Raw genomic sequence first — 288358 nt, 5'->3', positions numbered from 1 at the left:
TCAAATACTGTCAAAGAAATTTGATGGTGCAATAGGGAACTTTGTCAAATCTTGCCTATCGTCAAATAAATCTGATCAAATCTAGGGCCTCGCTGCAGATTTGATCATAAAAGTCGCTTGTTTTCTGTTAACTGCAATGTGAAACGTTGCCACTTGGAGCGCTAGCATCGGTACAGCGTTCTGTCACCAGTAGTGTTTGTGTGTGGCTGCGACGTTTACTACGTGCGTGCCGTAAATTAAAAAAATAATAGAAATGTATGAAGCTGATGAGACGCTTTACAACATGAGGCATCTGAGAACGAAAATAGATTAAGAAGACTGGACAGCTACAAAAAAATTGCGGTCATTAGCCATGAGATACGGCCCGAGTGCACGGCTGACGACATAAAAAAGAAATTAATGGCCTCCACTCAAGCTACCTTCACGAAAAAGCAAACGTACGCATCGACATAGTTGTTTCATCATACAGGGTGTTACAAAAAGGTACGGCCAAACTTTCAGGAAACATTCCTCACACACAAATACAGAAAAGATGTTATGTGGACATGTGTCCGGAAACGCTTAATTTCCATGTTAGAGCTCATTTTAGTTTCGTCAGTATGTACTGTACTTCCTCGATTCATCGCTATGATTTCATACGGGACACTCAACCTGTGCTGCTAGAACATGTGTCTTTACAAGTACGACACAACATGTGGTTCATGCACGATGGAGCTCCTGCACATTTCAGTCGAAGTGTTCGTACGCTTCTCAACAACAGATTCGGTGACCGATGGATTGGTAGAGGCGGACCAATTCCATGGCCTCCACGCTCTCCTGACCTCAACCCTCTTGACTTTCATTTATGGGGGCTTTTGAAAGCTCTTGTCTACGCAAACCCGGTACCAAATGTAGAGACTCTTCGTGCTCGTATTGTGGACGGCTGTGATACAATACGCCGTTCTCCAGGGCTGCATCAGCGCATCAGGGATTCCATGCGACGGAGGGTGGATGCATGTATCCTCGCTAACGGAGGACATTTTGAACATTTCCTGTAACAAAGTGTTGAAGTCACGCTGGTACGTTCTGTTGCTGCGTGTTTCCATTCCATGATTAATGTGATTTGAAGAGAAGTAATAAAATGAGCTCTAACATGGAAAGTAAGCGTTTCCTGACACATGTCCACATAACATACACTCCTGGAAATGGAAAAAAGAACACATTGACACCGGTGTGTCAGACCCACCATACTTGCTCCGGACACTGCGAGAGGGCTGTACAAGCAATGATCACACGCACGGCACAGCGGACACACCAGGAACCGCGGTGTTGGCCGTCGAATGGCGCTAGCTGCGCAGCATTTGTGCACCGCCGCCGTCAGTGTCAGCCAGTTTGCCGTGGCATACGGAGCTCCATCGCAGTCTTTAACACTGGTAGCATGCCGCGACAGCGTGGACGTGAACCGTATGTGCAGTTGACGGACTTTGAGCGAGGGCGTATAGTGGGCATGCGGGAGGCCGGGTGGACGTACCGCCGAATTGCTCAACACGTGGGGCGTGAGGTCTCCACAGTACATCGATGTTGTCGCCAGTGGTCGGCGGAACGTGCACGTGCCCGTCGACCTGGGACCGGACCGCAGCGACGCACGGATGCACGCCAAGACCGTAGGATCCTACGCAGTGCCGTAGGGGACCGCACCGCCACTTCCCAGCAAATTAGGGACACTGTTGCTCCTGGGGTATCGGCGAGGACCATTCGCAACCGTCTCCATGAAGCTGGGCTACGGTCCCGCACACCGTTAGGCCGTCTTCCGCTCACGCCCCAACATCGTGCAGCCCGCCTCCAGTGGTGTCGCGACAGGCGTGAATGGAGGGACGAATGGAGACGTGTCGTCTTCAGCGATGAGAGTCGCTTCTACCTTGGTGCCAATGATGGTCGTATGCGTGTTTGGCGCCGTGCAGGTGAGCGCCACAATCAGGACTGCTTACGACCGAGGCACACAGGGCCAAAACCCGGCATCATGGTGTAGGGAGCGATCTCCTACACTGGCCGTACACCACTGGTGATCGTCGAGGGGACACTGAATAGTTCACGGTACATCCAAACCGTCATCGAACCCATCATTCTACCATTCCTAGACCGGCAATGGAACTTGCTGTTCCAACAGGACAATGCACGTCCGCATGTATCCCGTGCCACCCAACGTGCTCTAGAAGGTGTAAGTCAACTACCCTGGCCAGCAAGATCTCCGGATCTGTCCCCCATTGAGCATGTTTGGGACTGGATGAAGCGTCGTTCGTCTCACGCGGTCTGCACGTCCAGCACGAACGCTGGTCCAACTGAGGCGCCAGGTGGAAATGGCATGGCAAGCCGTTCCACAGGACTACATCCAGCATCTCTACGATCGTCTCCATGGGAGAATAGCAGCCTGCATTGCTGCGAAAGGTGGATATACACTGTACTAGTGCCGACATTGTGCAGGCTCTGTTGCCTGTGTCTATGTGCCTGTGGTTCTGTCAGTGTGATCATGTGATGTATGTGACCCCAGGAATGTGTCAATAAAGTTTCCTGTTCCTGGGACAATGAATTCACGGTGTTCTTATTTCAATTTCCAGGAGTGTATTTTCTTTCACTGTGTGTGAGGAATGTTGCCTGAAAGTTTGGCCGTACCTTTTTGTAAGATTCTGTATATGTATATTCTGAGCTCTCCAGTCGTCTTAATCTATTTTTGTACTCAGGATGCCTCACATTGCAATGCGCCTCTTCAGCTTCATACATTTCTATTATTTTTGTAGTTGTGGGACACAAAAAATGTAATTATTACTTTGATCTACAATAAAAGTAGTTCTTTATGCACATAAAGTGTATTGAACATTTATTTACTTTCAGATATTGGTCCTTTAGTGCGTTATAAATTGCTTCACACGTATCAGGTATTATTGTATTTAATGCACACTGTGGTATTCGAATATTCTACTGTTAGCTAGAGTAACTCTCTCCTGTAGCAAGAAATCTTTGTGTTATTGTGAGCCTGTCTTCTGCAGATTAACAGTTCTTAAGTGATTATTGTGCTTTGTAAGATGACGAGACAGTTCACTGAGCAAATACTGAAATGTATGCTCATCCATTCTTAAGTAATTTATGTACGACTTGACGTCCTCCACTAGAAGCTCACGTAAAAAAAATTTTTTTAATGCTTTCATCGTCTCGTCGTAAACCCCACGGCTTCAACCAGGTATGTTTCTTTCTTTCTCCCCACTTCTCTTCCGAATGCGCAGAAAGTGCAACTGCAGTACATGCAACTGCTGCGCATAATAACAAGTTGTTGTCAGCCATCTTGAACTTTGACGAAAAATATGATGACAGTGTAACAGACCTTTTTAGCGCCACGTCAAATATCTTTGCCAAACAAATCTGACGAATATTTGATTATATCTTTGATCAAATCATTGTCAAAGAAATATGATAGTGTAATACCGGCCTTAGTGTTCAACAACCTGGTAAACAGGTTGATCGTTCGTGTGAGACTACCTATGTCTATGCGGAGAATGTCATGTGATCAGACTTGTTTCGCACACGGAAAATTGTTGGACGCTTGAGATGCGTGCTGTCGGCGGTCGGCGGATGAAACGGTAGACGGAGCCATCGGTGGCAGCGCCCGCCAATACCGCTCGCGCCATGTGCTGTCAGTCCGAAACTAATTTCAAGCGCCCGGATTCGCATCGGTCATAAACACACAGGCAGGTGATAAATCTTGTCCACCTAAATGGTACGCGGCCTGAAGCGAACAATAGGCTTCGCCTTAGCGTAAACGAATGCTGCCCATTGTTTGAAATACGCTGCCTCTGGAATTCGAAAATAGAAAGTTGGTCCGTGAAGTATAACGTTTCGCAACAAGTACTCCATGTACTACGATTCCTCAGTTTTGTTGTTTTCAATTGAAAACCTTAACATTAAAACCTCACTTTATGGGATTTTTTTTTTTTTTTTTTTTTTTTTTTTTTTTTTTTTTTTTTTTTGTCATCAGTCTACTGACTGGTTTGATGCGGCCCGCCACGAATTCCTTTCCTGTGCTAACCTCTTCATTTCAGAGTAGCACTTGCAACCTATGTCCTCAATTATTTGCCTGACATATTCCAATCTCTGTCTTCCTCTACAGTTTTTGCCCTCTACAGCTCCCTCTAGTACCATGGAAGTCATTCCCTCATGTCTTAGCAGATGTCCTATCATCCTGTCCCTTCTCCTTATCAGTGTTTTCCACATATTCCTTTCCTCTCCGATTCTGCGTAGAACCTCCTCATTCCTTACCTTATCAGTCCACCTAATTTTCAACATTCGTCTATAGCACCACATCTCAAATGCTTCGATTCTCTTCTGTTCCGGTTTTCCCACAGTCCATGTTTCACTACCATACAATGCTGTACTCCAGACGTACATCCTCAGAAATTTCTTCCTCAAATTAAGGCCGGTATTTGATATTAGTAGACTTCTCTTGGCCAGAAATGCCTTTTTTGCCATAGCGAGTCTGCTTTTGATGTCCTCCTTGCTCCGTCCGTCATTGGTTATTTTACTGCCTAGGTAGCAGAATTCCTTAACTTCATTGACTTCGTGACCATCAATCCTGATGTTAAGTTTCTCGCTGTTCTCATTTCTACTACTTCTCATTACCTTCGTCTTTCTCCGATTTACTCTCAAACCATACTGTGTACTCATTAGACTGTTCATTCCGTTCAGCGGATCATTTAATTCTTCTTCACTTTCACTCAGGATAGCAATGTCATCAGCGAATCGTATCATTGACATCCTTTCACCTTGTATTTTAAATCCACTCCTGAACCTTTCTTTTATTGCCATCATTGCTTCCTCGATGTACACATTGAAGAAGAGTAGGGGCGAAAGGCTACAGCCTTGTCTTACACCCTTCTTAATACGAGCACTTCGTCCCTGATCGTCCACTCTTATTATTCTCTCTTGGTTGTTGTACATATTGTATATGACTCGTCTCTCCCTATAGCTTACCCCTACTTTTTTCAGAATCTCGAACAGCTTGCACCATTTTATATTGTCGAACGCTTTTTCCAGGTCGACAAACCCTATGAAAGTGTCTTGATTTTTCTTTAGCCTTGCTTCCATTATTAGCCGTAACGTCAGAATTGCCTCTCTCGTCCCTTTACTTTTCCTAAAGCCAAACTGATCGTCACCTAGCGCATTCTCAATTTTCTTTTCCATTGTTCTGTATATTATTCTTGTAAGCAGCTTCGATGCATGAGCTGTTAAGCTGATTGTGCGATAATTCTCGCACTTGTCAGCTCTTGCCGTCTTCGGAATTGTGTGGATGATGCTTTTCCGAAAGTCAGATGGTATGTCGACAGACTCCTATATTCTACACACCAACGTGAATAGTCGTTTTGTTGCCACTTCCCCCAATGATTTTAGAAATTCTGATGGAATTTTATCTATGCCTTCTGCCTTATTTGACCGTAAGTCCTCCAAAGCTCTTTTAAATTCCGATTCTAATACTGGATCCCCTATCTCTTCTAAATCGACTCCTGTTTCTTCTTCTATCACATCAGACAAATCTTCACCCTCATAGAGGCTTTCAATGTATTCTTTCCACCTATCTGCTCTCTCCTCTGCATTTAACAGTGGAATTCCCGTTGCACTCTTAATGTTACCACCGTTGCTTTTAATGTCACCAAAGGTTGTTTTGACTTTCCTGTATGCTGAGTCTGTCCTTCCAACAATCATATCTTTTTCGATGTCTTCACATTTTTCCTGCAGCCATTTCGTCTTAGCTTCCCTGCACTTCCTATTTATTTCATTCCTCAGCGACTTGTATTTCTGTATTCCTGATTTTCCCGGAACGTGCTTGTACTTCCTCCTTTCATCAATCAACTGAAGTATTTCTTCTGTTACCCATGGTTTCTTCGCAGCTACCTTCTTTGTACATATGTTTTCCTTCCCAACTTCTGTGATGGCCCTTTTTAGAGATGTCCATTCCTCTTCAACTGTACTGCCTACTGCGCTATTCCTTATTGCTGTATCTATAGCGTTAGAGAACTTCAAACGTATCTCGTCATTCCTTAGTACTTCCGTATCCCACTTCTTTGCGTATTGATTCTTCCTGACTAATGTCTTGAACTTTAGCCTACTCTTCATCACTACTATATTGTGATCTGAGTCTATATCTGCTCCTGGGTACGCCTTACAATCCAGTATCTGATTTCGGAAATTCTGTCTGACCATGATGCAATCTAATTGAAATCTTCCCGTATCTCCCGGCCTTTTCCAAGTATACCTCCTCCTCTTGTGATTCTTGAACAGGGTATTCGCTATTACTAACTGAAACTTGTTACAGAACTCAATTAGTCTTTCTCCTCTTTCATTCCTCGTCCCAAGCCCATATTCTCCTGTAACCTTTTCTTCTACTGCTTCCCCTACAACTGCATTCCAGTCGCCCATGACTATTAGATTTTCGTCCCCCTTTACATACTGCGTTACCCTTTCAATATCCTCATACACTTTCTCTATCTGTTCATCTTCAGCTTGCGACGTCGGCATGTATACCTGAACTATCGTTGTCGGTGTTGGTCTGCTGTCGATTCTGATTAGAACAACCCGGTCACTGAACTGTTCACAGTAACACACCCTCTGCCCTACCTTCCTATTCATAACGAATCCTACACCTGTTATACCATTTTCTGCTGCTGTTGATATTACCCGATACTCATCTGACCAGAAATCCTTGTCTTTCTTCCACTTCACTTCACTGACCCCTACTATATCTAGATTGAGCCTTTGCATTTCCCTTTTCAGATTTTCTAGTTTCCCTACCACGTTCAAGCTTCTGACATTCCACGCCCCGACTCGTAGAACGTTATCCTTTCGTTGATTATTCAATCTTTTTCTCATGGAAACCTCCCCCTTGGCAGTCCCCTCCCGGAGATCCGAATGGGGGACTATTCCGGAATCTTTTGCCAATGGAGAGATCATCATGACACTTCTTCAATTACAGGCCACATGTCCTGTGGATACACGTTACGTGTCTTTAATGCAGTGGTTTCCATTGCCTTCTGCATCCTCATGTCGTTGATCATTGCTGATTCTTCAGCCTTTAGGGGCAATTTCCCACCCCTAGGACAAGAGAGTGCCCTGACCCTCTATCCGCTGCCGGCCGAAGTGGCCGTGCGGTTAAAGGCGCTGCAGTCTGGAACCGCAGGACCGCTACGGTCGCAGGTTCGAATCCTGCCTCGGGCATCGATGTTTGTGATGTCCTTAGGTTAGTTAGGTTTAACTAGTTCTAAGTTCTAGGGGACTAATGACCTCAGCAGTTGAGTCCCTTAGTGCTCAGAGCCAGCCTCTATCCGCTCCTCCGCCCTCTTTGACAAGGCCGTTGGCAGAATGAGGCTGACTTCTTATGCCGGAAGTCTTCGGCCGCCAATGCTGATTATTTATCAAAATTTAGGCAGTGGCGGGGATCGAACCCGGGACCGAAGACGTTTTGATTATGAATAAAAGACACTACCCCTTTTTTTACGCTACTTTTTTTTGACCACTTTTTTCCCTTAAAAAGCCCGTTAGGAAAATGGAATTAAAGAAAACCTAAGTGCCACCGCCACTTTTCATCCTATAACAAAAAATCTGATCCACTTCAGGCGTTGGCTCCTGAGTAAACCCACACCAGACAGCTGCCTATATACCAGGGGAAATATGGGAAATCAAGGTTAGGACTATCCTTTGCCACTTTTTTTTTTTTACATGAGTACATTTAGGGAACGTGTACAAATGAGAATTCTAGTAACTAAGTGTTACAAGTAAGTGTTACAACAACAAAGGTGGTATAAAAGAGTAATCAAAAAATAAAAATATAAATCACTGATGTAATTCCAACTAAAAGGTTCTTCAACAATGTAACTGGTTCCACTTGGAGCCTCGCCCTCGTTATCTGATATCTCCAATAGCGCCTTTGAAGGGCATCTGCAACGGAGGCATTCTGCTTCGCTAGTTCCTCAAGGAAAACAGCATCCTTGCAGCAGCTTGTCTCTTCCTTCGCTCATAGCTGACAAGGCAGAACGTTCAGCCGTTAGTGTGATGCGGCACAGAACATTAACCGCAGCTTGGCACTCCCCAGCTGAGTGGGGGGTTAACGAAAACGCTGCGTAAATAATTTTCGGTGTGCGTTCGAGGGCATTGTGAGCATTTTGGAGGAACCACCAGTAATCAAGCTGATCTTTCTCTCCGTCGCTAAAGATGTAGGCGACGGTAAGTCCTTTGAACCATGTAAGCGCATGATATTTTGCAACCGGAAAGTAAGTTTCATCGGGACAGAGTAGGGTCTGAGGGTCAATCACATCAGGTGTGACCCGGAGGTAACAAGCCAATATCTTCTGTGTTAGTCGCCAAACTCCGGACTGATGCGCAAGTAAAACGATGTTCATCGGTATCCAAAAGGTGACAATCTGGGCAATAAGGGGAGTCTGCCAGTCCAATAGTGTGAAGTCGCTGTCGTGTGGCATATTTTTTGTTGGCGATCTGATACCACTTCGAACGCACCGTGGATGACAGAAAGTTGTGGTGTATCGTTTTCCACACTCTTGGCCAGTGAACCGTAGGGTACTTGTTTTCCACCACGTTATGGGGAACAGCCCGCAGAAGGTTGGTATAAAAATCTTTCGCCTTTGGTGGACTTGTGGCGGAGAGGTTCGAGCTGACATATCTGTAATCAAGAATGAAGGTCGACACATGGGAGAGCTGTGGCGCGACGTGCGCCACCGACACCGGCGGGACGTGAGAGGCTGGCATCAGAACCTGTAGTAAACGACCCGTGAGAGAGACATATTGACTTTTCCATCGTTTGCTCATGTTGCTCATGTAAAGGGCAGCTGCTCACGCCCTGACGTTGACCAATCCCAGCCCTCCTTTGTGCACTGGGAGGGTAAGAGTGTCGTATCGTACTTTAAAGATATGACCTGCGGAAACGTAGTAACTGAAGGCCGCCTGAAGCCGGAGACCTATCTGCAGCGGTAGTGGGAGGACCTGTGCCACGTGGTTGAGTTTTGATGCTACGTAGAGGTTCAGGTATTCAACACGTTGTAGCTGATTCAAGTCCCGGAGCAGGTTCTGTCGCACCGTTGCGCGTATGATCTGTAATAACCGTCGGTAGTTTGCTGCAGCTGTTTTACGTACGTCTTTCTTGAACGTGATTCCCAAATATCGCAGATCACAAACTGGTGGGAGGGGAGCGAGGGCTTCCGATCCGAGACCACGCCCAATATCCAACGCCGCCGACTTGATGTTCAGAAGACTGCCTGCGGCCTGCCCGTATCGCTCAATCCAGGTTAGTACGCTTTGAACTTCGTCATTGGAACGAACCAGCAGTAGCGGGTCGTCAGCGTATGTCCTATAGCGAAAGGTGACGTCCCGCAGCGTGATGCCAGATAGGCGGTGGTTAAGGCCCCCTAGGAGTGGCTCGAGTGCGATTGCATAAAGGTAGGTAGAAAGGGGACAACCCTGTCGTAGAGACCTCTTAATGGGTACTGGTCCTACCGTCCTTCCATTGACCTGGACGTGTGAGCTGGCTGCGGTCCCAAGACGCCGTAGGGTGTCGATGAGGCCCGGGGGGAATCCCATACAGTGCGTCACTCGTAGGAGGAAGTTGTGGTGCACTCTATCAATGGCGCGGTTGAAATCGACGGAGACGATCGCCACTCTCAGACGGCACGCAGAAGCGATCGCTATTAAGTCCCTGCAGTCACCGGTGGCCATGTGTACGTTGGCTTCTCCCCCCTGCGACGTCTGTTCTGGAGCGAGGATCATCGGCAAAGTCGTCTTTATACGGCTTGCCATAATCCTGGTGAAAATCTTGTAATCGGCGTTCAGCATTGTAAGCGGCCGATAGTCGTTAAACGATAGTCCTCCACCTGGCTTGTGTACCGGTATGAGACCTTCTACAAACGCTGGCGGCACAACACAGTCTGGAGACATAAGTTCGCGGAACATTATAACCCAGCGGGGCATCATGATGTCACGGAAAGTCCGGTAGAATTCGATGGGCAATCCATCAGGTCCAGGAGACTTATTGGCCGCACCTTTGTCCACGGCGTCTTCGACTTCTTCGAGTGAGATTTCCTCTGTTAGTGCATTCACGGTAGCCTCGTCGATAGTACGTGTTACCTGCTGTAACACTTCAGTAGTGGCCTCGTCATCGACGGTTCTTTCCTTGTAAAGATGACGAAAATGATCCTCCACCGCCTTTACTATGGTTGCTTGGGTCGTACATAAGCGACCGCCGTGTGTCCTGAGTTGTGTGAATAAATGTTGGCGTTGTCGGCGCTTATCCGCCTCAACGTGGTGCATAGTGGGTTCCTCTGCAACCGTTCGGTCGTGCCGTCGCGAGCGGACTACTGCACCTTCTAGTCGGCGCTTCGTCAATGATAGTATGTGAGCCTTGATTCTGCTTTGGTCATGTTGTCTCTCCGGGGAAGGGGGCAAGACGTCGAGGTCCCGGAGTGCCGCGTAGTAAAAATCGAGGGTCTGTCGATGCCATGCAGTCACGTCCTTGCCATATTGCATAAGTGTCCTACGGATTGCTGGTTTGGCACAGAGGAGCCACCACTCCAGGGTCGAGGTGTATCGTGGGTGGCGGCGTTCACAGTCAGTCCACGTTGTTGCAACTTGCCGACGGCAATCCAGGTCCTGGAGATAAGTTATGTTGAGCTTCCAAAAGCCATTGCTGCGCCAGACTTGTTGGAGGCGTAGGTGTATAGTGCAGATATAGGCACTGTGATCGGAATAGGCTTGAGGCCATAGTTCGGCGTCCACCACACCTTGTGTGAGATCTTGTGACACATATATGCGGTCAAGTCGGCTGGCCGAATGACTGGTAAGATGAGTGTGGCCAGAGCGGTTACCGTGGAATTTTTCCCACGTGTCGCACAAGTGAAGTTCTTGGATCATCGCTCCCAGTTCTGGACAAGGCATGTAATGTGGGAATTGGTCCTTGGGGTGAAGTACGCAATTAAAATCGCCGGCGAAGACGCTGTGGTCGTATCGTCCAAGGAAAAGGGGAGCGACATCTGTGGAGTAGAATCTGTCGCGGTCGTGACGTCTTGTGGTACCCGACGGCGCGTAAACATTCGCGCGGAGGGAAGAAACGTGACATCGGTAACTTTGCAAGGTGCCGGGGCTATCAGTGTATTTATCACTAAATTCTACTAGAATCCACATATGTAAATCATGCTCTAAGCCCCCCCTATTCTAACTCCGACTTTTGCTGTTGCACAAGGATAAAAAAAATACGCGAACTGACTCTAATCAACCCTGCCAGTGGAGTAGAAGAGAGTTTGGCACCTGCAATAATTTAATTTTATAAATAAGTTAAATAAACAAAGGTTTCATTTGCATAGTGAGGAATGATAGGGTTGCTCTATCGATTAACAGAATGAAAGTTCTGTCCAAAATAACAATATGATTTATTAAGACTAAACACTGAATAGTAAAAGAAACACAGGAAATATAATACATCAAATTGGCTCAAATTTGGAGATTCATACAAACACTGTAAAGGTGAAGTTGTCCCTAAACTAGATCGTGAGGTTTAAGACGAGGTGGTATGTGGAGCCAATTCCTTTCCACTCAAATCTCAAGAGAGACACACAGCTAACCCAACAGTAATTGCTGCTACTCGAAACAGAACAAAGTTAGAAAAGGATGAACAGGCGCGCTCTGCTGAGCTCTGATTGTCACCTAGGAAAATCCCTATCTGCCGGTGCTGCGGACGTACATTACCAAACGGTCTTCTTATCTCCCAGAACACGATCTGGCGTACCGCAGGCGAGGGCTGGTTGCTTCGACGTCCTCGACCGAAAGGCGACTGCCTACTACCCCACAAGAGCACCCGTACGGGCCGAACACAGAACATTTCCGCCCCCACGACAGTGGCCGAGGATAAACGTTCCAATCAGCAACTCGAAAACCGGCGGAAATTCCACTCCATTGCCGGAGCACTACCATTCCACCAATGGAGATTCTTGGCGCCAATTTCTGTGCTGATTTTGCTACGTCACGGCGCTATGCCCTGAGCAAACCAATCACCGTTACTATTTTGCAGAAAGTGCGGGAATTTTCCCGCCACAACTGCCAGGGTACACAAGTCATTCCCATGCCTCGCTGGTAGCCCGCCAGAAAGTGTTTTCGCTAAGTTTCTCCGAAGTAACGGAACCTCTAGCCCAGCCGCTACTTCACACCCCAGCGGGCGTGTCTCTTGACAATGTCGGCGTCTGCAAAGCATTCACTCGACTGCCTCACACACGTCGGCTTAACCCGCCTGTCACCGGACCACCCGGGTGACGAGAGACGCTGTGTGGGAAGTCCGCGTGTGAAGGAATAGCAGCCCTCCACCGCATGCAAATAGAGAGGAGAGTCGTAAGATAGAAATATGAGAGGGGGCTCATGCCACCTCTCATAGCCCCTACGCCATTTTAGATTGTAATTGGTGAGCGGTTGGCTCACTTAGGAGCAAGGTAGTGAGTCAATCGCCCAAGAACAATCTCGCAACTGGCTCCACATGCCGCACTCTATAAAGAAAATCACTGCAACTGAAAAATGCAGCTCATAGAGGGAGGATTATTTATGATGTAGCCAACTTCACCTTCTTAATATGGAACACTAACACTCACATCACACATCCATACCCAGGGAGCCCCTTCCAAACACCGATTCACGCAGACATTCACGCTCTAAATATGGCCCGGGCATCTGAGCCAAATATGGAGCAGTTTATTCTTTACAATCAGAGTTGGAGTGCTCCGCAATTAAATGCCCAAGATGTTACAACAATTTTAATCATTAAACTAACCTGAACTCACTCACACATGATATTATTTAAGTTAACAATCTCTTTGTGAGCTTTCAGAATCTAATTACAACCTCCGATTCATTCTGTCTCCCTGCAGCAAGAATAACCTTTACAAAATGTTCCCTGAACTGATGGTCCATTCACAATGACAGTGGTGGTATCTGCTTCAGTTTATGGGGACTTCAGGCACACTGTTTGCATACACACAACAATAAACACAAAATACAAAAAAAACATGGTGTGGAGAACAATACAGTAATCTGTAATAAGAATTACAGTGTAAAACACAAACGCATACAAGGTATAACCTACATTACAAAAACAACATAAGAGAAAGAAATTTAAGAAAAAAAACAAGGTTCATGGGGCATCAAATTGTGCGTGCACATTGCACAAAGTTCACGACTGTGCTGAGAATGAGGCACAAAATCACATTGTTAGAAATATCCGTGGCACTTCACTAATTCCACAGTACTGACATCACATAAGGCTAAACGTCGGGTGTTGTTGCTACGTTGTGGCAACAGCAATAGGGAGTTCTGGAGTGTCTGCAGTACGCTGTTGAGATTGTAGTCAGACCCACGCATATGATCATGGCAGTACGGTAGGAAGACACAGTGATAGGCTCTCCTCACGTCGATTAATTGTCTCTGAGGTCTACTCGTTGGGATACATCACTAGTCTAGGCCTCTTCTCTCGCTGGACAGTACTTTATATTTCCCAATATTGCAGTTCGACGAGGGATGATGGCACGTGGAGTGACTATTGTTAAAACTGCTCTCTAATAGAGAGGAGAAGTAAGAAATGAGACCATACATTTGTTAGTGTGGCACGATACTGCTTTGTGTATGCAGATCGGCCAATGCTAGTGAGTTGTAAAAACCCAAACAGGTGAGTATAGAGCGTCCCTTTCTGTCCTGAGGCACATGAGGCGCAGGTTCTGACACGATATGTGATCTTCGTGTACTCACGACAACGTGGTCTGCCGCAGGGAATCCCTCCAAACGGCTGCCGCGTCTGGAGAGCTAGCAGGCTGTCGCGTGTGGGTCGCGTGTCAGTGTCAACGGCCAGCCTCACTTTCGCTTGTGGCCTGGCGAGGGTCCCGCGTAATCCCTCAGGTATGTGGCCGGGTGACTGTCAGCCTGTGGACCGGATGTTCTCGCCCTTCACGTCAGGTGGGGTGCTGACGCTCTTTTCTTGCAGGTAGCCGTAGACCTCTTGTTCCCGCTCCGGCCGGCCTCCGCATTGCCACGATCCTCGTCATCTGCACAATTCTTACAAAAATCTTATGCCTAACTTTTTCCCATGACCTTCTATGTTATAATAAATTTACATAATGAAACATTGATGGTCTGTCATTTCAGACACTCTTATTTTACTTTTATAGTTATTAATCTATGGCAATCATTATAACATCTAATCTAGGCATGGAAATAATTTATTTTGATATATGTGTAGAGACCGATCTCAGTATGTACATGGTGTGTGATAACTGATGCTTTGTAATGGATGAACAACTAAATGTGCGGGCCCGCACTAATATTACTATTAATTATATAGATCGACAGTAGACATGCTCAAGAATTAACTACCATATGCCAACGATCTACATTCTATGTCTTCTAAATAAATTATATTATTATGCAGGCTGAAGTTTTACTGAGCTATAAAGAACATGCAACTATTGTACGTTCGAACATGCAACTATTGTACGTTCGCTCACCGGTCGTCCCTCCATCTCGGGTCTGTGGTTTCATGACCTGAAAAATAACATCCCAACAGGCGCGCGCCAAACACAACACTTGTGGTAGAAAACCCCCACAATATTAATCTAGTTATTGTAAAAATCCTAAAGTTTAATTTATCCTAGAATATGGTACTCTATTATTATTATTATTACTTTTTTTTATACAATACTCTTACATAATTCCTGTTACGTTGAGATGTCTCGCTGCTCGCCGCTATTGACGACAGTGATGTGCGCGCCGTACGACATGGCCTCCGAGTTCTCACTACGCCTCACTGAAACTCCAGAGACTGGGTTAGCCATGGCTATACACGACAATAAATTTATAGTTGCAACTTCCTTCTCTATCTGATGCGGTTTTCGGGATCAAAGCACACCTTTCCAAAAGCAATGTAATATGACCAAGCCAGGACTGGTTCCTGTTGAGGATTCAGTCGCCCAACACACGCCAGCTACACAGTATGTCACGAATATCCAAGTATAAGTCCCTGGTCATTCATCTGTGACAGTCACGAGCAGCACGCTAAATCCCCAACCAGCACATTGGCATGGTAGGCTTTATGCTCGCATTTCTCTCGTCTAGGGCACCATTGGATTCAAACGCTCACAGGATCACCCCGACTTGCAAGACAACGATGCTGGCGCAGCTCTGCAAAAAACTATACTGCCCATATTCATCCTCGAAATCACGCAATATACCACAATCTTGCCGTGCACTGACGCGTCCCTGCAAGCATTGGTATGAACGTTTCACGAACTGGTTGTGGCCGCTATTGAGCGTAACACGACTTCTCAGAACGCTTCTAAGAGCACGTTCTTGTATGCGCCCGTTTGTGCGACGTCTCGTCACTCATCTTTATCCCTTAACATGGACACCAGATAGGAAAGGACAAAAACATTGCTCATGGAAAGGTAGTCTCCTACTCCATCGACATTGGAAGTCGCGAACATAAACAAAAAAAAGGATAGCAGCAGTACATTCTTATGTGAGACAATGCAGCGTGTTAATAATTTAACAATCTTAATCTATTAATGCAACAATTATTGTTCCCCGAAGAAAGGTTCATATATTTGCCTATTCTACTATGTACACCACTTAAACTACTATTATTCCACGAACTTCTTTGTGTGAGAGATGTGGTGGAATCCTATGGACTAGCGTCAATCCCTTCTTAGACTCCCCCTCCTCTGACGTGCATTAGGATTCGGAGGTCTAATTTCAATCTCCTGGTTCTCCTGTTGTCCTTGATTTCGCTCTCTCCAATTACGGTCGCTTTGCCGTTCGTCATTCCTCCTGTCCCAGATTCCTTGTCTAGATTGACCCTGTTCCCTAACGTTCTCGTTTCCGTGTCTCTGGTTTCCATAATCTTGAATTGCGTAACCTTGATTTCCGTAACCCTGGTTTCCTAACTGACGAGCGCGATTATGCGATCTGTTGTCGTCTGCCCTTGCTGGCCCGTGGTATTTGTTATTTTGCACCTTCTTCCTGTCCTTTGCGTCTTGTTTATCGAAGACTACTTGGAGTTCGCGCAATAGACTCTTGAATGCTTCTATGTCAGATCCACACTTCCCGACAAGTGTCTGTTGATACCTAATAGGCAATTTGGAAAAGCAAAATTTAATGATTTCTCCGTTGCTATATGGACTATCTAAAAACTGATTCTTCTTAAGTAAATCATCAAAAAATTTGGTTGCGCTCCTATGCCCGGACACTTCCAGTTCAGGACAAAATATTATTTCCTCTTTAATCCTGTCTTGCGTTTCCTTTGACCAATAGATCCCCAGGAACGCATCAACAAATTCCTGATAAGTCTGACACGTCGCTGCCACATCCCGCATCTTTTCCGCGGCTTGGCCTTCGATGTGTCCACACATGAATTCTAATTTTGCCAGGGTTGGCCATGATGACGGTAATGAGTTTGTAAACTGCATCACCCAGCTCTTGGGATGCATCGACCCTCCATTATCTCTGAACTTTTGGAATTTTAGTATCGACAGGAAGTGATTGTGATCAAAATCCTGTCCGATCCTCGCACGGGTGTTGTCACTCGTTTCCGATACTTGCACGTCTGCTGAGTGTCCTGATCTGCCTTGCTGATAACTGTGATGTGCTACCTCTGTATCACAGTGGCAGTGGCACTCAGAATTCACTCTCCTAAGTGGGCTACAATTATTGGAGCTATTACTAGGTGTTTCTGCGTGTGCATTGTTAGTTCCGCACTCTGTCACTGGGCTAGAGCACGGCGGGCTTTTCCTCGGAGACACAATTCTGTGTACTCCATCATGAGTATCCGAACGCGCAGTGCTCGTGTGCCCGTTTTGCTCTAGTTTTGCTATCCGACTCTCTACTTCTTTCATTCGTTTCGTGATGTTCGTAACCGCAATATTACCTTGGGTTTTTAAGAACGCTAGGGATTTTGAGTGGGCTTGTGTCGCACGTCGCAAGCGACCTACAAGTTGAGAAGTTACTTTTGCGATTTTCATTGCCCCTGTTGCTGCCGTTTGGGCTAGGCCTGCTACTTTTTGTGCTACCATTGACAATTGTATTGCTTCTCCACATTCTTTCTTTATTGTTAGTAATTCCCCACGAATTTCCCCTATATGCGAAATTATAGTCTGAGTGTCCTTCTTACGCTGTTTCTCATCTTCTTCTTTCATTGATCGTAGGAAGCTCAGTACTGGGTTAATGTCATCTTTTTGATCCTCGTCACACATGGGCGATGTAACTCTGGACACCTGGGCGCTAGAGCTCTGACGTGACCGAGCTGGCCCCTGTCTGCTCTCGTTCGTTTGCTTATAAACTTCTGCTGCCGTCTCGACCTGTGTGCCTGTCTCTGTTTCATCCTCTACCTCGCTATCATAATCACGGTCGCGACGTTGCTCTAAGATCGCGTCCAAATCGCCGTCCTCATCAATGACCCTGTCGTCCTGTCCTGCTAAAAATGTTCCCATCTCACCTCTGAACCTATCCCCGTCAGTAACGTGTCCCTTATCCATTATAGTATCCACTTTTGTTTTAGCTTCGCTCACTAATAGTCGTGAATTACTTCTCGTGATCATTCATGAGAAACAAAATTTATCTAAAATACACAGTAAAAATAATCTACTCCCTGTGTTTTTACACATAGACATAAAATTTCAACAACGCTGTTCCAACGCTGTAATCACAAACGTAATTTGATGTGGTACAGAAACCGCACACAAATCCGACAAAGTGCGATGTGGTACGGACCCACATCAACGAAACACAAAAAAAACAATGAACAAAAAAAATATATACACTGAAAACAAAAACTGTAATCATGCGCCGCTACTTAAAACTAAACGCGGAACTACCAGAAAAAAAACTTGGGTATTAATCAATAAAAAATTAGAGAAAAAAAATTTGAATGTTCGTACTAAAAATACTGTTTGTTAATCAGTGATTCTCAGGAAAGATCCTGGCAGGGTCGCCATATTATGCGAGGTGCCGGGGCTATCAGTGTATTTATCACTAAATTCTACTAGAATCCACATATGTAAATCATGCTCTAAGCCCCCCCTATTCTAACTCCGACTTTTGCTGTTGCACAAGGATAAAAAAAATACGCGAACTGACTCTAATCAACCCTGCCAGTGGAGTAGAAGAGAGTTTGGCACCTGCAATAATTTAATTTTATAAATAAGTTAAATAAACAATGGTTTCATTTGCATAGTGAGGAATGATAGGGTTGCTCTATCGATTAACAGAATGAAAGTTCTGTCCAAAATAACAATATGATTTATTAAGACTAAACACTGAATAGTAAAAGAAACACAGGAAATATAATACATCAAATTGGCTCAAATTTGGAGATTCATACAAACACTGTAAAGGTGAAGTTGTCCCTAAACTAGATCGTGAGGTTTAAGACGAGGTGGTATGTGGAGCCAATTCCTTTCCACTCAAATCTCAAGAGAGACACACAGCTAACCCAACAGTAATTGCTGCTACTCGAAACAGAACAAAGTTAGAAAAGGATGAACAGGCGCGCTCTGCTGATCTCTGATTGTCACCTAGGAAAATCCCTATCTGCCGGTGCTGCGGACGTACATTACCAAACGGTCTTCTTATCTCCCAGAACACGATCTGGCGTACCGCAGGCGAGGGCTGGTTGCTTCGACGTCCTCGACCGAAAGGCGACTGCCTACTACCCCACAAGAGCACCCGTACAGGCCGAACACAGAACATTTCCGCCCCCACGACAGTGGCCGAGGTTAAACGTTCCAATCAGCAACTCGAAAACCGACGGAAATTCCACTCCATTGCCGGAGCACTACCATTCCACCAATGGAGATTCTTGGCGCCAATTTCTGTGCTGATTTTGCTACGTCACGGCGCTATGCCCTGAGCAAACCAATCACCGTTACTATTTTGCAGAAAGTGCGGGAATTTTCCCGCCACAACTGCCAGGGTACACAAGTCATTCCCACGCCTCGCTGGTAGCCCGCCAGAAAGTGTTTTCGCTAAGTTTCTCCGAAGTAACGGAACCTCTAGCCCAGCCGCTACTTCACACCCCAGCGGGCGTGTCTCTTGACAATGTCGGCGTCTGCAAAGCATTCACTCGACTGCCTCACACACGTCGGCTTAACCCGCCTGTCACCGGACCACCCGGGTGACGAGAGACGCTGCGTGGGAAGTCCGCGTGTGAAGGAATAGCAGCCCTCGACCGCATGCAAATAGAGAGGAGAGTCGTAAGATAGAAATATGAGAGGGGGCTCATGCCACCTCTCAACTTCAATACCTTCACGCACTAATATTGCCACTCCGGTGTCTGCAGGGCTACCGGGCGTCACATGGGTGGCGTAACCGTAAAAGTGCGGGAGTGCAGTCGTTTTCACTTCTTGTAGGAAAGCAAAGTCAACTCCCATGGCTCGTATGGTTTCTTTCAAAAGTTGGATCTTGACAGGAGAACTGATCATGTTGATATTAATTGTCGCCAGGCGGTAAGCCTGGCAACGCGTTGTTTGGGCGAGGTTATCCATGTTGAAGTTGGAGAGAAGCGATCATCGGAAGTGATGTCACCCCCCGCCGAACGCGGTCCTCCTTGTGCTGCTTATGCGGCATGATCCGGCGGCGCCTCAGCTGGCCGCGGATCGGGATCTTGTGTCTCGACGTCCTCGGCCCACGAAGCGAGCGCGGATGTCTGTTCATGTTCCATAGCCTCGGAATGTTTGATAGTAAGGGACCGGGCGACTTCGCTGCGTGCACTGGTACCTTCCCATTGCTCACTGGTTCTGTCAATGGGCTGATGGTCGAAAGCTGCATGTTTTTCTGTCTGTTCTGCAAGGTTGGAGTCAGTGGAAACAGCCTCAGCTTCGCGGCTGGCTTCTTGAGTGGTCAGTTGTTCTTCCCCGGCCGAATGCGAACCGCTGTGTTCCGACACGGTCCGACGACGGCGCTTTCGGCGTTTCGGTGATCGCTGTTTCCGTACATGGCCTTCATTGTCAGAAGACGGCACTGACTCACGCTCCGCCGGAACAAACGCTTCGGTCGGTACAATAAGGGAATCAATTGCCATCTTGCTGGCGTCAATGTCTGTCGCGTTCGGTAGCTCCAGAGGCGTAGTACTATTTTCCACCACTGGCCAGGTCGGCGGATCATCCAGGTTTTTGTCCGTGGAAAGTGATTCTTGTACCGCTGAAGCGGTCGGCCGTGTCTGTTGTGTGGAGAACGTCGTGAGAGCCGCCGCGTAAGTCACGGGTAGAATAGTCTTCGTCGCTGGTGGTGCAACGTCCTTCGGTGGGAGTTGTGTGATCCGACGCTGGAGGCACTCGGAACGAAGGTGACCTTCCTTGCCGCATCCGGAACACGTTTTCGGCTGGCCGTCATAAATAACTATGGCCCGGCATCCTCGTAACTGTAGGTAGGATGGCACGTGTCGTTGGAGATCTATGCGCACTTGGCGTACTCCATTAAGTACTGGATACGTCTTAAACTAGGTCTATTTTTCAGCCACGTGTTCGTGTACCGTGCCGTAGGGGCGGAGCGCCGCTACAACTTCTGCCGCCGGGAGTTCAAATGGAAGTTCGAATATGCGTATAATCCGCAGTCCCATTGCGGCATGGCCGACCTCGACGTTGCCAACATTGCCATCTGCGTGGCAGAAGCGGAGTTCTTGTTTCATCTCACGAAGCACCTTGTCGCATGTAGTTTCGTTTATGAGCTTTACATAGACCGTGCTACTGACGATCGAAAAGTGAATGCCGACAATGTCGGCAGCCGGGATCCTGGCTTCCTCTTTTAAAAAGCGTTCGACTTCGAGCGCCTTTGGTCGGGTAAAGTCGTTACGAAATGTGAATTTCAAGGTTGATCTTCTGTATTGGTTTGCCATGGTCTTGTAGCGCTACGGCGTCACGTTAGTGTCGGCCGAAGAAAGTAAACAAGGCGCGCGGGCCCTCTCTGACAGAGGAGAGCACACACCGCACGTTTGCTTCGCTCGGCTGCGAGAGCCGCACTGCCCCTAGACCACGGGTCTAGTTATGGAAATAACTGGAAAAATTAGCGTACAAGAGGAATAACGATAATGACAGGTTGTTAATTCGCGATGCCTCGGAAATGGCGAAAGAACTATCTCCACTGGAAACGAATGGCCAATGTTATGAAGGTAGATTACCTATAAATGTGCGCCGATGTCGGCCTTGCTTAAATTCCAGCCGGCTCCATAATGACTTACAGACAAAGAGCATGACTGTTATTGGCAATGAGTCTGTCGGATCGTCAGTTAAACTTCACTTTTAAAGTCAGCTTATGACATTAATGAGCTGTTCTCTCCGGCATCTCGAACATCCCTAATTAATGGAACAAACATAACATTGGACTCCAAAATGTATTATTATAATTATTCACACCGAACATTAACTAGAGGTGAGGACCGTGACAAGTTAAGCAAGGCTCTGAGTGGCAAGTTAGGAGCGCTTGGAGGGCGTATCTGGTTCTGCACCGTCCGTGAAAGGCAAGGAACTGGAATCTAATCCTCGCCCGGCACAAGCTTTAGCTTGTTACATATAATACAAGCACTATTCATGCTTGGCCTCCCAGGTCCCCAGACCTCAGTCCGTGCGATTATTGGCTTTAGGGTTACCTGAAGTCGCAAGTGTATCGTGATCGACCGACATCTCTAGGGATGTTGAAAGACAACATCCGACGCCAATGCCTCACCATAACTCTGGACATGCTTTACAGTGCTGTTCACAACATTATTCCTCGACTACAGCTATTGTTGAGGAATGATGGTGGACATATTGAGCATTTCCTGTAAAGAACATCATCTTTGCTTTGTCTTACTTTGTTATGCTAATTATTGCTATTCTGATCAGATGAAGCGCCATCTGTCGGACATTTCTTGAACGTTTGTATTTTTTTGGTTCTAATAAAACCCCATGTCATTCGAAGCATGTGTGTCAATTTGTACCTCTCTATCTACATTATTCCGTGATTTATTCAGTTTTCAGATTTATACAGACTTTTTGATCACCCGGTACTTGTCGTCTGCTCCTACACTAGCGCATTACTCGCAACTCCCACTTATTCACAGTTAACAGGGCCTGTGGGCCAGATGGAGGCGACTCCGAGCAAGCAGGTGTACTCTTAGCTGTATCAGTCTGCTGTGCGGAGGAGTCCTGCTCTATGTAAAGTGGAAGTGCTCTCAAGTAACGATACTGATTATATATTACGGAATGAGAATGTGACTTCTACACTCTCAAAATACAGGTTCGTCCGGTAATAGAAAGAGGACTGCAACACATTATTAATATATGACTAACATGTAGTCGTTTTAGTTCGTAATGAAGTAAGAGTTTCCGATTTTTTAAATTCTGGAATTCACAATATTGACGCCAGTAAATCAGCTGGACCATAAATATCACTCGCCCTCTCGAATAACGCCAGGCAGTCGTTCTTCCATTGCTGTACACCTTGCTGGTGAAATAAGGAAGCTTAATGCTTTTGCAAGCTATTGTTTGAAATAGTCTGTTAAATAATTTTCCTCTGCGTATTCAAGCAAATCAGTCAACCGTCCTGGCAAGCTAAAATAAATGATTGTAAAGGTATCTTAGCTGGATTTAAGAATGTCTATCAGTGACGTTGATAGATGACAAATTAACTTTATTTACCTTAACGTGGCAGTTATGAGTAGGCTGTTCCTCGGCTCTCCTAAGACTAAAAAGAAAACTTATTATTTTAACACAAAATAAATTCTCTCGAGAGAAATGAATATTTTTAAATGGTCTCCATGAATTGTAACAGTTTTACGATAGAAGAGGGGAGCCGACGAGCTTGAATTATTGCGCTAGAGCAAGATAAATCATAAGTTCTGAAAGTTAGAGACATAATTCCCGAGTGAAAGCAGCGAGGGAGTCGGTGTCCCTTTGTTACCCCCTGCTGTTACCCGCGCAGTTCCTCCTGATTTTTTCTGTCATGCGTAAATCACCAATATCTGACGGCCATCTCTCTTAAGGACGGTCATCGCTAGGAAAAAAACTTTCCGCACCCTCTGTGTACAACATCAAGTATTCGAAGTTAGTAAATTTTCTGAAGGCGGACTTGAACAGTAATAACATTTTTCTATTTTAACAAGAAATAAATGCTTGGAAATGAAGCATTACATGCTTTCTTGAATGTCTAGATGTCAGTTACTTCCAAACGCTGTGATGTAGATGCTTCAGTCCTTACAGAGATGTAGTGTCAAAGTTCTAGGTCGGGTAAGACACTGTCGCAACAAATCAGTCAACAAAATATGATACACTTAATTCTGTCATATTAATGACGATTTAGAAATTCTTGAAGTGTGACGGTAACAGTCGTGCATGTTTTGCAGGTGAACCTTTAGACGTCGTCAGCCTAAGTGTGTCTGAATAGGACCCTGTGCCTCATAAAGTATGCTTTCAAGTTATGGTTTCCGGCCAGCTCTCACTCATATATCCTGATGTTTGTATATGTAATCAAATAGAGCTCTGTAATATGACAATAACCTGTTTTCAATTTTAACTAGGGCCAGAGTTAATTTTTTTTAAATAGGTGAAATTACATCTCTAAAACTGCTGAACTCACTGAAATACTTTTCATTCTGTTGATCACAAAAAAATCTCGCTCGGCAATGGATATTTCCTAAATTGCGTACAACATTGCGTTTTCCATAAATAAGCTCCTTCAGATTAGGCCATTTTTTAAAATTGTGTCAATATTTAATTCGTGATATACAGGGTGAAGAAAAATTAGCGTACTGAGAATTAGCAGAGCGAATACAAAACTGCCTCTCACAAAATTCCGTCCTGCGCATATTTCGGATAGTAAATGGACGTTTAAGATTGGTAGTCTGGCAACAATGTAATCACGTGTACGGTAACTACTCCTGTCAGGAGACAGCAGAAGTGCTGTGCAGTTGCTGCAGTAGACAGTTTTTTGGGTCAGCATGCGGGAGGTCAACGGTTTGATTCTACATCGACGCTTATTTGTTTTTATTTGCTAAAAGCATTCTGCGTGGTGCGGTATCTGGGGTCTGAATTGTCATACAGCGATTACAGTGGGTTCTACAAAACATTTTTAGTTACGTACTAGGAACACAAAAACGGAAGTACAATCATTTTCATTGATCTGATTTTAAAGAAGCCTTTTGCACGTCGTGGACGCGAACTGTTTCGCGCCACTGCATATACTATATTCTGTGTACCCGCAACCTGTGGTCCCATCGAAATTATTTGCAAAACATGCTGCTAGCCCTACTGATGACGTAAGGCCCTAACGAAGTGTGCATGGGGGCTTAATTAAAAATAAAATGAAAATAATTTTAATTTCTGCTTTAGTAGCTGTCTGTCCGATTACGAAGTCTCGTAACGGTTGGCCCTGACTATTATTATTACGCAATCTGACTGCTTAGAACAATAACAAAGAATGAAATGGAAATTTTCATTAACACAGTTAATTAATTAACCCCCCAGCAACTATAAAACCAACGCAACAACAAGCACAAGAGTAACTGTTCTGTGTGTGGGAGTGTGACTCAACGTACGCATCTGGCATAGTTCTTCTTCAATAACACAAGAAATTTTAAATATCATTTATACTGAATTAATTAAAGAAAATAAAAATACCATAATTACTCAAGAGAACCACAATTACACTCTAATCCAAGAACACAAGCCAGATGCTTTGTTGACTGAACCTGTAATGACACATTATTTAAAACATGGAAATAATGAAAAATAAATCAAGTTTCGTTACCTTCATATATTGACCAAAATCACTCTCATAATTACAATATATCTCCACACCGCCTCGCTATTACAACATCTCAACAAGAATTTTTCAGTATCACATCTCAGCAAGCACTCCCTACTAGCACATCTGAACACCAACTGACTACTACGAGTCCTGGACAAGCACTGACTACTACGACATCTCAATAATCACTCCCGTGGAGGCGGCGGAACAATGCTCTCTAGCGATCTCTGTCGCTGTGGCTCAGTGTAGCCACCTTTCATATGCCCTTCCTCCACGGCTAGAATTTGATGGTATTTTTGCCAGCATTGGTGGTGAAAATACCACCAAATTCGTCAAAAAATACAGACAAAAATAAAAGATAATATTAATACGTAAATATCATATAACTAGATAAAATTTTGGCTTTGCACTGACCTTTCAATAACCTAATATATAAAATACAGTAAGCAATACAAATTCTTTCATACATGTGACTTTACATAAGTTTACACAAGTATTATGTGGTTAAACAGTTCAATCAATAGCGTCAGCAATGACGAATATGTGCAGGTAAGAGTCTCATAGCTTTTCACAAACAGTAATACACAAAAAATCAGTTTATACAAATATTCACATAAACGCTTTCCATAGCCCAAGAATAAGCAGTTGACAGTTCCAGCAGTAGCACCCAGCAATGGTCAACAGGTGCAAATACCAATAAGTAACATTTTTTCAATAGAAGCAGTCCATTAGTGGCACCCGCAATGTTGATCAGGTGCACACAGCAACAGGTGACTTCATTTCAGTGGAAGCAATCCATCAGTGGCACCCAGCAATGTTGAGCAGGTGCAGACAGCAACAAGTAACACCATTTCAGTAGAAGCAGTCGATTTGTGGCACCAGCAATGTTGATCAGGTGCACACAGCAACAGGTGACTTCATTTCAGTAGAAGCAATCCATCAGTGGCACCAGCAATGTTGATCAGGTGCAGACAGCAAGAAGCAACATCATTTCAGTAGAAGCAGTCCATCAGTGGTACCCAGCAATGTTGAACAGGTGCAGATATCAACAGGTGACATCTTTTCAGTACAAGCAGTTCCATTAGTGGCACCAGCAATGTTGAGCGGGTGTAGACATCAACAAGTAACACCATTTCAGTAGAAGCAGTCCATCAGTGGCACCCAGTAATGTTGACCAGGTGCAGACAGCAAGAAGCAACATCATTTCAGTAAAAGCAGTCCATCAGTGGTACCCAGCAATGTTGAGCAGGTGCAGACATCAACAGGTGACATCTTTTCAGTAGAAGCAATCCATCAGTGGCACCCAGCAATGTTGAGTAGGTGCAGACACCAACAAGTAACACCATTTCAGTAGAAGCAGTCCATTTGTGGCACCAGCAATGTTGATCAGGTGCACACAGCAACAGGTGACTTCATTTCAGTGGAAGCAATCCATCAGTGGCACCCAGCAATGTTGAGCAGGTGCAGACAGCAACAAGTAACACCATTTCAGTAGAAGCAGTCCATTAGTGGCACCAGCAATGTTGATCAGGTGCACACAGCAACAAGTCACATTTCTCAGCAGAAGCAGTTCCATAAAATTCACTAGCACTGATCACACTGTTCATCCGAGTTTATAAGCAGAAATTAAACATGTCCTAGTGGCACCAATCATGTAGAAAAGGTACAAGTAACAGTCCATAATTTTTTACAATCACTGATCACACAGTTCATCAGCAGAAATTAAACATGTCCTTGTGGCACCAATCATGTAGAAAAAGTGCAAGTAACAGTCCATACTATTCACCATAACTACTGAGACAGTTCAGTCATGAGCAATAGTTTGAATGCACATACAATTTCTTTAACAAATTATTATCAATGCCCTTACACTAAACATACAAATCATAATAAACACACAAATGATATCAGGTAATTGTCACATTAACTATTACAGTACACAATAACAGTTAACCTATAATATTTATGGGTGTCAGTGCAAGCCACTACCAACAAATAAAATAATATTTAGGAGATAGGTTGGGATCACTTCTCTGGGATTATAAAAGGAAAACACACAAAACACACTCACTCATCTTTCATCCACATTAGTGCTACTGTGTAATTGAATAGTGTTAACTGTGTAAATGCAATTCTGTCGAAATTTTATGTTCATTATGTGTATCAAGTAGTAGTGGCAGCAATGTATAACAGTCAATAATAGTTAAGTCAACGTCATAGTCATCATGTCAAGACCAATGTTTGCCAAGCCAGATCACATTGTACTGTTGCTGAACAACTGTCAGTGAGCCAAGATATGCAAATACTTACTCTCTTCAAAAAAAAAAGTGTATACTGCTTATTGATTTAACAAAGTGTGTGTGTAGGCAATCTTCTTTCTACTTGGGTGTTCTAGTCTGCCATCTTCATCCTCCTTGTTCCATATGGACCAACAAAAAGAATATGCTCCTCACTTACTTTACCTCTTATCCACCAAAACTCCAATCATCATCACTTAATCTTCCTCACTTACTTTACCTCTTATCCACCAAAACTCCAATAATCATCAACTTCACCCAATCTCAATACCTCAATAATACGTCGATAACATATAAACCTCAGCACCAATATCATTTCGCTTCCACAGCAACTCCTTCCTCTAGTCAGTCTCCTCGAACAGTACAGATAAAATCCTAATGCAAACCTCATCATCCATACAATCCGAAGATACAGTGTCAACACACAACCTCTGTGTAATCCATCTGACCCAAATTTTCTACTCATTATAAATTATAAGATACATTTTGGTTCCTTGTCCATCATTAAATAAAAGAAATGCATACATGACCTCTAACAGACTTTAGTTCGAATAACTCTCAGTGATTAAGTACGATTACGGAGTGTGAATGATCATAGTATTTCACAGTGTGTACACCACTTCAAGAATCATAGCAGAAGCAAACATGTGGAGTATTTTTTGTGTCAAGTGTCACTTCCTATTTCAATTGCTCACCAAAATGCAGTGTAATACTGTCAATGGTCTAAACCTAGTTTTGGTCTGTCATGTCGTTAGCTTCCTTCCTATTAGCATAAATTTATACAGCTTCCATAAAACCTCAGCTTATGTGACTTCTATGACTTTCTTGTACTAATGTCGTTCGTCGAATTACTGCAGTTCATTTTCTTATCTTAAAAATATAAGGCACTGAGCGTATGCAAAACAAGCAATAGCGAGTAAATATACCAGTAGAGAACAGAATGTCAACAAGTGGATGCAGCACAATTCTTACAACGAGGCTCTGCCAAGCGAACAATCTATAATTAATACAATAGTGTGACCTAAACTCTATGTACGTACACAGTATATCAGCATTTCTATATACTAAATTGAAGAGTAGTTATGACAACAAAACAGAAATGTGTAAATATGCAATCCATAAGCAAGGCAGCAAATATGTTATCTATCATAATAAACAGGTCATTAGCATCATATCAGCATAAGCAAATAAATGTTTATATGTAATCTTAATAAGTAAACATGAAGGCGCAAGCAGATAAATCACAAAGTATAACTTACATATCTAACCACATCAGCACAATTAATCAGGTGACAATTATAATTTAAATAAATAAGCACAGCAGGCACATAATAGAAAAATATGACATCAGTGAAAAAGCATAGCAGCCAAGCGATGCATAATATACACAAGTAATAACACTGTTCATTAATCAATAATTGTCAAAATCAGCAAATGTACACAAGCACGTCGCTTCACAAGTAAATTCATAGAACATGAAATTAGCACAAAGTATGAATCACGTAATCGCAAGCAGCAAGTTACGTCTGAAGTACGTACCTAAGTGGAATTATGTTACCTGAAAAATAAACTCAATTAACCGTTACCTTTTTTTGTTTATTACTTTCTTCTTCGAAATGACATTCTTCCTGAAAATTTTCTCCAAAGCAAGTCGTCTTAACGTCGGACACGCACAGAATTTACCTGAAGGTCTTAAATATTTTACACAACCGTATCCTGAAAAATACTAAACGTTAATAACATAATTTATAAACTCACCATAGCTTTATACAGAATTTATTCGGAGAAATTAGACACTGTATTTGTTTACGTCTGTCAGTGCATTCGCACTGAGCGCTCGATCAGCTGTAGGCGCGTGACGTAGGAAGCGATTGTTTGCGGTTAACGACTGCCTTGTGCGGCGCGCCGACTTGACTGTTGCTTTGAGTATGTGCCGCTGCCAAAACACAGCGCGGTATCCTTGTATTCTCTGCGTGTTTACATGTAGCTGTTAGTTTCTCACAAGTATGTCATTCCACAAAATTTTTTTTAAAAGTATATCATTCCACAAAAATTTTGGAAACTACGAACCTCACGTTTTGTGGTAGGAACAGCGTAATTACGAATAGCGTCTAGTTTCTCTGGATCAGGAAGAATACCTTCTGTAGAAATAATGTGACCGAGAAATTTCGCCTGAGATCGACCAAATTCAGATTTTTCCAAGTTCACTGTAATGCCAACTCTTGCAAAAATACTTAATAATGACTCCAAAATTTTGTTATGCTCACTCCAAGAACGTTTAGCAATAAGAATATCGTCAACATATGAAGTAATATTGTCACGAAGATAAACAGGTAAAATTTCGTTTATACTACGAATAAATGCTGCAGAAAATATAGTAAGTCCAAACGGTAATTTCCAAAGTCACTTTTGGGTAATACAGTCAAATCCGGTTATTCTTTACCTACTGTCTAGATAGATGGATTAGTAGAAGAGTTGTTTTTATAGATGCAAAGAATAGTGAAAGAGTAGGCAGCGGTGCAGAAAACTAAAAGGGAAATAGCACCACTACAGCTCGGGGCCCTGTGATCGCTACAGCACATATTCGCTTAGTGTAGTGAATCCCCTGAGGACATTAATAGCTGCACATTAATTTCAGTTTGTGACTTATTGGCAACTTTGGCGGAAGTGCGTACGTAAATTGATCTAACCATGCACATGGACGTATGTCATTCCTAGAATTACAAAAGATCTTAAATTTCCGAACAGTCAAAAAGTGTTTATAGTCAAAGTTTTCGCCTCGTGGCGACAAAGACCTACCGCGTCTGTCCCAGTTTGAATGTCGATTATTGTCAAGTTCGCGCGCCTGGCGCTCTCTTGTTGCGTCCCGTAAATGAAATAAATTACTTTCTTCAAACCCCTCTGCTATCTGTGATTCTAAATTTCTTCTGCTGTCTTTTCCTACGATTTCGCCTTCAATTTGTTTGACTTGCTTTCGTAATGCCTCAACTTCCCTTTTAACGCGTTCATTACATTTTCCCTGATTTTCAACATGCTTATTTATGTTCTGGTACTCTTCAGTTTCCGCAAATGGCAATGGTACTGTATCATCTGAATCTCTGTCCCCATTTAAACTAAGACTTGTCAGTTTATCTGAAATCTCCTCAACTCTTTCCGATGAGTCACCTAATTGTTCTTTCTGATTATTTACGTCTTCCGTAAGTGTCGCGACTCGGTTTTCGGTATTGTCACATTTAGTAGTTAACTGTTCACACTGTTGCGTTAAGTCGTTTGGTACGGATTCCTTGATTCTTTCAATTATTTCTTCCTTATCGTTTGCACGTTGTAAATTCATCTCTGAAAATTTTTGTACTATCACGCGATCTTTTTCTTCCCGTTCTCTGTCCTGTTCCTCTTGTCTGATTTCTGTTGAAATTAAACTATTATTGTGAGCCTTCAAAATCGGTTGTACTTCTTCTCTAATTTCTTTGTTTGATTCATCATTCGTATTTTTGAAACATGTCCCTATTCGTGAGCATAACCGTGTTGTCATTGCTTTCATATCATTTTTTAATTCAGATCGAAACTGTGATACCATTGTTTCCCTATCTGTTTTCAATTCAGATCGTAACTGTGATCCCAAATTTAATATTGCACTCATCAACCGCTGCATATCTTCTGTCGTTAATATCGTATTCTGAAAATTTTTTGATTGTGAAAAGTTTTGAACTGGTTCCGGACTATTTTCCCTGCTTATTAAATTATTTTCAACTCCATTATTCATCATCCTGTTCTCCTGTGTTGGCGAGTTCGCCATGTCAACAATTACGTCATTCTCACTATTCATCATTTTTGCCTGTTTCATCGATCGCGTAATCATTTACAAAACATACAAAACTCGTCACTATATGAAAATTACACACAATGCCTCCTTATTTCCAACAATACCATTTACACGAAATGTTTCCCTCAAACACGCTTAACGAACAATTGAAATAATTGCACTAAGTCGTCAAACGCGTATACAAGACAACAAATCAAATTCAGAGAAAAAATACCATTATAAGAATGACACTTACCAAATCTACACATGCAAAACAGACTATAATTACTAAACTACAAATTACTACAACAATGCTACTGTTTACTATTTCTACAATCAGAAGAATTCCAAGGGACGATCCGAAGCAGTGGTCGCCACGTGCATGGGGGCTTAATTAAAAATAAAATGAAAATAATTTTAATTTCTGCTTTAGTAGCTGTCTGTCCGATTACGAAGTCTCGTAACGGTTGGCCCTGACTATTATTATTACGCAATCTGACTGCTTAGAACAATAACAAAGAATGAAATGGAAATTTTCATTAACACAGTTAATTAATTAACCCCCCAGCAACTATAAAACCAACGCAACAACAAGCACAAGAGTAACTGTTCTGTGTGTGGGAGTGTGACTCAACGTACGCATCTGGCACAGTTCTTCTTCAATAACACAAGAAATTTTAAATATCATTTATACTGAATTAATTAAAGAAAATAAAAATACCATAATTACTCAAGAGAACCACAATTACACTCTAATCCAAGAACACAAGCCAGATGCTTTGTTGACTGAACCTGTAATGACACATTATTTAAAACATGGAAATAATGAAAAATAAATCAAGTTTCGTTACCTTCATATATTGACCAAAATCACTCTCATAATTACAATATATCTCCACACCGCCTCGCTATTACAACATCTCAACAAGAATTTTTCAGTATCACATCTCAGCAAGCACTCCCTACTAGCACATCTGAACACCAACTGACTACTACGAGTCCTGGACAAGCACTGACTACTACGACATCTCAATAATCACTCCCGTGGAGGCGGCGGAACAATGCTCTCTAGCGATCTCTGTCGCTGTGGCTCAGTGTAGCCACCTTTCAAGTGTAATAAATCTGAACGTGGCAAGAATAATACTACACTCCTGGAAATGGAAAAAAGAACACATTGACACCGGTGTGTCAGACCCACCATACTTGCTCCGGACACTGCGAGAGGGCTGTACAAGCAATGATCACACGCACGGCACAGCGGACACACCAGGAACCGCGGTGTTGGCCGTCGAATGGCGCTAGCTGCGCAGCATTTGTGAACCGCCGCCGTCAGTGTCAGCCAGTTTGCCGTGGCATACGGAGCTCCATCGCAGTCTTTAACACTGGTAGCATGCCGCGACAGCGTGGACGTGAACCGTATGTGCAGTTGACGGACTTTGAGCGAGGGCGTATAGTGGGCATGCGAGAGGCCGGGTGGACGTACCGCCGAATTGCTCAACACGTGGGGCGTGAGGTCTCCACAGTACATCGATGTTGTCGCCAGTGGTCGGCGGAACGTGCACGTGCCCGTCGACCTGGGACCGGACCGCAGCGACGCACGGATGCACACGCCAAGACCGTAGGATCCTACGCAGTGCCGTAGGGGACCGCACCGCCACTTCCCAGCAAATTAGGGACACTGTTGCTCCTGGGGTATCGGCGAGGACCATTCGCAACCGTCTCCATGAAGCTGGGCTACGGTCCCGCACACCGTTAGGCCGTCTTCCGCTCACGCCCCAACATCGTGCAGCCCGCCTCCAGTGGTGTCGCGACAGGCGTGAATGGAGGGACGAATGGAGACGTGTCGTCTTCAGCGATGAGAGTCGCTTCTGCCTTGGTGCCAATGATGGTCGTATGCGCGTTTGGCGCCGTGCAGGTGAGCGCCACAATCAGGACTGCATACGGCCGAGGCACACAGGGCCAACACCCGGCATCATGGTGTGGGGAACGATCTCCTACACTGGCCGTACACCACTGGTGATCGTCGAGGGGACACTGAATAGTTCACGGTACATCCAAACCGTCATCGAACCCATCGTTCTACCATTCCTAGACCGGCAAGGGAACTTGCTGTTCCAACAGGACAATGCACGTCCGCATGTATCCCGTGCCACCCAACGTGCTCTAGATGGTGTAAGTCAACTACCCTGGCCAGCAAGATCTCCGGATCTGTCCCCCATTGAGCATGTTTGGGACTGGATGATCCAGCATCTCTACGATCGTCTCCATGGGAGAATAGCAGCCTGCATTGCGGCGAAAGGTGGATATACACTGTACTAGTGCCGACATTGTGCATACTCTGTTGCCTGTGTCTATGTGCCTGTGGTTCTGTCAGTGTGATCATGTGATGTATCTGACCCCAGGAATGTGTCAATAAAGTTTCCCCTTCCTGGGACAATGAATTCACGGTGTTCTTATTTCAATTTCCAGGAGTGTATTTATCGACGGGACCATTGGGGGAGGGTACACATAAAACAAGTTTGGTTCAAAATGGCTCTGAGCACTATGGGACTTAACATCTTAGGTCATCAGTCCCCTAGAACTTCGAACTACTTAAACCTAACTAACCTAAGGACGTCACACACATCCATGCCCGAGGCAGGATTCGAACCTGCGATCGCAGCGGCCGTGCGGTTCCGGACTGAGCGCCTAGAACCGCTAGACCACCGCGGCCGGCAACAAGTTTGGAATATAGTAGATGCAGTGGTGCGAAACAATTCGCGTCCACGACGTGCAAAAGGTTTCTTTAAAAGCTGATCAATGAAAACGACTGTATTTCCATTTCTGTGTTCGTAACTGCAAATGTTTTCTAGAACACCCATTGTAATCGCTGTACGGCGATTGAGACGCCAGATACCATACCACGCAGACTAATTTTAGCAAATAAACAGAAACAAACCTCACTCCAGAATCGAACCCTCAATCTCCTATTTACCAAGCTGGCAGTAACAGGGGCAGTGATACGTTACAAAAAATGACTTGTACTTCGCTATATGGGTATTTCAGATTTGCACAACAAGCCACACAGTTACAAATAAAACTGATACAGTACAATATTCGTTTCGTATCATTGTAACGAAACGAGCTCCTCATTTCTCGGTTCGTACCACAGTAGTCCACAAAAAACCAGTTAACTTGTTCATTTGTGCGATCCTGATATTCATACTTACAAAATAACTATTTTACTAATGATGCTAGTTATGTAAATTAATAAATGCTTCGTCGGCCGGAGTGGCCGTGCGGTTCTAGGCGCTACAGTCTGGAACCGCGTGACCGCTACGGTCGCAGGTTCGAATCCTGCCTCGGGCATGGATGAGTGTGATGTCCATAGGTTAGTTAGGTTTAAGTAGTTCTAAGCTCTAGGGGACTGATGACCTCAGAAGTTAAGTCCCATAGTGCTCAGAGCCATTTGAACCAATAATAAATGCTTTTTCAATAAATAAATGTATTTCATTTCATTGAATTAAAATATCCTCAGTGATCCGAAAATTATAAATATCTTGCAGGTCATAATATTTTAATCTCCAACAGATCCAAATTTTGAGACAATTATGAAACGTTTTAATTCAATAAAACGAAATGTTCAGGGTGACAAGTACGCATTACTTGCTTCGACATCTCCATCAATAATAATATAAAAATAATACACTCCATTGGTATATCCAACAATGTCGTTTTATCGCGAAGAAGCTTCAGCAAAGGTGGAACGCAATAGATAAAACCTACGTGAGACATCGACAACAAAACAGAGAAGTGACCTCATGCCTGTCTCAGAGCAATAACACAGGATCACTGCGTGGAAGATAACAAGTAACATCAGTCCCTATATTAGACTGGTTCACCAAAAGTCGCGTCAATATTTTTTCGATCTCAATGAGACTGTAGCAGTAGTAGTAACATTCGAGAGAATTACAAGAGCAAGAACTACACTTGTTTTTTATTATAAGAGAGATACCAACTCATTGCCAGCATTCTGAGGAACAGCTTGTAACCTCCTCACAATAATTTAAAATCATTAATATAAATAAATATCGTCATTCAGTGTAACCTGCCCACAATATTCTTTCTGATTTAATCTAAGCTCAAAATTCATTCACATTTAGCGTAACCTCAAAACAGAAAAATTCCTAAACTTCTCAACAGTAAAAATTATAATTATGTCATTCACATTCAGTGTAACGTCCCAATAAAAAATGAATTCAATAACCTGGTAATAAAAAAATGTAACTAACCTCTCAATTAAATTGTCGCTCACTTATGACTTTTCAATAATTCACTGTGAATTTAACCTGGTAAATTTTGGACGACAGCAGTGCTGCGTCATGGCCCTGAAAGATCATTCTGAATAAAAAAAGGAAAAATTCTTACCTCAATGAAGTCGCCGGATATATCTGCTCTTACAATAAATTTTTCCGGCAAAGCTCTGTGTAATGCTGGCCGACCTATCTGTCATTTATGAAAGGAAGCAACTGATTTTTCTATTGCAATAATCGGGATGATCATGGATGGAAGAAATTAGTAAATTCTTTAAATTGAAATGAATGGTTGTTTAAAGTTACCTTTTATGAGGAAGATTATTATTACGAGAGTTTTAAAACATTTACATGCGACTTGAGATAACATTACTACATATGCGCGAGGCTGCTTTTTACCTTATACAATAATACTCAGGCTTCGACATCGCTGCACCGCGACCGGGCCAGCCAACACGATACACCATACCAGACCAGAGCAGACTCCAGACTAGCAACAACTTACTGCTACAGCTACACAGTTCCTACTACAGTCAACACTGCTCTCTGGTCAGAGATTTTCTTATACCTTGCATATCGCAGGCAGCGCATGAGCAATACATCGAAATTACATCTGCTCGGACCTCTTACAAGCTCTTCACATCCTAAGCCAGAATGACATCCTGTGGGAAGTTATTGGAATGTCTAAATAATTAGTGATGTTAATTACGTGTTGTAAGGAGCGCAGTTACTTCCTCCAGCTGAAAATGCTACAGAATTATACGCATGTACTGATCGGCTCCTTCAGAATAACTGGGAATACAAAACGACAATTTTTTTCAGTAGCTGAATGCTTAAGCGAGAGGTTTCATCGAATCTGAGATGACTTCGGATGCTAATTTGTTGACCTACGCAATCGGTTACAGAACTGTACATGCTGCCTTGATGGGTCAGGGGTGCTCCACTGTCCGAAAGCAGTTACTCTCGTAGCAGAGCACGTGTGGCGTGTTCATGAGTGTTTTTTAGGTTTGACAGTTCCCTTTGTATATTGGATGCGCAGTTACGTGTAGTACAACAAGGAACTATGTGCAGGTCCTAGAATTGCTATCACTCATTGGCACTACATTGTGCTAAACTGGTGCAGGAAACACGATGTGGGGGTTAGTTCCAAGAAAACTGTTGTAGCACTGTTCATGAGGAAGAACATCCAGGACAGGTACTGGAATCTCAAACTCTTCGACAGAACTTTACCAGTAGAGAGGGCACTAAAGTATTTAAGTGTAACCTCGGATGTGAAACTATCTTGGACCCCACACATAAAGAACATATGTTCCTTGATGCTGTTATGTGCACTAGAAGGGCCTGTGGTAAAAACTGGGGTCTAAGTCCCAGCAGCATGTGCATGTTATACACAATTGTAATAACGCATACGATACGTCATGGCGCTATAGTGTGGTGGAATATGTTCATCGGAAGATGGCAGCCAAGGAACTTGGCTACGTGCAGAGATTGTCCTACTTAGCCATTAACAGGCAAAATTAGCAGCACACCAGTTGAAGCACATGCCCCCATTACACGTTTGGGCTGCGATGGAGGCAGCAGAGGGGCATACATGTTATAAACAGGAAATGACTGAAAACTTCACCAAAATCTAGAGTCTCACCTCAATATAGTTAATGTGGTAAATATAGGACTGGTTGTGGAAATGGGAGCTCACTATACAACGACTCCCAGCAGTTCAATATACTTTTCACAGTAATAATGGGAAATGAGGCGCAGTGAAAGAACGAGCCTCGATACTGCTCAGTAAACATAGTCTGGTTTACTGACGGGTCGAAAACAGAAGTACGTGCTGGGGACGTGGTATACGGTGTACAGCCTGACTGGGAGGTCAGTCTCTCAATGGAAGGTGGCCACGGCATTCCAGACGGAAATATCTGCTATCAGTGCGTGCGCGGAGAGCCTGCGAAGGTGCTACGGGGATCGAGACATCTACATTCATTGAGACAGTCAAGCAGCTCTGCAGTCTCTATCAACCCTGCAACGAGGTCAAAGGTCGTCGCAGGATTTCATGAAGTGCTTATGAGGCTGCGCGAAAGCGACAGGGTAAACCTGTTGTGGGCCCCTGATCACTCAGGAATCAGCTGTAATGAACAATCTGATAGTCTGGCCAAGACAGGTGCGACGATTCCATTTGTTGGAGCGAAACCATCACTAAGGCGACGATAAGAACAAAACTACTTAGCTGGGAAGGGAGGCAGCGCGCAGAATATTAGACTAAGATCCAAAAACAGAAACATGGCAGGCTAATGTTGCCGGAGTCATGTTTCAAGAGAATTTCTGTAATCCTCAGCTTGAGCGGGAGAGAGATTAAACTCGTGGTACGAATGTTAACTGGCCATTGGAACTTTTAAACACTTATACAAGACGGGTATAGAGGAAGAGATCCCTAAGCGCACACTGTGCGGTGAGAGGGATGAAACTGCTCCGCATTTGATCTTCCAGTGCGAAGCGTTGGAGGCCGAATGACACAAAATATTCGGGTGATTAATTCCTGAAGAAATTGTATCTAATAAAGAACTAACTAAAAGCCTCCTACTACTTTTTAAAGGTACCAACTGGCTTTACTAGGATTACAGGAAGAGAAAACGCACAACAAACTCAGTTTTTGCGCGAGAAAAAGGGGGCTAAGACCACTGTTGTTTAGTCCTCCAGCATAAATCAATCAATCAAGCAAGCAATCATTAACGGCAACAATACGCATGTACTACCTGAAACAGAAAGTAGGCTAAACTACAAATAAACCACAGTAACATTTGAAAATCAGAATGTAAAATACACCGAAAGGGTAGGCTGGGCACCAATGGTGGCGTAGTAAGTGGAAAACTACAAGTGGCGTAACGTTTCAGAGCCAGTTGAAAAATCGCGTGAATACCTCCACTATTATACCATGGTAGTGGGGGGGAGGGGGGGAGGGGAGGAGGAGGGAGATGTACACATTTAGAGCGGGATTCAGAGCCAACGAATCTTGTAGCGTCATATTGAAAATATTCTCCAAAAATTATTTGAAGCAGTCGATGAGGGAGGCCACAAGCGAGAGAAACGTACTAGATCTTCTGGCAACGAACATATCCAAACATTTCAAAGCAGCTAGTAACCATCAACCACGAGACTGTCATGTATCATCATTTACCACGGCGTCGAACAAAAAGTCAACAAGTGGAAAGATAATTATTTCTCTTAAACAAGTGCGAGTACAGAATGATTAGAAATTACCTGAGTGGTAGTTACTCAGCTCTGGGGAGGAGAAAGTAGGTGGCCTCTGGGAGAAATTCGGAGGTATTGTAGACTATGTTCTATGATATCGTAAGGACTCTACATGTATCAGTAATTATGAAAAGGAAACTATCGCGACAGCAGAGAGAGATGCATAGCACACTGAGACGAAACCGAATGCTAGCTGACAAACAAAATCTGAACGAGATTAAAACAGGCGTCTGGACAGCTGAAGAGAAGCGTTCTATGAATTCGAGAGGGATACATTATCTGCTGAATTCTTTAAAGAAAGTTTTAGTCCAATATAAAATCAGTTAATGGAATAAAGCCATCTGTCCAAATGGTCGTTGACGACGAAGACACTAAAGTGGAAATTGTGAAATGAAGCACTAACTTCTTTTTCATGAACTGTTTCACGGAAGATCGCAACGCACGTCCTATGATACTCTGTCACACGGATGCGAGAATGACAGACACAAACGAGTAAGCACGGAACTGAAAAATACCCCAAATCGCTCGATATATGAAAGACCACAGAACCTAATAGGATGCCCGTTAGATTTCATATTTAGTATGCGGAGAAACTAGCGCCTACCCTAACACAGGTTTACCGCAGCCCGGTGGGAAAACAAAGCGCGACACGTGGCTGGAAAAAGGTCCAGGGCCTTCCAGTCTATACGAAGGGCCGTTAGAGGGATGTGCCGAACTACAGAAATACCTCACTGTAACGATTTCTATGATGATTCAATAAAAGAAATTGTTCACACTGTTAAGGGCGAGGAAAACTTAATTTTTGTGGGGGACTGGAATTCGGTAGTAGGAAAAAGAAGGAAGAGAAGGAAAAATAATAGGTGAACACTAGTAGGGGAAAAGAAAGAGGAAGCCGCCAGGTAGAATTTTCCACAGAGCATAATTTAATCAGCGCTAATACTTTGTTTATGGATCATAAAGAAGGCTTTATACGTGGTAGAGACCTGGAGACACCGATAGGTTTCAGATTGATTATATGATCGTAAAATAGAGATTCTAAGCTGTAAAACATTTCTAAGAGCAGATGGAGACTCTGACCACAATTTATTGGTTATGACCTGTAGATTAAAACTGAAGAAATTACAAAAATATAGGAAATTTAGGAGATGGGACTTGGGTAAGTTCAAAGAACTAGAGGTTTTTAAGAGTTTCAGAGGGAGTATTAGGCAACGATTGACTAGAACAGGAGAATGAATATAGTAGAAGATGGACGGGCAGATATGTGAGACGTAATAATGAAGATAGTAGAGGATGAAATAGGTAAAAAGACGAAGCCTAGAAGAAATAAGATACTGAATTTAATTGATGAAAGGAGAAAATAAGACGTGGAGCAAATGAAATAGGCGAAATGGAATACATTGGTCTAAAAATCTAGGTTGACAGAAAGTGCAAAAAGCTAAGCAGGAATGGCTGGAGCACAAGCGTAAGGCTACAGAAGCATTTATAAAAGGCGAAGGAATATATAGAGGAGCTATTGAAGCGAAATGAACTTGAAGGCAATATTATAGAAACAACAAGTAGATGAAGATGGGTTGGCAAATGTGATACTGCGAGAACAATGCGACAAAGGATTGAGAGGTCTCAGAAATAGCTGAAATTTCTTCAGAACAACAGATATCCTTAGTAGAGCCATCTATGACAAAACCACTCCACCTGGTGCGCAAGATGTACAGGACAGGCGAAATACCCTCAGACTTCAAGAAGAACGTAATAATTCCATTTCCAAAAAAAACAGATGCTGACAGACGTGAATATTACCGAACTATAATTTTAATAAGTCGTGGTTGCAATATCTAACACGAATTACAGAAGAATGGAAAAATCGGTAGAAGCTGACCTTGGGGAATATCAGCTTAGATTTCCGAGAAATATAGGAACATGCGAGGTAATATAGACCCTACAAATTCTCTCAGAAGAAAAGTTAAGGAAAGGCAAACCTATGTTTATCGAATTTTTAGACTTAGAGAAAGCTTTCGACTATGTTGTCTGGAATACACTCTCCGAAATTCTGAAGCTAGCAGGGGTGAAACACAGTGAGCGAAAGGCTCTTTGTAATTTGTACAGAAACCATATGCTGGTTATAAAAGTCAAGAGGCATGAAAGGGAAGCAGTGGCATAAAAGGGAAGCAGTGGCTCGGAAGGGACTGAGACAGCATTGCAGCTTAACCCCGATATTACTCAATCTGTACACTCAGCAAGCAGTAAAAGAAACCAAAGAAAAGTTTGGAGAGGGTATTAAAGGTCAGAGAGAGGAAATAAAAACTTTGACATTCGCCGGCGTTGTAATTCTATCAGAGACAGCAAAGGATTTGGTAGAGCAGTTCAACATAATGGACAGTGTCTTTAAAGGAGGATATAAGATGAACATCAACTAAAGCACAACGAATGTAGTGGAATGTAGTCGAATTAAATCACGCAAGGCTGAGGGAATTATATTAGGAAATCAGACCTAAAAGTAGTTAATGAGTTATGCTCGTTGGGCCGTAAAATAACTGATGTAGAGAGTAGATACGACAAAAAATTTAGACTGGCAATGGCAAAAAAAAGCGTTTCCGAAGAGAAATTCGTTAACGTCTAAAATAAAAGAAATGTTATCTGAAAGTATTTTTCTTGATTGCAGCCTTGAATGGAAGTGAAACGTGGACGATAAGCAGTTCAGACAAGAGTAGAATAAAAGATTTTGAAATATGATACTACAGAAGAATGCTGAAGATAAATGGATAGATCGTGTAACTAATGAGGGTATTAAATTGGACTGGGGAGACTAGCAATTTGTGGCACAAATGTACTGAAAGACAGTTCGGTTGATAGGATAAATTCTGAGGAGAGTGTGTGGGGGGGGGGGGCTAAAATTTAAAGAGGGAGACAAGGAATAAATGCAGCAAGCAGCTTAAAATGGATGTAAGTTGCAGTAGTTATTCGGTAATGAAGACGCTTGCACAGGATAGAGTAGCATGGAGAGCTACATCAAACCAGTCTTCGGGTCAACAACAACAACGATTTCTTAAATAATTGTGGGACGTGTACTGTGGTGGCGATTGATTACCTGGAGACAGAGTACTTCTACGTAGGAATCAACATGGTTCCAACAAACGCCCATCATATGAAACCCAGTTTGTTATTTTCGTTCATGAAATCTGGATGACGGCGGAGCTCAGATTGATGTCGTGTTTCTTGACTTCCACAAAACAGTCTGTTCAGTTCTGCAACGTCACCTAGTAAACCTGTGCTCGGGGTATCCGAAGAGACGTGCGACTGAAGTGGACGCTTTGTAGGAAGCAGGATTTAGAGCGCCATTCTTAAGCGAAAATAGCGATCGGTGCTATCACCGTGCACTACGTACTCGTAAATGACTTTGTGGATGACGTCCGCAGCTCTACGACTCTGTTCGCAGACGAAGCACATTTTACGTATAATTAAATGTAATGTCATGACCGTAAATAGACAAAAGTGTGTGAGATCGACGACCAGCTAGTGGAATGAGCCGTAACCTTCAGATATATATGATTTTCTGTCCGAAGTAATTTATTGTCCGAAGTAATTTGAGGTGGAACGACAACATAAACTTACACGTAGCGAAAGAAATTACGAACGAAATAGGTCGCTCTGGAAATCCTCGTTCAATCAATACTTGTTATTCAGTCTGGATCCTTTACCAAAGTGGATTCCTAGGAAAGAGAATAGATACAGAGACGAAATGCATTATTCATCACGGGTTTGACTCGTCAACGCCAGCGAGTCACAGAAATTCCAACAAACTGCAGAGGTTGATGTTACACAGAAGACCAACGTCGCGGAGAGCATTATTCATAAAACACCCAGTGCCCATGTTCAAAACCGAATCGAGAAAAGTTTTGTTTTTGGCAATATACATCTCATGCAGTGACAGTGTCAATAAACCAGAGAAATTTGGTACCATACGCAGGGTATCGAATGTCTTTCTTCTCATGTAACATTCGTGAAGGAATCAGGACAGGGAGAAATTGTACCATACAACGAACTGTGGCTTGTAGAGAGCACATAAAAACGTATATTTCAGGAATCCCGCAGGCTCAGACGAAGGCTTTCGTCACACAATACGTATCGTTAACACGCGACCGCCAAAACAAAGTAAAAATAATTGTGTGCTGTAACTTTCTAGGAAACCATACATTATATGTACTTTCTGTACTATAAAACTTTTTCATAATTATAACGTGACGTTATCATTATTACATCGGAAATGAATGGCATTGCCTCGTGTAGAAAGGTGTTTTATACACTGAGAAATCACCGCACATCAGGCAGCCTTCCCACGACAGCATAAACAATATCCATCAAGTCCTAACGTGTGGCATTTCCGATTAATAATGATAAAGTCAAGGAGAGCGGTTTAGTGCAGATGACTTTGAGCACTATGGGACTTAACATCTGAGGTCATCAGTCCCCTAGAATTTAGAACTACTTAAACCTAACTAACCTAAGGACATCACACACATCCATGCCCGAGGCAGGATTCGAACCTGCGCTCGTAGCAGTCGCGCGGTTCCAGGCTGAAGCGCCTAGAACCGCTCGGTCACAACGGCCGGCAGCTGTTTAGTACGCTTCTTCTGCCAGTCGTACAGAAATATTGGTACATTAGCTATTTATGAATTCATTTTACCTGGCACGGTAAATGGTTTCAAGTCCTGATTTGTATCTAACCATACATCCTTAGAGCTTTTCCTTGTAGTTAACATTCCAGTGTAGATAGTACATAAGTCACACAAAATAGTAACGATAATAATAATATTTAGGCACTTAAATATGATTTGCAGAGTGTAGATGTAGATGTAATTATTGTGAGTGGAAAGGGGAAAATAGTGAGTCCTCTTGCACTACACACTCAAAATTAAATGTACTAACGGAGGACCAGAGGCCTGAAAGTGAATTGCGTGCAATGATGTGTATTCAGATTTTGCGCCAGTCACAAAGAGTGGCGCTAGTAGCGCCTTATTGAGAAAGCAAATCAGGTAAGCTTTAAATACACGCTGTAACTGTCATGAGCGTTAGTTACCTTTGAAATTTGACGTGGTGAGCTCATGTTAGTCAAGAGTTCCTGTGACGTGACAAAGACGCTATTATCAACATGTCACTGATTTTGAACAAGGCCATGTAATAGGGCTACGAGAAGACTGATGTTCCTCCTGGGATATTGCAGCAATGCAGCCATTGTACATGATTGTTGGCAGTAGTGGTCACGATGATGTACAGTTGCAAGAAGACCAAGTCCTTGATGCCCACATTGCACTACCGTGAGTGAAGACCATTGTGCTCGGCACATGGCTCTGGTGCATTGTACTGCATCTGCAGCAGCAATCCGAGCAGTAGTTGGCACCACAGTGACACAACAGACTGTTACAAATCAGTTACTTCAAGGGCAGGTCGGAATCAGACTTCCTGTAGCGTGCATTCCATTGACCCCAAACCACCGCCATTTGCGACTCCAGTGGTGTCAAGCGAATGCTCATTGGAGGGCAGGGTAAAAGTCTGTTGTGTTTTCTCGAGAAAGCTGGTTGTGCCTCGGTGTCGCTGATGGACGTTTGTTGGGTAGAAGGAGGCCAGTTGAGGGCCTGCAGGCAACCTGTCTGTGTGCTAGATTCATTGGACCTACAACTGGAGTTGTGGTCTGGGCTGCGAGCGAATGTATGATAGCAGGAGCACACAACTGGTTAAACCACGTACCCTAACTGCAAATCTGGATGTAACCTGGTGATTCGATCTGTTGTGCTGCCATTCATAAATACCATTCCAGGGGACGTTTCAAAATGGTTCAAATGGCTCTGAGCACTATGGGACTCAACTGCTGAGGTCATTAGTCCCCTAGTACATAGAACTAGTTAAACCTAACTACCTAAGGACATCACAAACATCCATGCCCGAGGCAGGATTCGAACCTGCGACCGTAGCGGTCTTGCGGTTCCAGACTACAGCGCCTTTAACCGCACGGCCACTTCGGCCGGAAAGGGGACGTTTCCCAATAGGATATCGCTCGCCCACATACTGCTATTGTAACCCAAGATACTCTGCAGAGTGTCGACATGTAACTTTGGCCTGCTCCATCATCAGATATGTCTCTAATTGAGCGCATGTAGGACATCAGCAGACGACAACTCCAGCGTCATCCACAACCAGCATTAAGCATTTCTCCTTTGACCAACCAAGTGCAGCAGGTTTGAAACTCCATCCCACAAAGTGACATCCGGCACCTGTAGAACACACGTGTGCATACTTGCGTTCAACATTCTGGTAGTTACACAGGCTATTAATGTACCAGCATTTCATATTTTCAAAGCCTCATTCCACACTTACATTAACCTGTGATTCTGCAATGTTAATCACTTAAATATGTTACCTAGGCAAATGTTTTTCCAAAATTTCATTACTCTCCATTAATTATGTTTGGGTGTTCCGATTTTTTCTGTCAGTGTATGTTGGAATGTTGTGCAGATTTTCCAACAATTGTCGACTTTGAGTTATTTGTGGCTTTTGGGAGTTTGATTTTATGAAAGCTAGTTTGAAATATTTTGGGTGAAATCTGGATTTTCAACATTTCATTTTAAATGGGAATGTGGCAAGAAGTTGAACTCTTCATACAACGATCGGTGGAGACGACATAACATCTGCATCTACAGTGAAATTATAACAAAATTCCCCCCCCCCCTTGCAAATTACAGTGAAATTGTAACAAAATGCCTCATGTTACAGTGAGATAGTAGCAAATTTCTCCATGAATTATAACAAGTTACCCCATCTTACAACGAAATTGCAACACAATGCCACCTCTTACAGAGAAATTGAAAAAAACTGCGCTATGAGACAGTAAAACATATAACAAAATACCCCTTGTTACAAGAAAAAATAGTAACAAAGTGTCCCCTGTTATGGCATTAACTTGTAGCCCTATGTTACTGCAAAATTGTTACAAACTGCCCCTTGATCTTGCAAGAAGTGTAACAATGTCTTATGACACAGCAAAAATTGTAGTAAATTACCCAGTAGACCACTATGTTACAATGAAATTCACTGAACACCTGCAAGTTCCAAAGAGCTTTAGGGCAAAATTGTACTGATATGGAGGCTATTAATAGAAACAACATCATAACTTCCACAAGAATTCACGTATCCTTTTGGGTTATACCCATAGCATCACAGTGGAAGTAGATCATTTGCGCTTAGTAAATAATCTAAGATGGCCACTAAGTTTAAAATCCAAGTTGACAATCCAAGATGGCGAGCTACAATGTCAGAATCCAAGACAGCGATCTAGGATATCACTGATCAAGGTGATCCAGGATGGCGGTACTAGGATACAGGTGTAGCCAAAAATAGTTTATCCAATTTCTGTGGCACTGGAGTCACTTATCCTCCACCACTCCTCCGTACAATCCACGTATCAGGTGAACTCAACAGGCATGTTCAGTACACCCTAGTGAAAGGTTGATTATCATGAAGTGTCATCAGAGATCTGACTCCTCCAGACAGAAATAACTGACTCACACCCTTTTATTGTAAGTATTAACCCCATCTCAAAGATTATTACTATTATTTATTATTACTGATATTATTCATTGTGTATATGTGTATGTGTTTTCACAGTTTTCATTTATTATTTCTACCTCAGCACAATGGCTCCCTCATGCATTGGAGCAGAAATGACCCCAGCCCACAAACTCTTTGATACAGCACCTGACATATCCGAGCAGGAGACGGAATTATTCCTAACATAGACTTTCCTAAATCATCAAACCTCCAATCTGGCATGTGCTTGCAGAGATTATCCTTCAGAACGCTTCAGAAGAAGTTTCTGCTACAAAATTAGTGCATTTTGTGCTTTGGTACACAGTACATATGATAGATACATCAGTATCACTATCTCATATTGGTGCACAATTACACATATATTTGTACTTCTTTGTACACCACGCTATGTTAATCCATATTTTAAAAAGTGAAAATAAATTATTTTCTACCTCTCTATACGGTTTTTCATTTCATCAAAAACTCAAACAACGACAACTAGTATGATTTACATGTACAGTAATCTAGATAAAGAGGCAGTCAAGACGTATCTCAAGGGTGAAATGGAAACATTTACTTATGGGCAGGAACATATAGAGCTGTAGCACAAGTTTAAAAGAATAGATGTCCATGCGTAGGTTACATACATATATAACAGAACAGCCCTTTATGTAAGGGACCATAACTTAACTGTCTATTTACTGCTATGTTGAAGAGATTTTGCACATTTTACATAAGACGAAATTTAACTGTTTAGCTGTTGTAGTGTCAGAGAGTGAAAGAAGCTTAACAATTCTTGCAAAAAAAAGACACTATGTTACAGAAAAATTACAGAAAAATACCTCAAGTTAAAGCAAAAATTACAACAAAATGGCTCTCAGTATACATAAATGCTCTGTAGCTTTATGTAGAGAACTCTCTACACCTACTACTTCAAATATCCTCTACATTTTTTTTTGTCATCAGTCTACTGACTGGTTTGATGCGGCCCGCCACGAATTCCTTTCCTGTGCTAACCTCTTCATCTCAGAGTAGCACTTGCAACCTACGTCCTCAATTATTTGCTTGACGTATTCCAATATCTGTCTTCCTCTACAGTTTTTGCCCTCTACAGCTCCCTCTAGTACCATGGAAGTCATTCCCTCATGTCTTAGCAGATGTCCTATCATCCTGTCCCTTCTCCTTATCAGTGTTTTCCACAGATTCCTTTCCTCTCCGATTCTGCGTAGAACCTCCTCGTTCCTTATCTTATCAGTCCACCCAATTTTCAACATTCGTCTATAGCACCACGTCTCAAATGCTTCGATTCTCTTCTGTTCCGGTTTTCCCACAGTCCATGTTTCACTACCATACAATGCTGTACTCCAGACGTACATCCTCAGAAATTTCTTCCTCAAATTAAGGCCGGTATTTGATATTAGTAGACTTCTCTTGGCCAGAAATGCCTCTACATAACAAGTGTAAAAACGTAACACTACACATACAGAGGATCTTTACAGTCCGAGATGTTGCTGTGTAGATCGGACTTCGCACATCTTACACGCAACGAAACTTCACAGTTCAACTGATGCAATATCAGAGTGACTTATCAGTTGTGGAATATAACAAACAGTCCATTATTAAAAGAGACAAAAGATGGGTTGAATGTGATCGTTCAAGAATTAAAGGAAGGAAAGGGCTGAGATCATAGGGCTGGGGAAATCTGTCAACCTCGCAGGCTGTGCCCGTATTCCCAGGCCCTCTATCTCAGAATGTGGCATCATAGGGCTGCACTCACATTCCATAGGTCTGCCGTCTTGGATCACCACCTAGAATGTTTTGAATTTGAGACCAAAAGGACAATTTCGTATCTTGGACTTCATGAATTTCCCACCATTCTACACTTGGGACAACTGCTCTACTTCCACAGTGAAGTTCTAGGAGTCGGGGGAAGCACTGTAGGGCATTACTGGTATTACAAATTGCAACTTGTTTTCAAGTTTCCCACCATTTTATCAGTCTATGTCACAGGGGTGAGGGGATAAATTTCGCAACAAAGATAATCCGTCACCAAATATTTCCTAGGGGAGGGACTGCACTTGTATTGGTACAGCGCTGTTACTAATGTCGAGTGAACACTTCCAAGTACTTTAGTCTTTTTCACCTTGCTTGGAAATACGGACTTGAATATATGCACAAATAATTAAGTACACATTATGTTTACGTATATTATAAGTGCAGTTTATTATAAGTGCAGTTTATACTTAATACAATATTTTTCGTCCTAAGCGCGTATCTCTGAAGACTGTACATTTCAGTTTGCTTCAGATATTAGCAAGTTAGGATGTCACAGTCATTTTCAATGGATGTAATGACAGTCACATAATGTTTGCATGAAATATTTGCTGCCATATGAGAAATTCTGAGCCCTGTACTGCCTCATCCTAATACACCCAGCTCCAAACAGTGGCACAACAAATGCATGCCAACTGGATTTTTCCGAAGTCTAAGCGGTTCACTGGCAGTAAGTATGTTTGGGTTTAGTATAACAATTATCCTACCCCCATAAACCATGGACAAGCCGTTGGTGGGGAGGCTTGCGTGCCTCAGCGATACAGATAGCCGTACCATAGGTGCAACCAGAACGGAGGGGTATCTGTTGAGAGGCCAGACAAATGTGTGGTTCCTGAAGAGGGGCAGCAGTCTTTTCAGTAGTTTCAGGGGCAACAGTCAGGATGATTGACTGATCTGGCCTTGCAACACTAACCAAAACGGCCTTGCTGTGCTGGTACTGCGAACGGCTGAAAGCAAGGGGAAACTACAGCCGTAATTTTTCCCGAGGGCATGCAGCTTTACTGTATGGTTAAATGATGATGACGTCCTCTTGGGTAAAATATTCCGGAGGTAAAATAGTCCCCCATTCGGATCTCCGGGCGGGGACTACTCAGGAGGATGTCGTTATCAGGAGAAAGAAAACTGGCGTTCTACGGATCGGAGCGTGGAATGTCAGATCCCTTAATCGGGCAGGTAGGTTAGAAAATTTAAAAAGGGAAATGGGTAGGTTAAAGTTAGATATAGTGGGAATCAGTGAAGTTCGGTGGCTGGAGGAACAAGACTTTTGGTCTGGTGAATAAATACAAAATCAAATAGGGGTAATGCAGGAGTAGGTTTAATAATGAATAAAAAAATAGGAGTGCGGGTAAGCTACTACCAACAGCATAGTGAACGCATTATTGTGGCCAAGATAGACACGAAGCCCATGCCTACTACAGTAGTACAAGTTCATATGCCAACTAGCTCTGCAGATGACGAAGAAATTGATGAAATGTATGATGAGATAAAAGAAATTAATCAGATAGTGAAGGGAGACGAAAATTTAATAGTCATGGGTGACTGGAATTCGAGAGTAGGAAAAGGGAGAGAAGTAAACATAGTAGGTGAATATGGATTGGGGATAAGAAATTAAAGAGGAAGCCGTCTGGTAGAATTTTTCACAGAGCATAACTTAATCATAGCTAACACTTGGTTCAAGAATCATAAAAGAAGGTTGTATACCTGGAAGAATCCTGGAGATACTAGAAGGTATCAGATAGATTATATAATGGTAAGACAGAGATTTAGGAACCAGGTATTAAATTGTAAGACATTCCCAGGGGCAGATGTGGACTCTGACCACAATCTATTGGTTATGAACTGTAGATTAAAACTGAAGAAACTGCAAAAAGGTTGGAATTTAAGGAGATGGGACCTGGATAAACTGACTAAACCAGAGGTTGTACAGAGTTTCAGGGAGAGCATAAGGGAACAATTGACAGGACTGGGGGAAAGAAATACAGTAGAAGAAGAATGGGTAGCTCTGAGGGATGAAGTAGTGAAGGCAGCAGAGGATCAAGTAGGTAAAAAGACGAGGGCTAGTAGAAATCCTTGGATACAGAAGAAATATTGAATTTAAATGATGAAAGGAGAAAATATAAAAATGCAGTAAATGAAGCAGGCAAAAAGGAATACAAACGTCTCAAAAATGAGATCGACAGGAAGTGCAAAGTAGCTAAGCAGGCATGGCTAGAGGACAAATGTAAGGATGTAGATGCTTATCTCACCAGGGGTAAGATAGATACTGGCTACAGGAAAATTAAAGAGACCTTTGGAGAAAAGAGAGCCACTTGTATGAATATCAAGAGCTCAGATGGCAACCCAGTTCTAAGCAAAGAAGGGAAAGCAGAAAGGTGGAAGGAGTATATAGAGGGTCTATACAAAGGCGATGTACTTGAGGACAATATTATGGAAATGGAAGGGGATGTAGATGTAGACGAAATGGGAGATACGATACTGCGTGAAGAATTTGACAGAGCACTGAAAGACCTGAGTCGAAACAAGGCCCCAGCAGTAGACAACATTCCATTGGAACTACTGACGACCTTGGGAGAGCCAGTGCTACAAAGCTCTACCATCTGGTGAGCAAGATGTATGAGACAGGTGAAATACCCTCAGACTTCAAGAAGAATATAATAATTCTAATCCCAAAGAAAGCAGGTGTTGACAGATGTGAAAATTACCGAACTATCAGTGTAATAAGTCACAGCTGCAAAATACTAACGCGAATTCTTTACAGACGAATGGAAAAACTGGTACGAGCCGACCTCGGCGAGGATCAGTTTGGATTCCGCAGAAATGTTGGAACACGTGAGGCAATACTGACCCTACGACTTATCTTAGAAAATAGATTAAGGAAAGGCAAACCAACATTTCTAGCATTTGTAGACTTAGAGAAAACTTTTGACAATATTGACTGGAATACTCTCTTTCAAATCCTAAAGGTGGCAGGGGTAAAATACAGGGAGCGAAAGTCTATTTACAATTTGTACAGAAACCAGATGGCAGTTATAAGAGTCGAGGGGCATGAAGGGAAGCAGTGGTTGGGAAGGGAGTGAGACAGGGTTGTAGCCTGTCCCCGGTGTTATTCAATCTGTATATTGAGCAAGCAGTAAAGGAAACAAAAGAAAAATTCGGAGTAGGTATTAAAGTCCATGGAGAAGAAATAAAAACGTTGAGGTTCGCCGATGACATTGTAATTCTGTCTGAGACAGCAAAGGACTTGGAAGAGCAGTTGAACGGAATGGACAGTGTCTTGAAAGGAGGATATAAGATGAACATCAACAAAAACAAAACAAGGATAATGGAATGTAGTCGAATTAAGTCGGGTGATGCTGAGGGAATTAGATTAGGAAATGAGACACTTAAAGTAGTAAAGGAGTTTTGCTATTTGGGGAGTAAAATAACTGATGATGGTCGAAGTAGAGAGGATATAAAATGTAGACTGGCAATGGCAAGGAAAGCGTTTCTGAAGAAGAGAAATTTGTTAACATCGAGTATAGATTTAAGTGTCAGGAAGTAGTTTCTGAAAGTATTTGTATGGAGTGTAGCCATGTATGGAAGTGAAACATGGACGATAAATAGTTTGGACAAGAAGAGAATAGAAGCTTTCGGAATGTGGTGCTACAGAAGAATGCTAAAGATTAGATGGGTAGATTACATAACTAATGAGGAGGTATAGAATAGAATTGGGGAGAAGAGGAGTTTGTGGCACAACTTGACTAGAAGAAGGGATCGGTTGGTAAGACATATTCTGAGGCATCAAGGGATCATAAATTTAGCGTTGGAGCGCAGGGTGGAGGGTAAATATCATAGAGGGAGACCAAGAGATGAATACACTAAACAGATTCAGAAGGATGTAGGTTGCAGTAAGTACTGGGAGATGAAGAAGCTTGCACAGGATAGAGTAGCATGGAGAGCTGCATTAAACCAGTCTCAGGACTGAAGACAACAACAACAACAACATACCAATTATATAAAAAAATTCGCTTCCTGTTCTAGCTGTAGCTGACACTAACTGCGAGTTAATAGTAACTAACATTGGAAGATATGGCAGTCAGTCATATGATGCGACATTTAAGGCAAGTGATTTGTACAATACTATTTTGAACATTCCGCAGAAATGGTCAGCACACTAACTATCCAGTACTTCAATAAAAGCAGCATTGGTGTTGACTGGAGATTAAAACTTCCTTATCTTGGAAAATTCAGTGCGGTCATGTCCTGGATTGTCACCGTGCGGAAGAAGAAAGATTATTTAACAAGAGGTTATCTAGAGCTAGAACGTTGGTGGAACGACCATTCAGAATTATGATCAACAAGTGGCGTCTTCTCCGAAAATAAGTAGGAACGTCTGTAGAACACAAACATTGCTATTCAGTGAATCTGGCTTGTACAATATGACAATCGGTGAACACAGGCCCGAAATCTCCCTTCAGTTGTGTGTTCACCAGGACAAAATCAAAAACAATGCTTTCACAGCATGTTCTCAAAATGACAGAGCAAACAGTAATGCATCAAGTAGAGCGTGAAGTGTCGGAGAGGCTTTCAAAAGCTACTTCAAAATTCGTTAATGCAAACTTATCTAATGATCAGTTTATTGAAAAGTGTAGCTATTATTGCCATAATTTCTTTACCAAAATAATAAATTTTGTACACAATGCAGATGTGATAATATACCAAATTGTAGTATTACTCACTTGCAGTTATTTGTAGTTATTTATTTTACTTTTTTGTACTTGTTGTATGTCCCACAGTCTATAACTGTTTCATTTCAAGCTTGACGTACCAGCACCCTGTTGTGGTAGTGTTTGTTTTGCTAATCCCACAATATACGACACTCACATATGTTATTAATACGCCTTTCGACGACCATCGCAAGAAAAAGCTCCAATCGCCAATCGATCACACGAAGCACAAAATAGTTAGCGAGCGCTTTCTCGTCATCGCACGGTGCTAGTTGGCATCACTTGGCTCGGCCTGCAGTATAAGAAAGTTTCTCCTGAACAACTCCTTTTATTCTCTAGAAGAACTTCAGTTACCGTAATGTGTTAAAGATAGTGTGTAGGACTTACTACCTCACAACATCTTTATGTCTTTTGTATTTTTGGAGAAAAAGAAAAAAGAGAAAAACCTTAGAAATGTTCAGAATGTAAGCATATGTACGAACTAATTTGCGGGGTGAATTACTCGTTCCACGCTATTACGATCTATCGTGCAAAATGATCCGTGGAACACGAAACGAAGTAACTAACTCACGCCCAGTTCACACAAAAATAGCGTGCCGTGGACGTGTGGAGGGGACGTGGCGCTGTTTTGCGGCACTTCCTTGTTAACTATAGCCTAAGCAAATGAGAATCGGTTCAGCCGCTTAGCCACAATCGATCATCAAAAATCCGGATTTTTTTACCAACTCTGTGGAAAAGTGAGTATGCTTATGTTCCAACTTCTGTAACTCAAAACCGATTATTCCAAATGAAAAATACCATGCATCAGAGTTATAGAGGATTAATTTTAAAATTTGCTCACTCTTGTGTATAGATACAAATAAATCGTGAAAGTATTTGCAGCGCTAAAATCCTGCTAAGACATTTTTGGGAAGTCCAATCACTCTTGAACCCCAAATCATCCACATTCACTCAAATATTCAAATTGAGAGGCAATTTAATTAGGTACGTAGACAGTTAGCTCTATGTATCAATATGGATTAATTATCACGTCAGTCCATGCCAAAACCAAATATATAGAATGAAAGGTTTTATTAATGGAAATGTACTTTAATTACAATATAAAACTGATGAGAGAGAAAATTTTTACAAACATTCTTAATATTACTGAATTATTGATCTATCTTCCTCTGGCATGGAATGTAAAGCGATTTCTTCCTCGACGATGTGAGTCTCATCGTCGATTTGTGTTGAATCAAGGAAGATGTCCTTATCTGTTAGGCAATTAAGGCATGATGCAATTGCTGCTTATAGCCGAGCATTTCATGAACGCTTTCCTGCATGAACAAACTGCTTGACATCCCTTCTCACAGGCGCAGGATATTGTGTTGAGCAGTTCCTGGGGCGCTGGTGGCTGGTGGTTGCAATGGCGATCAGACCGTTTTTTGTGGTCTTCCTCTACATTTCAGTGGATCCAGCTGATTGTTTCTCCAGATCTGAACCTGAACGTATAAACTGAGTGTGTGCTGGTGAGTGGCGGCTCAGGTGGGAGGGAAACATGTCAAACTGAAGATTTTATTTTACATTGTAGCTCTCTGGAACAGTTGGAGACGAATTTCATTCAGAGGCTTGAAGCTGCAATTTCCTTCAAAGGTTTGGAGCTGCCGCCCATGTACAAACACACAATGAACTTCACTCCTGCCTCAGCTTCCTTGTCAGGAGTGGCGTTGGGATACATGAAGTCTGAGGTGATGTGTTGGAGGCTCGTGCTCTATAGCAAAATGTTTATAAATTTTAGTTTGCACTGTCGAAAAAATGTAGATGTGGTATCACAGCCACTGAAGGTGTAAAGAAATAACACAAAGTATTTTTGACATAGCTGACGTACTATTCAATGATGGTGGAAAACACTTCATCAGTATTCCACACAACACGGAGTAAGAGGAACCCACCATTATGGACAAAGGCAGTGTTGCTTGTGATTTCAACACTGACTGGATTGAACACCTTAAAGAGCTCCGATTTTCTTGTCTTGCACATCATTCCGTCGTCATCAAAAGGCGATAATGGATATGGGGCTAAGTCAAAGGCGAACTATGACTCGGGCTGTTGTGATGACTTAATATGGAAAGGGATTCGACTGAAAATTGTGTCAGGACTGACAGGAACTGGTTCCCCACTCATCTAACTATACACTTCACGGCTCGTAAGGGCATTACTCGGTTCTTCCTTAGGAAATGCACTTCCTTAAAGTCTTTCGCTTGAATATTTTCCATGCTTTCTCCCCTTTTCGTAAGCCTCTTGGCAGTTTATGGCATCACCTCCCAACACTCCAGTACTAATGTAAATGATGGACGTTCTTTACGGGAATGGGTCATGAGAATCAAACCATTTACTGAATTTATCCACATCAGTGTTGTCCTTTTTCATCCGAGAATTTGAGGCATCAACGTGTGGATCTGATGAGGTAAACGGTACACCACAGTATTCTTCAGTTTAGTGTAACGTATACTGCTGTTGGCATTCCAGCAATCCATCTAGTCAAAGTTCCATCTGTAGCCCCCCGCCCTTGTGACAAGCCCCCAGAGGACTATATAGCCCTGATGAATGAATTCAATGGTCGTGTTTGACCATATGCCTGACCAATGTTTTGGGGTTCATCTGATGGTAAAATAATGTTTATTCACAAATTACTCATATTCGGTAGAGGTCAGTTTTTTATCAAGTTCTTGCATATCCTGCAAGTATAAATGGCTAGCTTTGGAGTAATTAAAGTGGCCACTTAAATGAAAGTACGGTATCATATTCTTTATGCTTGATAGGTGCAACTCCAAATCCCTATTTCTCTCAGCTTCGACGAATTGTTTGACTATTGAAAACAAACGAAAACCATAATTTAATTGTTGGGCTTTTTTCCTCCAAGTTTTGTAACTGTGCTTGGAATTTCCGCACCACTTCTTTCACCATGGGGTCGTTCATTTCAAATTCATCAGTCCTAAAGGTGTGCTCCATCCGTGATACCTCCATTGTTGATAGAATAATTTTACTCAGAGCAAGCTGAGCCAAAATATGAGCTCTTGAGGCGCGGGATTAGCCGAGCGGTCAAGGGCGCTGCAGTCATGGACTGTGCGACTGGTCCCGGAGGAGGTTTGAGTCCTCCCTCGAGCATGGGTATGTGTGTTTGTCCTTAGGATAATTTAGGTTAAGTAGTGTGTAAGCTTAGGGACTGATGACCTTAGCAGTTAAGTCCCATAAGATTTCACACACATTTGATTTTTATGAGCTCTTACAGCTCTTGAATAGAAGTGACAAGACTTCGCAAAAATGTCTTAGCAAGATTTTAGCGCTGCAAATACTTTCACGATTTTATTGGTGTCTATCCATAGGATTGCGCAAATTTCAAAATTTAGAAACTCTTTTTACGCTGAATTTATTACTCTATAGCTCTGGTGCATGGTATTTCTCATTTGGAATAGTCGTTTCTGAGTTACAGTCGTTGGCACAAGAGCATAACATTTCCACAAAGTTGGTATAAAATCTCGATTTTTTTACGATCGGTTGTGGCTAAACGGCTGAACCGATTTTAACTTGTAAGTGGGTCACTCCACGCGAAATTTTATACTTTTTTATTTCGGTAGTTCTGTAGGATGCATCGTTTTCGAATTATAGTCGAAAACGGAAAAACATCAAAAACATTTCGTTGTTTTTCGGCCGTCAAAAGTTTAGCACCATCCAGAAACCGTCGCAAACTCAAATAACTCTTATTTGGGATGCCTAACGTCGATTAAATTATTTCCAGCTTCTGCATATTTTTTAGCCAGCATGGCCATTTTTCGGGCTAATTTTCCTGGGCTACAAAGCAATTCACTCAGCGATGGCTCGGCCCCAGTCCGTTTGTCGCCAAGAATGGGGCACCGAAGGCACGCATGGCGGAGACGTCCAAGTTGCGCGCTGCTGTTTTCATGAATTTGAAGTCATCCGATGTGCTTCAAAAAATTTTTGATATAGATGAAACAAAGCTACATCGATCTCTGTAGATAGTTTCTCAGTAAAACATTTACTTTCGCATATAAAATTAAAGACTACTTTTTTGCGATTCGTGCGTGTTCTCCGCTATGCAGTCTTTCTCATTCGATTTTGAGGAAACTATTCGGCAGCAAAATTGATTTTTCGATATTTTATAGTGTGACATCACATCTTCAAAGTAAACAGGTTTTATTTTCGTTATTGTCCATAGTTTAATGACACTTGTAAGAACCAGAGATGGTCAAATGTAGTATCGATTGTGTAGTAGCGTCGCTGCTCAACAGAGATCGCTGGTTCAAGGTGTTATGGGTAATGTGTTAAAGTAGCTTTAGATAGAGAGACGTGTGGAGGACTCTCAAGTGTAAAGAAGTGTTGTATCTGATGTGTGCTGGACATATACTTACTCGCTATGGGCAGTAATGACTTCTCCGTTCCATAAAATTTCGGGCGTGCAGCCGTATAAATTCAACTTCTTCTTCTAGTATTTCGGCTGAATCCTGTCCAGCCATCTTCAGAGTGAGCCGAGGTGACTGAAGCTCCAGCACTTGCTCCGTTCTTTTAAGCCCGCGGACCGAACCACTGCGTATGCGGCCGCAGATACACAAGGTGCTAGAGACGTTGATCGGCGGCAAAGAGGTATTACATATGCATGGAATTAGATCTATGACTGAGCTGTCGATCCACGGAGTGATATCGATGTATCACTACGAGTTGCACCGTCACGACGTCTTTGTGATTTAATTACAGAAATTGCCAGATACCATGGTTTGTCCAAGCTGAAGCCGCTATCTCTATTAATTAAATTCGTCGCCAACCGAATTTCAATTGCTTCTTTCACTACTAAGTCCCAGAAAGATGAAGTCGAGGCTAAATTTCGACGTTTCGTACACCATAGAGTGCCCAGTGTCAATACAGTGCTCCGCCATCGCAGATATATTAGGTTGTAAGAGCCGGGTGTACCTGCGGTGCTCTGTGCATGTCTCCTTGACTGTACGTGTCGTCTTGCCGATGTATGAACGGCCGCACTCACAGGGAATCTTGTAAACCCCAGGCTTCCGAAGCACCAAAATCATCTTTAACGGAACCCAGGAGTGCTGCTGCCTTTGGTGGCGAGCCAAAAATCACTTTCACTTTGTGTTTACTGAGGATCCGTCCTGTTTTTGACGATAGGCTTCCCACGTATGCCAGGAAAGCCATGGATTTAAAACTTTCCGTATCTTCTTCTGCTTTTCTTATACCCACTGTTGATTTCATGGTGAAGACAAGCTAAAAGAATTTTTAAATCATCCGAATTCTACCCACACACAAATTCAGTTCACCGAACCATAAAGATTTATATTTACGTGCAAATAGCTGCCACCATCCTTCGCAGACGATGAATGTACTCGGAACTCTGGTACACAGAGCACACGTCATTGCTGACAAGATTAGTCTGGAGGAAGAGCTTCTACATCTAAGAACAGTTTTTGAAGTCAACGGCAATCCTCTCCAAAGCAGATACGTAAGGCGCGTCGTAAGCAAGAAAATGTTGAAATGTTTGTGAAATCTTATGGGACCTAACTGCTAAGGTCATCAGTCCCTAAGCTTACACACTACTTAACCTAAATTATCCGAAGGACAAACACACACACCCATGCCCGAGGGAGGACTAGAACCTCCGCCGGGACCAGCCGCACAGTCCATGACTGCAGCGCCCAAGACCGCTCGGCTAATCCCGCGCGGCGCTTCGTAAGCTACGCTGCTTTTTCACCTCCACTTCCATCCCGTTGTTGTTGGGCAGGTGGTTCTTACCAGCACCGCGACTGTTTCCAGAGAGTAAGTGATTTGTGTACCAAGTTTGGTTGAAATCTGTTGGTAAGTTCGTTAGTTGGTTGGTTTGGTTCAAAAATGGCTCTGAGCACTATGGGACTTAACGTCTATGGTCATCAGTACCCTAGAACTTAGAACAACTTAAACCTAACTAACCTAAGGACAACACACAACACCCAGTCGGTTGGTTTGGGGGAGGAGACCAAACAGAGAGGTCATCGGTCCCATTGGATTAGGGAAGTATGGGGAAGTAACTCGGCCGTGGCCTCTCAAAGGAACCATCCTGGCATTTGCCTGAAACGATTTAGGGAAATCACGGAAAAGCTAAATCAGGGTGGCCGGACGCGGGTTTGAACTGTCGTTCTCCCGAATGCGAGTCCAGTGTGCTAGTCATTGCTTCACCTCGCTCGGTTTGAAATATGTTGGGTTGGGTTGTTTGGGGGAGGAGACCAGACAGTGAGGTCATCGATTTCATCGGATTAGGGAATGACGGGGAAGGAAGTCGGCCGTGCCCTTTCAAAGGAACCATCCCGGAATTTTCCTGTAGCGATTTAGGGAAATCACGGAAAACCTAAATCACGATGGCCGGACGCGCTATTGAACCGTCGTCCTCCAGAATGTGAGTCCAGTGTGCTAGCCACTGCACCACCTCGTTCGGTTTGAAATCCGTCCAGTGGTTTAGGAGGAGATGTGGAACACACATATATACATATACACGCACATCCATTTTTGTAACATGTACGAAAATTTTCATGTCTGTATTTCCAGACGATTGAGTGAAGACTAAGTGGAAATACTCGACACATTCTGCTCACACACCTCTAGAAAGCACCGGAACGAAGGTGGTTAGCCAATGTTTAAGAACAAATTTACTGGGTCGAGGGAAAACGACATTGCTTCAAGCCTGCTCAGCACTACTATTCGCCATTGGCGCGATGGTGATGCGTCGCCTGCAGTGTGTACGCTCCATTGTATCGTGTGGCTTTGGGATATCTGCTTCACATCACATCACGTCGCCTCGCATTGCACCGCATCGTGGGCAGTGTAAATTCAGCCGTAGTCGCCGCTACACAAAGCAATCCAGTAACAAACATTTCATGTGGGGCCTCACGTTACTTTACAAATGCAGCTTCGAATATGAAGACTAAAATTAAATGTTCAAATGTGTGTGGATTCCTAAGGAGCCAAACTGCTGAGATCGTCGGTCTCTAGACCTACACACTACTTAAACTAACTTACGCTAAGAACAACACACACACCCACGGCCGAGGGAGGACTCGGGCCTCCGATGGGAGGGGCCGCCCAGTCCGTAACATGGGCAATTAAAATTAAAGGAGGCAGCACGAGCACAGAGAAATAATTCTATATAATATTGCTTTGTAGAGAACGAAAAGCAAGTGCACAGAGAAGTACCGAATTGGTGATTTTACACTCAGCAGAAAGAATCGTGATCCGAAAAAACTACGAAGAAAACCATAATGGGCTCCAAAGGTGAGGGGACAGTTCAACATATGGAGATAGGGAATAACAGGGAACACCTAGGCAGTATAAGCATATAAACATCAACTGCTAAGGAAATATTAAAACTGGATAACCACATGCAGGAGAGAGACCGGTAAGTACTTACTGAAAAGCGAGTGAGACGAGGTAAGCGACTCCTGTGGACATAGACCCTAACAACAATCGTCTAAACTCATTTATTAATACGTTACATGACTACAGGAATAATACCTAGTTTTAGTAATAAAACTGCGAAATTATCTATGAACAAAATTACAACCGGCTCCGGTTTTAGAAAGAGGTTCGTTCTAGGACTACTTACTTCGCCAGCTTTCGTGGTTCTGGAAGCATATTATGATGCTGAAATTTCGCGGTTGGATGTCACGGGATTCCATAACATTTTCATTTGACATAAATACAGAATAAGAAACGGGAACGAAGCTCATTTGTGTTGAATGGAAATGGCTAAATGACTTTCACAATACGCACGATTTCCTTCAAACGTTGCATCCCCGAGTCCCTAGGATCCAAACTGCGCTTCTGCACTCGAGGAAAATCACATTACGAGCGTTAACACGTTACAACAAGTGTTCCATATTACTACCGTTCATGTTCAGAATTCACTGACAGTCAGGTAAAATGCTTTCCGAAAGTTCAATGACGCTATCAACTGGGCTGGAATACACCAAAGCATTTAAATATTCAAAGCCTTTAAAAAATGCAATAGTTTCATGTCATAGGAATTGGTGGTCATGATATTGGCGACCCACGACCACTCGAAGATTCGTGCCACGTATTCGAGGACAGCCACTTGAAAATGTACCGGTTAACCATCATGCATGTACCAAATACGCATACTTTCGCCACAAGGACCAGCATCCAAACGTAGCATAACACAGTAGCAGTGTTGTTTCGTCGGCATGACTGCACTAATGCAAACAACGTGTCGCGAAAACCATTCGTTTCCGGGTCTACGATTATCTGGATTATTTGTTTGTTTCATTGTCCTCTATTCGCCTCGTTCGTTTGTACCTATTTCTTCTTCTTACTCCTGGCCCTAACCACGTATCTTTACGACGTCAGCACGATAATTATTGGATATGGCAATGTGAGTGGTAAAGGGTGGCCCCATGTCCTTCCTGTCGCCACCCTTCACCCCTCTCCCCCGAATCCCTTGTGTCGGAATTTGTGTACCCCATCACTCTACCGAGCGAGGTGGCGCAGTGGTTAGCACACTGGACTCGCATTCGGGAGGACGACGGTTCAATCCCGTCTCCGGCCATCCTGATTTAGGTTTTCCGTGATTTCCCTAAATCGCTTCAGGCAAATGCCGGGATGGTTCCTTTGAAAGGGCACGGCCGATTTCCTTCCCCATCCTTCCCTCACCCAAGCTTGCGCTCCGTCTCTAATGACCTCGTTGTCGACGGGACGTTAAACACTAATCTCCTCCTCCTCCCATCACTCTGCGTCTAGTGTTATCCCGCGTGAAAGTGTGTGACAGTTTTTTAAGAGTTTCCGAATTTTGTAACTCAGGTAGGACGTGGATACCACCCCTGTATTCACCTAGCCGGATGATGGAAACACCTAAAGACCACCTGCAGGTTGGTCGACACACCGGTCATCTAGTTTAATCCACCGGACGGTTTAGACCGGGGTCGGCGCGCCTTCCCCAGTTTCGAGAGCGGCGTGCCAACGCGCGCGGCTGTCCGGACAAAAATGACTCTCAGCACTATGGGATTTAACATCTGAGGTCATCAGTCCCCTAGAACTTAGAATTACTTAAACTTAACTAACCTAAGGACAACACACACATCCATGCCCAAAGCAGGATTCGAACCTGCGGCCGTAGCGGGCGCGCGGTTCCAGAATTACGCGCCTAGAACCGCTCGGCCACTCGGCCGGCTGTCTGGACAGGTCTTATTCGTTTGTATCTATTGCATAGCCAGACACCCTGTACATTAAGTAAAATTCACTGTCAGATGAGTACCTTTTACATTATTCCTTAGTGTGTGGTAGGATTGAATGATATCTGTTTCACGACTTGTTAACTTAAAAATTTCTGCCATTACGAGAAACTAAACAGTTACATTTACATTGCCGGAAAAGAGTGGAGTAAATATGACTTCATTTGTCAGAATACCTGGGAACATTATTAACAAACGATTCACTGAACTAATAGGTTACTATTATCGCACTATTCTCATGTTCCAGCTCTTAGCAGCGAAGAAGAAGCGATTTCCACAACAAACAAACCGTTTCTCTTCTCCTACTACATCCATCTAACTTACATACACATTTTTCTGGATCACCCACGAACACACATACACCACACATAGACAGACAGAACGTGTGTGTGTGTGTGTGTGTGTGTGTGTGTGTGTGTGTGTGGGTGGGTGGGTGGGTGGGTGGGTGGGCGAGAGAGAGAGAGAGAGAGAGAGAGAGAGAGAGAGAGAGAGAGGCTTTATTACGCCATTTAAATCAAGTTCCTTTCTGTGTGTTCCTGTTAATTTCTGTGTGCTAATACTGAGTTGTACTCAGTCTTAGCTTAATTCACAAATATATAACCGAACATGTTACATCGCATTCAGTGCGCTAGCTTTTAATGGTGGACTTGAAGCTGTGAGGCTTAGTACTGTGTTGTATCAGGAGAGCTCATTCGAAAAGTGAGGACTTGAGTTCGAGTTCCAGTTCGGCACACATTTCAGTCAGTTAAAAAGTTTCACATCAGCTAGCTTTTCGCCACTTAGTGAAAACTAATTTTGGAGGTATTATGATATTACACTTTGCATAAAAACTCACGTTCCAATCTTTTTGAATGCGTGACACAATACGCCAGTTGCTTTACGACCATAATTGGAAATTGAAAGAAATACCAAACTTGTGTGTGATTTTATTCATGTATGATTAAAGGTTGTGGCACAGAGATGTTCAAAATTTTGAGAGTTTCATGGAACAGTGTTTGAATATACTTTTTAAAGCAGTTTTTCGTTGTTAATTTTAAGCACATTAACAGTGGGATAAACTATGTTTGAAGACAATTTGTAAGTGTGGGTGGCCTACATAAGGGGAAGGCATACATTCAGGGAAAGATCTATTGTTCTGCTCCATGTCAGCCCTTAAGCTATTGTTCTTTTTTGACTGACAGGTCCTTAACCTATTGCTCTGCTAAGTGGTTTATGAGCCCTAGGGATAATCCATCCTTCCAAGAAACCCCCCCACCCCTCCCCTTCGCCTTCTCCTCCTTCTCCCCCACCCCTTTGGGAACTCCTCTCACCAATACGAGCACACTTTCAGGCCACAGTTATTTGAAGAGCCCCCTCCCACTCTATCAATTTGATTGATTAATTAATTAAATCGATAAATTAATTAACCCTCCCCACTGGTGAAGCCCTCAGCCTTCCCCTCTCATAACCCAACTGAAAGTTGGTGGGGAAAAAACACAGCTGATTGGCTATTTGGTGGGGATTCGGTTGCAGTTTATGGAATATTGTTTGAACGATTTCTGGTAGATAAGGTAATATGTGGAATATTGTTTATTTAAACAACTTATTGATTACAAGGCAGTGTATGGAATTTAAAGAATTCGGTCGGATTTTCACTGCAGTGTATGGAATACTGTTCATTTAAACATTTTGAGGATGACAAGGCAATATTGAATATTTAAACAATTGCGGCGATTATTTTCCGATCGCGCAAGGAATATCATCAACATAACTCGCCGCACACGCAGATAGAAAGTAGCGCTAATCCCCAAATAAAAGCTTCAGATGGCGGCAACCATTTTTTATTTAATACCTGAGAAACTGCCTGGCCCACATGCTTCGTCGATCACATTCGGACCAAACCACAAACAGAGCAGCGTTTACCTGGTGAACCCCAAGCTGTGGATGTCTTGGGAATATTCTCTCACTCTAATCAGACTGATTGAGTAATTAATTAATCTATACCCATTGTGTGGGACAGTTTTTTCCTTGCTTCCTATTGGTGGTATATTTGGCAGGATTCAATCCTGCAACCACCAAGTCTCCAAACCCTTAAGAGCTTTTTTCCCCTTGTCTCCTATTGCTGGGTACTGGCACAGTTAGGTCAAATGGCTCTGAGCACTATGGGACTGAGGTCATCAGTCCCCTAGAACTTAGAACTACTTAAACCGAACTAACCTAAGGACGTCACACACATCCATGCCCGAGGCAGGATTCGAACCTGTGACCGTAGCGGTCGCGCGGTTCCAGACTGTAGCGCCTAGAACCGCTCGGCCAATCCACAGTTAGGTCATTTGGCAGACAGTCCACTACGTTGGAGGTAGCCGAAAATTTCAAATTTTAGCTCAATTGCATGCTGTGTCCTTAAACAATTTGAGGGAGGGGCTGGACTGGTGTGTGTGCTCGCAATACCACTATAGGAAACAATAAATTGTTAAATCGGGAATTTAAAGTTGCAGATTACTTACCTACATCTAGCAATGACAATTACCACTACGGACTGCATCATTGTTTAAGTGTGACGTGTTTAGTGCATCTCAGTACATTGCAGTTGACTCTCTTGCTGTAGTGTCTGCTGTTGTATGTGACCTATCAATTGGTAGGCCCTTTCTCCTCCTACTCCTACTCCTGAATTCAGCGGAGAGAAAAAATTTAGGAATTATATAGTGTTTTAAAAACCATTATAGCGCTCAAATAGGTATAAAAGGGGGTGGGATGCTATGCTTTTGGCTACCTAGTTTCGGCTCCTTTTCCAGGCTACTCAACTATCTACTTTCTACTGCTTTGCACTTTAGCCATGCAAAAGACACATACCATTTATGGTAGATAGAAGACTGTTTATGGAGTTTTAGCAGGGCAAGGTGTTCTTGCAAAGCAGTGGATAGTTGGCTGACCTGGAAAAGTAGCTGAAACTAGGTAGCCAAAAGCATAGCGATCCCCTTTCTTACGTATATGAGTGCTATAATGGACAGTTTTCAGATGTGGAAGTTAGAGTGTCACCTAAATCTCGAAAAATGGGCCGTTGTAGCACTCAAATAGGTAAAAAAGGGGATCGGTGTTGTAACTTCCCCACAAAATTTTTTTAAAGTCAATAATAGTGAAATTGTAACCTCCCAGCAAGAATATGAAAGTCAATGTTAAGTGAAATGTTGTCTTCCCACAAAACTGAATAATAAAAATGAGCCAAGCGTAACCTCCTTGCAAAATTAAAGAATAATAATGGCCCAAATGTAAACTCCCCACACGCTACGGTCGCAGGTTCGAATCCTGCCTTGGGCATGGATGTGTGTGATGTCCTTAGGTTAGTTAGGTTTAAGTAGTTCTAAGTTCTAGGGGACTGATGAACTTAGAAGTTAAGTCCCATAGTGCTCAGAGCCATTTGAACCATTTTAAACTCCCCACAAACATTAACTAATGAAGATTACTCATTAAACCCACAATAATATTAATTAAATAATGAACCATGAACTGTATGTAACATCTTAACACAAATAATTAAACCTGATAAATTTTATAAGGGCAGCAACGCTGACCTTCGGCCCTGTGAAATAATTAAACCTGATAAATTCTTACCTCAGTAAAACTGCATCTATATCTGCTCTTATTTTTCCGCACAGCTCCGTGCAATGCTGGCGTATATTTAATTTTGATTCTTGGAGGGAATGCATAGGAAATATTATTTAACTTGAAATGAATCTTTTTCTTTAAAAAAGTTACTTTATAGGAAAATTATTATTGGGGTATTTTTTGAACAAATTAATTACAATTAACATACGTTATTAGCTGAGCGCAATGCTGCTTCATTACCTTCTATAATAATATACACATCGTCCACCACACCCCTGACCAGACTCGTGGGCAGAGCACACCGCGGACGCATGCCGACTCGCCACACACAACTGTACCAGACTGCTACTACTCTCCAACTGTCTACTCTCTCTGCCCACCCGCCACATACTAGCACTGACTGAGTACAACTATCCAACTGTCGACTCGCGCGGTCAAGCGCAGACTAGCAACGATAAATAACTCTCTGGTCAGAGATTCTGTCATGCATCGCCATCGCTGGTAATGAATACATATGAAACGTACGCCTTTCATAACCCTCCACTGGGGAGGGCAAAAATTTGGCAGCGATGGTGAGTCATTTGGACTTGCCATGGCTGCCAAATTTTTTCTTAACTAATTAACTTTACAATCACAGAATATACAGATATATAGGCGTAGAACATGAAGTAAATATAGTGCACATGCACCGAGTACAGAACATATCACACAATGACAAAATATATATACAATGAGTAGAAAACATATTCACAATTGGCAAAAGTGCACACGCACAGTAGTACAGAACATATCAGGTAATGACAAAATATGTGTACAATGAGTACAAAACATATTCACAATTGGCAAAAGTGCACACGCACAGTAGTTCAGAACATATCAGCAAATCACAAAATGAGTACAAATCATATTAACAAATGACATAGAGTGCACACGCACTGTAATACGCTCTAGTGTTTTTCTTCAACAAATGAACATATCAAGGAGTGAAATAAAGTGCACATGCACTTTAGAAGTCTTTAGTAATTTCAGGACAACTAATCTTATTAACAAATGAAAGGAAGTGCACACGCACTGTATATGAGTTTTTCATTTTACAAGAATTAGGAAAGGAATAGGAAGGATTGCGTCATGGTTGTAGCACTTTAGGTTGCACGCAGCTGCACTGAAAGTCCATATCTTTCTACAGAAGCACAACACCGAGTGAGGCAATCTACAGTTCTTTTCCCAGAAGTATTAATCAGCGTAGCCAAGACACTGAAATGTCGTAGTAATATTCCATGTTATCCTTTTGGTAGTACACTAGGTACACCAAACAGTGGGATCATGATAGCATCTCCATCCCTCATTGTGGTGGACAGCATGTCGTGTCAACACCACGTTCTTCTCTGTTACAGCAACGTAGAATTAGTGCAAAAACCAACGATAGTGCTCCATGATCATGCGGATATACAGGACAAACGGATATTGCAGTAATTCCTGGTAATTAGGTTAAAAGGTGAAGGACATTAAGTCACATACTAGTCTTCATTGAGAATTACACTAGTAATGGGTGGCACTCATCGCCCAGTTATTGAACATTTCTGTACCATGTACGTAGTATTACAGAATAATGTTCATGAGTAACTTTACAGAGAACATTGGCATTCATTGCCTAATTACAATCATCAGAAGTCATTTACACAGAACATTGGCATTCATTGCCCAATTACAATCATCAGAAGTCATTTACACAGAACATTGGCACTCATTGCCTAATTACCATCAGAAATCATTTACAGAGAACATTGCCATTCATAGACTAATTACAAATCATCAAAAGTCATTTACAGAGAACATTGGCACTCATTGCCTAATTACAAACCATTTACAAAGAACATTGGCATTCATTGCCCAATTACAATCATCAGAAGTCATTTACAGAGAACATGAGTTAATAAATGGCATAATTAATCTAATTATAGTAAACGTTGTCTTCATAGTTCATCTTATTGCATTAATCAGTGGCATTCATTTGCCATTTACAAACCTTCTTTTGTGCTAGCAATGCATTGCGTTGGGTTCGATAATTAATAACAATAGTTGCTTTTGCGTTATTACTGCAAATGAAGATGTGTAACGTCATTCGTCATGAGTCAGCTGTATCAAGATTATGAAACAAGTAGAGTATATGTAATCACATTCATAAATGACATGGGTGTAATGAACAACTGCTTATAGTACATTAATTTCATGAATAATTTCTCCTGCAAAATATACAAAAATGGATTATTAGACTGAAAGAAGAAACGCATTTTATGCTGAAAAGTAGTGAACTTCGAATTAACAGGTAGTGAAATGTGTATAAAATGTGTTCCCTAGCTGTCCTTTCCAAAACCTTCAGTCATCATACTATGCAATACAACACATACTGTCAAAACGAACTGCAACAAATACTTAAATAACTACAGACCATAAATACATAAACTTCAACATCATCCTCATCTGTAAAGAAAAAACTTCATTATCCATCACTTCATTATCATAACTCCATTATTATCATCACCTGTAAAGATAAACTTCATTATTCATAGCTGCATATTCTTCATCATTATTCATCACCATTCATTATCATCTGCAATAAAAGTCACTTCATTATTCATTACACAACTATTCCTTATTTCTAGCATATTTCCTCACTAAAACTAAGATGTGAAGTTCTGTCTGACAGCCTGCATCAATCGCTTCGTATTCTGAAAGAAAAAATTAGTTAAGACTGCTATTCTACGATGTGTATAGTATATTCTTGTTAATGCTTGTTAATCCTGATCCATTTACTCTTCTTCATAAGGTTTTTGCATCTTCTTTCGTTTATTCCTTAGGTGAAATTCCCATTTCTGTTTAATTTATTTCCTTTACACGTTATTTCTTTCTGAAAATGATGAACAAAGATTAATGTCTTGCATTTAATTCATATACCCATTAGATAAAAACTGGTTTATACTGATACAATTAAGCATACAGCATAACATGGCAGAAAACATATTATGTCAAAAAATATAGACAGTGTTCAGATGCAAAAATGTACACAGAATATCATAATGCAGCAGCAAAAAATGTAAAACAGTCACGATGTTGAGATATTATAGGGCAAAAATGTCAAAGTCAACTGGTGTTTGTTATATCTTAAATATTTCATAGTACATACAAACAAAACAGGAAAACAATCATTCAAAGATAAAAATGGAAAATATACACGGTCTAGGATGTATAACGACAAGAAATGTAATCTTGTTTGTGTACAGCTTGTATGTTGTGTAGTTAATAGAGGCGAGAATTAAAGACTTTAATGGGGAGAGAACTTAATAAAATTAATATGTCACTAGATAAAATTGTATAATTATTCATAAGATACGTAAGTTTATCTGGAAAAATATGCACAGTCTGATGTGTAACGACAAGAAGAGCGACCTGCTAACCTTACCTCGCCGGGCACTTGCCAAGAAAAATACGATAATCATCAGTAAGTAGTTATATAAATATAATTGCATAAGTGGTCATAAAATGTGTAAGTTCATCTCGAAAATATGCACGGTCTGATGTGTAACGACAAGAAAAGCGACCTGCTAACCTTACCTTGCCGGGCACTTGCCAAGAAAAATACGACAATCATCAGTAAGTATTCACATGAATATAATTGTATAAGTGGTCATAAAAAATTAGGAAATGGCATTACAGTGTGATAAATCATAAAGGATGTTCATTCAATAAAGGGTTTGATGTTTGATATGTGGTGGTTGCCTTTCGATTTTCTGGTTCTCAAAGTTTCGACGTGTACAACATTGGGGTGAGGAATGCTGCGAATCCGATATGGACCTGCGTATAGAAGTTCAAATTTACTGCACCTACCTTTTATTTTGTTGGATAAATAGTGTGTACGTACTAATATCTTCTGTCCAACGTGAAAGTCACGGCGTATACAAACCTGTTTTTGTTGTCTTCTCCGGCGCTCTGCGGCACGTTTGATGTTGTTCAGCGCAATGTCAATTATTTCATGGTGTCGTAGTCGACGAGATGTAGGAAATGTTACTAATTCTTTAATTTTGTTAGGTGGTTCAACATTTTTCAGTATAACTGTCGGAGATAGCATAGTAGATTCATTCGGTATGGAATTAATTACATCCTGGAATGAGTGTATGTGTGTGTCCCAATCAATATGTTTTTTATGGCAGTAAATTCTACACAGTTTACTAATTTCTTTCATTATTCGTTCACAAGGGTTCGAAGAAGCATGGTACCTGGATATATATATATATATATATATATATATATATATATATATATATATATATATATATATATATATATCGGAGAAATGTTTCTAGCTCGTAACATACGTATCCATATAGCAGATCGAAACTGTGATCCATTGTCGGAAATTACTTTCAACACATGCCCTACATGAAATAGAAAATGTTTTACAAATGCTTTCGAAACAGTTTTAGCAGTAGCTTTGCGTAACGGAATGAAGGTAACAAATTTTGAAGTGAGTTCAACAGCGACAAAGATGAAGCAAAAACCTCTATTAGTTCTGGGAATCGGACCAAAACCGAGCGAGGTGGCGCAGTGGTTAGCACACTGGACTCGCATTCGGGAGGACGACGGTTCAATCCCGTCTCCGGCCATCCTGATTTAGGTTTTCCGTGATTTCCCTAAATCGCTTCAGGCAAATGCCGGGATGGTTCCTTTGAAAGAGCACGGCCGATTTCCTTCCTCATCCTTTCCTCACCCGAGCATGCGCTCCGTCTCTAACGACCTCGTTGTCGACGGGACGTTAAACACTACTATCCTCCTCCTCCTCCTCGGACCAAAACTGTCTACAGCGGCCATATGTCTTAATTTAACAGGTACAATGGGATGTAATGGAGGAATATGCGAAGTCGTGTCTGATTTAGCTTTCTGGCAGATTTTACATGACGCTAAAACTCGTCGTACACGTTTCTCCATGTTCGTAAAATAACAGTTCTGTCTCAGTATAAGAAAACATTTTCTGGCTCCGTAATGTGCGTAACTTAAATGAGTATACCAGATTAATTTGTTAACAAGTTCGTCAGGAATGCATAATAACCAATCGTTGCTGTCAGGATGAGAGCGGCGAAACAGAATAATATTGCGGACAGTGTAATGGTTTCTAATCGTAACATTATTCCTATCTTGCCAAAGGTGTTTAATCTCTTTCCATACGTTGTCTTTACTTTGCTCTTGTGCTATGTCTTGTAATGACGACGAAATGAAATTTTCAAATGCAACTTGTTGAATGTACATGACGCCGAAATTTGCTTTGCAGAAGTTGGTTGCGATGTCTTGCTGATTGTTGCCGAGAGAACGAGATAGTGCGTCTGCTACAACATTTTGTGTGCCGGGAATGTGAACTATTGTAAAATTAAATTCCTGTAGATAAAGTTTCCATCTGCTTAATCTATCGTGAGTAAATTTAGCCGAAAGTAAAAACTGTATAGCTCTGTGGTCAGTGTAAACTGTAGTGTGTCTTCCATAAAGAAAATACCTAAATCTTGTAAAAGCCCAAACAACACATAATGTTTCCAATTCTGTAACAGAATAATTTCGTTCAGCAGGTGACAGAATGCGACTTGCAAATGCGATGTTTTTAATTACTGTTGAGCCATCTTCTTCAATTTCCTGAAAAATATGTACTCCTAAAGCGGTGTTAGAACTGTCGGTCGCAATGGAAAAGTTTCTGGTAAGATCTGGTGCGATAAAAGTGGTGCATGCAACAAGGCATGTTTCAGATAACGTTTTGATGAACAAGATTCTGCGTGTCAAAAGTATTGCTTACGTTACTGGAATATACAACCTGTACTGTATTTAATCAAATTCTATCTGGCGTGCTATTATTTCGGTAGGATGCTGTGGCAGTTCCACTATTTGTACTGTTCTGTTAATTCTTCCTAACGTCTTACGTTCTGGATGATACCTATTGTCTGGTTCATTTATGATTATATGTTGTTGCTGATGTTCTTGCTGCTGATGAGACCGACTGTTATTATACGTACGCTGAAAATTGTGCTCATTAATTTTACGTCTGTCATGATAGTCATTTCTATACGGTGCATTGCGATAGGAAGTGAAATATTGTGTTTTCTGTACGTAGTTATTTCCTTGCTGGCATGCGTTACTATTTGTTGTAGCTGGGACTATACGTGCACGCGGCGAAACATTAAAGCCTGGCTGACCCTGCAGACTGCATTGTTGGTTAGGTATGCTAACCGGCTGACTTTGATGCTATTGAGGAGAAAAACCTCTATTGTTACCAAAATGTGTTTGCTGTTGCTGATAACTTTGTACATACTGATGATTAAAATTTTCTCTGATATTAAAGTTCTCGTAGTTGTCATTTCTGGAGCGTCTAATGAAAAAGTGTCACTTTCGGTATAACTTGTCTTATCGGGTTTTCTTTACTCACTTTTCTTAATACTAGGTAGAGCAATAGTTAAAGAGCTGTTTTGATAGATATAAAGGATAGTAGAAGAGAAGGCAGCAGTGCAGAAAACTAAAGATGAAACAGCACTACTACAGCTCGGGGCCCTATGCACGCTACGGCACATATTCATTAAAGCGTAATGAATCCCCTGAGGTCTATTACGCGCTGCAAATAAATTTTAGCTTTTGCGTTACACGCAATGGCGGTAAAAATTCAGAAGCAAATTGTTGTATCCATGCTAATTCAAGTTTCTTCATTACAGGCAATGCTATTGAAAGTACAAAAATAAATTGTCGTATACAGTTCAAATCGTGTATCTGTGCTCTGTCATTATTAAATTCCTTAGATTTTCTTACGGATAAAAATTGCTCGTAATCTTTTCTCGTCTCTGAATTTGAGAACACGTTCAGGTTTGTGTGATAATCTGTTTGTCTGTGTCATTTCGGATTTTAAGTCCCGTAGTTTTTCAGATTTTAAGTCGCTTAGCTTTTCGGATTTTAAGTCGCATAGTCTCTGTAAATTATCCAAATTACACTGGCTGTGTGATTGTGAGAAATGTTCGCAACGTGGCGTATTCTGTAACGTGTTATTAACTGAAATAATTTTTATTTCTGCTACTTTAATACTTTCGTCAATTTGGCTGATCTGTTGTGCAAATTTATTATCGACTTCCGTATTCAGAGTGTGTGAAATTTGTGGTGACTTTAAATTAAACTCGTCGTGTACCTGTGCTTTGTCATTTTCAAATACTTTAGATTTTCTTACGGATAGGAATTGCTCGTGATCAACGTTATCGTCTCTGAACGTGTGAACAGGTTCACGATTACATAAGAATCTATTTGTCTCTGTCACTTCGTATTCTATGTCACGTAGTTTCTGTAAATTGCCTAAATGACACTGGCTATGTGAATGCGACAAACGTTCGGAATGTGGCGTATTCTGTGACGTATTAGTGACTGAAACATTTTTCATTTCTGTCACTTTAATACGTTCGTCAATTTGGTTGTTCTGTTGTTCACATTTATTATCGACTTCCGTATTCAGAGTGTGTGAAATTTCTGCTGACTTTAAATTAAACTCGTCGCGTATCTGTGTTGCGTTTTCTGAACATTGTTCAGTGACTGCATTAATTTCGTCTCTATGTGATTCTGTTGTGCCTACACGTGTACTACTTAATTCTTGTGCAACAGTTCCAACTTCTTCATTACTGTTATTAGCACAAGCCTTAGTATCCTCACGTAATTGTTCTTTGGTGTCATGACATTGCGCGGCAATGGCTGTAATCTGTTCACTAAGCTGTTTATTCCGTTCACTAAGTTGTTTGATTTTTTATTAATGTTGTCTTGTCCTTCATTCGATTGTTTATAACTTTCATTAGTTAGTTTCAGTTGTTTGAGATTGTTTTCCTCTCTTTCATTCATTAGTAGTAATACTGCCACAAGCCGATCCCAGCCAAAATTATCGGCTCTATTCTCTGTGCTGTTTGATGGCGTACCTGCAATTGTCACGTTTTGTGTAACCAGTTGGTTATTCTGTGATTCTTGAAAAGGTTTCCCAATCGGATGTGTACTGTTAGTCACTACACCGGAATTAAATAAATTTGTCGTACTCTGATTACACTGCTCATTTTCATTAGAAAAATTTGTTTGTTCATTACGTAAACTTTGCAAACCGATTGTGTTGCGCTGGGCAGCGCTCATTGCAACAGAACGCCCCGCGTCATCAATTGTCGTTAAATTAACAGACGACTCAATTGAATTCGTCTGTTCATCACTAGGATCAAGATCAACATTAGTGGTCGGTACACACTGATTGTCTGAAAATGGATGATTGTCATCATTACACTGCATGTCGCAAGTGCTATCGGTCAAGTTTTTTAAGTCGGTTATTTCACTCACTATACCTCGCGATGTACTATTAACAGTTTTTCGCGGCATTTTAACACTAATCACAATTATTCACAAATGAAACAAAGGCAATGCAAAATCCAACAAACACTATTACAACAAAGAGCAACAAATTGCCGATGATCTGTGGAAGAAAGTGACAAAGTTAGTAAAAGCGTTGCGCCAAATGCTAATTACACTCCTGGAAATTGAAATAAGAACACCGTGAATTCATTGTCCCAGGAAGGGGAAACTTTATTGACACATTCCTGGGGTCACATACATCACATGATCACACTGACAGAACCACAGGCACATAGACACAGGCAACAGAGCATGCACAATGTCGGCACTAGTACAGTGTATATCCACCTTTCGCAGCAATGCAGGCTGCTATTCTCCCATGGAGACGATCGTAGAGATGCTGGATGTAGTCCTGTGGAACGGCTTGCCATGCCATTTCCACCTGGCGCCTCAGTTGGACCAGCGTTCGTGCTGGACGTGCAGACCGCGTGAGACGACGCTTCATCCAGTCCCAAACATGCTCAATGGGGGACAGATCCGGAGATCTTGCTGGCCAGGGTAGTTGACTTACACCTTCTAGAGCACGTTGGGTGGCACGGGATACATGCGGACGTGCATTGTCCTGTTGGAACAGCAAGTTCCCTAGCCGGTCTAGGAATGGTAGAATGATGGGTTCGATGACGGTTTGGATGTACCGTGAACTATTCAGTGTCCCCTCGACGATCACCAGTGGTGTACGGCCAGTGTAGGAGATCGCTCCCCACACCATGATGCCGGGTGTTGGCCCTGTGTGCCTCGGTCGTATGCAGTCCTGATTGTGGCGCTCACCTGCACGGCGCCAAACACGCATACGACCATCATTGGCAGCAAGGCAGAAGCGACTCTCATCGCTGAAGACGACACGTCTCCATTCGTCCCTCCATTCACGCCTGTCGCGACACCACTGGAGGCGGGCTGCACGATGTTGGGGCGTGAGCGGAAGACGGCCTAACGGTGTGCGGGACCGTAGCCCAGCTTCATGGAGACGGTTGCGAATGGTCCTCGCCGATACCCCAGGAGCAACAGTGTCCCTAATTTGCTGGGAAGTGGCGGTGCGGTCCCCTACGGCACTGCGTAGGATCCTACGGTCTTGGCGGGCATCCGTGCGTCGCTGCGGTCCGGTCCCAGGTCGACGGGCACGTGCACCTTCCGCCGACCACTGGCGACAACATCGATGTACTGTGGAGACCTCACGCCCCACGTGTTGAGCAATTCGGCGGTACGTCCACCCGGCCTCCCGCATGCCCACTATACGCCCTCGCTCAAAGTCCGTCAACTGCACATACGGTTCACGTCCACGCTGTCGCGGCATGCTACCAGTGTTAAAGACTGCGATGGAGCTCCGTATGCCACGGCAAACTGGCTGACACTGACGGCGGCGGTGCACAAATGCTGCGCAGCTAGCGCCATTCGACGGCCAACACCGCGGTTCCTGGTGTGTCCGCTGTGCCGTGCGTGTGATCATTGCTTGTACAGCCCTCTCGCAGTGTCCGGAGCAAGTATGGTGGGTCCGACACACCGGTGTCAATGTGTTCTTTTTTCCATTTCCAGGAGTGTATATTAAGTAAATAAGAGCAGATATCTGACTACTTATCAGAAGATTCTCAAAGAAATACGATCCTGGTCCGGATGTCGCCAAGTGTAACCTCCCCACAAAAATTTTTTAAAGTCAATAATAGTGAAATTGTAACCTCCCAGCAAGAATATGAAAGTCAATGTTAAGTGAAATGTTGTCTTCCCACAAAACTGAATAATAAAAATGAGCCAAGCGTAACCTCCTTGCAAAATTAAAGAATAATAATGGCCCAAATGCAAACTCCCCACAAACATTAACTAATGAAGATTACTCATTAAACCCACAATAATATTAATTAAATAATGAACCATGAACTGTATGTAACATCTTAACACAAATAATTAAACCTGATAAATTTTATAAGGGCAGCAACGCTGACCTTCGGCCCTGTGAAATAATTAAACCTGATAAATTCTTACCTCAGTAAAACTGCATCTATATCTGCTCTTATTTTTCCGCACAGCTCCGTGCAATGCTGGCGTATATTTAATTTTGATTCTTGGAGGGAATGCATTGGAAATATTATTTAACTTGAAATGAATCTTTTTCTTTAAAAAAGTTACTTTATAGGAAAATTATTATTGGGGTATTTTTTGAACAAATTAATTACAATTAACATACGTTATTAGCTGAGCGCAATGCTGCTTCATTACCTTCTATAATAATATACACATCGTCCACCACACCCCTGACCAGACTCGTGGGCAGAGCACACCGCGGACGCATGCCGACTCGCCACACACAACTGTACCAGACTGCTACTACTCTCCAACTGTCTACTCTCTCTGCCCACCCGCCACATACTAGCACTGACTGAGTACAACTATCCAACTGTCGACTCGCGCGGTCAAGCGCAGACTAGCAACGATAAATAACTCTCTGGTCAGAGATTCTGTCATGCCTCGCCATCGCTGTTAATGAATACATATGAAATGTACGCGTTTCAGTGTGTTTTCGGCTACCTAGTTTTGGCTACTTTTCCAGGTCACACAGCTGCTCCTTTCCACTACAACGTGCGAAAGGCACATGTGGTTTATCGTAGACAGGAGACCATTTATGGATCTTTGAAAAGCGAACGTGTTCTTGCAAAGAAGTGGGTAGTTGAGTGACCTTTAAAAATAGCGGAAACTATGTAGACAAATGTATAGCAACCTCTCTTTCTTACTCACGTGAGTGCTGTAATGGCCTGTTTTCCGAGATGGAAAATACAGGGTCAGCTAAATCTCGGAAAACCGGCCATTATAGCACTCAAATATGTAAGAAAGGAAGATCACTATGCTTTTGGCTACCTAGTTCCAGCTAATTTTCCAGGCCACCCAACTACCCACTTTCTGCTGCTTTGCACTATCACAATGCGAAAGACACATGAGATTTATCGTAGGTGGGAGACTGGCAAGGCAAGCTGTTCTCGTGAAGCAGTGGATAGTTTGGCGATCTGGAAAAGTAGCCAAAACTAGGTAGCCAAAAGCATAGCGACTCCCCTTTCTTACCTTTATGAGATCCTTCTCTCTAGCATAGGCCTGCCAATTTCCAAGGGGGGTGGGGTGGGGGAGTGAGGTGAAAGCTATGGGATTTCCCAGAGGGGCAGGGGTTAATTAGTTTATAGATTTAATTAACCAATCAATCAAACTGATAGAGTGGGAGGGGGCTATTCCAATAATTCGGGCCTGGAAGCGTACTTGTATCAGCGAGGGGACAGGGGAAGGTTGGAGTTTTCCAGAGTGGTGGAGGGGAGAAGAAGGAGGGAAAGGGGTGTTAGGATTTCTCAGACGGACGGTTTAGCCCCAGGAGGTCATCACTCAACCTGCACGTAGTCATAATCCACTTAGCAGAACAGTAGGTTAAAGTCCTGTCATTCAAAAAAGAACAATAGGTTAAAGTTTGCCATTGAGCAGAACAATAGGTTTGCCCCTGAAAGTATGCTTTCTCCTGATGTAGGCGATCCACACTAACATACTGCACCAACACCACCGCTGCCCTACTACTAACATTGTTTTTCACAAACAATTTTACTGCAGTAAATTGTAGTCTGATGATTGCAACTAGATGAAACATATTATGAAAAATGGCTCTGAATCATATGATGTAGAAGATTCTTTTGAAAAATGAGTTCTTAGTAGCGAAAGCCGTGACTCTGTGATTACCTTCAAGTTGGTGATGCCAGAGAGAAGATGAGATATTCCCACAGCGATGCTACGGCAGCCGCTATGCCGCGCTATCAGTCAGTGTTTGCATTACCCGCTGCCGAGGTAGTTAACCTCACATGAAGATTACGTGAGTTACTCTACATGTCATTTCATCAAGGCGCGTTTAGCAAAATCTCATTCTGTATAGTGAGCAGAAGATAAGAAAGACAATGTTTTGTTCAGAAAATACGGTACACATTCTACAAATACAGTATACTGCGACAAGAGTTTCGCATAGATACTTTCCATAGGACGATTTAAATATCAAAAACATGACTGCCAATATGATGTAGGTGGAATATGAATCAGCTGTCGGTTGGCAGGTGAACTGATTGAGTATCTTATAGAACAGTATATGAAAGCTGAATCTAAGAACAGATATTATTTTCGTATTTACAAGAGAACTGCTTAATACCACACACGGATGAACGTATGCTGGTGGTTTAAATAACACATTCCTTTTTTGCACTCAGCAGATGGGAAAACTTTAATTTCAGCGACAGATGTTTGCTGCTGTTTATTAGTGATTACATTCTCAATCAGATTTACAATGACTCGACAGTTATCATTAATGTCAAACTGTGAAGAAACGGTGTGAGACAGAAGCCTTCTTTATAGATGACACCAGGAAGAATTAGTGAATTCCTCGACATGGTCAGGCTATGAACTGAAAAAAATTGCTTTTACAAGAAAAGCAGTGATTGTTGAATAGAGGTTGATAACCACATTAAAATGGTAAGCAACAGCGGAAGTGTGCAAATGGGCGTGCAACAGGAATGAGCAAGGAGTTGCCGCGGCTGCTGCGGGCGGGAGGGTACAAGAGGCAGGGGGCCTTCCCCGCTCCCACCTCCAGCAAACTGGCATTCTTCTGAGCTGCGGACACTGCACACGCGCCGACAGCAGAGCAAAGTGGCCGAGAGTCTGGGCGATCAGATTGGTCGGAAAGTCTGGCAGCCCGAGTAAGTCGGCCTCCGGGACACAGTGAACGCTGCGCAGAAGCAAACGCGTTTCTGCCATTGTGCGTATGATACCAGAATGGAACAGTTCGCTCTCATATTTGTATCTTCTAGGCTGTATAATTTCTGGAGTGTTTTCGTTTTCGCTTACTTACTTTTGTATAGCGAGTGTTTTGAGTGTGTGCAAGCAATAGCGAGTTGTGCTGTTGTTGGGTGTAACACAATCACAACGCTAACGGAACGGAAGTAGTGCTTCATGCTTTCTCGCGATGCAAATCTGCAAAAGATATGGCTGTCGAAATCCTGTAGAAAAGACTCTGTGGATGCTGCAAATGCTAGAAAATGCTCTCGTCATTTCAAAGAAACTGATAATGTTAGAGACTTTTGTTTGGAAATGCTAACTTTACCGCGCAAACCATTTCTCGAGAGTGATACATTTCTATCGTATAATTTGTCCCGTAGTAGTAGCGGCAGTGATAGCAGACCACTTGAAACACGAAAAGGGAAACAACTTTTCAGCAACTTGAGATCCATAGGAGAAGCGTAGAGACTTAAGAACACCTTTCACCACAGAAGAGGAGTGCTGATTTGGAAATTTGTGATAAGTTCCTATGAGACGTCATCGGTCCCTAGGCTTACACACTACTTAATCTAACTTGCGCTAAGGACAACACACGCACCCATGCCCGAGAGAGAACACGAACACGGGGGTAGCCGCGCAGACCGTAACTAGGAGCCTGAGAGGAGTGCTGATAAATGTACACTTATAGATGAAGTTGTTTGTAATGATTCAGGTAAAGCCAATTTACAGATTTCCGTGCTGGCATTAGAGAGGAGAAACGCTCATCTAAAAAAACATTTGCATGAAACTGCGAACACGTAATAAGTCAGTTTTCATCAACGAAATGACTTTCGCACGATGAAGAAAATAATAAAAATGCCCTTGTGTTTCGTGAAATTAATCGAATACTGGGCAAAATATTTTCATCCAATCAAGTCAGAAAATTGTTATGGGTGTCAAAATGGTTCGACAGGTCGAAGCGGAGATTTGCAAACTGATTACCTTGCGTGCGTTTCGCAAAAAAGTTAAAACTTTCTCGGGGAAAAACTCAAAGATCCCCTACCTGCAGCATCAAAATTGCTTTCTTGGATAAAATGCAATTTCATTTGACACCCAGATACTTTGAGGTATGTTTTAACAGATTAGCTAATTGAGTTGCTTCCTACAAATCGGGCACTTGTATAATTTCTAGAGCGGAGATTTCTAGAGCGGAGACGACGGCGTCCACTTTTTAGTTGAAGTTCTTTTAAACTTGTGATGAATGAAAATGAAAATGAGCGTTATATAGATCTTGTTTACCCGGGAAAATTTTCTAACAGTCAACCTAGAAAATTGCATTCTCATTTCGGCCGTTTACTTTGACTACAGACTATACTTAACGCATTTTTTGTATGTTTTGATTCGACAGATGCTTTTTTTAAATCATCAGTGTCTGTTCAAAAGCTGGACAAGTTACAGAATGTAGCAGAAACATTGCAGCAACAGCCGCGCGGTATTAGCCGAGCGGTCTTGGGCGCTGCAGTCATGGACTGCGCGGCTGGTCCCGGCGGAGATTCGAGTCCTCCCTCGGGCATGGGTGTGTGTGTTTGTCCTTAGGATAATTTAGATTAAGTAGTGTGTAAGTTTAGGGACTGATGACCTTAGCAGTTAGGTCCCATAAGATTTCACACACATTTGAACATTGTAGCAACAGCTGAATAGCAATGCACATTTCAATATTTCAGTAGAAACTGAAAAATATCAGAAATATACAGCGCTGTTCTAGAGGCAGACGCGGTTCCTTAGTGAAGTCACTGCGTCAGCCAATAGCAGTACAAAACGCTTATTGCCCAACTTACATTTTTCTACAGACCTTGAGTCGGCCGACTAGCCTACAGACGGCATGAAATTAAGAGCCAAAGCATTCAAATACAAAACTGGGTCTTACAAACCATGCCTTCTTTAGATGCCCGTATAATCGAGTGTTCTACACGGACTCATTCTCTTATACGTAGTTAAGTCTCATAGTGCTTAGAGCCATTTGAACCATTTGAATCTTATCCGTAGTATCTACTTTCGAAAAATCAAAATCCGAGACCCGATGTTCTTTTAAACCACGAAGACCACAGACACTTTGTACCAGAAACGAAAACCTAAGAATAGTAAACCAAGGAAAAGAATAAGCTATTGTTCGAAACTGGGAACAATAAAATGCTTGGCCAAAGACGGCTCCTAAAACAATTGATTCATTCAATAATATTAGGGAAAAAACGTACAATATGTTGATTCTTAGCTATAAACGTGCGATTTAGTTATAATGTGACTATCATCTTTTTATTTGTTAGCTGTTTATGTTAATGGAGTTAGTTGCTGCTCATTCTCTATAATTTACGGTCTTCGAGGTTCCTGAGGTGCGAAGGTACATTGACATCTGTCATCAACCTGTAGGCGGCGGCATTAATACCTTCCACCTCGACAAGACTACATAGGTTTTACGTGAATTTGGGAGTAGTAACCTGTCACTGCTTATGTACTAAGTGATTTGGTCAAAGAAGTTATCATTACCGTCCGCTTGGGCTTTTTCGCCCTCTCCCTCTGATATGGATTGTTGTGCTTTGGGTCTCTTGTCGCGCATAATGATATGTGCCACCACATAACAAATATAAATTTAAAAAGCAAAAACACAAATCTCTATAGTTAAAAATGCAAATGTAAGTTTGTTCGAAATCGTTTATCTCCGAAAGTTCTTGAACGACTGCTTTGAAATTTTGACAGAACGTCGCATTCTAATACAGGCGCGTTTCCAGGTGCCATACATCACCGTCAGTGTTAACTGTACCGTGCACGTGGTAGCTGCTGATTTTCAGAGAAGGTCCTGTCTCTGCGCCTTGTTTCTCTTCCTTACAAATTGGATTAAATGTGAGTACTGTTACGTTTTCTGGTATTTTCGTTTGTGGTACATGTGCATCTTCCAGATGTGGTAAGGCAAGGCCGGTTAATTACGTGACCTGCCTTTTTGTTTGTCGATTTCTCTTTTTGCTCCCACCTCGCCCACTTGTGAAGTTTCATGATCTCATTTGAGGTCTGCCCTATCCATTTTGAATAAAAAAAATATTTTCACTAAACATACTTAAAGTTTGTCTTTCATGTTTCACGTTTTTCTTTTGAAAGTGGAAGAGAAGATTGTAACTACTTTATTTTAAGGTTCATTATAACGAGTTTAATTAAACTTATTATTTTTACAGCTGCCAAATGGCTCTTTACGTTAGCGGTTTCTTGAAAATAATTTCTTCAAATAAGTAAACACAAATTAGGCAGGGATACCATCTTCCCTAAAATCTCAGTCACTCCATCGACATTCACGTGTTTCCTCTACTGTAATGTGTATAAAATGCTCTACTAACAAACATTAAAACATACACGTAAACTGAAAAGCTTTTTATTTGTTTCAAACATTGATTAAAACACTTTGATGAAAACAGATTTTTATAGAGAGACTGTGAAACACTTATTTAAGATGTGAAAACACTTTGCCTTAAACACTCCAACCCTAAGTAGGTCCTAGTATTCATGCTTATATCCATCGGACAGACCGACAGAAATGTTCCTGAAAAAAGCAGGCCTAACTGTATCAACATATCGCTAAAAATGGACCTTTCAGTGATATAGACTGATTTCACTGAACCTTGCTATTCATATGAAAGACAACATTGTTTGTACGGTCTTCCGAATCTTATCGTTACGTACCTTCTCAATTTCTAAATTTATATGATCACTAACAGAACTCTTGTCAGTGAACTTGAGCTTAGCTTCCTTTCACAAAAGATTAATCTCTTTCCGCGACGTTTGTTTCGACTTCTCAGCAGGCCAATTAACACACATTAAAAGTTTTGGTTGGTTGGTTGATTCGTGGGGACCAAACAGAGAGGTCATTGGGTTAGGGAAGGGTGGGGAAGGAAGTCACCCGTGCCCTTTCACAGGAACCATCCCAGCATGTACCTGCAGCGATTTAGGGAAATCATGGAAAATCTAAATCATTATGGCCGGACGCGGGTTAAAACGGTCGTCCTCCCGAAAAAGTGATACAAATTCATTTTAAACACAATAAAATACTTTAAATAAATAGTTTTAGCTTCGTTAAAAGTTGCGCTGAGAAGTATCTATTTTTATTCCCTGATGGTGACTAGTTTCGGAAACTGTATCCATTTTCAAACTAGTCACCACCTAGAAATAAAAAATAGACATTTCTCAAAGCAACTTATGACGAAGCTACAACCATTTATTTTCATTGTAAGACAAGTTGCAGACCTATTTTTCAACTGCAGGATACTAAAGTTCGTCGACAATAGCAGACATTTGTGAGCTGCAGATTATCATGACACTTCCTCGACTGACATGCGTGAATTCGGCCGCGCTGGGAGGGAACTTATATGAAATCTGGCACTTCTGCGGCACGCCTTTCAGATAGGGGAATCCCGGGCATACGCACATATAAGGCATTAGGTTTAAATCACAGTCTACTAAAGACTGATGCGTACTTTAATATTGTTTATGCTCGGGATTAATTTTGTAAAACAAAATGTTATCTTTTGTTAATAATGGGAGTTTTTTGAATTAAGAACTTAATGTCAGATTTTAATTGTCTTCCCTCTTTAAATGAGAACTGGTGAGGTTTTGGCGGACTCAGTTCCACCATTGTGAGCTCATGTTATTAATAGACGTGCCCTAAATCAGTAATCGAACATACCTTTGCTAACTTGGTAATAGGAGCTAGGCTGATCACATGTAATGGCATTAGACTTCAGTTGTTCGTATCATTCCTTCATAGGCTGACCAACGGCTACATCACATAGGAACAGCATTCACGATGAACGTCGGATACAGGCAAATGCGGAAAGGACATTTGATATTTTAATATGAAAAGCAGTTTCGTCAACACTTCGAAAACGCTGCTGCAAGAAAAAGCAAATAATGACGGAATATACACAAGAGATAGGCACTGTTCTTTTGTAAGGGACGTTAAACAAGCCAAAGCAAAGCAGAGTACAGAGTGTGCTGACTATCGTCGACTAAGAAAATATGACGTTATTGAAGTTGACGGTAAAGAAAACCTTATTGCACCAGTGACAGGAGACACAGCGCTATTTTGTACTATGTCTATATAGTAGAAATAATCGAAATACTGCACGCTACTCACTTGGAAACAGGACACGGAGGTCGCACACGGATGGAAAAAGAACTGTAGTTTAAGTACAAAAGTGTCACCAAAAAAGGTCATTGCTTTCTATCTTCTCTTATACAAAGCTTGTCAGACTAAACTGTCTAATTCAAAGAAATGTTTAGTGTCCAAACCTCTAATATTTAAAGAATTTAATTCAAGATGCCAGGTGGCTCTGATAGACATGCAAAGTACAAGTTCATACTCAATTACTAAGATCACTGAACCAAGTTTATATTATTGCGACCACTGCAAAGCAAAAGAGCAGAAGAAGCTGCTTACCATTTGCATGACATCTACCACTGCAAAAGTTCCAAGTGTGCTACAGTAAGATAAGGGTAGAGAGTTTTTGAACTAAGTTATGAATGAGCTAAATAACAAGTGGCCTGCACTGAAATTGGTACATGGAAGAACCAGACATAGCCAAAGCCAAGGTTCCATCGAATGGGCCGACCAGGATGTACAGAGTATGATAATGATACGGATGAAGACAAATAACTCAGCACATTAGGCTGACAAGTGAGAGTCTTCGATTCATCCAATTCATGAAAAACCGTTCTTTTCATCAAGGAATTCAGCTGTTGGTATAGGAGACAATGTTTGGCTGTAAAGCAAAAGTGGGGCTGAGTATTTCGGATCTGCCTAAAGAAATTATTGATAACATAGTGATAGAGGAAGACCTTGAGAAAGTCGAACAAGAAATGGAGGATGCTATTAATGTAGGGACTACAACAAACGATGACACTGCGTACGTGGGGGTCGAACCATCGGAAAGTCGAGACCATTCACTGACAACTGAAAATATTCTGTGTGATTTGTGAAGAAGAATGTAGTGCAGCCCACTATTGTATGTATATCCCACGGTAAAGATGTGCAGGCAATTTGTGGAAGATGTAATGAAGCAGAGGAAGGATATGGAGGGAAAATTATTTGCAAACTGCGCTATAATAAACAAGGAATCAGGAAGAAGAGGGCAGGAGCTCACGACGTTTTCGAGCACAAGATTGCCAAGATGCTCAAAATTTCAGATGCAAAATTCCCACCTGCCAAAGTTGAAGACAATGTTCACATCCGTGTACCAGATGTTGAAAGAGGTCGCGGAAGTCCCAGAAGCGTTCTTGCAGGTGTCGTGAACGTCGAAGGCACTTCATACAAGCTGGCAACAGGACAGATTTTTCTCAAGCAAATATATTCCATAAACGAGTTCTCTATTCTGCACGATAAACTGCTCACGCTGGAATCCGTGGTCAAACAAGAAAAATAATTCAAACCATATCGTCTTTACACTCACTGACCATTGGCCGAGGATACAATCTATGCAACTGCTCAACTAAATGCAATCGATGCAAATGCTGAAATAAGAAAATATTGTGAAGTTAGAAATGTCATAAAAGCTTAACCTGTTGCAATAAGTGAATACCGCTGTATTTAAAGAAGATTTATAATGTGAATAGATTGTAGAAAGTTTATATTTTTTATAAGTGAGATTGATAAAATAAATAGACTGCATACAGCTTGAAATTATATTCATCCACTCTTTATATTTAACTTCCGATTTTGACCGATCTGTCTACGCCACTTTGCAAGCTGGCCAGCCAGATCGCGAACTCAAGAACAGATCGGACACTGGCCGACAATTTACAGCGATGTTGGCCATTTCATGACTTATACAACTTGAAATTGTTCAGTCAAATCTGCTTTCCTTTTGTCTTCGCTGTTTGGCCGATCGGTCCCAGCCACTTCGGGAACTGGACGGTCGGATTCCGAAAACAGGAAAAGATCGGAGATTTGCCGGCCAATTTTAAAGCGACATTGGCCACTTCGCGGCTTGGCCAATCACTTCCCGCTGTGGCCGATTTCACGCTACGGCCGTAATATATTTGCAAAGCTATGTTAATATTTCAAAGCATTCGGTCAAAAACTTCCGGAGATTTGCGATTAGGAACATTTACAGATAGTATACAAACGCAGATGTTCGTTTCTTCAAAATGTCAAATCTCCAAAAGTTCTTCATGGATTGCTTTGAAATTTAGATACAACATTGCATGGAATACTCACGTGTTTTATGTGTCTCCTGGAATGCCATCAAATCTATATATATATATAATACAAAATATTACAAATAAGTGGGGAAACTTCATAAAAGTACATGTTGGTGTGTTCAAAATCGTTAATCTCCGAAAGTTCTTAACCGATTGCTTATAAATTTTGGCAGTACGTTGAACTCTAATACATACATGCTTCTAAGTACCTAACTCTATAGAATATGGAAATGAAGTCCCATGCTACTTGACAGAGCGTAGGGGAACGATGCGGCAGACCCTCACCGCCGTGCTAGGTAAGGTTCCAATGGAGGTGTTTTGCCTTTGCCTTCTTCCGACCGTAATGGGGATGAATAATGATAACACAACAACACCCAGTCATCTCGGGGAAGATGAAAATCCCTGACTCCGCCGGAAATCGAACCCGGGACCCCATACTCAGGAAGCGAGAATGCTACAGCGGGACCACTAGCGGCGGACGTATCGTATACAGTGGCTTATATGTATATATGTAACTTTTCGATGTTTTTTGTAACAACGTTTCCCTATTATGAAATTTATATAAATTTATCTACTACATCATTTAAAAAATAGGTAAATATAAACACGCGCGTAAACCAGTGGAACGTTGTATCAAAATTACAAAGCAATCGGTCAAAAACTTTAGAAGATTTGCGATTAAGAACATCTGCATTTTCTATATAAGTACAAACATAGATGTTCGTTTCTTCGAAATCTCAACAGATTGCTTTGAAATTTTGACTCAAGATTGCACTCTAATACTCAAGAGTTTTTACATAACTACTGGAACGCCATTAGGTATATATGTATTAAATGCGGAAACGCTACAAAAATTTGAATGTTGGTTTGCTCAAAATCGTTAATGTCCGAAGTTTATTGACCGTTTGCTTTAAAATTTTGACACAAAGTTGAATTGCAATACGGGCGTGTTTAAGGACCGGTACCTAATTCTTCGTGTGTGTGTGTGTGTGTGTGTGTGTGTGTGTGTGTGTGTGTGTGTGTGTGTGTGTGTATGCGTGTGTGTGTGTGCAATATATAATGGGGAGACATTGTTACCACAAATCTCAAAATGCGCCTTCCAGATTTACTTCAAATTTTTACATGTTGCTGTAATAATCATGTAGACACATATAGACTACATACTTTTTAACATATATACAGGGTGGAGAAACGTTGTGTCACTATAGACAGCTTATATCAGCAGGAACCAAAATTAATAAAGTTCTGTAGGTCGACAACGCACCATTTTTAAACTACGGAATCTTGGGGCCACGCGCTCCGATTGTCCATGGGTTTGCCCTGTTGCCGTTCGTCGGTTGACGGGCAGCGCTATGGTTGCCGGTTCACACATACAAACGTCACTCGCCCCGTCACTGGCCCAACGTGATACGCACGCGCACACGCACATTGCAGTCTTCGGCAGGCAAAGCATTCGCGGTCATGCGTTATCCAGAGCATCCGGCAACTGGGCAATTCCGCCGCCACTCGGAGCGCGTGGCGCCAAGTTTCCGTAGTTTAAAAATTGTGCGTTGTCGATCTACAGAACATTGGTATTTTTGGTTCCTACTGGCATCAGATAATTATGGCTTATTAGTTTATGATTAGAATACTACTACAGAATCTAAATTAGCAGTAACAATAAACAAGGCTGAGCTGAAGGTCAGAGAGAGGGGCAAGAGCAAGCAGATTGACAGACGGTTGGAAGTAATGGACATAGAAAACGGGAAGGAGGGGATGGATGAAGAGAGAGGGCTGGAGTAGATTGAGAGAGAGGAGGGAGGAGAAGATGAACAGAGAAAGGGGGGAGGAGGCAATGGAGTAAGAGAGGGGGGTGAATGATGGAGATGGAGAGAGTGAGGAGGACAAAATCAACAGAGAGACGAGGAGAAGGTGATAGACTGAGAGAGGGTAAGGAGGGGGTGGACCAAGAAGAGGAGAGGGAGATGGACAGAGACAGAGGAGAGAAGGAAATTACGACGCACAGTGTATCCAGTTCCCATACATATTAACATGTTAGAAACATGTCCTCTCTCATTTTTTTTCATTTGAACAAACTGACCCACGGCAAAGCGTAGCCAGGAGCGCCTAGTTAGAAATAGAAATCTTCAGGGATAGTGCTGGGGCTGCTCGTGTGCTGAAGTGTTGCTTGTAAGTTCGGCTACTGGTGATGCAAGCGATCCAATCTACTTGTAACTTAGTAGCTATTCAACTGACGTGACTGGAGTTCACGGACATGTTATTACAACAACATTAAATATAAATGGGATATTTTGTGACGTCATACATGCCGTTGCGCTGAATATAAGACTTGTTATTTATTTATAATTTTTTTGTTTGCGAACCGTGACTGTTAGAAACATATAATTATCCTCTACAGTCACGGTTCGCAAACATAGCACAATAATAAGAATTGTTTTCTAAGCGTTTTAGTCAGAATGCTCAAAAGCGTGAAAGGTTGCATATTCCTTCGCAGGTATTTCACCTCCATGGATGCAGCCGCACGCTCCACAATAAAAAATCTATGTCTTATCTACACACATCAAAAAAGTTTTGCAATACCTCGTTTCCGAGAGTTCCGGAATCTGTACAGAAGATTGGAATAGAGATCAACATAAACATCATTGCCGCCCTTTTTACTGCTCATGAAAACCACACATTGCATATTGTACTACCATACAGCGAGACCTTCAGAGGTGGTGGTCCAAACTGCTGCACACAACGGTACCTCTAATACCCAGTAGAACGTCCTCTTGCATTGATGCATGCCTGTATTCGTCATGGCATAATATCCAGAAGTCATCAAGACACTGTTTGTTGATCCAGATTGTCCCTGTCCTCAACGGCGATTCGGCGTAGATCCCTCAGAGTGGTTGGTGGGTCGCGTCGTCAATAAACAGCCCTTTTCAGTCTATCCCAGGCATGTTCGATAACGTTCATGTCTGGAGAACATGCCGGCCACTCTAATCGAGCGATGTCGTTATTCTGAAGGAAGCCATTAACAAGATGTGCACGATGGGGTAGCGAATTGTCCATGAAGGCGAATGCCTCGCCAATATGCTGCCGATATGGTTGCACTATCAGTCAAAGAATGGCATTCACGTATCGTACAGCCTTCAGTGACCACCAGCGGCGTACGTCGGATCCACGTTAATATCACCCCAAATCAGCAGGGTTCAAATGGTTCAAATGGCTCTGAGCACTATGGGACTTAACATCTATTGTCATCAGTCCCCTAGAACTTAGAACTACTTATACCTAACTAACCTAATGACATCACACAACACCCAGTCATCACGAGGCAGAGAAAATCCCTGACCCCGCCGGGAATCGAACCCGGGAACCCGGGCGCGGGAAGCGAGAACGCTACCGCACGACCACGAGCTGCGGACAATCAGCAGGGAACCTCCACCTTGCTGCACTCGCTTGACAGTGTGTCTAAGGCGTTCAGCCTAACCGGATTGCCTCCAAATAAGTCTCCGATGATTCTCTGGTTGAAAGCATATGCGACACTCATCGGTGAAGAGAACGTGGTGCCAATCCTGAGCGATCCATTCGGCATGTTGTTGGGCCCATCTGTAGTGCGCTGCATGGTGTTGTGGTTGCAAAGATGGACCTCGCCATGGACGCCGGGAGTAAAGTTGCGCATCATGCAGCCTATTGCGCGCAGTTTGAGTCGACGTCCTGTGGCTGCACGAAAAGCATTATTCAACATGGTGGCGTTGCTGTCAGGGTTCCTCCGAGCCATAATCCGTAGGTAGCGGTCATCCATTGCAGTAGTAGCCCTTGGGCGGCCAGAGCGAGGCATGTCATCGACAGTTCCTGTCTTTCTGTATCTCCTCTATGTCCGAACGATATCCCTTTGTTTCACTCCGAGACGCTTGGACACTTCCCTTGTTGAGAGCCCTTCCTTGCACAAAGTAACAATGCAGACGCGATCGAACCGCGGTATGACCGTCTAGGCATGGTTGAACCACAGACAACACGAGCCGTGTACCTCCTTCCTGGTGGAATGACTGGAGCTGATCGGCTGTCGGACCCCCTCCGTCTAATAGGTGCTGCTTATGCATGGTTTTTTACATCTTTGGGCGCGTTTAGTGACAGCTCTGAACAATCAGAGGGACTGTGTCTGTGATACAATATCCACAGTCAACCTCTATCTTCAAGAGTTCTGGGAACCGGGGTGACGCAAAAAAAATTTTTTTTATGTGCGTATAATTCGTGCCGCGCGGTGTAGAGCGCCTTGCCACGGTTCGCGCGGCTCCTCCCTGTCAGAGGTTCGTGTCCTCCCTCGGGCATGGGTGTGTGTGTGTGTGTTGTCCTTAGCCTAAGTTAGTTTAAGTTAGATGAAATACAGTTTAAGCCTATTGACCGATGACATTAGCAATTTGGTCAAATACGAACTTACCACAAATTTGCATAAACTACAATTCGCACTTCATCCTTTATAATTAAAATTATCTAAACTAACATCAATCTTCTTTCTGAAGCTTGTTAAGCTTGCAATGATTTATTGTTTTCGTGTCATGGTGTGCTAGTGGCTTTTCTTCTTGGACAATAAGGCGTTTGGACAATGAAAAGACTAATGTTTTACGCGCGATCTTATTAGGATCATTAGAATCAGCGTGCAAACTCGGACAGAACAAGTGTGGGGGAAGAATCCGCCGTGACCTTTTCAAAGTAACCATCGCGGCGTTTGCCTTAATCGAGTTACGGAGGCCTCGGAGTATGAGCGCCATCACCCTATCTGTGGACTAAAGCAATATTTTGAATGGAGAACAGCGTATAAATTCGTAAAATACTGTCAACATCTACGGCGTGCACGCATCTGAAAATGTAATTCATTACAGTCATAACTGTTCTGAAACAAGAAGTGAGCTACAGCAGAACAGCTGGACCACGAATAAACGCTGAACGCTAATTACAAACAATACTTTTAATGCTGTGAGCGCATAAGCTGTATTTTGAAAGCAGCTGTCCACTTTTTAAGAAGTAGAAATATTTCATCCAAAAAGTGCTTTACTAATATGTTTTCTTATTTTTAATTTTATTCTCTATGTTCATGCAGAACTTCTCATCGAGTTGCAAATCCACTGATTTCACGTAATGTAGCATGGAAAGTGCCGCAGAAAAGAAAATGATTGTGTGAGGTGGAGGTAGAGCGCGGGCAGTGACACACATGCGGACGAGGAAGCGCGTAGCGTGCGTACCTGACGTGTGGCGTGCGGCTGACGCTCGCGCGCGCGCTCTGTCGGCGGAGCGGGCAGGCGCGCGTTATCAGAGGCGGTCGCGCAGAGGTGCGCCTCAGTGGCTCACAGACTGGCGCGCCGAGTGGAAGGCGGTCAGTGACGGTGGTTCCGCGGCCCTCGCGCAGTCCGTCTCGCTAACAATCCACATGCGACTGGTGATGTGCGTGCGTCGCGCCGCGGCCTGACAACGTGTCGAGGATCATGGTGTTGGCTTCAGTGGTTGCTGCTAACTACAGTGGCACCACACGCGACTGACGTGCTGGATGCTACTCACTGTGCACACGTGAGTATCCGCACCTGTCCCGCCGGAGATCCGTATCGATTCTGAAGTTTGTGTTTCTTCCATATTGCTTTCCACCAAGGGCGGTCAATGTCGCATGTAACCTTCGAAGAACTTGCCTGCAACATTGAGTTTGAAAAGGTGATTTAGGTAAACTGGCGTCTCCAACTGAAAGTGTCTGTGTGACGTTGGTACCATTTACGTCGTTGTAGTTACAAGTTTATTTACTACTGAATCTGACGAGGTTTAAAAAATTGCTTCATTTTATTTATTTAATTTTTCCCGTAAGTGACTGGAGTACTGAGTTTCGACACAGTGCACGTAGATCAGATTGTTTGAACGTTTTGGAACCCGCAGTGTTTTCACAGAAGGTTATCATATGTCTCCAATGCTACTATATATGCTATTTGTTGTTGCCACTTGTATGTGAGTTACACGGTTGATGGATGAGGACAAAATATGACACGTGCCATACTTCGTGCGACGAAGTCTTCACATATTCAAGAAGGCTCTTGGGAACAGCAACTGCACCAGAAGGCTCAGTTTGTGGAGAAGGAACGCTATTGTGGATGTGAATGTAATTTTACTTTCTGTGAGCGTTCTTGTGTGTGTGTGTGTGAGAGAGAGAGAGGGCAAGAGACAGGGACAGAGAGAGAGAGAGGAGGGGGGACAGTGGGTGGGCCAATTTAGTAGTGCAATTATGGCGGATCTGAAACATGAGTGGAATGGAATAAGGGACCCGGAAGACAAAACTGCTTAGTTTGGCGATGCCTCTCACATAGCACCAGCATTGCATCGTCGCGCCTGTCAGCTGTATCGTTGAACAGCAGTCATGAGCCACGAAAGGCGCCAATATTCTTTGCCTGTGACAGGATGCACCAGTAGCATACTTCTTTAAGAGTGAAAGAAAAATATCTAACACTGAATTACGTTGGACTACAATAATTCAGGTCATTGTTGCCGGCATCGAGAGGTGAAGGAGGTACGGCGTACATGCCTGTTAAATCTGTGCAATACTTTGGTTATGATGTTAAATCAATTTGTTTCCCATATTGGCGGAGGATTTGGTTTGTACGTCTAAGAAATAGATGACATTCCTTACATCTATTTCACCGATTAAACTTCAACTCTTACTAATACGAGGTGCAAATTTTTTTATGGTATACCATTTCAGTGACCTGGACAATATACCTCTCTTTATTTCCATTGAAACTGAATCATGAAGTAATGCCTAACACAAAGTATGGGAGCAGTGCTTTAAAAATGCGCTATACGCGGTTTTGAAGCTGAACAATACAACGGCATTGCTCGCGCTTCAACAAAGCGAGGCGGCGCCACAGGCGGAATGTTTTGAAGCCAAGTTGCTAGCTAGCAGTGGGAGTGCGCTTTGCACAAGTAATTACAGTTGCTTAGAGGAGTTAACATTAATTAGCACGAACATGCCTCTCACCTGTTACCTTTGAGAAGCACACCGTCAAGCGGCCAGCCATTCAGATAAAGACAGAAGGAAATCGGTCATCTGCCAGGTACTGGTCAATGGCTCGGTACTGCCAGACATTTGGTCGTACGACCCACATTACCGAATGGTGTGTGAATTCCTAAGGGACCAAACTTCTGAGGTCATTGGTCCCTAGACATGCAGACTACTTAAACTATCTTATGCTAAGAACAATACACACCCATGGCCGAGGGAGGACTCGAACCTCCGGCGGGAGGGGACATTAACGAGTGGGCAAGTTTTGGAAATACGTGAAGTGCGAGATGAGCTGTCAACCGATTGATTATCGTTAAATATGGTGTATATTCATATATTTCCAGTTCTTTTTTACTGAGCTCGATTTGTTTGAACAATGTACCCAGTCTTCACCGTAAGAGTTCCTTGAACAGTTCACTCCTTGCTACCTGATATAGTCGCATCCCTATTATTATAATTTGGACTGGTAGTGGAGTGGGTGAGGGGGCTCATTTTATCAACTTTCTCGAAAGCGAGACATGGCGGATTGTAGGAGGTCGAACCCTATCAACGTCTTCTGCTACATAGACCAAGTTACGTATTTACTGTCCGTCGTCCTGCCGATGTAAATTATTTCCCAACAGTCTTAAATGATGCATAAATACTTTTCGTAGAAGAGCCATGGCAATGAATACACATGTGGGAAAAAAGGTTTTAAGATATACTTCTATAGCCCCATCGATATGAGGTAAATTTAATGTACGTAGCTTCATTCAAATTAGTAATGTAAACCAAGTGTCATTTCCAGACACTAACTGTACCGTATTCTAGTTCGCGTTCACGAACGAAAAGCCTTTCGTGTTCACGATTTTTACCACAACTCGCGAGTGACGGAATTTCAGAAAATCATATCCAGGTAAACATGATCAGTAGCACTTCTTACTCATTATGAAGATACTTTCTTCTGAATTTGTTGTATTTTTGTGGACATCTACTAAGAATCTTCGAAGAAAGTTAATTATTAATTCTTCATGAAAATTATTATGATTAATATACTTGTTCATTTTAATGGTTTGTTATTTGTAAATTATTCATGAAAATTACTATGATTAATATGCCTTTTCAGTTCGTTTTCGCTTAATGGAGGAAGAGAGGTTAAAGTTGTGGCGTCTCATACACATCTATAAAATTAGAGTCGGATCTATAGTTCAAATTCAGGAGAATGAGAAGAAAGCACTTTCGTGCCGTTTTAGAAGTATCGATTCCATTGGGATGATTTACAGAAACCATAGAAAACCTAATCTGGCTATTCGTAAGGGGACACGATTTTCCGCTCGTTCCTGGGATGAATCTAGTATCTTAGGCATTGCGCTAACTCGGGCGATTCTTTTCGTAAGGTTGAACATGTTTGAAAAAGACTTGCATTGTATTTTTCGTTTGATTTAAGGAGATTTTATACATGGTACTTTTCGTTTCTGCGCGGTCCTGGAGACAGGCGGTTAGTGCAGGCAGCGTCTTTGCCTGTTGTAGCAATGAGTTTGGAGCTTAGCACTCTCTGTGTGTAAGAGCTGCACGTGTGCATCTGGGCAGACGCGACACGCTCCGTGCTGCCTCGTAAAGATAGCGGCGGCAACGCACGGCGCCACGTTCTGCCCGCGACCTCTCGCCTGCGCCTGCGCTGCCACCTGCCATGAACACTCGCATTCTCCAACTCGCTGCATATAAGTCATTATTTGAGTCACATTTAAATGTGATTCGGTTTACGCATTGGTAATTTACAACAGTGAGCGACTCGTGATTCAACACGTGCCTCGCAACAGTGACTTTGTTGCAAGTGCTATCTGCAAAGAACGAAAGATATTTTTGCGTCAGCGTGGTTACTTACTACCGTTCATTTCCCTCTATACACTTCGTACATGTCATCTAAAACAGTCATTTTACTGTAATTCCAAGTGTCACTGACGCCGTCGTACTTTTACACTGTACCGAATGTAGTAGGGGCCCTTCAGTTTAATAATTCGTCGATGTCATTATAGGTGGAACGCAAACTCGGACTGTACAAGGATGCGCAGGAACCAAAAGTGGTTTTAATGAACCATTCCAGTACCCGCATCAAGTGGTTAACGAAGCGATTAATTTTAAATTTGAAACTAGTTACCGCTGCCACATCGCGGTCTGTACCTTTCGCTAGCAAAGGCGATAATTCTAGCAAAACAGTTTTCAAAATGGTGTCAGAATCCGGACGACCTTCCCGATTTAGTTTTCCGTCGTGTTGTTCATCACTTGGGATGAATGCTAGGATGGTTTCTCGAAGTAGCTGCCGGTCCCTGCCTCGTCCTTGCCCAGTCTGAGATTGTGCTCTCTTTCGTGTCACCTCGACAAAGCATTAAACTGAAAGCTTCCCTTTTTGTATTCGTATATGGACGATGCCTGCCAGTGAACATGGAATTTTGTGTTACTAGTAACTGCCATCGACTTAAAGTGTCAGCTAGGCATCGCCAGTGCCTCAACTGATAAACTATGTTTGAATTATTATGCTCTACTTTCGGTGGTCTGAATTTGTGCTGTGTTCGCTAATAATAAATTACAAAGTGTACGCTAAAGCGTATCCAACGCATGCCGCTAAATATAAAAGATGATATTCTATTGAAAGATTCGAAGGAGGCTGCCAACCTAATCTAGGTCGGAATAGTACCTTCACTGCAAGTTCATTGAACTTCTTTCCGTTGTCATGAGAATGTTACACCGTGCAGACATTATCTGTCAGTAACAGATGGCTGTAGCGTTCTAGTTGTTAATTATTTGTAAGACCGTGAGAAATGGATCAAATGTGGTGTCCACACATAGCATACCCATCTTGCATAGAATCAGTGACGTTCCGCAGCGAAAGATATGATCCAATAAAAGAGTGAATATGATATGTGAGTCAGATAATCCTTCTATTACAAGTTTCGAGAACACTGGTTTATTATTTTATATCGTTACGTGTTCTGCATCCCAGAAAAACATATGGGAAGTGATATGTTTACTTATCTGTGTGAAGCATAGCGTGTGAACTAGTTACTCATCTGTGTGTAGTGTAGCATGTTGGTATGTAACAGCATGGTTGATTTTGCTGTTCACAAGGACGTGGCTGGCCAATAGCACAGCAGCCATCATCCACACATCCCAGGACGTTAGTGTTCAGTATCTATATACTTGTTGTCATTTAAAGATATCCCTCTAGTTTTGTGATGCGCTTCCCATTTCTCTTTGTCGACGACGCTCGAGGATTACAGATTAAGAAACGTCTATTCTGCGCCTTAACCAGGAGGTCGCTGAAATTCCCAATCAGGTGTAATCAAAATTTCCAAATCTCGTGTTTTCTTCAAAATATTGCTTTTCTAAACGTTGTAGGGTTTTATAGAGCGTCGCAAACACCTATAATACAAATTGTATTTTGAGTGACATCAGGTCTATCGGAACATTTCACGAATGTCATTCAGCAGAAAGATGAAATACGGATTTGAATTGCTCCGATTATTCTCAGAGCAGTTTCCAGTAACTAGGTAGAGTCAGAGGGAAGGACTCTCTTTCTGTTAGTTAATCACAAATAAACAGCGTGAAAGCACAACTGGGGTAGAGAACAGCGAGTTTTATGTGGCGAGGCAGCGTGCTGCTCGGCCGCAGCGCCTGCCGCTCCCCTGCGTATGTGACCCGGCTTTCGTTGCTGACGGTTCAGATGCATAAATCCTGATACTTCGGGCGTTTGGTTACACACGGCCATCGGATATGGTTACTACTTCGCGACGCGAATCTAGCGTTTAATTAATAATAAAATTTCAGCATTGTCGAGTAATTGAAGAATTTTACTGTATATTTACAAGATATAGAAATTTATTTCCAAATGATTTCACTGTGTGAATCGGGAATCAAGATTCCAGTTAAAGAACATAGCTAATGAAGAAGACAAAACCAGTTTCGAATCTGTGCTGAGCGAAATGGTTGAGATACAGCATTTGCAATCTGGTAAAGAAGGTTGAAATCCCCGCCTGGCTATCCAGATTTAGTTTTTTGGTTTGCCCTACATTGATTAAGGTATTGTTGAGATAGTTCATTTGAAAACTTCCCATCCCCATAATTGTTTAACTGAGCATGTGTCGCCCACCTGTGATGCCTTCTCCGTCCGCGCATACAGTAGACAGTTGGACGCAGAACAAAGACCGCAATAGAAGTACCATTGCGGCTCTTATTAGTGCCTAGTTTTTCAGTCAATACATAACTTCTTTTTATGGATTGTGATTTCAATGCAGCAACTGTGAAAATACATCGCCTGAGTGCAGTCCTCTAAAACTGTTCTATATTGTTTCGTTGTTGGTGAGTGTCTGTTTCCGAAATCACAAAGGATTTTCATTAGAAAGTAAATGGCAAACATGTTCTGAATTTCCTGTTCCCTATCCGGTTAGCAGATAATACTGAGCACTTCTTGAACAACAGTGAACCCCACATTTGTGAAATGTTTGAAGAACATTTCAGACAAGCGTGAGGAGTCTTGGAGCCAGTCAGCTCGTTCAGCACAAGGTCTAATTAATTCTAACAGGTGCCTGTTGTTGTGTGCGGCACATTTGAAGGTGGTGCCTTTGGCCTGCGCCGCTGTGACAAGAATATCCGCCTTGCACCTCCGAAGGCAATGCCTTGTGAAGCGTAGACGTAAGGCGACAAGTCGGCGTCTCTCAAAGTGCGTTTCGTCGTATTCCTTACTGTTTTGGTCGTAAGCGCCTTTTACGGCCGGCGGCGACATTCGTCTTTGCCGCCAAGGCTGAGTTGTTGCGACAGACTACCGCTCCGGTACCGTAAATCCGCGTTGCCAATACTCGTACGTATCGTGTGTGAACGCCGGTCTAACAGTTTTCTCTGCGCAGTCGACAGTTACTGAATTTTATTGCTGCAGAACACAGCAGAGGAGTTGCCCACCTTTGACGTAAGTCGCTAGCCACCGTAATTTTAACATCGTGATACGTAGAATACCACTTATGCAGAAATCTGTGCGCCTCAATCATAACTCACGTCATTCTTAGCGGTTTTTATCCTTCCTATCAGCAACTTCTGTTCTCGAAGTTCAGTGGCTGAAATGACACACGGCAGACCATAGCTCACATCAGTATATATCGGTTTTTGCCCTTCATACCAGTTCCGTTCCCGAAGTATTTCATTAGTGGCGAAAATGGTGCATGACGAAATTTATTCTGGCACTTTTCAGCAAGCATACTAGTAATGTGACTAAACCAAAGCTTTTTAGAAGAGCAAATGAAACAGTGTGCCCCTCTATGAAGGATGTTAGACCTTTGCGTAAGATGTATTCAACTCATGCGGCTAGTCAGAAATAATGTGAACGAATCTGTTACTGTCCAGGTAAGATTCTCGTTTAGGTACTGAAAGGTAACCCAAATTATAAAATACATATGCGAGGGAACATTCGTGAATAACAAAAGCATAAAACTTCGTGATCTTACTTAATTCTGTTATATCTACGGTTATTCTCTAATCTTTTGTTGCCGGTACACTTCTTTTATCTAGCTGAGGATGACTTAGACCCCAACGAGTTTACGTGAAGAAGTAAATTTTTATTAGATACTACGGCCCACAAGTGCTTGGTAGTAACGCAGATTTTTGAAATGGAAGGCACTGTCTGGGTATTACAGGTTACTTTCCTCATTCTCATACCAAACTAGACTAATGAAAACAAGATGTCTCCAAAAGCTTTGACAGTATACTTTGTTTCTCCTTGGATCACTCGTGCGGACTAATATGGGTTCTTGTAAGAGTTCTGAACATGGTCCATAGTAGCATTTTAGAACATCACGTGATTTAACAAGGAAAGTCCGTTCAAACGTAAGGAACGCCCTATATGATCTGTGACCTCACCATAGACAAATATAAACCAACGGTGTTATTCTGGAAATATTTCCTCGTATTTATAGACACATGTGAAGGACGTAATGCTTGGACTAACATTAGTATTTTCCGAAATTTTGTGACATACGACGCATAACCCGTCTCTGATTAACCTATAGTGGCCATCCCTATGCGAATGCTGGTACCTAACTCATACATAACATGTACTGTGTGGAGTTCCCAGTGGGAAGTAGTTTCAAATGTAACCAGTAGCGAAAATTATTGTTCACTGCTATCGAATGCATGGGTGGACAAGATTTTATCGTGTTGCATACTGTCTGGAATTCCAGTAGGAAGTAATGCAATTTCAAGTGTACTCCATAGAGAAGATTGTTGTTCAGTGATATCGAACTGACGAGTGGACAAAACACTTAACATTTCGGAAAATTTAAATTAACGGTTTGCAAGCCTGCCAGTAGAAAAAAAACAATAAAAACAAAACATTTTAACTCATACTATCACAGTACTGACTTCAGTATACAATATTCAGTGTCATTCTTCTGATGTATATGTATACTTCACGTTACAGCCGATGAAACTACAACTACTGAATTTGTTTCGAAAACCGGATCGTTGAAGAATTTTGTTACCATGAACATTTCTGAGGTTTCATGTATCTTAGCCGCAGTCGAGGTCTTGGTGAAGTTTAAAAAATAATGCAGGTGAACATTTCGCGTCATATTATTGAGCATTTAGGATGATTGTCAACGACGTTGCTCTATGCAGCTAACTGTTGCAAATACCATCTGTGTTGATGGAACAGCTGTTTACGAGGCAACGATTTGAGATATAGCGAATAGTTTCCTCAGGCGCGCGCGCTTGTGTGTGTGTGTGTGTGTGTGTGTGTGTGTGGGTGGGTGGGCGCGCGCCCGCGTGTGTGGAGAGAGGGAGCCTGAATGTAAGAAATCTCATAAAAAAGGTTTTGCTTGCGCCGTTTATGATTTCTTATTTCGAAACTGGCAGATATTCGGTATGTTTATGCTCTTACTGGGTGCATTCTTTTATGGAATCTGAGTGCCGAAGCGTGGATTTCATGGATGCGTTATCGGCAAACAACGATGAGACGTTGACGATTACAGAAAGAAACTTTATCTTGCCAGCAGAACGGAAACACCACAACGCATGTGGTATATTACAAATACTACTATGTATAATCGGTGGCTGACTGCTTACACTGCTTATGAACATATGTATTTTCCGCGAAATTAGTCATAAATCTCCACGCCCTCTATTTCCATTACAGGTTAAAAAGCCATCTCGATGAAAACAACATATCTGAACTAACGTATTATGAAATAAGAAACAGCAATGATGATGATCATAAATAACGGATACGTCATTTATTGAGTTAGAAATTCGGTAATCACTGAGACAAAAGTTAAGGTGTTGTGAGAGTGATTATTGAAATGTCGTTTCAGTTTTCTTACACTAAAATTTAAAGAGAGAACGAATGTTAATGGCCAGTTCACAAAAATGAACAACATGTTCCGAAATCACTGAACGCAAACGAATTTAACGAAGTCAGTATCCCTTCTTACTTTGTAAATCCTCGTTTCAACAAATTCATTGGCGATATTCCCATCTCTTTCATCGGCCAATTGGTTTTCTGAGTTCTTGCTTTTCAAATACCTAACAGAGCTTCCGCACATGTATATAATTATGCTATATTTTTACTTGGCGAAAATGCGACTCGTGATGCAAGGTGCGAAACTCTGAGAAACTTCAAGAGCTGTTTTTTTTTTTTTCAGATTATTTCTACACGTTGTTAAATATATCTTACATAATTTTCCCTGCACTCAAGTCTGTAATAACACAGTTCTTACAAATGGCATTAAATTTTTTTTTCTTGAAGGTCAACTCACATCAGAAGTTACATGCCAGATACCACAGCGTGTAAGAATACCGATTGCGAAAAATACGCCTCTGAAATTCCGTGCTCAACCAAGACGAGCACAACTGAGGTGAGCCAGCGTGTGTTTCACAGCTGTGTCTGTCGGCTTCCGCTGCTTAGAGAGGTTTTTCGCTCTGAAAGTGCAGAGATCTTAATAAAGTAATCCTGAAGACTGAGTTTACGAGCTGCTGTTTGCGGCTGCTGTGTTAATAGAGGTATAACAATTAAACTGCTGTATGAATGCTGTTGGCTGACATTCACGAGCGGCCTCCCCCTCCCATTTAGTTTCAAACGACCTGCTCAGTCAGCCGTAATTTCCGGCGGGATCGGAGTAGTTTAGAGTAGCCAGCTTCCACTGCCATCAGTCTAGATGTGCGTGTACTTGCGGCTCAAGTGAATGCTGACAGAACTGCCGAACATAATGCACTGTCAGGCCCATACATTGGATGTTGTTCTCCACAACACAAGCTGCAGCGCTACATTGTTACGTAACGCGATGGGGAAGCGTTGTTAATAGGAGGCACGTAGCTGAGAATTAATAACTAGACAGTAACAAATTATCTTCGGTGTACTGAAACTAAATTTGGTTGAAGAATCTGCTACACACTGTCCTCTCACATTAATACGACCACGTGGCAACTGCTCGAATAATCACCTTTTGCAACGCAGACCTCTGTGAGGTGTGCTGGAATACAGTCAGTTATTCTCTGGAAGGTACCGCCCAGCTGCGCTAGATTTCTCGGTTGAGGAAACAAGGCGCGAACTGCCCGATCGAGGTGGTTCCATAGGTTCTCGATTGGGTTTACTTCCGGGGAGTTTGGTTGCCTGGGAAGTGCGGTAAACTCATCCTGGTGTTCTTCGAACCACGCACGTACAATGCGAGGTGTATGAGACATTACATTGTTCTGCGGATAGATGCAATCATGCCGAGGAGTAACAAACTGAATGATCCCCAAGCATAAATGCATACTTGTGATGATCCATTGTGCTTCCGAAATGAAGAACACCGTCCTCTACCACAACGCTGCCTTCTCCGGTCTGGAACTCTCGGCCGATCGTTGCAGGGTGTTTCTTGCAAGATATTTCCTTTCAGACGTTTCACGCCGTATATGCCAACGCCCATCTGTCCGAAGGAGAATAAAACGTGATTACTTTGAAAAGACCACCTGTCGCCACTTAGTGGACGTTCAGCTGCGGTATTGGTGTGGAAATTCCAGCCTTCGTCGCCGACGAACAGCAGTCATAAGGGTGTACGAACCAGGTGTTTAGCAGTTGCATGTGTATTTGCCGGTCCACATCACCGCAGCTGCCGTTTACCCCTGTCACCTATCGGCCGTGGTGAACCACAGTTGCCTCAACGCCGGTTTTGCATAGCGCCATTTTGCCATGCACGGTATACTTTAACCACGGCGACACTCGAACAGTTTACAAACTCAGCCCCGGAAATACTTCCACCCTTGGCACGAAAGCCAATGATCATGAACATTAGGACTTCAGACAAATCACTCCATTTCCGCATTATGACAAGGACTGCACTGTTTTCCCTCCCCCGGACACGCTTTATATACCCTCCACTGCTAGTGCTGCCACCTACCGTCTGTGCATGGTTACTGCCCTTCGATGTTTTTTAACGTGACTGGATCGTGTAATAACTTTATATGCAAGTGTAAATGAGAAGGCAACACAAAATACAAAATATGCGGCAAAAGTTGAGTCATCTATTAGACAAATATTACAGGAACTTTTAATAATTACGGGAGACTGAATTCTGTAATAGAAAAAAATATTTTTATCAGATAACATTAATAGTGGGAAATAATGCAAGAGTTTCTGAAATCCTGTGAAGATTTTCAATAAGCCACAGAAATGTAGATGACTAAATACACTAGAAAAGACTGGCATCTAAAGTAGTGGAAGTTGGAATTAGATTGGCTCCATAGTGACAAATACGCCTTTAGCCATGAAATGAGAATGTTTTACTCAATGGCAAGATTCTCCAGTTTGTGTGACAATCAACATAACTTATTAGTTTGTAATTATGGCAGAGTTATACCTGCTTTAACCTTTCTGGAAATGTTTAGTCAGAAAAATAGCGCTTGTCAAAGTTTTGGAAAAAGAGCTCTAAAATCAATTGAGAGCCGCTTAACAATGTACGTGTTGTGAAGCCAGAGAACTCAGACTAATGTAAGTTTTCTCTGAACAGAAAATGGTGTAGCTTTCTCTAATGACCCCGAATGTAGTTGGTATCAATTTGTATGAAGTGCTTTATGCCCGTTAACGACATCATGTTTTAGAATGATGTACCTACGTGTCGGCCATTATTGCAAGTGCCATTAATTGGGGTATGTAGTGCCATTGTCACTGCTTATATTAGCCCTGTGCGCCATTAGTTTTCAAGGGAAGGATACCAGTTAGTTGTCCCGCAGGCTGCAAGCGACAGAAGCCACGACACGCGCCGGGCGCCGCAGTCGCCTCCACCCGCTACTGTGCAGTTCAGCGAGTCAGCGTTGCCCTCCGAGGGACTCGGCGACGACGCGGTCGGACGCCGTGACGGCTACTGCGATCGCACAGCTCGTCGCCGCCCGTCTGCCTTTATGTTCGCAATAAACAGGCGGAAAACTGCTCTCGCTTCGCCGGACTGGAAAAACCCGTTTACTCGTCGCCCGCCAGTGGCATCGGGTTTCACGTTAAATCGCACGTGGCTTCGTCCTCATTAGCTGGCGGCTACTTGAGTGTAATATTAGACGGTTAAGACAGTAAACGTTTCTGCCGAATATCGCCAGAAAATCTCTAGAATCACATTTCAAAATGAATGAGGTGCTCAGATCGCTAACGATTCATTACAAATTGTAAGCCACCGAACACACTAAAATAAAATTTAGATGTGGCAACAAAATCTTGTATATGATCTTCGATTCCCACCGATTAAAATTTCTTCCTCACAATTGACGTTACATTTTACCTGAGGGAAATTTGGTTGCGGTGTACTCTTTCGGAAAATGTAGATGAATGGGGGCTTCGTGGAACTGTTTTGAGTAATTTGGTTTCGTTGCTACTCAGAAGCGTAACGCCAGTCGACGTCGGTGTCTGAGTCCTATTTTTCTGGCTGCACGAGATACGTTCAGTGGGCGCACACGACCTATCCCAGCCCCAGCTGACTCGCAGCTGGTTATAAGATGAACTGTAAAAACTATTCACTCAGTGATAGCCTTCGACCACCGCCAATCTCGTCTGCCTATCGAAGAGAGAAACACTAAACAGAGTGGAGCAGTCAGGTCAGAGTAATAATAGGATTATAGGCCGCTACCGCAGCAGGTGTGTCTGACTGTAACCTTACACCAGACCGGGCTGCCAGCAGGCTTGTATGGCTTTGCGACGCAGCCGGGCTGACTCACCGCGAGATTGCCGACGACGACACGTGCATTCGTTGGATTAATCGCTGTTTAGTACGTGTGCTCTAAGAGTTCTGCTCAAAGACTATGCGGCCACTGTTGACCACGATCAGGGGTAGATCATCCAGTTTGCTAGCTTCCATACGCTATATATTACTCAGTGCATCATCAATATTCAGCTCAAGTTTCGTACCTGGTAAACTGTATTACATGGATAGGGATCGTCGTCCAAGAGCCGAAGTTAGCAGTAAATTTTACGGTGTTGTGGTACTTTGCCATTGACTGAAGTTCGATATTTCATATCCATTTCATCAGTTATGCCGAAATTTACTGAACTGTCTTGGAGCAGCTGCGTATTGTAGGCTAAAGCACGTACGGTGTCTACTGTCCCTGTTCTATTAGGGTCACATGCTCCCACGGTGTAATTAACAGAGCGCCCACTCTTAAGGCGTAGAGGCGTTCGAAACGAATCCCCTCGGCTGAGTATCGGTGTCGACGGGAAGTTAAACTTGACCTCTCCTTATTTCTTCCCTATTCTAAATTAAGATGTTGGTATTTTCACAGGTTGGTAAGTAAGAATTATTTATCACAACGTTTTCTTTCGTGTTGCGTGTTGCTGCGACTTATTAATCCTATTTTTACCGTTTATATCCTTCCGCTGCTTTCTTATTTGTTTTCCTGGTAACTTTTTTTTTACTTCACACGTTTTATTTTTGTCGTCATAGGTCACTGTCGACTTCTAAGCACGAATGTAAGGACACGGCTACGCCATCAATCGGACTACGTCGACAGTGAAAGTAGTCATATTTTTGTTCTGTGATTGTTTTTATTTTGTGTACAGCTGCTGGCAAGAGACCTACCATTTACATGAGGTGCGCAGTTTATACTTGCGACTGCTGCTTGTTAGTCAAGATAACGTTTGGTATTTCCATATTTCCTGTTACATTCTGGCATTACTTTAGCAAAAGGTCCCAGATGTAAAGTCATTAGCTTCTAATTGCTTATTTTTCGCGTCGTAAGAACTAAACTGCGGAAATTGCATTTGCTCTCCATAAAACAGTTTACGATTAGAAGATTCTCCTCCAAACCACGCAGCATAGACAGGCGGGAAATAGTCCTGCGTAATGAACAAGCAGTGACAAAAGGGAGTAGTTCTGCTACTGTGTGTGTGTGTGTGTGTGTGTGTGTGTGTGTGTGTGTTTGAGAGAGAGAGAGAGAGCGTGGGCCTCTTATAGTTACGTGAACAAGCACAATCTTGCGGCCCTTCCCATATACGAATTACTAGCCCTCTGTCGCAGTTTACGTTCCCACGAGTAACGTCAGAGGAATATAGATTTACTCGCTGGTTAATAGGACCTTTAAGTACACATGTGCCTATTCGTTTACGAAGCACGGTTTCCTGTTAGCTTTCAAGGACAGAACACACATAAAACGGCCGTAAAATGGGCTGTTTTCCTTTCATCTTCTCATACAACAAGGCTATCGGCGACCTCAGTTACCGAGACACTGTCGCTGTGGAACTGAACGTGGATAAGACATCACCGTCGAAATCCCCCTTGTTTGACGGAACAACTGTAAAATGTATACAAATTTAGCACGCACCTGCTCAGACGGTAGTATAACAGTGCTTACAGGAAGGCCTATTATGCTTTACAACAAATAGCGGTATGGAGACATCATCCTATTCAGGTTTTATGGTCATACTATGATATTCACGCACATGGTAGGTTGCTAGATCACTGACTAGGTTACTAGATTTGAAGTTTGAAATCGACCCACTGTCTCCCCAAATTCCAAGAACTTTCTCTGGCGCTAGTGGCCAGTACAGTGCAATGCAAGTGGAAAAAGTTAATTGATGCTGCTGCTATAGACATATTGTATTGAAGTAAAATTGTACTTTTCGCCGCTTATGTGTCGTATGTTGCAGCACGGAGGTATGGGATGACTAAAACTATCACGGTTTATTTAAGGTAATCAGTCTAGTATTGTCTGTAATAATTTAGGGGAAACCACGTGAAAATTGCATCAGAATGGACCAAGAGGGATTTGAACTATGTTTTTCCTAATTATAAGAGAGTAATGTGTCAGCAACTGCCCAACCTCGATCAAATGGATCATCAAGAATAATACTGATTTTATTCCACAGTGAACAGAATACTAAAACTGATGGTGTTCAGTTACTAGAAGAAATCGTAGACGTGTTTCCATTTGATCGAAGTTTTAGATATTTATAATTTGGCATTTAGTTACAGCTTAGAGAATAAAATGCAAGAGTGTCGAAGTATTATTCATTACAATTATAGATGTTTCACTGTAATCAGCACAGAATTACTGGAAGTACTGGTCTGATACGCCGAGTGTCCGTCTCGGTAGACAACTACTATGCCATTGAGTAGGAGTGTTAGAGATAGAAGTAAGCGATGGTCGCATTTCCGATTTTCAATTATCCTTATATCTTGGACTGGGAGAAAGGCTTCATGCCACTACTAACTTGTTTCAATCTCTTGTATGTTATTGGATTCACCAACTGCCTGACGTTGTTCTAATTAGCTTTTAACAGCCCTTAATATAATGTGGCATTAACGCTCACACCGCGCCAGAATACAGAGCTCCACACTTCTTGTGAAAGAGCAGTGTGTCACAATTAAAACATCACGATTTTACAGTGACTGTTTACTATAGTCGAAAGGCCGTGGAAGAGTCGGCTGAATAAACTGGTGTCATTCAAAGGGTAGTTGTTTCTGAATCACAAAGAGATTAGTCTAATAAGAGATACGCAAGAAACTTTGATTTCCTATTAATACCAAATATCACTGAACTTTCATCTACGTCACTAGTCGACGTTATGCTCATCGTTCAGCACTCAAAAGATTTAAAAAGAGTTCCTTAAATTTACAGCATTGAAACAAATTCGTTACTCGAAACAGCGCGCTTCTTTTCGTCATATTTGAAGGACTTGTGATAGCTTGTAAAAAGAAACACGTGGGCTGAAAAAGAAACACGGGGGCTGAGTCTTTAGAATCATATCGGACGGAGTTACGGTTTATTATTTACAGTATCGCATGCCTCGTGTTTAGGTGATAGGACACTGGAGCTGTGATCAGTTTCTTGTGCAAAGAACCTAGAAGGCAATGCCGCTCCATATTGCAGAATGTGTATTTTCTTTGCAGCGTCGTCAAGACCAGCTAGGCGGATCACATTTACCGAGCGGTATACTCATACCTGTGCATCAATCTGCCACAAAGATAAACAGTCTTCACACTTCATGAAAGTCTAGGAACGCATCTGTAGCAAGGGCGCGGAACGTCATGGGACGCAGTTTAACGCCACAGAGTGTTCGATATATTAATTGTTTGGGTTTAAGTAGGTGAGACTTTTTAGAACAGATTTGTAAAAAACTTACAAATAATAAATTTCTAAGGCAAAAGAATCGTGGCTCATCAGTTAAAAATCTTGGTTTGTGTAACAGAATTATGTGTTTTCTTTGTTTGGTTGAATTTATACTGCACTTTAGAGTGTGGTGCCTATGCATTCCTGTGTGACAGTTATTTCTACTGGACGCCGTAGATTTTTGAGAGGATTGGTGTAAAGTGCTGGCTGATGTGGGAAGTTGCCAGTATGTGCGTGACGTTTTTGCAAATAGGTGATATTCCAGAAACACATCTGCAAACGTTGAGGAACGGTGATTACCTTTTGCTAAGATACATATTCCGTTCGAGCCTTTGTTTATGAGTTAAACATATTAGATGTCTGTAATCTATTGAGAATTGATTGTAGAAATTGTACACAAGTTACATTTCAATAACGGCGTTTTCGAATCAACTTCCTTCACGTATTGCCTTGAGCATCGTTACACGCTTGATACTAACTACCAATTGTTGCCGAATTATGTCGTGCATGGGAGGTTTCTGTTTCACACTGAAACGTCTAACAGTTTCATGCTATCAGCTCAGCTTTAGTGGCAGTTGGAGCATAACACACCTTATCCTTAACGTTACCCACAAAATCAATGAGCATTAGGCTAACGGAATGGTATCTACTCGTCGTATCTTCCCAAAGACGGCAGATAGCTGTTGTCGCACATCAACATTGAAATGTGCAGTGGCTCCATCATGGCTGCTACATACAACAGGCGTGTCGTGTCTAGCAATTCTGCAAGTATAACGTGCAAAGGCTGATGGTAAACAACTTCGAGAGGCTGAATAAAATACAGACACTCAAGGATTACCAACCATTTTAACCAAAATGCTAACGAACAAAGTATTCGCTCATGGGTTTTGGTATTCCTCTACTCCGACTTTCAAAACATTGGAACGCGTAATGTAAGCCTAATCTGTGAACCTTACATGTATATTACAGCCAGCACTTCTGATATTTTAATAGATAAGTATGGCGTAAAGTTCATTCAAATGCGAACTCGAATTATCCTAATGTCTGTACTTCCAAAGATAGGACACATGGCATTCGCTATTTCTCGTATGTGTAGATGAAGTGCGTCTCAGCGGGCCATTTGGATGTTTAGTGGTAAGAATCCCTTATTCTCAGATACGATGGCTCTCTCTTTCAAAGCTCATTCTCTCCGTAGCACACAATAAAGTCAGCGAGCTCAACCAATTCTTAGTCCACGCTCGCTGTAGAACCTTTAATTTAAATAAGAGTTGGTAACGCACGGGGCACTCATAGAAGCAAAAACAACAATGGCTACTGTCCACTCTGCCTCACTCTCCAACGCCAGACAAACGGTAAAGGGTATTTTCTCTGTGTGTGACCTACGGCCCCTCAAAATATCTCAGTCATGTCCTGAACCATTCCGTTAGAAACAAAAGACATGTGAAGAACCCGACTGAGTACTTCGTCTGTAAGTGTTCCAAACCGTATGAGTTACCGGAACAGTAAGAGTATACGATATTTTGCTGAAGAGGTTTAACTTGCCGCAAATACATATGAGGACTCCTGGCAGTACATGGGAGCTATCCTGGAAGTTAACTGGAAATATGAAGAAGCTTTGATCTTTTTGGGCAGCTCTTCTTTCAAGATTGAAAGACTTCGGATGATTTGTTGGTCCCCGATAGAAACTTAATGGAGCAGACCACAACAGTTTATAGTGTTCACGGAGCGATGTGGCCCAATAGTTAAAACATAATCAATCGCATTCAGCAGGGCCGTGCTTCAAAACCTCGTAGGGTAATTCAGATTCAGGTTTTTCGTGGTTTCACTAAATCACTTAAGACTGATGTGTGCAGTGTTCCCTTGAAGATGAACATGACTGATCTGCTATACTAGCGTGAGTTCCGTTTCTAATGATCTTGTTGCCCATGAGGCACTAAACCTTAACGTTCGTTTACAACAGTTTATATTAGACGGAGATGACACTGCCATTACTTTTGTGGGTGTCAAGCGTTTTAAAAAAATGGTTCAAATGGCTCTGAGCACTATGGGACTTAACAGTCCCCTAGAACTTAGAACTACTTAAACCTAACTAACCTAAGGACATCACACACATCCAAGCCCCAGGCAGGATTCGAACCTGCGACCGTAGCGATCACACGGTTCCAGACTGAAGCGCCTAGAGTCGCACGGTCACACCGGCCGGCTCAAGCGTTTTACCCATCATTCTATAAACCTGACTTGAGTGTAACTTTTAGTTTCCTTAAAGACTTTTGTAAACGTCGGAGTACGCTAATTTACATGCTCACGGGTATTGTTTATACGAGGGCAGTTCAATAAGTAATGCAACACATTTTTTTTTCTCGGCCAATTTTGGTTGAAAAAACCGGAAATTTCTTGTGGAATATTTTCAAACATTCCCGCTTCGTCTCGTATAGTTTCATTGACTTCCAACAGGTGGCAGCGCTGTACGGAGCTGTTAAAATGGCGTCTGTAACGGATGTGCGTTGCAAACAACGGGCAGTGATCGAGTTTCTTTTGGCGGAAAACCAGGGCATCTCAGATATTCATAGGCGCTTGCAGAATGTCTACGGTGATCTGGCAGTGGACAAAAGCACGGTGAGTCGTTGGGCAAAGCGTGTGTCATCATCGCCGCAAGGTCAAGCAAGACTGTCTGATCTCCCGCGTGCCGTGCACAGCTGTGACTCCTGCAATGGCAGAGCGTGCGAACACACTCGTTCGAGATGATCGACGGATCACCATCAAACAACTCAGTGCTCAACTTGACATCTCTGTTGGTAGTGCTGTCACAATTGTTCACCAGTTGGGATATTCAAAGGTTTGTTCCCGCTGGGTCCCTCGTTGTCTAACCGAACACCATAAAGAGCAAAGGAGAACCATCTGTGCGGAATTGCTTGCTCGTCATGTGGCTGAGGGTGACAATTTCTTGTCAATGATTGTTACAGGCGATGAAACATGGGTTCATCACTTCGAACCTGAAACAAAACGGCAATCAATGGAGCGGCGCCACACCCACTCCCCTACCAAGATAAAAGTTTAAAGCCATACCCTCAGCCGGTAAAGTCATGGTTACAGTCTTCTGGGACGCTGAAGGGGTTATTCTGTTCGATGTCCTTCCCCATGGTCAAACGATCAACTCTGAAGTGTATTGGGCTACTCTCGAAGAAACGACTTCAGCGTGTTTGTAGGCACAAAAATCAGAACGAACTTCTCCTTCTTCATGACAACGCAAGACCTCACACAAGTCTTCGCACCCGAGAGGAGTTCACAAAACTTCAGTGGACTGTTCTTCCTCATGCACCCTACAGCCCCGATCTCGCACCGTCGGATTTCCATATGTTTGGCCCAATGAAGGACGCAATCCGTGGGAGGCACTACACGGATGATGAAGAAGTTATTGATGCAGTACGACGTTGGCTCCGACATCGACCAGTGGAATGGTACCGTGCAGGCATACAGGCCCTCATTTCAAGGTGGCGTAAGGCCGTAGCATTGAATGGAGATTACGTTGAAAAATAGTGTTGGGTAGCTAAAAGATTGGGGAATAACCTGGTGTATTTCAATGCTGAATAAAACAACCCCTGTTTCAGAAAAAAAATGTGTTGCGTTACTTATTGAACTGCCCTCGTATAACAGTTCAGAAAATTCCAGTGATTTGTTTTTCGGCGTAACACGAAATACAGCAGTTTTGCTCGTATCACAGCGCCGCGTTAGAGACAGCCTCTAAACACATAACACATTAAGGCTGCAATAACAGGTCATTGCCAGATCCGGCAGGCAGCAGCCTGTTCCCATTAATCGTAGCAACACTAACTGCTCGACATTCGCCCGACGACTACTGCGCCGGAATCTGCATGTCACAGGAAAGATATCATCTTCAGTTTTTAGATAGCGGGTAGATTCGACATTTTGAGTTTCGACCATCTATAAATACAATGTATTGACCAAATAAGAAACGAACGACGAAGGAATTATCCAAATGGTACGGAAATCGGTAGATGGGATGTACATATAAAGACAAACATGATTAAAATTTCAGAAAAATTGGATGACTTATTCACAGGAAAGAGCTTCACAAATTGAACAAATCAATGCCGCATTGGGCCACCTCTAGCCCATGTGCAGGCAGTTATTCGGCTAGGCATTGATGGATGCTGCTGATGGATGTCCTCCTGAGGGATACTCTGCCAAAATCTGTCCAATTGACAAGTTAGATTGACAGAATTCCGTGCTGGTTACAGGGCCCCGCCTATAATGCTCCAAACTTTCTCAATTGGGGTGAGATACGGCCACTTTGCTGACGAACCTAGGATTTGGCAAGCATGAAGGCCAGCAGTAGGCACTCTGCCGTGTGCCGCCAGAAACGTAAGTCTAGGCTGGCTCTGAGCACAATGGGACTTAACTGCTGAGGTCATCAGTCCCCTAGAACTTAGAACTACTTAAACCTAACTAAACTTAGGACATCACACACATCCAGGCCCGAGGCCGGATTCGAACCTGCGACCGCAGCGGTCGCGCGGTTCCTGACTGTAGCGCCTAGAACCGCTCGGCCAATCCGGCCGGCAAACGTAAGTCTAGGATGAGTTGCCATGAAGGGCAACAATACAGCACGTAGAATACCGTCGACGTACGGCTGTAAGGATGCCGCGGATGACAACCAAAGAAATGACACCCAGGCCATCACCACTGCTGGCTGTCGCGCTGTAAGGGAGCAACAGTCAGGTTGGCATCCCACCGCTGTCTGGGGAATGTCCAGCCTGGATCTCAGTCACTGGAGTAAAATTGTCTTCTGTGATGAGTCCCACTTAGAAAAGAGCCCCCATGACCAGCGAAGACGTGTCTGTGATGCGCTGCACAGAGGTGGGATACTAACCTGAATGTCGCCCACCATGCGGCCCGACAGCCAGAAATGACGGTCCGGGATGCCACTTTCATTTCATAACAGGATCCCTCTGGTTGTCATTCGTTACATCGTTACAGCACAGCGGTACGTCGACTATATTCTACGCCACGTTTTGTTGTCCTTCATGGCATGTCATCCTGGGCTCAAATTTCAGCACAGGGTGAGAGTTTCTACTGCACGTCTTCGTGCTTGCCAATTCGTGCCGTATAATTCGGATAATCACATCGTGGTGCGCTGTTTTTTGTCTTACGAGAGTAAACCAGGGGTGTATATAATTAGTACACCGAGGATATATTATTACCTATAGTGATGTTCCATAGTTGGTACAGGAAGGCCTGCGTATGTCCACTCCAAACATATAGTTGATGAATAAAACAACACCACTTTAATTTACAACAGGTACAGAAAATAGAGTGTACATAACTACGAAGACCTCCATCTGTTCCACTATTGTCACTCAGTCCTACTGATCATAGAATAGTACTGTAGTTTTGAATATAATGTCAAGAGTGGTCTTATCGTCGTGCAGTGTTAGTTGTCTCATTGCGAGTCTTCAGATATCTGAAATCGGAACTCAGTGAGCGGCGTCTTAATAAGACGCGAAGAAGCATACATTGGGACGTAGCGAGTGGAACAAAATGCTGCGTGTCCTGTAGCCAGCTAGACTCGTGGTGGCACCAGCTTGTGGTCCTGTCCATGAGTCGAGTCTCCTACTGAGATGTGGGCAACGCGTCGTGTGCGGTCGACATAGACACCACCGATACCACATACTCGTATAGGAAAGCCCCGTCAGGAAAACCAGGAGAATCGGGATTCTGTGGGGGAAATGGTTTTACTGGAAAAACTAGGGAATTCTTAAGCAATCGGGGAATTCTGAGAGTATAGGCGGAGTTGAGTCGTCCGTCGACGGAAAGAAATGTATTGAATCATTTGTTACAAATAGACGTGACATTCTGCTAGAGAAACGTGCCATTCTCCTAGCTAAACAACCGCTTACGTGTTGTTTAATGAATGGCGATGGAACTGCATTCAATTGTTGTAATGGTATTTGTTCGATCGGGGAGACCACCCGCACGCTCGCCGACCTCATTACTGTTTATGGATTCTCAGGCTCAGATGCGTGGATTTTTAAAGTCATAAAAAATATAAATACAGAATAATTGAGATAATCATGCTGCGGTCGAAGCTCTATCATTGATCGCGTTTGCTTCCTAATATGTAATAAGGAAATGTTCTGCCTTGAACAAACGCGGTTCTTCCAGTTTTGTTACCCATACATGTTTCACAGAAATTTCTCCATCTGCAGTAGATTTTGTTGAGAAATATTCAAAAAATTTATACCTTATGATTTTTATCAATTTTTTATTTACATTTGCATAAATATTGACAGAAATAGTAATATGAGAAATAAATATATATCTTATTATTACCTATTGATCTTCACGAGTCTTTTTGGTAGTTACAGCACAGCTACAATTATTACCTTACAGTATGTCATCTGCAATTAATAAACTTTATCATTGTTTTGTTATTTTTATAACTTTTTAAGGAACAATGTGATATTACCGTTTTTTCTGTAGCACTACTGTCGTTATATTGTGTTTTTTGTAAACAAGTATTTGAAGTTTTTCAGAGTAGCTTTTTTAGGTTACAGGACTATTTTTCGAAAAACTGTGAATTTACGAAAAGCAAATATCCTCCCCAGTCAACATTTCATAAAGCCCAATCAAAATCAGCATACATTTGAACAAATTTTTCGAAAAATAGTACTGTAACCTACAAATATTAGTCACATTCTAAAACAGTGAATCTTTGTTTACAAAACAACATAACGACAGTAACACTATAGAAAAAAAGAAAGAAAAATGTACCACATTTCGCCTGAAAAAGTCGTGAGAAATTACGTAACAATACAATGGTAAACGCTTATTAATTGCAGATGACATACTGGAAGGCAGTAATTGCAGCTGTACTGCAAGTATCGAACAGACTTATAAACACCAGCTTGAAATAATATGGTATATATTTGTCTTTAATGTTAAAATTTCTGTCAGTACTTACAGTAATGTACATACTATAATTTAAAATACTGATCAAAATCATAATGCTTAACGTGTTTGAATATTGTTCAACAGATAATAAATAAAACCCACCGGAGATAGAGAAATCTTTCCGAAATGTGTATGGGTAATAAAACAATAAAAATTGTGTTTGCTCACGGTAGATCCGCATTTCCTTATTACATGTACAGAATCTTATTTGAAATTGCATGTTTAGTGTATCAGTATTGAATATCTAGGCTTCGGCTTTCTTTAAAATTTTCAGTAGAAAGTAATATTATGCCGACTTCCTGTCAGTTTCGTGCATTGAGTTAAAATGTCTATATCCAGAAGACATCTGACTTGAATAATACAGCGTCATTGTTATCAAAGTCTGTTGGTATTGCATTCCAGTTACTACTTTTCGAAGCGTTGTTTGTGCAAGGACTTCTCATATCGTTGAGGTGATCACTGAATGGTAATGAACGACAGTAATGCAAGAATTTATAGGGGCTGCAAGAGCTCATAACTTATAGAATTGTTGATAATAGTGTAAATTCAAGCCGAACTAGGAGCAATCTCTATGGTTGTATCAGAAAAACTAAGCGATTGACAGCTAACTCTTTACATGTCCGCTGCCATAGCAACAACGAATTCAAGCACGACTTTGGTCACATCTTTTGTCCTGTGCAGAGTTATCATACCGCTCTGCTTCCTCGGCTTCTGGTTACCAGTCAATTATAGGCGACAGTTGCGGCCTGTAACATAATAGTTCTGACTTCTTCTGATTAACCTGGTTTATCAGTGCGGTGTTTTTCTTTTACGAACTGTGTGAAGTTAACAGTGAAATTGTTTAGGAGCGTTATAACACCATTATGGTAAACGAACTGAAACTCATCACTAACAGGGAACGTATGAACATACTCTGCACGTAACTGCACATTATCTTCCGTAGCCACATTCCGCTTGCGTGAAACGGCGAACTGACTACATCCCCCCTGCTTCCTTACTGTATTGTCAACCACTTTGTTATTCTGGTCCAGGCACAGTGTGTGATGTGGAAAATAAAAAAACTGTAACCGTAAAAATTGTCATATAGGAAAAATTTGCCCGAGTTACGACCAAAATTTACATAGGAGAATCTGAAATTTGAACCTGGGAAAAACTGAAAATCTCAGGGAAATCGATTGGCGAAAGAAAACCACCTCCCGGCGAATTTCCAGTTTAGATTAAATTCCAATCTGGTACGATGAGTTCGTTATGAAACCGTGTCCTCGACGGAAACAAATATTTGTAGTTACATGAGAGGTTGACTGCCACACATAGGACCCTGGATCAATTGCCCGTGTTATGGATTTTTCCTTGGTGAGAGGCCTGGAACTCGGTGCACGCTGCTTCAGGAGGGCAGGGCAACTGAGGAACTAACGAGGAACGAGAACGAAAAACAACGGCTCCAAGGTCTGGAAAAGTGGCAACGGCAAGGGAGAGCTGAGTGCTAACTCCATGGCCCTTCGCACGGAATCTAAACGACGCAGTAAGGCAGTGGGTGACATGGCGGCCGGTTAGCGTCACGTAGCCCTTTGGGCCTGATTGTGGCGTCAGTTATTTTTATGCAGTCTGTTAAGTAAGAGCGTGGTCAGTATTACGCACAAATGGTAAAAGATGTCGCCTTACTTCTTTCACAACCCAACAGAGGGAATCTTTGTCCTCCATGCGATGTTCGTAAAGCATTAGTTTACTTTGAATTCTTGACTGAGATACACAAGAAAAGACAGGAGTGCGCCTTACGCGTCGCGTTTATCAAGAATGTTTGATGCCGACTGTCAAACGTTGGCTCATTGACGAAAATGGGGATTGCATACTGCAGGAGGACAATGATCCGAGGCACCGCAGCAGGCTTTGCAGTGACTTGAGAAAAGGAGGAAGGTGTTCAGGTACTGGAGTGGCCCTCAGAGTCGCTTGACACTAATACTATTGAAAATGTAGGGTCTCACGTGAAAAAGAAGTTGCAAGGAAAAAAGATCTTCAGTTTGAAACAGCTTTCAACGCAAATTCGACGCGTTTAGAGTTCTCTTCCATGTGATTACGTGGAAAACTTGGTTTCAGGCATGCCTCGGAGATGCCAAGCAATCGTCGGCGCTGCAGGTGACTGCACGTATTATTAACTGTGATTGCATTTTTTCTTTGGTTCATTTATGATGTACGTATGTGTTTTAGTTTGTGATCAAATACATTTTTCTACTGGTTAACCCGACCCCTATCTTACTTAACAAACGGTGCCATCAAAATAGTCAGTGTTCTTTGGGCCCTTTAACCTTGAATTTGATAGTGAAATTTTTATTTATTTATTTATTTCGCCCTTGCCTTGATTGGCTGTTCAGGAAACGATATGCTTCCTTCTCTGATAAATATTCTTGTTAATCTGCCTTTAATCATAGATTCTAAAACATCTTGGTACTATTAAATTTGTTACATAATTGTGTGACTTGCCATAAAGATTTATAGCGTGGTGAGGAGACACGTACACAAAGACAGAAATCGCACATCGTAAATGATTTGCTGAGCCATGTTGCTGACCGCCCAAAGAGCAGCAGGCAACGGTACCTGTGTGGCTGCCTTCGGTAACGGAGGAGAGGAACGGGAGGTGCGAATGAAGCATGCGCCGGCGCTTCGTGCCGCTGCGTCAGCAGCGCTGGGCGCGTGACGTGTATTTGGCGGTTGCGGCTGCTGAGAGGGCAGAGCAGGAGGCGAGCAGGGTGCGCTCCGCTACGCGCCACGCCGCGCTCCGTGACCACCGGATCGGGTTTCGCCGTCGGCGCACGTTGCGGCTCGCGTTCTGCCTGCCCGCCACACGCGGCCTCGCTCTCGTTTCTCTTGCGCGCACCGCGATAAATCTAAAATCTGAAGCAGAAAGAAAAGCAGACGCGTTGCCCTGTGGCGTGTTGTTTTGATTTTCAGACTACTGTGTTGACTGACGCCGATTGTAAGACTATTCGGCTAAGCTAAACTGATAGTGTTATTTTGCACATTTCTTGCAGGCAGCAACTGCAGCTGCAGTTCCATGTACACGTGAACATTGACGAAAAAAAAAGAAAAAAGAAAATTTGCGCAATCATAGAGAAACAGTACGTCACATTATTCTCCAAACTACCATGTGCCTAACTGTTCCGCTATAAGCTCCGCCACCTATGGGGCTCGGCCACGCGATATGGTAACCTGCAGAACGGCAGCTGCATGGCGCTGAAGGCACGCACCCGCTTGAGGGCGAACATTGTGCAGCAGAGACGCCAACAGCCGTCAGCACCTGCTGCAGTGCTAAAATGAGAAAAATATTCACATTGCTTTACGTAAATGATGCAGTTACTACATGCGTTCCTGAAGTTACTTATTGTATAAGAGATTCAGAACTGCCGTTTTAAGATTCGGAAGTCTCGTATCACGGGATCAGGATGAACTGATCATGTTTCCATTACAGAGTGCAATTACTACGATGCTTCGAATTAAACACTCACCACAGATAATTCAAGTACTTTCAGTGAAGCATGACGCTGCTAGTGGCTTTTCATGTAGCACACTGAGGCCATACATTCCTGCATGCGAAACTGAACTAACGAACCAAAACGTATTTGCACATTGTTGGAGAACTTTAGCTCCTTCTCATGTCCAATTAATGCATTATACGAGTATTTCGCGGAAAACGCTGCAGCACTGTCATCTGGTAATTCGACGCAACACTGGCGCACAGCTCGTGTGGACTTCGCGATAACTGTGCGTGGCCTATAGCGCTGCCATTGTTGCCGGACGATTTACGTTGTGCTATGGGCAGTGGGGTAGATCACATACCTAATGAGGAGGTATTGAATAGAATTGGGGAGGAGTTTGTGGCACAACTTGACAAGAAGAAGGGACCGGTTGGTAGGACACGTTCTGATGCATCAAGGGATCACAAATTTAGCATTGGAGGGCAGTGTGGAGGGTAAAAATCATAGAGGGAGATCAAGAGATGAATACACTAAGCAGATTCAGAAGGACGTAGGTTGCAGTAAGTACTGGGAGATGAAGAAGCTTGCACAGGATAGAGTAGCATGGAGAGCTGCATCAAACCAGTCTCAGAACTGAAGACCACTACAAAAACATGGGCAGTGCGTCTAGAAAACGACGATGCTCATTAGTCACTTTTCTTTTCGGTGTATGGGCGCCTCCGAAACTCCCAGGCACCATAGTAATGAATCATTGGCGGGCAACCTGCTGTTCTGCAGACAATGCGCTCAATGAGTCCGATCCATTACTCTTCCTGTTCCGGTATTTGATCTAAAGCTGTCCCAGGAGGAGCAGCTGCATAATCCGATGACGCAACACAGTAACCATTCCCAGGTTTTGGCATTAAAATGTTGTCTTTATAAACCCGATCACCGATGTAAGGGTTATGGTTTCCACAATTTCTTTCTCGTACCACTAACATTTGTTCCTCTCTCAGGCTAGCTGTCTCCGTGAAAAACTGTAACTCAGTATCTCAACGTCCAGACTCGACCTATGCTGAGTATACTTGCTGTACTGCTAGGCTGAACTTGCTGCTCTAGGCGATTTAGTCTGGAACCGCTCAACCGCTACGGTCGCAGGTTCGAATCTTGCCTCGGGCATGGATATGTGTGATGTCCTTAGGTTGGTTAGGTTTAAGTAGGTCATCAGTCCCCGAAAACTTAGAACTACTTAAACCTAACTAACCTAAGGACATCACACACATCCATGCCCGAGGCACGATTCGAACCTGCGACCTGCCTAGAACCGCTCGGCCACTCTGGCCGGCGGCTATTGTGGTTCCATAATGATGTGGCCTATGTTTACATGGAATGGACTGGGTGCTCTGGTTCAACTGAAGCGATCATTGCCTGGAAATGGTTACATGTTAGGCTACTTGGAGACAATTTCCAGCCATTCATGGACTTCATGTCCCAAATAACGATGCAGTTTTTAGGGATGACTATGCGCCTTGACACTGGGCTACAATTGTTCGTGATTGACTTGAAGAACATTCTGGACAATTCTAGCAATGGAGTTTGCCACCCAGATCGCTGGCAGGAATCCCATCTAACAGTTATGAGACCTAATCGAGATGTCAGTTCGTGCACAATATCCTGCACCGGCAACTCTTTCACAGTTACGGATGGCTATAGAGACAGCTGGATCAATATTTCTGCAGTAGACTTCGAACGACTATTTGTGTCCATGCGACGTCGTGTTGCTCCACTATGCCGGGCAAAAGTAGGTTCGACGCGATTTAGGTGATATCCCATGACTTTTATCACGTCAATGTATAATAAGTAGCCTACTGTATATACAGTAAATGAAGATAAGAAACTATACCAGTTATCACATTTTAACGTTATTTTAGAGTATACCTAACGGATCGGCTATTGTCCCCAAACAGTTTACAGTGACGCTAGAAAGATTTGGTGTAAGAGCTGCGAAAGGTTTCTGTATAAACAGTTTTTAATGTCGATGAAGTATGAGTGTTAAAGCCTCCACACAAGTACAGTATTTCGACTGGATTCGTGAGGTTGGTTGTAGTGTCGGAAATACGTGTTTTCGCCACATATACAAGATGTCCCAAAAAGAATGGCCCAATTTTTAATAGAATTATTTATTAGGAAGAAGGGCTTAACACCAACAAATTGCATGCCAAATAACTCAAAAAAGACAAAAGTTTATAAAAATCCATCATAAATGTTCAATATGTCCTCCATTGGCTGCACGGACGACATCTAGCCGATAACCGAATTCATCCCAAACTGAGCGTAAGGTGTTTTCTGTCACTGAAGCTACAGCAGCTGATATTTGGTTTTTAGTTCATCAGTGTCACGAGATAGGGGATGAACGTAAATACATTGTTTAACATATCCTCACAGGAAGAAATCACGGTGTTAAGTTAGGGGAACTAGGTGGCCAAGAGTGTAAAGCCTGGTTTCGTGGTCCTATAACGCCCTATCCAACGGTGAGGCACGTTGACATTGACGAAACTGCACGCTCCAGGTCAGCGCTCGTAGCGACATGTAGCGGATTTTTTCTGAAACTCTAGACCATGCCGATTACATCTAGCGCTGTTTCAGTTACCAAGTGACATTTGTCTCAATATTATTACAAGTTAAAATTGGGTCATTCTTTTTGGGACACCATGTATAATGATGAATAGTGATATAGTATTGCACAGATTAAGTTGGCCACCGTGTTTTATTGTCAGTAAGACTACTGGTGTGGCGTTTAATCCCATCTGTCGCTTGCTTTCTTGTGACGTGGGTTAGATTCTTTTATTATAAAAGGCTAATCGGTCTTCGTATTCTTGCCCCCTCCCCCTCCCTTTTTATTTTCCCATCATCTGTCCAGGTTCCCCCCACCTGCCCTCGGCTGTGGTATGCCATATTTGCCAACTTTTTACTGCAGTATTCAAGTGAGTATTCAGTATTGTTCATCTTTCGAAAGTGTTGTGAACAGAAATCATGCTGTCGCTTGGTGTGAATTTTATGTTTCTTGCGAACAGGAACCAGACTTTGGCCGTGTTTTTTTAATTGTCTATTATTATTTTACCTGGCTGCTTCATATGTATTTTATTAGCATCATCATCCCTTTGTTTCTATGTTTTAAGTTCCACGTTTTTTTCCGCTATATTACCATTTAAGTCTCCGATTTTATCGCCTGTTTTTATTGTTTATTATCTTCATCTTTTTAAAACAAATTCTGTAGGCTGAATAGCGGCATACTAAGCTGCTGCCAGCCCGCCCGCTTCGGGGGGAATCGAAACTCAATAAAGGAAAAAAAAGTCGTATTCTTGTTGCAGTTTAACACTAAACCTTGCTACGTAACATGATAGCGAGAATTATTTGTTTAGGTGGTCAGTATACAATCTCTCTCTTCTTCTTCTTCTTCTCTCTCTCTCTCTCTCTCTCTCTCTCGGTGTGTGTGTGTGTCAGTTTTTTTCGCTCATGTTGTTGTGTGAGAGGGTGTGTTTTGGTGTCACAGACGTATGTCTTCTTGAGGTCATTAAAGCATTTCTCATGTCCGATGTGCCACTTGGTTAGGCGTGTTTGCTAATTTATTACACGCTCTTATGCTATTACAAGTCTCTAGATTATTGATATTCATATTACCATAGGAGTGCCTTTTGTAAGTAATAATCCTAACCCTGGTTATGTTTTATCTGTATTTTTAAGTCATAATGTGTTCTCATTGCCTTGTTTGCTTAATCAGATCGTTTCGATACATTACATCGGTACCTATTTGCAACTTCTCCACCGCAAAGTAACCATCGATTGGGCATGAGGTGAATTAACAGAAATGTTGCAGTATCAGTCCACATTGCAATCAGTTTCCCTGATTTCACGGAGGAACTGGTTCTGCAGATTTGTTGCGATGCTTAGGTTATTACTGCTGAACCACTGGCCCGGGTGTGGACTTTTTTCCTGAGAAGATAAACACCAAACTTTCAGTTGAATCTTTCGATGTAGAACAAGTGCTTCATAAGACTTTGCACTCCATCGCTAGGTGTTCGATAATTCTCCTTCACTTTTGTTTTGAAATGAAATGTTGTGTGACGAGGGCCTCCCGTCGGGTAGACCGCTCGCCTGGTGCAAGTCTTTCGATTTGACGCCACTCCGGCGACTTGCGCGTCGATGGGGATGAAATGATAATGATTAGGACAACACAACACCCAGTCCCTGAGCGGAGAAAATCTCCGACCCAGCCGGGAATCGAACCCGGGCCCTTAGGATTGACAGTCCGTCGCGCTGACCACTCAGCTACCAGGGGCTGACCACTTTTGTTTTAACAGCGAAGGCAAAAAACCATGAACGCCCCTTCTCCTAGCTGGCCAGGAACACGCGAGGTCTTTCTGGCTGCCGGCGCACTCCAGCCTAGCGCTAGACGGCGCGGCTGAGCGCGCGCAGTTAGCCGGCTCGTTGCGCCCCTGATGAATGGAGGCCGCCGGGCGCCGCGCCGACCACCACGTCCCGAGGCGGACCGAACAGCGCAGCGCCCCGGTCATTGTGGTGCACACTCAACAACTTCGACACTACTCCCAACTGATCCTAGTTTCTGCGGATAAGCCGAACTGTGCTCTGCGTGTCAGGGATAGAAAACAGCTCAGATCAGATAGCGATGGCGGAAAGAATCGGGCGTTGCTCTGCTGAACAAACCATCCCGCTGTTTACCATTAGTAGGTAGGGAAACCACGCTAGAACCAGAAATACGGCAGGGATTTGACCGTCGCTCACTGAAGTACAAATAGATTTTCTTAATTACTGGACCACCTCAGTCAGTGTCAGGAAAGTATTCCGTTGCAGTGTTGAATTGTTAATCACTTTGCTTGGCACATTGTCAGCTAGTACTCTTTTCTGTTGTGTCTAGACCATACAGCCCAGACACAATGCTGTAGCCGATAGGGCACGCAAGGCTAACGCAGACGGGCGTGAAGTCTGGAACATGAGACTTATAAATGCACTAAAGAAAAATACGTAGCTTTTTTAATACTTAACTTTATTCTCTTGTTGGAATACATCTCTCCTGCATACTCGTAAGCTATTGGCACTGATACAAATGGCGCCTTGCTAGGTGGTCGCCATTTAACTTAGCAGAGGGCTATTCTACTGTCTATCTCTCGGCAAATGAGAGCAAGGCTTAGCACGTCCAATCGCTAGCTATGTTGTCCGTACAACTGGGGGCGAGGTCTCCTCAGTCTCTCGAGACCTGCCTTGTGGTGGCGCTAGGTTTGCGATCCCACAGTGGCGACACGCGGGTCCGACATGTACTACAGGACCGCGGCCGATTTAAGTTACCACCTAGCAAGTGTGGTGTCTAGCGGTGACACCACATTTTCAACCTCTACTTGGAAAATATGAGTGCCCAATGCTCATTAGATGACAAAGGAGTAGAAATTGGAGGAAGAAGAGTCGGGTGTTAGAGGTTTGCTGATGACATGGTCCTTCTAGCCACAGGGGAAAAAGAATTGCAGGGTTTGGTGGACACAATTAAAGCTAGCGGAAAAAAAAATTATGGAACGAAAATTAACACAAAGAAAACAAAAGCATTGGCACTAGAATGAAATATAGAAATAAAAATTATGCTGAATGGAGAAATACTAGAACGGGTGCAAAATTTTAAGTATCTTGGAAGCAGGATAGACACCGACTGGAAGTACACCGCAGAAATTAAACCGAGGATAGCAATGGCAAAAGAGGCATTTTATAAGAAAAGGAGAATTTTCTGCTGCGGTCTGGACAGAGAACTCAGGACGAGGCACATAAAATGTCTTGTATGGAGTGTTCTTCTCTATGGCGCTGAAACATGGACTTTGAGGAAGAAAGGCTGGAGGCTTTTGAGATTTGGACATGGCAGGAGATGGAAAGAATAAGTTGGATGGACAGAGTAAAAAATGAAGAGGTACTGAGAAGAGTGGGAGAGAAGAGATAGTTACTATAAGTAATAAACAGAAGAAAAAGAAATTGGATTGGGCATATATTAAGAAAGAATGACGGACTAATAAAAACAGTTTTAAAAGATTATGTAGAAGGGAAAAGGGAGTGAGGAAGGAAGAGATTTCAGATACTGGATGATGTGATGGATGATACAACATACAGCAGCCTTAAGAAGGAAGCAATGGATCGCAGAAAATGGAGAGACAAAGGTGCTAATATAGCGGAAAACTGATGATCATGACTCAGGGGACTTCATTAGCGCTGTCCTGGAGTTCTCAGGTACTACTCCAGACGCTGTTGAAGTACACTTAAAGTCGACGAAACTTTCAAGGAAGCATAAAACATCATGAATATTTATTACATTTGATAAAAACAAACGACAGTCTCAGACTACTGGATCTACATTCTTAACAAATAATCAGCAGCATGAGATGTTTCAGGCGAAGACACCAAGTAACAGGTGCTAACAGTGTTGTTGGAATATATCAAGCCAGACGATATTACGTTTACTCGGCCACTCATGGTTGTTATAAAGACACGTGCCGGCCGCGGTGGTCTGGCGGTTCTAGGCGCTTAGTCTGGAACCGCGCGACTGCTGCGGTCGCAGGTTCGAATCCTGCCTCGCGCATCATGGATGTGTGTGATGTCCTTAGGTTAGTTAGGTTTAAGTAGTTCTAAGTTATAGGGGACTTATGACCACAGCTGTTGAGTCCCATAGTGCTCAGAGCCATTTGAACCATTTTTTATAAATGTGTTACTATTGCCCGCATCTCGTGGTCGTGCGGTAGCGTTCTCGCTTCCCACGCCCGGGTTCCCGGGTTCGATTCCCGGCGGGGTCAGGGATTTTCTCTGCCTCGTGATGGCTGGGTGTTGTGTGCTGTCCTTAGGTTAGTTAGGTTTAAGTAGTTCTAAGTTCTAGGGGACTTATGACCACAGCAGTTGAGTCCCATAGTGCTCAGAGCCATTTGAGCCATTTGTGTTACTATTAATGGTACTCGGTATATGGCGCCATCAGTTTATTGCCGAGCGGTTCTAGCCGCTTCAGTCTGGAACCGCGCGACCGCTATGGTCGCAGGTTCGAATCCTGCCTCGGGCATGGATGTGTGTGATGTCCTTAGGTTAGTTAGGTTTAAGTAGTTCTAAGTTCTAGGGGACTGATGACCTCAGATGTTAAGTCCCATAGTGCTCAGAGCCATTTGAACCATTTGAACAATGTAATTTGTGGATGGTTGCTGTCTCAACACCATCAACATTTGTCTTCACATAACAGCCACGGTCTCCAACCATGTCATCACATGACAAAATTGCAATAAGTGACTTTTCGGTCTATAAAAATGGAACTGGATGTACTCAGGTACTTTCTTAAAAGACTGAAATTCATTTGGAATGAAATAGGAACGGATCTGTACAATAGTCTCTTTTAACTAGAACCTACTTCGGTTTTCGTCGACAGCTGTGGACTCACAATTAATATTTCTCATACCTACGTGCTAAGTTAAATGCTGAAATTGACTCTTAAGTTACATGTTAGGTCAGTGATAAAGAGGCAACGAAGCTGTCACTAATCTCGTCTGACAGCTGTTACCTTCGACTATAATACATACTAAGAAGTGCCACGCTGCAGACAGTTAAGGAATGTCGGAGCATACGGAATAGATTGCCAGATATGTGAGTGGATCGAAGAGTTATTAAGTAATAGAGCTAAGTACGTTGTCCTCGACGGCGACTGTTCACCAGAGACAGGGTTATCTTCAGGAGCGCCCTAGCGAAATGTGATAGGACCACTCTTGTTCTCTATATGCATTGTTAAATGATGCGACAGATAGTGCGAGCAGCAATCTGCGACTGTTTGCTGAACAGATGAGAAGGAAATCAATCCTGTAATGTTCGAATGTGGTGTGCTGTTTGACAAAGTCACGTCTGTTAAGTAGGCGTAACGTTGCAAAGCGGTATGAAATGGAACGAGTACGTAAGGATGGTAGCAGAGAGGCGAATGGTGCGACCCGTTCTGGAATACTGTTCGAGTGTTTGGGATTCCCACCAAGTCAGATTAAAGTAAAACATCGAAGCAATTCACATCGCCGGCCAGAGTGGCCGAGCGGTTCTAGGCGCTACAGTCTGGAACCGCGCGACCGCTGCGGTCGCAGGTTCGAATGCTGCCTCGGGCATGGATGTGTATGATGTCCTTAGGTTAGTTAGGTTTAAGTTGTTCTAAGTTCTAGGGGACTGATGACCTTAGAAGTTAAATCCCATAGTGCTCATAACCATTTGAAGCATTTTCCAGCAAACGCGGAAGAATACATAGTGCAATGTTTACACTAGGTTTATTCTTATGAGGAACGGATTATAGTAAGGATTGCAGAGACTTGCAAGAAATTGAATACCACAAATATTTAGAAGCTGCGCGCTTTCCTACCTTAATAATTTCGCTTAAACTATTGAAGGGAAATACTGGTAAACTTGGGTGTTTTCTGACATCAGCACAGGTACAAGGAGTAAAGAATCGCGAAAGTCACCTGAGATATTCTTCATAGTCTGAAACTGCCGTGTCATATGAAAACAGTATAGCTTGACGTAGACCTCCTGTTATCGACATTGGAGGCCAATTACGACACAATAATTGGAACTTTCTCAGAGATAACGAAGATTATTAACACATGTCCTGGAAGATAATTTTAGAGAAACTGTGTCACATGCAACCAATGAAGAGGGAGTGAAACACAAGACGTTATGGCACTAGAGAACTGTAATGTCTGAATCCTCTAATATCGAAAATAACGAGAGATGTGGATGAACTCCTTTATTAAAGAACTTCCGTTTTAAACCAGCCGCCACTATGATGTGCGCTTTGTCGACAAACTTTTGTCTAAAAGTCTTGTTAAGTTCTGTACTTATCTTTCTTCAAGCCTGTTGTTTGCGGAAGCTTTTTTTATATTGACGCTACGACTAGTTTGTCTTTCACCAACTAGTACTTAACGAGAAGAGTGGAACAAAGGAGCAGATTTCTGGATCAGAAGTATATCAGATTACCCGTGTAAATTCGCTTCTGAAGAAACTGCAGATAGCACAGTGAAGTATAAGTAAGGAATACCATTCTGTCTTTGCATTTCATTTTGTAACATTAAAATAGTGTGGATTCATTTGGTTTTAATTAATTTGTCGTTTCAGAATTAATTATCCTAGCTTCTTCTAACTGGATACATAGTTGTATTAGCAGATAGTCTAATTGTTGATGGTAATTTGGTTGGTTCAAATGGCTCTGAGCACTATGCGACTTAACTTCTGAGGTCATCAGTCACTTAGAACTTAGAACTAATTAAACCTAACTAACCTAAGGACATCACACACACCCATGCCCGAGGCAGGATTCGAACCTGCGACCGTAGCGGTCGCTCGGCTCCAGATTGTAGCGCCTAGAACCGCACGGCCACTCCTGCCGACGATGGTAATTTATCGACAGATAGAAAAACTGCCCCCGCCTCCACTTCTGAACTTCATCTGGTTCTGTTGTCAGTGATCCAGCCAACGCCAGAATTTAAATGCTTAAGTGAGTGTTGCAAAATAGTAACACGAATTATTTACAGAAGAATGGAAAAGCTGATAGAAGCCGAGCTCGGGGAAGAACAATTTGGATCGCGGAGAAATGTAGCAACACGCGAGACAGTACTGACCGTACGACTGATCTTTAAAGATAGGTTAATGAAAAGCAGTCCCATGTTCATAGCATTTTTAGACTTAGAGAAAGCTTTTGACAATGTTGACTGGAATACTCTCTTTGAAATTCTGAAGGTAGAAGGGTTAAAATACATTGAGCGAAAGGCTATTTACAACTTTTACAGAAACCAGACGGCAGTTAAAAGAGCCGGGGGCATGACAGGGAAGCAGTGGTTGAGAAGGGAGTGACACAGGGTTGTAGCCTTTATCGATGTTACTCAGTATGTACATTCAGCAAGCAGTAAAGGAAACCAAGAAAAATTTTGAGTAGAAATTAAATTTCAGGGAGAAGACATTAAAACTTTGAGGTTTGCCGATGACGCTGTAACTCTGTCGGAGACAGCAAAGGAGTTGGAAGAGCAGTTGAATGGAATGGACAGGAGGATATAAGACAAACATAAAAATAGCAAAACAAAGGTAATGGAATATAGTCGAAATAAATCAGGTGATGCTTAGGGAATTACATTATGGAGGGAGACACTTAAAGTAGTAGATGAGTTTTGTTGTTTGGGCTAATGATGGCCGAAGTAGAGAGGATATATAATGTAGACAGGCAATGGCAAGAAAAGAGCTTCTGAAGAAGAGAAATTTCTCAACATCAAATATAGACTTAGGTGTTAGGAAGTCTTTTCGGAAGGTATTCGCTGGAGTGTAGTCATGTATGGAAGTGAAACATGGACGATCAACAGTTTAGACACAAGCTTTTGAAATGTGGGGCTACAGAAACATGCTGAAGATTAGATGGGTGGTCAAGAGATGAATGCAATCAGCAGATTCAGATGGATGTAGGTTGCATTAGTTATTCGGAGATGAAGATAATGCACAGGATAGAGTAGCATGGAGAGCTGCATCAAACCTGCAGGTAAGTATAAGCCGGCAGAGTGGAGGGAGGGCATTCCTCGCCCTGTTCACCCGCCACGGCGCGGCGCCGGCACGTGCGCAGGCTCGGCGAGTAACGGTGAGGCCCGCGGCGTCGGCTCCTCCTCGAACGCAGAAAAGCTCCGAGCCGGCTCGGACGACAGACCGCGCCACCAATTAACGCGCACTGGCCGGCCTTGACTGGTCGTAGAGGCCTGTATTGCCACTGCTTGGCATGCATGCCTCGCCTTAAAAGTCTTCTCTTGGCCCGCACGGCGGTCACCGCGTCGCCTGCCGTGTAATTAAAAATCAATTTGGCGGCGCGACAATTAAATCTTAATGCACAGAACAAATACGGAACCCATTATCGCCTTTATCTAAGAAGAGCATCGTGGATTCGACGCCGCGATCTATGTATCTCAAGCACACTACACATATTAAACTCGTGACAGGCGTGCCGGAATAAATTTTGTGTAATCAACAATCAGAACACGTATACTTTTCCTGATGGCTATGTGTGTGGCATTTTCTGCTGAAAGACAGAGCGCTGAGTTAATAAGGCCGCTCAAGTGTTTACATAGTCGGGAATTCGGTTGACGGACAGCCAGTTAATTCTCGAAACTGCATTAAGAACGAATAATAATTAAGTTCGACTTTTTGTAATCATTACTATTATTACCCATAAAATGGCATTGGAGAGAGACTATTCATTTAAATACCTTCTTTATAATTTACGTCCCAATTACAACGCTACCACGTAAATCACAACAATAAACTTCTTTCATTTGTTTTCGTTTTTAGGCATATAATGTTTGGAATATAGCATATTGCCCTTCAGAACGATGACATTGTCAAATGTTTGGAACTATTATTTGTCTCATTGAGAGATGTGGCGCTGTGATTAAGCCCCTAGAATCGCTTTCAGGAGGATCGACGTTCAAATCCTCGACCCTTCGGCCGTCTGTATTGAGATCGATGTAGGAAGGGCGTTCATTCCTGAACATACATAGTTTCATTTAAATCTCTGGACGAGAAGAAAAAAAATGACGCGGTGCCTCAGCCACTGTGTCACACGCAGGAAACACTGCCAGGAAGGAAAGCTCTTTTGACTGGCTAGACTTTTGATCAGAAATTTCTTCGTTAGTACCGTCCATGACACATTTATTGAGGAATGCTAGAAATCCGTATGCAATAGTGGCAATAAGGCAACTTTTATCGCTCACGGTGCAACGTTGCTGGTAAGATGTGGGGCAGCGCATGTTGCGTGGCACGGTGGGGAACTTTGTCTCGCGGGCGGCCGTAATTGGGTTATCGCGTGTCAAGTTCAATAGCTGCGGCGCTCCACGCGACAAGGACGGCGGAGGCGTGGCCTGCAGGGAACACCGTGGCCAGTACTCCATAACTGTTGCCGTTCTGACACACATGGACACGCGCGCGCGCGCACCCACACACACACACACACACACGCAATTGATGAATACTGACATCCTCAATAATTCACTGCGATTGGTGGCATCCGTTTGGCAAGCTCATGCGAAAGGCATCCCTCAATCAAACGTTTTACATAACAGTCGGTATCCATGAAACTTAAAGAACTACTGAACAGCGTTAGCATTTTTATGTATATATACAGCATGAGGCAGTTAAGACAGGCCACCCCAAATGTACCCAAAATGAATAAATATATTGAGGTGCGGGTTTCGCCAAGTTATATCGGATAATATGGAGAATTTCCTGATGTTCGAAAGGAATTTTTACCGTTTATAGGCGCCCAATTACGACACCGACTTTTTTTTTTTCCAAAAGGAACTACAGACTATTCTTTGCCACTTGAAAGCAGCTTTTGAGACAACTTCAGCGACGTAACATGTATGGGACATGATCATATAATCTCAACATAACAGCACCCAATCCATTGTCCCACCGTTAGAAGAGGTTCCAGAAACGTCTGCCCTGTTCTACCAAAAGAAGTGAGCAAGCACGTAACGTAGCCGCACGGGGTAGCCGCGCCTTGTCATGGTTCGCGTGGCTCCCCCCGTGGGAGGCTCACGTCCTCCCTCGGGCACGGGTATGCGTGTTGTCGTTAGCGTAAGTTAGTTTAAGTTAGATTAAATAGTATGTAAGCCTACGGACTGATGACCTCAGCAGGTTGGTCCCATAGCAACTTACCATAAATTTCCAAATTTTCCAAGCACGAAACTTACGTACGGTTTGTGTATTATCACGGCTGTCTTACCAAGTGCTCAAAATGATGACTGTGAGCATTGCTACACGCTATAAAGTGATACTAGAGAAACAGCATGCACGCTGAATTTCATTTAGCGTTACCAGCAACAGAACCTTTCGGGAGTCGCCGGTGTTTCCTAATAGAACTCTTGTTTCAATGTTCACCGGAGATAAAAATATAGAAGTGTTAATTTTGATGAGTGTGCATACCATTTTGCGTTTCCAGGACGACCATTTAAATGCTCTCCAAATCTTCTCATAAAGAGTGTCTGTTAAAACATGTGCGACATCCATCATGTTGGTACTGATTGCCTTATGTCCAGTGGGATGTTATATAATACCAGCGGTGCCGTATGTCTAGTGAGGTGTTTGCAATACCAGCAGCAGCAGCATATCTTGGGAACTTGGGTACTTCAGTGTGTTTAGATTCCCATCAATAAAACAGTGAACAATGATGCGGGTCTTGAAAAAACACACACCGAAAGTTGATAGACCAAGACCTTTGCTTTTATCCACTTCTTTGTGTCAGCGTGGATTTTCGAAATTCGATTTATGCGTATTGCGAAATTGACGTGACCGTGGTTCGTTAACGATGCTTTTTCAAAATATGGTTCAAATGGCTCTAAGCACTAGTTCTAGGGGACTGATGACCTCCGCAGTTAAGTCCCATACTGCTCAGAGCCATTTGAACCATTTGAATATGAGGTCATCAGTCCCCTACACTTAAAACTGCTTAAACCGAACTAACCTAAGGGCATCACACACACCCATGCCCGAGGCAGGATTCGAACCTGCGACCGTAGCAGCAGCGCGGTTCCGGACTGACGGATGTTTCTTCCTTTAAAAAAATTTGCATAGATGTGCCGCATCACTTTGCGCTTTTCGTGTTTAACATTGGGTGAACTATAACCATTCTGGGAAGTCATTGCCCTGGAGCGTAGATGCAGCGAGATGAGGAATGGTTGGAACGTAATGTAATACAGGGTGCGCAGAACACAGGTACTTTCCAGATGCCTCTTAGTGCGATTTGCATTGTGTGTTACCGCTGCTAAAATGTAAGCTTCTTGTCTTTCATGAGTCGCTCATCTCTTTCTTTGGCGTATTTTATTCTCCACAATTCCAGTTTCTAGAACATTTTTCTAATGTTTTCAGAGTTGGCGACTTTAGACATAAAGGATATTCATTTTTTCAACTGTCGTGTACGTTGTGAATGTCTCTACGGCTTTACGAGCAAGTCCTCTGGTTGTTTCAACAGCAGAACACAGACAGATCGGCTTCAAGGCCACAGGTAAACACAAGAACAATACCTAAGTTACGTATTGGCTTACATTTGGCACAGCCGGGCAGACGTTTGTGGAACCTCTTCTCCTGACGGCGGACAGTGGTTTGCGGCGCTGTTATCTTGATACTATTTGATCAAGTATCATACAAGTTATTAATGGCTGTAGCTTCAGCCAAACGGGCAATCAATCAACTCTTCTGGAGTGTCCGTATCCGCCACCTCACCCCCCCCCCCACACACACCCACGCACAAAATAAATTAATTAAATCAGTATTAGTTCGGGAGAACGTGATGGCCATAGTAGTGGCCCACTCTTCCCAATCCAACAATCTAAAGCAAAGCAAGCGTTGTATTGGATCGCCAGGGTGAAACCAAAATCGTTTTATTTGTGCCTTACTGTATTTCCATATAAATTTATGATCGTAATGACGCTCTATAGTTCTTCCAGATTCATGAGAAGCCATTCTTATGTAAAATATAAACATGAGAGAAGTCTTTCCTCATGCATTCAGTAACAGTGCAACTTTAAGGAAAGTCTTTCACACGTGTTCAACAACAATGCAACGTTAACCGTAAAAGGAATTACTTTTATGGGCTTTATGGTTCTGAGCACTATGGGACTTAACATCTGTGGTCATCAGTCCCCTAGAACTTAGAACTACTTAAACCTAACTAACCTAAGGACAGCACACATATCCATGCCCGAAGCAGGATTCGAACCTGTGACCGTAGCGGTCACGCGATTCCAGACTGAAGCGCCTAGAGCCGCTCGGCCACACCGGCCGGCCATGGACTTTATGAATACATCATATGCACGTACGCAAAAGTATTACTTTTCTTCGACATCGTAAATGATTAATTTACTAGGTTAAAAGCTTTTAAAATAACGACGATGACAGTTTTACATTTCACCTTAAGGACATTTCCCTTTTCATATTTACAAATAAAATTTCACCCTTCCTTGATGAATTATTTCACATTTTGTACTAGCACAATTATTATGATGAGGCTTCACAACTTGTAAGCAGCGCACGTCGCGGCAGACCTTTACGGGAGCATTATTATGCCTCTTTTAACCGCGTGTTACTTTTCTTTGGCGATTAACGCCTCAACAGATGTGAATTGATCAAAACTGGCATAGTTAACTAAAGTTTGAAGATTGTGAGCGAAGAATCGGCCATCGACTGCTTGAAGAAACCTTTCCGTCACTCGTCAGGTGCACATTAGCGAAGCCATAAGAAATCTATTATCCGTTAAGGTAGATCGTAAATTGAACACAACTCCTATTGGATGTGGCTACTGTTCTATGTATTAACGTAACTGAAACTGCAGCATTAGCTTGACCTTCGTTTGAAAGGGTTTTCACCTTATCTGAAATACGTCCAAGAAAAATTAAAAATTTCGTATTTATTTTCGTTCTTGTTTGCCAGTCCTGACTATTCAGTGACAAAACACATAAACTTAATGAGAAGTTCAGCAACTAGTGGTTTGCTCAGTGCCCGCTGAAAACTTGTATTCACATGATAAAAAAAACTTTCGTCGCAGAGGTTCGTGGTAAAGTAACCCTATGTCGAAGCAACAGGTGTTTTCTTTCACTAACTTCCATATGCTTTGAGTTTGTTGTTCGAGGTGATTCATGCACGCTACTGATCATAACAAGCGATGTTACAGAACAGGTCATACGGTTCCTCAATGCTTGTTACGGCGCCCTCAGCCTTTGAACTGATCGAGAGTCTATGACATGTCGGCGTCAGATCTAGCCAGTGGACGAGTCGGTTATCTGACAGTCGCTTCACACGAGCCACCGGTAAGCACTTTGTGCAGCGCGTACGCCCCTAGCTTACAGACGTTACACACACTATATAACAACAAACCGCCTTATTGTTGTTGGTGCTCTGTTGTGAGCCCGCATCTCGTGGTCGTGCGGTAGCGTTCTCGCTTCCCACGCCCGGGTTCCCGGGTTCGATTCCCGGCGGGGTCAGGGATTTTCTCTGCCTCGTGATGGCTGGGTGTTGTGTGATGTCCTTAGGTTAGTTAGGTTTACAGTAGTTCTAAGTTCTAGGGGACTGATGACCATAGATGTTAAGTCCCATAGTGCTCAGAGCCATTTTTTGCTCTGTCGTGAATAGGTTTACAGTAATATTAGAAGTGACAGTAAACCGATGTAGAGTGTTGGATAAGCTACTGTGATAAGAGTAGTCACCTCATTGTTTCGTTAAATTTGTGATGAACACTTTTGCTTCACATTTATGTGAGGGACTACCAGACAAGTAGTCTTCGTACGAATTTGCTTGTTATTTACAGACTATATACAGGAAATTATGTGCATATAACGCGCAAATTCCATATTCGCCTTTCCACAATAACCATTCGATGAGACATTGTTGTAGTGAAAAGACCATTGTCGCCCTGCGAACTGTGCCATGTTGCTTCTATGTTCGAATCAGGGTTGAGAGCGTATCCAACGACTGTCCTTGATTAGGCGCTGTCAGCAACCTACTAGGATACGGAGAGTGTGCAAAATAGTCAAGGTGAGGAAAAAGTCATCTCTGTGTTCATCGGTCTATTTCTGGATGGTAAGAACCCGACGACTAGATGCATTAGTGTACTTCACTTGCGAGTAGATATTGATGTGGATAATTGGGAATGTACAGACTTGGTAGTACCGCGGGGCACAAAAACCTCACCGTGACTACATAAGGGCCTCAAAAATGTTATTCCCTGCAGGCCCACGTGCGGCTCTTGTCGCCGCGACTGCATTGTTGCGCATGTTCTAAAACAAGATGCCATGACATAAGTTACTGTTCCGAAGTGGGATCCCCTTGCCCCTAGACTGTCGCGGTTCACAAGGGCCTGCACTCTCCTTTCCCTGGAGAGAATGAAAGATTATTTCCCTGCTCTAGAATTACCAGGTGTACACTTTACGTTTGTATACTAGTCGCACACTTCTACTTGGCCCCTCTGTGATCGGTGGAAGATGGCTGACTTTGTGCCAATCCGGAATATTAACGATCGTTGCCGATCTTACCTACGTAACAGTATTGTGCGCTTAATAATAAGTAGCCGTTGTGAATATCCCGTTGATCCGTGTTCGTTGTTGTGCATAGTGGTTGTTAAAAATGAGCGAAGAGGCTGTACCTGGTACTTGTAGCGACTCACCATAAAATTTTGTGTCAGTTCTGCGAAGCATTAATTCACACTACATGTTTGTTCTTTTATACGCTGTAGGCTGGCTGCTCCGGAGAAGGAGATGGGGCTTGTTTTAGCAGCCAGTGTTCTGTGCGCCGATCGCAAGCTTCCGCTCCCGGCATACTCCGTTCAGGAGTCAAGTAAAAATGAGCGATCGGTAGTGGTCTCCAAACAGGTACAACACCGTTAGCTAGACTAACATTTGTCCGAGTTGACCATCAAACTGGACTTGTTTCACTTCGACCATCAAATTGGCCTTGTTTCGCCTCATAAGCCGCAAGGGGAGGGGCGGATATTGATATAACAATGTGCATATTAGAAATGTGCGATGCAGGGTCATTAGATGTATGCGTTAGAGTCGAACACTGTTGAATAAGCCTGTGACCGCTATCGCATTACCAGCTGTTGGGCCCGGCAGTCTCGTTAAGACACAACCAACTTTTCGATACAATTTAAGTATTTTGTGTCTGCGATTTGTAGTTTTTCTGTATTCCCATCGTTCTCCACGCATGTCAGTTTCAACTCTCAGACAGAAGCAACGTGCATCGACATTGAAGCAGTACCTCTCGGGCCACATGTGTACCCTTAATTTAAGTCGATAAACGCTCCAGTTCGTCCAAACGCTAGCGATACACCAAGTGGCTTATGTCCGCCCTATGCAATATATGGTTTTGCAACAACGAATTACTATCAAAATATCAGATAATCAAGAGGCAGTGTTTAACAGATCAATATATCTGTCTGTAATGTTAACTAACGAGTGCTGCGAATACTGAGGTTTCGGTTTATAAAGCTAGTGTAATCTAGACGATTTTAGCAACTGAGATTCAGTTCTCAATTGTGCTATGCCAGATCAGTTGCTCGCTGATCCGCTCAGAACATTTATGGGAAATTTCAGTATCATTCATTAATGAATTCAGGGAAGATGGTACTTAAATCTGCACAAAGAATCTCATGTTAGCGGTGTATCGGAAGTTACCTCGCTTTTTGTGTGTGTGTTCCAGTTCTAGTTTTCCACTGTTTGTGGATTCATGCGGTTCGTAGGACGCAAGATGTGACCCGGAATGTTGAAACTAATTGTAAGATTAACATTTAATTTAAGTGCAATGTCAATTTTTAAGAGGCATTGTAGTGAAAACGTCATGTTACTAATTGATTCGATGGACTGATAAAGTAATGATACGTTCTTGTAATGCCTAGTTGATCAACACGAGAACTCTATCTGCTGCCTAGCCCGGAATGGTAGGCCGCGACGGCGCCCCAGCCGGCCACTTTCAGCACTGTGTCAATAGTGTGAACCAGCTGCTTATTGGCTTTCGGTGGCCAAACATCCGGTGTCCCGACCGGCGGAGCACAGCTTCACGTGTCTGCCGGCCGACGTCACTCTACCTACATGTATATTCCCAGCAGTAGAGAAATTCCAGCGATAGCTATAGAAGGACTGCAGGTGCAACAGCAAAGCGAACTCGTTCACGATCAGTCCAAAGGAAAGCTACAGTGTAAGACATTTATATCTTGTTTGTTTGGAGAGCAACATCCTGTAGGCAGGGAAGTTATTTCAGAAGGATTAACGCGCCATTATAGAGGTATTAACATGATTATCATCTATCTTGAGAGACGAAAGAAAACTGTTTTCTTTGTGACTGGAGCGCGCAAGCTTTATTGAAGCATGTCGTATAATCTTTTACAACCAGAATAGGTTGGTTGAAAAGACCATTAGCTGTATATTAACTCCTAACGTTAATTACCGCTTTAGATAACCTCCGGTTGGCAATTTAGTTTCCTGCTTATTTGCGTCTTATAACTCCGCAGTTTCAGAATGTAAGATAAAGTGCGTATTAAAGTTGAAACTCTAGGTTTCTGCGGGTAATGTGGTATTCAAGGAATTCAGTTTCTTGTTAAACAAATAGACAAATCAGTTTTGCAGATCTAATCGTTTTCTACGAACATTTGAGACAGAATGTATCAGCGGATGACACATAGATAAAATAACCGATCTGGAATTTGCTGATATTAGATACTTTGATTTTTCTTAAAATGTTGAACCATGTATTAGATAACGTTGCGTCCTTTTAATTGCGCAAACAAGGAACGACTGAAAATTATCTCCAGTCTGCTTCTTCTTTCTGCCTTACGGTACAATTTGATAAAATGAGTCATAACTAACTGATGTAGATACAACAGCTGGGCAAATACTTTGTTACCTTTCGCAGAAGCACACGCTGTTAGTGCAAACTGAAAACTAGACGGGGAAAAGTTTCATGGCATATAATTAAATGCTAAACGTAATTCAGGCTGCCAGTCACAACGACTTTACTTTACTGAAAACTCATTGAAAGTCCGAAACTGATTTAATAAGCTGAAACACAGAAACCTGTACAGTTTGTTTTGAGTGACACACTGCTCTATATAGTATCCGCAACTTGTTTGAAAAGTAATACCTGCGGGAGTTTATTGTGCACAGTTTTGAAAGTGTCATGGCACCACAATAGAAGTACACTCTTAAGAGGACGGAAATCAATAGATGTGATGTACATGTAAGGACAAAAAAATGATTAAAATGTCGGAAAAATGGACGATTTATTCAAGTGAAGGGCCTGATAATTTATTCCAGCGAAAGAACTTAAGAAATTGAGAAAGTCAGTAGCGCGTTAGTCCATCTCTGGCGCTTGTACAGGCAGTTATTTGGCTTGGCATTCATTGACGGAGTTGTTGGATGTCTTCCTTAGGGATAACGTACCAAATTCTCTCCATCAAAATCCCTAACGTATTGGTTGGACCTCTCCATAATGCCCAAACATTCTCAACTAGGTGACCTTGCTGACAAAGGCACGCTTTGGCAAGCACAAGACAAGCAGGAGAAACTCTAGGCGTGTGCGGGCGGGCATTACCTTGCTGAACTGCAAGTCTAGGATGGCGTCCCTGGAAGGGCATCAGAACGAGGCGCAGACTATCATTGACATACCGCTGTAAGACGCCGCAGATGAAAACCAAATGGGTCGTACTATGAAATGAAATTGCACCCCAAACCGCTATCCTGGTCGTCTCCAGGTACGCTTCGCCAGTCCTCGGGGCTCGCCAGTCCTCGGGGCTCAGTTCGAAGCGGGACGCATTACTGAAGACATTTCTACTCCAGCCATAATTCCAGGTTGAAGAAATATCTGGAGACGTCCCGGTCAGCGGTGGGATACCATCCTGATTATCGCCGCCATACGACCCGACGTAGAGCAGTGATGGTCTGGGTTGCCATTTCATTTAATAACACGATCGCTTTGGTTGTCATTCGCGGCACTTTTACAGAAACAGCAGTACGTCGACGATAGTCTACGCCCCGTTTTGTTGCTTTTTATGACAAGTCATCCCGGGCTTACATTTCAGCAAGATAATGCTCACCCGCACACGACGAGAGTTCCTACTGCTTGTCATCGTGCTTGCCAAACCTAACCTTGGCAGCAAGGTCCCCGGGATGTCGGTACGATATCCCACAAAAGGACAACCAACAACTTGTAATCATTTGTTTGTCTCTGCATATACATCTACCGATATCCGTTCCATTCGGGTACTTCCTATGTGGTGTGTAGTTGGACCTAGCGCCGGCCGGGGTGGCCGAGCGGTTCTAGGCGCTACAGTCTGGAACCGCACGACCGCTACGGTCGCAGGTTCGAATCCTGACTCGGACATGGATGTGTGTGGTGTCCTTTGGTTAGTTAGGTTTAAGTAGTTCTGAGTTCTAGGGAACTGATGACCTCAGGTGTTAAGTCCCATATTGCTCAGAGCCATTTGGACCTAGCGATGGCATCATGAGCGTCAGCCAGTCATTCAGAAGTGGATGCAAGCAATAATATTAATGATGTATATTAATGGATTCATTCGTGACTGTTTGATAGAACAATTTCCAGTTCATTATTTAAAAAACGACGGGTTCCAAAACTGGCGCTATGCCTTCGGAACCATGATCTCAGCCGTTTTAATAAATGAAGAAACAGCGTCTGGATTGCAATTTTTTTTATTAAGGAGTACCAGCTTCTATCTCCCCTGGAAATCATCTTCACGTGTAAGATGGATAAGGAAAAAGAGCTGCCAAAACAGAAATTACAGAAGTGTAATATTACAAACAGTACCACCACAAATTACCTCAAAACATACCTGGCGCCGCAAGCAGCATTTTGTCAACAGTGATATGAGTGACGTAAAAGATAAGTACATAAATGATGTAGTGAGGGGAAAACAGTAAGGTGAATCACATCACATTACGTCTCTTCACTCAACCTGCTATGGTAGGTGGTGCACACTGGCGGCCCCACTGTTTCCTCACTACTATCACGCAACGCCTTTGTTCATATGTATTAATAATGTTTGCGAAAAGCGGTAGTTGTATTTGTAAACAAAATACTTCTTTCCCATTTATATGGTACTGTGTACTTTTAATTTTTATTTATTAAATGAAAACTAGCTCAAGGTTGTTTTAAACGAAGGAGGACGCAAATTAGATTTAGTTGTTAATTTCGCACTGTCTTACAAAATGTACAAACTAGAACGAAAATGTACGATGTAAACTTCACTGTGTGTGTGTGTTTGAGATGTACTACATTTATATTTCATCTTTTACTTTGTAAGACTGTACACATACTGAAATGTATTAGGTTAACGTGTTTTTTTTTCTTTTTAATTTTTTAATCATATTTATTATTTTTAATTTATGATGGAATAATCTCAATTACGTTGTGTCAGTATACTAACCAATGATTCTTGCACGTACCACGTAACTGAATATGCACTAGCCAATGATTGGTGCACGTACAACGTAACTGAATATTCAATTCCCCCGTCCCCATTACATCCTTTGTATTTTACATTTTGTGTTATCATACCACTGTTGACAAACTGCACCTTGCGGCGGCAGGCATGTGTGTGTTTCACATGTTTTGATGTAATTTGTGCTAGCTGTGATGGGCTTGTTTGTAACGTGATACTTTGTAATTTTTTTGTCATCTCTTTTGCTTTTCCCGATTAGACCTGATGATGATCTGCAGGGCAGCCGGTGTTTCTTTATTTATTAAGATTGCGAATGTTCTACGGTTTCACTTTAGACTGTAATTTGATTTTTGGCCATTGTCAGACAACATATGTATCGGAATAAATTCATTGAGACATTTAGTTGCTCCATTTTCTAATACTTTGGCACGAAATCACTCAATACTCAAAACGCCCTTGCGAAACAGGGAGGTACCGAGACCCGGATCGAATACGGGGTGGATTAAAGACCCTTGTCTCGAAAGTGGCCAGCTGAGTGCGGTTTTTAGGTCTTCCACGCGGTTTTAAGCCACAGCTGGGTTGGTCCCCAGCTTTCGCCACAGAAAATATGGCACACAAAAAGTTAAAAATACAATGACAGACAAAACAAAATTTACACGGCTGACAGGCAAATGGAACATATGGTTCCCTCCAGAAGATTAACGTACGACTTGGGTGACAGGGCCGGCCGGAGCGGCGGTTTTAGGCGCTACAGTCTGGAACCGTGTGACCGCTACGGTCGCTGGTTCGAATCCTGCCTCGGGCATGGATGTGTGTGCTGTCCTTAGGTTAGTTAGGTTTAAGTAGTTCTAAGTTCTAGGGAACTGATGACCTCAGAAGTTAAGTCCCATAGTGCTCAGAGCCATTTGAACCATTGTTTTGGGTGACAGGAAGGGCATCTGGCCACAATGTTAAAATAAATTTGCCAAATCATGAAATAGTGCACCCTGTGCGACACGGTGATCGTAGCAAAAAAAAGGCGAGACTCAAAATGGCCTTTTCCACCACGAATAAAGTTAACGGAACAACCTTCCGTTCCGTAAGGCCCTTTCGTCGATTATTCTATGTTCAGTGGTAGCGGCTCTGCCACGCTGGACCCTTTCCCCGCTGCCAATGACGGCGCAGTAGTTCCTACGCTTGTTTATGTTAAGCAGAAGAAGAGTCCTCATCGTCAAGAACGGTGACAGACTTAAGAGTCGGTCGACGCGGGCGTATTATGAAAGTTCCGTGAGCGGCCTTCAGACTTGATATTCCCCTTCGTGCCCCCCTCCCCCTGCCCCATCCCTCCCAGCCTCCTCCCATCCTCCACCACCTTTCCTCTGACACTTGTTTGTCGACTGCAGCACTGCCTAGTCTGTACGACAGAGTACGGCTGCTGATTTCTCTTGCATACCTTACAGGGCTAGATGACTGTTGATTTTCATCTGTGTTCTTGAACGCCGGCTCCCGAGAACAATTAAAAAAAAAGACAATTTTATAGCATGGTAAACGCATCGGTGTTGCACGGTTCCTATAATTAGAAAGAAGTGACTACAACTCTGCAGCGTGCCAAAATGTTGTTTTTCACAGCTTTCATCTGCCACTGATAACATGATTATTAGCCATGGAAATCACCTTTGATTTTACCTTGACATCCAAATTCTAAAAGTTAATCTCCAATTAAATTTAATGGCCATGAGACCTGTGTGAATAACAACAAAACTGATTGATTACTAGCTGTTTGAAATTAATTTTCTTAGTTAATTTGTGTATTTCCTTTGCTGGTCAGTGTTAATATGACTCAATATTATCTTAATATGCACTGCAAGAAATTACTCATACTTCGTACTAGTTTGTGACTGGAATTTCTATAAAATTAAGTAAGTCGAGAATGATACTTTCATGCGGCATATTTCTTATCAGAAATGTCACAAAGTAAGAGGAATACATTCTTAGAGACACTACGAAATTGTTTAAGACCCTGCGTTATCAGAAAATATAAAAGTATATTTATGTTAGCTGCATTCAGAATAATTTATGTAGACCTAATTAAATATCCCGAGGTAATTTAAGATTGTGTCGCCTCATGTTTGGCATGTATGAGCAGGAGCTGTTGTCGTGGTAGTTTGAGTGAAATATGTAAGAACTCATATGGTGAAATGTATTGAAGAAAGTAAATTACGAATGGCATTGGTGTTGAACACTGCCCTCCGCCCCCTCCGTTTATCCTAAAGCTACATATTTGCATATTGTTAACTACTAAAACAAAACTCCGTCCGAACTGGCCCCGGAACACCTAACAGTACGTACCGACCGCCGTGTCACCCTCACCCAATAGGCGTCAATGGGTGCATATACAGAGGGGCATGTGGTCAACACACCGCTCTCCCGGCCGCTGTCAGTTTTCGACGCCGGAGCTGTTACTTCTCTGTCAAGTGGCTCTTCAATTGGCCTCGCTAGGGCTGAGTACACTCCGCTTGCTAACAGGGCTCGGCAGACCTGGACGGTCATCCATCCAGGCATCATCCAAGCCCGACAGGATCTATTGGGAAACGCTGTACCACTGCGGGAAATCGCTGATCTGGCGGGATCCGGTGGTACCAGTACGGGAAAGCTTTTGCATTATTAACTACTACTTTCAGAGAAAAATACGAATTGCATGTTTTTACAACCCCCTGCGGGATGTAGTCGAATTACGTCGGGTGATGGTGAGGGAATTAGGTTAGGAAATGTGACACTTAAAATAGGAAAGGAGTTTTGCTATTTGGGGAGCAAAATAATTGATCATGGTCGAAGTAGAGAGGATATAAAATGTAGACTGACAATGGGAACGAAAGCGTTTCTGAAGAAGAGAAATTTGTTGACATCGAGTACAGATTTAAATGTCAGGAAGCCGCTTCTGAAAGTATTTGTATGGAGTGTAGCCATGTATGGAAGTGAAACGTGGACGATAAATAGTTTGGACAAGAAGAGAATAGAAGCTTTCGAAATGTGGTGCTACAGAAGAATGCTAAAGATTAGATGGGTAGATTACATAACTAATAAGGAGGTATTGAATAAAATTGGGGAGAAGTTTGTGGCACAACCTGACAAGAAGAAGAGATCGGTTGGTAGGACATGTTCTGAGGCATCAAGGGACCACCAATTTAGTATTGGAGGGCAGCGTGGAGGGTAAAACTCGTAGAGGGAGACCGAGAGATGAATACACTAAGCAGATTCAGAAGGATGTAGGCTGCAGTAGGTACGGGGAGATGAAGAAGCGTGCACAGGGTAGAGTAGCATGGAGAGCTGCGTCAAACCGGTCTCAGGACTGAAGACCACAATAACAACAACATGCGGGATTCTCGAGGACATTAGTCATAATCTTTCAGTTTTGCGAAATATTTAAAGTGAGTTTTAGGTAGATTGTCGACACCACCAAGATTTTGTTAACTTTTGAGTAGTAGAGCCAGGAAAGGTTCTAGGGTCATCTTTTATGAGTGCAGATGAGGCAATTACGTTTTGAAACATATTCTGTTAAAATATTTGCGCAGTATTAATACGGATAGTGCTGTATTACAAATAAACGCGCCATATTGCAGTTTCACTTATTGACAATATACAAGCTAGCACTAATGATCGTTCCGTAATTTGAAAGGAAGAAGAGACGGCTGCTGCCACGCAGTTAGTGAACGAAACGAATACTATAACGTAGAAGCTTCTACACGAAGGACCCAGAACTGCGCAGGACTACTACATAGATGTCCCGAAAAAATACGTTTTCATCGCAACAGCTTCATAGGATGTTTGGTGGAAGATTCCACTGTCGTGCGTTCTGAACTTGAATCCTCATCATCATTCTCTCTAAGATTTATTTCGCATTTACGAGTCATGATTATCATATTTACACGAGTACATTTATCCCACATGAACAGCGTAAATACGCTCCCGATCGTAACCACACTCGAGTGGTAACGGTCATTACGTCTCCAACACAAGTTGGCGAGACAATCGATCCATTTAAGATTCACGGTTGGTGCGAAACAATTGCGCTGCCTTAGAGCAGCGCGGCGCGGCGCGGGCAGCGTTCCAGCGAGTTAATTGGGAGATTTGTGCGGCGGGGCAGAGGCCGGTCTCGAGCACCGCCTCCCGGCCGCTGCCCGCTGCCTCCTGACAGCGTAAATCAAGGCGCAACGGCAAGGCGCCACACCGCGCCACTCTGCTCTCCCGCAATTAATAGATTACTCTGGTGAGCGCGCCCGGGCGTAATTTACCGCGTCAATTAGTGACTTCATATTTTCCGCCGCCCGGAAGAGGCGCCCGCCACTAGAAAGTAGCGCCGCGTGGAGGCCTGCCCCTGCTCTCGCACCGTTCAGGAAGTACGCGAGTACTGCGCGCGAAAACTGTCTTTTGCGCGGTGGTTTCGAAGTAAATCTGCTGATCCGTCCAGGAGCGTGGTTTGTAACAAGCAGTTTACTTTTATCAGTACAATCCGTTACAATGCAGCTCTGATACGCGTGTTAAATACGAAACTTATTTGCCATCAACAATACTGGTTATTTAAAAAAAGAATGACCAGATTTTGTAGTAGTAAAGCAACATTTCATGTTAGTGGTAAGGTAAACCGACATGACGTGCGCATATGGGGACTCTAGGACCCTCATGATATTACCGAGCACGATACAGGCTCACCAAAAGTGAATGTTTTTTGTGCCATTTCTTGAGGAAAACACAGTGACTGGAATGAGCTATCATCAAATGCTGCAGGATTGGCTTCCTCCACAATTTCAGGAGGACACCCGATGATATCATTTTCCAACAAGATGGAGCCCCGCTAGAATGGCACAACAACGTTCGTCAGTTGCTCATGACACACTGTCTCAATGCTGGATAGAACCCCGAGACACTGCCCTGCTTTTTTGGCCTCTAAGATCGCCAAACATGACCCCATGCTATTTTTTCTTGTGGGGATATGTGAAGTGACATAGAAGAAGTGAAGAACAGAATAAGCGCCACCATAACTTCTGTAAAAGCAGACACATTACGCAAAGTTTATGACGAATTTAGCCATCATCTAGGTGTTGTTCGTGGTGCTGCTTTCGACAATACTGCGTATTTCGGAATGAATTTTTCACTCTGTAGCGGAGTGCGTACTGATATGAAACTTCGTGGCAGATTAGAAACGTGTGGCGGTCCGAGACTCGAACTCGGGACCCTTGCCTTTTACCGTCAAGTGCTCTACCAGCTGAGCTACCCAAGTAACACTCATGACCCTTCTTCACAGCTTTACTTCCGCCAGTATGTCATCTCCTATCTTCACATCACGCACGTGTGTTTGTTTAACAGACAACTGTGCTTGTGAAGGATTTTGTATTACGTAAACTACAGACAATATTAAACGTGATGCAACAGACTTGGGAAGCACGACTAATTTCCATGACAGTATAATTTAATTTTTCGAAGGCGCCTATTGACGAAAAGAGGTTTTTCAGAACGCCAATAGTTTGCTTTTACGACGACTGTTTCTTCCGGCGCCTCGTCTCATTACGCCCGAAGCATTGAAGAAGTTTATTGCTTAAGAGCCTTGGCTGCGTAGCCGCTATTTATTAATTTCATGTTTCGAGAATGGCCTGAGAAACAATTGGTGTCTCAGCTGTGCGAAGAAGTGGGAGAGAAAGAAAGGCTTTAATTACGCGGGGAAGGCCGGACGGCAGTAGGGAGCGCACCAAGTTGTAAAAGCAGCCCGGCGCGGCGCAACACGGACTCATGCGAGTAGGACGGATCTTTTAATCTCTCGTGTTCACGTTTATCGTCTCTGCTTTGGTATCCGTCTGGACTAATTAGCAAGGAAACTAGATTAATCTTTAAGGCAATCCCCTGTAATGAGCCAACGCTGAGTCGATCGTAAAAACAAACGCATATGAAAATCTAAGCACAAAAATTCTAACAGCAAGAAGGAGAAATGCTTCGTTACACCCTGCTAAACTCAGACCAATAGAGGTTCTTTCCGCACTTTTAACATAACGATGCCATTACATCTATACCTGAGCAAACGGAAACGGACATCACTTGTATGTTACGTACATTAACCGTAACCGAACAGTTCCGCTCTGACAGATTGATTATAATATTCGACATATGGCGTTTGTGATTAAGACAGTATAAATCGAGGTCATCAACGTCCTTAGAAAAGTAGTTTGAGAAAATGGTGGTTATAATATTTAAAACTGAATACTAAGGAGTAAAATATACAACGGAAATCTGATCCAAACACGTTAATATCTTAGTAGAAATGCGGTTTCCCAACCGAAAATTTTGTGTCAACTCTTGTTGAAACAAGTAAATGTGTCCTAACACCGATAATTACTTTCATTTTTTACTTCTCTCCAGCAGTATCGCGGAAGTTAAAGACAGACACTGCTAGCATGCCTTTCCCACAGAAAGTACTTTGAAATATGACTGCACCACATTACTTCACTAAAAAGACGAACGAATCACATCACCAGATTCTCTGTCTCAGAAACGTGACGGGGGTGAGGATGCAACAAGAGAGAAACGTTCAAATAATAATTAAACTATCTCTAGCAGCTTAATTAGGTTCAAACTGAATATGAAGAGAAGATACAGACATTAGACTGTTTCCCTTGCTTCGCTCGACAGGCGCCATTATCACGTACATGACTGCATGTGTGAAAGCGCAAAGGAATCTGAAGGACATCCATCGATCATAGCAGGAAGCGGCGACACCCAATTAGCTTTTATGTATCCACAGCAGAGGCACAAATATAGGTTAAATAGATTGAGCATTCCAAACCCACTTCATTTACATAAACAAGGCACGAGGACTGAGAGCGCTCCTACGACGATAATATTGACCGGTGCCGAACACATTAAAAGTTGCCCCTCATCATTAAAGGGATATTGTGAGAAACGTACAGTGGCCATCTAACACAATCCATTGGATGCATCACGAATGCGTTATACCTGGGAACAGTGTATCGTATCGTTTTTAACAGAGACATTTCTGATGCATCTGAACTGACCTAACAGTCGGATGAATTATTAATTTAAATGATACCACTCAAACCGGTCGTTCAAGGCAGTAGAAAATCTATGCCCGGTATTTAATTATTGCAGACTGGCCCTGTTGGGAAGAGGAGATACCACCGGAAAGTACAAAAATGTATTTTGGCGTATTGCCATGGCGTATTGCTATCATATATTCTGAAACTCCTTTCAGACAGATGAATGTTCATTTGAAGCTACTAAACTGCAGATTTTGTAAGAAATTGACCCGATCTGTACAATGGGCAGATTTTTTGAAATTTATGTAGCGCTAGACTGAATCTGAAAATAGTTACACATATCCGCTAGTTCGTTTTGTATTGATCTTTGTAATCTCATTTCAACCTCACTAGCATAAACGACTGTGAATATCTCACACAAGTCGACGCATGCACATTACCCTTTTGCCGACAACAGACGTACGCTTTTTAGAAGTTTCTCCGTCAGGTGTTTCAAATGTGGTGAAGCAGTACGGTACAAGCGGTGGGAAGGAATTTAAGAGCATCAGTTGGAAACGTTTGTAAGGATTTCAGACACTGCCAGTTACGCTGCTGCCCCTGAAGTATTTTATGCAAGCTAAAGAAGATATTGCAACTGGAGTTCAGCCGATTATCTCTCTGTTTGTGATAGAAACGAATGAGACAAACAGGATAACATCGCAGAGTGAGATGAATTGTTTTCAGGAATATTCATCCTGATGTCTCTCGAATCGATTGTAGGAAGACGAGGCTGTACGAAATTATGCGCTCGCTACTAACTTCCTCAGGACTGCGTTAGAGCAAATACCGCTCTTGTTAAACATACCGTGAGGATAACTATTATCAAAAGCAATGGCACCAACTGTAATCACTGTTAGCGTGGAAGTTCAGACTGAAGCATCAATTGTAATTTCTTGATATATTTAGTAATTTATCTCCATTAATTTTAATTTAGTAGCAGTTCGAAATGACTGTAAGCTTTACAAGTGGCAAGCGCACCATAGAAGTTGAGGCATATGACTGAAACAAAATATGTAGCACATTAAATTTAGAGGTCCGTCAACGTACCACTTCCTGTCTCCTGATAAACAACATCGATGCTAGTGCTGAAGGACGAGGAAACAGTATCGACACTCGTGTTGAAGGGCGTTTTGGGCAATCCTGCACCTTTTATATGGTTTTGGTCAACTAAATTCTGTAATCATCTGGACAGTATGGAGAATATCAAGTAGTGCTATGTTCTTGGAATTACAGCTGTCGGATTTTGGACTGACGTTTGCATGAATAATTGATCTAGATTTTCGTTATATATTCTCTTCAATCTCTTCTTGAAGCGTCCAAGCTACATCCGCGTCTAGGGTTCTGACACTGAATAGGCATTGTCGGGTTAAGCAAATATAAAGCAACATACATTAAAGTTTATCTAGAGTATATGACCAGTGTAACGTGCTGTTCACGTTAAGTCGATGTCGTTTTGAATTATTACCAATGTTCTGCTTCCATCTCCTATTTTCGTCAGAGGAAAAAGTGGTAATAGTTGAAAGTTGGTCGACGTATTTAATTTTGCCAATTTAATTACGTGATGGACGTGTTAATTCAGAAAACTATCTGGAGCTCCACTCTTTCAAATAATTGCTTGCAGAGAAAAAGTTAACGAAGAAGTTCACGTGCCATCATATTACTGATGTCAGCGACGTATCTTTTAGTTTTCGAATCGTCAACAGAGGAATCACGACTTTGATTTCATGTAATGACATCTGTATAACAATAATCACGTAATTAACTTTTTTTCATATGTTCGTATTGTGTCACAGGGTGACCGAACGTCATTATTGTACAGCACTTACCTTACAAACGTTTGTGCAGCACTTACCTGCTAATCATCAAGAAATTTATTAAAGGTAATAAGCTGTGGCCTTAATTCTGTTTTACTTATTCCTGGAAGTATTTTTATTCTTATGGATCACAAAAAACACTTGATAATGTTTCCAACTACTATTGTAATTCAACATTCTAAACGCGGAGCGCAGCACATTACCACGGTACGGACTTGCAATGGTTTAGGATGACGGGACATGGTAAACAAACATCATCAAGCAGACTCCTCGCGAGTATATAGTAGTCATTAGTTTTCGTAGGTTCTGGCAAATTCAGGGATATTTGGGGCAGTGTGCCTTCGCCAAACGTGAAAAGAATGTGTTACTGAATTAAACAATCATCAACTATGTTAGTTTTTTAACTCATCATGAACTACAAGCAAACGCATGGCTGTGAGGTGGCGCTCGACTCTGAGGTATCCGCTTTGAATCCCGCTGGTCGAAGAAATTTTCAGCGCTTGTATTTAGGCAGCGAGAGGAAGACAATTGTAACATTAATTTCCTGATCACCAGACCTTGCGCCAATATAAAACCTAAAGCTATCATGGAATTGAAGGTTTGTTTCTGAGCCACAGTACTTTACTAGGCATAGTGGTTTTAGACGTGCTCTGCCGTTGCTTTCCTTCTATGTTTCAACTGATCTACTCGGCTAGTTATAGGGCCTGCAATTTAACGTGGATTCAGAATCGCGGTGTAGCTCGGAATTTTTTACATTAACAAACACTGCTTGAGACGAAAGAAGTAATAAGTGACAGACAAAAATCCTAGACTGACCACGGGCCGAACCACGGGCCCAACCCTGGATCTCATGATCTGCAATCTCGTATTTTACACAGAGTAACCGAACCAATGTACTAGATTACATTTCAGAGGTCTAAGCGGTGTCTCGTGAAGTGATTCCAAGTGCTCCATCCGTCGGTGGGGCCTTTGATATGACGATCCCTTAGCTGCGATTCGAGGGAAGTAGGCTAAGAGTTTGCTCTGGGTGTCATCCTTTTTTGTTTGATCAATCATGATACAACTCGTTAAAGCACTATACATTGTACACAATCATTATAACCATCTGCACTCAACAAACTTAAAGGACACAACTGTCACACTTCATATAGGAAAGATGCCACTGTGCGTCAAGAAAAACCTTTCCAGTTAAGCGGTTGAAATTATTTTTACTTTGAGCCCGTTTTCACGAGGGCCTCCCTGGTGAAAATAAGCTAGTGGTAGCCGTACTTATCATGCGCACGCGTGTTAGTCAGCCACCAACCACTAAGCGACTGGTTGTGCCGAGTGTAGTCGGGTTCTTAAAATCCTGAGTAAGCAGAACTCTGCGCATGTGCAGAAACCAAGTGACGGTTTCGTCGTCTGCTTGCATCGAAATTTAACCCACTCTTCGCCATCCCCACTCACGTAGCAACGGATTTTTGTATCTTCTTAATGTTAATTTTATTGTTAACCTTGTTTTCGCGACACGCTGCGAAGATTGCACAAGGATTTGATATTTTTGCTATGAGTGTTCCCCACAAGAGAGACCAAATATCTGAAAACAAAAAATTTTCCTAATTAAACCTAACTAACCTAAGGACATCACACACATCCATGCCCGAGGCAGGATTCGAACCTGCGACCGTAGCGGTCGCGCGGTTCCAGACTGTAGCAGCGGCTAGAACCGCTCGGCCACCCCGGCCGGCCAAATTTGAAAAGATCAGATGTATTATCGTACAAACGATAAGGCAGAAGGATGCTATGTACTGCCTTCTAAATATTGCTTGATGTGTTTACCTGTATGTTTATTTTCTCGATCAAATAATTGATGATGATCAGACGACACTGTTACTTTTCTTTCAGTTTTCAGCAGTGTGGGGTATCTGTCACACATCTTTGTCAAGAACTTTCACAATGAATTTGACTTCGGTTATTAAGAAAGTCATAGAAGTTGCTGCTAGTTTCTTAATGATGTTACTACACTGCTGCTTTTTGTAAGGACTGTCCCTCATAACCACGCTATCACAGCACAAACATCTCTAAACGACCGGGGTGCGAAGGTTCACGAACAATACACCAGAAGCGCTGCAGCAGACACTCAACTACCATGGTTAGTTGAGTCTATTGAGACAGTATAGTGGCGGGGCTGGAGAGAGAGAGAGAGAGAGAAACTGTGAACCTGACTACAGCGAAGGGGTCTTCCCCCTCCCAGCATCTGCAAATAGAACATAAATAAGATTTCACGACATTGGAGACACTCTGGTACACGCGTCATAGTGGTACCGATGAGGCATCGGTGTAGGCGAGTTTATAGTGGTTGTGTTGTACGCCGTAGGGGTAGCAGCCACGAGCGCGGCCTGCCCGCACCCACGGTGAGCGGATGGCCGCGCCGGAACACAGGCGCCGTGCTCCCAAAGCGGCAGAGGCGGCGGGCGCTGACAAAGCGCTGTAGTCGCCTGCTTATCAGGCGCACGCTCCGCTCCGCAGGAAGTGGCCGGCTTCTGCTCTCGGGTGACGCTTTTAGACACGTCTGACCAACCACAATTACGGCTTTCCGCGGAAAGATAACCAATAAGATTCAGCAGTTTTTCAGCCTACCAAGTTTATTTGGTTTCCAAGAAGAGGATTTTGTCCATAGCTCATGATTGTTATGAGTTTGGTAAAAGGAAAAAAAAGTCAGTGATATATGACGTACTGTGTGGGTTGCACCGAAAAATGAAAAAGTTTGTTTGGCGAAATATTTTTCACTGTTGTGTGTCAGTATTATCGTTCGAGTGTAATTGTCGTATGTTTGATTTGATTGATGAGGGAACTGCGCTTGCTTGTGAAAAAAAAAATTGTTCAAATGGCTCTGAGCACTATGGGACTTAACATCTGATGTCATCAGTCCCCTGGAACTCAGAACTACTTAAACCTAACTAACCTAAGGACATCACATACATCCATGGCCGAGACAGGATTCGAACCTGCGACCGTAGCGGTCACGCGGTTCAAGACTGAAGCGCCTAGAACCGCACGGCCACGCCGGCCGGCGCTTGCTTGTCATGTTAGTTTCAGTCCATTACTGACGACCTTACATACGTGTTCCCCTGCTTTCTTCCGTCGATAGCAAAAATCGTTGTTCTGTATTAACAGAGACATATTTTGATAGTGTAGGACCTCTCCGATAAACCAGATTTAGCTTTTCAGTTATATCCCAAAATCACTTCAATCACCTCCAAGCTCGACCTTATGCTCCGTCTCTAATAAAGTCGACGGGACGCTAAACCTAAATCTTTCCATTTCTATTCTGTATTCAGTTTATTTTGCTCTTTATAGAGGGTTTTGTATTGGTGGGGAGCCGAGCTCGTTGGCCCCGCAGCGCGCGTGGTTAGGTGGTATTGAACCAAGAAGGTTTCTCATGAGGATTATGTGGACCAAGTCATCAAAAACCTCGTGGAAACTTTGATCATAACCGGGGGATATAATGACCAGTAGCGAGGCGTGACTTTCAAATTGAAGGAAGCGCCACGAAAAAAATAAAATGATATTCTATATTTCGTACACCACACATATTTCAGGTGTCGAGTTTACGAATGCGTGAATACGAAAATGTTCAGCATTGTTCAGTACTGAATGAGTTACAGGCTCTCGTCACTCGAGCGACGGCAGCTGTCCGATTGTCGTCAGCACTGCGAGTGCTTTCGAATAAACTCAAACTGTATCCAGAGCAAATGAAATATTGTTTCCCATGATTTTTTTCTTCTTCTGAAATTCTTGGGGATGCCTCGCGCCTTTTCGCTTGGCCATGATTATAACTCAGATGATACTGAGTACATTCCACTTTGGTGAGGAGGTAACAGATGATCTAAATTCGCAGGTCTATAATTTCAGAGCAAGCAAGCCGTTGCTATGACATTGACCCAGTTCCACATCGGCAGTGGGCGGATGTCTTAACGCTAGTAGTGTACATATCTGATATTGTCACACCAACTGTACACAATGCTCACAGTGACTCTCAATTATTTGCTGGAGAAATATCTGAATATAGGACGTTTTATAACGAAATTGGACTCCAAAGTACTGAACGCACTTTATTTCACATCTGTCGTGTACTTTTTCAATCAATATTAACGCAACCAAAATTCGAGACTAAGTAAATGCTGTCATGGGCATATCACTGATATGAATATGTTTTCTTCAGACCTGGCTATTTAGAATGTTATCTTCCGGTACATTATCGTTTTATTTAATATTACTTTAGTATTAAATTGGGTTATTTGAAACATATGCAATAATTCCCATTTTCTTACTATAGTTTCTTTAATTATTTATTTCTGTTATTCTTCATACTATATTACAGGTATAACACATACATATAATTAAACATTTGTTCAGTCAACTCATACAAACATTTTATGAGATCAGTCACGATGACTGGCTTCAAGGGATGCGCTATCGCAACACTTTTCACACACATTTCTCATGTGCTTTACACACGCAACTTTCAAACATCGAGCACAGTGCGATTTAACTTTTATATCTTTGCTGCGATGACAAACTGTGCAGCGCTTGGGCTTCAGTATTCTTTGTTCAGAAGGTGGTGCATTGTTGCTGTCTTCAATTCCCGCCATTTTAGCGGCTTTCTGTCTAACTTGTTTAGGCAAGTAGTGAGTGGCTGCTCTCTTGCACACTATGGGATTTACTAATGACCTTCCGACATCACGTAAAAACATTATTCGGGAAATACTCTCATTGTTATTATTTGCGTATATGATGATGGCATTCCTTTCTGAATCAAAAAAGGCTGCTTCTAAGGTCATGACCTCTCGAGCAAACAAAAGTCTGGAGGGAGCTCCCTCTTATTTTTTCTAGGAGTTCCTACTACTGTAAGTTTCTTTTTCAGAAGCTCTTCAGCCAGTGGTATGGAACAAAATCAATTGTCAACAAAACCAGTTGTCTAGTGTCACATTGCATCCTGTACCTTCGATAGGCCGTAAAAGTCTATTTACTACCTCTTTTGGCGAGTTTGACAGTGCTAAGGCACACTGGCTTTTCCCAACACAGATTTCCATCCCCAAAGTATACCATGTTCTTGCGTCACATAAGGTTAAATTTTCACACCATATTTCACAGGTTTGCTTGGTATATACTGTCGGGACACTGCATTTGCCTCTAAATGCAATCACTTGTTCATCCACTGTCATATATTCAGACACAATACAATTTGCTGACACAGTTTGACATGAATAATTCAAACACTTCTCTGAACGCAGCTAGGCGATCAAGTTCTCTATGCTGTGGTCTGTCTCGAATATCATCGCAACAAGAAACGAAAGCGCTGTAAACTCTTTGTTGCATGAAATATTGCAATTCCAAAACCATTTATGTCGAATAAGGCTTCCAGATTTCGGTGTCCTGCCCTGTAATGCCCAGCCAATATCAACAGACACAGAAGAGATTTGATTTCTTCCTCATTTGTTGGTTTGGCATCACGGTCTCTTGTGAAATTTGATGCCATGTGTTGTATGTAAATATTTCTGCACGATGTAATCGTTCTAATTATTATGTCATTTATAAATATCGAAAAACAGTCCACAGCAGTTTTCGCCGATTTTGCGATAGCTTTCACACCAGGGAGATAAATAATGAGGTCTAAACTTCTAGTTCTTATGTTGCGAGTTTTGTAACATTATCCTTTCCAATAAAAAAAAATCATGCTTGCTTTCATTACCCGCTGCACTTACTTGCGGTTCCAGTTCCAGGTTGTCGTCATCCTCCGTTTTCTGTTGTCATTGTGATGAGAGAGAACTTCACAACTGTCTGTTTCCTCCTCTTCCTCTTCTCCTCCTTCAAACGTTTCGTCTAAGGCCTCTTCCAGAAGCATCCGCACTCTTTCTTGTTCCGTTTTATAACGATCCATAGCTGTTTTAACGGCACAGTGAGAAAATACAAGCAGTTGCTACGGAACACTACTGTGCGCTTTCTCGCAGCACTGCAACGTAAAAGTCGCGCGGGGTGCCGACAACACCCCAAGGCACATTTTTGCTTGTTTTCTTGGAACTTGCGCTTCCATTGTTACTCAAAGCTTTCACATTACTCCTAGAAAGGTACCAAAGAACATGACTTTATACTCCTACCCATTATGTAATAATCCATCGATAAGGATGACTTGGGTGTTCTGAACAACCCACGCGACCGCTTAAGGGTTAATTAGATGAAGATGCTATTCATTTAATGAAATGCACATATTACACAAATGTTTTGAGGTGTTATTCATAAATCCATTACTTCATTGTTTCCACACTTGGAATATGGACTACAATGTTAGCAGTAACTGTCAAGTCTGTTCTGTCGGACCGCTTTGTTCCAACAATGACCCTTATTTCCGTGAAAGACTGTATTTTCTACTTCGCTTTCTGAAAATGCGACAGGTTGATCAGTACCTTGACCCAGACTTTTAGATTTGGAAAACGGAAAAGTATTTCGTACTTCAAACTTGTCCAAAATCTGCTTATCAAACTTCAGTACTCTTATTCTATGAGACATTCCCTGCTCTCTCTTGCTTCAACGAAAAATTATGAATTACTGTGTGTCAGATATAGCAGGATAATGTTGTTAGAAATTCGTATTGTGTCTAAATAAACCAAAACACACGAGGTGCGGTCTCAAACATCCCCCCCCCTCGTCCACCCTTTTTAAACCTACGAGTCAACGATGTTTTATTGTCGGTTGCGTTATCGCTTTCTTTGTTTGTTCTTGACATGTGTTGGAGAAGTTTTCTATACCGCGCCTCGTGAACTGCGTGCCAGTTTTCATCACACAACATGTGTTCGCAGAAACGTGTCAATTTTTACGATGCTGATTTAGATGGTAATTGGTGGATGGAGGAAGATGTCACTGATATAGACCAAGAATTGACGAAAAAGACGATTATTTTGCAGTTGTCAGAGATCAAAATTCTGTCAGCGAAGTGGTGACGAGGATCTTTTGTTTCTCCAATAAAATTCTTAAAGTATTAGTTAAAATCAAATGCGCTCTTAGTGATGGTAAAGAAAAGCACAGAACCCAGACTCTAATGTTAATTTTGCGAAATTTTTTGCACCTGTTATGCAATCCAAAATTTTCAATTGGTTTATGCCTTAAATCTTGGTTTAAAAATAGAGGTCTCAAGGGACCATACCTTGTAGTAAGATTACACCGCATTGCAAATATGAATATCCAAATTCGAAGCTAATTCACCATTATAGCAAAGTGTTTAGCTCTTTTGTGTTAGATTTTTATTCATTTTTTTTCTTTGTTCTCATGTTTTTTCATACATGAAACTAAATTGAAGTACATAATATACGAGAAGAAATATTTTAAAATACTTTTAAAATTTTAGAACTCCTTAAAGAAAACCGTGTGGCTCAATAGCCGGGTACAAGTCTTTCAATCGGGCGCCAGTTTGGAGACTTGCGTGCTCCTTATGTGGTGCCTTTATTCAACCGGGAAAGAGGCCCTTCAGTTTAAAGTGGAATCCGAACCACGTGACGTTTCTGGCGACTCCTCGTACTGTTGAGAGGTGAGGACTAGGTTAAAGGCGGACATAAATTTCGTGGTCCAACAGGAATTCAATCCCGCGACCTGTTGGTTTCCAGGCACGCGCTTTACCGTAAGACCACCAGACCTGACATTCTTTACGATGGAAGAACAATACGTGCTCAATACAACTCGAGTGTTATTATCTCATCTTTCACGTGAAAGTTTCTACTCTGACCATCAAATCCTAGTATGAAACGGGTTTCAAAGAGTAAATATCTAGAACTAGTTTTTTTCTACATTTGACAATATATGCCACTATGTAAGTGTTGTGGAACATAGAGTAACTTCGCTAGTTAGAGTTGGCACGAAGCCCACACTTCTGATTGCCACATCAGACGCAGCGTCTGAAAGCGAAGTGCCGGGGATTTCTCCAAGTTCCTGCGGCCTATCCCCTTTAAAGCGATGTGAATCCATACCTGCAGTGGTAGTGGCAGCAGACGGCGAGTGCCCTAGCTGTCTCGCCGCGGTCGGTCGATATGCAGAGGTCGCCAGCCCCGAACAGTACACAGGCTGCGCCTGCGTGCATACCGATCACCTCTACTGTCTGGATATGTTCTCTGCTTGCTTGCAAAGAAATACGAAAACAGTATTAAAAAACATAAATTTTTGGAAGGTTGCAGATGATCAGGATTTTAGTGTACAGTGATTTGAACGAGTCACTGCGGTACTGATTACAGTAAACTAGGGCTTATCTGTTTAGTGACATAATGCAGACTGTTTCCTCTGCTACCGTTCTATGTGTTGGTCTGTAAATATGTTGGCACTCAGTCTAACTTCAAACCAACGTCCAGTAATGATAGCGTAAGGCAGAGCTATGCGTAAAGTCGACGGTTCTGCGGAAGTTTTCAGGATAATGATCTTCGATCTCTTACCCCTGCATGTGCAAGTCCGCTTTTTAAGGTTTGCCATAATGAAAACGCGCGCCCTCGTTCCATGCTCACTTCACGCATCATCACGCGCGGGACATGGGCCGTGAAATTACCAAACGGAATTCCACGACGATTACGAGGCCGCTAACCGATATTACGCTCGGTGCTGGGAACTGCAGGTGATTACGCGCCGATCAGAATCATACAGCCACAGGACATAGTGCAGGAGTTAATTGGATATGTTACTTCCGTATTTAGATGCGCCGAATTGTTATACTTTTTCAGCTGAGATGTTCTTTTCTGAACTTCAGAATTATGTGTAGATAACAGAACGACATCTGCAGCATCCATGAGGGAAAAGTTTAAAGCTACATAGACCTCATCAGTGTTACGCAAGTTGCAATTGAGCGCTGTGAATGAAATGCGTTAGATTTTCTCATTCCTTAGCTTCTCTACGAATGGTTTTTATTTACATCAAAGAGCTTCTCTGTTAGTTTATCCTTATTCAATTATTTTTCGTTCTTATAACTTTCGCTATTATGAGCCCAGATTTTTTAGGTTTTTATAAAACAGATTTTAGCCTTTTATTTTCTCGGAATTGCCGTTTTTAGGTTTATAAAAACTATTTTAGCCTCCTTGGAGTCTTTTAATTAAAAATATAATGACCACTAATATTAACATAGCAAATTTTATTATAATATTGACATAGTTATTCTAGTTACTTGTAGAAAATAAATAATTAATCATGCCTTATATCGCCGCTCGAAAAAATACACAAACAATCTGTTTTGTACTATTTTAATGAGAATTCTTTTATTGAAAAATTCTTTTCATGTTTAATTCTCATAAAAACAACACACTTAAGGTTTGTGCATGTGTATGGCCACAATCCGTGGCGTATAACGCTACAATACTACGTTTCGGTATTGCATTACGCCTTTCAGTACATTTTTGTACGCTGAAGAAGCACAAGACGTCAATGGTGATAATTTCATCGACGCAATTTCTTGTTGCTCTCAGTACAATCCACTTCCGAACTTCTTCCCCTCAATAATGGCTGAAATGCATGGATCATCTCCTTCATGCTGCATTTATATTAAGTTTTCACGTCATTTGATCAACCATGCCCATCCCATACTTTGTTGCATTGCGGTATGTTATGGTTCCAGGTTTCTTCTTTCCTTCTTTACTCAATGATACTTACGCATGCAGCATACACAGAAGAATTGACATTTTTAGGCGTACTGCGGTGCCAGTCTGGTACAGGATGATGGTGGAGTGCATTTCAGCCTTCTGCTTCTGTATCTCATCACGGATTTCATGACAGATGTTGTTCATTGTACCAATTAATTTGTCGGCATCAGTCCATAATATGAGAACATATTTGTCTCGTTTGTTCAAAAATGGTTCAAATGGCTCTGAGCACTATGGGACTCAACTGCTGAGGTCATTAGTCCCCTAGAACTTAGAACTAGTTAAACCTAACTAACCTAAGGACATCACAAACATCGATGCCCGAGGCAGGATTCGAACCTGCGACCGTAGCGGTCTTGCGGTTCCAGACTACAGCGCCTTTAACCGCACGGCCACTTCGGCCGGCTGTCTGGTTTGTTAGGCGTGTATTGAGCGACCATACATGTTATTTTTCTAGGTGACAGTTGCTCGTCTGTGGTTATATTTTCTCCAGGGCAGTAAGAACAAATACTGTTTTCAATGAACGTTTCATATACATAAGCTAACTTGTTGCCTAGCAGGCGTTCAGATCGGGTTGACTTTTCATCGAAACTGGTAAATCTGAGAAGCTCCTGAATTCTGTCCCTAGGTATAATGTCCTGTATGAAAGTAGGCCCCCAAGACTGCGACCAGAGACCAGGAACCGTCCATACCTTTTGTACATATGACATCTAGAGCATACACGGTGGCTACCAATTTTTCAGCTCCTCAGGTGACATGGTCCAGTCACTGTTTTTAGTACGTTTAGTTCATTTGATTCTGTCTATTTTGCTGTACTCGCTCTACACCTCCGACACATCAAAGGTGGACAGGAACAAGTTAGCTCTGTGCGCAGACGACACGGCCCCGTACACCAGGTTTTTTAACCCCAACGTCATGCGCCATCATCTGCAGCTAGCATACGACACACTCGGAGCCTGGGCCACTAAATGGTGGTTAAAATATAACGCTACCAAACGCCAGGCCCTAATCATCACCCCGAAAAGAATCCCTGCATATCTCCCACCAGTGCGAATCGTGGAAGGCCCCATCACATGTTCACGCCGAGCAAAATAACTGGGCGTTAACATAGATAGACACCTCACCTGGGGACCCCACATAAAAGAAGTCAGTGTTAAAGCAATAGGCAGACAGAAGTCACCCCGTAATAAACCCGGAGTCCATCCCACCCTCACATTCGGTGTTACGCTGTATCTGGCGCTAATTCATCCCATGGTTAAACACGCGGCCGTAGTGTGGGGAAATGTGGCTGTCACACGAGACGTCTGCAAGTGCTTAGACTAGCAATGCGTCCCCACGCGACTTTCCAATTCGGGAGTTGCACGAGCTCACTGAATCCCGGAAATCAAAGATTGAATTCGACAGACTGCACAACTATTCTATGAAAAGTCCGATTCAACGTCGGAGTTCTCTAATAGCTGTAACAGTTCATCATCACAAAGTCTACGTTGACGATGTATGTTCGTAAACGTCTTTCACGTACAAACAACATTATGTGCATAACACGATATCGTGTAAACTGTACAGGTTGGAATGTGTACGTAAGATGCAATGGTAGGCAGCAACAACTCTGTATGACTGCTGACTTCCCGCTTCATTGTTGGATATCTGCATATATTCAGAAGACTAATTTCAATAGTGTGTGATTGACGCCTTCCGTCGTTCTAGGTGTATGGAAAGAAATGTCGAATGAAATATAAACAGTTTGTAACTTCCAGTACCATCATCGTAAATAAGAGAAAAAATACGAAGTCATATGATTTCAGGAACGAATATAAAAATGGGTCTGACACTGAAGAAAAAAGTATGACAGGGGTAATTTTTACCTCTTCGGCCGTTCTGTTGTTAAAGAACTGAACACGGGTAAGAGCCTTGTGAATTACTTTCATAGAAGAGGAAATGATACTATTAAACTCGGAAAAATTGTTCCAAACCTACTCTGCTGGACGGTGTAGGCATGGGCAAGACAGGTGCAATAGGACTGGTGGGGTTTTCCTAGTGGCGTGAAATCTAACTTCACCAACACGACATTAGCTATAAATATGCCACAACTGTCAGGTGCCTAGTTGACTGTTTTAATATCAACAGTAGCCTTTTCATAAACCTGTTTCAGATATCTTTTACGCAATGTCGATTCATCTGGTTCGCTGCGGTCGCTGCTACTCTCTAGGAAGCCTTAAAGTGAGGTTCTTTGGCGCGTTCCGTGGCACATTAACCGACAGTATAGTTTCACACAAGTCTAGATGACAGGCCGGCCGCTGTGGTCGAGCCGGCACGGTAGCTCAGCGTGTTCGGTCAGAGGGTTAACTACCCTCTGTACTAAAAAAAAAAAAAAAAAAAAACTGAGTGAACGGATCAACGAACAAACTAAACGGCTGTCATCTGACGTCCGCAACGAACAAATCAACGAAGAATGTAGAACAAAAATGAGCGCTTCTAGGCGCTTCAGTCCGGAATCACGGTGCTGCTACGGTCGCAGGTTCGAATCCTGCCTCGGGCATGGATGTGTGCAATGTCCTTAGGTTAGTTAGGTTTAAGTAGTTTTAAGTCTAGGGGACTGATGATCTCAGATGTTAAGTCCCATATTGCTTAGAGCCATTTGAACCATTTTGCACTAGATTACAGCTGTCGACTTGTCGTAGAGGAAATTAATGGTTGAATATTTTGTTTGTTCTTCTTCCAAGTGACGAACGTAATGTGAGCTCCTGTGTTGAAGGAAATGTGACTTGCCTAAGTTAAAACAATAACACCAAGATACCAGCAACTATCATGTTATATGTCAGCTTCAATTGAATCGCATATGTATGTCAGTAAACTAATTTTAAATTTTGATTTGAAAATTGACAGGAAGAAGACTAGCAAGAAGACTGGTAGATAAAATGAATAAAAAAACTAACTTGTGTTCATTTATTTGTAATGAAGGCTTGGTAGAAAATTACTAGCCCATCAGCTGTGGAATTGAAGTCATCTTCAGTTCGCGCCACTCAATGCGATTCAACACATTACGCACGTTTACTTCGTACCTGCAAAAATAAATAGGTCCCAGTGGACCTTTAATACGGCTTTCTTTATCGGACGGCATTTAAGTAAAAGCTGGGTGGCTTTGTGACTATCCGGACAAATTCTCAAAGTGACATGCGTCACACAGAGTGTGATTTCAGGGCAGCCTATATTTCTTAGAGCTTCCGCACTTCGAAAATACGTAGACTTCAGTGTCATCGATACAGTAGCGCGTTGACACGTTATCGAGTTTAAAAACAAGCAACATTGCTCCATGCTCATTCTTGATTTCAGTACATTTATTTATTACGAGCGAACCCGCCCATGCTACGCAATTGCTAAATATATATGTGAATTGGGTACGCACCCTAATCTCCTCCTCCCCCTCCTTTCTGTTCATCGCCTCTTCCCTCCACTCTCTCTGTCCATCATTTCTTACCTTCTCTCTTCGTCCATCACAATCTCCCTCTCTCAAACATCATCTCCTCCTTTTCCTCTTTTTGTTCATCTTCCCCCACCCACCCCCCAACCCTGTTCTCTCTGACTTTGATTTCTTTTGCTATTTCAAACAAAATCTTTAAGGGAAATTGAAATCGCCAAGAATTAATGGGTGCGTCGCGGTTGGGATCATTGGTTACGGTTAAAGGGTCAGAGAGACACCTCTCCAGCAGCTGGATCTTTGAGTAGAGTATCTTCAGTGACAGCATTTTGCGTGGTTTTAATCTCCGAACGCGTAGGATTACAAACTTTCGGACAGTTCAGATTTTATAGTAGTAATCATTCTAATCAAAGGCAGATAGCCATAAATATAACTTTTCTGTATTCTTTCAAAACCAACTCGAGGAAAAAAACAAATTAGCACAGTGTTGTGGATCCAACTTTTATTGAAAATGAAATATGAGGAAAACGAATATATATGGGAGAAACGGTTTGTCTAATGGTTTAAATGAGCTACTGTCGTAGTTTTACTGAGAGCCGCGGGGTCTTAGGCGCCTTGTCACGGTCCGTGCGGCTCCCCGTCGGAGGTTCGAGCCCTCCCTGGGTGTGTGTATGCGTTGTCCATAGTGGAAGTTAGTTTAAGTTTGGTTAAGTAGTGTGTAGGCTGAGGGACTGACCTCAGCAGTTTGGTCCCATAAGACCTCCATTTTTTTCCAAACTGTGGGAAAGAAAACGACACCACACATTTTCAGGGCGCAGCACAGAATTTTCTTTCTTCCAATTGTTTTCAACAGAAAACCTATAAATTGTTGCTTAAAAAACTATGGCGTACGTCCGTGTGATGGTTTATTAGACTATCACTTAAAAACTTTTAAGTAAATCCGCCAAGTGCTTTTTAAGATTTTGCTAACAATGTTTTCCTATTTACAAGTACCCTGACGGAAAAAAATCGTAACACCAAGAAGGTGTTTCTACATCTGAAAGATGATATCTATTCCAATTTCGCACCAGTACCATAAGAGTTGCGCCACTATGAGAATGTAAATCAGGTTTCCTTTAAATACGAGCTGTAACGGCCGTGAGCATTAGTTAACCTTTGGGATAGGACGTAGTGAACTGAGGTTGGTCGAGAATGCCTTTAAGTCGACAAAGACGCCATTATCAACACCCCACTGAGTTTTAACGAGGTCGTGTAATAGCGCTACGAGAAGTTGGATGTTCCTTCTGCGATACTGCAGAAAGGCTTGGCAGGAACGTAGCCACTGTACATGACTGCTGGCAGCGGTACATGATTGCTGGCAGCGGTGGTCACAAGAAGACCGGGCTCCGGATGGCCACGTAACTCTACCGAGAGGGAAGACCCTCATCGTGTTCGCCGTACGGCTTGTAAGTAGCCTGTTTGTATCTTCGAGTGCTATAGACTTTATTAATATCGCCGACAACGCTCTGCGTCCTCGGCAAGAGATTCTGTGGTTGGACGGACTAGTAGTTAGCGAATAGATAGGGAATTGTATGGAGATGATATTCTCAGTGGACTCTCTGTGTTGGTAGGACATGCATGGTAAAGTGGGCCCGCATCTCGTGGTCGTGCGGTAGCGTTCTCGCTTCCCACGCCCGGGTTCCCGGGTTCGATTCCCGGCGGGGTCAGGGATTTTCTCTGCCTCGTGATGGCTGGGTGTTGTGTGCTGTCCTTAGGTTAGTTAGGTTTAAGTAGTTCTAAGTTCTAGGGGACTTATGACCACAGCAGTTGAGTCCCATAGTGCTCAGAGTCATTTGAACCATGGTAAAGTGAGATGAAATGATGTGTTTATAAGAAACTACGTAAGGAAATGTATGAGGATAGATGTTTGTTGATAATGTTTAGGTTGTGGAATTATTGACAACTACATAAGTTTTCGAACTGAATATCAATCACATGAATAAGGTAAAATTTTCTAAATGCATTGTTTGCTCTTCAACAAAATCTTTATTTTGCTGACCATATGCCTCCTAGTAATTAAGGGTCTATAGCAATTAGAATCTTTTTATTTAGCTGGCAGTTGTTACTTGCTGTAGCCATAGTTCGTGTTATGAAGATTTTCTGTGAGGTAAGCGACTTATGAAAAAGAATGGGATTTGCACTATCGAGATTCATGATTGAAATTAGTATAGGCGATTAACAGAGTTGGAGGTAGTTCCATTTTTCTTTAATTTCATATTTTTTGGATTTGTATTATTGTTAGGGTTTCTCGCAATTCAGGGCCATTCTTTTATGTTAATTATTGGAAGGCATGTTGTCAACGTATAGCAGTCAGTTACGTTGGGCTTGTATATTGTGGGTAATAAATGCATGATTTAAGTTTGACTTGTCTTTGTCAGGGAAAATTCTGTAGGTCGGTGTTTAATAAAAAAAAAATAATTGAAGAGGTAGTTTGAGGCTGTGGCGCATCGTACTGAATCTGCAGCAGTAACTTGAGCAGCAATTTGCTTCACAGTGACACAACGAACTGTTACAAATCTGTTACTTCAAGGACAGCTCCGAGCTAGACACCTTGTAGCGTGCATTCCACTGACCCCAAACCACGGCCATGGTGTCAAGTGGCGAGGGCAGTACGGAGGTCTGTTGTGCATTCTGATGAAAGCTGATTCTGCCTGTGCCAGTGTCTGCCGTGTGTTGGTCAGGCCAGCTGAGGGTCTGTGTAATTAACCTGCCGGCGTAGGTGCCTGCCTGCGTGCATGTACACTGAAATTACGGTCTAGGATCCGGTTTCGTATGACAACGGGAGCACACCCTGACGGCAAATCTGTACCCCAGTCTGGTGATCCGACCTGCTGTGCTGCCATTCATGAACAGCATTCCAGGGGGTGTTTTCAACAGGATAATGCTCGCCCACGTACCTCTGTTGTAACCCAACATGTTCTGCAGAATGTCGACATGTTGCCTTGGCCTGCTCGTTCACCATATCTGTCTCCTATCGAGCACATATGGGACATCATCTCACAGGTCCAGCGTAATCCAGAAACAACATTAAATGTCTCTGTATTGACAGACCCACGTGCAAGACTAAGTGCAAGAGACATGGAACTCAATACCACAAACTGACATCTGGCACCTGTACAATACAATGCATGCATATTTGCATGCTAGGATTGAACATACTAGCGGTTACACGTAGCTAATGTATCGGCATTTCACATTTGCGCCGGCCGAGGTGGCCGAGCGGTTCTAGGCGCTACAGTCTGCCACCGCGCGACCGCTACGGTCGCAGGTTCGAATCCTGCCTCGGGCATGGGTGTGTGTGATGTCCTTAGGTTAGTTAGGTTTAAGTAGTTCTAAGTTCTAGGGGACTGATGACCTCAGAAGTAAAGTCCCACAGTGCTCAGAGCCATTTGAACCATTCACATTTGCATTGTATTATCTCATGCACGTTAACCTGTGATCTTGAAGTGTAACTCACGTAAATAAGTTGCCTAGACAAATGTATTCGAGAAATTTAATTACTCTACCTTAATTATTTGTGGGTGTTGCGATTTTTTCTGTGTGGCATTCGAATAAGCGAGTTTTTTATGGCACTGTGTATAAAAACACTCGCATGTTCAAATGCCATAATGTATCAAAAATTCAAAGCAACCGGTTAAGAACTTTGTAAGATTTAAGTTTTTGAACAAACGAACATTTCCATTTTTATTGATATAGATGATTTTTCTTACAATGTGCAAATTTACAAAATTCAGTTCCCTTAGTATTAGAAAATCTATTTAAAAACCGTACTTTTGTGCAGAAGTTCTCTTCAGCCCTTACTTTTTTCTGTGGAAGTCGTGTTCAGGACCTTTTAGGCCTTGAATACGATTTGTCCCCTAGTGCATTCAAATCCGGACACTAGTTATTACACACGGTGATACTCTTTATTCCTCTTCCTTCTTTTCTAAGACACATCTTCGTACTCGACTTCAGTTTCATAACTTCCTCCTTCTATAACTACTTCTGGACAAATAAACAGGATGATTAGCATCGGCTCTTTCTGCAGATGGTGTTTGGTTTGTGGGGCGCAGTCACATTCCAATTTTTTTCACAGTCCAATCTAGCAACTATTACGAATGATGGTAATGATGAAATGATGAGGACAACACAAACATCCAGTCCCCGGGCAGAGAAAATCCCCAATCCGGTCGGGAATAGAACCCGGGACACCGTGATCCAGAAGCAGCAACGCTAGCCACTAGACCATGAACTACGGACACTCCTTCTGCAGATATAATAATTTAAATATATATACTTTTGTGCAAAATAATCTCCAAAATATGCACACTTAAATGATTAAACAGAAAAACTGAATTTTATGAGAAACCCACACAAAATACCTAGTTAGAGAATGTACCACGTAACATTCGAGAGGAAAAGTAGTTTCAACAAGTTTGCGCTCCAGAAATTCATTGTTCCCATCCAAGACCATCTCGAAGAAACGTTTGACTTGCAAAGTACACGGATTAGATTGCCGTTGACTTTTTCCTACAAGGCGGCAAGAGTAACCAGTTCGATGATACAACCGCTACATGCCTGTAGTAGGTAACTGTGAAACATCTGTAGATCACGAAAAAGGTAATGTGAATTTCTCCACCTGGAAGCCATCAGTGCGCAATGCAAGTGAAGGGTATCGTATTTTGAAATATAACTAGAGAGACTAGTACTCGTTTCCAAAGGGTTTGAATACTACCGATCTTATATTCTAAGTTCACCGAAAATTCCGAAATCTGCGCAATGGCCTGGAGTTCAGCTACCACACGAAACACTAGCCAGACCACACTTCCAAAAGAGTGACACGTGTACGTATTGAAATTTAGTCGAGCATAATAAATCACATTCTATCATAAGTGAAGCCGATAAAAGAATAAGGACACTATTAAGCTATTTTATGTTACAGATCCTTCTCTTCATGGTCATTGTTGATTCTTGTTTAGGAATGTAATTACAGTATTTACATTACTCACAATCCCCTCCTTCCCTCAAATTCTTGCTTTCTGTCCACTGAAACGTATACCAGGACGTCGTTCAATGGCAATGTAATAGGAATGCTTCAAGCAGATTTTACGTTCTCCCATGTTACTAAGCAACTGTCCCAGGGTGCCAAAACCGGACCCAGTTGCAAGTTACCTTTCTAATGGCTACCAGGGGCACCAAAAATTTTATTTCAGTTTTTCATATAATACGAGGTGACTGATTTTAAAAATATAAAATGATGACATAATCTGTTTATTAAGACATACAATCTTATTTTACAATATCAGAAGAAAAAACGGTAATCATTACTCTACATCAGCGGACCTCAAGATTTTTTAGTGACGGTACTCTTTTGAAACACTAAATATTTTACAGAACCTTAAAATAAGCAAAATTTGGTTGTATGTTCATTCTTTGAATATAATCATTTAAAGAAAATCAGCACACAATAATAAATACACAAATTGATAAAATTGATCCCATTTAATGGGAGGTACGAAGTTGACTTTATTTTTTTTTTTATTTTTGACCACCTCTTCAGTGTCAGGCTATACAGAAGAGCGCTGAAGACTTATATGAGGTTCAGCAACCACTCTATTGGGGTATTTTGTCTTTAAGTACGTTGTTGGTAAGGAGCGAAGAACAAGCAGAGCCTGTGTGGCAACGTGTGGATATTCATCACGAACCATGCACAAAAAATTATCAAGTGGCAGTGTTTTGATCAATGATTATGCTTGAATCCGATGTGATTTCTAAACTGGATGCACAGGTTTCGTTTGATACATTTTTTGGGTTCTGCATATACGGTACAAAAGGATTCTCAATCCATGAATTCATTTTTAGTTCTGTATACATCTAAAAGATTTTTGCATATCAAGGAGATGGCTCTGAGCACTATGGGACTCAACTGCTGTGGTCATAAGTCCCCTAGAACTTAGAACTACTTAAACCTAACTAACCTAAGGACAGCACACAACACCCAGCCATCACGAGGCAGAGAAAATCCCTGACCCCGCCGGGAATCGAACCCGGGCATATCAAGGAGACACTGGACCAAGTCTTCATATATTTCATTTGGTATTTCTGCGGTCTTACCAACGATCGCGTCCAGTGTTAAAAAGCTTTCTGGTTCCTCTGCCAACACAAACAAAAAACATATTTTTTAAGGCAAGTACTTTGTTATTATTATTGAAAACTGTTGCCCATTTTCCTTTTAAGGATAGATTTAACTTATTAATTTTTCCAAGAACATGTTCCAAAAAAATTAGTTTCAACAACTAAGTCACATCGCTCAAGCGGTCTTACAATCGTAAATTCTTGTAATTCAACTCTTAGCTCGAAAATACTGCTCTTAGTTCGAAAATAATTTTCTTAAGATCTTACCCAGAGGTAACCGTCTAACCTTAGTGTAGAGCGGTAGTGTTTCATGTTTGCTCCCATAATCCTCACACAATATTGAAAACAATCGTCAGTGAAGAGGGCGTGATTTATTGTAACTCACTTCTTTTATTGCTTCATCAAGAACCAGTTTTAGACTTGGCACCATCGTCTTTATCGGAAGTGCTTGTACAGGCAGGAACACTGGCTAGAACTATAGTTTCACACTTTTATCTTTTATTATTGCTTCCGTTCCTGCTGCTTTACCAGTCATTGCCTTAGCCTCATCTGTACAAATATGGATACAATCGTTCCAGTCGAGATGGTTTCTTTCAAAAATTGTTAACTGTTAAAAATTTCTTTTGTAGCGACGTGCACATAAACAAATCTTCTTTAAGTGGATGTTAATGTGGATATCATACAATTATCAGCAAAATGGCTGGCTGCTCCAGCAACAACAGTCGACTCATCCATTTGTTGTGCCGAAGGCGACCAAATAGGTCTTGTTTCATATAGCCTACGAGATCATTAACTCATGCGCAAAGTATCGTTCGAAAGCGACTCTGTAGAATGATGCTATGCAAATTTTTTTAATGTCTGCCACAAAATGGTTCAAATGGCTCTGAGCACTATGCGACTTAACTTCTGAGGTTATCAGTCGCCTAGAACTTAGAACTAATTAAACCTAACTAACCTAAGGACATCACACACATCCATGCCCGAGGCAGGATTCGAACCTACGACCGTAGTGGTCGCTCGGCTCTAGACTGTAGCGCCTAGAACCGCACGGCCACTTCGGCCGGCTGTCTGCCACACATGGTGTTATAAAATTCTTAGCGATAGTGTGCGCTTTGCCTGCTTGTGCATTGCGGTATCTGACCAAATAGGATGCCTGTAAGACCTTTTCATTCACAGTCTAGGTCGCATACTTAATATTATGACTTCTTGATAACTGTTCTTTCTTATATATAAAAAAATTCATCAGTCTTGTCTTTACAATAGTTGTGTATTGTTACTAAATGTCAGCGCATCTTAGCAGGTACCATGGTATCATTCGGAAGTAGCTTTCTACATAATATGAAGAGAGGTGAGCCGTTAGAAACAACAAATCTGTAAGACTTCTCATACTTTTTCACCTTTTCTTGAATCATTAGATATCGTACTGATTCAAACCATGGAACGTGAAGTCGTTAAATCACCTTCTTGAAATCTCATAGTCGAGTTCTGAAATCCATGATGTTGATGCCGCATCTTACGGGTGAACCACCTTTGAGCCAGCGCTCCGGGCTATCTTTTAAAATCAACATTTTAATTTTACAGTATGATAAACATAGAATAATAGTACCATAAGACATTGAATTTTACAATACTAGTCAATAACAAACACGATTCGGATACAAGTAGTCTGAGAGTGGTGCATGGGTTCGTCGTGCTGAAGCGGTCTGCACGTTGCAATCGCAGACTTCGGTAGGAACTGTACTTTGTGATGCGCGGTGCAGGTTCATACACACATCAAAAAAAGTTTTGCATCACCTCGGTTCCGAGAGTTCCGGAACCTGAACAGAAAATTGGAGTAGAGATCAACATAAACATCATTGGTGCCCTTTTTATTGAGACCACACATTGTATGTTGTACCACCATACAGCGAGACCTTCAGAGGTCCAGACTGCTGTACACACTAGTACCTCTAATACCCAGTAGCACGTCCTCTTACATTGATGATGCCAGTATTCGTCGTGGCATACTATGCACAAGTTCATCTAGGCACTGTTGGTTCAGATTATCCCACTTCTCAACTGCGATTCGGCGCTGATCCCTCAGAGTGGTTGGTGGGTCACTTCGTCCATAAACAGCCCTTTTCAACCTATCCCAGGCATTTTCGATAGGGTTCATATCTGGAGAACATGCTGCCCACTCTAGTCGAGCGATGTCGTTATCGTAAAGGAAGTCATTCACAATATGTGCACGATGGCGCGAATTGTCGTCCATAAAGACGAACGTCTCGCCAATATGCTGCCGACATGGTTGCGCTATCGGTCGGAGGTCCATTCACGTATCGTACAGCCGGTACGGGGCCTTCCATGATCACCACCGGCGTACGTCGGCCCCACATAATGCCACCCCAAAACAGCAGGGAACCTCCACCTTGCTGCACTCGCTGGACAGTGTGCCTAAGGCGTTCAGCCTGACCGGATTGCCTCCAAACACGTCTCCGACGATTGTCTGGTTGAAGGCATATGCGACACGCGTCGGTGAAGAGAACGTGATGCCAATCCTGAGAGGCCCATTCGGCATATTGTTGGGCCCTTGTGTACCGCGCTGCATGGTGTTGTGGTTGTAAAGATGGACCTCGCCATGGACATCGGGAGTAAAGTTGCACACATGCAGCCTATTGCGCACAGTTTGAGTCGTAACACGGCGTCCTATGGCTGCACGAAAAGCATTATTCAACATGGCGTTGCTGTCAGGGTTCCTCAGATGATACACTGCAGTATTAGCCCTTGGGCGGCCTGAGCGAGGCATGTCATCGACATTCCCTGTCTTTCTGTATCTCCTCCATGTCCGAACAACATCGCTATAGTTCACTCCGAGACGCCTGGACACTTCCCTTGTTGAGAGCCCTTCCTGACACAAAGTAACTATTCGGACGCAATCGATTGACCGTCTAGGCATGGTTGAACTACAGACAACACGAGCCGCGTAGCTCCTTCCTGGTGGAATGACTGGAACTGATCGCGTGTCGGGCCCCTCCGTCAAATAGGCACTGCTCATGCATGGTTCTTTACATCTTTGGGCGGATTTAGTGACATCTCTGAACAGTCAAAGGGACTGGGTCTGTGATACAATATACACAGTAAATGTCTGGCTTCAGGAGTTCTGGGAACAGGGGTGATGCATTTTTTTTTTAAAATTTGTGTATATCCCCGGGCAGTGAAGCACAGATACTGACGCGATGAAATCCTTCGAGGCGGTTCGAGGAGTTGGTGGATGAGAGACAGATGTAAAGAGTGTAGTGGAAAGGTCGTGAGGTATGTAAATGAGACAGTGCGCAGCGCGCGCGGGGAGGGAGAGAGAGAGAGAGAGAGAGAGAGAGAGAGAGAGATACTCGTGCAAATTAGTCATTGATTGTAGCGTTATTCTAGATTATTATGCTGGTTTTCGTCTCATTTTCGGCTATTAAGGACTACGAGAAAAAACAACTTTCATAAAACTGACACTGATATGATATTCACAATTTCTCAGTGTGTAACAACGCTTGATGTGCTTTGTTCTTTAGGTTTATTTTGGCGGAGCCCTCGCTGAGGCGGTACCCCGTGCTTCCACGGCGCACACTTACACTTGCTTATCGCTGCTCTCAATTGAGGTAGTCTTTAGCACAAACAGGACTGCACAATGTTGCAGTCAGACTTTGTGATCACTCACCGAGTGATATAAAAGGTCTGATAGACACGTAACTATAAAATTTTAAAGAAAACAGAAAAGGTTAAAAATAAATAAATAAAAGTGGAGACCCTTTTCTAAATGGTCTGTATGGACAGTAGTCATATTTGCGGTATGAGTGCAAGGTGGCACGTTCTACATCTTTACAGTTTGTGGTGCGTACACTGACAAGCCTAAACATTATGACTATTGCCCACTGCGACTTTGGATGCCGCCTGGTGGCGATGCGGGCACTTGACGCGGTAACAATAGTATGTAAGCGGAGCAGACGCGGACGTGGTGTCACCCAAGCGAAGACAATGGGCTGCAAATGGGGAAACCCATACATATAAGCGCCTTTGGCAGAAGGCAGATTATTATTACGCCGAGCTTGTGGACGAGCATCTCGAAAATGGCGAAGCTAGTCGAATGTTGACGTGCTACAATCGTGGGCATCTACGGAAAGAAGTAGAAGAAAAGTGAAACTACCACTAGGCGCTAAATGGTTGGATGTCCATGACTCTTCGCAGAACATGGGGTACGAAGGCTTGTCTGCTCTGTAGAGTAGGATAGATGTTGAGCTGTGGAATATCTGCTTACACAGCACAATGCTGGTGCACCTACAATTTCGGAGCACGCCGTTCGTCGTACATTGTTGAACATAGCTCCGCAACGGATCACCGCTACGAGTTCACATGTTGACACAACATCGTTAATTATGATTGTAGTGGGCACGGGGCCATCGGGATTCGACCATAAATCAACGGAAACGTGTTGGCTCTTATCACATTTTTGCTGCTAGGTCGATAGTCGTTACCAGAAACGTCGTCATAGAGGTGAATGGTAGCTCGAAACGTGAAGCGCTCCACGGACTCAGGCTGGTGGGAGCAATATTATGCTACCGGAGACATTTTCCTGCGCTTGCATGGGATCTGTGGTAGTAATTGAAGACACACCGACTGCTGCGAACCACTTGTATCCCTTCATGCTTGATGTCTTCTCCGACGGCGATGTCATCTTTCAGCAGTATAATTGTCCGTGTCCCGGTGCCAGAACTGCGCTACTGTGGTGTGGGAAGCATTATAGTGAACGCACCTTCATGTCTCGGTGATTCGCCTGATTTAAACCCTATGGAACCCATCTGGGTCACTATCGGGCGCCATCACCGCGTACGCAGATCAGCGGCCCGTTACTTACGCGAATTACATGACCTGTGCGTATATATCTAATGCCACATACCTCCACAAACCTACGAACGAACTGTCGGATCCCTGATACGCAGAATCAGTGATGTATTTTGTTCCAAAGACGGACAAACAAGCTATTAAGCAGGTGGTCACAATGTTTTGGCTCATCAGTGTGTGTTGCATGGAACATAAAAGTAGCACACAAACATCAAATAATTTCAAACTTTTCCGAAACTTTTTCTCGCTGAGATCGCCATGAAATGGTGAAAAAAAGTTTATAGCTTAATACATTTTCGCTGTTCATGCAGTGAAACTGCTGCGTCAAGCATGATGTTTTAATTTCTTTCTTCTTTATTACTAACTGTATTCACAACACATTTTGCAATCAGTGTCCACATATAGCAGTGCATGTACCTGTGCTTCAGGAGATATGGTGTCATAAGTGTGGAGATGCATGAAAACGTAGCTTTTGTTGGAATCTGTACTCATATTACCTAGAATACTCACCTAGTGTTTGAAAATGAGCGTACTTAGCTAATTCTAGCAAACTTTAAACATAATTTCAAAACTTTTCTAAACTTTTTTTCACTTACCTGCTTAATGTCAGACATGTAGTATATTAACTTATTTGTAAAGTAATCGGAAATTTGAAGCCGTAGAGAGCTGGATTCTTCAAGAAATCGGGCTTTATTGGTTGGTTTCTAGTTTGGCCGTTATTGTATGTAGGGATTATACTTCTCTGTGCAATTTTTGAGAAAATAGGTTGTTTATTTCTGCAATGGAACATATGAAAACATAAAAGTTTTCGCTCAGTTCGAAAGAGAATTAAGAAGCTACACTTAACAAAATTCGCATGTCAGTTTTTTAAGACTGCTACTTTTCATAACTCTTCTTGGGATATTCTATTAGTGTTTTATTGGTATTCAAATGGTGCAGGACTTTGAAATATCGCATATCATATACGGTATTTTTTAGTGTTGGCAATAACGAATATTGGCATGTATCACTGGCATCCTGTAAAGGGTTATATTTTTGACCAAGTAATCTTAATACTATAAATCATATTCTTCTAACGATTAAAGTCGTTGTCAGTAATTATTAATTCAAGGCACCAAAATGCAGTAAGCAACACGATAAAAGTCGTTCTAACTTATTGCATCACTGGCACGTCAGAGGAATGTGGAAACAGGATTCGGGAACTCCCGTCAAATACGTTGATTAAACTGATGACTGCTCCACTTCTTTAGCTGGTCCGTAATATTGTTCGGCAGGTGAATCCATACGTCTCCCCACTGCTTGATCACTGATAAAGCCAGTAAGGCCTGATTACTTTTAAGCGTTTAATTGGAGCTCTTCAGCCTCGCCATTGCCACATAGTGGGTCTGTCTGCCTGCTGTTATCAGAATTTGAATAGTTAATTCAGAAATTTGAACATTATATTGGAGTTTGGTGACCAGTCTTACCTCCAGTCGAGAGCGCTCCACCACTCCCTGCAGCGTTTGGATACATACTTGCACACAGCTTACGCATTGGCGCATTAAATAACACCATCGCCTGAAATGTCCAATTTTTTTTTAAAGTGTCTTTTGCAAAGAAGGTCAAAGTGATTGCTTGTTGATATAAGGTTTAACACAGCAAGGTCCTAGATAGGTAAATAACGCATTTGGCTACAGTTCGTACGGCGAAAGAAGCTAACAGCGCTACGTGACTGAAAACAGTAATCGTCAATAGAATTAACAGAACAGGGCAAGACTGTGCCGTTGCCATATTGTACAAAACAAGATAACGTCATCTGGTTGTGGTAGACGTGCGAGGGAGCCACGGCAAGCTCATTTTAACTGTCTGCACTCGTCTTTCCCAGTACAGACTATAGCCATGTGAGTTTATCTAAGTAACCACGACTTTGCTTGGTTTTACCCTTCACCCAAGTGCCATCTCGAATAGCTGAGCGAACTCGGTGCTTTCGGGACGCAGGGAGACGAGCATGATCCGGATCGAATCCGCCTCGCTGATTAACGACGAGAACCGGTGATCCGGCCTGCCTGGATGAGGCTTTCAGGCGATTTCCCGTATTCCACCAAGTAAACAACGGGCTGGTACCCACATCCCGCCTCAGATACGCGCTACGCAAACGTAAAGGACTGATGACCATAGATGTTTAGTCTCTTTAAACTCAGAATAACGATCATCATCACTTCACCTAAGTTTCTTTTTCCTTGTCTTCAAAATATCACTTACTCTCATTTCTTCACTCACTTTTGTGAACCCTTCGACGAAAAAAATTCTTCCTCGATATTTGCTCACTATAAGGTCAAAGAGTTGCTCGTTTTCGGAAGCTGTTCTAAGTGTCAGACCGAAATTCCTTCACTTTAAGGAATTCGCATCAATCGCATCTTTGTTAATGCAGAGGAATTCAATTAGAGAGATTTACCTAGTAGTGTGTAACACTCTCTTTTGCCCTTCCGTGAACTCCAGTTAGCATCTCGCAAGTGTTCCTTAGTTGCTGCAGTCGTAAAAGCGAAATGTATGTGATTCAGAGCTTAGACATGAATATATAGATGAAAGTACCTCGTGATGAATTCTTAGTGTCCGCGAAGACGTGTTTAAGTGTTTATGAAATGACATGCCATCAAATGGGTTAAGTTGATCGATTTTGGACATTAAACTTGGAAACCAATGAAATTAATATATTGGCTTTTCTTTCAGAGCACGGGTATCGGGCTGTAAAAAAAATGGCTCTGAGCACTATGGGACTTAACATCTATGGTCATCAGTCCCCTAGAACTTAGAACTACTTAAACCTAACTAACTTAAGGACATCACACAACACCCAGTCATCACGAGGCAGAGAAATATCGGGCTGTACTGCTAAGACCTTTGGTCTTTATTACCTTCGGTCTAACAATTCATAAAATGAATACTAATACTAATTTCACGTAAACATTCAAAGAAATTTTATGGCCAAAACACTGTGATCACAAATTCCGAAAAAACACACAATCCACTTTTTTTAGCACTACAACAGTCGAACTACCCGGTGCTTTACCATGAAGACCTCGAATCCAGTTTATCAAGGTTATTTGGGATTTTTATACACTCGGTTACCATGTTAAAGCTAACTTTGCATTTAAAATTTCAGTGAGACGCCGTTTTAAAACGTCCAGGCTATATTTCCTCAATTCACTCGATTTACGTTTGTACACACTCCGCATTTTCACACTGACACTTCTTACGATCTCAGCTATATGATGGAACGAACACACTTGCAACCTACGTGGCAAATTCATAAGTTAATACAAAGACTCTTGCAGTAATGACTTCCCCACCCCACCACTACGCTGTTACAGGCAATTTTTGCTGCACCCACTGTGTCACGTCGTTGCTACGTTCATTGGATCACATTCTTACCGCATTCACGAATGTCTGTTTATAAAAAACCCGCTCCAGAGAAGACGGTCAACTTCACGCCTATTCCACCAAGAACGTGCAAAGTTTTATTTATGTGTGCATAAATAGGTCAGTGGACGACAAACATGAGCTAGATGCCTGAGTTGTTTCACGCCAATCACACAAATAAAAGCATTAGCTCTTTAAAAAAGCGAGGAAACTCAGTCTTTCTAAAAAGAATTACTGTTCAATAGAGTCTCGGAATACTACACATATAGTCATTACCACAAATTAAGAACTTATCGGGTAGTTTTAATCTGCCAGGAAGTTTCATATCAGTGCACACTCCGCTGCAGAATGAAAATCTTTTTCAGTTACCATAGTGACTAAAATAAAAGAATTTTCATCACCAGTAAATAGTCATTTAACATAAAAGGTTTTTTGAACTTTCCGGAAACTTCACCTCATTTGACGATTCATGATGGGCGAAACATTTTGCTCTCAATGGAAGTGGGTAATAAATACGGTTTCAAGCACGATAAACTGGGTAAAATGAAATACCAGCAACTCAATCAGAAGATCACAGTACTTAGTGAATGTTGCCCATGAGAGACACCGCTTCATCCCAGATATTTGCCCATTACTGAAGTCTTAAGATCAGGACAGTCTTTTAAGGGTTAATTATCGTAACATTCAGATTGTACTGTGAGAGATGTCGGTACACAACGTTAATTATAAATATGCGAAATGTGCAATACATAGTTGGCGTTGTCAACTTTGCAGCTTTTCGCTCGAGTAGGTTTCCAATGCGTAGCTACGGGACGCCTACACCAAAGTAGGCCATTAATCTTATCGTTTTAAAAAAAGGTCAGCTCTCCTACGATCACAGTGAAAGGTAAGTTTAAAAAATCCATTATTGAGATAATTGTTTACTGAATAAGGAGTTTTAATTATGTCACCTATTCGCGAGCGTCCAGTTAATGGAAGAATAATTACAGCAATTGTAAGCTTTAACACTTGGCGATTATAGTATGTAAATGAACCTCAAATTACAAGGCAATATCTTAACGACAGCATGTGTTCTATCACTTATGTAATATCCCACTGAATATGACACCAAAACTCAACTGTATTATCCTTTTGAACACTTAGACGAACCAAATGACATGAGCATAACACCCGTTACTTTAAAATGTTAGCTGAAGCGAATGTTATTTATATGTGTTTGAAAAATAATGTATACATGCAAATTTGACTTCATCTGCCGGAATTCGCTGCACGCACTTACCTTTGATATCAATACGGAAAATGAATTTCAGTCCAATAAAATTTCCGTTGAATCCAGCGGGAAGAAACCACCTTTTGCTTCAAAAAATCGTTTCAAGGTGTAGTATACCTACATAGCATTCATTTCACTTCAATTTTTGTTATGCTACGTTTTTAAGGTACAGAATTATATAATTTCCAAGTCAAAAATTATTAATCTACCATTTAATAATGTAACAATTTCGTATAAGTGACCTTTCTTCTAACCTCTTGATCAGAGTCGGTGCAGATTATATTGTTACAGCGTGAAAGCGCTATAACAACTACATTTGAGAAGGCCGCGTGTAGAACTGCCGTTTGGAGGGGGGAATTCCTTGGTCCGTTTGTATTTGAGCTAGGAACACGAGGTAAAAAGTTTTTGGTTTAGCCCAGACCAGCTGCCATTTGTATAGCCATTCGAACGTATGTCATACTGTAGCTATGCCACAGTAAGCCTGTATTACGCAAGGTCTGAGCGACGAACAGAAGATGGGGCCCAGGCAAATTGTGCGAATCGGTTAATTCCTTTTGCAAAAGACGTTCACTGGACTGAAATTAACGCTCAGGTAATGGCACCAATTTGTATGTGCACCGTCCGCATTTCATGTGCAACTTAAAAAAAGACCTAACCGGATCAATCGTTGCTCGGGTCAACAAAAATCTATATCGGTTGCTAATCTATGGCACTCTAATGTCAAAATTATGTTAGAGTAAAAAGTTGAGAACCAGAATGAAAAATGCTCCTCCGATATAAAAAAAAGACGAATACGTCCAGGGCAGAGTTATGGGCGTGAAAGATGGAAGTAGCTTTTCGGCTTATCAGAAAGAAGAGAACTAGCTTTTCGGCTTATCAGGCACGTTCGAAGACATTTAAATCAATACATCTTGACGTATTCTCGCTTTTTCACCAGTTCACCCTACCTCCCAGGGCAGCGAGCGCTCTTAGTGCAAGGTATCGGCACACCTGCATCGTGCAATTTATATGCTAGAGTCCCTGATACTCTGCTCAAAATCCATAAGATTCGCCAGCATAGTAAACAATATGTAATATCATATGGCTGAAGAGAATACATGATAGCTAAAAATGTTTTTCAGGGGCGATAAAATTTCTAGGGTTGGATTTGTATCTGGGGGATGATATCGTATTGTATCATGTTACTTTACTTGATACGACGCATTATATTACATGACGTGGGTACTGATAACTAACGAGTAAAAATGCGCGAAAATGTCAAGTGACAAAAATTGAAGTTAAGTGAAACACTACGTAAGTATGTATCACCTTGAAAAGATTTCCTTAAATAAAAAAATTCTGGTACAGCGGGGGAGAGAGATGAAGGATTGTTAACACTCAGACATTACGTCGTATATTGGCAAGGGCCGCGGTTCACAAGAGGAAATAAATGGCGCTGACTAATGCAAAGCAAGGTCGAGGAGCTAGATGGATGGAATTAATTTAACAGAAACATCTAGTCAGAAATTTTGCTCACGTCCTATAAAGAACGGACACCATAGACAAGAGCGTGGATGATTCGAGCCCGTTTCTACGCATTATAATTCATCTATGGTAGCCATAGCTAGGCAAATTTTGCGATGTACCCATCAGTGCTTCACATTTTTAGTGGAGTGCTGGTTATATGCTGACGAATGGAGGCTCCGTAGTTTGGCAAGCACTTGCCCTCTACTTTCAGCGATAAGACTCGCCATTAAACGTAAGAACGAAACTGTCACCACAAGTTCCTTGAGCAGTAGATCAAAACGATATCGATTCATATCAAGAGAAGAATTTCAGTACTATGTATATGTACATCTGCATGGATACTCTGCAAATCTCACTTAAGTGCCTGGCAGATGGTTCATCAAACCACCTTCACAACAATTCTTTATTATTCCAGTCTAGAACAGCGCGCGAAAAAACCAAACACCTATATCTTCCCATGCGAGGTCTGATTTCCCTTTACAGGTACGTGCATTTATTTCCACAGTTTAAAATTCCTTATTTACCAGCGTTTCATTGCTGGAGATGCATGCATGAAAGGTGTATACCCCAAGTTGTTTTCTATTTGAAAATGAAAATACCTGTAAGCAAACATTGGAATCAGAACGCCAATAAATATCAGTTAACCTAAGTGTATTGGGAACATTCATTAATTTGAATCGATATTTAGGTCCTTGAGCTTAAAATCAAAATAATCGGCAGAAAAGTTTCGAAAGTGCTCTTAAGTTTTTAGGATTCGCCCCTAACAGTGTTACTGTTCAGTGAGCCTCATAACTACTTTAAGTGAAATCTTCTTATCCTGTACACGTTTCCATCTAGTTGCACCATTAAACGGCCATTTAGTAAACATGGGCTCTAAAATACCTACCTTAAGAGCTATGAGCATTTGTTCAGTAGAAAAGATGTATTCATCTACGGTACAGTGTTAGCAACAACAGTACCACTGTGTAACATCATCACGGAATCACCCTGTACTTTTAAATAGCGCGCGCGCTTCTGCTTGCTGTTAGACTGATATTTAGGGTGTTGTTTTCGGGAATGGTGTTACGGAAGAAGTTGAATCTGATTTTTACCACAGGTCCAATTTCAGACATACCAGCAGTTCTGGCTTCCGATGTTTGTTGGCGTAGATTCCTTATTCATTTACATGATGCCCTAACGCAATCATCTGTCGGAGCAGAAAAAAGAAATGTCGCAGCTCCAAATGTGATGCGAAAGACGAGAGCATAAGGCTACAGCTGAGTCACGGGCGGGTGACTGTTCCGCAGACCTACGTGTCTTTAAACATCGAGTCTGGTTAGCTGTGAATACCACTGGGAGAGAAGCTTCACCGCTAGTGACGTAATGAGAACGCGCCATTCTCAAGACGGTCGCCACAGCGTGTGACTAATACCCGCAATCTGGCGCCGCCGAGTCATGTTGAGTTGATGCGTTCCAAATCAACCTACTGACTCTAAAAATGCTCGGCGCGTTTAGTGTAACGGAAACATTGATGTTTATTTTATGCTGTTGTTGGTCTTGTCTCGACTGAGACAGTTTCGATGTTAGTGTAGACTCGCACTAATATTTTACTATGGTAAACTGGAAATGAACAAGCTTAGAGCGTCACTAATATTGCAGATTTTCTATTTCTACCTGATTCCAAAACTGCGAAACACGTTATGTAAATCTAATTAATTGGATGCAGCTCCTGGATAATCCTAGCCGGGCGCAGAACGCTGCTGTACATAATCAGTCCCGTAAATTACATAACATTTTCTCAAATTCCTTTGACCTCCCTCTCGTCGCGAACTACTTCGTGTATTTTTTCTTATGCTTTGTAATAGGCTCTCTATAGAAAAACTATCAGTCCTTCCTCAAAGTCACTGCACTTCCCAGCAGCTAATAAGAGTTGCACTGCTGGGCACAGTTTTAAAACTGTTGCTTCCTGGTATTATCTAGCAGAGGAAATCCGTGTGCGAGCGCCTTGACCGCGTCAACGCATAAGGCGTAACAGGCAGCAACAGCTCATCAAGCTTTCTACTGTTGTGAGGCCATAGTAATGTTAGAAGCAGTGCATTTCCAACTGTTCCTGCCCTCTCAAGAAGCAGATCCAGCTGAATACAATTGGGGTTGAACAGCTTGTTCAACTAAATTTTCCTTAATGCGGAATGTAGCGTCCTCCCTATTTCGATGTATATGCGATGCCAGCTATTGCATAAACTTTTATGTAAATTATGACGACACAATACATTCAGTTTATCACTTTGAACGAAACACATTTAATATCCTTACTTGAAAAGTTTTGTTAGCAAACAGTTCTATAGATGAATTGATAGCTTGCAACATATGACAGAATATGTAAATCTTATTCAAAACACTTTGCTTCGAAATTCCACAATAACAATGGGAGACCTGTGTCACTGCAGCGGGTCCGCCCTGCGCTACTGTCCAAATACGTCAGAGGTCAAGAAAGAAGCAGGAGTTGGTCAGCCGGACAGCATAGTGATGATATCGGCACCTGCCGCACAGTTTGGATTAATTAACTCCTTAGTCCCGAGGTAATTCGGTATGGAAGATGAGATGATCATGTACGATTTTCTGTCCATGTAATCAAGACAAGTAAGATAAATACGTGTAAATTTATCCTTTAAATGCGATTTAGTGCGAACTACACGCAGTTAAGGATGTCTTGCAGTTACTAACTAAAGCTACTAATTTACGTGTTATTTATGTGTTAGCCGGCCGGAGTGGCCGAGCGGTTCTAGGTGCTACAGTCTGGAACTGTGTGACTGCTACGGTCGCAGGTTCGAATCCTGCCTCGGGCATGGATGTGTGTGATGTCCTTAGGTTAGTTAGGTTTAAGTAGTTCTAAGTTCTAGGGGACTGATGACCACAGCAGTTAAGTCCCATAGTGCTCAGAGTCATTTATGGGTTATCTCGACGGAGCATCATGAACGACGTGGTGACTCTGCGACGACTAGTTATATGAACTCGAAGGCGATGTCGTTAGCTTTGGTAGAAAAAAGAAGCTGTCGTGGACTTTTGAAGGAACCATCCCAGCGCCGTCTACAGTGTTACGGTAAGCTACAAAGAACGTCAGTCAGGTACACTCTCCCCTTCCACCTGAGAAAGAAGCGCTTTGTAACTGCCCTACCTGTATATTCCATTGTAGATTTACGTGATCTGTAGCTGACATTCACCATACGTAACGTGAACATACATAGTTCATTGTCAACGTTACGTAGTGTACTATAATACAGGAAAGCACAGCGAATGGGTAGTGCATATTTAGGCACTTTGATCAGCTTTTCTTGGCATTGTTTGAGAGATGTTGTACATGTTTGTTTTTACGAGGAAGGAAGGAAGCTTCTAACGTCCTGTTGGTGGCGAGATTACTAAAGGCGGAACGCAAGCTTCGATAGTGCTAGTACGTAGAAAGAAATCAGTTGTGTTCTTTCCAAACCATGCTTCTCCGCATTCGAATTAACTGAGTGGTGAAGCCACGAGAAATGCCAATGGCCATAATTGCAATAAAATTCTAGCAATATGTTTGATTACTTGCGTAACAAGTAAATTCAATGCAGACAGATAAAATTCGTCGTGGATATTTTCTTCGAATTTAAATAATTTTTTATTTCTTTTTAATTTATTTAGAAAGTTGTATATTACGTAGTACAAATGAACGGTATTCTTGCTTCTGCTACCGAAATAAATTGCTTAGAACACTGGACTCGCATTCGGGAGGGTGACGGTTCAGTCCCGCGTCCGGCCATCCTGATTAGGTTTTCCGTGATTTCCCTAAATCGCATCGGCAGATGTCGGGTCGGTTCCCCTGACATAGGACCGCTTTTATTCCCCATCCCACCCTAACCTCAGCTTGTGCTCCGTCTCTAATGACCTCGACGTCGATGAGACGTTCAACACTAATCTTATTTTCCTCCTCTTCCTACGAATTATATATATTTCATTATTGAGCGCGAACTCGCCTGTACCTGTTACAATACGACCTTTTAAAATCACTTACCGAAGTCAGTACGATACCGACTCTAGATTTTGGCCTCCCAGTCATGTTGGCGTAACGATGCGAAAGTGCTGGCTGGCATCACGAGCAAAACGCTATTGCGGTCCACCCACGCACCCTAGCTGCACGAGCGTGCAGTGTTGCGTAACTGTGGGAAGGAGCGACATGTAGCGAAATGTGCCCGCCGGACGAGCTCCGCCGTGCTCACCGTTCCATTTCCCTTCAGTATAAGCACGCCGCTAAGTACTTCCGAATAATACGCCATGTGGGGGCTCGTCCTGCTTATCTGTCAGGGTCTTGGAAACCAGGTTTTAGTGTAGATTATTTAATCTTATTTATATTATGTTCTTTTTGAATCGGTGTACGGGGTATATTAAGTGCGGTCTTACATTTATATAAAAAACGTGAACATTAAGTTAATCAATTATGCAAATCTGCTTATGCTCACAGTCAATACCTAAAAGTGTCTCTCTTCGCTTCTAAACGCGCTCAAACGCCTTTCATTGAAATATCATTGTTAACAGATCAAATTTCTTGGTGTATATGACTTCTTCTATCCGTTTGATTTTGTTTAGTTTATTTTTTTGTATTTATGTTCTATGAGAAGATATTTGGCAATATGTGCGAACAGAAACATGGCCTATTCCATTGCACACGTCGTTACATTATGTTTTATTATCAAGTGCTGAGAACACGGGATAAATAAAAGTGATAGTCCAGCATAAAACGACACTACCTCATTGATAAATTACTTAACTATTCAAAATAGCTATTTACAGGAAATATCTTGGAGCCTCTAGGGTGAGAACCACTTAGTTGAGCATTACATTACGTTGAAGACGCGTAACGCCCAGCGACTGAAAACAATTTAGAACACAGAATGTCCGTGTGTTGCAGGTAGCTCGTTCGCCGTCATTTATGTTCTGATGTAAATCATACTGCTGGCAGTGCCTGCCGAATACAAAACGTGGCTATTGGGCAGCCCTCGCGTGTGTTAGAGAGGAGCAGGCGCCAAGTGGCTATTGCGGGCGTGGCGCCAGTCTGGTCATTAGCGCCTCTGTTTCCCAACATCGCTGCAAATTGACGGGGACCGGCGCCTGACGCGGGCAAAAACGGCTCCACTTCGCGTCGGGCGGGCCGGCTTAGCAAAGCAAATAAGTCTCTACTCTGGCGCCATATTGAGTTTACTCACACGAACATGCGAACATGTATACAGAACCGAGCAAATCTGGTCGCTCCGTCAATATTACTCTCTTTCTTCTTGTCACAACGCATTTCTCGGCTCCTCCGTACTTAGACATTCTGTGTTAGCATCACAGCAGCTTAACTTGGAATAATTTTGCTTCTGAATGTGCTTCCCCCAATTGAAAATTAGTTTGTGATCCATAAAGAATAAATACAGTCGGTGGTGAAACTGGTAAAATGTTATTGTCACCATCTACAGTTGCGTCACGGCTTTTTTGCGTAGAGCGTAATTTTAGTGAGTCAGTAAGCAATACAGAGTTCTTTATGGATCACTACGATCAGGTGTCATTGATACAGTTTTGTTGAGTTACTAAGTGTTTCTGGTAGTCGTGGAGCTCTGTTTCAGTAGCTTCCCTATTACTTTCAGTCATCAGGGTTAATTACTTATTAAACGATTCATAAATTTTAAAGAAGCACCTGTCCGATTTAGACTTAGAGATTTTATTTTTGTGGCAACAAGAATAAAAATATTAGCAATTGTTCGTGATGATGTGTCCAAGGACGTAAGTTTCGGGAAATTCTCTCTTACACAGCAAATGTTCCATCTGCACACCGTAGTCTTTTTAAAACAAACAACCAAGCTTTCGCCTACAGCGATGTAGGAAAAACAAGGAAAACCCTGGCTCATATGGCCGTAAGGGAATTTGATCCTTTTCTGCCCCGAATTTGATATATGCAGAAATACACCAATAATTACATTACTTAATGATGCTAGTACAAATGCAACAGTTATAAGAATAAGATTTATAATTTCCCATTAGCAGTCTGTCTGTCTTATCACAACGCCCTTTAATTACAATCATACTGCAGGCCATATGAACGTCAGTTGACAATGTTATTAAACGCGCTATTTGTATTCAAGTATGTATTATTATTTCTTCGTAAATCATGTTCGCCGCCTAGATATATCATTGAGATTTAGTACGGAGCCAAGAGCATTGTGGGGCAATAACGCTGGGAAGGCACAAGCCAGGAAGGCTGTCGCTTACCATGATATACGGTCAGCCAGCGTCAACATGCAAGCTTCCTAACACCCGGCTGCTACCTGCACGCCAGGGGCAAGCCAGCGCTGCTCATCTTGCGGTCGAGGGAGCAAGAGTAAATGCGGTAACAGCTTTACGTAACATGGTAGTCGCATTATCTGGGAGTAGGAAACGTAATAAATGATGAAGATGCATTTGCTGATCTCGCCAATAGACATCGCCAAAATATACAATTTATTTATCGCCTAGCTGATGACACAGAATCGCCCGGTTACTTATGTACCTAAGCTTCAGATTAGACATAATATTTCAGGCCCAATATGAGCTACCCCTGATTACGCTGTCTGATAATACTACCTTTCTACCATACTGACCATAAAACTTCGATGCATAGGACAGGTTCGATGAGCACAACAGAGGGATGTATATGGATAAGAAGATGGATGATCACTGGAAGGTAAAGGAATAGGAAAATGACATTTTGAGAGATTGATTCGTTCTTTTACGTTATATTGATAATTATTACTTTGGGACCGTCTAATAACAACTCGATAAAACACAATTTTTGTGCCATTAGGGTTTCGCCTTTAATCTTTGCAAGGCATCTTCAGTGGCACGAAATCTGCCACGGAAGATGCCTTGCAAAGAGTAGAGGTGAAACGCTCATGGCACAAAAGCTGTGTTTTATTAAGTTGTGATTCGACTGTTCCAAACTTAAAAACTGAACATCATCAGGACTGTTAGTTACCACGTACATGATCACAGAAACTATCGATTCAAGAAAAATAAAGTTCTTTTTCGATTACTTTTATGTCACTTCTTTCCAATTGAAAGCATTTAGACGTGTTGGCTGTACTATCCCACTGTTATTTTTTTTCGATTTGTGAGTCATATCTGTATCAAGTGGTTGAGACTGATTCAGAAGCTGCAGCGTTATTAACGCTACTTTTAGTCTCACTGGATACTCCTTATCAGATCAGTATGATTTTCTAGATAGTAATTCACTTGTAAGTTTGGTTAAAATAGGTCCATAATTATGCGTTTTACATTTTGTCCTCTTCACATTCCTGTGGCGTATCTTACTCCTATAGTATTTTATTTCTCCATTAGTTTTACAAGTATTGAAGCTAAATAGTCGGTATTTGATTGAAATTGTTCAGATCCTCACCATCATCTTCAGCCTCTAGGATTACTAATGCTGTCTTACTCCGATAGTAATCAGGTCAATTTTTCATGCCAGCCTCTCTGGACTATGGTGGTAACACTGCGCATTCGGCGGTCATGATTCAATCCTCAGTCAACCCTAGAATTCTGTCTGCCACTTACGGTTCTTTCACCTCTGGCAAATACGTTGGTGTGCGAAACTTAAGTATGAAAGTAACTTTCGTATGATGCGTCACTGCCAAGTAATATAGCTCGATGAAAATTGCGCCATACAGAGAAAGAACCGCTACAGTATTGTACAGAAGGTAGCTGTGAGATGTACGTAACGAAACGAACAGAAATGACACTTATTCGAGTACAATAATTACACTGAAGCGACAGCGATTTATAGTGGCCCATGGGCATTACAAAAGCGGGGAATGGTGTCTAACAGGGTGTGTGATCACCACGACGGCAGTCCAGGATTTGCAACGTGATCACATTCTGCCCACAAGACTGTTAAGGAGTTGTGGTAGGACTTCCCACTCCACCACCAACGCGGTTGACAGCTGAAGGATGGTTGTGGGTACATGTGGACCTGCTGCAACACGTCTCGCCACAAGTGCTCGATAGGATTTAAGTCATACCTCCATAAGGCGAGTGACTGGAACACGTAGTGCGCGTGAGAGCATGGCCCAAAATAACGTTTTGCTGGTCCATAGTGAGGGGAGGCAGTGTGTGCACTGACCCTGGATCTTTGAACACGGTACACTCACTGCTCAACGTTACTGTTACTTCGTACTCCTTCTCCACATGAGACTTTTAAGGCCGTGGATTCGTTTTTATGGATAATCCGCGACCGCATCGAACAGCGCAGGTGGAGGAGCTCCTGAAACGAGAGGAATTTTCAGTGAATGGACTGGCCCGCCCATTCCTCGGCTTCAGTCCCATCGAGCACGTGCGGGATGCCTTGGGGAGATGTATTTCAGCGTGTCCACGTGCACCCACGACTATTTAGCGGTTGTCGTCCGCGCTACTGGAGGAATGGAACGCTCTACTACAAGAAGTGCTGACAAAACGTGTGGCCAACATGGCGGCACGTTACAGAGCTTGCACTGTCGTCCGTGGTGATCACACACCCTATTAAGAACCAAGTCACGCATTTTTTAATGTCCAGGGGACCATCATGAGTTGCATTGATTTCGGTGTAATTACTGTTGTTAATAAAAGTGTCGTTTCTGTTCGTCGCATTGCTTATTTCTTTCAGTTAGCGTCTAGTAATTGTACTACATTTATCCAAATTGTATCAGCTATGGAGTATCAATTTGTAACACGCACCCTTTTCGACTCAGCAGCAAGTTCATTTCACAAGGTAGGAAACTGTATGCCCCAGGTGCCGCTCAGAAAGTACACTGGTGTCCAAAATTAAAACAACAAACCACCATTTCCACGTCCTGTGTCTAATTCATGATATAATCACACAAACTGTTAACGTATGTCGTTACGAGCGTGTTCTGCACAGAAGGTGACATTCCGATCAACCACCTCAGCAATGACGTCAAAGCGTCTATGAAGCAGCGTAGTATTTGCAGGGTATTCTCACATCCACAATTGCTGTGAACACAGTCATAGACGGCCGCGCGGAGTGGCTGCGCGGTTTGAGGCGCCACGTCACGGACTCTGCGGCCCCTCCCACCGGAGGTTCGAGTCCTCCCTCGGGCATGGGTGTCTTTGTTTTTCTTAGCATAAGTTAGTTTAACTAGTGAGTAACCCTAGGGACCGATGTCCTCAGCAGTTTGGTCTCTTAGGAATTCACACACATTTGAGGAGTCATAGACGATGCAGTATGGCACAGAGAAAACGCCTGCAGACTCTCTGGTGTGGAGGACCTTAGGAAGAATGGAAGCAAGAGAGTCGCAAACTGATGTGGCCCCATGGCTTAATGTGAACCGTTCTATTGTTTCTTGGACAAGGCAACAGTTTATACAGACCTAAACTTTATCCCTGACACCAGGATAGGCCAGACCACGTGTGAAATCAGAAAGATTGGACCGTTATTTGGCTGTAAGGGCATGACGGTATCGTCTTAGTATTGTACTGCACTGCAACTGGCGTCTGAACCAGCCTCATCCCCTGGACGTGTTGTATCGAGGCAAAAGGTGTATAGAAGGCTTCAGCAGAGTGGGTTTTATTTTTAGAGACCTATTGCCTGTTTACCTCTGGCGTGTCTTCACAGAAGGGAAGGCCTAGAGTTGAGCTGGAGCCGTCAACATACCACCTGGACGGTTGAGGACCAATGTACTTTTCACAGATGAGTCCCGATCCGGTCTGGAGAGTGATTCTCGACGTATTCGCATCTGCAGGGAACGTGGAGCACGATTTCGGAACCCAAACTTCGTCGAAAGAGACGGATATCGAGGAGGATCCCTAATGGTGTGGAAGGGATTATGTTGACCATTGCAACACCTTTTCATGAAATTGTACGGGTGAATCAGCATGATTTAACTGCTGCCAGGTACCGTGAGGCGATCTTGGCATCTCGAGCGCGGTTGTTACGACCTCATAGAGCACAGGTGGTTGAGTTTTATTGCACGTATGGCGTGGCCTGCTCCCTCTCCGGATTTGAATCCCATAGAGCGTGTCTGGGATGTATTAGGGAGACGGGTTGCATCACTTCAGCATCCACCAACCACTCTCCAAGACTTGTGAGCAGCTCTGCGGGAAGAATGGGCGTTATAGCCTACATGAGATTGATGACATCATTCACAGCGCGTGCCAGCCAGCCCGAGCAGCCGGTAGGTGGATTTCGTTGCCTTCTCTAAACTGTCAGAACGACTTAATTTATCCAAATCAAATTTTATCAGTTGTGGAGTAGCAATTTTTATCAGTTGTGGAGTAGCCACGTGAGTAGGACCTCTGGAGTGTCAAACCAGTGAAGTGCAATACTTTTCGTGTACCACTCCTGTCCATTTATATTCCCCAATCTGTATTTAAGTGTTCCATACGTAATATGACTCTCGCTGACAGTTTTGGAACGCATTATTTTTGGCGAATCTCTTACGTACATTACGAGGGTTGCCCGAAAAGCATTACTCCGCATCTTTTTTTCATCAATTCTTTATTTAACATAATGAGAATTACGCACACGAAAGAATGATGTTTTATCTACACACCCTGTTTTTCCAAGTATTCTCCATCACGATTTACGGCATTCCTCCAGCGTGAAACAAGGGCGTATTTGCCCTGTCGGTACCAAACCTTGTGCTGGTGGCGGAGCCAGTGCTTCACTATGTGAATCACCTCCTCGTCGTTCTCAAACTGTCTTCCACGATTGGCACCCTTTAATGGTCCAAACAAGTGGAAGTCTGAGGGGGCTAGGTCAGGGTTGTGGGGTGGATGGGGTAATATTTATCCAACCGTGTTTCACGAAGTGTTCAGCTTTCCTCAGACTTGTGTGGGGCCGAGCGTTATCATGTTGTAGCAAAACATCACCTGGGTTGCTGTGGCGCCGAAGCCACCGGAAGTGCTTCTTCAGTTTTGTTAATATGTCGACATATGCTTCTGAATTAACCCGAATCATCCCAGTGTTGCCATATGGCAACGCAGCGCGAGCGTCGTCGTTTCCGCGAATCGGCGCTACACCCTTGCTGCGTCACAGATAATCACATCGGAATTTCGTTGTTGGAAACTCTAGCAGACGTCTGGTACAAACTTAGGTCGGTTGTTGCTGTGTCATCAGCGAGAGGAGACTTGGAAAGTCAGCACGATGTCGGTGAAAGATGATCCCTCGTATATGACAAGGTAAAAGTTACTTTTGAATTATTTGCTTATTCAGTCCAGTAATGACCTATTGGAGATTCTTGTTGAAATATGTATATTTTAGTGTTGTCGTTTTCAAAAAAATTGGATTTTGAAAGTAGTTTTATGGTATATTGTATTTTTGTTGCTATATGGAAATGCTAGGTCATACAGCGCTTTTCCCTATTGTTGATATTTTTGGTACGCTATTACATATTTTACGGTGTTTTGAATAGTTTTATTTAGAACTGATTCTGGTTAACTTTCTCTCTGTTTTCACGTTATTTGTTTTCACGTTATTTTAGGCCTATTTCACTGGAAGAAACCCATGATTGCTTAGAGGAAATTATGGATGACGATGACGAACCAACAGCATTGTATTTACAACCGTCTGAAACCAAAGATGGAGCTGTTAGCAGAGAAGACGACCAGGAAGACGAAGAAGATGGGTTACGAGAAAATGTGTAGTGTGGACTGTTGAAAGGTAATTGTGGAATAGTTATGAAAAGTGTCAGCCGTGTTGAGACTATTGAACAAATGAAATCACAATAAAACGTGGAAGAAGAAACTGAAATAGATGACAAAATTTTGGCTGAAATTTTAGAATGTTCTCAACAAACTGTGAGTACTAATAATGAAGATATTATGAGCAAACAATCTTGTAAGCTTTCAATGAAGTTACAAGTAATTCAGTCAACGAGGTCTACATGTACAATTCCATCATTCAACAAGAACACAGATTTCCAATGGGTGGAAGACGAATCTGAAGCAATTACTGCAGTATTTCCTCCCGCTAATTACCAGGATTATTTTGGAATGCCACCCAACGAACAGTTTGAGAAATTTTTCGATAACGCTCGATTACAACATATTTGTGATGAGTCATGAAAGAAAGTATGCTATATTTATTGGGAAGCCTAACCCAAACATTATCGTGGAAGAGTTGAAAGTCTTTATTAGTATTTTACTTGTAACTGGATACAACTATCACCCATGTGTACTACCTGTACGATCATTTTGGAACAATGATGGTGATCTAAAGAATGAAATGGTCTCAAACGCAATACGAAGAAACCGCTTTCAACAGATACTGCAGTTTCTTCACTTTGAGGCCAGTCAGAAAAAAGGAAGTGAGGGGGGCAAAATGTGGAAATTGCGTCCCATTACAGACCACCTGAAAGCAAACATGCTAAAATATTTCCATCCTGACCATAATCTTTCATATGATGAAAGTACGATTGCGTACTTACGACGTCATGGCTGTAAGCTGTTTATAAAGGGAAAACCACTGCGATTTAGATATAAGGTTTGGTCTTTATGCGCACAAGCAGGTTACCTAATAAATTTCGAAATATATCAGGATGAAAATCCACGAACAGTTCAAGAGTATGAGGAAACATTTGGAAAATCGGCAGGTCCACTTGTGACTATGATGGATGAGTTTGAAACAGATGTCCAGCAGCTCCCTTTCTCATTTTATTTTGATAATTTATTTACAGGATTTCCATTTCTAGCGGAAATCTCGTGGGTTCTCTGGAACAGGAACCATCTGTGAGAAAAGAATTCCGAAAACCTGCCCACTTGAAAGCAAAGCAGTTCTAAAGAAAGGGCCAAGAGGATATGTTACTTCTGTGAAAATGGAGGATATTGGTATAATTGTCACCAAATGGTTAGATAATTCTTTTGTAAATGTTGCGTCGACATCATATGGAAAGAATTCCGTTTCATTGGTGCAGCTTTATTCCAGAGAACACAAAAAGAAAATTAGTGTTAGGCGGGCCTGTGTCGTCTAAGAATACAGCACATCAATGGGAGGCGTGGACCGAATGGACCTGAATGTAAACCTTTATCGAATCGGGAATCGTGGTAAAAAACGGTGGAATTGCATTTTTACGTGGTTGGTTGATGTGTGCGTCCATAAAGCGTGGCAGCTACATAGAATTGCCCATCGTACCATATCTCACTTAGAATTTCGCCGCCACATTGCTATCTACTACTGTAGTCACTATGGAGAAAAATCCAAAGGCCCAGGCCGCAAGCGTGCATTACGAGATACACCTTATGAAAATCTACGTTATGATGGACTTGACCACGGGCCAGTTCCAATTGAAAAGAAAAGGAGATGTGCTGGTGAAAACTGCTCCACAATCGGTCGAACTGCATGCTGAAAGTGTGAAAGTGTGAAACTGGACTATGCATTAAATGTTTTCAACATTACCATTTAAAAAAGGTGCTAAACACATGTAAAATATTATTGTATGTTCATATTTCATGCAAAAAATGAAATTTCTCATGACTGTATGCAATAAAAGCTAGTATGGAATGAAAAATGCGTTGGAGTATTATTTTCCTCTGTATGGTAACGCATTGTTGGGAGAAAGTGAGAAGTGTGAAAAGAGAAGTATTGATAGTTTTTAGTTACAGGTATCTCTCTATTTATGGTTACGAACATTTTTCGTATTTTTTTTTAAAATTAATTCGGGACATAATGGGTTAATGGTACGGCCTCTTGGCGCCACATCAATGAGAATCACACCTTCACATTCCCAGAACACGGTGATCATGGCCTTGTGATCATGACCTTAACGGCGGAAGCAGCTGCTTTGAATTTTTTCTTATGTGGGGAGTGGGAATGGCGCCAACCCATCGACTGTCGTTTTGTTTCGGTCTCAAAATGGTAGTAACTCAGTTTTCATCACCTGTCACAATCCGAGATAAGAAGGACTCTCCCTCAGCTTCAAAACGTTACAACATATCAAGATATATGTTTTTTCTGCGTGATTTGTGATCCACCGTTAGGCACCGCGGGATCCATCTCGCACACATTTTTGAATATACGAGAGTGCGGATAATTGCATCCACACTTCCCTTGCTGGTTAACAGATGAAGCGTCAACTGCCGAGTCGTAACTCGTCTGTCCTCGCGAATGACAGTTCGCAACATGTCAGGTGTGACAGCCGTGGATGATCTCCCCGACCGCTTGGAGCTCCGCCGAACCGTCTTCTGATGACCTCACCCTCCGTACCTAGCGACTAACACTACTTCTGTCGACAGCAGATGTTCCATAGACTTTGCACAAGCGTTTTCTTTCTCTGCAGTGAGAAATTCAATGACGGCACGTTGTTTGTATGGTACATCGCCTAGAGACGGCAGTTTGAAACTGTCCTGCAGCTACGCCTATCTGCGGAAAGTGACGGAAACTTGGCGCGCTCACTCGGGAGACTTCAAATACTACATAGGTAACGTTTCATATTCGTAGCGTTGTTTTCGGCAGAGAAAAAAAAATGCGGAGCCTTACTTTCTGGGCAACCCTCGTACTAAAATTTCATTAGTTCTCTTTGTGAGATTCTGCAGGTAGTGTTGATTTACGAGCAAGTAAAAATGTAAAACGTAGAACATAGTTTGCAACTGCGGGCTCAGTCATGTCCGAAGCTTGAAGTATTGATCGTGTGAGCCTAAGCATCATATTCATATATGAAATCGCAATCATGCTTAGTTTTTTGTGCGAGATTATAATGAATTCTGACACTAAAATATAACGTGCTATCGGTTGAAATCGTATCGACCTGTGTTTGTTTTGGGTGTAAAATCTTTTTCACTAAATTTAGGGCTCCTGTAAATCTGAAGGAAGTATACTCAAATTCCACCTATAATCCCAAACATCTTTATGTAAACTGCGCAGAATAGTGACCGTGAAAGTGGCTTTACTAATGAATCACGAAGTTTCACCATCTCAACAAAAAATAATAATAATAAAAAAGAAAACAAGTGTGGCATTGTGAGCTATAGATCCGTAGTTGCAAAAAAAGGTTCAAATGGCTCTGAGCACTATGGGACTCAACTGCTGTGGTCATAAGTCCCCTAGAACTTAGAACTACTTAAACCTAACTAATCTAAGGACATCCATGCCCGAGGCAGGATTCGAACCTGCGACCGTAGCGGTCGCGCGGTTCCAGACTGTAGCGCCTAGAACCGCTCGGCTACTCCGGCCGGCTTCGTAGTTGCAAAGGTTCTCTTTATTCGCGCACTTAATACCTACCTCCGTGAACTACGACACTTTGCTAAGTGAAGTATATTTAATAAGCGTAGGTTACTGAGATTGTTCTGTGGATTTTGTGTCGTGTTTGTGCTGTGGATGACAGGGAGAGAGAAGTAGCAGGACGAAACCTGGTGTCTGCTCCTCTCGAATTGTAAGAACAGTGCTACAGGACCGCCTCTTAATAGCCTTGACGCCGACGAAAAGTTAAAATCTAATTTCCTTTCTTTTTTTACGAAGCTGCGTTTTCGTGATACGCATCATTTACATATTCCGCCGATAGAGGTTTTACGACGAGTAGCTTCATTTATAAGGGGCGTTAAAAAAGAAACGAGCCGGAGGCATAATTCCAGAAACCAGTACCTGTATGTTAGAAGCATTGACCCTGGCTGTTGAGACACTTGTCACATTGTGACACAAACCGGTGAATGGCTGTCTCATAACATTCCCGGGGGGCTACGACGTTAACCAGTTCCGCACGTACAGCTGGACGTCATCATCCGAGGTGAATCGTATGCCCCTCAGAGCCTTTTTAAGGGATCAAAAATGGCGTAATCACAGAGAGAGAGGTGGTGGTGATCCTGGATGCTTCCACTGCAGACTTTTGTCGCTTTGATTCTGGTTCGAAGTGATGACACCATGACTCATCTCCAGCCACCACTCGTGCCAGGAACGCATTCCCTTCCCGGGCAAAGCGCTGCTGATGATCAAGACAGTGGGCCATTCGACATGCTACCTGGTGTGGATGCAATGCGACTGGCAGCGTTGGACGATTGATGCATGCTGCTGCTAGCTCTGTAGTCACGTGACGTGCATGCGTGCCCTCTAGTTACGGGCTGTGAACTTCCACGCTCTGGTCGGAGCCACACCTCGTCACACGCAGCGATATTACCCTCCTGTCACCGGTTTACGCATTCCAGACCCCGGATCGTTTGTTGTTGAACGCCCCTTATATATTTCGACTTATAATTTAGAACTACTAAAACCTAACTAACCTAAGGACATCTCACACATCCATCGCTACGGTCGCAGGTTCGAATCCTGCCTCGGGCATGGATGTGTGTGATGTCCTTAGGTTAGTTAGGTTTAACTAGTTCTAAGTTCTAGGGGACTGATGACCTCATAAGTTAAGTCCCATAGTGCTCAGAGCCATTTTAACCATTTTTGCCACACATCCATGCCCGAGGCAGGATTCGAACCTGCGACCTCAGCAGCAGCGCGGTTCCAGACTGAAACGCCTAGAGCCGCTCGGCCACAGCGGCCGGCTTTCGACATATACCGGTAAGTGTTTGTGTCACCTCGATTACAGCATTGGTCGTCATGCACGGGAAACTTTCATATTGCGTTCTGTGTGCACACAGAATGCGATAATGCTCATGTTGTGTCATATAAGGTAAGAGAATCAACGATTAAGTTCAATAGTTGAGAGAGAGTGAGATACCATTGCCGAACTGTACTGCAACGCATGCCTTAGCACATTCTGGAAAATATTTTTCCACAGTTCACACTGTAATAGATTAGTAAATGTATGCGTAAACGAAGTCATTAACCATAACTACTAATTACACGTGTGATCTTAACTTTAACTATTACGTGAACATGTGTGGTACTAGTTATCATACAATAACGTACTATATTGAACATTAGTTCTTAGATCCAACACTCAGTTCTAGGCGCTACAGTCTGGAGCCGAGCGACCGCTACGGTCGCAGGTTCGAATCCTGCCTCGGGCATGGATGTGTGTGATGTCCTTAGGTTAGTTAGGTTTAATTAGTTCTAAGTTCTAGGCGACTGATGACCTCAGAAGTTAAGTCGCATAGTGCTCAGAGCCATTTGAACCATTTTCCAACACGCAGCGAAAATCCATTCCTGCAAACTGAATTTTGACCTGCGACGATTTGTTCTGGAACAGCGTTATTCACTGAGGCCAGAAGCATTGTTCTGAAGACGTACAGGAACCATTACCCTTAAACGAGAACCACCTTGTTCCCGCAACGAAATGCGTTCACCATCTTTAATTTCGGCGAGTAAGTGCTGCGAACACCGACGGCCAGAGACTGGCTCGTAAATACGACTGTTGTGCCATCAGCTTCGCTTCGTTACGCGTACGTGCAACGTTTCTTGTAAAGCACGAGTGATTTTCGTGCGAAAGCAGAGATGGTTCGCCCGAGCAGTGGTGCAGTAAACAGGAGGGAGGGGGAAGGCGTCTCTCGGTTGTCTCAACGGTCGCTATTGTACTCGTGGAGCGTGGATAATGTGCCGAAACTCCAGCCGGCCTTTCCCTCCATTTAAAATTTAAAACGTCTCTCCGTTGCCTCTCAGCTTGGTCCTCAGTTGTCCAGCTTCCCATCTATCTGTCTGTTTTACGTGCCTCTAGAGCTGTGTTACATGTATCTTGCCAGTATTCAACGCTGAGATGAAACCTCGTGCATTGATTAGCTGTCTGCTGACACTAGATTGTAAGGATCATCAGATGTGAAAGATGGTGTCAGCAAATATTAAAAACTTACGCAGAGCAAGACATTGAAAGTTATCCGAATTGTTAATCCGATATACACGTGACGATACCATGTGATTAATTGCAAACCAACAAAGCAGGTGATGTCAACCATATCAATTCTACTATTACGTAACAGTAATAAAAGAAAATCATTAGAAACAACACTGTAGAATGACAGTCAGAAGAGACAGGATGAAAACAAATGGTTAGATGCACGTAGAAGGAATTGGGAAGCAGTCATTAACGAACATTTTGGCATTGTGGTAGACTACGGCGTTATCAGCGCGCTTTCCTAAGTAATGACATCCTCACATGCACACTACTACGTTACTTTTAAGGCACTGTAAATTTGGGCAACTGTTCGAAAACTTTTCTATGATGGATTATAGTCTAAAATTTTTTTCACGTGGATAGTGCAAGAAGAACGCTAAAATAATGACTCATAGAGATGTGAGAGACCGATCACTTAACAAAAACACAGGTGTGTTAGCCACTATGATTAAAAAATGCCGAAGTACAGATCTCTCACGAAAGACGCTCGGGAGGGGTCCGCGGGTCGCGCGGCAGGGTTGCCGCCACCGCAGACGCCGGCCGCCGCCGCGCCGGCTCTCGGACACTAATTGCCGGTATTCGGCTGCGCGCTTCCTCTGAGTAAAGCACAAACAACGTTGCCATCTGCCGGCGTACCTCTATTTGCAATTGGTGCTCAGAGTGATGTCCCTCTATGGTAAGAGCAGCCTGACATCTTCGAGTACGTTAGCAAACACTCGATCAACTTCGGATGCCGAAATCTGGGAAATGACTAGCCGAACCCAGTCTCGCAATTCTTCGAGCATGTAGGGACTGGTTGTATACCCCTTGTCTTAACGTTCCCCAAAGATAAAAATCACACAGATTCAGATCTGGAGAACGAGGAGGCCAGTCAACTGCCCTATCATCAAAAACACCTCGTACTGCTGCCACAGAAGCATTGGCGATATGTGGTCTTGCATTATCCTGCATGAAATAACCGTACATCTTTTCGTTAGGTGTTAGTTCTGGAGAGAAAAAAGGATGCAGTGTATTATTTACACACCCGTCAGAACTTATTGTTTCGTTGAAAAAGATTGGTCGAATAATTCGTCTTCACTATTTGCATACCACACTCCTGTTTTGATTGTTGTTGCTGTAATTTAGGAAGATTTTCGGAGCTCCATTGTCGATTGTTCTGAGAATTAAAGTACCCTGACAAATACAACCATGCTTCATCAGAAAAAAAGCATCTCGGGATCAATTTCGCCATTGTGCACAGCCAGTTGCAAAAAAGGAAATTTGTGGTAAGGTCTTGTGGGACCAAACCGAGGTCATCGGTCCCTAAGCCTAAACACTACTTAATCTAACTTAAACTAACTTATGCTATGGACAAAACACACACCCTTGCCCGAGGGAGGACTCGAACCTCCGACGGGTGGAGCCGCATGGACTGTGTCAAGGTGCCTCAGACCGCGCGGCAGCAAGTTGCAATAACGACGTCAAGCGACAGCATTTTGAGTTCCTCAGTTGATGCACTACCGTTATTTTGTATAGTTTCAATTTTAGTTTGTGCACAGCTGTGTGAGCAGATTTTTGACACACCATTCTGTGCGCCAAACGGCGCAGACATTTTTTCAAGACTTCTTTCCAGCGCCACCCTATCTCGTCTAATTTATTTTCGGTTTAAAAACTAGGTTTTTTTAGGCCTTCGTTTGCGTAAAACAGACCCAGTCTCTTGAAATTTCTTCACTAATTTGCGTATCGTCGAATCTTTAGGAACATGCACACCGCGAAATTTTCGTATGAATTTAAGCCGACATTCCACAAACGATTCCGTTTTGGCATAGTTCATAACAAGAAACACTCGTTGATCCTTTGTGTAAACCATACCGAGTGGAAACTCGACAGGAAACTCAAAACAAAACAGCCGAACATTCAGTCGCGCAATATAGAAGACATACACATGGTGTTTTTGTCTGAGTATCGGGCTCAGCGACATACTGGCAGGGAAAGGCCCGGACTCAGCGCACTTGCAGTAATGACGTCTAGCAACAATATTTGAAGCGATTAAACTTGACAACAAAACATCAGTACACTCAGTCGCATAGCGCAGGGGGCATGCGCGAAGAATTTGTGCGCGAGAATTATGGTTAATCGACAGCCGGCAAACGCACCACCGCGCAACCCGCGAACTCCTACCTAGCGTCTTTCGCAAGGCAGCCTGTAGTTCCCAGGTGAACAGCCTAATGTCAGCGTTCAGTGGGCACAATATTTCGGCAAAAGACCACACCATTATCAGATGCTCTGATGAACTTACTGATTGGGAGGGGGAGGGTGGAGGGGTGCCGCGCGCTTTTGTCTCTTCTCTCTCTCCCTCAGGTAGGACGCTGCATCTGCTGTCCGCCGCGAACTATTTCGACATGAAGTACACCTGGAGAAACTGAATTATAACCTACGAAAAACATTTCTCTAATACAGTCTTGATCGTAAAAATTACATCATGACCGAGGCGATGCAGCTCTGTGTACTAAATTTTTCACCCTATGTACGCTCAAATCACATACGCATTTAATCACGTATTCGTCCTACGACACTGTATATAAATGATACGTAAAGTTTCATCATTTTCTATCATTCCTGCTGCTAGAGCGTGTATTTTGCAAACAAGTTGGACGTGTCACATAGTCTTAAAAGTCATACCACATTAGTCTCATTGTCAGGTACAAAAAAAGGAGAAAATATGCTGATAAATTAGCCGCTATTCTATGGCTTTACTATAAAACGTACGTCGGCTAACATGTGGCCTAGGGTTTTCTGTAAGCAGTGAGCACTGCATATAGGAGGAGGTCCTTTCGCTGCAAGCCATGTGTCCAAATACTTTGTAGGAAGTAATAAGAGTATGAAAAACATCTTTCCGTCTTTCAAAAAATAGAAGTGGAGAAGAGAAATAGTTACCAGAGGGGATGAAGTAAGATAGAAACCGTTAGTAAGTCCGAATACGCATCTGTTGAAAGTTGTCAATGGTGTCAATAACTGACAGTCGCTTGGGGTGATATTTAGGGAACAAATTGGACTCGCCACGCAGCAGCGCTGCTCAGTTGCTGCTGGAGTATTGGTAATTATTCTTCGTGTTTCACTGTCCCCATTAAAACACATCGATAAAACGAACATCGCACTGGACTAATCTGAGACGGCTCTATCGGACAGGCCCTTAAAATCACGCTATAAAAATCATTTTGTTTGTAACTGGAAGCAAACCAACGCTTTCCGGCGATTCAGGCCGTCGCATAAACTTGATTAGCAGAATTTGTTTGAGCTGATACCAGCTACACGGTGCAGATACGAAATCCCAGATATCTGCCGAAACACAAAGAAAAAGCACATGACTTCTCTTATGAGGGACACTCGGTGGTTATGGAAGAAAGAAAGAACATTAGTTTCTTGGCATTAGCTGCTTGTTCATATCTTGTAACTCGTTGGGTGATTTATACTGAGGCGACAAAAGTTGTGGGATAGTGATGGCGGTAGTATCGCTTACACAAGATATAAAAGGGCAGTGCACTGGCGGAGCTGCCACTTGTACTCGGGTGATTCATGTGAGAAGGTTTCGACGTGATTACGACTGCACGACAGGAAAGATAGTTGAAGCTAGACGCATGGGGACATTCCAATTTCGGAAATCGTTAGGGAATTCAATATTCCGAGATCCACAGTGTCAAGAGTGTACTGAGAATACCAGATTTCAGGCTTTACCATTCACCTCGGACAACGTAGTGACTGACGGCCTCGCGGAAGTCAATTTCGGACGTACGACGAACGTATCCGTTAGTATAGTGCGGCGAAATTTGGCGTTAATAGGCTATGAGAGGAAGTGACCAACTGTAGTGTCTTTGCTAACAGCACATTCCATGTAGCGCCTCTTCTTGGTTCGTGACTATATCGGTTGGATCCTAGACAACTGGAAATTTGTGACGTGGTCAAATGAGCCCCGATCCCAGCTAGTAAGAGCTGACGGTAGGGTTCGAGAGTGGTGCAGACCCCACGAAGTCACGGATCGAAGTAGCGAACAATGCACTGTGCAAGGTGATGGTGGCTCCATAATGGTGTGGGCTATGTTTACATGGAATGGACTGGGTCCTCTGGTCCAACTGAACCGATCATTGACTGGAAATGGTTATGTTCGGATAATTGTTCCCAAACAACGATGGAAGTTTCATGGATGACATTGCGCCATCTCACTGAGCTCAAATTGTTCCCGATTGTAGTGAAGAATGTTCTGGAAAATTCTAGCGAATAATTTGGCCACCCATCGAATATTTATGGGACATAATCAACACTTTCGGAGTTATGGGCGGCCATAGAGGCAGCATTGCTTAATATTTCTGGAGAGTACTTCCAACGGCTTCTTGAGTCCAAGTCACGTCAATTTACCGCACCACGCCGGGAAAAGGCGGTCAGATACGATATTAGGATCCCTGTCACCTCAGTGTATGTCTTGTTGAAAAATATCGGTCCTGAAATATTTTTGACATTTGCCTCTTTTTTCGCCTCCAGCGATGATTTGTTGTCGTCAAAAACCCAAATTTCACCACAGTTAGGAGTTGACATATCGAAGGTTAGAGGAAGACAACAGTATGCCACTTCCAAAAGGACATGTCAAGTAAATCACTAAGATGCTCAGGTTGAGGGCGGTTTTTTTTCCCATAAAGATAGCGCGTTCTGTTACGTAGTCGTAGTTCATATACGTCATTATTATGATAAGAGTGTGACTGCACAGAGGTGGAACAGTTTCAGCGCATTACAACTATTACAAAACGTTATACGACCTGCGAAGGCTTTCGTAGCGCGTTATGCAGGTCGGCTGGTGCACCAGCGTGCAGATCTCACCAAAATGACGTTTAGTTGGGAAGAAATGCGTGACTTTGCTAGGAGCCGGCTTTTTGAAAGCACCTCGCCTGTGAGAACAGCGGCCACACAGCGCGCAGAGGCGCGCGGTGCGTCACCGCCAGCCAAGGGGGGTCAAGTGGCTGTCCGCCGGCCGTGGGTCAGCGCGACACTGGCTTGGCCCGGCCCGGCCCTCGTTGCCCGGCACAGATTGCGCTCGCCCCCGCACTTGTCGACCGTCGCTCACGGCCAGACCACATGCACTTGACCGGTTTCAATTTTTTTCTGTACCTGCGAAATGTGACGGATTGTCGCACATTGACTTATTTAACAATACTGGCCGTTCCTAAAACGTTGCTGACGAAATATGATGTAGGTACTCTTTCCCACGACGCCCTGAAGTCACTGCTGTTAAGTGAATCCCAGGGTTGCTAGAATGACGAACATAACAACTGTCCACTGTCCCGTTAACGATTGGGGTATTGAAGACAGAGAAGAAACCTGAGCTAGGGAACGAGGCGGTAGGCAAAAATCGGTCGCAGCGTTTTCAAAAGGAACAATGAAAGATTGTGGAAGGCTGAGACTGAGATTAGATTTCAGTCCGCTCTCTCAAGTGCTAGAACACTGCTGTAACCATTGTGTCACCTTGTTTATTGAGAGATATCCTAGCGAAACAGTACCAAGTCAGCTGCGTAACATTTGCACGATCACTGGCTTCATACACCTCTCGACAACAACGTCACGTAAGCGGTCTCACAGTAGCGTATTCTTTTGAGGAAATATGCGCAGTGAATATCAGGAAGTACCAGAAGACTTAAAAAGGCGATTTACACTTTATTATGGCAGGACAGTAACACTGCATGTTGCACTACACTTCAAAATGGCACAGATATTATGCGTGGAAACTAAGTTGACACTCGGCACGGTGGCTGATGGCAGCAACTTTAAATGGGAGATGCCTTTACGGTCGCTCCTATCAACCACCTCGCCTTGTGTCAACCTAGTTTGCGCAACATTACTTGGCAGTATTTATCAAAAAAGTCACCACGTCTCTATAAACAATGATCGGATCTTCCAACCAGTCGCTCAGTTCCTCGACGACATTAATTCGATCCCAGGTGATGGAGCCATTCACAGCCAAAGTCTGAACGTCCTTGTCGGAAAGTAACCCCTGCCCCCCTCCAATACTACTTCTTCGATTCCATGGACATTGTCGTATGTGGTTGTTGTCGATGGCCTTCCTTCCCTATCATCACCGACGTCTATGCAGCCTTGGTCACATTGTTGGCACTATGGCTGGATGCGACGCATTTTGTCCAGATACAGCCAGAATTTCACGTTAATCTGAGCGCAATTTAGACTTTTTGCCAACAAGACGTACTGTCCCGCGTACTTCAACTTCTTAGTACTTATCAGTTGCAGCGTCATTACACTTCCATGAATACTAAATGAACAATGTTGTTGATAATGTGGCAAAAAATTTTATCGTCTTTAAATTGCATGTGTATTGCTCCAGTGTCTTACAGCACAACGATAAGACTTATATTGAAACGCAGAAAGTCTACGTTCATTAAGACTGTTACAACTCCGACAATTTATTGTGATCCTAATTCTCTAATAGTTTTCAGAATCGGACCATGCCTACAAACCATTTGAAATTTACATCTAACGTTTCCAACGGGTAATGAGAAATTTACAACTCAGGTTTAAGGCCTTGTAGAAGCCGAAAATACAAAATTAGATACACTGCTTGACAATCGCAAAGTAACAGAGCTGTTGTTGGACAGGTATAATCACAGGCAATGATCGACGGCATGAAATACAGAACATACGTGGTATATAACGAAAAATGATACAGAGTTCACCACATGGGAAAGCAGGATAAAACACGTAACTAACGTTCATGTTTGACTGACATCAGACTCCCAACATAAAGGTTGACATGGGACTCTTAGTAAGGAATATGCCCCGCTCGGGCACTAATTCACATTTTGCAACTGTTATTCATGCTAGCTACGAAACTGGTGAGGTCCCCGTGTGGAATATTGCCCCACTCCTCTCTCAAGGCGGTTTTCAGTTCTGCGCGGTTCGGGGAGGCTGTGTTCGTTGAGAAACACGTCCGCCAGGAACATCACCAAAAAAATGATTCAAATGGCTCTGAGCACTATGGGACTTAACTGCTGAAGTCATCAGTCCCCTAGAACTTAAAACAACTTAAATCTAACGAACCTAAGGACATCACACACATCCATGCCCGAGGCAGGATTCGAACCTGCGACCGTAGCGGTCGCGCGGTTCCAGACTGTAGCGCCTAGAACCGCTCGGCCACTCAGGCCGGCCAGGAACATAACAGCCAAACACCATAGGGTTTAAGCCCGGGGAGTAAGCAGGCTGTTCCAGACATACACTTTCCAATGTTTTCGACACCTGAGCAGTCCTGTAGAGGACGGGGGACAGGCATTGTCGTCCATAAGGCCATAAGCGGAAAGTTGGGACCTGCCGCACCACTGAGCAAACGGACGTGAACCAGAGTAATCTGCCTGTAATCTGCTGCACTCGTTCGGCTATTACGCATAATGCCTGCCCACACCATAACAAGTAAGCCACACAGATGATGTTCATGAACATTCTATTGGTGTAATGTTTTCCCTCTTTCACCATACTAAATGGTGGCCACAATCACTTACCACAATGAAGCGGGATTCGTCAGAGAACATCAGTTGGGACCACTGTTGCTGACCCCACCCAGCATGTTCCCTTCACCAACGAACTCTCTCTCGACTATACAGGGGTTGAAGTGGGATGCATTTTAGCAGGCATACAAACCAGCATGATTTCGTCGCCGCCGAAAGGTTCTGACAGAGACGGGTGTACCGGTAGTGATTGCAAGGTCTGTACCAATCTGCCTAGGAGTGACATGTCTGTTCCTTTTTGCCACTAGGGCTACGTATTGATGCCTTTGCGGTGTGTTGGTCCGTCTACGACCACCGGCATGCATTCGCATAGCAGTCACACTTCAGGGGCCTTTTTTAATCGTGAGATCACCCTTTTCGACACCCTCATTACTGCGGTCACAGTAACGACTCTTTGACCGGCCTCGAGCCGTCCACTTGCTCGTCCACAATCGTACGCACTCCGATGTCTTGCCGACATGTTGCTGTACCACACTGAATGTCGTACTAACCGGTTCTACAACAAACTTCTACAATCGCAGTACTGCTTTGGTGTCGAATGCATACAGGGTGGTCGTGCACAGGATTTCCTTTTACAGTCATTTGTTGGGTGTTCCGCGCCAATTGCCGGTTGATTCGCAGCAATTGTCTAGCAGTGTAATATTCGTCATAATGGCTGTAATTTCTTCTTCGACATGAGAAATTATTAGTGCATTAGACTGAATAGGAGTGCGTATGATCAGCTACGATGTGTGAAATGTGCATCAGAATTCGGTTGGCGCAGTGCCATCCAGTTTACGTTTACTGTCAAGTTTCTTGTTATTCGAATTACTATACTCTTATGTTTTTCGTTATGGTTCAAAATAATTTCAAATGTTTGTTCAGTTTGAATGTAGTTAATGTGGATTGTGGGATAGTTACACGCAACGCAAGTGGACTAGGGTTTGCGAATATCTTATGTAAAGGTTTCTATTTCTTGGACTGTTTACGCCCTAGCATGTCATTACGCTTAATCCGAACAGGTGTAGAAGGTAGGCTACATGAAGATGCACTGAATGGAAGAATTACTGATGTAGAAAGAGAAGTTTGTATGTGCGTGAGAAGCTTACATAAGTGATTACCTCACTTATCAGTTCCACCGCATCTGTTCATCACATTTTTACCTTCAGATAAAGTTGTCTTATTATGAAATATTAACAGATACGAAGATTATCACAGATGGCAGTTAAGATGTGCCCACTTGATAACTGCGCAGTAACCTTAAAAAGGTTCTCTGCCCTTTTACATAATTTGTAATAGCCTAATGCCGTATAAAGTATTTCGCGTAAGACAGGGAGTAAATAATGTAGATCCACGCTAGGAGAATAGTACACTACCCTGATTTCTTCACTTGCAACTTAACGCTGATACGTAAGCACAACATCCCTTGCGATAATAATTACCTGAACGTCAGCAGAAATCAAGTATTATGGCATCTATTTAATGTTCAAAATTATTTTGGATTATAGTTTTACTGATAACCAGGATTACAACTGTATTCATTATTTGGGAAAGAAATTAAGCTCCCAGGCGCAGATGAAATTGATAAGCGCTATTAATGGTTCAAAGGGCTCTGAGCACTATGGGACTTAATTTCTGTGGTCATCAGTCCCCTAGAACTTAGAACTACTTAAACCTAACTAACCTAAGGACGTCACACACATCCATGCCCGAGGCAGGATTCGAACCTGCGACCGTAGAGGTCGCGCGGTTCCAGACTGTAGCGCCTAGAACCGCTCTGCCACCCCGGCCGGCAATAAGCGCTATTTTTACGTGCGATTAGTAATGGGCTTCTGAGTACTAAAACGTACCTACAAACATTCTTCTCTCCCATTGGTTACGTATTTGCATTTGTCAGAAAGTCATCAAATGAAATGTTCACACTGCACGAGTGGCTGTGTTGTTCTTTGAAAGAACGGCTTTCGTATCAGCTACGCATTATAAACGGCGGGAGATCTATGTTGAAAGTAATATGTGTTAAGTTACCCAACAGTTGGATTTTACTAAGATACTTGAGGGGAATGTTGAACAGACTTTTTATGAATCACAATGAATGAACTTCAACTTCCGAAAAGTTCTAGCATACTTCATGACTCTAGTCCATAAAATGAATGAAAAATATGAATTAACAACAAAATTTCACACGAAGTGTGGTCAGAACCAATGAAACAGTTCACTGAAATGTTCAGATTTTAAATTAATGACAGAAACGTTGTTTGGTGAAGCACATCTGTTGGTTAGTGGCTTCAGAATCGGTTGTCTTGGACGTTGCTGGATGGACTTACTTAAAGAAACCATGGAAAATCTAAATCAAGATCCACGGACTGCGGTTACTCTCATTTCTTTTAGTCTCGTTTCCTTTACATAAGTTCAGCTTCTTAACAACGTCGGCGCCGGCCAGATGGTTAAGAGAATTCACAACGAAGATTAAGTGAATAATCGGAAAACAAAATAATATCACATGTTTGTTGTGCTTGTCCCTGCATACCTAGAATTTCCTAAGTTATATTATCGATCATTAGGGCGAATATGGGAGTGCCATGTGTGGAAAAGGACGATATCCGATGTAAGGTGCGCTTATTCGCCAGACGCGGCTATGCAGGTACCACAGCTACGTTTTACTGAAGCACGTAAAAATTCCTTACGCTCAGGAATGTCAATTACGGCCCGAAGTTTGCAGTTAAGGTAAGATCTACGGTGTGATAACTACGGGAGCGCTGTAGGGACGCGTGGCTTGACTGCTAACACCAACTGTCTTAGAACTTGTTCAGTGACTGTCACACGTTATTGTAATATGTGAATGTGAATGGCCTTTGATGGCACAAACAATTAACACTGCATATCCTAATTTCTTTACTACTTTTACGATCACCTGTAAATAAGTTTATCAATTGCAGTTCTGAAAACATTCATCTCTGTTTTCTTTTTCCCTCCTTCCCTTTTGATATATCATTCTGGTACGTCTGTAGCACAGAGTGTGGAGTCACAGAAGGAGCGACTGGACTGTTACATGTTACACGCTGTCATCAACAATCTTAAGACATTACAATCTGCAAATAATATAGCAAAACGTGTCTCGAAGAATTAATATTATCACTACCAAATTTAATCTAGGCTCAGTCTAAACATCCATTCTGTTTGACAAAGTGTATGCTGACGACGACATACACTTGTGGTACTGCGATCACTGTCGCGTATGTCAAATGATTACAGGAGCCACAAAGCCGCATCCTTTAGGAATTAAGGGTATATTGTCTAAGAGTTTACTAAAATTTTGAATACAGTAAAACTTCCCTAATACCAGATGATTGTGGCCGAGTAGAGCTCGAATTTGGGAAAGCTCTAATTAGACAACTTCAGAGACGTTTTATTTAAAAATAGATTCGGAACTTGATGTATTATTACAGGAAACAGTTATTTCATCGATTAACCTATTACTCAGAGTTTGTTTTAGATACACTACTGGCCATTAAAATTGCTACACCAAGAAGAAATGCAGATGATAAACGAGTATTCATTGCAAAAATATATTATACTAGAACTGACATGTGATTACATTTTCACGCAATTAGGGTTCATAGGTCCTGAGAAATCAGTACCCAGAACAACCACCTCAGCCCGTAATAACGGCCTTGATACGCCTGGGCATTGAGTCAAACAGAGCTTGGATGGCGTTTACACGTACAGCTGCCCATGCAGCTTCAACACGATACCACAGTTCATCAAGAGTAGTGACTGGCGTATTGTGACGAGCCAGTTGCTCGGCCACCACTGACCAGATGTTTTCAATTGGTGAGAGATCTGGAGAATGTGCTGGCCAGGGCAGCAGTCGAACAGTTTTCTGTATCCAGAAAGGCCCGTACAGGACCTGCAACATGCGGTCGTGCACTATCCTGTTGAAATGTAGGGTTTCGCAGGGATCGAATGAAGGGTAGAGCCACGGGTCGTAAACACATCTGAAATGTAACGTCCACTGTTCAAAGTGCTGTCAATGCGAACAAGAGGTGACCGAGACGTGGTAACGTCCACTGTTCAAAGTGCTGTCAATGCGAACAAGAGGTGACCGAGACGTGTAACCCCTGGCACCCCATACTATCACGCTGGGTGATACGCCAGTATGGCGATTACGAATACACGCTTCCAATGTGCGTTCACCGCGATGTCGCCAAACACGGATGCGACCATCATGATGCTGTAAACAGAACCTGGATTCATCCGAAAAATGACGTTTTGCCATTCGTGCACCCAGGTTCGTCGTTGAGTACACAAAAGCAGGCGCTTCTGTCTGTGATGCAGCGTCAAGGGTAACCGCAGCCATGGTCTCCGAGCTGATAGTCCATGCTACTGCAAACGTCGTCGAACTGTTCGTGCAAATGGTTGTTGTCTTGCAAACGTCCCCATCTGTTGACTCAGGGATCGAGACGTGGCTCTGTTGACTCAGGGATCGAGACGTGGCTGCACGATCCGTTACAGCCATGCGGATAAGATGCCTGTCATCTCGACTGCTAGTGGTACGAGGCCGTTGGGATTCAGCACGGCGTTCCGTATTACCCTCCTGAACCCACCGATTCCATATTCAGCTAACAGTCATTGGATCGCGAGCAGCAATGTCGCGATACGATAAACCGCCATCGCGATAGGCTACAATCTGACCTTTATCAAAGTCGGAAACGTGATGGTACGCATTTCTCCTCCTTACACGAGGCATCACAACAACGTTTCACCAGGCAACGCCGGTCCAACTGCTGTTTGTGTTTGAGAAATCGGTTGGAACCTTTCCTCATGTCAGTACGTTGTAGGTGTCGCCTCCGGCGCCAACCTTGTGTGAATGCTCTGAAAAGCTAATCATTTGCATGTCACACCATCTTCTTCCTATCGGTTAAATTTGGCGTCTTAGCACGTCATCTTCGTGGTGTAACAATTTTAATGGCCAGTAGTGTATAATGTTCAAGTAGAAACTCAAACATTTACTGTAAACACATACGTACTGTATAAACTACGGTACAACTCTTACTACTATACATATTTTGTTTCCGGTAAAAAATCTCGGTTTTTGTTTATTCTTAGCAGTGTAGTCCCACGATCTTTGCAGAAGCTTAACGTCACATGGTGCCGCCAATTCCGCTATTCCACGTAGCGCAGTGTGATTTTAATGCCGCTTCTTTATTTACCATTTCCACAACAGCGCCGGTCACTTCATGCTAATCGTCTTGGTTCGACCACATTTGCACTTCATTGTCGTCTGCACTTTCAGACCCAGAAAGATTTCACGCGAGACCTAACCACAACTGAACATTTTCGTTTTCTTTTGATGAAGTGGTATTGTTGCTTCTTTCGTCACCTAAGACAAATTTCCTCATCTGTTTTGAAGAGTTAGCGCTTGAGGCAAAAAATGGCAGGAACAATAGTAAATAAATATCATGACCCGACAACACAGTCATACGCACCGCAATGAGCGACAATGGCAGACTGGTGGGAAGTTAAACAACAATAGCGGCTTAAGCGAGCACTATTTTAAACTATGTATGCGCGCGGATCTCGGTCGCTGATGACACACACCCCCTGCTCACTTTCATTTTATCTGGGACATTTTTTTGATTTTTTTAACGTAGAAGTCATTGTCATTTACCTCGGATTAAATGGGCGCTCGGATTGCCGGGGCTCGAATTACCGAGGTTTTATACCTTCAGTTGTAAGAGGGGTAGCCTACTTCCTGAAATAAACAAATTTTCACAGTTTTCATTATTTGTGGAAGAAGAAAACAACCGTGCGATAATAAATGACAGCTGTGCAAGTTTCCCTGACCCTGATTAAAACTAAGTTCTACCACACTGTCAGGAAACATAGTGTTGCAGACCAAAGTGTCATATCTGAAAGACGCAGCAGCACGAAGAAAGCAGTAGATAAGCTGTATGTTACACGAAGTATGTCACTGAAGTTCGTAGAAATATAAATCGGTATCTTTTGACAACTCATACACACCTTGGGTGGTAGTCTGCGTTATTTGACGTCTAGTCTACAAGGCTCGATTGATCAAAGATTATGAAGGAAACAGAATAAGAAATTTTTCAGTGAACAATCTCGGTAGTACCCTTAACAGGTTAAAGTATACTAACTGCTGGAAGCCTAATCAAGGTGGTTATACTGAGGTTTCAGCCATGTTCCTCCCCATAAATGATACTCCCCGACCGTTACGTTACCTTGGTGACCTGTCTGTAACGATTGGCTTCATCATTGTGATGTATTGTTTGCACTGATATCTTTCGAGAGCACTACCGCAACATTATGAAAGTCGTTCACCTAAAGGAAACTTATCAATCACTTCTGATTCTCTGAATGTCTTTTACAGCGTACTTTAACAGAGATTCACGTTTGATAGTTCAGAGCTCATTGAATACGAAATACTTTCTATGTATTCGGCTACCATTATTGTTCACGGTGCGGCCCGTCGTCTGGGTACGTGTATACGGGTCGAACTTCGCCCTCATTTCAATGGCGTTGCAAAGAATAAGTGCAAGTGCAAGATTTGTCAACACCTAACAGCAAGCAACTGTGTAATGGTTTGAGAATACCGACTGCTTCTCACAGATGGACTCAATTTCAAATTGCAGTAGCTCCTGAACCCCGAAACTGAATTTGAATGAACCATCTATCATTCGAAACCGCAATATGCAGCTTGATAGAACAAGTTCTTCATGCAAAGGTAAAAGCACAAATTGGCCGCGTGTGTCGAAGAGAAATCAGTCCCAGAGGAGAGAGACCACAAACGTGTGTCAGATGTGTGTTGAATAATAGAGTACTATTTGAACTATGCCGGCTGCAACTGGTATAATTTGTCAACATAAATGACGTGGGAAAGAGTGAAGGGTATTGCGAGCGTGTACTTCTGAACTATAATCCTGTGAACATTTTCTGCAAAGCGATAGTCTTCGTAAAGTTGATGAACCTCCCTTAAACGAAAAGAGAAAGAAGAAAAACTATTCGCTTACTAGTGTAATTTACCTTGTAATAATGTGAAACAGTCAATTTTCTCTAAATCACACTCTTTGATTTTCTTTTTAATGGTGGTTCGTAAAAGAAGCTCGTTACATGACAATTCTATGAAAACTGTTTGATGAACTATGAAACAATATTAGCCCTTCGGTGAACAGTTACCCACGTCAGGATCTTATCAAGGGGCTTTTGATTCCTTTAACTCTGTAAAAAGGAACAGGAACGAATGATAGGTCCGAAAGAACAGACGCCACCTGGGATCCGCAGCTGTGATACATATTAAGTAAATTGAAGGAGAAGAACTAATGAAATCAGCTGCATCGGGACTTCGTGCGGAATCAGTTGCGACGAGTGAAGATGTGTGACAGACCGGGACTCGCACCTGGGATCTCCTGCTTGTAAGGCAGTTGCATTAACCACTGTGCCACATGGTCGCATTGTTTATCGCCAATGCCCAGATAATCTCGGCACGCTCTGCGGTCGACTCACATTCCCACCTAGGGCCACCTGTCCTCAGTCTCCTGTCGAAGTCCTCAATGCTCGCTAATTTTAGATTCCCGAAGAGATCGAACGTAAATGCTGGTCAGCACTGAAGGTTGTTGATTCATTGCTCATCGAGGTGAGTCAATTATATGACTGGACACATTCCTTGCGGACGCACAGTTACGTTTGACCTCCTGCGGGGATCTGAAATATGCAAGCGTGGAGAACATGGACGCGGACTGTGGACAGATGGGAATTTGAGTCGTCCGGGACGTGTGCCGAGATAGTCTGCGCGTTTGCGATAAACACTGAGACCAGATAGCGTAGTGGTTAATGCTACTGCCTAGTAAGCAGGCGTCCTGGGTTAGAGTCCCGGTGCGGCACACATTTTCACTCGTCGCCACTGATTTGGCACAAAGTCCCGATGAAGCTGATCTCATTATTATCTCCCCTTTCCTTTCCTTTCTCCCACTTCAGTTTACATAATGCTTGCTATTGTTTTGGCGACAGTATGTACGTTTCATGTACGTGTCATGCATTTTTCATCAGGAGCGATGTTCACATGTTTCATTCCATTACTGCTCTGTTTACATGACGCGTTCCATGGGGAACAACCTTATCGACAACAGAAACTACAGTTCCGACTGTTACAGAGGGAACGAATGGTTTTAACGAATGTCCATTGATCTTGTAAGGGGAGCGAGGCATGGCAAAATGGTTCATAAACACCATCTCAGCTAAATGCATGTGGAAAGTACGGCACTAATCCTAGAGTAAGGAGGCTTATTTTGTGCACATCTAAGAATTTGTCTGCGTTGGAAATTCTCTTTTTTCCATCGGTATTCAGTTGTGACTTTCGTCGCCGGCTGATCTACTTCATAACGTTGTCAAATTTTTTTCAAGCGCCAATGCGACAGTCTGTCCAGTTGCAGGACTGGCAGATGTGTTACCTTCGTCCCTGAGAGGAGCGGAACGCCGCTATTCATTTGAGCCTTCACAAATAAGCCTGTCTGTAAGGCATCGTGCCCCCACATAAATCTTGACACTGCTGCCCATTCTTCTGCTTAATCTTACCTGAGCAAGTTTTCTCTCGTGGGAGACTTCCTGCTCCGGTTGCAGCCCAGTGACCAATTTTGTTCAGGCTGCGATTAGTGGCTAACTCCCGAGGCAAACGCTGATAATTATTGTCCAGGTAGTTTCTTTTCCAATTTTCTCTTCATTTGTAGCCTCAAAGTTCCCAAGCGTATTGTTCGCCGTTTCAAATAACAGTTGCATAATAACACCTACATATGTCCATCATTGCTCAGCGCATGTCGTCATACATATACGAATCGAGTCTGTGCTTGTCAAGAAGGTACCCAAAACGTATTTTTCGTACTTTCATCTTCATACTTGTCATGAAATGAGGCTTTTCCGTTGCATTTGCCTGTAACTGTGAAAATTGTTTATGTTTTTCTCTTCTTCATAGATGCTGCTCTTTATGTACCACTCTGCATTTAACACTTTGGTTTTCCGTCGTTCTAGACTCACGTCGAAAGACAATATGGCACACAATGCATAGTTAGTCTTTCCCTTCGTCTGCGGCTTGCATATCGTTTACTTCACAACAGTTCCATATTATTATTATTAACCTCTGTTGTTCCAACTGTATACGTGGTAGTTTTTTCGGATGTGACTGTATTTTCGAAGACATTAATCAACAGCTCATTTGAGGAAAATCTTCATAAAAAGTTACAAACAATATACCGGCATAACGTCATCTTGAGGTACTTGAGATACCTAAAAACCGAGCAAATACACCCCGCAGATGTCAGGCACTTATTGATGTAAAACCACAGCAGTAACCAATAAGATATATAAAAATCGCTAGATCGTTAAGTTGCAGTGCACTAGACGTTCCTCGAGAGAGTGATGGATAGCACGTCATTGCGAATTTGATGACTTTGGAAAACGAACTCCTAAGTACAACCAAACAAACGTATTATATTGGTTCTTTGATTATTAGCAGTAAAGCTGTACCTTTCAGTAAATGAACGAGCCTCCGGTCGTCAAGACTCAGACAGAAACGCTTGAGTGCATGTCGCAAAAACTAAGCACTTTGCTTATACTCCATTTTGGCGAGGCTCTCCTCCGTTTGCCACTCAGTAGCGCCTTCCAAGCGACAGTGCCCTGAAAAAATAAAAATAAAAATGGATCGTGTGTTTACGACTTTAAACAAACTGATTGGTGCGATGTGAGATATCGGGTCGGGACTGCCGTGTGAATACCGGCGATAACTTCGTGCAGCCGATCGGTTGTTAAGAGTGTGTGTGTGATTAATAGGGTTTGTCAACATTATGTAATATTTGCTGTTTCCCTGTTTACTATCAGCCCAGCGGTCATCTTCAAAGAGAATTTGCTCCTTAGAACTTCCCTGGTACACAGCACAGGGTCGCTTCTTGACTGAAGTTACGTGAATTATACTCGTGGCTCAAGTTATTGATAATACAGCCTGTACTGAAATTTCAAGAGGATTGCCCTTACTGGAAAGGTTCTTGTACCTCGCTGAATATTAGGTGTATTGACAGAATGATCTCATTTTCTTCAAGAAATTATATGAAGGCTATGTACTTATATCGAATGTTACAGAGGTATCTTTTATTGTGTCATTTTCCCTGAAGAAGTTTCAGAATGTTTGTTTCACGGAAGCCATTATGTCTGAGACAATATATCTGAAGCAGTTAATAGCATGGAAGCAGATACAAGGTCCAAACAAAAGTTTATGTTTCCTTCCGGAACCTCTATGACTTCTCAAGTAATAAAGGCTGTTGTTCATGGTAAGTTCCGAAGAAAAACAGCTGATGTCCAGGTTGTACGAACACCTTAGTAACAGTTGTCGCTATCTCCCTGTTGTTTTCCATTCCTACAAACAGAGTCGTGTCCTTGCTGACGTAAAATAGAAACAGCTGTAGAAGCAGTAGTTTCATCATAAATTGTCATTCTGATCATAAACTTACTAAAGAGTACTGCATAGAAATAGTGTGACTAAAGGGTTCAAATGAATAGAGACCTATAAAAAAGTATTTTACTCCCCTGTCAACATGATAACTTGCGAGCTATTTATTTTGAACAACATAACAAATTATTTATTTCTCAGTAGATTAAAATAATTAGTTACAATTGGCCATTAATCGTTCATTTGAACCCTGTGTCACAGAAAATGTTACACAAGCCTAAACAGAAAGCGAAATTCAATGTGTAAAACGGTTTCCAAAAGGCGTGTAATGACAAACATTCAGTAAGTAAATTCTTCTGTAAAAATGATGGAGAATATCAATACAATAGACCGAAATGCATAGGGAGACTAACAAACAGAGATGGTGAATATGTCTGGACTTGTATTGGGGTTTCAGGATAATATGAAATATTTTGACTGATATCATTTCATGTTAGTTTGTCTTGAATGATTTCATCCGCATTTAACAACTCACTTTATTCTATTGTATTTAATTCACTTCATGTGAGTGGTACACTGCTTTCTTCAATGGCGCATCTTTCTGTGTCCCTTTTTCCTTTTAACGTCACACTGGTTTCCATAGCTTAGTGCAAAAATCAGAAAAACATCAGTAACTCGCGAAAATATAATATAATCAACACGAAAATAGCACACGGTGGTACAACTGTAGTGTACACCAAACCACCATCTACAAGCAACTTACAGCTGTATGTTTGAGAAGTGAGTGCTGTGGAGATGATTGGATTGTCTGACGTGGTCAAGTGGCTTGAAGAGTCATTTACCGGACGAATTGTTGGGGGTTCATTGACAGAAACAGGTTAAGCTGAGAAAGATTTCGAGGTAGTTAAATGTTCTTTCTTTCGTTCCTCATAGTCAGAAAGGATAATTTCGAACATAGGTTCGGTATCTAGGGGAAGGACTACGACACACAGTTACAGTCTGCCCTTCTACAGCAACTGGTAGTGTCATACCATCGAGTACTGTACGCAAAAGGTTTTGTGAGGATGTTACGACACAGCCAGGTGTAATTCCTTTGTATCAACCAACTCATCGGAGCTAAATATCAGGAGGCTAACCAAAGAATTCGTTTTATGACTGTTTTAAGCTACGTATAAAAAAACCATGGTGTGGGATCTATGCAGAGAAAAAACACCTTCCTGTCTAAGGCAATACAGGATAATTAGATACATCTACGAAAATGCAACCAACACAGCAGTCATACAAGCGTAAGCCAACTTTCATCTTAGACGCTTCTGTTTAACTGTAAATTTCTGGCATTCCGTAGTTAAAATCCACCAACGGCGTTCCGACAAATAACTTGCAGTTACTTTTATATTTGTTACATAGCCTAAAAGACTATCAGCACTTAGTGTGATTTCTAGTTACTAACGTAATGTCTCCTTCTTATGTTGCAGGTTACCACAGCTTGCCGTGTCAGCGAAGTTGTTGTGTCTCCTGATGGTGAGTACGACGGTAAAATACTGCACTTCTTTGAGCAGAATAAGTACATGAATAAAAACAGTCTCGCCAGGTGATAATGATAAACGAGTCATATGTATATCTAGCTATGTACGAATGTCAAGGAAGAAATGAAGGAAATTAAGGGTTAACGTCTCGTCGACGTTGGGGTAGTCTGAGGCGGAGAACTAGCTGAGACAGAGCATGGTCTGCCCCTTATTAAGGTAGTAAAGGAAATATGAGGCGGAGAACTAACTGAGACGGAACATGGTTTGCCCCTTATGAGATGAATCAACCGGCGCTCTCCTGAAACAGAATAAGGGAAACTTCAGAGAAAATAAATTAAATCTAATCTTCACCCCTTCATCATTCGAGTCCAGTGTCTGTTAGAGCTGCAATGGATTACTTAAAAAGTTCAAACATATCGAAAAATTCCGTGTAAAGGTCGCTGTGGCACACATGGTTGAAATCTTCCTATGACTTCCTATGACATACGAATTAACGGAAATCGTTAACTACATGGCAAAAAGGAAATAAATGATTACTTTTTCGATACCCCGTTATTGTCTCCCATTGCGATGCGTTAAGTTTGAAATTTGGCACAAAGGTGCCTACAACCGTTCTCTAACGGCGCAAAAGCGTGGCGCCCCTTGACGTTACCCTCGGTTTCGAAGACACTTAAAACAATTCAAACAGGGTCGATACTCAGACGTTCATATGACGTGTGAATTGGGTCAATTGTGTCATATTTGCACCAAATATCACCGTCTGCCACATTGCGACCGTAGTTTCTGCTCTGGTGTACAGGCTAAAACCACTAGGTACTGTTCAAAACCATTGGACGAAATTAGAACGTGATCCAAAGCAGCAAAGGATGCTTATACCCGCAGGTAGGCAACCAATTGAAATACCGCCTATGCCAGTTGCCTATTGCAGGCGCATAGGAGTATTTTGCAGGTTTTCTCTGTGAAGGCACAGTTTCAAAATTTTCAATAAATGTGGGTGGGTGTCACAGAGTGTATTGTCCCGAACTGGGTGGGGGGGGGGGGGAGGGTGATCTTAGAGGGATCGTCTGCCGTTTTATTCACGAATTTATCAATGCTGCATCTCTCCGTGATCACACCACAGGAAGGCATGAAACAGGAGCTCTGAAAAAGCAGAAGCATCCGTTGCTGTTTCGGGTCATGTTCTAATTTAGTCGAATGGTTCTGAACGATCCCTAGTGGTCCCACTCTGTACACCACAGCAAACATTGTGGTCACACTGCACTCCAAAGGGGCGAGGTCACGTTCAGTGCGGTTGCTAGCCCACGGTATCCTCGCAGGGCCACACTTTTGCTCTATTTCAGGCGATGGTTGTTGGCACCTTTGAGTCAGATTTCAAACTTATACGTCGCAGTGTGACTTTAACTGTGTTTCGAAGAAATGGTCCTTTAATTGTGTTGCGCAGTGTATTTAACTTGCAACCATTAATACATTACGGCTGTACAATTTGAGCAATATAATTAAGAAAAGTTATTGTAATTTTCAGTTAATAAGACCCATTTTGGCTATTACCCTGTTAGGCGAAAGAATCATAGAAGAAAAGTAATGGGATACGAAGAGTGAAGTGGCACTTCGGAAGCTTATTTATTTCAATTATTGTATCACCTTTCCTAAAACATTTAGAAAATTCGGGTAAAAAGGCTGACTACACAGGAGCAGAGATAGATAATAGCTATAGGAAGTCCAAAATATTGGCTGGTGTGTTCAAACGTTCCTTCGCAAAGAAAAAATAAGAAATTTACCACCATTCAGTTGTCGAAGATAAAGACAAAGCAATTAGTAGCAGTGATGTTAAAAGCAGCTGAAATCCGTGAGTGTCACAATAAGTTTCTATACAAAATTTTCAAATGAATTAACTCGACTGTTTACCGTAACGTAGAGAAGATCTTTTGAGTAGAGAAACATTTTTGGTATTGAGTAAGAGCGTGCACCACACTTGAGAAAATCATATTTACCAACAAAAACGGCTACACAGACCTAACGGCTTGTATCATTCACCTGTATGGGTAGCAGGTTGTAAGAACCATGAATAAGTGGAACCTTGGGCATTTTATGTTCCTGGACTTTCTAAAAGCTTTTGATTCAGTATAACACACAAAGAAACTTATGTTCGTACGGGATATCAAACCTCCATGGCGATGTCACTGTAGGAGTAAAACGCTGCATCTTATTCGTCGTTAACCACAGTCGCAGATATCTGACCTGCCCCAGGTAATTATTGTTGCTATTTTTATTAATGATGTAGCAGAAAGTATAAGTTGCAGCCATTACTCTGTTCACGGGTAATACAGCTACGGCCGATAGAAACTGTAGTAACATTAGCCTTTGGACATTTAGTCATGTCACACAAACAGCCGGGAGTAACACTGACTAGAAATACGAAATGGAACAATCAAATAAACTCAGTTTGCTTAAATTAAATGAAAGGCTATGATTTATTTGTAGGTTACTGGGGACTGCAGTTAGTATTTGAAAACGATCTCATACACAGTATTTGTGCCATCGGTACTAGGATAGTGCTGGAAAAAAACTCGTTTAAGCGTAACTAAAGGAAAGGCATTCGAAGAAAGAAGCTGTCTATCTACAACTGTGGTGAGACCATACGAACAAGAGCCATTTCGACCGACTAAGACAATAAGAATGTCAAGCACGGAGAATTATATTTACAAATATAAGCATTTATTCAGTGTTCGTCGAAGAATAAATGGTACTCATCGATGAACAGTCTCATGGATATTGAGGGTACTGTTGCGGAAGCTACACGTTCCGTGTTCAACAACGCAGTTGATTACTATTGCTGGCTCTCTTATAACGAGCGACAACAACTTTTCGAAACAACTAAATTAAGGACCTAACTGTCAGACACATATTAATTTGCTTCCAAGACGTAATAACTACAACATTCTTTGGTGGCACCTATGATTTTAAGCTGTTGGTTGGGTTCATGTATGCAAAGCATTATTGAGATCGTAGTCATGTTATGATCGAAGAACGATTTTTTACGTAGAACAAACCACAACTAGGTGCTACAAAGCACTGTATTGAGACCGTGAGCTTTCTCTATTTACTTGAAAACATTTCTCTACGTAGATATAGCCACAAATGAGTGCAAGGAAGCGCTGTATCGAGACCAAATAATCCTTTATACAGGGTGTCCCAGGTGGAACATAGCATTTACAATGCAAATCTTAAGAGCTATGGGCACTTCTACATCCTAGGTACTGTGAAACAAATCTCTTTTACTGCAGGCTCGTTGCTTTCTGTGTTTTCAGAGGTGGTAGAATGGACATTGAGATGTGGTAGAAATGTGCATACATGAAGATCTATGAGCTCTTGTTCATCATCTTCGCTACTGTGAAACACATCCCTTCTATTGAACAAGTGCCCATAACTCGTAAGGTATACACTTTAGTGCCCATGTCTACTTGCCTATTTTTTCTTGTTTAATCCATACTACGTCCTCCAAAAAAGGGAAGCAAAGAGCATGCAGTAGAAGGTATTTGTTTCGCAGTATCGAAGATGAAAAAGTGTTCATAGCTATTAAGGCATGCATGTTTAGTTGACTTTTTGCTTCGAATGATCGTTCCTGTGATATCCCTGAATACTGACCATTTCCCCTGGGAACCCTGTATAGTTAACAAACCTTCAAAACTGGCGGGAATTCATCAGCATAATACATTATATCGTCTCTTACGGATAGAAATGTCCCATATTGGATTTACGGACCATTCTTGAGTGTTTACTGGAGTTCCCGAGCCACCACGTTGCTTAGACTTGAATCCAATTAGTGTTTATGAAATACATTGGAGGATTCATTTTGTGCTTACGAGCATCACGCGCATACTTCCAAGAACATTTTGCAGTTATCAGAGCGTTCCTTGGTATTTCGCGACGCGTTTTCTATTCAGTTGGGAGTTATTTCACGGGAGAATGTTGCATTTCATCGAGATAGAGGGATAGTGAATACCCATGCCACAGTATTGTAACTATCGTACCTTTACCGTACATTAGTATTAAATCAATAATACACGACACCATGTGCTGCTAAGGCAGGCCCAGAGTCAGAAAACTATGCCAACTCTCTAATTACTGGTCGTGCTCTTAGGCCATTTTCCTGTGGACAAATCGCGAGCTCATATACCATTTGTAGACCAAAAGCGATAGATCTATGGTTACCCAATCGGAATGAAAGACGAGATGCTTCTATATACACCTTGCGCAACATTTCGACAGTGCGCACGTTTTTCTGAGACGAGACACCAGCTCATCTCATGCTTTCGCTGGCTATTAAAGAGTCCTTTATCGATTTTGAATTCCTTAGTGTTTCTTATTGAAATTAGCTGGAAGGAGAGCGTGTTAAATTTTTTTGACGGTTACCTTATGGAGTGGCAAGTTGTGACTGTAAGGATCACATAAAAAATGCAACACTCGAATGATTGGCCACGAAGCATGATGTAAAACTGGCCGAGATTGCACAAATTCTGTTGCAAAAATAAAACTGTTGTGGACGCTCGACCCAAATATCGAGCGTACACAAACAAGGGCAGCGCGGATGGTCTCGATACAGTGCTTCATTGCATTAACTAGTGGCTTTATCACAGGCTCAGCACAGTGCATAGACGATGTGCCTAGACAGTGTATAAACCACCCTTGAGACAAGTCATGAAGCGCCCTTACTGCTGTATGCTAGGCTTTACAGTTGTGATAGATTATGGACCATATGTTAATAATATGTAATGCAGCTGCTCTGAAATAATTATGGTCCAGATGTCTACGGATACATAGTATTTTATTACGTTGCATACTAGGAAACTATTTTGTAAACACAAGCAATTCGATAGTTTTCGTTAGAAACTTAAATAAAGTATTTCTCTTTCTCGATATGGTTGTTGCTTTCACGTTGTACTACTTCGTAAGAAGGAAGAGCGTGAACTGCCATGTTTCTTTCAACAAGTGGCTGCTATTCCTAATCGAACGGTACTCTTAAGATTAAGTCCTTGAACGTATCCCCCTCAAAATTTTTTCAGAGCTTCATCTTTTTATTGATGTGGCCTCGTGAGACAGATCTCCACCTCACCCAAATAATTCTGCTGACGCAATACGGTTCTCTGCTTTAAGACGTGTAATCTCTTAATGTAAAAGGCAATGTCCCGACTGACTGACTGACTGACTCATCATCGCCCAACCCAAATCACTAAGGATAGAAACTTGAAATTAGCAGAAGGTGTTGATCTTATATTGTAAGCGTCAATTAAGAACTGATTTTTCGAAATTCCATCCCTAAGGTGGTGAAATAGGGAATGAAGGGATTTTTTTAAATGTGACTATTAAGGCAATTTTGAAGCTAGACCTATGAAAATCGGTATTTGGTTTCCCGGTCAGAATGTTTCAGCATTTTTAACATACGCATGCCACTGTTTTTGGAAATTCAACCCCTAAGAGGGGTGGAACGTTTTATGAAAACATTTCATGACGAAAGCATTTTTAAAGCCTAATCTTTGAAAACTGGTGTTTGTCTTCTCGGTTAGAGATGAAAAAATACGTGTTTCAGTGCTTTTGGAAATTGAACCCCTAAGGGGGTGAAATAGGGGATGAAGTGTTTATGGAAAAATGAACCGCTAACGGGGCGAGATTTTTTATGAAAATATTATTATGTAAGTATTTATATGAAAATTTAAATTTGGCTTCTAAGTTGTAAATAAAAAAAAAAGTGTCAGTGTTTTTGGAAATTCTGCCCCTATTGGGGTGAAACGGGGGGTGAAACTTTTATCGAAATCTTTCATTGTGGAAGCATTTTTGAAGGTAAATCTATGAATATCTGTGTTTGGCTTCTCTGTCAGAAAATATACACATGTCTCTGCTTTTGGAAATTCAACTCCTATGAAGGGGGCGAAACGTTTTGTGACGATTTTCACTGCAAAACAGTTTCTAAGCTAAATCTTTAAAAAATAGTGTTTGACTTCTCTGTTAGAGATGGAAAAAACGTGATTCACTGTTTGGAAATTCAACCCCTAAGAGGGTGAAATAAGGTCAGACTGTTCACTGACTCATCGTTGCTCAGCCTAAACCGCAGAAATTTGGAGAGGGCATAGTTTAAGAAGGGATTGCCCGAAATCCCAGTCCTAACGGGATGAAATAGTGAATGAAAGGTTTTTTGAAAGTATGTCATTACTGAGATAATTTTGAAGCTAGAACTACGAAAACTGTGGAATGAAATAGTGGGTGAAAGTCGTTTTGAAAGTAAATTATTACTAAAGAACTACTGTAGCATTTTTAAAGCTACATCTATGAAAATTTGCACTTGACTTCTCTGTTAGAAATCAAAAAAATACTCCCTAAGAGAGTGAATTAAGGGATGAAAATTTTTAAGAAAATATTTCGTTGTATTAAAAAAATTTTAAAGCTAAATCTGTGAAAATAGGTATTTCACTTCTCGGTTAGGTATAAAGAAATATTAGTTAGGAGATGAACGTTGCTATGGAAATATCTTCACAAGAATGCAAAAGCCATGATAAACAAAAACTTTTGACTCCAGCTAGCATAATCGCTTTTTGGTCAGAAGTATAGTCAGCAAAGGGCTTAATTAGCGTGAAAAGCTGGTGTCGTAGTTTGTGAACAAAATAAAAATTCAGTTAAAAAAAAACTCTGCAGGCCATAGCGGCGGGTGCTAAGTTAGTTTCTATATAAACAGAATATTTCGCTTTACAGATTGAAATAGTAGAGAGTTGACAAGCGATACTCATGAAAGAAAGTATTGTAATGCAGAAAAAGGTAAAATGACTGGTGCGTTGGTCTTACTTTAAGCATATAGGTCCAGGTGAGTGTTAGTACATATAACGCAAGGCTATTGATGAACCTGTCATAAATACTCGCCAAATCCCAGATTTAACCATGTCACTGCCAACGTGGCGCTAAACCATACTAAACATAGTTGTTCAGTGTGAGAGGTTTTAAGCAACTTATATAGCTTAATGTTAAACAGTTATTGGAGGTCAGCGAGGATGACGGCTTGCCATGTCGGTTTGTCTGCAGATGGTCATCTGCGGGGCGGTACCATCCGTGGTGCGGTCTGTGCGGCTCTACAATGAATGTTCGCACGGCTACGTGCAGATCGACGCCAATGGGACTGTTCGAGCGGACAATCCATACGAAGACAGGTTGCGTAAGTACGATAATCATTGCACATATCATATTTTGCAAAGGTATTTGCACATTTATCTACCAGGCTGGAAGCGGGATATCACTATGCGCGGTGGGTGTCAATCAACGCTCACAGAATTTTAGGGGCGCATTACCAATAACCGCGAATTTTTTGATATCGAATTTGCGCTTGAACTTCAATTTTGAGATATTAACTCGATTTATGCTGATCGTAATTTTCATTTATTATTAAAACAAATCAGCTCTCTTGTTTAATTTCATGCGCCTGAAGTACTGAACTACAAAAGCCGCTCGATATGGTGACCATCTTGTATATTGCATAAACTGTATCTGTGTAGTAAGTTCTCATAGCCTCGGTGAAAAATACCTAAGTACAGTGAATGATTTCTGTCGCACCTATAGCCCATACAGCAAGTTTTCTTCACTTTTAAATGGATCTAACAAGAAAACATCTAAAGGTTTCACACCTTGGAGATCTAATTCACGTCAACATATCTGTGAATCCCAGAACGACCAGAATGTGGTAAAATCCGAATGAGTTTTAAGAATACGGTTATTTCATATGTTTATAACAAATAGCCCAGTGAAACGCGCGTCGTTGGTGAAAAGAATTCGCCTTGAAAGTTCGTCAGCGACTATCGACGAATTAGGAGCCAAGTGCAGAAGGTGACACGTGGTTAAAAATTTTCTGAGCTCGTGTTGTGTACCTCCCAGTTGGATAATAGTTCATATAAAACACGCCAGGCGTTGTTGTAAGACACAATTACATCATGGTTCCAATCCTCGTATCCTTTTTCTCATCAACTCTATGAAGTACACTGTGTGATCAAAAGTATCCAGACACCCCCCAAAACATACGTTTTTCATATTAGGTGCATTGTGCAGACACCTACTGCCAGGTACTCCATATCAGCAACCTCAGTAGTCATTAGACATCGTGAGAGAGCAGAATGGGGCGCTCCGCGGAACTCACGGACTTCAAACGTGGTCAGGTGATTGGGTGTCACTTGTGCCATACGTCTGTACGCGAAATTTCCACACTCCTAAACATTCCTAGGTCCACTGTTTTCGATGTGATAGTGAAGTGGAAACGTGAAGGGACACGTACAGCACAAAAGGATACAGGCCGACCTCATCTGTTGACTGTTGATCGCAGACAGTTGAAGAGGATCATAATGTGTAATAGGCGGACATCTATCCACACCATCACACAGGATTTCGAAACTGCGTCAGGATCCACCGAAAGTACTATGACAGTTAGGCGGGAGGTGAGAAAACGTGGATTTCATGGTCGAGCGGCTCCTCATAAGCCACACATCACGCAGGTAAATGCCAAACGACTCCTCGCTTGGTGCAAGGAGCGCAAACATTGGACGGCTGAACAGTGGAAAAACGTTGTGTGGAGTGACGAATCACGGTACACACTGTGGCGATCCGATGTCAGGGTGTGGGTATGGTGAATGCCCGGTGAACGTCATCTGCCAGCGTGTTTAGTGCCAACAGTAAAATTCGGATGCGGTTGTGTTATGGTGTGGTCGTGTTTTTCATGAAGAGGGCTTGTACCCCTTGTTGTTTTGCGTGGCACTATCACAGCACAGGCCTACATTGATGTTTTAAGCATCTTGTTGCTTCCCACTGTTAAAGAGCAATTCGGGGATGGCAATTCCATCTTTCAACACGATCTAGCACCTATTCATAATGCACGGCCTCTGGCGGAGCGGTTACACGACAGTAACATCCCTGTAATGGACTGGCCTGCACAGAGTTCTGGCCTGAATTCTATAGAATCCCCCATGGAATTTTTTGGAACGCCGACGTCGTGCCAGGCCTCACCGACCGACATCAATACCTCTCCTCAGTGTAGCACTCTGTGAAGCATGGGCTGCCATTCCCGAAGAAACCTTCCAGCACCTGATTGAACCTATGCCTGCGAGAGTGGAAACTGTAATCAAGGCTGAGGGTCGGCAAACACCATACTGAATTCCATCATTACGGATAGAGGGCGCCACGAACTTAATACGTCATTTTCAGCCAGGTGTCCGATTACTTTTGATCATATAGTGTATGTCACGCCCGAAGTAGACGGCGTCTTCTAGAAGCACAACAATTTTTGTTGGCTGTGACCGTCACTGTGTCCCTCTGCCATTATTCTGATGCTGTATGTGCTGCAAAGCATTGAGAGAAACGGTAGGTACAAGCTTACGCTTCCCTCTCATTATGCTGCGGTCTGCCGTGAATAAGCGATACGCTTGTATTAAGAACTTCGTTTGTTGATTCCCCTTTATAACTTGTAGACTTAAGTGACACGAATGCTAAAAACTCCTTGACCAGACAAGTACATGGCCCACCCCTCTTTTACTAACTTCGTCGCTATCGCGAAAGCGATAGATCGTGAAGGGGACGAAGAAAACTCAGTTTTTAAAAGCATTAATGCGAAATGCTGCATATTACCACGAATACCAGCAAAGTATTAGTAACAAAATATTGCTCCAGTAATTGTTCCAATAAAAACAGCCTTACATTTTACATATTCAAGAGCCCGTGTAGACCCAGATTTCTACTGATACCATCATTCCCTCCCTTTGGGAGGGGACCAAAACAGGAAAGAGTTGCTTGGTAAGTATGAGCTCTAAAACGCACTGTGAGTACTTGTTCAGTAGAAAGACGTGCTTCACAGTAGCGAAGATGAACATGTGCTTATAGAACTTAAAGAATCTGTTTTAAAGCCCATGTCCTGCCAGATCATTATTATTGACCATTTCTCCTGTACACCCTCTATGTATGGAGCCCATAAGCCCAGAGTACGAAAGGGAGCCAAAATGTGAAGCTTGCGAGAACGACGTAAGTGCGTGTGTCGCATCTCCGACGACAGCGCTACGGGCGGCAGTGACACTGGCCAGGACATCGTAAACCATGCGACCTCGTAAAGCCTGGCGGCAGGCGACAACTTCAGTCACCCACATGAACTACTAAAAATTTTTCAAATTCATGACTTCGTCTCATTAGCATGCGCCACAGACAGGAAACCGATCCTACTTAATAAAGGAACCAGTTGCGTGCAAAATGCATACAGTAAGACTGAATGAAGAAGCATCACACATTCTTACAGTTCGCACAATTTACACTATACAGGCAGCTCACACTTACATAGAGTATGCAGGTACTGATAGAAAACTAGTGTTAAAATATTTACACACACACACACACACGAGCGCGCGCGTTCTAGACCGAACATACGTACTTAGAGATAGATCTACACCGTATAATCATTGAAAAAGCAAATGTTGCAGCAGTTCTGTGAAGCCCATTGTCAGTGATACAGTGGCCTTAGGTACGGGTACCTGCGGCGACAGTGAATCTGTACATCGTGCTGAAAAGTCTGTGATCCTGTTCCTAACAAAACAGTCATGCAGGCTGGCAACGGATTACCAAACTTCATATTTGTTGTAAAAGGATTGTAGTACTTCCATGTAGTCTGGAGCACCCGAAGGAAAGGATATTGCGTTCTCTTCTCCACAACAGCGGAAAGGTGTCTCTACGATGCGCAGCTAGTGAAGATGTCAACACAAACATCCGTAGCTAAATTTGAATGTGGCTGTTAGAGAGACGAGCTGCCTAGGCACGGAATTTATATGAGATTCGTGAAACAAGAGATCGACAAGTAAACTGTTGCGGACTTCTTGGTTTGTGTCTTGTTACCTCCCATTCCCACTACTGGCCTTCCATCATGCGTCTGTATGACATCAGTAATCTGTACTTGGGACTGCAGTCCAGGAGGTACGCCCTGTCGCAGCAGCTTCTTTGGCTAAGTGGTCGAGCGCTTAATTGCCAAGGATTCCACAGTGTGATTTTACTCAAGCGAAATTAACGGAATTCCGTTCTTCCCTCATCGACTTCAATAATCTTGTATACAATGGGTTTTCAGTCAAACAAGTGCTAAAATCTTTAAGTATGGTTAATGCAAATAAAGAATCACTGAATAGGAAATTTCGAGAAGCTGTCATTTCCGAACCAAAACGAAGCGCTGCAGTTAGCGTGACAAGATCTGCAGTCATGACACTTGCTTCTCTTGGTAGTTTCAATAGACCAGACTTTCTGCGAACGTGGCATGCAGTGTGCACTTCTAAAAAAGCCACTAGTTTTGGAGCTGTCAGTCGAGATATTTAAATCACTGGTTTCGGAGCCGTCACGTACATGTTGATTCAGCTGCCTCTACCCGTGAGTTTTACCCAACCCGCAAAGCCTTCATATATCACGCTCAATACGTTCATGTTCTCTCGCTCGCTATGTGCAAGTTGTTAGTCCTACAGAAAAAAATGAACAGGGCCTTTTGTGGCTGGAGGCCACACTTCTCGAATTGTTGTTGTTGTTGTGGTCTTCAGTCCTGAGACTGGTTTGATGCAGCTCTCCATGCTACTCTATCCTGTGCAAGCTTCTTCATTTCCCAGTACCTACTGCAACCTACATCCTTCTGAATCTGCTTAGTGTATTCATCTCTTGGTCTCCCTCTACGATTTTTACCCTCCACGCTTCCCACCCAATACTAAATTGGTGATCCCTTGATGCCTCAGAACATGTCCTACCAACCGATCCCTTCTTCTGGTCAAGCTATGCCACAAACTTCTCTTCTCCCCAATCCTATTCAATACTTCCTCATTAGTTATGTGATCTACCCATCTAATCTTCAGCATTCTACTGTAGCACCACATTTCGAAAGCTTCTATTCACTTCTTGTCCAAACTATTTATCGTCCATGTTTCACTTCCATCCATGGCTACACTCCATACAAATACTTTCAGAAAAGACTTCCTGACACTTAAATCTATGCTCGATGTTAACAAATTTCTCTTCTTCAGAAACGCTTTCCTTGCCATTGCCAGTCTACATTTTATATCCTCTCTACTTCGACCATCATCAGTTATTTTGCTCCCCAAATAGCAAAACTCCTTTACTACTTTAAGTGTCTCATTTCCTAATCTAATTCCCTCAGCATCACCCGACTTAATTTGACTACATTCCATTATCCGTGTTTTGCTTTTGTTGATGTTCATCTTATATCCTCCTTTCAAGACGCTATCCATTCCGTTCAACTGCTCTTCGAAGTCCTTTGCTGTCTCTGACAGAATTACAATGTCATCGGCGAACCTCAAAGTTTTTATTTCTTCTCCATGGATTTTAATACCTACTCCGAATTTTTCTTTTGTTTCCTTTACTGCTTGCTCAATATACAGATTGAATAACATCGGGAAGAGGCTACAACCCTGTCTTACTCCCTTCCCAACAACTGCTTCCCTTTCATGTCCCTCGACTCTTATAACTGCCATCTGGTTTCTGTACAAATTGTAAACAGCCTGTCGCTCCCTGTATTTTACCCCTACCACCTTCAGAATCTGAAAGAGAGTATTCCAGTCAACATTGCCAAAAGCTTTCTCTAAGTCTACAAGTACTAGAAACGTAGGTTTGCCTTTCCTTAATCTTTCTTCTAAGATAAGTCGTAAGGTCAGTATTGCCTCACGTGTTCCAGTATTTCTAGGGAATCCAAACTGATCTTCCCCGAGGTCGGCTTCTACTAGTTTTTCCATTCGTCTGTAAAGAATTCGCGTTAGTATTTTGCAGCCGTGGCTTATTAAACTGATAGTTCGGTAATTTTCACATCTGTCAACATCTGCTTTCTTTGGGATTGGAATTATTATATTCTTCTTGAAGTCTGAGGGTATTTCGCCTGTTTCATACATCTTGCTCACCAGATGGTAGAGTTTTGTCAGGACTGGCTCTCCCAAGGCTGTCAGTAGTTCCAATGGAATGTTGTCTACTCCCGCGGCCTTTTTTCGACTCAGGTCTTTCAGTGCTCTGTCAAACTCTTCACGCAATATCGTATCTCCCATTTCATCTTCATCTACATCCTCTTCCATTTCCATAATATTGTCCTCAAGTACATCGCCCTTGTATAGACCCGCTATATACTCCTTCCACCTTTCTGCTTTCCCTTCTTTGATTAGAACTGGGTTTCCATCTGAGCTCTTGATGTTCATACAAGTGGTTCTCTTATCTCCAAAGGTCTCTTTAATTTTCCTGTAGGCAGTATCTACCTTACCCCTAGTGAGATAAGCCTCTACATCCTTACATTTGTCCTCTAGCCATCCCTGCTTAGCCATTTTGCACTTCCTGTCGATCTCATTTTTGAGATGTTTGTATTCCTTTTTGCCTGCTTCATTTACTGCATTTTTATATTTTCTCCTTTCATCAATTAAATTCAATATTTCTCTGTTACCCAAGGATTTCTACTAGCCCTCGTCTTTTTACCTACTTTATCCTCTGCTGCCTTCACTACTTCATCCCTCAAAGCTACCCATTCTTCTTCTACTGTATTTCTTTCCCCCATTCCTGTCAATTGTTCCCTTATGCTCGCCCTGAAACTCTGTACAACCTCTGGTTCTTTCAGTTTATCGAGGTCCCATCTCCTTAGCTTCCCACCTTTTTGCAGTTTCTTCAGTTTTAATCTACAGGTCATAACCAATAGATTGTGGTCAGAGTCCACATTGTTGTTGTTGTGGTCTTCAGTCCTGAGACTGGTTTGATGCAGCTCTCCATGCTACTCTATCCTGTGCAAGCTTCTTCATCTCCCAGTACCTTAAAGAAAAATGCGTCTGAAGATCACTTTTGTGCGTTTTCCCTGAATAATTCGAAAAGCACGACCTCAGTCGGAAACCCATCCCAGAACAAAATAAAACTACTCTAAATTTTCTACAAAAAGGTGCTGCTCATTTTTTCTGTAGGACTAATATTTCGCGCGTAGCGAGCGAGGGAATATGAAAATCTCACTTGTGGTTTTTGAAGGGGTCAATAGGTTTTATTGGTGCGGACAGCTCAGTCACCCTGTATATTGGATCGGGATACTGCCTTCAAAACTGCTCCTAAGTTTCATTGTTAATGTGAGCTTCAAGGTCGAAGGTAATGTCAGTCATTACGTTCACATTAAGACAATTTCGGTGGGAATGGGACGCTAAAACCATTCAGTCTAGTGCTCTAATGATCATCCTTGAAATCTCCGGGGCATTTAAATACGCTTGGACTAGGGGAGAATGACTTTTATGGTCCAGAAGTGCCAGTTAATCATTGTATGGTTAGTTTTGAGGCGATCCATATTCCAGAGGTTGACTGTAACAAATTGTGTGAGTTTTACAAATTTAATAAATTCTTTCAGTAATATCGCGATATCATCTCGGAAAAACAGTAACGAAGAAATGGTGCTTTAGCTTGAAATGTTTGGCTCTACAAAATACAAGGTGTTTCAAAAAGGACTGTACAACTTTGAAAATTCCTATAAATTAATTCATATTGGGAGATGAAGAAGCTTGCACAGGATAGAATAGCATGGAGACCTGCATCAAACCTGTCTCAGGACTGAAGACCACAACATCACAACCTACAGAGGTAATTGTAGTGTCAGTTTGTAGGGAAATACATCAAGTTTTGTTCAAAAATGGTTCAAATGGCTCTGAGCACTATGGGACTTAACATCTATGGTCATCAGTCCCCTAGAACTTAGAACTACTTAAACCTAACTAACCTAAGGACAGCACACAACACCCAGCCATCACGAGGCAGAGAAAATCCCTGACCCCGCCGGGAATCGAACCCGGGAACCCGGGCGTGGGAAGCGAGAACGCTACCGCACGACCACGGGATGCGGGCTCAAGTTTTGTCTCGTGTAGTTCGCTAGTGCCGAATCGCACCGTAAGGAGCGCTAGCGGCTGTTGCGTTAAAGACGACTGCCTGCACTGGACCCTAGCGTGCTAGTTGTGTGTTTTGATTTGAAGAATCGAAGTCGGCGACAACAGTTCAGTGTAATTTCCGTACCAAGTACGCTAAAGATCCTCCTAGTAGGCCTACAATTTATGAGTGGCATGTTTTGTAGAAAGAGAGTGCTCAGTAAGACATAGGAAATCATCACGTCGTCCAAGCACATCTGACGACGTCTTTGAGCGAGTGAAACGTTTTGTCTACAGCCCTGCGCCGCGCAGGATTAGTCGAGCGGTCTAGGGCGCTGCAGTCATGGACTGTGCGACTGGTCCTGGCGGAGGTTCGAGTCCTCCCTCGGGCATGGGTGTGTGTGTGTTTGTCCTTAGGATAATTTAGGTTAAGTAGTGTGTAAGCTTAGGGACAGACGACCTTAGCAGTTGAGTCCCACAAGATTTCACACACGTTTGAACATTTTGAACAGCCCTGCGAAAGCGACCCGGCGTGCATCTCGCGAACTCTAAATCCCACACACGACTGATTGGCGTGTGTTGAGACACCGTTTACATTTGAAACCACACAGATTGACGATCGTACAAGCAACAAAAGACACTGATGAAGTTGCTCACAAGAACTTCTGTGTGGGTATGTTAAATAGTCTTGGACAAAACCATCTTTCCTGACGAGTCGACTTTTCACTTAAGTGGCAAGGTTAACACACACAACTGTAGGATTTGGGGCAGTGAAAATCCACATCAAACATTGCAACATTTTCATGATAGCCCTAAACTGAACGTTCTTTGTGCATTGAGCAAGAACAAATTGTACGGCCCCTTTTTTCTCCGTGAGAGAACCATCAACGGGATACTGTACCCGAATATGTTACAACTATTTTTGATGCCACAGATCGATGAGGATGGCCAAGAACAAAATTTTACTTCATGCAGTATGTTGCACCACCCCCACCACCCGGCTGGCTGACGTCCGAGATTTTCTGTTTGTACCTCCTGTGCCGGCTTCTCTACCCGAACTTAGAGCTAGAATTATAACACAAAGCCCAGCTCTAAAAATTTATATGAATTTTTAAAGTTGTAAAGTCCTTTTTTAAACACTCTGTAAGAGACGCCATCAAAATGATTTACAAGTTATTCCAGAGTAATCTTATCACCTATGAGCTACTAACGCAGGATAGATGGTACGACTGCATTCTCAGCGGATAGTGCAATCACCTGTGTAAGTCCGAGATCTTAGTGCATATCCTCATGTTCTAATAATTAATTAATAGGAACCCATTACGCAAGTGACTCTGATTTCGTGTAACCACTGGGTTTTACACGCCATCATGTCAGGGACCCAACATGAGGTATATGGTTCAAATGGCTCTGAGCACTATGGGACTCAACTGCTGAGGTCATAAGTCCCCTAGAACTTAGAACTACTTAAACCTAACTAACCTAAGGACAACACACACATCCATGCCCGAGGCAGGATTCGAACCTGCGACCGTAGCGGTCGCGCGGTTCCAGACTGTAGCGCCAGAACCGCTCGGCCACCAGCGGCCGGCCATGAGGTATAATGGTAGGACATCACTCACTCATTCAGTAACGTACATTTGCAACCATCACACTATCGGGAATCACGTCCGTGCGAAAGAGTACAGTAACAACATGACTACCTGCCTACGATGCAATGAACAGAGCAAATGTACATCGAAAAGCACTTCACATTATGTCGTAAATCCCTTTTATTAGCAATTTACAATTCATTTTGGTGGAAACATTCTCATACATTTCTTTGTGTGCCACTGCCGTCACGTACGATGTGACTAACTGGAATATGCCCGAACCTGTCTGCCAGATAATTTCCGCTTAACACATGCTAATTCGTCACACTGAAATTATAAGTACAGAGTGTTCCAGATAAGTTGGAAGTCAACGACTTATTTACAGTATTCGTTATCAGACTCATTTAATACATTTACATACCTTTATGAAAGATGTGGAACTTGACGTCCATTTTGTAGTAAACACGTACCGAATCGACGGCGCACGTTTGCAGGTACGCGTTTCAAATGGTAATTTTGTTCGTGAAAACCTCCAACGTTCTCGGATTATTGTAGTACACCTCCTTAAGTAGGCACCATAAAAAGAAATCCGGGGATATCATGTCTGGTGAGCGCGGAGGCTGCAGATTTGTAGAGATTAAGTGACCATTGAAGAATTCACAAACAGTAAGATACGTTGCACCGTCTTGTCGAAACCAGCAATAACGTTTTCTTACTTCAAGCCTGGCTATAAACTGATTTATGATGTTTGCCTAAACACCTGAAGTAACAGCTTTGCTGAAAAATATTGGTCCAACAATTCGCTGCATACATATGCCAGACTACACTCTAATGTTATTGGGTGAAGTTAACATATCATTTTAAGTGAAAGTATCCGTCATATCTGAAAAACGTATTGTTAAGCTTATTGTTCACATCGTTAAGAGTGAATCTCAGGCGACACGCCTTTCTGAACCAAAGGACGCAGTTCTTCAATTACTCGAACTCGGATGGCCGCAACCTTAGACCTTAAGTGGCTCTGTGGCACATTCAATAAGATGCTCCAAGCTGTCGAGACAACCGACGAAGTGTTTTACCAGGAGATCGCAGCAGAGACTGCTGAGCACGCTTCGTAAATTCTGGTGTTAACACATCAGTGTGACGGCTTCGGGACCTTTCATTAACACTTGCTGTTTCACGGAAACGTTTCAAAATGTCATAAACTGCTTTTCTCTGGAACAGGGACATCAGGGAACTTCTGGAACAACTCAAAGAATGCTTGTAAAATTTTACCGCGAAGTAAGCTTCCAATAATGCGGCCCTCTGCTATTGCGTGAGCATCGTGGCTGACTGAGTAGCTGCCACGTTAACACCAGCGCACTGTGTGTAGCGTGGGAATGATCCATTACTACACAACGTTTCCCAAGGTCAACATCACAGAGAAATCGTTGTTACTTTTAAAGAGAAATCATTATTACTTTTGGAACAAACTGACTTTTGTTAATCATCTTATATTTCTCCTGCAAATCAGTAGGTTGGTCGACGCTTACAGTTAATTTTCAGTTTTGGATGTTTAGGATGGCAGCGATACTGTGCGTAAAATACAGTATGATGCAATGTCATTGAATCCGACACTACGAACGGGCACTAATTCCTCCACATAACATGGTAGTGGGATCAGTGCGAAAGTCCCTAGGAATACTTATAAATTTATGTTTGAAATTGAGTTGAAAGTTCGGTTGCAATTGTTACATTACATTTTTACATCAAATTATAAATTTAGAAAGTGTGATTATTAGTCATATAAATGCTAAGTAGGCGTCTTAGTACTTTAAATGTATAAATAATATGACAGCAAATTAAGCACACAGAGTACTGAAAACTTGTGAATTGACAGTATAGAGCGAAGCGAAGACCCTCCCAGTCACCATGTATTAAGTCTCAGTTGTGAAAAGTTACATCGTTTCGTATGGAAGAAGGATGGAAAGAGAAGGCGAATAAACCGCATCACAGCGCAAGGAGAAGCATCTGATGAACTGTCCCCAGTGCGGGCAGTCATCAGTGATTAGTATGAAATTTTGTCACCCGCACGTACTTGTTATCTTACGCATCTGTGGTTTGTTAACCACAAACACATGAGAGAAACAGCTGCTGTTTGTAGCTGTGTATATTTGATTCCTTAACTGCTGTTACGAAACACGTCTAAAACGAGAAACACATCGATATCGATACATACTGATAATGACACACGCAAGACAGTCTTGTTTACCAGGGACAGTACTTCGAGAGTGCATGTGGATAACGGAAAGAAAGAACAACAGAGATTATCGTCTACATCTCTTATCAGCACTGCTCCTTTGATAAGGAAGATGTAAGCTAAGTTCTCATCAGACCTGTGTTGTAATTTTCTCAAGATGAATGTTGCTCAAGACGTTAATTTCCTCCTCTTTTTCTCTAATAGTTTCTTAATTTGATGGGGGAGAAACTATTATTTCCCATAATACTGTTTCCAGGACTAAAGTAAGAATGCTGAGCTACGAAATAATGAATAAATAAAGAGATGGACAGACTATGCCTAGTTTGCCATTTCGATGTTTACTTCCGCAAATTGATAATGTCCACAGTTCTGAATTTATGCAGAATGAAGGCTGAGGGATGCCAACAACATATGTTGCTTCCAGAAACTATATCAAATTTGTACCTGCTTTCAGACTTAACGTCACGTAATATTTCGATGAATTATTGGCGATGACTCCTGCTTTTCATAATAAGGATGATATTTATTCGAACGGCAACGGACTAGCTCTCTACTAAGCGACTCATGACGAAGGAGCTATGCAAATTGGTCTCAAATTGCTGCATTTTCCGTCGATACTGGTGTGAATATCATTGTAAGCTTTAGCGGCCGATGGATGAGTGTATGACGCTATACGACAATTTCACCGTGAAGCTTGCGAGGGTAGTAAACAGGGGCATGTCGATGCTAAGGCGTAAAGTCTTTACGCATTTCATTCCGTGTACTCAGTTGGACTAAATGTGCTTCGTAGACAGGTTCGTGAACAATAAACGCCGATATAAGCATTTGAGAGAACACGCGTAGTTGGGGTCAACGAAGTCGGTTGGGGTGATGGGCAAATCGTTCGACATTTGAATAGCAGCGATGTCACCATTCGAGGATGTTGGCAGGAATAGGTGAACCATGGCCGAACATAGCGTCAAAAAGGTAGCGGTCGACCTAGAGTGTCGACAGAATGCGAGAACCTAGTCGGGCAGGTACACAGCGCCCCGGATTCATCATTACCATAGATCCGACATGCAATTGGTACTTCAGTGACCACAAGAACCATTAATAGGCGGCTCACAGAAAGATGGCTGAGCTTACGCCACCCTTTTGCGCAGATTACCATTGACCTCTGCACACCGACAAGCCTCTTTGCAATTGTGTCGGGCACATTAGGTCTGGAATCTCATTGACTGGAGCAGAATTGTCTTCAGCGATGATTCCCGCTTCAAATTCAGCCCCGATGACCAGCGAAGGCGTGTCTGGAGACGCCCTGCACAGCGGTGGCATACGAAACTGACTGTCGCCCGCCATACTGCTGTTCATTAGAAAATGCAAGGCTGTATATGGGAGAGGCAATGTTATGCAGTCTGATAAAATTGAAATTCAAGCCACCTCTTCTACTGAAATTAGTAAAATAATAAATTCACTCAAAAGTAAAAGCTCGCGTAGGATGGCAGGGATTTCCAAAGAGTATTGAAAGTTTGTTCCCAACATTTAAGTAGTATTCTCAGCTACATATGTAGTAGCTCACAGAAACAGGGCATTTTTCCGGATAGAGTGTAATATAATATTGTTAAACAATACATAAAAAGGGGATAGGTCTGATGCTAACAATTACCGCCCAATCACACTTACGATAGCTTTAGCCAAAATTCTTAAAAAGTTATGTATTCAAGAGTAGCTTCACATATTGGTAAAAATGAAGCACTAACAAAATGTGAGTTTGGTTTTCAGAAAGGCATTTTCAATAGAAAATGCTATATATGCTTTTACTGATCCAATATCAAATGCTTTGAATAACCGAATATCATCGTTCGGAATTTTTTGTGATCACTCAAAGGCTGTGTGAATTATGAAATTCTTCCAGATAAGCTTAAGTATTGTGGCATGAGTGGGACAGTTTAAATCGTATTTAAGTGGAAGAGTGCGGAAGGTTGAAATTAACTGTACAGATAGTCTGAAAAGATCAGTAGAGTCCCCTAATGGGGAAGTATCAAGAATTAGGTAGGTTGAAATTAACTGTACAGATAGTCTGAAAAGATCAGTAGAGTCCCCTAATGGGGAAGTATCAAGAATTAGGTTCCACAGGATACAGTCATGGGTCCCCTTATTATTCTTAATATATGACTTGCCACTCTATATTTATGAAGATGCAAAGTTAGTTTTTTGCTTATGATACAAGTATAATAATCACATCCAATAAACAAGAATTCACTGAGTAAATGGTAAGTATCGCCTTTCATAAAATTATTAAGTCGTTCTTTGCAAATAGACTCTCACAAAATTTTCAGAAAACACAGTATATGCAGTTCTGCACAGTAAATGGCATAACATCGTTGATAAATGTAGACTTTCAACAGAAGTCTGTTCTTAATGCAGAGTATTCAAAATTTATGGATGGGTACACAGATGAGGAATTGAATTGGAAGAAACACATTGACGATATGCCGAAACGTTTAGGTTCAGGTACTTAGCTATTAGAGTTATTGCAAATTTTTGTGATAAACAGATCAGTAAATTAGCCTACTATGCCTATTTTTATTCACTGATTTAATGTGGCATTATATTTTGGGGTAATTCATCACTAAAAGAAAAAGTATTCAATGTACAGAAGCGTGTAATCAGAACAATATCACCTTGCAGACATTTATTTAAGGAACTTGGGATATTCACAGTACCTTTGCAATACATAGATTCACTTATGAAATTTGTTATTAATAACCCATCACAATAAAAATGTAGCAAAGTGCATAGCTACAACACCAGAATGGATGGTAAACAGTATTCTGGGTTAAATCTGCCTCTCTCTCTCTCTCTCTCTCTCTCTCTCTCTGTGTGTGTGTGTGTGTGTTGTAACGAAAAGTTACTGATACGTTCCTCATCATTACGAAATGTCGTATTCATGATCTGTCGAACAAGTATTAATGTAACGCAGCACAGCAGTACGTCGACGATATTCTACGCCCCGTTTTGTTGCCCTTCCTGGCAAGCCATGCTGCGCTTACATTTCAGCAAGACAGTGATGGCCCGCACACGGCAAGAGTTACTACTGCTTTTCTTCGGCTTGCCGAACCCTTCCTTGGCCAGCAAGGACGTCAGATCTCTCCCTAATTGAGAACTTCAGGAGCATGATACGCAAGATCTTCGAACCATCTCCTAATTTTTACAATCTAACGTGCCAGTTGGACAGAATTTGACACTATACTCCTCAGGATGGCTTCCAGCAACTCTTTATCAATCAGTGCAAAGCCGAATACTGCTTGCATAAGGGCCAGAGGAGGACCAACGGGTTACAGACTTGCTGGATTTGGCAAACTCTTTTTCTTAAGTAAATCATCCCGTTTTTCTGAAATTGTAATCGTTTGCTTGTCTGTAGAGATTCATAACACTTACCGATTTCTGTATCATTCGGGTAGTTCCTTCGTGGTGTGTTTTATTTATTTATTTTATTTTTAAGAGTGTATTACTTGACAGAGAGAGAAAGAACATACCTCTTCCCTATTATCTTAATTTACCTATTTTGTGCCCTCCTCTGCTGTTCTTCTCTCCAGCTGTCAAAACAATGACTCCATGAACGAAAATATCAGAGAGACTAAAACTTTGGTACATTAATGTTGCAACTTCCACATGTTACACAGTTAGCCTTATACATTAAGAAGAACCATAATATTAACTGAAGTCAACCATTTACTGTCACAATAATTTATAAGAAATAATGTGTTTTAGCTTTTCTTGCAACATAAGAAACACAGTCAAATAACATTACACATCCAGAAAACGAACTTTAATTTTATGTAGGGTCGTAATGACAGTTAATTACAATTTAGTTTAAATGCCGAAATTTGTAGATATTCTATAATATCTCGGCTCTTTCCTCTTCAAAATTATTTCGTAATTTTGAGCAAACAATCCTGTAGGTGGAGACGATTCTCTCCATGGATGCACTGGCAGGGCAAGAAATGAGGCACTAGTGAAGTAGTTGTAAGAATGAGTTACTGTTCTGAAAAAATTAATCACAGGAATTTAAACTGAACTACTTAATCGTCAATATAGAAAAACAATCTTACCCACTAGGTTACTATCTGATCAAAAGGATCCAGACATCCATTACCGGACATTAATGTGGGGTGAGCCCACCTTTCGTCTTTATGAAGGTTTGAAGTATGTTGGTGACACTTTCAGTGTGATACCTGAATGTCTGCGTAGGGATAGCATTCTTCCTTAACACGCGAAACCAGAGAAGGTAGTGACGTTCTTAACTCATCCCAAAGGAGTACGAAAAGGTTTTTCTCGGGATTCTGGGTAGGTCAGTCCATTTCAAGAATATTACTGTCCACGAACCATAGCGTCAAAGATGCTACCTTACAACAGGGTGAATTGTCATGCTGATCCACAAACCATTGCCTCGAGGATACTACTTTGCAGGGGGGTACATAGTCTCGCTGATACTACCAGTGTCTCCGAACTGTTCCTCTACTGTAAAATGTGTTTATAGTCTTCCACATTCAGGGTGTTCTTAAGCGCATCAACCACGAAAGACACCACTATATCGTACCACTACCTACTCTGCACTTCACTGTCGGCACTACATGTGATGACAGATAACGTTCTCCAGACATCACCAAACCTGATCCCTTATATCAGATTGCCACAGGCTGAGGAGCTGCTTTCTTTTTATTTCCCTACGCAGAGTCATTGCTCTACCTAGATTTCTGGTAGCACATTGGAGTGATTCCTTCCGCTGATTCCAAATGACTTTTACAACCACCCTTCGCAGTGCTCGATTATGCAGTTCGTCAATGTACGAGGTCTGCCTCATCTTGGTTTAGCTGTGGTTGTTCCTTCGCATTTCCATTTCACAATCACGTCACTAATAGTCTACTTTGGCAGCTTTAGAAGGATTGACATGTCCCTGATGGATTTGTTACTCAGGTAACATCCAATCATTATTCCACCTAGTCACTGAGCTTTCTGCCGGCCACAGTGGCCGAGCGGTTCTAGGTGCTACAGTCAGGAACCGCGCGACCGCTACGGTCGCAGGTTCGAATCCTGCCTCGGGCATGGATGTGTGTAATGTCCTTAGGTTAGTTAGGTTCCAGTAGTTTTAAGTTCTAGAGGACTGATGACCCCAGATGTTAAGTCCTACAGTGCTCAGAGCCATTTTTGAACTGAGCTCACGTAGTCACTAAGCCTTCCTGACCGACTCATTCTGCCGTTACTGCCCCTCTACTGACAACACAGTACTTACTGACTCCTTTTTATACTCGCGTATCTGCGTCTCGTGACGTGCATTATCAATTCCGCGCTCCATATGGGTATTCGGATACTTTTGATCAGATAATCAGATAGAATAAACACAGAAGACACTGAATTAAAGCACCTGCTTAGTAGCAGGTAGCTCTTTTCGGGCTAATGACCGTACCGACATTGAAAGCGCTGAGAATCCCCTTTCGACCCAATAACCGCGGGACACCGGTAGCGTTGAGGAGCCTAGCCTGATCCATGATCGGCAAGCAGCCGAGCAAAACGAAGATTGGGGGAACTAGGTCTTAGGTGACTACTTGCTCAATGGCGGTCGAGAGCACTCAAACTGTGCCCAGGTGATCTCGGGAACCAGGCAAACACTCTCGTACCCGCGAATCTTCCTCAAACCATTCTGGCACAATTTGGAAGCGATGATATGATAACATTGTCTTGGTGAAGTTACAGCTAGCTTGCAGGACCCTGTGTGCAAACAAAAGGGTTCACATGGTCAGGCATGGGTTCCTGCTCCGTTTGTTGATGAGACGAGTGACAGGCGTATCAGATGCACCTTTTTTGGATATTTGTGGTAAGTTCCTGTGGGACCAAACTGCTGAGGCTTACACACTACTTAATCTAATTTAAACTAACTTACGCGAAGGACAACACACACACACACACACACACCCACACACACACACACATACACACACACACACACACACACACATGCCCGAGGGAGGATCGACCTCCGACGAGGGGATCCGCGTGAACCGTGGCAAGGCACCTGAGACCACGCGGCTACCTACAGGCTTTGCAATCCGCAAGAGTCGACAGACAGAGATCCCTGCTGTGGTTGATATCCGTGACAGTTGACATCGTGGGCATTGGTTTACATGTAACTGCGATAGTCACGGTACACCCTTAGCACTAAGACACGTGAAAAATCAGTGTTTACACGGCGGTGGATATGAAGCGCCCCATGTACAATCTATACTCTGGCTCCTACGAGGAATTCTGCAATCCTGAGTTTTGTTCACCTGTGTCAAGCCGACGTCCAGTAAACGATCCGACAACATCCCGGTCTTGTGGAACACCGTGTTATTTTAATCGCCGTAGCTATAGATGCGATCTCTTCCATCTCAACAGTTACTTTTAATTCAGTTTCTCAGGGATGATATGAAGCACTACCCTTAACCCGACTGGGCAAGCTTGCTTTCATTCATGGCTCTCCCGTTCTTCACCCATAACGGTTCGTTTCAGCATGGTGGTTAGGGCATTATTCCATCTTATCTTACATCCTCCGCCACTCATTATCTTTGAATTTATTAAACTGGATCAGTATACTTGCTGATAAGCACTTTAAAAGAAGCGTTATTTATTGTATTAAGGACTTATAATCTAACTTGTGTGTGGGATCCTGACTGGAAGAGACACTGTTTTGCCATAACTTTTTGCCAGGCAATGAGTTTTATAATTCAGTGAACAACAGTGAAGTGAAACATTGTACTAGCAGCGATATACCATCCGGCCGCTCATTCACCTGTGTAAATGATAGACGCCGTCTCCGCCAAACTAGTTTTCCTTTCCGACCAATCTCCTCTCTGTTAAAGAGGTTAATCCTCTCACAATGGACGCCTGACCGAAACCATGAACATTATAGTGTTGCCGTAGATGCCACTTACTATCCCACTCCTTTTGCATGTAAGTCAACAACACTTGCTTACTGGAACGAAGTTGCACATTTTTATCATTATATAGCTTCTCTTTTACTCAATTTTATAATATTACCTCCAGCGACTTCTCTAAATGTGTTGTCTTTGTTTCGTATTTTTTTTCAACAGAGTTTAATTCATGCATATTACGCCAGTTCCCGGAACAGTGTCAGTTCATCAAATCTTCCACGCGCAGAATGATTTCTTAAAATCTTATTATGTCAGTTTAAAAAACAACGTTACACAGCCTCAATCTCTCCCTCCCTCCCTCTCTCTCTCTCCCATGCATGCTGTATATTACACATATTTTACCGAGTGAGGTGGCTCAGCACTGAGACAGCAACCGACGTTGATGATTTCATATTCCAGAGGAGCGTTGTCAAAATTCCTTCCGTTCTTCGTAATACCGTTGTTCCCTGCTTTCCCTAATTTAAATCGATTTAAAGAGATGGCCAGGCTGGAACACATGAAAAGTGCACGTCTGATTTCCTTCCTCATTGAGACCTGGTGCTAGTCAATGGAAGGCAGGATTTGGTTACGATTGTGGACGGGGCTGTAATCAGTTACTATTGGTTGCCTTTGGGTGAGTTACAATTTAGAAAATCACCATTAAATACAGATAAAACAGATAATGTTTTAAAAGCAAGCCACTGTGATCTGGGCAGAAGGCCATACACGCCAGGAATGGCAATAAATTAAGAAGTGTTTAAAACTCGCTGCAACTTACAAATTACAGGTATTGAAATATTAATGGCAAGTCGACACAAACACAGCAGACGGCATCAGACGCCAGGAATGGCAGTAGATGAGGTTTTAAAGGCTTACAGCGTAAATACAAATACCAAATTAGAAGTTTAAGGCAAATGACCACAATCACAGCTGAAGACCTTATGCACCAGGAACGGCAGTAATATAAAAAAATTGAAACTTGCTATAAAACAGCAAATACAATAGTTAATTTAACAGAAAAGTTAACTAATCCAGACGATGCTCCAGGACTCGATCTCAGAGAAGGTTAGGCAACAAATACTTTCGTGAGCGATGAGATAGGCAGCCAAGAGTTACATTCATTTCACAAGATAGTAACTCAGACTAGTGGCATTGTAACGAATGACTAATGATAATCTTGCTGAGGCTACCTGACGTCCGATAAACCAAATGAAACGATGGAAGAATATGCCAAAGCTGGAAACGGCAGCCTGCACTACGTCCAGAATACTGTGTTTCGAGCGCCCGGAACGAGAAAGGAATCATTACCACCAGAGTAGAAGAATCACCAACCGGCCTACAATCAAGAAAGCTGTCAAATCTACGCGCCTTATCGGACAGCAGCGGCAAGGCGAGGAAATGTACACTGCCATTACATACATAACCCCCAGGGCAGGTAACTGGGGGTTAGCGGCCACCAGGCAAGAAAAAATACCGCTGGTTGAACTTAGCAAATTGTAACAAGTTGAACGCAATAGTAATAAGAAGTCGACGAAAGCTAAACAGATCGCCTTCCCCAAGCACTCCACTCGCTGCTCTTCGCCTCGGCGACTTTATGAGCAGCAACACGAACCCAAGTCACTGGAGAATCGCGAGATATCACTTGGATTGAAATGCACTCATCTTAAAGCTTGCTGGATCCGGTTTACGGCAGCCCTTCCATCTGGCATTTCATGCGTGCCACCTGCGGTCGCGGCGTGTTCTCTCACTGCGCGGACCTGGCTTCTCCTCAGTCCCCAACCGAACTCGCACACTCACACGACCTGGAAAAACAACCACGTCGCACCAAAGATAGGGCAACAGGTACTACATACTGATAACCGCCGCTGCTGCCACTAGCGGACCGGCAACGCTTGCGAAACCGAGTGGCGCCAGTAAACACGAGAAGACGACAAACAATCGCAACCCTGCCAACTAAACGATACCGTCTGACCTCCAACACAGGGCGGAAACCTACAAACAGCACCAATGCGAGCCGCAACACGGCTTATTCATACCTTGCGAAAAAAAAGTTGGAGCATGTTGTCATGTTCTCATTGACAAAGAATCAGGAAGTGTTACAAGCATAAGGCACATTCAGTGTTAATTACTACCCACATACTCCATTATTCCATCCGCTGATATAGCTAGAGAAATGTTTCAAAAATGGTTCAAGTGGCTCTGAGCACTATGGGACTTAACATCTGAGGTCATCAGCCCCTAGACTTAGAATTACTTAAACCCAACTAACCTAAGGACAACACACACATCCATGCCCGAGGCAGTATTCGAACCTGCGACTGTAGCAGCAGCGCGATTCCGGACTGAAGCGCCTAGAACCGCTCGGCCACAACGGCCGGCAGAAATGTGTCCTTGTATATGATTGTAATCTCTCATTTTCATGGTCCCCAAGCGAGAAACACTATAGAGACAGTGAAACTGCATCATAGTCTAAAATTTACCCATCTAGGCTACAGCGAGAGCGCCGTCGCCTTTTTTCCACATATCCTGCCATTTAAGGTCCCAGAGCATCTACGTTTAACTTTCGTATGGGCTACATCATGACAGATAAAAAATTAAACTTCGAATGATCTAAAAACAATATTGGAGACTCAACTGTTACACTATGGCGACAAAACTTTGCAACAATGCCTTACGTGCCCCTTAACAATAATTCATTGCGTACTGATAAAACGGAAAAACTACACATTATTGGAGAAAAAATGATATGCTATCTGTGAATGAGATACTGCATTCTGTATTGCACATGCCACCGTCCGATCTTGAGAGGTCCCATTAAGCAGCGATACAATAGGGAAACTAATATACCAAATAAACTCGCCACATATTTTGCGATTCACGAACAGTAGTTATTTGGAAAAATTTAAGTGATCGCTTTCACTGTTCTCTACATTATGTAAACACAAATACCTAACAAGATCAGATGAATATGCTCAATGATAAAATGTTCCCAAAAGTTGGTGATGAAGACGAGGTGGATTTTAAACGTTAGCAATTGCTTACATAAGTTCGTTAGCTATCAAGGTACAGATGACTAAAAAGATTTTGTACCCCGTTAGTGACATATAACCTCCTCTTCCCCCATTTTTAAATAGAGATGATTCATTAAGAGAGAATTCATTGGAAGTTTTGAATGATGTAACGTCTCTTTGATAGATCTGTCACTGATCGTGAGTTCCCAGTGATACGGTAGGGCCGGCCGCGGTGGTCTAGCGGTTCTAGGCGCTCAGTCAGGAACCGCGCGACTGCTACGGTCGCAGGTTCGAATCCTGCCTCGGGCATGGATGTGTGTGATGTCCTTAGGTTAGTTAGGTTTAAGTAGTTCTAAGTTCTAGGGGACTTATGACCACAGATGTTGAGTCCCGTAGCGCTCAGAGCCATTTGAACCATTTTTGATACGATAGGCTCCAGACCTCTTGTAGAGGAAATTATTTCTTATCGATCCACATCCAAAAGAAACAGTATTCAGTAACAGATACTCCTGTGGCTAATCCCGTATTTGTAAGGATGCAGCAATTTTGATTCTGTTCCGTTACATGTCGACTCTAAATAAAATTTGAATAGGGATAACTTTCTTTTCCCGTTTATGATAATAATTAACGCTCCATAGAGTTCTGAAGTCATTAGAGGCAGAGAAAGGAATTTAGGTGGCAGGACGAGGATAAGAACGGGGCGCCGCCTGGATGCGAATTAATCACTACGTAATCTTGCACGGTACTAATAAATTATCAAACATAAGGAATTTATAACACCTGCATGAAACAGTCTGAGAGTTCAGTTCTGTAGGTGTAAGAAATTTTCATTGTCAGTGATGAGGACTGATGACCATGGATGTTAAGTCCCATAGTGCTCAGAACCATTTTGTCAGTGATGAGCCTAACGAGTGAAGGCATGAGACACGGTTCATAGTGATGCGCAGTCTGTGTAGACGGCATCGTTAGCAGGTTTGCAGGCTATTTATGATACGGGATTTTACCTTCTGCGTTCCGCTCACACAGAACAACACAAATACAACTTCACGCTTATCAAACAGTGGTCGTGGTGATTAAAAAAACAGATACACGCTTTACACTGCATAAAAGGGCGGCGGGAGGTAACGATAAACAATATCCATTAGGATCTTCCCAAAGACAGTCAGGAGGATTCCCGTATCCGTCCTTAACGCTAATTTCATTTGTATTGGATTGACTGTCTATCATTACGCTGCACCCTGATGAATAAAGTTAAGTTAATGGCTTTCTTATGCTGCGAAACCATTTTTAGACACTTTCCTGAAAGCTACCTGAAACTATATATTCTACGAGATTCTACGGAGTTGCTCATTACTTTTAGCGATGTACACTATACGTCGTGTGAATATTTGCCTCTCAAGTGATAGAAATTTTGCACATTTATTTTATCACTTGCTTTCCTCTCATGCTACCTACAGGAACAAACTGGAACGGTGGTTCAGCAGACGTAGAATGAAACTTGTGGTCAATCAACATACAATAGTTCAAGTAGTACGCCCGCGGAATAAATGGAATGCATAGGTTGGCAAAATAAAACTGGCCCGGAAAATAAAATGTTTACAAGGCTGTCGCGGAAATGATCCTAGTTAATGAACAGAACTGCCCATCACAGAAAATGCTGGAAACAGTTATTTCGATGCTGCTGTCACGTGCCTGCGCATGCGCATCTCCCACATGATCTGTCGGGGTACTTCATTGTGTGAGTGAGTAAGAAGAGCAGACGTGTGCATTGACAAGTTGAATACTACACAAAATGGTGCTCGTGTTAAAACAACACGTGTTAATTGTCGAAATGTGTGTGGAGAAGTTTGCGCAAGGGCTTCAGGCTTTGAGTGTTTCGGCAAAACCTCTAGCAAAGTGTGCAACGCAAAACTTAAGAGGGAAAATGATGTGAAGCGGGCTGCGTGGTGAGTTTGAACACCAGAAAACACTGCTCGAGTGAAGGAAGGCCTTGACCAATGACAGACGAAATTTTAACGCTGTTTATATGTGTAAGTCGGAATTAAGAGATCGTCATGCAGAAACATTTTCGAAAAGGATCTGCATCTGTATCCTTATAAATTTATGCATTTACTGCTGTATATGAGTTAAAGCGTCCAGGCGAACTTTAACATTTTGAGCGCTGCCTGTGGTTTCTAAAGGAAGTAGAATGGATCACCAGTTTTTTAATTCTTCAGACGTAAGCGTATGTGGATTCACAGAACATAGCACCATTAAGTATTCAGGGAGTACCCATGAGTACTTTGAAGATCCGTCGCATAATCTCAGGATTGGAGTTTGGTACCTAATGTCTGATGTCCGCATAGTAACACGTACTTCTCGCCAAACTTTTAATTCTAACCAGTACGTCCAGAAACTAATCCATATGTGGATCAACTCACAGAAGGTGAATGACTGTATGGATATTTCCAGCAAGAGGAGAGCAACATCGCGCACCGGCTTGACAACCTTGGTATGAGTGCAAGAGGTGTTCTGTGAGGAGAGGACAATCAGCAGAGGTAGTGCCGTTTCCTGGCCACCTCGATTGCCTGACCTCTCTCCCTGTGATTTCTGCCTTTGGGTCAAATTGGAATGACACATAAGAACATTGAAAATGCTATTGGTACTATGCTTGTTTTATAGTTTGATGAATCGAACACAGCCCAGCGTCGACGTTGACGGTGGGTATTTCCAGCCCCTGTTGTGATGTCAATTAACAAGGGTGAATCCCACGTCAGTCCTATCTTAAATATTTTTATGGCCTGTTTTCTTTTCGCGCCCTGTATGAAGCACCTGAGATCAGTACCACCCTCATTTTGTCACGTCTTACTTCGCAAATGAGCGCTAAAAGAAGCAACGCCGGTTTTCACGTATGTCTACGAAGTCGTCCTTTTGTCCATCAGCGCCAAAGGCCCAAGTTGTCGCGGCCGGTCACCTAACGAGCACCGCGATACCACAACAACTTTAAGCACTCGCCACCAGCTATTAGGTAACCGTAAATATATCTGGACTTATCTCTCTTTCTCCTCGGTGAAAATAAATCCCGAAGGAAGATGTAATAAATGACATTACCGCCGCGCAGGACCTCTCTCTAGCTAACCGACGTTGTACGGGATGAGTCGGCATCGTAAATCGCATATTTAACGGTCCCGATGTCGGTTCAAGTTATTAGAATAACTAAATTTAGGATGCGGCATCGTCGGGAACGCGCTCTGTTTATAATCCTACAACAACGTGTCTTTTGGTAATCGTATACGGAACAGAATAATTGATTACCACTTGAATACCAACAACGGCGTAGCTTAGCTGCTTCCTGGCTACGTGCCCCCAAGCAACAACCTTTGCGTGAGAAACGCAGGTCGCTCGTAATGTGCTCTCTACGTCCTCATGCCCCTCTGAGTGTACACTGCCTAGTATTTTTCAAACCTCATTAACCCATGTAATTCACATCCTCCGTTGTTAGCTTTCTTGTACCGGCGGTGACTTTGATACTTTTTTACCGTTTCCATGTCTGTTCATTTACTAACGTAAGTGATATGTCGCACAATGATGCGTTATCAATTGATACTAACCTACTATCGCAAATCGAAAACATGCAGAAAGGCGAAAATAAATCGTTTTCAGTTTACAAAATGTATTATTCCAACTGGAATAGATTTCCTCGAAGAAACTAGAGATGTTCTGCCGATGAAGTGTCCGAAATAACGTTGTCTGAATTAGAAAGCTCAAGTCGCATAATTTTGAGGCAGTCGTTATTAAAAGAAGACACAATTACCTCAAAAAATAGTAGCTATGATGGTAATTACAGGTTTTAAATTTTTTGTATTTTCTGTATTCGAATACTGATATTGCATGTATTGCATAGTCGCGGAAGTTAAGCATTTGTCTGTACTATGTCCTTGGTATATTTAAAAGTACGCACTTCTGATTTTGAAAGGGGAGTAGCTTTGGTACAAGTACGGAAGACCATTAAGCGAAACGAACGAAATATTTATAAGTTAATTTAATGAATTAGTTATAACAGACGTACTGTTTACCATACTGTTCGCCATGAATATGCTCAAGTGTCCATTATAGGGTATACTCAGCTGACTCGGCAGCAGTAATGCGGCCTATGAAACGTGGTCTTTTTGTGTGTCATAAGTGGGGAATGAAAGATAAATGGGTGCCTGATTGTCGTTCAAGATCGTGGTTGCTATTAACAGCGGATGCTTTCGATAGTGTCATCAACGTACTAGGCACATTTTGGTTGCTAATTCCAACAATCTTATATCTTAGCACATTCAGGACTCGTCAATTAATATGTATCGTTCCATTTCTGACCTGTCGCCTTGTGGACGTATATTAAATACAATCGCTCGGTAGCCATCCCACCAGTCAGCACAGCTGACAGCAATAAGCTACTGAATGGAACCGAAGAGCCGCGCGGTTTGGGGCGCCATGTCACGGACTGCGCGGCCTCTCCCGCCGGAGATTCGAGTCCCCCCTCGGCCATGGATGTGTGTTGTCATTAGCATAAGTTAGTTTCAGTTATATCAGTAGTGTGTAAGTCCTGCGACCGATGACCTCAGCTGTTTGGTCCCTTAGGAATTTACACACATTTGAACTTTTTGAAGAGAAGAGGCCTGACAACCAACAGGCTAATACCTTAGCACTTTAAGCACTCCTGTTCGTCGATTAGTATGTATCGCTCCATTTCTGAAACGTCACCGTGTGGCCTATGTAAATACAATCGCTCGGCAGCTATCCCACCAGTCAGCACAGATGACGCGAGCAAGCTACTAATTGGAACCGAAGAAGACTGATATTCAAACACCCTACGTGTCTGATTCAGTTCCTCAATACATGGAATTCCTATTAAACAGAAACAGTTTCAGCTACTCGTGTGTATGTTTCCAGTGTTCTAGTTGTTGCGGCAGTAGTGCTGATAGCTGGAGATAGTCCGAGGGATATCTGATTAGTTCTCACTTTGGTCGATAGTAATTTTGACAGCCGAGTTGATAACTGATGAAGCATCCCATGCACTAAGCTAATGATTAGTGATTTCCGAATTTGCAACTAAGAGAGATGGGGTTGGATGCAAGATATCGAACTCATAAGTAATGGAAATGAAAACAACCTAGTATCCTGATAAAGAATGCAACTGGCCATGGAATGGTCATCATGGGACACAGAAAGCGATGGGGAACCAGCCTGATCCATGCTCTCTTCATCGGCGCCGAAACTAAAAGATATGATCGACGCTGCGCCCAAGCAACGCACTTCTTCCTCTAGAACTGCGCTCAGGTGACTTGGGAGGTCACACAAGTATAATCATGCACATGGAGCGTTTCTCAAACCGTTCTAATGCTATTGGGAAGTGCTAGAGGGGCACAGCGTCTTGGAGGAGGTACTCGCAGTCCGCGAGCTGCGGTACGGCAACACACGATGCATACGACGGTGCAGAAGCGTCCTGAATCATTACCTGCCAAAGGTGATGGCAGACGTACCAGGGCCAATTACATCCCATGTAAACATTCTCGACGCTTGAATACCTTCGCCATCTGTGTGAGCAGTGTCATGTAAAGGATTACCTACTTGGTTTTCGACCTACAGTGTCCACCATTGCGATTCAATTCTCCAAGCATCCTATTTCAATGCTTTGAGCATCGAATAGCATTATTTCTGCCCCAGACCTATTGTTTATCCCCTGTGTAGTGAGAGGTTAAATGTCGGTGGAGTTTCTATCCAGTAGCGAAGAGATTATTCTGTATTGTACAGCTGCTCAGCTACTGATCTCCGTCATTTAAATGGTGAGTGGCCTACTGCACTGTGGTCCATCTATCCTCGGTTACAGTAAACGAAAGTCGATCGATAGTCTTGTCATCACACGACTTTGATGCCTATGGCAGTTTAGTATGGTGGAGGCAGTTTTTGCAGTTTCTGCGAGGCAATTATTGCATTTACTGCGGTGGCTGTTTTCCGCGAATCGAGATTCCTCGGGTACACTGTTGACTCTGTGCCACGTGAGAAGCTCAAAGGCTGTAAGACGTCAGTGATGGACTACCTGATCTGTAGGGCACCCAAGGTATGACTTCATTCTGATAGAAGCGTCTTCCCCATCGTGTATTTGGCTCGCATCACGACGGGCTGAGGCATCCCAGTGACGTGAGATTTAACATTTCCTTTCGCTGTAGCGACAGGAACTATTCATCGCTACAGCTACCTGTATTTCGTTTATTCATGAGTGTGATGAGTGGACTAGCTGCTGAGAAACGCCTAGTCTGAGCTCTTAGCCCGAACTGCTTACATTTAAACAATAATATAATAATGACTAGAGACAAACAGCTGTAACCTTGCCTTATTTTTCATGTTCATCTCAGCCATATTATTCTCTTATCAAGTTTCTTATAGCACTGTTCGGTGTAAGAGATTCCACATAACTGGAGACACACTAATCTTACTTGCAGCGACTGAAATAATTTCAATAGTGTTTGGTAATTCTTCTCGTCGCGGAGAGAGAGGGGGGGAGGGGTTTCTTTGCTATGAAGTCAACAATCCTAAACAGTAATATAAAATAAAATCACCATTTTATGCAAGACACAAAAAAGGTGTCTTTCATAAGGCGGAACTTCTCATCCCATATTCATAGCAAGCACGGACACAACAAGAAGAACTGCACCACAAGATGATTACACCATTTTATGTTTAAATGCTCGGAAATTTGTGATCTGCAAGTCTCTGAACACTCGTATACAGAATTTACGTAAAATCTGACAGGAACATTACAGTTCTGCCATAAATATAATATTGCATGTCATCAATTTTATACCAAGTTTCAATTCACTCTGATAACATAAAATGAACTAAACATTGCTTATAATTGTTGAACTACAGGCACACTTGAAAACATGTGAACATAACAATAGTAACTCTAAAAAATGAAGGGGACCTGTGACGATTTTCCGTCAATGGCTGCAGGTTCAAAAAATTTGAGAACCGCTGGTGTAATGTATACGTAGTGATTATAGTTTCACGTGAAGAAGAAATTGCGAAGAATGGAGAATTAAATAAATGATAACGGTTCAGCTTTCCACTGACAGCTATATTTGGTCAAGGATGCTCATGTACTTGTTGAAGGAATCACCTAGCATTAGCCAGAAATAAATTCAACGAACAACAAAAAATTTACATCGTACTTCTTTTTTCCGTACCTTAATGATCATGCTATCTCACTCGGTGAACCACCTAGCACTAACCTGCAGTAATTTAAATAAATTACAAAAAATGTAAATCATCCTGGCTCTTGTTATAATTATCTTAATGATTATGTTACGTTATTCGATATGAAAAGCCGGAAAGACCACCAGTTTTTATTTCTCACGTCAAGGTATGCTCATCATCAGTTTAAGGCAAAGGTGGTTTTAAGTCATGTTCCAGTTGGAGTTTCAGAACATGGTAAAGAAGAACGGTATACGCCCTGATGACAAGCGCCTCAATGCACGACTATAAACTATCAGAGAAGCTAATAGGTATACTTATCTCTACCTTGAGGCTCAGTTTTAACACATAATCTTCGAACCATATCGTCAGAACTCCACGTTTTCCTCAAGCGTAGTTCATAGATCAATTCTCCCCACGGCTGACAGCTTGAGACAAGCAGCGTCACTCGGCAGCAACACTGCAGCGAATACAAATAAATTACGGAATCGAGTGGATGTAGTATACCGGTAATCATCACTACTTCATGACAACACTGAATCATAACAGCGTACTGGAACTGTAAATTCAGATATTAATTTTTCAAAAAAAAAATTGTTATTGTTATGTTTGTTTACTGCTGTTCCTGTAAGCTGCGTACGTCGGGTATTCAGATTTTTTCTTTGGCGGAAATCATACCTCTATCCGATTGTCGTGATTCAGTTTTCCTGTGTTTTTTCCTTATCGGGAACAGGCGAAGAACGAAAAGTTCAACCGCTCCAGAATTGAAACACCGTCTCTGGATACTGACATGGATAATTTTCATGCACTGTGAATGTACAGGAGGAGGAGGAAAATTCATATCTCCATCATGATACAGCTTTCCTGCAGGTTCCCTAAAAAGATGTTTGTATCGTCATGTCCTTTCATTTGCTAGCTTCCTGTATTGAATACTCAGTAGTAATTTCATAGTGAGGTTACCGAATGGAAAAAACGATAACAGTATAAAGCAGAATATGTTTTCACTGTTCTCTGAGGAAACGTAGACGAAAGAGTTGCCAGTGTCGAAAGACCCTGTCTCGTCCTGTTTGGCTCTCCGTGAGGCCGATAAAGGAGTGTTGGGGGGAATGTCTCAGACTACCTGACACGATGGAGTGGGTTCCACTTAGAAACTGTCTCCTCTGATATCCTCCTCGCTTGCTTGTCAGCTAAAGTATCATATGTTAAACGCGTAATTTTCGTTCTACCGTCTAATCATGTCTCTTCCTCTCCATTTAAAATGTCTCTGAATCCTCAAGAAGGGCGTTTTCTCCTCGTTTGGTAACACACACGGTAAAGGAGACACATTCAGTACACCTATGGTTAGCTCTGTTTTAGCCAATTTTACTACAGGAATACCAGGTTAGAACGCTGCACTGCGCTATTAAGAGATTAATGATAAGACTGCAGATAAACGTCGATTTAGGAATGCAAGAGATAAAATAAATGATCAGGTATTCTTGACATGCAAGAAATTACCTTTCTAGGATGCAACCTTCTTGGTGTTAAAACTCTTGTTCCTCTGTACAAGGTTAAGATACTGTACGAAGCCAAAATTGTTTGTTAATTCAAATTGCTACTGATTACACAACATTTTTAAATGATATTTCAAGTCTAAACCCTGTACATGAAACTGTAAAAATTCAGTTATATTACATGAGATTAAGGCTTATAATTTTTATTTGTTTCTCTGTTTCAGAAAACCTGAGTATCAGCTCACTGAACCTGGACATTGCTTTGAAGATATACGGTGAAGCGTCAGGAATGTACCTCTGTTTCAATAAGAAGTGGAAACTGGTTGGAAAGGTGGGTACATGTGCGTAAATGGAACTTCATAAAAAGAAAGTTCTATTAACAGAATGCAAGTGCATTCAATTACTTGTTTCTTTGGTAGCTGTTATGCAGTACACTTTTCAACAAAACGTATTACCGATGCTCCTGCACATGGATGCAAAATCGTCAGAATTACGGTGTTACTTACCATTCCAAATCCATTAAAACAGTGATAATTTACCATGGTCTTCTACATTCTATCCCTCACGGTTATTGCCACTTTGGTGCAATTTATTACACGATAGTCAAATAGGGGAGAGTGTTGTACATTGGGAGATTTTTTAGACCTTCGCCTATAACCAGCTCTTTAATGGAAGCTGAGTATGTTCTTTTGTTTTTCACTTCTTGAGTTCTGCAATCTTTTTCTGAAATTACGAAAAGCACTCCAAGTACGGTTTTCCAAATGTGAGAAAATACTACAAGATCGGACTACATGGGCTGCTTATGGCGGTCTGTAATGCACAGTCCTTCATGTGATCCTAAAATCGGTTACTATGTTGAAACACGGTCGGTACATTATCCTGAAGGTACACCACTATCTCCTACGGTCTGACTAGTTTCATGCGGCAAGCCACGAATACTCCTGCGCCAGTCTCTTCATTTCAGAGCAGCACTTGCACTAAGCGTCCTCACTTATTTGCTGAATGTCTTCCAAACTCTGTTTTGCCCTGCTGTTTTTATCCTCTACAGTTCCCTCTGGTACCATGGAGGTTATTCGCTGATGCCTATCATCCCGTTTCTTCTTCTTGTCAGTGTTTCCTTCGCCGATTCTGCGAAGGACCACCTCATTTCTCATAGTTCCGTCCTATTTTCAGCTTCCTCATGTAGCAGCATATCTCACACGTTTCGATCTCTTATCTTCCCGTTTTCCCACTGTCCATGATTCACTATCATGCAATGATTTCCTCCAAACGTATATTCTAGTAATTTCTTGCTCAAATTAAGGCCTATCTTCGACACCAGCGGATTTCTCTTGGCCGGAAATACCCTTTTCGCCTGTGTTAGTCTGCTTTTTATGCCCTCCTTGCTTTGTCCGTCATGGTTTTTTTATTCCAAGGAATCAGAAATCCTTAAGTTCGTCTACTTTGTGACCACTAATTTAGGTGTTACGTTTTTCGCTATTCTCATTTCTGCTATCTTTCATTACTCTTTTCGTTGTATAGTTTCAATCCATATTCTGTGCTCATTGTACTGTCCATTCCACTCAACAAATATTGTACTACTTCTTCACTTTCACTGCGGATAGCAGTGTATCAGCGAATCTTTTAGCTGATATCCTTTCACCATAAATTTTAATCCCACGCTTGAACGTTTCCTTTATTTCTTCCATTGCTTCTTCGATTTATAGATTGAACAGTGAAAGACTGCACCCCTGACTTCCTCACTTTTTAACCCTAGCACTTCGTTCTTGGCCCTCCAGTCTCATTGTTCCCTCCCGGTTCATGTATGTATTGCATGTCAACCGTTTTTCCCCGTTTTTCTCCTATTTGTTTCAAAATTTCGGATTTCTTGCTCCATTTCACATTGCCGAACGAATTTTTTAGATCGACAAATCCTATGAACGTATCGTAATTTGCTTTCATTCTTGCTTCCATCATCAAGCGCAAACTGAGAACGGCTCTCTGGTGCCTGTACCTTTCCTAATGCCAAACTGGTCGTCATCTAACAGGTCCTCGATTTTATTTTCAACTCTTTTGTATGTTATTCTTGTCAACCTGTTTGTCCAGTAGTTTTAGCACTTACCTATCTGTTTTTGCTATCTGCGAAATTGCCTGGATGATATTTTTTCCAAAAATCTGATGGTACGTCACCAGTCTCATAGATTCTACACACCAGCTTTAAATAGTCGTTTGGTTCCCATTTCCCCAAATGATTTTAGAAATTCCGTTGGGATGTTACCTGTTCCTTCTGCCTTATTTAATATCACGTCTTCGAGAGGTCTTTCAAATTTCTGATTCTGATACTGGATCCCTTACGTCTTCATTAATCGATTCCAGTTTTCTGTCAAGTCATCAAACAAGTGTTCCAAGTGGTCTTTAAATAAACGTAAAATAGGAGAAGCCATAGCTTCAAGCAGCAGATGAGATGAAGCACAATGGGTTTGGAATTGGTGATTTTGAAGGCAGCCATAATGAATTCTTGGTACTTTATACTTGATAAATTGTTAATTAGTAGTTCTGCAGTTTGTTTCGTGGATATATCATCGTGACAGGCAAAGGCCTTGTATTTGTTTGTTCCAATTCATGTAATTCTTAGGCTGTTTTCACTAAGTGTAAACGACTTTGGGGCCTGCCTACCGAGTTCTCATCAGGCTTATTGTCTCATTCCACAGAAAAAGTTTGTGAAGAAACGCTGCACGTTCAAAGAGACGCTGTCGCACGCATACACGCAGTACCAGTCGGCGTTCCACAAAAAGCGCTTCATGGGCTTCACGTCGAAGGGCAGGCCGGTGCGCGGTGCGTGCGACGCGACCAACAGCCGGCGCCGAGAGTGCGGCTGCTGCAGCAGGAAGCGGGGCTGTGGTTCCTCTTTCATGTTCCTGCGGCCGGGCAGCAACAGGGACATCGAAATACACAACGACAAGATTCGGCACCATAAACGGCATTCGAGTCACAGGCAAAGGCCTTCGTCTTGAGCGTCGCCGATCGCCGAGTTCGCCGCCGCAGCAACAGCAGTCGCAGCAGTCGAACCCTCACCGTAGCAGCAGCTTTACTGTGTATCCGCCGCCCACGCTACGCCCCCCTCCGCCGCCATTAGTTTGCGCCGACGATACCAGTCATGGGACGCATCTGTGTACTGAGTATGGCCCTATGCGGTTACCGTTATCCGAATCGGTAAACACGTAGAAATCGTGTAAATGGGAAGAAACGTATGCCATAAATGAGAACCATTACGACGTATGCCTGCTTCCCAGAAACGTTTTGCAGCTTTGAATATTGCTAACACTTGGTGGCCCGACTGAATGCTTCATTACTCCGCCCTTCATCCCCCGCAGAGAACAGTTTGAAAATTCATAATACGCTACGGAATGCAGCGGGATGGGAACTGTCTCAGTGATGACAAGGAACAATAAAGTCGCTAAACAGTCTATTATATTCCTATAGAGCAAACACACATTTAGGAAGTCGCGTTCGAAACCTTTTACTATTGAAGTGGTAAAATGGCGTCAACAGCGACCAATGAGCAGTCAGCAAAAGACTTGACATAATAGAATTCTGCTGAAATCAGCTTAACATCGAAGAAACTGATCAGAGAACAATGCCGAGAGATCTGCATTACGACATGGTACCAAACTGCAACTTAGTTGCACATATGTACATAATTAACACGAATGCCCCCGTAAATTGCCAGTTCCTTAAACAGTTTTTGTGTCTCATTGTAGAGCTCGCTGCTTCTTGAGTGTGCTTTCGGATTAAATAAATAACGTGAGTCCAACGAGCACTTGCTCGTAGCAAAAGGCTGAGATATTGGGATTGACTGAGGGAAAAAAGTCACGACTTTCTCAAAGAGTAGGACACTTATTTCTACAGTTTTTGTGAAAAATGGAGCAACAAGAACTTAATGAGTGTTGAGTGTAATGCCATGATTGTATGTTTGTTATAAAGTAACTGCAACGTTTGCACAGACTTGCGTAAAGTGAAACAGATTTTCTTAACATGTTATTTTCAGCCGGACGCCACATTTCCATCAGACTTTTCACTGTAGATTTTGTTAGTAATTAAGAACGTAGTTGTCAGTATAGTGCTGGTAACTTAAAAGTTCGGTTCAAGATGTACATGCTGTCGATTTGTTGTCTCAAGTGACCCTAAGAGGGTCTGTTATACATTCCATATGTTTTCTAATACCGAGTACATTTCTGTTGTATTATCATATTTGCTTCATTGACACATTTTCTGAACGTATATAATAGGAAAACTCGTTACTGATAATGCACACAAGTGGTTCCTTGTTATTATTTATAATGACAGAAAGTGTAATATTTATAATGTGTACCTCTATACAATTAATTGATGGCAAGGTGTAGTCGCCTCTGTACCTGTAGAATAATATTGGCTCTGACTCGAGCAACCACCAAAGCAGCTAACACTGCATCATGGCTACCCCCAATTCCATGACAGGAGAACATGTATTACATTTTCATTCCATTTAAAATGCCCAGACAATTGAGATAGCAGCACATGGGCATAAGAAGCTCCTGAACTTCTGTTTGGCACTACTTTCCACTAGTTCACATTGCCTGATATTACTCTCAGAACAACTGTAATGTAACTTTTGAGTTAAACGGTAAGAATCCGTAAACGTTGACCATATGTAAAAAGTTATTATCAAAGAGTGTGTTAATGAAGAAAGACTCATTAAATCAGTTACCTCTTCATGCAAAATAAGTTACAAATGTTCCACATGGCTTTATGTCCAAAAATGTAGTAAAATCACAAGATGTCAGTAATTGTGTACATGCTACTACCAGTAACCGCTTTTCTTTCTATGGACACTCATATCAGTACACATTATAAGGAAGATATGAGCATTAATGTCTTTTCTTGTGTTATGAAATGCTGTTGTCCTCTTTACGTGTTTGTTTTTATTTAGGGAATTGAACTTTATTGCATACACTGATTTGTTTATATCTAATGAATAATGTAACTTTTTCAATAATGTTGTAGCGTAAACCACACAGGTATTTCAGAAGGCAAAACGTGACTAAATTTCATAAATAACTGAAGCAACCAAAGCTCAGATGTTCAGGAGAAAGTAGAAGAATCTCTTCCCCCCCCCCCTTCTCCAACTATCTCCTCCCCCCCTCCCATCCTGCTCAACAGCACCAACAAGTTTTATTTGTATGCAAAATAATACAATAACACTGTTTTGAGTGTGCCCCTTGCGAGACAACAGTAGATTAATATAGGATGAAGTGACACATCCAATTCCATTTCTGACTTGTTCTCCACTTTAGCCTGACACATAATATCATCAGATTATTTTTTGTATCAGATTGCACAAACTTAGAGATGTGACACAACATCTGCACATCATGTCCATGTCCAAGGAGAATACTGTGCATGAATGGAAATAAAAATATTGTAATGAAAAGCAATATATGATCTGTGTAATTTAGTAATTGCTGTTAAGCGTTAGAGCTGAATGTTGTGTGTCTATTTAAATGTTAGTAGCAGTAACAAGGTGTGTTACATAAATGCCTTGCTTGTGTGTGCTAATGTGCCTGAGCTATGCAAGACTGTCTTCACAGTAACTAGATGCACTACTGTTTACAACACACATGTGCCAAACATCGTTAAATGCTTAATTTAGAGTTGTCATTTTGTACAAATCATTTTTTCACGTTCAGTGTATTGATGTGGCGTCCACATTAATGTGGCCTATATTTAATAATTCTGTATCAGAAGAAGCACTTCAAGCATTCCATAAAATATAATGTTCAAATTATTAATTTAAGTAAACAAAAGAAAACTCGTTTTCATAGACCAAAAAGAACCACCCTTTTTACGGCATTTTAAACTAACACCTTCTAAAATTCATTTACTTCCTGTGTGTTTTACTTTGATGAGGATCTCAATAACTGATTGTCAGTACAGCTGTACCTGTGAAACTATTTAGTAAGGAAAATTAGTTGCAAATAATTTTGTTTCATGTGCAAGGAGCTAGGAGTGATCAAAAGCATATGCTGTATGAAGAAATTGTGTGCATTTTTATGTTTTCGTTGCTTGATATGCATCTTATGTCAGAGAAATGATACCTCTGTTCACTTGCAGAAAAAAAATCAACAATATTGACACTGTACATTCTGATAATTTGTAAGATCCTCAGCTCACACTTAAAAGGATTCTGATAATCAGATATGGATGGGATGACGAAGTTCCTACCATTTTACCTCACATAAAGAAAGAAAATTACTTGTCTGTATCCTTCATGCTGAAATGTTTTCGAAAATCGCATTATTGCGTAAGTAATTAACATTTTGAGATACTGTTTAATATAAACACGTTATAAATGTTGTAACGTAAAGTAACATGTCAGTGTAACTTTCCATTAACTCGAAGTATTATCAGGAGGACGTATCCCCAGTCTTATGATATATTTTGCTTATGTACATTCTGGTGTAGCTTCTGCTGCTGTACATAACTGTATATACAGAGTTTTAATACACTGCCTTATTTATTGAGATTTTTTTGTACAATAAAACTGAAGCTGCACGAACGATGTTTATATTTTTTTCTGTTTTTCCCAACGCCAGTTATTGTGCCACCATGGATAAGCTATTCAAAATAAGCAGAAGGTAATTTTTATTCATTTATTTATTTTTGTAAATACACTCCAAAAACTTTGGTTCTAGTGCTCCACTGTTACTACTACTGTTAACCATTGTACAAAATTGTTCAAGGCAATGGTACTCTGGTCTGAACTGCATACTTTAATATAAGCACTCTTGACAAAAAAATTAATGTCCCCTATTAGGATACAGGGCACTAATACCAAGTAACAATGTATCTAGCCCTCATTTCATTGATGAAGAGTCTACATGTTTTTGGAGGAATGCCTTGTCCAGCTGATGACAACTGTTGACGATTGGATCCTGCAGGCTACCAAATTGTGGGGATATTGATTGCTACACTTTATCCTCTGCTCGCAACAGTACCAGACTATACTGTGAGATTAAGACTGGATGACTTAGCAGGCCAGTCAGGGTATGGCATGGTGCTGTGAAACCAGAAATTTTGGTGGGCACCAGTCTGAATACTGTTGCTGTCATCTCACAAGATAGGGTGTCCAAGGCTTAATTACAATGATGTAGAAGAAAGGGCACCTCGTGGACAAGTTGAAATACACATACTGGTTGTTGTTTATGATAACTTAAATGAGTGGGCCCAAGTCATGGTACAAGAAACTTTCCCATAACATCATAAAAACACATTTTGTAACAAGTCAGAGTGTTATGCTCGTTCTAGTAGAAACATTGAACAATTGGATTTATATAGCATCAAATTGGGCAAATTCATTCATGATGTGCGTCATGAGCACATCCCAAAACAGAGGCTCTATACTGCCACGTCGACCCTACTTTGCAACTCCACTCAGCCAACTGGCACATGCATGCCACTTCATATGCAAGACTCACACCAGTGATGAAGCGTCGCATGACCATCTGCTACTAATTCTGCATCTTCTATATTCCTCCATATACATTGCTCAAAAGCGCCAGTGTGCTCTGTGTGAGTGAGTCTTCTACAACAGCAACAAATTCTGAAATAAAAGTGACTATCTCACTAGTCCTTGAGAGATGTTTATATATCATTTAACGTTGTAAATAATTTTGGTAGTTTTGCAAAACAGGTTACTGAAAGTCATGTTTAAAACTTTTATTGAATGTCACCTATTTAATTACTGTGACTAAAACTAAGCATTGTTGGAATAACATTTAGTAGCTAAGTAAAACACTACTTTATTTAGCTATTATTGTGCGTTACACACAGTATTCATAGTTCACTGTTAACACCATCTATAGTCAAAAGAAGAAATTCGAGAAAAGTGTTAACATACAAAGAGAAGGAGGATAGTTTGATATATGCCGTCACTGAAGTTGCCGACATGAATTGGTCTTGATTTATGGAAACGTAAAATAGTACTTTCTTACGGTGATTTGGAGCTTCGTGAAGTACATAAATCAATAAAAAATACGATAATCAAAAGGCCTCCAGCTAGCTTTAAACAGTTAACGCATTACATTCTTATTTCTGCAACCAGGATCTACACTTTGGAGAAAAGTATGAGTCAATTAACGGAGAAAATTACATCTCCGGCTGGATATTGCGCAATTAAATGAAGACATGGAAGAAATGATGGGCTGATGGCGCACGTGGCATTTCCAGTAAAATAGACCCATTTCCGATAGCATTTCAAAAGAGTGTTGAAGCAGATCTGTAAGTAACTTGTAAATATTGATTTTATACGAGGACTAAAAGGTTGCCTTTGCCACCTAAGCAATTTATTGCATCACATTTGCCGAAAAAAGTACTTTTTATTGCCACTGAAAGAGACTTTAAGCCAAATTATGAAGCTGAAAAAGTACCTACGGAGTAAAGATGTACAGTCTTACACATAAAAACTGGCCTCTGGCCGGCCGCCACAGAGACTAAGTCCGAGTCGTTCACTTAAGGTGGCCAATAAAACTGACCGCCCCTGACAACACTTAAGTCCGGCAATATGCACAATCTGGCAACACTGTAAGATGCGGAAGTGTTAGGAGGAAGTGTTGTCTACTTCCGATATGTTCTCGAACTGGGTTAGCCCGTGGTCTAGTGGTAATCGTCGTTCATTCTAAACTTGTGGTCGCATGTTCGCGTCCAGTGTATTTTTTTTGCCACATGTCGGTCTAAAGTTATGAGTCTGATTGAACATGGAAGATAATTCGCTTAACATTCTACCCACCAGCAATAACAAGTATTCCAGAAACAATTCCGCAGGACAGCTCGTGGCTGCGTCGCGATCATAACAGCTTACGCTCGAGCGTTTCTTCGCGTTGCAGCGGCTACCGGCCACCGGCAAGACGCCACCCGCCGCCTGAAATCCGGCGCCGATCAGGTGAGCGCGGCGCACGCTGTCAGTGTATGGATCAACTGTCATTTTCGAATTTGAAGTTCAAATTATCATCTTGTAGCTAAGCATTGGATTCTGCATACTTGAAAATCATGAACTACAGTTAAGCATTGTAAAATTGAGTCGCAATTGGAAAAAGGTGTAACATCTGCAACACAACGTTTACTTTTGGTATAACAGAGGGGTGAACGCAGAGGAGGCAGCTAGAAAGATTTGAACTGTGTTTGGAGCGAGTGCTTTTCGGAAAAATACGCCAAAGACCGTTCTGGCAAGAATGATTTTCCACATTAAGGAAGTCTCGACTACTAATATATATGTGATAGATAACCATTATGCCATCACGCGACATTTGCATTCAACAGGCAAAGTTCAGAAGTCTGGTGTAGGAGTACTGCATGCTCTAATTCGAAACAACAAAAATCAACGGAGTGTCTATTATTGAACGTCATCAGGTCGCTCATTGAGCATTCCTATGCAGTACTGTTACTGGTGACGTGTTATGATGCCTTTATCGTTAAGTTCCTAAGAAGAAATGAAAGGCTGAGACCCACCAAAAGACGCAAACTTGAGCAAAGAGTAGTGTGAACATAATATTTTACATCTGATAGCTCCAAAAGTGTGTTTTGGGCTACGAATTCTGCCGCAATGGGTGTGTGCAACACAGCTGGAATTTGTTAGCATCAACTGAGACACCTTTCGGTCGCAGTGTAAGAAAATCGAGCAACAAAACTACATCACCTGTGCTACTGCATGATAACGCACTCCCTTGATTTGAGAAACAAAACTATCCAGGAGATTGATAGGTAAGTCATCTCTCAGGCACTTGTATTGATAAGGAAGTCCTCTCTCAAGCACTTGTCCCTCTCGTCATATATTAGTAAAATTTTACCTTTCCCGCTCCTGATCGATCAACCGTCAAGGCAATTCATTTCTAGACGAAAATACTCAGTGGAATTCTACGGGCGCTGAATTTGTAAACAACTTTAGCATTGACAGATTGTTTTAGATATCGTCAAAGAAAATTCTGCTGCTGATTAATTTCTCTTTGATGATTACTGTTGCGTTTAGTAAACAACTGGAAATGCAATTAAAATATTCACTGTATTAATACAAATTAAAATGAGCTTACTACAAAAACATCACGACGGCAGTCTATCTTAATAAAGCATTAATTTGAAAAATGTTTCAAATGGGTCTGACCACTATGGGACTTCTGACGTCATCAGTCCCGTACAACGTAAAACTAGTTAAACCTAACTAACCTAAGGACATCATACACATCCATGCCAGAAGCAGGATTCGAACTTGCGACCGTAGTGGTCGCGCGCCCCAGACTGTAGCGAAGCATAACGTGTGTGTAAGGCGTTTGAGGCTATTTTAACAAGAATTAGTATGATATTACCGACTTTTGACTTCGAAAAGATTTGTATTTACTTCATTTCCTGTATCATTCAAAAGTATTATGAAAATGTGGCAATTCATAGATAAAATTATGTATTCACTACAACAAAAATATGTCGGCAGAAAACAAAAGTGGCATTATGAAATTGGCAGTACCGTATAGTTTTCGCTCTGGCACTAAGGATTACTGAAAGTAGCAAGACGAATTTTGCTCGAGCGTTGTCTTACTATTCCCTTATTGAATCTGTATCTGCCTGCTTATAGCTCTGCTATAAAAGAATTAAAAGTCTGGCTTTCATCGAGTCTCGAAAGATGAACGAAAGCAGCATGCATCTGGTAGCCAAGCATATTATCTGAGAAATGTTTTTTTCCTAAAGTGGGAAGACATCCTTCTGAGGTTGAATTGTTGGCAAATCTCAAGTCAGACGTGTGCCGTTGGTCTAATCGTTTCGGTGTGTTTAATTTGTACCAATGATTTTTCTATAGGTTTTTTCAGTCCCAAATAGAGAGTTGAAGTCTTCCATTAGTATTTTTACGTCATCTTGATTAATTTTGCTCATAGTATCTTCGAGTATGTTCCCGAATTTTTCGACATTTCGGTGTTTTTCTTATTTTCGATGTTGGTGGGAGCATGTGCATTGATGAGTGTATATTTTTTTACTGGGGCTCTGAATGAACATAGTCATAAATCGATTGTTGATGGGTGTGATTTCTTTGAGAGAGATGATCATAGGTCTGTGTTCGAGAAATGCCATGCCGAAGATTGGTACGCCTTTTGCTACCTTTTGTTGTATTTTGCTCTTGAAGATACAATGGTTTCCGTAATGCAAGGTTTCATTGTCAGTTAGTCGTGGTTCTTGAAGTGCAAGGATGAAAATTTTTTGTCGGTTCATTTCTGATGTGAGATTATTTAGTTTTCGTATTTGGTTCAACGTATCGATGTTTAGTTTTCAAATGCATGTTTTCTGCTTGTAGGGAAATGTACCAGAGATCTTCGATATTCTCTGCCGTGCTAACTTGGACTCCCCAGAATCCGAAAATCCAACTGCCGCCTGTCGACAGCCGGGTTCTGTAACACCAAGGGTAAAATTGACTTTGCTTGCACAGTTCATGTTTGTTTCTGTTTCATTGGTTTGGCATCGGTGATTCCAGGACCGGACAGGACGAGAGGGTGTTGAAGCTTTGGAAACAAATATTTTCAGCCGAATTCATTGAGCTAAGAGACAGTGACCAGAGTACCGGTGATTTTCACTCTGACGTCCCTGGATTTTGGGTTCAACGGATTGAGTAGCCGTTCAGGATTGTGTTAGTATTTGGTTCACCGCAAATATTTCATTTGAAAATGGTTCAAATGGCTCTGAGCCCTATGGGACTTAACTTCTGAGGTCATCAGTCCACTGGAACTTAGAACTACTTAAACCTAACTAAAATAAGGACATCATACACATCCATGCCTGAGGCAGGATTCGAACCTGCGACCGTATTGATAGCGCGGTTCCAGAATGTAGCGCCTAGAAACGCTCGGCCACCCGGCCGGCAGTATTTGATTTCCTGGGTACCACCCATATGGGGTAGGGTTTCCCCTATCCGCCACACGCGATTATTATTATTATTATTATTGTTGTTGTTGTTGTTGTCATTATGTCATCAGCAAATCCGACATGGTGTACCATCCCACCACTGAAATAGATACGTAATGTTCCATTCAGTATTTCCATCACATGCATATGGGTTATAATTACGTTACATTGCTGCTAGTAGACATATTTCTCACTCTTTCTTAGACAGTAGCTACCTGTTACTCCATCATAGGAATTTATGGGCGCAGCATTGTTGCAATACAGACGTTTGAAGTATCCGATTAATATAATTTCATTTTGATACCAGATCGTTCTAATCGGATTCAGCCAGTCAGTCTTAATGTGGATATCCGGCTACGACTCTCATCATATCATAGGCTGGATAACTAATTTCTTAATCGGACTGTTGAATCTAGATCACTTATCTATGACAGGGCCTGAATTCTTAAACACTGTGGAAAATAATAATCGAACATGTTATTACAAACACGTTATTTAAATATAAATATATGAACTAACGAGATAACAGTTTATTTACAGGAGCAGAGCCCCATCCGTCATAGCAGAGGAGTGCGAGATTGGTTTCAGGGCCAAGAGAGGATAAAGCTGTTGCCGTTTGTTCCACGATCACCGAACATCAACAAGATAGAAAAAATGTGGGCAGAGGTAACAAGGTCATTGCCATGTGGACCTACAAATGAAAGCGACCTTTGGACGACTAAAGAAAACGTATGGTGTGAAGTAAACCATCACGCTACACTGTCGACGACTTAATGAAATCAATGGCCCTACGCCTTCGAGAAATCATTCGTAATGATCGTGGGTGGGTTGGACACTAAAAGTATACTCGTCCACGAAACCAATGTGGACACTTATCTGATAATCGGTCAAGCTTTGCTTTGTCGCATCTCTTTAGCATACAAGTCCATTTACTTTCAGTCTCCTCCTTACAATTCTTGCAATGCAAGGTAATTGAAAAATCTCATCCACTCAACGCCAGCTGAGTAATTGACAGGTGCATGTGTTGTTCTACACACAGTAGTTGTCACCTTCACTGGAATCAACGACTGTTTGCGTCTGTGTGTGTGTGTGTGTGTGTGTGTGTGTGTGTGTGTGTGTGTGTGTATGTGTTTGTGTGTGTGGTTTCGTGTTCACGCACAATAGAGAATATGTGGGCAGAGGTAACAAGGTCATTGCCATGTGGACCTACAAATGCAAGCGACCTTTGGACGAATATAGTAAACGTATGGTGTGAAGTAAACCATCACGCTACACTGTCGACGACTTAATGAAATCAATGGCCCTACGCCTTCGAGAAATCATTCGTAATGATCGTGGGTGGGTTGGACACTAAAAGTATACTCGTTCACAAAACCCATGTGGACACTTATCTGATAATCGGTCAACCTTTGCTTTGTCGCATCTCTTTAGCATACAAGTCCATTTACTTTCAGTCTCCTCCTTACAATTCTTGCAATGCAAGGTAATTGAAAAATCTCATCCACTCAACGCCAGCTGAGTAATTGACAGGTGCATGTGTTGTTCTACACACAGTAGTTGTCACCTTCAATGGAATCAACGACTGTTTGCGTCTGTGTGTGTGTGTGTGTGTGTGTGTGTGTGTGTGTGTGTGTGTGTGTATGTGTTTGTGTGTGTGGTTTCGTGTTCACGCACAATCTGAATCAATACTATTAACATTGGAGAGACAACCAACAATAAATATTGTATCAAATATGACTGTTAAGTACTTTAATGCGATGGGAAGTTACAAACTGAATTTTTACCCAACCCATGTCTTGCATATTGCTTTAAGTAAGACGTATTAACTCCATAGTATCGTTAGCAGAGACAGTGCGCTCTTGTTGTCGAGGCTCGCGACAAGTGCACCGATTAGCAGTGCCCAATGCCGCCGCGATTTGTTTATGTTGGCTGAGCGTGGACACTGCAGCAGACGCTTCGCCATAAACAGAAAGAAATCACCTTGGCTCTGACTGCAGTGAGCGGATGTCACTGCCTGCGTGTTCTTATAGTAACCAACGTGAGACTCTGCTCACAGTTGCCATGGAGCAACTGCAACGGGTATCATGGCATTAGTCATCAGAATATTAACCAGTGATGAAATGTCCACTTTATTTGAATCCCAAGAAAATAGGAACTTTCTGACAAAGGAATGTGAGGTGATAAAGAGATTTATCCGACATACAAAAATTAACTGCAGGGCTTTCATGTATCCAGTAGTAGCACACAAGGAAATATTGTGTCTTGGAAGCGTATATTTCATTTCCTCTTCTGATATTTACGCCCTTGTTTTAGTATGAAAATAAACACGAAAAACTAAAGTTCCTGAGAAGCATATAAGTCATTTCCTCTTCTCATATCATCACTTTTGTTTTAGTATGAAGTAAAAAAATAAACAGCTTATGGTTGTGAAGCATAATATGACATAATATTCTTATCGTAGGCGCTATCGGAAACGCATAAAGCAGGGAGCTGTCCATTCTTTTGTCCAACAGTCTGTTTCCTTTCATGCATTACTCCCGCTAGGAGGTTCTTATTTAAGGACTTGTGGGCATCAAGTTCTTCAGCAGAATAAGCCTTGTGTTATTGTGATAATTACGATACGGAAAAATGCAATAAAGACTAGTTCCTTTAGAGCAGTAAGGATATTTGCACATGTCTGTATTCAGCAATGACTGTCAGCTGCCACAACACTTCACAGAATCCATGCGGCAGGCAACACAACTGTGCGTGCACTTCAGACTTCATTCAGTAAGACGACAGGTGATGGTGGAAACGTCAAATTAACGTCGTTTTCCGAGTCGTATTCAATCCAGAATGAGATGTTATTAAGGTAGTTGAGCGTTCTAGCAATTACACTTTTATAATTCGCATATGAGTATTTCGATAGCCAAAAGAACCCGTTAGTGTGAAACCATCGGGAACTGCATTATTATCAAACTGCAACAACTTGAGACAATACGTGGTCTCTTCTCTTCGCTGGGTGACCTATTACTGTTATTCAGGATTCTCTCCGTCCTAGTCGTAATGCAAATGGAACTTCAGAGACGCTTTCCGCTATTCTTGACAAACATCAGCAACTTCTAATCACTGCGAGTTACAACTGCGTGATGATAATGGTTCAGGTTGTCAGTAGTTGTGGTGGTGTTATGCTGTCAAACTGCTTACAGTAACGTTAATGGTGACGCACATAATTTAGCACTGACTGCCCTTCTTAAGTAAAAGGTAGTGTTGTGGCGTCGTCGCTTCTCACCTTGAGTAATCCGATTTAACGAACATAGTACTCCATTCGCGGTCTGCTAATGGTACAGTATGACGACAGAGATCATCGTGCGGGTATTACATTAATTCTGCAATGAATTGCTTAACAAATGTTACCCTCAGCTATATAGCTGGAATGATTCATTACACAGGTACTCTATGTTGCACTTGGTTAAGTGATCAATTCGTTGCAATGCTGCTTCTACTGTTCGTAAATACTTGTATACTTCAAAAATGGTTTAAATGGCTCTGAGCACCATGGGACTTAACTTCTGAGGTCATCAGTCCGCTAGAACTTAGAACTACTTAAACATAACCAACCTAAGGACATCAGACACATCCATGCCCGAGACAGGATTCGAACCTGCGACCGTAGCGGTCGCGCGGTTCCGGACTGTAGCGCTAGAACCGCTCGGCAACCCCGACCGGCAGTATTTGACTTCCCAGGTACCACCCATATGGGGTAGGGTGTCCCCCTTTGGTCATGCGGTTCTAGGCGCTACAGTCTCGAGCCGAGCGACCGCTACGGTCGCAGATTCGAATCCAGCCTCGGGCATGGATGTGTGTGATGTCCTTAGGTTAGTTAGGTTTAATTAGTTCTACGTTCTAGGCGACTGATGCCCTCAGAAGTTAAGTCGCATAGTGCTCAGAGCCATTTCAACGATTTGTCCTCCTTTCAGCACCAGGTAGACGGAGGCAAAGAGGGAAGGGGTCGAAGATTCGAGGCCTGGCCACAATGCCTCCCCCATACCTGTCACTGAGCAGCTGCATTATTCCCATGTATTCCATGTTTGCACCCATATATTACTTTAAATTGGAGACCAAAATTGATGTAGTTATTAAGGTAAAATAAATTACAGATTGGAGCCTCCAATGGCGTGCGTTCCTTGTAGAACATAACTTATAAGAGTGAAAAGGGTGACGCAGAAATACATAACAAACATTCATTCAGAAATATATTCACAGTTTAAGTTATTATGCACTGGATGCATATGAGGTCTGTAACGAAGCCATTTATATTTCAATAAATGAAAGAAATTTCGGAGCCGGCGGGGTTTTGAAAAATTAAAACAGTTCTGATTTTAGAACCAACGTAAAAGAATATTCCAGGAATAAAGAAAAGTGAAAATATAGTATTCTGCTTCTAATCAAAAAACTGTCCACCTCTTTGTAGCCCACATATATGTAAAACAAAATTTTAAAACATTCCTTATATTTGTTATTCTTTTCAGCTTAAAATGTTCTTCTGTAATATAAAACATGTACTCTTCTAAGTTCTAAGTTTTGTTTGTTACGACGTAAAACAGAAACTGTCCCAGAAGCCACGAATAACTGTTATTCTTTGCGGACGAGTAACGTTTCCAGTATGGTTGTAAAGCTTCAGTTATCGGTATATGACTTTCTGCGGTTCTGTTGATGGTGCTAATTTCTTCCTAGTCCAGTTCAAAATTCTGATTCTATTTTCACATAAGAATATATGCGCTACAGTTTCTACAAGCCGACATTTGTCGCAGTATGGAGATGGTCTCAGTTAGATTTTCCATAATCGTTCCGCTGTGGGTATGATTTCGTTTACAACGTCGCACCATACTGCACTGACTCTAGTTGGTAGAATTTTATTGTTGATATTTTTCCAGACGTTCCTCCAGTTTTTTTGTAGGTTAATTTACCGGAATTGGTTTGTGAAGACGATTTCTGGTAATTTAATCATAGACGGTTCTAGTGTTGGTTTGCGCTGGTGGAAGTCTTATACAGCTCCAATCGCCATAGTACTTTCGGACGTAATCCAGGCTGGCATGCTACATTAACAGGAGCGTTCCTATCCCCAGGATCTAACGAGAGGAACAGAAGTTTCGTGATGCCTGTCTTAGTGGCGTGTATTAGTTTAAAAGCACGTCTTTAATTCCAAGTCCTCCGTTTTGCCTCTGCAAAGTCGCCGTGTGGGAGGATACTTTGAAGATATTTTGTTTCCACACATACCAAGAGGCTACAGCTAATATTTTATGTGCAGTGACCTGTGGTATCGGTAAGACTGCTACGACATGATATATTTTGCTAAGTATGTATGTATTTATAAACTGAACTTTCTGCCGTCGGTCTAACGATCGCATGCCATGCTCCTTCAACAAGGTTCCGATGACATTAAGTTTCCGCTCCCAATTGTTCGTGGCCATGCGCTTGGGATACGCCCTTAACCACAATCCGAGTTAGAGTCTCTCATCAGTTATATCTAACCAGTGCGCACCTATTGCCCTATTGTAAGAACCGAGATGCAGGTTCATTGGGCTACAAGAATGCGTATGTTCCTCAAATGGTTCAAATGGCGCTGAGCACTATGGGACTCAACATCTTAGGTCATAAGTCCCCTAGAACTTAGAACTACTTAAACCTAACTAACCTAAGGACATCACACACACCCATGCCCGAGGCAGGATTCGAACCTGCAACCGTAGCAGTCCCGCGGTTCCGGACTGCAGCGCCAGAACCGCTAGACCACCGCGGCCGGCTATGTTCCTCCATCATGAGAGTGCTCCTGCACATTCTGGTCGTCAGGTGACACGTTATCCAAACCTAACATTTCCCGGAAGATGGATAATTAGATATGGGCACTTCTCTTAGCCTTCAAGGTCCCCGGACCTTATCTCTTTGGCTTTTTGCCTGCGGGGATGGTTAAAGGCGAAGTCTACAAAGAAAAAGTAAACCCAAGAGCCGATTTGATCGTTCGGATTATGAATAGTGCAGTCCTCATTCAGAACGCAAAGACGACCTCAGAAGAGCTACACGTGGTGTTATCAAGAGAAGTCAAATGTGCATTAAATTTGGTGGGGGGAATTTTGAAAATCAACTTTGAATGTCCTCATTTGCCCTTCTTTGAGTTTGTTAGGGTTACGCACACTGAAAGCTGTATCTCTGTACTCAATAAAAAGTAGACGTATTTATATGGAATTTTTTTATGCAATTCGTCTGTACTACCACCTGCTAAAATATATACTATTCCTCCTGAAACACCCTGAATATGGATATATGTGTGGTGTCTGTTCTTTCGGATATGTCCGAAAGAAAATGCTTCATGGCAGTCTGCAACGATCTTCGATCTATTTGCAGGGGCTGATAGAGATTTCAGAGCTGCTTGGCTGTCTGAATAAAAGTAGATGCTACAATTTTCGTAGGGTCTACTCTATTTCTCCTCCGTGCACATGCTGATAGAAGATACCTTGTAATACCGTTTCCATCTTCCCTAAAGAGGTTCTAGGCAGTACACCACACCCAGTACTTTCATTTGTTTTCGACCTGTCAGTAAACCATTATATTATGTCTCCTGCACGGTTTAGTGGTTCGTTCTTCCACTGCTCCCTGCTTCCAACTGTTACATTGCAAGGTTCATTGAAACAGCTAGAAGTTATTATATAGTTAGTCGGCAATTCCCCAGCCATCGCCATACTGATTTGGGATTCCGTATATTCTAACTATATCCGGTTATTTCCTATTTTTAGGCTTTATGTCCCTGCCGCTGCCTCCATTTTAAGCCACAGGTGTAAGGCGGACATGTCTAGCATAATATCCATTCCGAGAGTGGATGTCCTGCTAATTCCCTCTTTTTGCAGAGGTGTATATCCAGTACGTACTGGATTTAGACCCCAGTTTACCCTACAGCAGCTTCTACTGCTTATATCTTTCGCAGTGGAACACATTCTTTATGTTAGGTGTTCATAATAGTTTTCCATCCAGGGCTACCTCTAGATACACTACACCCCTCTCTAAAGTTTCATCGAGAAACATAATTTTTCAGTTTGTGTGCTGGATATGCTTCCCCATAAATAATACTACACCAATTTTCTTGGGGCTCGTCTTTAAATACTTTTTCACAATGTTCAGTGCACATAGGTTTAACAGTACTAGCAAATTTTCTAAGTCTTACTGTGAATAAATCATCTACTTATTCTTTTCAAGAGTAGTCTCTCGTATTCAGCTCGATCTATGAGTTCAATCACCACTAAGTTTTTCATCTCTAACCATTTACTCGAAGGTCGTATTACTAGAACCCCCTCGACATCCAGGAAGATACAGAGAGCGTCCAGAAAGGGTAGTGCTTTTTCCACAGTGTTACTTCACATGATTTGCTTCGCAAGTATTATGAAAATGTGGCAGTTCATAGATAAAATTAAATTATACTACCAGGAAGCATACCAGCTGATGTGTTCTGTGAGTGACCTCGGAAGTGACTATAGCTTCGTCTCAAAGTTGCGGGTGGCAAGGGCCGCAAGATATTATATGTCAATGAACCTTATTCGCATTTCTGTAACTAGGTTTAGGGGCTAGAGTGCAATTACTTGTAATACATAGATGCACTGAATGCAAAATAAATGTCATAAATTAATAACTGCGACAATTATTTGAGTTTTACTGTCTTAATCGGACCGAAACGCTTCAAAGCGTATTCACCAGACGCGATTCACAATTTTGGAACTTCTACAGTGGTTGAGTTGGCAATGTATCTTTGCTGTACAATATTGTTATTGAGATCACTGTCATTGGCGCATCCGCCAGAAGACAGGCATGGCCTGGCTTATTGTTGTCAGTTTTCCTGACGGGTACTCTGCCTCTGCTCGAAACGTGAAGACTTAAGGTCATTCGAACATTCCATATGGCGAAAATTTGATGTTTCTATTCTTCCATCTCTAACATTGAAATAACAGTTACAATAACCAGCAGAAAAGCGCCTGTGAACCAACAGTTAATAATGCAATCATAATTAGTAGAATCTGACAAATTCCACCTGTCCCCTGATAATTGTGAAAAATTACTTTTTTCATCTTCACGGCACCACAGTATGAACTCAAGGGTTTCATGTGATACCTATACTTAATTTCGTTGTGATCGGTTTCAATGACAGTAGGGGAGCAGAAAACCATCTGACGTGAAACATACTTTTCCAGCGGGATTTGAATCTTTGGCTACAGTTGCAGTAGCACGTCCAGTGAGGTATCAAGAATGTGAGCAATCACCATTGCTATTGGACCTTGCCGTTGGTGGGGAGCCTTGCGTGCCTCAGCGATACAGATAGCCGTACCGTAGGTACAACCACAACGGAGGGCTATCTGTTGAGAGGCCAGACAAACGTGTGGTTCCTGAAGAGGGGCAGCAGCCTTTTCAGTAGTTGCAAGGGCAACAGTCTGGATGATTGACTGATCTGGCCTTGTAACATTAACCAAAACGACCTTGCTGTGCTGGTACTGCGAACGGCTGAAAGCAAGGGGAAACTACAGCCGTAATTTTTCCCGAGGACATGCAGCTTTACTGTATGATTAAATGATGATGGTGTCCTCTTGGGTAAAATATTCCGGAGGTAAAATAGTCCCCCATTCGGATCTCCGGGCGGGGACTACTCAAGAGGACGTCGTTATCAGGAGAAAGAAAACTGACATTCTACGGATCGGAGCGTGGAATGTCAGATCCCTTAATCGGGCAGGTAGGTTAGAAAATTTAAAAAGGGAAATGGATAGGTTAAAGTTAGATATAGTGGGAATTAGTGAAGTTCGGTGTCAGGAGGAACAAGACTTCTGGTCAGGTGACTACAGGGTTATAAACACAAAGTCAAATAGGGGTAATTCAGGAGTAGGTTTAATAATGAATAGGAAAATAGGAATGAGGGTAAGCTACTACAAACAGCACAGTGAACGCATTATTGTGGCCAAGATAGATACGAAGCCCACACCTACTACAGTAGTACAAGTTTATATGCCAACTAGCTCTGCAGATGACGAAGAAATTGAAGAAATGTATGATGAAATAAAAGAAATTATTCAGATAGTGAAGGGAGACGAAAATTTAATAGTCATGGGTGACTGGAATTGGAGTGTAGGAAAAGGAAGAGAAGGAAATGTAGTAGGTGAATATCGATTGGGGCTAAGAAATGAAAGAGGAAGCCGTCTGGTAGAATTATGCACAGAGCACAACTTAATCATAGCTAACACTTGGTTTAAGAATCATGATAGAAGGTTGTATACATGGAAGAACCCTGGAGATACTAAAAGGTATCAGATAGATTATATAATGGTAAGACAGAGATTTAGGAACCAGGTTTTAAATTGTAATACATTTCCAGGAGCAGATGTGGACTCTGACCACAATCTATTGGTTATGACCTGTAGATTAAAACTGAAGAAACTGCAAAAAGGTGGGAATTTAAGGAGATGGGACCTGGATAAACTGAAAGAACCAGAGGTTGTACAGAGTTTCAGGGAGAGCATAAGGGAACAATTGACAGGAATGGGGGAAAGAAATACAGTAGAAGAGGAATGGGTAGCTTTGAGGGATGAAGTGGTGAAGGCAACAGAGGATTAAATAGGTAAAGAGACGAGGGCTAGTAGAAATCCTTGGGTAACTGAAGAAATATTGAATTTAGTTGATGAAAGGAGAAAATATAAAAATGCAGTAAATGAAGCAGGCAAAAAGGAATACAAACGTCTCAAAAATGAGATCGACAGGAAGTGCAAAATGGCTAAGCAGGGATGGCTAGAGGACAAATGTAAGGATGTAGAGGCTTATCTCACTAGGGGTAAGGTAGATACTGCCTACAGGAAAATTAAAGAGACCTTTGGAAATAAGAGAACCACTTGTATGAACATCAAGAGCTCAGATGGAAACCCAGTTCTAAGCAAAGAAGGGAAAGCAGAAAGGTGGAAGGAGTATATAGAGGGTCTATACAAGGGCGATGTACTTGAGGACAATATTATGGAAATGGAAGAGGATGTAGATGAAGATGAAATGGGAGATACGATACTGCGTGAAGAGTTTAACAGAGCACTGAAAGACCTGAATCGAAACAAGGCCCCGGAGTAGACAACATTCCATTAGAACTACTGGCGGCCTTGGGAGAGCCAGTCCTGACAAAACTCTACCATCTGGTGAGCAAGATGTATGAAACAGGCGAAATACCCTCAGACTTCAAGAAGAATATAATAATTCCAATCCCAAAGAAAGCAGATGTTGACAGATGTGAAAATTACCGAACTATCAGTTTAGTAAGCTTCGGCTGCAAAATACTAACGCGAATTCTTTACAGACGAATGGAAAAACTAGTAGAAGCCGACCTCGGGGAAGATCAGTTTGGATTCCGTAGAAATACTGGAACACGTGAGGCAATACTGACCTTACGACTTATCTTAGAAGAAAGATTAAGGAAAGGCAAACCTACGTTTCTAGCATTTGTAGACTTAGAGAAAGCTTTTGACAATGTTAACTGGAATACCCTCTTTCAAATTCTAAAGGTGGCAGGGGTAAAATACAGGGAGCGAAAGGCTATTTACAATTTGTACAGAAACCAGATGGCAGTTATAAGAGTCGAGGGACATGAAAGGGAAGCAGTGGTTGGGAAGGGAGTAAGACAGGGTTGTAGCCTCTCCCCGATGTTATTCAATCTGTATATTGAGCAAGCAGTAAAGGAAACAAAAGAAAAATTCGGAGTAGGTATTAAAATCCATGGAGAAGAAATAAAAACTTTGAGGTTTGCCGATGACATGTAATTCTGTCAGAGACAGCAAAGGACTTGGAAGAGCAGTTGAACGGAATGGATGGTATCTTGAAGGGAGGATATAAGATGAACATCAACAAAAGCAAAACGAGGATAATGGAATGTAGTCGAATTAAGTTGGGTGATGTTGAGGGTATTAGATTAGGAAATGAGACACTTAAAGTAGTAAAGGAGTTTTGCTATTTGGGGAGCAAAATAACTGATGATGGTCGAAGTGGAGAGGATGTAAAATGTAGACTGGCAATGGCAAGGAAAGCGTTTCTGAAGAAGAGAAATTTGTTAACATCGAGTATAGATTTAAGTGTCAGGAAGTCATTTCTGAAAGTATTTGTATGGAGTGTAGCCATGTATGGAAGTGAAACATGGACGGTAAATAGTTTGGACAAGAAGAGAATAGAAGCTTTCGAAATGTGGTGCTACAGAAGAATGCTGAAGATTAGATGGGTAGATCACATAACTAATGAGGAGGTACTGAATAGGATTGGGGAAAAGAGGAGTTTGTGGCACAACTTGACCAGAAGAAGGGATCGGTTGGTAGGACATGTTCTGAGGCATCAAGGGATCACCAATTTAGTAGAGATGAATACACTAAGCAGATTCAGAAGGATGTAGGTTGCAGTAGGTACTGGGAGATGAAGAAGCTTGCACAGGATAGAGTAGCATGGAGAGCTGCATCAAACCAGTCTCAGGACTGAATACCACAACAACAACAACAGGCTAGGGCAGAAAGAAGCAGGTTTCCGACAAAGTAAACGGTGAGAGACACTGTCGCTGTCACTTATTAAACAGGAATTGTTCAGAAAATTGCAATTATATCTAGTGAAATGAGTAGGTTGATGCAGCTGCAGTCCGGCACTATCACTGAGTTGCCAAACATTTTCCGAATAGCACTTAAGATAAAAATGTGTGTGTGTGTGTGTGTGTGTGTCTGTTCTTTCGGACATTTCCGAATGAACAGACACCACACGTATATCCATATAGAGGGTGTTATATGGCATTTTTTTCTGCAATTTATCTAGAATACCACCTCCTACATTATTTACTATTCCTCCTGAAACATCCGGTATAATTATTTGGGTCTCAACGGGTCATCGAAAGTTTTCAGTGCCAGATGCACGACATCGTCCGAACCGTCGCGAGAATACAGTATGGCCGCGAGCGAGTGGAATAATGTGGTGGCGGAGGGGGGGGGGGGGGCGAGGGTACTGCGTATGCGGCAAAGATGGGAATTCTCATAAGTTCTTACTACAAATTTACAAAATTTTAAATCCAAAATACTGCATCTCGGTTCTTACAATAGTGCAATAGGTGCGCACTGGTTAGATATAACTGATGAGAGACTAACTTGGATTGTGGTTAAGGGCGTATCCCAAGCGCATGGCCACGAATACTTGGGAGCAGAAACTTAATGTCATCGGAACCTTGTTGAAGGAGCATGGCATGCGATCGTTAGACCGACGGCAGAAAGTTCAGTTTATAAATACATACATACTTAGCAAAGTATATCATGTCGTAGCAGTCTTACCGATACCACAGGTCACTGCACATAAAATATTAGCCGTAGCCTCTTGGTATGTGTGGAAACAAATCATCTTCAAAGTATTCTTCCACACGGCGACTTTGCAGAGGCAAAACGGAGGACTTGGAATTAAAGACGTACTTTTAAACTAATACATGCCACTAAGACAGGCATCACGAAACTTCTGTTCCTCTCGTCAGATCCTGGGGATAGGAACGCTCCTGTTAATGTAGCATGCCAGCCTAGATTACGTCCGAAAGTACTATGGCGATTGGAGCTGTATAAGACTTCCACCAGCGCAAACCAACACTAGAACCGTCTATGATTAAATTACCAGAAATCGTCTTCACAAACCAATTCCGGTAAATTAACCTACAAAAAAACTGGAGGAACGTCTGGAAAAATATCAACAATAAAATTCTACCAACTAGAGTCAGTGCCGTAAGGTGCGACGTTGTAAACGAAATATACCCACAGCGGAACAATTATTGAAAATCAAATTGAGACCATCTCCATACTGCGACAAATGTCGGCTTGTAGTAACTGTAGCGCACATCTTCTTACGTGAAAATAGAATCACAATTTGGAACTGGACTAGGAAGAAATTAGCACTATCAGCATAACCGCAGAAAGTCATACACCGATAACTGAAGCTTTACAACCCGACGGGAAATGTTACCCGTCCGCTAAGAATAACATAAAAGTGGTTCAAATGGCTCTGAGCACTATGGGAATTAACTTCTAAGGTCATCAGTCCCCTAGAACTTAGAACTACTTAAACCTAACTAACCTAAGGACATCACACACATCCATGCCCGAGGCAGGATTCGAACCTGCGACCGTAGCGGTCGCGCGGGTCCAGACTGTAGCGCCTAGAACCGCTCGGCCACCCCGGCCGGCTAAGAATAACAGTTATTCGTGGCTTCTGGGACAGTTTCTGTTTTACGTCGTAACAAACAAAACTTAGAACTTAGAAGAGTACATGTTCTATATTACAGAAGAAGATTTTAAGCTGAAGAAGAATAAGGAATGGTTTCAATTTTTTTTTAATCTATACGTGGGCTACAAAGAGGTGGACAGTTTTTTTGTTTAGAAGCATAATACTATATTTTCACTTATTTTATTCCTGGAATATTCTTAAGCAGAATACTATTCTTTCACTTTTTTATACCTGGAATATACTTTTATGTTGATTCTAAAATCAGAACTGTTCTAATTCGGCAAAACCCCTCCGGCTCCGAAATTTCTTTCATTTGTTGAAAAATAAATGGCTTCGTTACATACCTCATATGCATCCAGTGCATAATAACTTAAATTGTGAATATATTTCTGAATGAATGTTTACTATGTATTTTTCCGTCACCATTTTCACCGTTATGTTCTACAAGGAACGCACGCCAATGGAGGCTGCAATCCGTAATTTATTTTACCTTAATAACTACATCAATTTTGTTCTCCAATTTAAAGTAATATATGGGTGCAAACATGGAATACATTTGAATAATGCAGCTGCTCAGTGATAGGTATGGGGGAGGCATTGTGGCCAGGCCTCGGATCATCGACCCCTCCCCTCTTTGCCTCTACATACCTGGTGCTGAAAGTCTTCTCAACTTAAAAAAAAAAAATAGTGCATTGATCAGCACGTGTGTCTACTAAGCAGGAGGTCCATGTTCGAAGTCCAGTCGGTCACAAATTTTCATATGCCGTCGTTGCTGTATTTTTAACGCGCTGTGACAGTGTGGACGTCGGTCCTTCGATATTTAAGATGCAATTGTTTTTTGAGGCAATAGAGGTGATTTGCGAACATTTGTCTTGCCATCAATGTAGCAGGACTTCAACGGGATCCAACCCTTAGTCATTGCTTTGTGCCATCGCTAGCCCATGTCATATTTATGCGAATCAGATTGTAGTTCATATTTAGTCAAATAACGTATGGTCAATATACAAGTATGCCGGCCGAAGTGGCCGAACTGTTCTAGGATCTACGGTCTGCAACCACGCGACCGCTACGGTCGCAAGTTCGAATCCTGTCTCTGGCATGGATGTGTCTGATGTCCTAAGGTTTAATTTCAAGAAAAATGTGTGTGAAATCTTATGGGACATAACTGTTAGGGCCATCAGTCCATACGCTTACACATTACTTAACCTAAATAATCCTATGGACAAACACACACACCCATGCCCAAGGGAGGACTCGAACCTCCGGCGGGACCAACCGTACAGTCCCCGACTGCAGCGCCTCAGACCGCTCGGCTAATATCGCGCTGCTCTGTTTGAGTAGTTCTAAGTTCTAGCGGACTGATGACCTCAGAAGTAAAGTCCGATAGTGCTCAGAGCCATTTAGACCATTTTTGAAGTATAAAAGTATTTACGAACAGTAGAAGCAGCATTGCAGCGAACTGATCACTTAACCAAGTGCAACATAGAGTACCTGTGTAATGAATCATTCCAGCTGTATAGCTGAGGGTAATATTTGTTAAGCAATTCATAGCAGAATTAATGTAATACCCGCACGATGATCTCTGTCGTCATACTGTACCATTAGCAGACCGCGAATGGAGTACTATGTTCGTTAAATCGGATTACTCAAGGTGAGAAGCGACGACGCCACAACACTACCTTTTACTTAAGAAGGGCAGTCAGTGCTAAATTATGTGCGTCACCAATAACGTTACTGTAAGCAGTTTGACAGCATAACACCACCACAACTACTGACAACCTGAACCATTATCAACACGCAGTTGTAACTCGCAGTGATTAGAAGTTGCTGATGTTTGTCAAGAATAGCGGAAAGCGTCTCTGAAGTTCCATTTGCATTACGATTAGGACGGAGAGAATCCTAAATAACAGTAATAGGTCACACAGCGAAGAGAAGAGTCCACGTATTGTCTCAAGTTGTTGCAGTTTGATAATAATGCAGTTCCCGATGGTTTCACACTAACGGGTTCTTTTGGCTATCGAAATACTCATATGCGAATTATAAAAGTGTAATTGCTAGAACGCCCAACTACCTTAATAACACCTCATTCTGTATTGAATATGACTCGGGAAATGACGTTAATTTGACGTTTCCATCCATCACCTGTCGTCTTACTGAATGAAGTCTGAAGTGCACGCACAGTTGTGTTGCCTGCCGCATGGATTCTGTGAAGTGTTGTGGCAGCTGACAGTCATTGCTGAATACAGACATGTGCAAATATCCTTACTGCTCTAAAGGAACTAGTCTTTATTGCATTTTTCCGTATCGTAATTATCACAATAACACAAGGCTTATTCTGCTGAAGAACTTGATGCCACAAGTCCTTAAATAAGAACCTCCTAGCGGGAGTAATGCATGAAAGGAAACAGACTGTTGGACAAAAGAATGGACAGCTCCCTGCTTTATGCGTTTCCGACAGCGCCTACTAAAAGAATCTGGTGTCACATTTTGCTTCACAACCCTAAGCTGTTTATTTTTTTACTTCATACTAAAACAAAAGTGATGATATGAGAAGAGGAAGTAACTTACATGCTTCTCAGGAACTTTAGTTTTTCGTGTTTATTTTCTCACTTCATACTAAAACACTCTGTGACCAAAATGGTACTGAAACAGAGGATGACAGACTAAAGGCGGAAATACTAAATGTCTTTTTCCAAAGCTGTTTCACAGAGGAAGACTGCACTGTAGTTCCGTCTCTAGATTGTCGCACAGATGACAAAATGGTAGATATTGAAATAGACGACAGAGGGATAGAGAAACAATTAAAATCGCTCAAAAGAGGAAAGGCCGCTGGACCTAATGGGATACCAGTTCGATTTTACACGCAGTACGCGAAGGAACTTGCCCCCCTTCTTGCAGCGGTGTACCGTAGGTCTCTAGAAGAGCGTAGCGTTCCAAAGGATTGGAAAAGGGCACAGGTCATCCCCGTTTTCAAGAAGGGACGTCGAACAGATGTGCAGAACTATAGACCTATATCTCTAACGTCGATCAGTTGTAGAATTTTGGAACACGAATTATGTTCGAGTATAAGGACTTTTCTGGAGACTAGAAATGTACTCTGTAGGAATCAGCATGGGTTTCGAAAAAGACGGTCGTGTGAAACCCAGCTCGTGCTATTCGTCCACGAGACTCATAGGGCCATAGACACGGGTTCACAGGTAGATGCCGTGTTTCTTGACTTCCGCAAGGCGTTCGATACAGTTCCCCGCAGTCGTTTAATGAACAAAGTAAGAGCATATGCACTATCAGACCAATTGTGTGATTGGATTGAAGAGTTCCTAGATAACAGAACGCAGCATGTCATTCTCAATGGAGAGAAGTCTTCCGAAGTAAGAGTGATTTCAGGTGTGCCGCAGGGGAGTGTCATAGTACCGTTGCTATTTACAACATACATAAATGACCTTGTGGATGATATCGGAAGTTCACTGAAGCTTTTTGCAGATGATTCTGTGGTGTATCGAGAGGTTGTAACAATGGAAAATTGTACTGAACCGCAGAAGGATCTGCAGCGAATTGACGCATGGTGCAGGGAATGGCAATTGAATCTCAATGTAGACAAGTGTAATGTGCTGCGAATACATAGAAAGATATTTCCCTTATCATTTAGCTACAAAATAGCAGGTCAGCAACTGGAAGCAGTTAATTCCATAAATTATCTGGGAGTACGCAGGCAGTCACATCCGCTCGCTGCAGTCAGAGCCAAGGTGATTTCTTTCTGTTTATGGCGAAGCGTCTGCTGCAGTGTCCACGCTCAGCCAACATAAACAAATCGCGGCGGCATTGGGCACTGCTAATCGGTGCACTTGTCGCGAGCCTCGACAACAAGAGCGCACTGTCTCTGCTAACGATACTATGGAGTTAATACGTCTTACTTAACGTCATATGCAGGACGTGGGTTGGGTGAAAATTCAGTTTGTAACTTCCCAGCGCATTAAAATACTTAACAGTCACATTTGATGCAATATTTATTGTTGGTTGTCTCTCCAATGTTGATAGTATTGATTCAGATTGTACGTGAACACGTAACCACACACACACACACACACACACACACACACACACACACATACACGCAAACAGTCGTTGATTCCAGTGAGGGTGACAACTACTGTGTGTTGAACAACACATGCACCTGTCAGTTCCTCAGCCGACTTTGAGTGGATGAGATTTTTCAATTACCTTGCATTGCAAGAATTGTAAGGAGGAGACTGAAAGTACATGGACTTGTATGCTAAAGAGATGCGACAAAGCAAAGGTTGACCGATTATCAGATAAGTGTCCACATTGGTTTCGTGGACGAGTATACTTTTAGTAACCAACCCACCCACGATCATTACGAATGATTTCTCGAAGGCGTAGGGCCATTGATTTCATTAAGTCGTCGACAGTGTAGCGTGATGGTTTACTTCACACCATACGTTTTCTTTAGTCGTCCAAAGGTCGCTTTCATTTGTAGGTCCACATGGCAATGACCTTGTTACCTCTGCCCACATTTTTTCTATCTTGTTGATGTTCGGTGATCGTGGAACAAACGGCAACAGCTTTATCCTCTCTTGGCCCTGAAACCAATCTCGCACTGCTCTGCTATGATGGATGGGGCTCTGCTCCTGTAAATAAACTGTTATCTCGTTAGTTCATATATTTATATTTAAATAACGTGTTTGTAATAACATGTTCGATTATTATTTTCCACAGTGTTTAAGAATTCAGGCCCTGTCATAGATAAGTGATCTAGATTCAACAGTCCGATTAAGAAATTAGCTATCCAGCTTATGATATGATGAGAGTCATAGCCGGATATCCACATTAAGACTGACTGACTGAGCCGACCTAGGTGGCCGTGCGGTTCTGGGCGCTCCAGTCCGAAGCCGCGCTGCTGCTACGGCCGCAGGTTCGAATCCTGCCTCGGGCATGGGTGTGTGTGATGTCCTTAGGTTAGTTAGGTTTATGTAGTTCTAAGTTCTAGGGTACTGATGACAACAGCAGTTGAGTCCCATAGTGCTCAGAGCCATTTGAACCATTTTTTGAACTGACTTGCTGAATCCGACAAGAAAGATCTGGTATCAAAATGAAATTATAGAAATCGGATAATTTAAACGTCTGTATTGCAACAATGCTGCGCACATAAATTCCTATGATGGAGTAACAGGTAGCAGCTGTCTAAGAAAAAGTGAGAAATATGTCTACTAGCAGCAATGTAACGTAATAATAACCCATATGTATGTGATGGAAATACTGAATTGAACAATACACATCTATTTCAGTGGTGGGATGATACACCATATCGGATTTGCTGATGACGTAATGAAGACAATAATAATAATAATAATAACAATAATAAAAATAATCATCCCGTTTGGGAATAGTGGAAACCCTCCCCCATATGGGTGGTACCGAGGAAATCAAGTACTTGGGGTGAACCAAATACTAACACAATCCTGAAAGGCCACTCAGTCCGTTGAACCCAAAATCCAGAGTCGTCAGTGTGAAAATCACCGCTACTCTGGTCACCGTCTGTTAATCTCAATCATCTCGGCTGAAAATATTTGCTTCCAAACGCTTCAACACCCTCTGGTCCTGTCCGGTCCTGGTATCAACGAAGCCAAACCAATTAAACACAAGCAAACATCAACTATGCAAGCAAAGGCAGCTTTACCCTAGATGGTACACAACGCGGCTGTCGACAGGCGGCAGTTGGATTTTCGGATTCTGGGGAGTCCAGGTCAGCACGGAAGAGAATATCGAAGTTCTCTGGTACATTTCCCTAGAAGCAGAAAACATGAATTTGAAAACTAAACATCAATACATTGACCCAAACAGGAAAACTAAATAATCTCACAAAAGAAATCGACCGACAAAATATTCTGATCCTTGCACTTCAAGAACCACGTCTAACTGACTGAAAACTTGCATTACGGAAACCACTGTATATTCAAGAGCAAATTACAACAAAAGGTAGCGAAAAGAATACCAACCTTCTACATTGCATTTCTCGAACACAGATCTATCATCAACTCTGTCAAAGAAATCACACCCATCAACAATCGACTTATGACTATGCTCATTCAGAGCCCCAGTAAAAATTATACACTCATCAATGCACATGCTCCCACCAACATCGAAAATAATAAAAACACCGGAAATGTCGAAAAATTCGGGAACACACTCGAAAATACTACGAGCAAAATTCATCAAGATGACGTGATAATACTAATGGGACACTTCAACTCTCGATTTGGGACTGAAAACACCTATAGGAAAATCATTGGTACAAATTCAACACGCCGAAACGCTTAGACCAACTGCACACGTCTGACTGACATCTGCTAACAATTCAACCACAAAAGGATATCTTCCCACTTTAGGAAAAAACCAGTTCTCAGCTAACATGCTTGGTTGCCAGGTGCAAGCTGCTTTCGTTCGCCTTTCGAGACTCGCTGAAGGCCAGATTTTTAATTCTTTTATAGCAGAGCTACAAACTCACTAAGGGAATCATACGAAAACGCTCGAGCAAAATTCGTCTTGCTACTTTCGTAACCCTTAGTGTCAGAGCGAAAACAGTACGCTACTGCCAAATTCATAATGTCACTTTTGTTTTCTGCCGACATATTTTTTGTTGTTGTGAATACATAATTTCTCTATGAAATGCCACATTTTCATAATACTTGCGAATGATACAGGAAATGAAGTAATTACAAATCTTTACGAAGTCAAAAGTCGGTAATATCCTACTAATTCCTGTTAAAAGAGTCTCAATCATCTTACGAGTACAAACACTTAACGCTTTATTAAGATACACTGCTGTCGTGACGTTTTTGTAGTAAGCTCATTTTAATTTGTATTAGTACAGTGAATATTTTAATTGTTTTGTCCATTAGTTTACTAAACGCAACAGTAATCATCAAAGTGAAATTAATCAGCAGCAGAATTTTATTTCACGATATCTAAAACAATCTGACAATGCTAAAGTTGTTTACTAATTCTACGCCCGTAGAAACCCACTGGTTCTAACAATGCCATTACACCAGTGTAGTTTTAAGAGTATTTTCGTCTAGAAGTGAATGGCCTCGATGGTTGATCGATCAAGAGCGGGAAAGGTAAAATTTTACGAATATATGACGAGAGGGACAAGTGCTTGAGAGAGGACTTCCTTATCAATTTAAATGCCTATGAGAAGACTTTCCTGGATGTTGTTGGCAACAAATTTCAGCTGTGTTGCACACACCCCATGGGGCAGAATTCGTAGCCCAAAACACACTTTTGGAGCTATCAGACGTAAAATATTATATTTACACTACTCTTTGCTCGAGTTTGCGTCTTTTGGTTTGTCTCAGCCTTTCATTTCTTCTTAAGAACTTAACGATAAAGGCATCATAACACGTCACCAGTAACAGTACTGCATAGGAATGCTCAATGAGCGACCTGATGACGTTCAATAGTAGTCACTCCGTTGATTTTTGTTGTTTCGAATTAGAGCATGCGGTACTCCTACACCAGACTTCTGAACTTAGCCTGTTGAATGCAAATGTCGCATGATGGCATAATGGTTATCTATCACATATATATTAGTAGTCGAGACTTCCTTAATGTGGAAAATCATTCATGCCAGAACGGTCTTTGGCGTATTTTTCCGAAAAGCACTCGCTCCAAACACAGTTCAAATCTTTCTAGCTGCCTCCTCTGCGTTCACCCCTCTGTTATACCAAAAGTAAACGTTGTGTTGCAGATGTTACACCTTTTTCCAATTGCGACTCAATTTTACAATGCTTAACTGTAGTTCATGATTTTCAAGTATGCAGAATCCAATGCTTAGCTACAAGATGATAATTAGAACTTCAAATTCGAAAATGACAGTTGATCCATACACTGACAGCGTGCGCCGCGCTCACCTGATCGGCGCCGGATTTCAGGCGGCGGGTGGCGTCTTGCCGGTGGCCGGTAGCCGCTGCAACGCGAAGAAACGCTCGAGCGTAAGCTGTTATGATCGCGACGCAGCCACGAGCTGTCCTGCGGAATTGTTTCTGGAATACTTGTTATTGCTGGTGGGTAGAATGTTAAGCGAATTATCTTCCATGCTCAATCAGACTCATAACTTTAGACCGACTTGTGGTAAAAAAAAGAATACACTGGACGCGAACATGCGACCACAAGTTTAGAATGAACGACGATTACCACTAGACCACGGGCTAACCCAGTTCGAGAACAACTCGGAAGTAGACAACACTTCCTCCTAACACTTCCGCATCTTACGGTATTGCGAGATTGCGCAGATAGCCGGACTTAAGTGTTGTCAGGGGCGGTCAGTTTTATTGGCCACCTTAAGTGAACGACTCGGACTTAGTATCTGTGGCGGCTGGCCGGCGGCCAGGTTTTATGTCTAAGACTGTACATAAAATATGAGGACGAAGGTTGATATTCTAGAGACATTTGGTGCCAGTATCACAACAAAAAGAAAAAAAAATAGTAAACGAGAAAGATGAATCATACCACAGAGCTTCATACTGGTACAGACGTTAGAAGATGAGTTTAAACTTCCATAGGCGAGAAATTCATGAGGGATAGAACACGAGCTGAGCTTTGAGAAAAATGGAAAAAAAATAATCGTTGTCTCCTACGCAAAGGAACAATCTCCGCCTTTGCCTTAATACATATAGGGAAGCCATACTCTCCGTCCAAACAGGCCTCGGGAGGCCCAACGATACTGGCCGACCGCCTTGACATCCGCAGCCGGCACGCGTCTCTTGGATGCGGATATGTAGGGCCACATGGTCACACGTCCCGGCCGTTGTCAATTTTCGTGACTGGAGCCGCTACTTCTGTCAAGTAGCTCCTCAATTGGTATCACAAGGGCTGAGTGAACCCTGCTTGCGAACAGCGCTCGCCAGACCCAAATGGTTAGCCATCGGAGTGCTAGCCAAAGCGCAGATGAGGATTTGAAATCAAGCTATCTCGGTCGGCAACCAATGGAAAAGTGCAGGGCATCTGTAAAGGAAACCGCCCACAAGATTCTAGTGCGACCAATTCTAAATTCCTGATACGGAACTTAGAATCCTTATCAAGTTGTATGACAATACACAGCGAACAAATTGACAGAAACTTTAACCACTGCTCAGTTCATCAGTGCTGTTGCACAAGTGCCAGTGAAACATAACGATCCACAACACAAACGCATTCATTAGTAATTCTAGTAGCCAGATAATGCTGAGATCTCCTTAAATTTTACTACCCGTGTAACACACGCTAAGGGGCAAAACGATACAGAAATGGCAGAATTATGGGAGAGGATAATTGCGCCAATTCGTTACGATGATTAATTACTCAAGAATATAGTAGATCCCCTGTGAGGAATACAGGGTGTACA

The 288358-nt window shown here is 42.4% G+C and overlaps 1 protein-coding gene across 1 annotated transcript; it reads left to right on the top strand.

The window, feature by feature from the left end:
* The first annotated feature begins 91227 nt into the window (after positions 1 to 91227).
* Positions 91228 to 260270, top strand: LOC126248279 (fibroblast growth factor 8-like). The gene is made up of 5 exons (XM_049949129.1): positions 91228 to 91434; positions 216293 to 216338; positions 223412 to 223541; positions 253959 to 254065; positions 256425 to 260270. Exons 1-5 carry the CDS (start codon positions 91415 to 91417, stop codon positions 256725 to 256727), a joined length of 606 nt encoding a protein of 201 aa, XP_049805086.1. The 5' UTR covers positions 91228 to 91414; the 3' UTR covers positions 256728 to 260270.
* Positions 260271 to 288358: the final 28088 nt, after the last annotated feature.

The sequence above is a fragment of the Schistocerca nitens genome, chromosome 1 (genome assembly GCF_023898315.1).
Source record: "Schistocerca nitens isolate TAMUIC-IGC-003100 chromosome 1, iqSchNite1.1, whole genome shotgun sequence".
NCBI lineage: Eukaryota > Metazoa > Arthropoda > Insecta > Orthoptera > Acrididae > Schistocerca > Schistocerca nitens.
This window is presented reverse-complemented; position numbering and strand designations above follow the sequence as displayed.

Bases quoted from the DNA above. Each gene is read 5' to 3' on its own strand.
- LOC126248279 (XM_049949129.1), top strand. From the start codon at position 91,415: ATGCTACTCACTGTGCACAC. The intron at 216,339-223,411 runs GTGAGTACGACG...GTTTGTCTGCAG, and splicing joins AGTTGTTGTGTCTCCTGATG to ATGGTCATCTGCGGGGCGGT. The intron at 254,066-256,424 runs GTGGGTACATGT...CTCATTCCACAG, and splicing joins AGTGGAAACTGGTTGGAAAG to AAAAAGTTTGTGAAGAAACG.